Source organism: Ceratotherium simum, chromosome 17 (genome assembly GCF_057802395.1).
Source record: "Ceratotherium simum simum isolate JZ-2026a chromosome 17, ASM5780239v1, whole genome shotgun sequence".
NCBI lineage: Eukaryota > Metazoa > Chordata > Mammalia > Perissodactyla > Rhinocerotidae > Ceratotherium > Ceratotherium simum.
The window spans coordinates 17,136,182-17,416,558 of NC_141916.1; the positions used below are offsets into that span (position 1 = coordinate 17,136,182).

At 52.5% G+C, this 280,377-nt stretch overlaps 9 protein-coding genes, 1 long non-coding RNA gene, 1 other non-coding gene and 1 pseudogene across 26 annotated transcripts in view; 3 read left to right on the forward strand and 9 right to left on the reverse strand.

Annotated features, from left to right (window-relative positions):
- Window positions 1-14,358: 14,358 nt before the first annotated feature.
- LOC147914728 (uncharacterized) lies at window positions 14,359-20,689 on the reverse strand. Its single transcript, XR_015554883.1, has 4 exons — window positions 20,582-20,689; window positions 20,211-20,348; window positions 18,342-18,427; window positions 14,359-14,591 (listed from the first exon to the last, which is right to left on the reverse strand). It is a non-coding gene; the product is annotated as an uncharacterized LOC147914728 (long non-coding RNA).
- Window positions 20,690-23,047: 2,358 nt separating this feature from the next.
- Window positions 23,048-43,147, forward strand: KRT80 (keratin 80). 2 transcript variants are annotated; one of them, XM_004429061.3, is made up of 9 exons: window positions 23,048-23,529; window positions 29,735-29,943; window positions 34,507-34,567; window positions 34,845-34,940; window positions 39,041-39,205; window positions 39,573-39,698; window positions 40,318-40,538; window positions 40,997-41,052; window positions 41,179-43,147. In XM_004429061.3, exons 1-9 carry the CDS (start codon window positions 23,230-23,232, stop codon window positions 41,301-41,303), a joined length of 1,359 nt encoding a protein of 452 aa, XP_004429118.1. In that variant the 5' UTR covers window positions 23,048-23,229; the 3' UTR covers window positions 41,304-43,147. The 2 variants fall into 2 exon arrangements, with proteins under 2 accessions (XP_004429118.1, XP_087298483.1); XM_087442357.1 differs by having other exon boundaries at window positions 41,144-41,247.
- A 23,726-nt stretch (window positions 43,148-66,873) lies between these two features.
- LOC101388933 (protein FAM186A-like) lies at window positions 66,874-111,716 on the reverse strand. The gene is given in 8 exon segments (XM_087442006.1): window positions 66,874-66,975; window positions 67,337-67,526; window positions 82,409-83,403; window positions 83,405-83,977; window positions 83,980-84,414; window positions 84,416-85,158; window positions 85,161-86,354; window positions 111,614-111,716. Coding segments are annotated over 8 exon segments (4,335 nt in total).
- Window positions 111,717-118,393: 6,677 nt separating this feature from the next.
- Window positions 118,394-123,023, reverse strand: SMIM41 (small integral membrane protein 41). 2 transcript variants are annotated; one of them, XM_087441963.1, is made up of 4 exons: window positions 122,139-123,023; window positions 121,612-121,772; window positions 121,255-121,383; window positions 118,394-119,456 (listed from the first exon to the last, which is right to left on the reverse strand). In XM_087441963.1, exon 1 carries the CDS (start codon window positions 122,561-122,563, stop codon window positions 122,285-122,287), a length of 279 nt encoding a protein of 92 aa, XP_087298089.1. In that variant the 5' UTR covers window positions 122,564-123,023; the 3' UTR covers window positions 118,394-119,456; window positions 121,255-121,383; window positions 121,612-121,772; window positions 122,139-122,284. The 2 variants fall into 2 exon arrangements, with proteins under 2 accessions (XP_087298089.1, XP_087298090.1); XM_087441964.1 differs by lacking the exons at window positions 121,255-121,383; window positions 121,612-121,772.
- Window positions 123,024-124,505: 1,482 nt separating this feature from the next.
- ATG101 (autophagy related 101) lies at window positions 124,506-131,336 on the reverse strand. Of its 5 annotated transcripts, none has more exons than XM_087442360.1 (4): window positions 131,232-131,336; window positions 130,588-130,715; window positions 127,539-127,865; window positions 124,506-125,217 (listed from the first exon to the last, which is right to left on the reverse strand). In XM_087442360.1, the coding sequence occupies exons 3-4, from the start codon at window positions 127,788-127,790 to the stop codon at window positions 124,813-124,815; spliced, it is 657 nt and encodes a 218-aa protein (XP_087298486.1). In that variant the 5' UTR covers window positions 127,791-127,865; window positions 130,588-130,715; window positions 131,232-131,336; the 3' UTR covers window positions 124,506-124,812. The 5 variants fall into 5 exon arrangements, with proteins under 5 accessions (XP_087298486.1, XP_087298487.1, XP_014641966.1 ...); XM_087442361.1 differs by lacking the exon at window positions 131,232-131,336 and adding an exon at window positions 130,978-131,071 and having other exon boundaries at window positions 130,599-130,715; XM_014786480.2 differs by lacking the exon at window positions 131,232-131,336 and adding an exon at window positions 130,978-131,071 and having other exon boundaries at window positions 130,593-130,715.
- LOC147914730 (uncharacterized) lies at window positions 129,408-131,148 on the forward strand (annotated as a pseudogene).
- A 7,841-nt stretch (window positions 131,337-139,177) lies between the features above and the next one.
- Window positions 139,178-160,661, reverse strand: NR4A1 (nuclear receptor subfamily 4 group A member 1). Of its 3 annotated transcripts, XM_087442363.1 has the most exons (10): window positions 160,550-160,661; window positions 160,012-160,270; window positions 155,963-156,085; window positions 153,879-153,985; window positions 143,445-144,307; window positions 142,508-142,637; window positions 142,085-142,236; window positions 141,550-141,752; window positions 141,286-141,464; window positions 139,178-140,002 (listed from the first exon to the last, which is right to left on the reverse strand). In XM_087442363.1, exons 5-10 carry the CDS (start codon window positions 144,303-144,305, stop codon window positions 139,746-139,748), a joined length of 1,782 nt encoding a protein of 593 aa, XP_087298489.1. In that variant the 5' UTR covers window positions 144,306-144,307; window positions 153,879-153,985; window positions 155,963-156,085; window positions 160,012-160,270; window positions 160,550-160,661; the 3' UTR covers window positions 139,178-139,745. The 3 variants fall into 3 exon arrangements, with proteins under 3 accessions (XP_087298489.1, XP_087298488.1, XP_004429114.1); XM_087442362.1 differs by lacking the exon at window positions 153,879-153,985; XM_004429057.3 differs by lacking the exons at window positions 153,879-153,985; window positions 155,963-156,085; window positions 160,012-160,270; window positions 160,550-160,661 and adding an exon at window positions 147,319-147,465.
- A 16,879-nt stretch (window positions 160,662-177,540) lies between these two features.
- On the reverse strand, window positions 177,541-184,368 carry TAMALIN (trafficking regulator and scaffold protein tamalin). The gene is given in 9 exon segments (XM_087442364.1): window positions 177,541-177,686; window positions 177,688-178,009; window positions 178,427-178,493; window positions 178,703-178,769; window positions 178,864-178,957; window positions 180,117-180,219; window positions 180,324-180,378; window positions 181,974-182,023; window positions 184,083-184,368. Coding segments are annotated over 9 exon segments (1,152 nt in total). The 5' UTR covers window positions 184,335-184,368; the 3' UTR covers window positions 177,541-177,544.
- Window positions 184,369-193,082: 8,714 nt separating this feature from the next.
- On the reverse strand, window positions 193,083-228,237 carry ACVR1B (activin A receptor type 1B). 4 transcript variants are annotated; one of them, XM_087442366.1, is made up of 10 exons: window positions 228,079-228,093; window positions 212,572-212,672; window positions 210,276-210,515; window positions 209,217-209,465; window positions 206,018-206,248; window positions 203,048-203,215; window positions 201,877-202,033; window positions 200,572-200,696; window positions 197,773-197,903; window positions 193,083-196,201 (listed from the first exon to the last, which is right to left on the reverse strand). In XM_087442366.1, exons 3-10 carry the CDS (start codon window positions 210,448-210,450, stop codon window positions 196,076-196,078), a joined length of 1,362 nt encoding a protein of 453 aa, XP_087298492.1. In that variant the 5' UTR covers window positions 210,451-210,515; window positions 212,572-212,672; window positions 228,079-228,093; the 3' UTR covers window positions 193,083-196,075. The 4 variants fall into 4 exon arrangements, with proteins under 4 accessions (XP_087298492.1, XP_087298491.1, XP_004429112.1 ...); XM_087442365.1 differs by lacking the exon at window positions 228,079-228,093 and adding an exon at window positions 212,893-213,236; XM_004429055.3 differs by lacking the exon at window positions 212,572-212,672 and having other exon boundaries at window positions 228,079-228,237.
- Window positions 216,047-216,146, forward strand: LOC147914731 (small nucleolar RNA U13). Its single transcript, XR_015555037.1, has one exon. It is a non-coding gene; the product is annotated as a small nucleolar RNA U13 (small nucleolar RNA).
- Window positions 228,238-252,649: 24,412 nt separating the features above from the next.
- ACVRL1 (activin A receptor like type 1) lies at window positions 252,650-267,467 on the reverse strand. 3 transcript variants are annotated; one of them, XM_087442370.1, is made up of 10 exons: window positions 267,144-267,467; window positions 262,678-262,745; window positions 261,873-262,124; window positions 261,481-261,692; window positions 261,136-261,235; window positions 260,628-260,774; window positions 260,078-260,353; window positions 258,951-259,148; window positions 256,242-256,372; window positions 252,650-255,010 (listed from the first exon to the last, which is right to left on the reverse strand). In XM_087442370.1, exons 2-10 carry the CDS (start codon window positions 262,739-262,741, stop codon window positions 254,876-254,878), a joined length of 1,515 nt encoding a protein of 504 aa, XP_087298496.1. In that variant the 5' UTR covers window positions 262,742-262,745; window positions 267,144-267,467; the 3' UTR covers window positions 252,650-254,875. The 3 variants fall into 3 exon arrangements, with proteins under 3 accessions (XP_087298496.1, XP_087298495.1, XP_014641960.1); XM_087442369.1 differs by lacking the exon at window positions 267,144-267,467 and adding an exon at window positions 264,640-264,738; XM_014786474.2 differs by lacking the exon at window positions 267,144-267,467 and having other exon boundaries at window positions 261,481-261,689; window positions 262,678-262,906.
- Window positions 267,468-276,519: 9,052 nt separating this feature from the next.
- The window catches only part of ANKRD33 (ankyrin repeat domain 33), a 4,696-nt gene continuing 838 nt past the window's right edge, over window positions 276,520-280,377 (reverse strand). Inside the window, exons 3-6 of one of the 3 annotated variants that reach the window (XM_014786475.2) lie at window positions 280,262-280,377; window positions 279,934-280,063; window positions 279,616-279,756; window positions 276,520-278,572 (exon numbers count right to left, since the gene is read on the reverse strand). The exon at window positions 280,262-280,377 is cut by the window's right edge and continues 135 nt beyond it. In XM_014786475.2, the coding sequence (XP_014641961.1) occupies window positions 277,860-278,572; window positions 279,616-279,756; window positions 279,934-280,063; window positions 280,262-280,377 (1,100 nt within the window). In that variant the 3' untranslated portion in view covers window positions 276,520-277,859. The remainder of the gene's footprint in view (window positions 278,573-279,615; window positions 279,757-279,933; window positions 280,064-280,261) is intronic. The other 2 variants (XM_014786477.2, XM_087442371.1) reach the window with 2 other exon arrangements.

Sequence of the window (280,377 nt, forward strand, 5' to 3'; positions counted from 1 at the left end):
GGCCAAAGCTGGGACAATCTGAGCATCAAAATAAATAATGAATAAAATAGGAATCCTTGAGTCTATACTAACATAAATAAATAAATAAATGTGGAGAAGAAAAAGAGTTGTTGTTTTTTTTTTATATAATTTTATTTATTGGGCCGGCTCCATGGCTTAGCGGTTAAGTGCGCGAGCTCCGCTACTGGCGGCCCGGGTTCGGATCCCGGGTGTGCACCGACGCACCGCTTCTCCGGCCATGCTGAGGCCGCGTCCCACATACAGCAACTAGAAGGATGTGCAGCTATGACATACAACTGTCTACTGGGGCTTTGGGGGGAAAAATTAAGTAAATAAATAAAATTTAAAAAAAAAATTTTTTTTTTTTCGGCCCGGATCCGAACCCGGGCCGCCAGTAGCGGAGCTCACGCACTTAACCGCTAAGCCACGGGCCGGCCAGAAAAAGGGTTTTTTTCATGCAGAAGATGCCAACCAATAAATGTAGAGGGAATAAAGGATTTGGCAGCCATCATAGTAATAATTAAGCTTCGAAACATCAGTGATACTAGAACTAGTGGGAGGAAGTTTGATGAGGATCAGGATATTTACATGGTCTCAAAGGATCTCTCCACAAACTGCATTTCAATTACAAAGAGGAAAAAAGTAATTTACAGTGAAGAAGCCTGGCAGACACTGTCTTAATCAAGTCACCAAAGTTAACATCACCAGTAATGAGACAAATTGAAATGGAAACGCCTGATAGGATACAGTAGGAAGAACACAGCATCGCATCTGTGATATTTCTGCCAAAAATGCATACCCTGAATCTGATCACGAGGAAACAGCAGACAAACCCAAAATAACTAGCTTACCATCCTCAAAAGTGTCAAGGTCATGAAAATCAAGACCGAGGACCTGTTCCACATGAAAGGAGACTAAGAAGTCATGACAACCGAGTACAACCACACACGATTCTGAATTGGGTCCTTTTGCTGTAAAGGACATTATTGAGACAACTGGTAAATCTTGAACGGAGACTGCGGATTGGACAGCAGTAATGTATCAGCATTAATATCCTGATTCTGATGGCTGTAACGTGGTTAAGTGAGGAAAAATGTTTCTGTTTGTAGGAAATACACATAAAATATTTGGGGATAAGGGGACATCAGGTCAGCAACTTTCAAATAGTTCAGGAAAAGAAGTTCTTTGTACTATTCTTGCCACTTTTTCATAAGTTAGAAATGATTCAAAAGAAAATAAAGTCCAAAAAGTTTATTTCAGCTGTGGCCAAAAGCTCTGACTCTTTCTTTATCTCACTAGAAACAAAGGCTGCAGCCAGTTCTGTCGGCCAAACCTGTTTGTCCTGACAGTCAGGGACAGACTGCCAGGCGTGGGCTGGGCAAACAGCTCTCCGTCCAGGGGATCAGACGGGAGCGGTGGAGTGGCGGCTTCCAGCCTTACGCAGGAACCTCAGCACCGAGCACTTGGGAGGAGGTCGGAAGCTTATGGCCTCTGGGGCTTGGGGTAGGAGGAGAAGCGAACCCCACTAGGACCAAGCCAGTCCTATCAGGCCCTGAAGGCTCAGAGAACGAGAAGCCCAGAGAAGAGAAGGGGAGAGGGAAGAGAGGACAGCCTTTGATGTCTGGCATTGTCATTGTTGATATATAAACACGTATTTAATCCATAGATAGTCACCATACTCTGTTGTCTTTGGACCTCTATGCCACTTCCCCGGCGTTGTGTCCCCAGGAGCTGGTGCAGTAGCCAGGGAACCAGGAGAGGGCTGCCCTGGAAGCAAACGCCCTGCAGCTGGTCACTGAGGGTTTATGAGGTTTGTTTTTTCCACCCAGCATAGCTGCTGCTTCATTTTTTGCCCATTTTAACAGGTTCCATGTTTTCCCTGAGATAGTCCTACAAATGTCAAGAACGGAGAGAAAATAAATGTTTGTTGGTGAGCATCTCCTCTGTGCAACCGTGAGCCGCTATAAGGCAAGCGCCGTGCAAGGTCACCCCCGCGTCCCACTTTTCATCCACTCCCTCCCAGTCCCTGTAAGGGCTGGTCCACAGCAGGTGCTCAGTGACTGATGTGTTTCTGTGTGTGTGTGTTGGGGGGGGAGCGGGTTAATTGACTTTTCCTGCGTGTCTAGGTGGCAGAGATAATAAGCCCCATCACCACACCACTTCCCTCCATTTTTCCCCCTGCAAAGGCTCTCTGAAGAGTCTCATCCTAAATCACATCATCTATGTAACTGTCTAGAATGATGTGTTTAGTTCTCGAGAGATGGGGAAGCCACAGTTATCTGCCCTAAGAAACCAGTAAGTTCTTGTCTCCAGAGAAGCAGTGGCTCCTAGAGATAAGCAGCTGGACGTTGGGGATATGTGTAGTGTGGCTAAAATATTGACTAGTGCAAAGCTCAGAGACCCTCATCCCCACCTCAGCCCACCCAATGCATGGGCGCTGTCCATTGCAGTAATGGGGAAGGACAGACCCCCCTGCCCAGAGTCAGGTGTGGAGAGAGAGTTCAAAGTAGGAATTTCTACATCTGAGATGTTCACCGAGGCCTGGGGAAAGTGCATCTGGGTCCTGATTGGAGACCGCTGGGATCTAGATAAAGAGAGGCTCTTGGGACCCAAGATGGGGCTCTGGGTCTGGAAAGCTGGATTCCAGAGCCCTGATAGAGGTGAGGGGTCCCCAGGCTGCCCCCAGCAGCAGCAGCAGCCGCAGGAGCCGTGAAAGCAATGCCTTCTAGGGCTCGGCGTGCCCTTTTTGGGCTGTTCTGTCTGAAAAGCATCTACATGTCATAGAGCCTGTGTCAACAACACATTCAGCCCACAGACCTGGGGGTGCTCGGTTCAGCCCCAGGGCCTTGCCTTCCCAGCTCCTGAGATCCAGCTGCTGGCAACGTGATAAGGTGGCAGCCATCTGCTGCCATCGCACGCATCTGCTCCTGCCTGGGTCTAGCATCTGACCCCATTGTGACCTCCCTCCTCCCCAACCTGGACCTGACTCATGCTTCCAGAATGGAAACTGGAGAATTCTTGCTGCCCAGCAGTACCTGGTCCAGGGGTGGCTGTGGAAGGGGCTCAGGGCAGCTGTCAGCTCTCAGGGAGGAGACACCTGTCATTTCTGGAGCATTTACCATGTGCCAGGCACCAGGCACACAGCCACATTTCATTGGTATAATGACCCTGTGGGGAACTTCTGCCCTTTTCTAGAAAGGAAGAGAGTGAGGTTTAGAGAGGATCACACAGAGGTGAATTCAAAGACCAATCTCCCAGCACTAAGCACAGCCACCCACTTACCCTCAGGGGACTCCCTGGGGCCAGCTGGCACCTCCCCCAGGAACCACCATCTGCTCATTCATCCCTCCAGCCAGTATTTATCCAGGGCCTCCTGCCCTCTGCTTCATAGCTGCTCAGTTCCAGAGGGCAGCCTGCGGGAGGCCCACACAGCTCTCCTGGAGGAGCCAGGCTTGGCCAGGAAAGGGGCCACCTGGATCCCAGGTCCACCAAGGCAGAGACAGGTGCCCCACTGCCTGCCGGCACGCTGCCTCGGTGGCCAGGGAGGGGTCTCTAGTTGGGACTGGGGCATCAGTTGGGTAGTGCACCCAGCAGATGCTTCAAGGCAGGAGGTGAGCTTGCTCTCTCCCAGCCTCTGCCTGTGGTGGGTGCAGGCCGGGGAGGCGGCCTCCTCTCGTGCCTGTGGTTTCAGGGACCTGGGTGATGTCAGGCCTGAGTGACGCATGGGACTCACTGAGTCTGGGCCCGATTGGGGGCTGAGACATTTCTTTAAAAGCATATAAATCACTAACTACTTCCCCTTTCAGCCCAGCCCCACCCCTGGCCTAGGACTAGTCTCCTCCGTACACAAGGACAGCTTCCCCCAGGCCCTCCACACTGCTCATACATGTCTATGGCACAGCAGATCCAAAAGGTCACCCTCCTGGGGGTCTCCTATCCCCCACAGTGCAGTGATAATGTGTGTGTACACACACAGGCAGCGGGCCCTCTTGGACACAGGGGCTCGCTGTGAGCACCCCGTGCACGCACCCGCAGCCCCCGCCCTCCCTCACACACACCCTCCTGTGTCTTCACACTATTCTCACGCACACGGGTGCCCCCAGGCACAGATGAGCTCCTACTTGGCAGGGCCCCCGAGCTCTTCCAGGTACCCAAGAAACATACGCCTTTCCACTATCACATGTGCTCTCGATGGTACACACAGGTACAAAAAGGGCTTACGGGCACAGCTCTGCAGAGCCCACATTTCATTCACACGCTCATGTGTGCACTCTACACTCGCACAGACACAGACGCAGACACCCGGCAGGATGCACACACATCCACACCAGAAACACACGTGCGTGCATGAATGACATCCTAGGCCATAATGTCTGCACACTGTTCACACACTCATGTGCACCCCTAGACAAACAGTTGTGACCTTCAGGATGCCTGGGGCGAGAACACGAGCAGGAAGGGAGCTGAAGCTGGCCGGAAGCCAGGAGCCCCAGCCTCTCCTCCGGGGGCCGCTGCTCTGTCTACAACCCCAGTCCTGGGCTCCAAAGGACGAGAGCTGGCCTTGTGGGCTGGGCCCTGCTAGGGAGGAGAGAGACATCCTGGAGAGAAGACAGCCAGGACTCCCTGCGGAGTGTTGGATGACCTCCTACTGAGGTGGGCAGGGGACTCCAGGTGGGGAGCATGGGCAGCTTGAACTCAGGGAGGGGAGAGTCTGACTGGGGGCCAGTGAGTGGAAGGGAAGCAGAGGGAATAGGAGAAAACGGGAAAGGGAATATGAGGGCGTAGTGCAGGGAAACAGGAGATGGGGAAGCGCTGGGGGAAGAAGGAGAAAAGAGAAATGGAAAGAAAAGGAAAGGATAGTGCCTGAGATGGAAGGGAAGCTAGAGGCAGAAGTTAAGGCAAGGGAGGGAGAGAGATAAGAAGGAAGGAGAGAAGGGGAAAGAAGATGCGCGGAGACAGGGCCACGAATGCCTCCTCCAGGAACAGGAACCAAGAGGTGGGGGCGCGCTTTCCCCACTCCTGGGCTGACTGGACCACCCACTACCCTGCCCCCACTGGGAGCAATCCCCTGGGGATGTACTCTGCCTCAGCACCTTGGCCAGTCCCAACCTGCCACCTGTCTGACACCCATGTGAGGACAACTTCCAACAAGACCCAGGTGGCAGGTGCCCCAGGAGGGCAGGTGGGGCACTCGTGTATGCGCGTCTCTCGACCCCACTCACCCATCTGCTCCCCCAGGGTGTGGAGATGCTGAGAGCCCTGAGACAGAGCTGGAAGTTGCCCGAACCCCTCCTGCCTGCTGTAGGTGGGCCTGTTTCCTCCTATTCGGGGCTCTGTGGGGTCAGAAGATGAGCCGTAAAATGCAAAGATTCGGAGACTTTCAGAGCTGGGCGAGTCCAGGGGTCTCACCCCTTTATGCCTAAACTGTCACACCATCTTCCCCGTCCTCCCAGCCCCGGGAAGCCGGGTCCCATTCTGACGGGATTGGGTGGTGAGCCTGGCGAGCTGGAAGGTTCTGAGCGAGCAGCTCAGGTTTCAGAGGAGAAAAGGAGGCCTTGGGAAGATCTTGTCCACCAGCTCGTCACCCCGGACACACTTCCAGATCCTCAGTCACTCCAGCCCCTCCCGAAACACTCCAAGGGCTTTGTCATCATGCCCAGAGCCCACCTCAGGCCGTTTGGTAGCCGGTAGGGGCCTCTTGGGCTGTGGGCTCTGCCTCTCCAGGTTTCTGTGCCCCAGAACTCAGGCCCAGACGGAGGAACGGTGACTGTTCATTTATCAGATACTCCGAGTGGCAGAGAGAAAGGTGTTGCACCCTCCATTTTTCAGATAAGAACACTGAGGTTCCTAGAGGTGACATGTCTTGTCTGAGGGCCTGTGGAGCAGATCAGCCTTTGAGGCCTAAAGGCAGGAGGTGGCCGAGTCAAGGCCGTAGTCAGGCCCCTGGCCTGCTGTTCCTCCAGCTCTGGCCCTCAGCCTCAGCCTTCCCCCTCCAGCAGAGCCCTGACTCAGCCCTGCCCGGTATCCCACCCACACACACGCCTGGGCTCCAAACCCCTGCCAGTGGGGTCCTACCCCTCCCACCCGTGCAGGCCCACCGCAACTCCCCGCTCCAGACCCACACACCCACTCTACGATCATCCCAGCCCACTCTGACATCAGCCCTGACATCGCTCCCTCCATCATGAAGCCTGACATCAGACCACTCCATCCTTCCCCACTCCCACAGCACAGCGGCCCTGCATCAGACCACGCCTCTCCTCTGCCTAAAACCCGTCAATGGCCCCTGACTCCCTAAGATTTGGTGCACACTCCTCAGTGTGGCATCCAACGCCCCTGCCTACTTTTCTGGCCTCATCACTGCCCACTTCCACCCCCTCCCAACACACCCAGTACCCTCCAACCACAACCAACCACACGACTGCATTCAGGCCCTGGCTCCGCGTGCAGGGCTCTGCTGCATCTCACCCCACACAGCCTCACAGCACTGTCTGGGAGCGTGGAGTGCAGCCCTCAGAGCTCCCGCAGCCCCTGGGCTTCCCCCTCTGAAGGCCCGTCTGAATCCCCCTCTGTGCACCTAGGACCCAGTCCGTCTCTGCCCAGTGACCACCCTCAGCACCTGGTAGGTGTTTTCTAAGTATTGTCAATAGTGATTAGACTCTATTTCCATGATGGGGTGTCTGCTCCCCTCTCCTCTGCACAGTGCATGCGAGGGAGACGCTCAGTTGGGGGCGGGGGGGCTGGCAGTCAGTTTCCCCTCCACCCTCCACCCCTCACTCCCTCTCTGGCCCTGCACCAGCCCCTCTTCACAGGCTTCACAAGCGGCAGCAAGCCTCCCCGCTGTGCCTGAGGCCCCCAGGACTGTTCCCAGGAGAGCTGGCTTGACAGCCCATGGAGAAGCTGGGGGCACACCTTGTCTGCACGAAGCTCCTGAGGCCTTAATCCCCTCAGGCTTCAAGAGGGCCGAAACCCCCCTCCCACCGCCGGCCTGCAGGTCTCTGGGGTCTCTGCAGAGCCACCCAGAGGCCCCAAAGGTGACATCACCCTCTCCTCGACATCCTTCCCAGCTCCCTCACTTCCTGGAGTAGCTAGAGCAAGGAGACGATGCTTGAGGGCCCCGCCCTCGGGAAGCTTCCAAGCTGGAAAGTGAGGAATGAGCCCGTCACCTGCGGCCCAGACAGACCCAGGGACAAGACAGCCCAGGGTACAGGCGGACACGTGTTGGATGATGACAGCGACAGAGTAATCACGGCTACTCCTCGTTAAGCACTTACTAAGTACAAGACTCCAAGCTAAGCAACTGGCAGATGTTTTCCCATTTAATCCTCCCCGTAAAGCTAGGGGGTGGATAATCATCCTTATTGTACAGATTGGAAAAGGAAGCTCAGAGAGATCTAGCAACTTGTGCAGCATCACACAGCTTACCAGTGGTGGAGCCGAAAAGCAAATCCAGATCTGCCAATTCCAAAGGCAGCACCCTTTCCACCCCGTTTCATGGCCACCCCAAACTCTGGGTGAGGGTTGCTATTTCCCCTCCAAAAAAGCCTCAAGGGCTCTCCACTGCCAGCTACATAACCTCCCCAAGCCGAGGCTCCCCACGATCTGCCCCCCCTGCCTTTCTGCTGCCACCCCCACCCGCACCCACCACACCACAGATTTCATTCTTGTTTTCCAAGTGGGGCCCTCTGAGCTTAGCTTCTGCTGTTCACTTGGGCTCAGACACCTGCCCCATTTTACAGATGAGAAAACAGAGGATTAGGAAATGTTAAGTAACTAGCCCAAGGTCATACAGCCTGGAAGCAATCGAGCCTGCTTGCTTAGATAGAAACCAGGTCATTAGAGCATCAAGTAATAAAGCATTAATTTGTGTTCCAGACAATTAGGGAATGGAAATGAGCAGGGCGGGCTACTAATGGTACAGAAGGCAGAGCAGAGAGATCGGGCTGGGTCCAGAATGGAGGAGGGCCAGCCAGGCCTTGACGGATGGCAGGGGCTGGGTGGGTGACCTTGAGAGGAGAAGCCTAAGAAAAGTACAGAGACGAGAAAAAAGAGAGAGGGAGAGAGAGGCTGGTCAAAATTAGGGAAGAAGCGTGACATGGTGGAAAAGGCTTGGCCTGGGGGTCAGGAGACCTGCAGTGTCCCCCAAATTACTATGTGACCTTGAGCAGGGTCCTTCCCTCTCTGGGGGATGCCTTGTCTGTAAATGAAGGATAGATGAGTCTTGATGGTCTCTGGGGTCACACCTGGCCCATGCTAGGATTCTGTGTATGTGGCCACTGGGACTTAAAACACCAGATCTGGCCCCAGACCCACGGACCTGGGGCACAGGCTTAGACACCAAGAGCAGACAGGGGCCAGCAGGTGACATGGAAACTGACAGGGCACACCTGAGGGCTGGCCCCAGTTACACACCAGGAGTTGTCCGCACATCCCTCTCTCCATTCATCTGTGCTGTAAGCGTGTGTGGACTTGCTACCGTGGGTCCAGGCCTGCGGGAACTGGAACACAGGGGTGAGGGGTCAAGGTGGAATGGCGGGCTCACAGGGGAGGAATAGGATATGCCCACCACGAGGGAAAAGCCGAGACTGCCCGTTCATCCTCAGGAAAGGGGAAGGGAATGGGGGTCCTGGGAGAAGGGGCAGAGAAAACTTCCTGGGTGGGGTGTCAGGATTAGAATAAGTGGTCTACCAAATTGGAGGACATTTGGGGAACAAGAATGGTCCCCAATCAAGACAGCACTGCACTCCAATATAGAGTGCATTCCAGACCATCAGCAAAGGGGACATTCTCCCTTCAGTGCCTGTGGTACAATAGCACAGATGCCACTGGAGGGGCAGAAAATGCATCACTAGAGACTGGACACATGTACGTGTGCACACGCGTGCACACACACATGCACACACACACACAAACGCCTGCACAAGACCTCCAAGTCAGGCCATCCATCTCCCCACCTCCAGACTGAGCCCCTCGAACTTCTCTCCCTCCGCAGAGAACGTGCCCTCACGTGCCAATGACACGCAGTCCGGGAGTCAGAAGGTCTCACTGTCTCACCCGACTCCTCTTGCTGCAGTTCTGATGTGCTTGCTTCCTTTCTGACTCAAGAGGCGCCAAACAGAAACAGGCCCGCCCACCCTGCGTCGCTGACCTCCACCCTCTGGAAGGTGAGCTCATCTCTTCTCTTTCCTGCCTGTTTGACCTCTAACTCTCACCCCCAAGCACCCTGTCTTATTCACCACTGACGCTAAATGAAGGAATGAGTGAGCACTCGGGAGCCCGCACGGTCCTCTGGTGGCCCGTCTCCTGGACCCTCAAGACAGACCCCAGAGCCGGAGACTTGGGTGCAAGTACCAGCTCCTCCGCTTACTGGCTGGGAAAACTCGGCCTGTGTTTCCACATTCTGCAAGGTCACGGTGAAGATGGACACAGAGCAAACCCTCAACAAGGAGTGCCACACTCATTATTAATATGTGTCCTTCATCTTAACTCACCCTTCCCTCATCCCACCATCCCATCTTCCGAGTAGGAAGTCCTTCTTGAAGGCTAATCTCAAGCCTTGGCACGAGCCAGCGTTCCACCTTTGTTGGAGTCTGGGGACCGAGGTGGATGAGGCCATACTGGCTGGTTGAAGGAGCTGCCTCCCTGGAAGGGGACGGGGCCAGGAGGGAGATTACGGAGGCGCCAGGCCCAGGGCTCTGCCATGCACCTGCCGAGGCTCCGGCAGAGACGGGGGGCCTGCCAACTTACCCCGCCCCATGATCTCATGGCTGCTCATGGTATGCTAGGTGCTGGCCCAAGGAGCAGGTGATGACAGCAGGTCCCGGGCACAGAGCCCAAGGACAAGAAGGCGGGAAGGCTGTGAGGGCAATGACAGAGCCATCCCCACAGGGCTCAGACACGAGGTCCCTCTGGCCTCCATGTGTGGCTTTTGGCCAGGGACCCCCCCATCTCAGCTTCTCTTCCAGGCCCCTTTATGCTGCCCAATAGGCCCCTCCCACTGCCCATCTGTCCCCAAAGGACAATGGATGAGGAGAGGGGGCTCCTTTTCTTCCCCAAGGGTCAGGCTCTCCTTTCACATCTCTTTCGGCTTCTCTCTGCTCCAAACTGCTGGCCCTGAACAGGATGCTGCTGTTTTAAGCATGGAGAGTTTGCAGGGCAGGAGACGACGGCCAAATACAGTCCTTCCCGAGGCTGCTGCAGGCACGCATCTCACTGCCAGCTATAAAGTGACTGTGAGTCCCCAAGTCGATGCCCCTGCCCCCATCTCAGGGCATCTCTAGAGGTGAGGACAGAGCAGGAGTTGACCTCAGTCCCGAAGTTCTCCCGTGTCTTGATCCTCAACCCCTCCTTCCCCAGCCCACCCCAGGAGGCCCCTCCAAGAGCTCCCCTCCACCCACCACAAAATCCACTCTCCCCAGCCCCTGGTGGACAGGCTGCGGCTCCGGGAACGCATTACTGGGGCCTTGCCTTCGTGCTCCCGGGGGCGAGGAGTCACCTGCGTCAGAAGCCCTGCTGGACCATCAGGGCCTCCCTTTGTCTCTTGATTCAGGTGGGGCCCAGAACTCTGTCCCTCGGGTTGCTCTTTCTGCACCCCGTCTCACTCTCGTCTCTGCCGGGCTCCCTACACACCCCTCCCCCTCTCCGCCAGGGGCCCCTACCCAGCCCCCACTGCTTCCAGCTGCTCCACCCTGCTTCATGGCTCACCCCTCCTACAGGGAGCCACCCGGGATCCTCCCCTCTCCCTCCTCAACCACTGCCCCAGCCGCAGTGCCCAAGATGTGTCTGCTGCTCCCACCTGCTCCCTGCGGCCTGGGCTGCACCGGCCACCCTCCAGGGAACACCTGGAGAACTACAGCAGTGCCTCGTCCTCAAATCCTCGGTCTACCTCCACCCTCTCACCCACACACAGTCTCTCCTCTCCCGCAACTCCTGGCCCTGCAGGCCCCTCTCTGCAAAGGAAGGGGGTAGACCAAGGGCCCCTCCGGCTCAGGAGCTCTGTGAATCTGCGGTTTCTCTCCACCACCCCAGGCCCAGGCCCAGCCCCAAAGCAGCCAAGCGTGGAGACAGGCTGACTGCGGGCCTGCCATCCTCCCTGCTGGCACCCTGACCCCTGAGACGGAGGCAGCAGGCCCAAAGGCCCTGCAACCCTCCCTCATCTCTTTCCCAGGACATCCCAAGAGAAGACATCTGAGGGACCGCAGGCCAAAAGTGGGCCAACCTCCCTGGAGGGGAGGACCTGGCTGAAGGCCACACCACATTTCCATGCCATTTCCAAGTGACACCAAGTGGGCTGGGCAGGCATGTGGCTGGACGATCCCCACCCAGGAGGCAGGGCAGATTCCCAGAGTACCAGGTCACTGAGCCGGTGGCTGCTTCCAGAATGACAATGCCACTGGGACGCTCGGTGCGTGCTGCTCCCCCCGCTACCCCCACCCCAAGGAAAGCCTTGTCCCTCCCAAACCCAGTCCACAACCCCTACTCCAGGAAGCCTTCCCCGGCCAACCCCATCCAGCTGTCACCACTGTTTATTCCACATCCCCTCGGCACTTAGATCCAGAATTTTCTCTGTCTTCAGTTGCCTTGTTTGTGTCCCTTGCAAATGTTCTTATAAAGCTACATATTCCAGGATCATATCTAGTTGCAAGCCCGCATGTTAATTAAGCCCATTTTGCTAGAGGATTAGTTCCTGCCCTTAAAGAGTGCCTAGGAAGATTCCGGAATCTAAGTCACATCTCTCTTCCTGCAATTTTTTTCATCTTGATAATCAAGCAATCTCACTGATGAAACTCCCAACAATGAGCAGCTTCTTCCCATGTTCAAGCTCTTGCCTTGATTGTCAGGAGGCCCCAGATAAGGTGGTATCAGGGCAGGAGTCTTTGGGGAGAACCTGGAAGAGGTCAGCTTCTCCTCCAGGGAAGCTTCTCCCCCGGGGAGCACTGCAAACCCTTCTGAGACCAGGTTCCCTCTTCCCAGCCTCTGGAACCAGACTGAGTGCTAATGCTGTGTCCCCACCCACACACCGGGCCTTTCCCTCAATGCTATGCAGGATGTAGGGGGAGACTGACCTGGGGGTGAATCTCGGCTCCGCACTTACTGATTGTGTGAACTGATTTAAGTGCTCTGGACCTTGATTCCCCCTCTATAAAATGGGCACGATAAGAACCCTTGGAGTGGGTACACGTGAACCAGCTGGCAGCAGGCACTGTCGCATCCCCCTTTTGCAGAGGAGGACACTGCAAGCCACTTCAAGGTCACACAGCGAGTTCCAAGGGTGCATTCATTAACCCAGAAAGCTTTCAGCGAGTACCTACTGAACCAGGAAGAGTCCTAAGCTTATCTGCTTATTGGATAAACTTCGGGTAGGAGAGGCCAACCTGTTAGTGGGAAATATCCGCAGGATGGAGTAGGCTCAAAGCTGAAGGAGAGCATCAACATAGTGCTGTGGGCTCACAAGAAGGGCGGCAGCCCCTCCCCAGCTCCTCCTTCACATCCAGAAGGCTATATCAACTTCATTTCAATCATAAAAGACATATTGGTGGGGTCAGCGAATGAGGCTTCAGCAGAGGGACTCCACACGGGGTGGCTTGCCCTGGACCCTGTGAACTCCTGGGCTGCCCCAGACCTCCACACCCGCCAGGGGCAGCCCCAGACAGGCCTGCTCAGAGGGGCAGGCTTCATCTGCAGAAGTGAGGAGGGCCTGGGGGTTTTGTGGGCAGAAAGCAGACCCCTGTCTACAGGAGCTGATGCAGCTGGCTGCGGGGGTCCAGGGCACCTTGTCGGGAGGGGCAGCGAGGCAGCAGCCACTCTGTTTCCTGCCAGAAACAGAGGGCAGGGCCCAGATCTGAGGCTTCCCGCCCAGGAATGCCAGCAGCCACCTGAAATGCCCAGCCCACACGGCACCACGCAGGCTGCGGGGGACTGGGATTCTTGCTTCTCCCCACCCCCACCGACACCCCGGTGGGAAATGTGTTGAGCTGGTCAACATCTCTCTGGCTGAGGGCCAAGTGCTCCTGTGGATCCTAAATGATGGGGCAGAAGCTAGGTCATTAGGCTGGGAGACTGTCATTAGTGTGGTGATGCCACCGCACAGACAATGGCAAACAATCATTAGTGGCTGTGTCACAGGATGAGGCAATGCCGGCGGAGTGCAGGGACCGAGCTGGGGGAGCACACACTCGCACACTCACATTCACACACTCACAAACAGAAGTGTGCGTAGATACACTTGCACACTCACATGGGGGTGTGAGTAGACACATTCACACACTTGCATTGTCACATTCACACGAGGCATAGACACACTCGCAAGCTTACACATTCACATTCACACACAGGGGTGTGATTGGACACACTTGCACACACATTCACACATGGGGACATGAGTGGGTGTGAATGCACATTTACATACTTGTTCACACACAGAGGCATGAGTAGACACACTCACACTCTCACATGTTCACACTCATACAGGACCATGAGTAGACATACTTACACACTTGCACCCTCACATGTTGACACAGAGGCATGAGTAGACACTCACACATGTTCACACACTTACACAGCGACACACTCATACACGAGGTGTGAGTAGACGCACACACATGAGGGGCCTGAGTAGGCACACACACACAGGGGTGTGAACAGACACAAATTCACACACCTGCACACTCACATGTTCACACACACACAGGGGCTGAACAGACACACTGCCCAGAGCGGCCCACAGGATCTGAGACGCCCCACACACACCAGAGGGGCAGGGCCCCTGGACCCTCCCACAACCAGGGACCCAGACACACATATCTCCCCCTCTGCCTGAGATGACACACAGACCACCAGGGGCCCAGAGGAGAGAGACTGTCAGACACCCCCTCCCGTCCCACCCATACCCTGCTTCAAAAGACCAGCCCCCAGGACAGAGAAGCCATGCAAAGTGCAGAAGCAGGCAGGCCGCAAGTGCCCTGAGGGCAGGGACCACGTGGGTGTTAACACTGTAGCCCCCTCCCCTCCCCCCAGCCCTAAGGGCTAGCACCTGCCCTGCCTCACCTGAACCCCACAAGAAATGGGCTACTGTAGGCACGTGACTAAGAACTCCTGAGCCCCCCAGTAGGGGATGGACAGGAAGGGGAGGCTGGGATCTGGGGAGGCAGACTCTCAGTTCAGTGAGAGAAGAGAGAAAGGCCGGAAGAGAGGCTGCCTAGAGTGAGGGCAGAGCTCAGTGCTCAGAGGGGCGAGGTAGAAGGGGGCAGAGTGGGGGCAGTCTTGGGTTCAGAACCCAGCTCTGCCATTACCTGGGTGTATTCATTTCCTGTTGCTGCTGTAACAAATGACCATGAACTCAGTGGCTTAAAACACACAATTTCATTATCTTACATTTTGGAGGTCAGAAGTCCAAAACGGATCTCAATGAGCTAAACTCCAACAGGGCTGCGCTCCTTCTGAAGGCACTAGAGGAAGACCACGATCTCGCCTTTTCCAGATTCTGGGGACCACCTGCCTTCCTTGGCTCCCCTTCCATCCTCAAATCCGTGGCCAGGTCAGCGTTTCTCACAGCATCACCCTTCTGCTTCCTCTTCCACATTTAAAGGACCCTGGTGATGACATTGGGCCCACACAGATAATTCAGGATACTCTCTCCATCTCAGGATCCTTAACTTAATCACATCGGCAAAGTCCCTTTTGCCATATAAGGTAACATATTCACGGGCTCTGGGTATTAGGACGTGGACATTTGGGGGGATCCAATATACTGCCCACCACAATGGGTGACCTTGAACAAGTCATTTAACCTCCCAGAGCCTCAGCATCTTCAACTGTCATCTAAAAATCACCCCTACCCCAGGGTGGTTGTGGGGATTTAGAAAGCCACATGAAATGAAGCGCTGTGCCTCACCATGGGGAGTATCCTGGGTCCACACCACCGCCCTCTCCCTTTTCGGCTTCCTAAAGATGGAGGAGGGGCAGCGTGCGCAGGAGGAAGGTGGGTGAGGGACCAACCACAGAGGCTAGTGAGAGGGTCTCGTGGGCCTGGGCAGGGGCTGACGGTTGGAGTAGGGACCGGGAGGTGGTGCGGGTGTCTGTGAGGGTCCCTGGATCTGGGCAGCAGTGAGGCCCTGCCATAGGGGAGCCGCCCTGTGTGGCCGTGGGCGCACACACCCGCAGTGACCTGGGATAGGGACGCAGGGTGGGACCGGGCACACTGCTCCTGCTTATCCCTGCCTCCCTCTCCCTCATCTGCTGCCATCTGTGTGCAGGGCCCTGGGGCCAGCGGGTGGGCAGAAGCCCAGCCCAGGCTGCCATTACCCTGCTAAGTGCACACTACAGAGCGATGACCTGGGAAGATAAACCCCACATAGAGGAATGGCCCGCTTGAAAACACTCATTAGTCCCCAGTCTTGCCCTGTGCTGTTTGCCCACTCAGGAGGCAACAGTGCACCTCAGAGAGGAGCTGAGGTCATCAGAGTCACACTGGGTGGCCCTGCCCCAGGGTCCTGCTCCCTCTGCTCTTCACCCCACGTGCACTCCCCCACCCCACCCTCCCCATCCCCACCCTAGCTCTTCTCCCACTCTCCCAGTCCCCAGCTCCTCCCAGCTCCCCCAGAACATCAGAGCTTAACTCAGGGACTAAAACTCCAACGGGCGTAAGGAAGCCTGGGCTGGGGGCTACATCAGGAGGCAGAAGATCCAGGTGCCAATCCTACACCTCTGCAAAATGGGGGTGCAGGGACACCCGGCCTGCTGAGCAGTGTTGGGGAGACGAAATCAGGTCACCTGTGTGAGTGCTCTGTGTAAGCTTGGGTACTAATTTGAGTTATGGGGACATAAGGAAGGACTTCTCAATTTCTCCCTGAGACACAGCAGGCAGTGCTGGCCTCAGATTGCCCTTCCACAGGCTGCCTTGGAGAATCCCCACTTCTCGCTGCATCAGGAGATCCCCAGCAGGTGCTGGAGGAAGGAGATAGAAGGATGTGGAGGGAGAGGACACGGCTGCCTGCACATGGTAGGTCCCGATAAATAAGTACTGAGTGCATGAAGTTCAACACTGAGCTCCTACTGTGTGCCAGGCCCTGTGTTCAGTGCTGGGGATGCAAAGACGAATGAGCCACATACCACCATAGCTCCACCCTGAGAGCCTCCTGCATGCCCTGTACGGGCACTGAGGCCCCTGGACGAGCGGGACATCCCTGTGTGGGGGGTGGTCTGCGGGCTGGTGGCTACCCTCCTGGCTGCAGCTTCCCAGGGCTGGCCGGCCATGTCAGCTGGCACCGTACCCAGTGCCACCTCGGGCTGTGGCCCTCCTGGCAGGCTCACAGAGGCACCGATCACTCAACAGGGAGCAGAATATGGTTTCGGTCTATTATCGGGGCAGATAAAGGCAGCGGCTAGAGCTCGGGGAGCGGTTTGGGCTTACAAATAAGCATGTCCAGATTTCCTACCACTCCCGTCCTGCCTTTGTCAGCCACCCCAGCCTTCCAGTCTCTCTTTGTTCCTCTCTAAAAGCAGCCCCAGGGAGAGGGACACCTCCTAAATGGCTGTGTGCTGTGCCAGGAATGGAAGGGCAAGGAGACTGGAACCAGCGGGGCAGCTGGCCTGGAGGCAGAGGCTGGATGGAAAGAGATTTCAGAGCTCAGAAAGCCCTGGGCTGGGAGGCAGAGGGGACTGGCATGTGGGGAGCACCCAAGTCATCCCCTGGCCTCACTTCTCTTTGTATTTGCCCCCCTGCTCAGCACGGGGGGACCCAGGAGAGATGCAGGAAGCATGTCCTAATGAAGGCACAGATGGCAGGGTAGGGCGGACTGGCTGCATTCTCCAGTGACCAGGACTCCTGGCATGAGGAGAGGAAACGTCCCCCAGACCAGGAAAGGGGGGGGGAGGGACAAGATCCTGCCTGAGAGAGCCCTGGAAACGAGTGCTGCAGCATAGATGGCACGCTGTGTGTTAACTCCACAGCTCCTTCCTGCACACCTACTATGTGCCAGTGGTGCCAGAGCCGTGAACAAAACAAAGTCCTGCCACGGTGGATGCGGCTTTGTAGAGCTCTCCGCTCCAAGGACAAGTTGAGGGGGGGGGTGTTTGGGGAGACCTCCAGCAGGGAGGGAGCTGGTGGAACTGGCTGAGTGGCAGCATGAAGGCTCAGAGGCAGACAGGAGGGAGTGGGAGGGGGGAGAATGCTGAATGTCTGTCTGAGGCCTGAGAAACAAGGGCCGTGGGAAGGAACCGTCCTCCTGGGCTGAGCAGCCAGGCACAGTGGGTGGCATGGAGAGTGCTCAGGAGGCCACTAGGAGACCGCTATGGCCGGGACCTGGACCTGCATTTCTTCCTGGAGGAGGAAGCAGAGGAGAAGGGGCAGTGTTTCCCAGGATCCGAGGGCCCTGTGCTGCCCCTGGGTCCTCCCCAGGAGGGAGGCAGTGAGCAACAGAGAAAGCGGGGCCCTCCCGCCGGTTTCCCCTTGTGCAATCCTTCTTCCTGCTCCTTGCCACCCAGAAGCAGGCCTGGCAACCATGCCGAGATGCCATTGGCATGACCCCAGCACCCACACAGCATTTGGGCTGGGGTTCCCCAGTGAGTTAGGCCTTCTCTACACCCGGACCAGGGGAACGTACCCCCACGCTCCATCCTTGAGTCCTGCATTGAAGGAGAGGGACCTGGGGGCTTATGGCCTGCCCCAAATGCATGCCTGACCAAACTCGAGGCCTAATGGGGCTTCTGCCAGCTTCGGGAGGCTTCCTTCTGCCTCTTTCTTTTGCAGGGAGGACCATCCATCTTCTCACCCACCTAAGGCATCTGGTCCTGACAAGAGGGCGTCAGAGTTCTGCCCAGTGCTGAGCAGGGACCAAAAGTGCAGGATGCCAGGCCTCTGCCAGTCGACTGGTGGTGGTACGTGTGACACCCCAAGCGGAGGACCCAGCGTCAACCACAGGCCCATCCACAGCCCAGCTCAGCCTGGCAAGGAGACAGCCAGGTCCTGTGGGGCAGGGGCTCCAGAGCCGGCCTCCAGAAATGGGGGGTCTCGCCGTCCTGGCTTTGCTCCACAGCCCACCTGAGGCCTGTCACTCTACACCATCCGTCACTCTTGGTGTTGTCTCCTGTGTTGCAATACAGTATGACATGTGCCCTGTGCAGAGGGTGGCCTTTTACTCATTCCAGAAAGAAATGGTCATCAAACACCTACTGCGTGCCAGTGCCATGCCCTGGGACACCGAGGGAGTAAAACCGCCACCCAGTCCCTGTGCTCACAGAGCTTCGCAGGGGAGGCAGGCCCGGTAAACACCCAGCAACAAATAATCACAAATTGGGCTAAGTGCTGTGGAGACAGGAAAGTGTAATTAGCCCGTGCTTACCTCTCGCTGCCCTCATTAGAGAATCCCTCCAGCTGCCCGACTTCCCCAGCACGCTGCTCGGCCAAAGACCTTGGTTCACCAAGTACCTGGCATAGCAAGGGGGTTGACAACAGTTTGAGGAACATTTGTTGTTCCTAGGAAAAAAAAATTAATTAAAAAAAACACCAGTCATCCACGTGGCTTGTACAACCTAATTTTACAAGACACTGAGGCCCAGAGAGGCCAAGCATTTGGCCCCAAACCACACAGCTGGTGGCCTCCTGTCTCCAGGTTTGGAGCTCTGCCACCACCCCCATGCTGCCCCCTAGTCTATCTGCACAGCCTCCAGGAATCTGCAGCCTCCTGGCCCATCTCAGATGCCTTCTTTGCAGATCAGCACTGTCCGATAGAGATGTACACTGTGATGGAAGGGTTCCATATTTGCGCTGACCAACATGGACACATGACAGCACTCAGCAGGGTCAGGGAAATGGGGCCAGTTTGTGGCTGTGGGGGTGGGAGCAGGGGCTGTGGAGAGAAGGAGGGTATGGAGGAGATGAGACACAGAGGAAGAAGGGCAGCAGGTGCCCTTGTTTCCTGTTCCAAGGACTCTTCTAGACTTTACCCCATAAGCCACAGGGAGCCACTGAAAGACTTTATGCAAAGTAATAAAATGCCTTGATTGCGGCCTCCCTGGGCCCCCCGGGCGGTCACTGCTCCTCGGAGCTCCACAGCACCTCCGACGCTCCGGTAATACTGGCTCTTGTCACTGTCCCCGTCCCACAGGAGCAGTTTCTCACCCACAGCGCTTGTTACTATTGTAGCCTGAACACCCTCCTCTCCCCTCCTGGACAACTCTTCCTCTTCCTTCAAACCTTTGCTCACTGGCCCCTCTGGAAAGGCATCCAGACACCCTCAGCGGGTTAGCTCCTCTCCAGTGTCTCCTGAGCCTGCCTGGCGGGTGGATGAGGCTTAACAGGCACTGTTCTAGTTTCTCCATCCTTGCCGTTAGTTCCCTCTTTCCTGGCCCTTGCCCTCCCCAAATCTATGCTCAGCTCTCCAGTCCCCAGCTCTGGAGCCCTCAGAATTCTTTTCAAACAGCCACGGGTTACTCCAAGGCCCTCAGCCCGCAGCCTAGGGCATCCTGTTCCCGGGACTTGGCCCCTGCGCAGGGTCTCCCTCCTGCTGAAAGGGCTGGTACAGAGAAAGGAGGCTCAAGTTTCTAGCCTCGTCAGGGAGAGGGCCCTGACCCAGTGAGCATAGATGTGGACGTGCATTTAGGAGACAGGAGGAGAGAGAGACAGGGACCTGAGCAGGCTCAGCTGGGAAGACTTCCTGAAGGAGTGGCCCTTCTCATCATGCCCTGGAGTGAGGCTAAGATTCTGTCCCTGCCTGTCTCCCCAAGAGCCACATCCCGCCCCAGAGCACCAGCCGGTCTGAGATGCGCTCACTGGAACATTCATCCAGCAACTATGCATTGCCACCCTGTGTTATCACTGGCCTGCCGGCTCCACGAGCTGGGCTTCTGGCCAAACAAGGAGAAGGCACAGAGGAGGCGCTGAAACTTTGACACAGGGATGCCATTCCCATAAGGCCATCTAGCCTGGCTGCGGGGGCCACCCGGACGCCTCTCCACCCAGGGCTGAGAGGCGGAGAAGCCAGGACTCTGAGTGGGCAGGAGACTGAGAGGGACAGGTAGACAGAGGGACAAGAGAGAAGAGGTGGATGAGAATGAGAGGGAGACAGATCAGAGGTTGGGAGGGACTGACGTGGAGAGAGAAATGGAAGGATGGAGGAAGCAGAGAAAATGAGAAAACTCCCCCTTGCTTCTTTGAGGACCAACTTCAGGAGCCTCTGGACAGCCCAGCCCAAGCCTCCCCCACTCCTTACCTCTGGCCGGCCCTCTGCCTTTTCTCTGCCTGCTGGGTGATCAGAGTTGCGTCCAGTCTCCAGTTACAGGGGCCCAGAGGCAAAGGGGCCCGGTCCCTGGACCATGTAAGGACCTACCAGGACAGGCCTCCAGAATCCCTGAGGGGCACAAGACGCTGTCTCCAGCTGGGGTCACCCAAGCTTGTGTCCCAGCAGGAGCGCTAGGCAGGTTTGTTTGAGTATATCCAGGAGGGGTTTGCAGACTGCCCAGGGACCTAAACATCCCCAGAGAGACTGCGAATTTCACCCACCCGCCATCTTCCCTCTGCCAACCCCTGCCAGGCTCCCTGCTCCCTGGGAGCCTGAGCCCCTACGTGGTTCGGGCTCCATACCAAGGCCAAGAGAGCGTCAGGTCAGATCCTCAGTGAGGTGGAGAGGCAGGGGCCTGTCCAGTTGACCCCCAAAGATGCCCGTGCACGGGTGGAGGGAGGCATGGGTGGAGCTAGGGGAGGAAGAGGGGGTGGGGCAGGGTGCTTCCGTGGAGCTGTGTTTCTTTGGGGTTTTCTTGCTGCTTTTCCTGTTTGGCAGTCAGAGCTGTGACAGCCAAAGACACCTCTACGATTGCACCCCAGGGAGACGGCTGGGCCAGAGAGGAAACAGCAGGCAGGGCCCACGTCCCACCCCCTGCCAGAGCCCCAAGCGAGCGTGCCCTCCACACTCCCAAGAGGCCAGGCCACCCCCAAGGAGGCCCGCCCAGTGCTCGGGCCCCAGAGACGGCCCTGCAATGCCAGCCTCAAAGCCAGGGACTTGCAATTAACAGTGACCCGTCAAAACCGAGGAGCTGACTGGGGTCGGCAGAAGTCAGCAAGAAGGAGCAGACTGGAGGGGTGCAGCGGCACTACTGAGGTTGGGACGGAGCCCAGGACAGTGAGAAGACAGCTTCCTTTTCTCTCCCACCGCCCTTTCCAGGGTCACCAGGCTTAGAGGCTCAGATAAGAAAAAGGGCTCATAACTCCAAGGGTCTGGGTTCAAGTCCATCACTGATAAATTCGTGACCTTAGACAGGGACTTAACCCCTCAGAGCCTCAGTTTCCTCCTAAATAGGGGCTGATGGGAATTCAAGTGTCTACCTCAAATGGTGGCTGTCATGAGGATCAAGGGAACAAATCCGTGTAGAGCATTTGGGACATACCTGACGTGTCGGCTGGTGTTCTGGCACCACAGAGCCCACTCACCATTGCCTGCCCTCCATCTCCCCACAGAGCCCACAAGAGTGGCCAGGTGGGGGAGGGCAGGGGGCTGAGTGTGACCACATGCCGTTCAGACTCCAGGTCAGAGAGGCTGGGCTGGGCCATGCAAGCGGGTGCTGAATGGGCGAGCGAGCAGCACGTGTCAGAAGCAGGGACACAGGCACCAGCACAATGACCTGGTCACCCAGAGGGCCCTCACCAGCCCACCCCCAGCATCAGAGCCTGGGACCCAGCCTCAGGGTAGACTCGTGGCCTCAGCACAGATTCCTGTGCCCTAGTGAGCCAGAAATGCCCACTGCGTGGGAGAGAGGTCTGGCCTGGGAAGCAGGACTCCAGGAATGGGCAGTGTGACCGGGCAGTAGCTCCCGTCCCCAGCCTGTCTCGTCCTCCAGTCCCAGCAGAGGCTGAGATTGCTTCCATCCCTGACTCTTGAGTCTCTTGTCTCCCTGCCGTGGCCCCACCACTCAGGTTGGGGTGCCAGGTCCAGGGAGGACACGCAGAGCCATCCAGCCAGGGCAAGGACACCCAGGGACATCAGGCCAGGGAGGAAGGAAGAGCAGGCCCAGGAGAGCTGGCCAATCCCTGGAAGTGGAACAGTGGGGCCTCCGGGACCGCAGAAGGTGAGAGGGAGCACCCTGGGCTGACCGAACCTTCTGCTGCCCCATCAGAGGTTTTGTGGGAGCAAAATATATCTATTTATACTTCATATTTGAGATGAAACAGGGGAAGGAGAACGATAGGAGAGGAAGGAGAGAGAGGGAGAGAGACATGGGCACATTCTCAGAGCCCCTGAGGCAGAGCTGCATTCGATCCTGGCCAGCTCCCCAGGAGACTCAGCTCCCAGAAGGAGGGCGCTGGGTCTCAGCCACCATTTACTCAGGGCTTTGCTCCCAGCCCTCTGCTAAGTTCTCTGCACACACCACCTCCTGTAGGGTTGGTGTTTTCATCCCCATTTTACACACGATGACATAAGTCAAGTAGCCTGCCCCAGGTCACACCATGGTGAGAAGCCAAGCCGAGTCTTGAACACAAGTCTCACTTGTCCAAAGCCAAGCGCCCTTGGTTTTGACCATCTATGTCCTCTCCAGCCTCTGATGCACAGTAGGTGCTCAATAAAAGATAGATCAAAGGAAGGAAGGAAGGACAGAGGGAGGAAGGAAGAAGATAAGATTAAGGAAGATAAAGGAAAGAAGAGGAGAAGATAAACCTGGGAGACTCTTGAGCAGCTATAAAATAAATGATAAAGGTGCTGTTTTCCAATGCAGGCTGGCACGGTGCCCAGGACAGCTGCCCTACACACTCAGGGAGATTGCCTCATCTTTTCCAGAAGTATGTGAGCCCAGATACGTCAGCCTTCAGGTATGCAGTGAGCTCTGCGGTCAGAACAGCTCTCTCTCCTCTCTCCTTCCTTCTTGAATCTGCTCTTCATCTTGCTGCCTCCCCACTCCCCACCTGGCCAGCCAGCCCAGCCTTGCCCTCCTCCCTGGAGCCAGGCCGGGCTTGGTTGGGGGGCCTGTGAACAGCCCCCTCCATAGGGCAGATCCCGGGCCTGGGAGGAGATGGGTGCGTGGGGCCGGGGGAGGGGCGGGAACACCACATCATCTAACAGGTTGGTCGGGCTGGGAGGCGTCCCGCCCTCCTGGAGGTAATGAGCACTGTACGACAGGTGTTTGCTCCTCAGTCCCCAGCCTGTCCTGCCTGCGACCGGAGCCAGCTGCCGCCACACTTCAAAGGCTCGCTTGCTCTCGCTCATCCGTGTGTCCTCCCTGCACCCGGGCCAGGGGGCCACAATGGCCTGCCGCTCCTGTGTTGTTGGCTTCAGCAGCCCTAGCAGCTGTGAGGTGACACCGGCAGATGGCCCCTGGCCTGAGACCTCAGCATGGAACAGCTGCGGGGCCCCTGGGCCAGGCTTCAGCTCTTGCAGCCTCACAGGCTGTGGACCGGCTGGCACCATCGCCAAGGTGACCATGAACCCCAGCCTGCTGGTGCCCCTGGATCTGAAGGTGGACCCGGCCATCCAGCAGCAGAAGAACCAGGAGAAGGAAGAGATGAAGATCCTCAATGATAAATTTGCCTCCCTGATTGGCAAGGTGAGCAGAAGTGGGTGGGGGGTCCTGAAAACTAAGGACCAGTAGGCCTGGGCAGGTGGCTGAACTTTGTATCCCCTGAGCATCATTTCCCACCTCTGCCTCCAGCCAATGGGAAGCCGGCATTGCTGACTTGCAGGCTAGTTCTTAGTAGAGAGACGGGGAGGGAAGTCCCTGAGCCATCTCGGCATGGGGGGAGAAAGGGACCTCAGGATGACCTCTGATGGATGTCTGGAAAATAATGTGCTGTGTGGCCAGGGCTCCCCCTCCGCCTAGGCATGGACTAGGGAGGAGCTCTGAGTGTGGCCAAGAGGATGCCCCCCATAGGAACGGCTGCTGGAGGCATGGTCTGCAGTCCTCCTCCGAGGCAGATGGACAGTGGAGATGACCTCCCAAGGGTCCCCGCTCCTGTCCAGGCCTCTGACCCTGTTCAGCTTCCCAGAGTCAGAAGTACCAGCAGAGCCAAGGGGGCGTGTGGGGCCACCAGAAGAAGGCTGCGCAGTGGGGATGTGGCTGTGGCAGGTCAGGAGATAGGAATGCAGGGCATGGATGCTGCGAGTCAGAAACAGGCAGCCAGCCAAGCCTCCCCACACCCGCCTGAGTAGGAGTCTGAGTCCCCTGCACTTGGACTTTCTAGACCCCACTGCCATGGCCAGCATGCTGATGTGGGCACTGGTGTCCATCTCTGCACCTGGGCAAGGGCTTCAAGAGCTCTGGGAAAGTCCTAATCACCTCCCAAACCTGCTCCTCACTCACCTCCTCCAAAAACCCTCTCCTGCGCAGCCTGCCCAGCTCTGCTCCCTCCCGCCCTGCCCAAGAGTAACAGTCATAATAGTAACAACTGCTGTTACTTAATTGCTTACTCTTTGCCAGGCGCTGAGCTGAATGCTTTACATATTTACCTCTATTTCCCTGAACAACCTTATGAAAGAAGTCGTTTTGATGCCCAATTTACAGATGAGGAAAACTCAACGTTCTTGCCCCCCAGTAAACCAGAGCCCCACCCGTCTGCCCCTAGTGCTTGTCTGCACCTGTGCTCCCTGCTTCTGTGTTGCTCTGCACGTTGCTAGTGCCCCCGTGAGGGGGGCACTCGCAGAGAGGGGCAGAGGGAGGAAAGTAACACATCTCGAGCATCCATCTTTTGCCTGGCTCTCTGTGGGAACTTTGTAACTGTATGACATTAGCCCATGCAGCAACACTCCGCAGTGGCAGTTCCCTGCTGTGCAGACGAGGAGACCGAGCATCCCAGAGGTCAAGTGTCTTGCCCAAGGTCACACAACCAGCGAGTGCACGGTGGGATTTGAACCCAGGTCTGGGAGACACAAAGCCAGTAGTCTGGGAGTCATTTCTTCCTCCCATTCATGTGCCAAGCCCAGCATCCTGCACCACACCTGCGGTGCCCAGGGAGAGGGGTGTGGAGGGGGAGTGACAACTGGAGGACAATCTCCACTGAGGTGGAGCCTCCCCGCCCCCAGCCCCCGCAGCTGCAGCAAGGCCCCACTGCCGGGCGGTGCACCCTAGAGAACAGCCCGCTGCCCCGGGGAGGCGGGTCCCTGCAGGCGCCTCCTCTCCAAGCCCAGTTTAATCCCTTAAAAGGAATGCTTCATGAGCTGTGTGATTTGGCTCAGATGGGTGGCTTTTCTCCCTGAACGCCAGGGCTGATATCACCCTGTGCCTCCGCCATGGGGACAGGAGGGTGTGTAGGCACAGGGAGGGGGCCCAAGGGGTCGGGGTCCTGTGCCCAGGGGCCAGGGCAATGCCCTCTAAGGTCTTTAGCAGACTTGGAGCCCCCAAACCCTCAAGCCTTGAGACAGGTGCCCTTCAGGGTGGGACACAGGGAGCCGTGGGTTCCAGCCCTTGGGGGCCCTGATCCCTGAGGCTCTGCCTGAGGAGTCCCAGCTGGTCCACCAGCTCTACAGAGAAGGTCTGTTAGCTCATGTCCCTCCTTGCAAAGGCCACGAGGGCCCCAGTGGACACAGGCAGTGGTTACGAGTGTGAAATCCGGGACGAGCCCAGCGGTACAGTGGTTAAGTTCGTGCACTCCACTTCAGCAGCCTGGGGTTTGCAGGTTTGGATCCCCGGTGCGGATCTATGCACCACTTATCAAACCATGCTGTGGCAGCGTCCCACATATAAAGTAGAGGAAGATGGGCATGGATGTTAGCCCAAGGCCAATCTTCCTCAGCAAAAAGAGGAGGATTGGCAACAGATGCTAGCTCAGGGCTAATATTCCTCACCAAAAAAAAAAAAAAAATGTGAAATCTGGAGCTGCATTACTGGGTTTGAATCCTGGCTCCACCTCTGACCGGCTATGTCATCTCAGGCAAATTATTTAACCTCTCTGTGCCTCAGTACACATCGGCATAATGGGCTTGTCAAAATCAAATGGAGTAATTTTTGCAAAGTACTATAAAGCACATACCATGTACCAGGCGTGTTCTGTTTGTTCAATAGGAAATACCAGAAGTGGGCCTGGCGCAGGGAGCTCTTGAACCCTATTAGCCCCTCCCAGGCAGGAGCCTCAGAAGAGGAAGGAGGGGGCCCTGCTGAGGGAGACGGGGAGGAGCTTCGTGGGTAGGGACGCAGCACAGGGCTGGAAAGAGATGTATGGGCCCAGGGGTGGGGGCTCTAGGCAAACAGCAGAGCCAGGCAGGGGCCCTCCAGCTCCACATCCCCTTCTGGCCCTCTGAGGCCCTCTGAAAAATCAGAGGGGGGCGGGGCAGGCAGGGGAGGAGGGGAAGGAGGGCGGTTGTCGGGCAGAGACCACCAGGAGTCGGCCAAGGGGCCCTCGAGCAGTGTTGGTTCTTCTACTTGCAGGCTGTGTTTCCTTGGCAAGCCACTTAACCTCTCTGTGCTTCAAACCCCACCTCCCTGCTCTGCTCCTGCTCTGAGGGTGGCCCTGAGCCCTGAGTGGAACGCCCGGTACAGCTGCAGCCATGAGAGGAGGGGGGATGGGCATGAGCAGAAGCAGCAGCAGGAGAGGAGGCCGAGGGAGGTAGGCAGAGGGCGATGCCTGCGTCCCGCAGAGCTGCTGGCTGAGCCCTCTCCCCTTGACATGCAGACGACAGAGGGCATGGAGGTGGGACAAGAGGAAGGACTGCCAGCCATCGGCCTAAGGAGGCTGTGGAGAGGGAACCCAGAGGGTGATGAAATGCCTGGAGACAGAGGGATGGGCACGACATCCTCCCCTGGGCCTGTGTGGCCTCCAGAAGTCACTGGAGCCATGCCCCAGCCTGCATGCAGGAAGGCACAAACCAGCCCTTCCTGACAAGAGAACCTGAGGCTTCTGGGGCACAGCCAGCTTCTGGCTGAAGGCAGGGGATTTGACAACCCCCACCCCCCACCTAAGGAATAAGACCTGCATGCCCCAGGGGCCCCACCCTGTAAGCTTACCTGCCTGCACCGTGGGCCTGTGGGTTGGGGACCTGAAGCCACCAAGGTGGTCAGCCTCCCTCCCCAGAGGAGACCCCAACCAGGAGCTCCAGCCTGGGCTGCTCAGTGCCCCCACGGAAAGTACATCTCTCCCCGCCCTGGTCTGGGCCTGCTTTACAGCTGGGCGGCCCAGTAGTACCATAGAGGTGGGTCACAGAGAGTTCTGGGCCTCAGTTTGCTCATCTGTGAAACGGGAGACAGGTTGACCAGGGGTTCCCTCTCTGAGGCCCCTCCTAGAGCAGCTGCTGTGTAATCTAAGGGTGGGGGTCAGCCAGAATGGAGAGCGGGGGGGAAGGAGAGGTGAGCTCTCAGAGGCATTTAACCTGGCACCTCGCAGGGCGCCGGGATTATCTAGGCCCTCCCTAGGCCTTTGTTCCCGAGGGAGGAGGCTTTCTGCAGGGAAGCTCCTGGGTGGGGGATGAGTTTCTATCCCCACCTGCTGAGAAAACAAACGATTTCCCCAAGGGCAGCAGGGGGAGGGGGCTGCCCTGCATCCCCCACAACCAAAAGGACCCTCTGGCTGGCCAAAGGCAATGATCTCCCAGCGGGCTAGTGCTGAAGCATAAGGGAATGAGGTTAGACTAAGGGAAGGACTTCCTGATGTAAAGGGTTTCTTGTTGTTCATGGGCGGAGGAAGGAGCCTCACGTCTCTCCTCTTACCCCACCCTCAGTGTAAACATGGGGCTCCTGCTTGCCAAAACGGAGGGAAGGTGGGGTGAGCAGACATCTTCCCCCACAACGATCCCTCTCAGACACACGAGTAGGACAGAAACCCTCTTGACTTCTATCCCTACTGAACCTGTTTGGCTGCAATGACAGCAGACTGTAGGCTTGAGGTCAGCTTCAAGCAGAACTTACCAGTACAAATGGGAGTCGAGCAGGGGAATGACAGCCCACAAACGCATCGCCGATATTCTGCGGGTGCTATCTACTGCAGATATCAAAGGGGACTTCCCAGGGCATCAGAGCATCTCAGGAGAACCTGGGCTATGGGCAGGGCAGAGAGAGAGAAGGGCCCCTGGCACCAAAGTCAGGAGGAACAGGGAGCCCATGAAGGTCCAGAGTAGGCAGCCGCCATCAGATGGGTCTGTCTGGGAAGCTTGGCCACCAAGTTGCTGTGTGACCCTAGACAAGTTGCTTGACTGCTCTGGGCCCCCATCTCCTCCTCTGTAAATGAAGGGGACAGACCAGCTGATCCAAAAGGCTCCTGGCTGTGATTCTGGCTCGTTCAGGCTGCGATGCTGGGAGCCGGTGCCAGCAGTGGGCAGGAGGAGGCCCAGCTACTAGCCGGTGGTCACCGGAAACATCACAAGGCTGATTATCACAACATCCTGACGACAACAGCCTGCACTGTCCAGGAGCCAGGCCCCAGCCGTCCCTCCTGCCTCAGTGGCCGACCTCTGTCCTGGGCACCGAGGGGGCAGGGACCCCAAGACGGGAGCAGATGGCTCTCAGCCTGACAGGAGGGTGGTAGGTCAGGACAGACGAGGAGCAGACAAACTGAGGCCTCATCCTGGAGGGAACCGGGTTAGGGGGAGGGGGGGAAAGTGGAGGGGGAGGAGGGTAGGCTCCCTGCAGGAGGGGAGCTGGGAGCACTTACAGGGATGGACTGGCCTGGTGGAAAGGAGGGTGCCCGGGAGAGGCTGGAGCCTGGAGAGGACAGGCAGGGTGGGGAAGAGGCAGGGGCAGCCCCAGGCTGGCTGGCTGGCTGGAGAGAAGGAGGGGACGCAAGAGGGACCCTGACAGCCTGCCAATGGCTGGGGTGTGAGCCGTGGGCGCCTCTGTGGAAGTCTGAGCAGGAGAGTGTGAAGGGGGCCAAGCAGCTGGGCCCCCAAGTCTTTATCCTCAGGCAAAACTGGCCCTAACTGGAGAGAGAAGCCAGCCCAGGAAGGGCAGGGCGTCCCGGGGCCCACAGTGACCCAGCAGCAGACAGGAGGCATACGTCATGATGCTTAAAAGATTCTAAAGCCCAACAGCCTGGATTCCACGCCTGGCTCTGCCACTTGCTAATTCTGTGACCTTGGGCAGGGTATTGAACCTCTCTGTGCCGTGTTTCCTCATCTGTGAAGTGCAGCTGATACTAATACCTACCCCATCAGGTTGTTGTGGGGATTGAATAAGTCAAAGATGTCAGGCATGGAGGACCAGGCCTGGTCCACAGTAAGGGCCAACAAGCACTTGCTGTCATTACTATTACAAAGTGCATGCCCAGGTTCTCCCAGCAACCTCAGAGGTGGGCAGGGAAGGGGATATCATCCCCAACTTCTAGCTGGGGAAACTGAGTCTTGGAGAGGCTACAAGTCCAGGGTTGTCAGGAGGATCAGCATTTAAGAACGAACAAGGCCCTACCCCGCTGAGTTTCCAAGACAAGGGGAGGTGGGCAGGGGGCGCGGCAGGCAGGCCTCTGGCAACTCACGTTCCCTGGGGTCTCCCACCCAAGCCCCAGGCGGGCATGGGGAGCCTGTCACCTGTTGGCACACCTCCCCCCTCGCTCCCCCTTCCCTGCTCTCACTGGCCGACTCCTCCCCTCGGAAACCTTGGCTAGTTGGCTCCGCCTCCCTCTGATTCCCTCCTTATCTCACCGTCTTCCTTTGAAGGATCACCGATTGGAGATGCGCTCTGAGCGCGCTGAGTGAGGCCCCCGATGGGTGGGCGCAGAGCAGATGAGCTGCCACGTCCCAGGGAGGGCCCCCGGGGGGCGCGCCGGCTGGCGGGGGGCCTCGGCACCCAGCTGCCCACCCCTGGCCCACTCACCGCAGCCCTCCTGCTCTCCCAGGTGCAGGCCCTGGAGCAGCGCCACCAGCTGCTGGAGACCCGCTGGCGCTTCCTGCAGAGCCAGGGCTCAGCCACCTTCGACCTCGGGCACCTCTACGAGGAGTACCAGGGCCGGCTGCAGGAGCGGCTGCGCAGAGTGAGCCAGGAGCGGGGACAGCTGGAGGCCAACCTGCTGCAGGTGCTCGAGAAGGTCGAGGAGTTTCGGATCAGGTAGGCGTATCCTATGGGGGCCGTGGGCAGGGACTGAGATTGGGGACCAACCTGCACTCAGGTGCAGGGTCCGGGGCACCCAAGCCAGTAAAAGAGGAAACTTCTTTAAAGAACGTTTCTTTCCTCCAGACAGTTCTTGAAGACCTACTATGTGCCTGTCAGTATTCTAAATATTGGGAGGACACGGCGGTGAATCCACTGCCTCCCCATATAGTGACCTGTACAGCAAAGTCAGTCGGGTCAGCTGGCTGACAGCTAAGCCCTGTGCTTGCTGGCTCCTTGCAGCCCCGTCCCCTAGCCCCTCCTCTTGTGCTCTTAAACACGTTTGCCCTTGCCCACTCGTCCCGCTGGCGATGGGAAATTGTGTCACCAGCTAGAGCAACAGATGGGCTCCTGCTGTGGATGTGGCCTGGGATTTTGATCTCACTTGGGCTGGAAAGGGAAGCAGGAGACAGAAATGGGGAGTTTTGTTTGAGTAAAGAAGCAATCCCCTATAGGTAATGCGGGCCTGACCTCAGTGGTCGACGTGGGATCCAGAGAGATGAGAAAAACGCAGCCCCAGCCTACAGGATGCTTTTACAATTTAGTGGGGCAGACAGACAGGGGGACAAGCAGCTGGCAGGCAGTACAGCCCAGGGGTTAAGGGCACAGCCTAGAAGGGGTCTACTCCTCGCCCCCACCCTTCGCTAGCTTTGTGACCTTGGGCAAGTTGCCTGAGTTTCCTCCCGCGTGGAGTGGGAAGGGTGATGGTTGACGTCCGGCTGTTATAAATGCCACTCTTCTATCCCCTAGAAGAGGACGTGCCTGGCATGTCATACAGTGGTCCTTGATGCAGGTTTGCTAAACTGAACTGGCCAGTCTAGAAAGGCAGACCAGGCACTTGGGTAGCTCAGAGGAGAGAGGACCCTCTCTGACCAGACAGTGGACGGGGCTTCAAGGACCAGGAGGCTGGGCAGAGGAGAGAGTCTCTGCACCCCTCCTCGGGTCTGGTCTCCTCACGAGGAGGCCCCCAGCCAGGGCGAGGGGAGGACAGAGTGTGGCTGAACCCTTACCCTTCTCTAGCAATTGGGCCCAGCCCCAAGCCCTATGCTCTGAGGTGTGGCTACAGTCTCAGGAGCAGCCAGCCAGGCCGGGCTGGAGTGTGGGGGCGCCTGTCAGGTGTCCAGGGACCTGGGCTGTGGCTCAGCTTGCCACCACCTCTCCACACAACCTCCCTACTCAGGCCACACTCAGAGGAGATGGTCACACGGGACACCTTCCCGGCTCTGGGGGCCTCGGTTTCTCCATCTGTGGATCTGGCTGGAACTTTCCTGCCAACAGACATGCTCTGCAGCCCTGGCCTGGGCTGGGCCTCGTGGCTGGGCCCCTCCCTGGCCTAGGGGCCACCTCTCTCCCAGCTCTGCCTTCCCAGGTCCTGGGAAACACACAGGGAATCTGATTGCCCATTCTGAGCTGCCCAATTGCGATATCTGACCTCCGACCGTGACAAGGGACATGGTGTAGGGGTACCAGAATCTGCAATTCATTTCACAGATACCTAGTAGGTCTTTGGCCCTCAAAGCATCAGAGAATGGCAGAGCTGGATGGGGGCCTTGGAGCCTCCTTTTATGGGGAAGGAAGCACAGGTCCAGAGAAGGCAGGGGCTTGTCCTCAGTCACACAGCCGTGCGTGCTAAGTCTCGTCCCCTATCTTCAGGCAGCCACGGTGTAAGGCTGCTCCCGTGAGCCCCGCCAGATCACTCCACAGAGACACTTTGTAACTGGAAGCTCTGTACAAACACTCTTTGTTGTTTTAATCTGGCTCAGCCCCCTTATTTGGTCTGCTGCCTGGTTTCATCTGCTGCCTGATTTTACTGCCTAGGCTCAGGGCCTCTCTTCCCTTTCTGGGTCGGGAACCCACCCGAGTTGGAGGAGGCAAGGCTGCAGCCTGGCTGTGCAGAGCCTGGTGGCCCCCAGGAGCCAGGAGATGCCAGGCCAAGCCCTGACAGGGAGGGGCATGCCCCGCCTCTACAGGGCTGATGAGGTCAGCTTCACTCCCAGAAATAAACAAGTTGGGGGTGACAAGCTGAAAAGGGCTGAGAACGGGTTGGGAGCTGGGAGCCGGCAAACTGGCTGAGGGTTGCAGATGGAAGGGGGAAGATGACATCACCTAGGCCTCTGTTGGGATGGAGACTTCCAAAAGCTTTGATGTGGCCGGGACCCCAAGGATTAGCTAGCTGAACCTTCTCTTTACTAAGGATGAAGCAGAGGCCCAGCAAGGTGAAGCGACTTGCCCAAGGCCACATAGCAAGTGACTCAGGAATACTGCGTACAATTGTGCAAGCTATTCACTGCACAAGAGCATCTGGTTGAGGGGGTGAACTGGGGTTGAAATCCAGGAGAGTTGATGAAAAAGGTAGAGGGAAGGCTGCACAAAAGGATGGGAAGGGCAGTGAGGGGTGAGGAGGAGGTTTGGCATCTCGGAGGGCCCCCACTGCACGGCTCTCCCCAGGGCCTGCCCCCTAAGAAGGCAGAACTCTGTTATCCAGAGGGGAGGGGAGAAGGGGAGAGGCTGGACCACTGGGCTTGTGTGGGGAGGGCCAGTCAATGAGGGGCTTCTCAGCTTGGGGCTCCCCAGACCCCTGTTCCCACGGCAGGGAATTCCTCAGAGGCCCCCAGATTCCAGTGAGAAGCCTGTTCAAGGCAGGCCAGCCCTGAAGGTTTGGGAAGGATGTGCAGAGACCCACCTGCTCTCTCTGCAATGAGGCTTCCCACGGTTTCTCTCCAGAAATACCAGGGGCCACAGCAGAGGGGCTGAGGGCCGGGGCCTGGTGATGGAGAGAGCAGAGTCAGGTAATAATAATAATAACAGCTTCAGTGGGTGCCAGGCACTGTTGTGAAACACTCCGTGTCTTCACTAAGTTGATCCTCATGACGTCACTATTGTCATGACTGAGGCACACACAAGCAGCTTACCCAAGGTCACACAGCTAGTCAGCGAGGAGCCAGGATTTGAGCCCAAGTCATCTGGCTCTGGAACCCCATGCTTAACCAAGCTCCACGCTCGCCTCAAACCCCTTCTCTGAGCCTCAACTTCCCCATCTGTGAAATGGGACCAACAAGACCTCCCGAGCTGGGGGCTCTGTGGATCACAGGAGAGGGTGCAGGTAAAGCCTCTTGGGCATCTTGTTCACTCTGGCAAGCCCCAGACTGCAGAACAGTCTCCCCAGCCCACCCTCTGCCCCGGCCCCCTGACCTGCACCCTCAGAGCCCCTCACAGACTCTCGGAAGCCAGCGCAGTGCCAGGGAGAGTGCACGCTGGGCATACTGAGTTTCAGAGACCCGGATGCCCTGTGGGCTGTGGCCCCACTGGGGTCAGTCCCCTTAGCTCTCGGGGAGGCTGGTGGAAAAGAAGGCCTGAGGGTGGCAGGTCCAGCCAGCTGACGTGGGCGATGGGTGACGCTGCCCTTGCCATGAGGGCAGGGGCTAGGGCAGGTGGGAGGCTGTGATTAGAGCCACCAGTGATTCAGGCACTCCCTGGAGAGGAGGGAAGAAAACAGGAAGCCACAAGACCCCCTCATCCTCTGGGGCAGGCAGTGTGCAGCTGGCAGACACCCATCCAGGGGGGCCTGGGTGGAGGTCTTGACTGAGGGAGGGGGTAAGGTCAGGGATCCAGGGATCCTGTCCCCCCCACGCAGCAGTGTCCTTGTTCCAAACACAAGGTGGACGTGAGTAAGGAGGGGGCAACTGAGAAGGCAGGGAACCCACCTTTGTCGATACTGACAGTACACGTCCTTCATTGCATCGGGGAAGGACCTCGTCAGCCCCCACGAGTGCACGGGCACACACATGCACACACACAGACGCACACGCACACCCCTGGGAGACGAGGGAGCTGAGGAAGGAGGGGTGGAGTTACCTGCCCAAAAACAGTCTGACTGCAACATCCACACACTTCTTGTCTTCCCTCTGGAGGGAACATGATGGAATGATGTCCTACCATCTAGCAAAGCAGAGGGGAGAAGGGTGGAGCTGTGGGGATGGGTGGAGGTGGGAGACGGGGAGGGGTGAGCAGGCTGCTGGGAGCAGACTTGACCAAAGGCACAGCTTGTTTGGAACTGAGACTCGTGGGAGCAGATAGGAAAACAAGAAGGGAACAAGGTGTCAGGGTGAAAGGGCTGCACAATCAGGAGAGGCTTCCTGGAAGAGGAGGCGAATGCGGGGCAGAGCCAGGAAGGGGACAGAAGCCACCCGGAGACACTGATCATCAGGAAGGAGTGAGAGAATGGGGAGCTGGTTTGCCTGCTTCCCCAGAGCCAGCACTAGGGGGTCATGGGGTCAGAGGGGATGTGTTAGAGAGAACGAGGGGCTGCATCCACATGAAGGAAGGGCCCCTCTTCCCTAATTGTCACAAGGCACCAAATGTGACAGCAGAGGCCCTGAGCTCCACCCAAGGAGGGTTAACCAAACCCCAAGCCCCACCACATCCCCACATCCAGCTGAGCAGCCTCTCTCTCTGTCTCTCTGTCTCTGTCTCTGTCTCTCTGTCTCTGTCTCTCTCTCTCTCTCTCCTTTCCCCTCCCAGGTATGAGGACGAGATCTCCAAGCGCACAGACATGGAGTTCACCTTTGTCCAGCTGAAGAAGGTAGCCTGTCCACCTGCCCTGGGGGCTCCTTCCTCAGGCACCCTCTGCCCTCTTTCCCTCGGGATCCCCAAGCAAAGCCTGCAGAGGCTTGAGTCCCAGGACCACAGACAGACAGACAGATGCCTGTCCCCACCCTGCTCCTTCTCCCAGGCTCTGAGCCAGGTCTCCCTTGGGAGTCACCCCCATCTCACCCAGGAAGCAAAGTCGCCCTACCCTACTCCTGCCCTGGGACCCCTCCACTCCCTCTCCCCTCACTCACCACTGTTCCGACTCCCAGGACCTGGACACGGAGTGTCTTCGACGGACCGAACTGGAGACCAAGTTAAAAGGCCTGCAGAGCTTGGTGGAGCTGATGAAAACCATCTACGAGCAGGTGAGGAACTGGGGCCGGCGTCTGGCCGAGCCAGGAGCTGACCGGTCCACGGGTGAGGGATGTAAGGGAGGGAAAGGCGTCGAACCTTCAGCAGTCACTCCTGTTTCAGGCCACAGATGTAACAATTTCCTAAACTCCTTCCTGTGCTACTGTCAATAATCGGACACATCCCCTCTTCACTGATGTCATGGAGCATGGGCAGGTTCCCAAAAGGCCTCTCTCCCAGGGAGAAACTGTGCCTTCAGTGAGTGGAGTGCTGAGGGCATGCAGGGGACCAGGAGCATCTGGGCAAGGGTTGGGAGGTGGCCTCAGAGCAGGGCACAGGCAGCCTTGACCAGCTGTTCCTACTGAACTAATCTCTCTCTAGTCCCTGCAGCCTCAGTCGCAGGCGCCCGCAGTTCCAGCTGAGATAGGCACGCGCTGGAACCTTCCCCGTTTGGGGCTAAGACAGGGAAGAACTGTGGTCGGAATCTCTGGTTCCCAGCAGTACTAGCTCGTAATGGAACGCATATGACCCAGTAAATGCAGGCAGAGGAGCCTCCATGCACATTCTCACTTGTCCCTAAGTCCTCAGCTGAGCCCAGGAAGGCCCAGCAAGGCCCAGTGTACTGCCAGTGTATCAGCAGATGGCCCTGTTCCCTGTGCTGGACGCTGCCCCTCCATGCCACCTCCTGGGCATCCTACGGGACATGTGCTCCCCTCTCCACATCCCCTGTTTCAGGGATGAGGAGGGATGTGGTGGTGCTTCAGTTCAGCCATGAGCCGGCAGGACCACTGTGGGGATGACAGGGATTAGCAGCCTGTGTGCTGCAAACTGCTGGTGCCAAACTATGGCAATGCAGCCAGGGTCAGAGCAGGAATTAGTCACCACTGCCATCAAAAAGTTCTGCTAAAATGGCCCTAGGGGACAGTTTCGTGTCCCCATCCTGTGGGGACAGAGCTTGGGCATCATTACCAGCAGGCTCAGCTCCTAGTGGGGCTTCCATGGGCCTGAGACCTGTTTGTGGCCATGGGAAGTTAGCACGACAGAGGGAACACCACTACCCTTAGGAACAGCAGGGAGGCAGCCCTCCCAGGCAGACCGCCCACATCAGCCACTCCAAAAAGCCTCCTGTCCCTGGCAGAGCCCCGCACAGCCCGGCCAAGCCCTGGAGTGCTGACCAGGGCACCATGCCCACTGACTGGCTGGAGAAGTGGGCTAGGGGCTCCACTGTGGGCTGGTGCAGCCCGGGCAGACAGCAGCAGGGCTGGTGTTGTGGAACCTGCCCTCCACCTTGCTCCCCACATCTCAGTGAGCCCAGAGCCCGAGCTCAAAGGCAGGACGGTGGCCCTGCAGGTGTGGAGACCCAACCGGAGGAAGGCCAGGCATAGCCAGCAATACACCTGGGCACTGCCGGAGGCACATCCACCAAACTTCTTGGCCCCCTCCCCACTCAGGGCTGCAGACTCCATTCGGACTTTGCAGCCCTTGGGCCCCAATTCTGACTCGTCCTTTTTTACCATTTTCGTGACTTTGAGCAAGTTATTTCTGCTCTCTGTGCCTCAGTTTCCTCCTCTGTAAAATGGAGAGAGTAATAGTACCAGGCTCGCAGGGTGGTGATGAGGATTAAATCCATTCATTCATGTAACAAATGCTGACTGCATGCCTCCCAGGCGCCAGACACTGACGTCAGAGCAGTGAGCAAGATGAGGGAGTGCCTGCTCTCGGGAGGGGACGACTTAGCGGGGACAGGGAACAAGCGAGTGTCTGAATGAGATGGTTTTGGAGGGTGAAAGTGCTGGGATGCATAGGAACCAGGGGATGCAGTAGTGCTGGAGGGAGCGCTTCAGACCCGAGGTCGGGGCCTCTCAGAGGTGGTTCCAGCATGTGAAGGCCCACACTGGGGAGGTCTGGGGCAGCGGGAAGAGCTGTGCAAATGGCCTGAGGCAGGAGCGAGTCTGGGGATGAAAGGGAGAGAAAGAAGCAGCGGAGGCAGGGCAGAGCGGGCAGGAGCCCCGGGCCCTGAGAGGAGGTTTCGACCTTATTCTAAGCGTGACAGGCAGCCCCTGGGGGTAAATAACAGGGGTGATGCAGAGGGGGTGCGGGATATGGCTGGTGCTGTACAAGACGGCTGTGGAGAAGGGAACGCAGTGAACCAGGAGACGCTCAGCGCATTAGAGCAGTTATTATTACTTTTGGAAGCAACAAGGTGGCGAGTGGGTATGGGGACAGGAGGTTTGCGTTTCTCCGCATGTACCGCCCTGGGCTGAGAAGGCAATACTGACCCTTTGTTTAAAAGATCCCCCACACTGGTGGTCTCTAAGCCGGCACAAACATAATGCGAGCCACATATGTAATTTTAAGTTTTCTAGTAGCCACATTTTTTAAGAAAAAAAAAGGAAAGGAACAGAAAAAATTAATTGCAATAATATATTTTATTTAGCCCCGTATATCCAAAATATCATTATTCAACATGTAATCAATATAAAAAATTAATGGGCTTTTTTACACTCTTTTTCTCATGCTAAGTCAAAATCTAAGGTGTATTTTACCTTTAGAGCTCAATTCTGACTAGCCGCATTTCAAGGGCTCACTACCACATACGCTAGTGGCTCCCGCATCAGACACAGCAGGTCCAAGTACGGGGAGGTGCCAGCCATGGCTGCCCCTCCCCTCCAGGGACACAGGACCCTGAGGCTCCAGTCCCCCTCAGCTTCCAAGGTACACTCCTGCTCCCAAGCGCATTTGGGAAGTGGCTGCATCCAGCCAGAACGCCTCCTGCCCCACCCATAAACTCTGGTTCCAGGGAGATTAGCTGACAACCCCCTGCAGCCAGGCGCTCCTCCTGGGACACCAATCCCTGAACAAAGAACCTGGTGTGTCTAAGTCGCTTTGGCGCCTGCCTTCACGGTGCCGTGGGAGGCCACTCCAGGGACAGGCTGCTCTGGCCCTGGACGCTCCGTCCCGGCTCCATTACCTCCACCAGCTACAATGATGGCAGCCTTAGCTACGGTTCATTGAGCACCTGTCCTCTAGGCACTGTGCTAAGTGCTTTCCAGATGTATCTCATTTAATCTTCACGACAACCCTACAAAGTAAAGATAATTAAGAGAGCACAGACTTGAGAGCAGCTCGGATTTGAATCCTGGCTCAGTAATTATGTGAACTCCAGCAGGTTCTTTTATCCCTCTATGCCTCGATTTCCCCATCTGTAAAATGGGGAGAATAACAGTGCCCGCCTCACTGGCCTATTGTGTGGATTTATTTTGTTAATTTATCCTAAAGCACTCAGAACGGTGTCTGGCACATGGTAAGTATTGGTAAATGGCAGCTGTTTTCAGTTTTATAATTATATCCATTTTACAGATGAGAAAACCAAGGCTCAGGTAGGTTTAAAAACTGGGCCAGGGTCACCCAGCTAATCAGAGGAGGTGATATTAGGCCAGAGCCATTAAGCACTACATTCTACTGAGCGGCATTGTTACCCCCCAGCGACTGACCTGGGGACCATGACAAGGGTGGTCACACTTAGGGCAGTCTCCTCCGGCTCTGGCTCCAGCGTGCACATCCTCTCTAGTGGCCCATCCCACAGTGGCACTGCCACACCACACAGCCAACATTGTTATACCCTCTGCAGCCCGCGGGGCCGGCGTGTCTGCACAGGTCTGCAGTTGTTCTAAACCCTCCATTTCCTGCTTGTTTACCACGAATGTGTTACCCTGCCTCCTTCCAGAAAGGATCTGAGGCTGCCCATCAGCCGCGTTTCGCCGATCCTTTCACCCTGACGGGAAGCCCTCCTGCAGCCTGTTCTCAGTGTCCTGGCCTTTTCCTGGCCCGGAACAAATGTAAACGGATGCCTGGCCTAGAAGTGCCACTGGGGGGCTTTATCTGGAACTCCCACGCCCACTGACCCCCACAACATGTCGGGGCAATGAGCAGGGTCTGCGAGCTGCTTCCTGAGAGTCGGAGCAGGGAGGCACTGATGCTCTGACCATCTCTCCAGGGAGACAGGAGGGAGGAGCCCGCGCTCGGCTCGCCCTGGGGACAAAGGGACTGGGGGTGGCTGCGGGTCCTGGGGCCCCCCACCGGTCCTGAGCCCCCCACGCCTGTGCCTGGCCAGGAGCTGAAGGACCTGGCAGCCCAAGTGAAGGATGTGTCGGTGACCGTGGGCATGGACAGCCGCTGCCGCATTGACCTGCGCGGCATCGTGGAGGAGGTGAAGGCCCAATACGACGCCATCGCGGCTCGCAGCCTGGAGGAGGCCGAGGCGTACTCCCGGAGCCAGGTGCGGGGCTGACCTCGCGGGCGGAGAGGCGGCCCCGACAGGAGGGGCTGCGCTAGTGATGGCTGGGGCAGCCTGCGGCTCCTGTGCTGAGATTCTGCGAGCGAATGGGGAAGCACAGGGGGGCCGAGACCACGGCAGTCAGTTAACGGGCGGGCACAGAGAATGTGAGGGCCCAGCGCTAGGCCGGGTGTGGGCACAGTGTAGAGCAGCCAGGAGGAGGCCACCCAGAGACAGACGTGGTGCGGGCAGGAGAGGGGGTTGGAGGGGGAGGCTGTGCAGGGGGTGGTGGGCTACAGAGGAGGGGGTGCTGGGGGTGAGAAGGACTCAGGGAGCTGTACCTCACTGCCACCTCCCCCACGCCCCGCAGCTGGAGGAGCGGGCCGCCTGCTCAGCCGAGTTTGCGAACAGCCTCCAGATCAGCCGCAGCGAGATCGCTGACATCAACGTGCACATCCAGAAGCTTCGATCCCAGATCCTCTCCATCAAGAGCCACGTGAGTGTCTGGAGGAGCCCCCTCGGGGTGGAGCAGGGTGGAGAGCAGGGACACACACTCTCACACTCACATCCACACGCTCATGCATGCTCAGTACATGCAAGACCTGACCGAGTGAGCCTGGGCAGGTCACTTAGCACCTCTGTGCCTCAGTTTCCCCACCTGGCCTCCTGAGATGGCAGTGAGGATCACGTGATCTTTGCATGTAAAAGTGCTTAGTAAACTGGCACGTTAGGGAACCCCACCACCACACACACCCCGAACCCACAGCCTCCCTCCCAGGCCTCCAGCCAACCACATAGAGAGGACAGTGGAGGCCTCAGCCCCCACTTCCCGCCAGGACAAGCCTTCAGAGCCAGTGCCACCCTGTAAGGGCAGCTGGGACAGGCTCCTTTGGGGGCTTGTGGTACCTCCCTCTCTGGTGGCCTTCAGAAAGTGTCTCCCTACATCTAACTGAACTCCCTCTTGCTGCAATGCAACCCATCACCACACTCAGGAAGTCCGTTGCTTAGCCCCCCTTCCCCACGCACACCCCACCAAGGACAGAGGTGAGCTCCTGGCCCCTTCTCTGCCTCCCACCCCTGCTCACTGATCGCCTCCTCTGTCCTCCTGGCTGTAGTGCCTGAACCTGGAGGAGAACATCAAGGCGGCCGAGGAGCAGGGGGAGCTAGCCTTCCAGGACGCCAAGGCCAAGCTGGCCCAGCTGGAGGCGGCCCTGCAGCAGGCCAAGCAGGACATGGCGCGGCAGCTGCGCGAGTACCAGGAGCTCATGAACACCAAGCTGGCCCTGGACATCGAGATCGCCACCTACAGCAAGCTGGTGGAGGGCGAGGAGAGCCGGTGAGGGGCTGAGGGGCGGGGCCAGCAGGGTGGGGCTGGGGAGAGGGAGGAGTGGAGGACCCTCCCTCTCCAGCCTGCTACTGTGAGCCTGGGTTCATGTCCTGGCTCAGCCTCTTACAAACTGGGACCTTGGCCCAGTTCATTAAATTCTCAGTTTTTCCATCTGGAAAGTGGGCTAATCATAAACACGGCCCACCTGTGGTGGGGAGGATTACTATGATTCTGCATGCAAAGCCTGTCACAAATGAGTGCTCAGTAAATGTTAGCCATTTATGCAGGGGAGAGGGGCAGAGGCCCAGAGAGGACAAGCTGGCTAGCCCGGGTCACACAGCAGGGCAGCCCAGGGCTGGGAGTGACAACTAAGAATTGCCCTCCACCTGCCGGTCCTCAGGCTCCCAATCCCAGGGGAGCTTAAGCCACAGGCTCCCTTGTCATCCCACCATGTCCCTCTTCCCCAGGATGGACTTGCCTTCAGCTGCTGTGGTCACTGCTGTGCAGTCCAGATCCAGAACCGGTGAGTCTACGTGACCCAAGAACCCCTGGTGGGCAGGGGATGGGGATCACGACCCTAAAGGCATCATTCTAAGTGGCTTCCAAACCTCCAGCCCCTTCCCTGCACCACCCCTTACTTTCCCTGTAGCTGCCTGCAAGTCCTGCCTCTCGAGAGCCCCCTCCCGGAAAAAGAAGCACAGCAAAGGCGCCGTGATCAAAATCACCGAAATGTCAGAGAAGTTCCTCTCGCAGGAGTCAGAGGCCTCAGAGTAAAGCAGCTGGACCAGGAGCCCCAGGTCACTCCCCTGCAGGAAGAGGGACTTAAGCTAGTCAAGAAAGCGACTTGGAGCCTCTAGGTTGGGAGAGGAGACACACCTGATCCTGAACTGAGAGGAGGAGGATTCAAAATGTGACTGCTCTTTTGTGGGTCACCAGGGATGGGACAGGACTGTCACCAGCTATTCAGAGCCATTCCACTCCTTATCCGTATCTCACAGTCCCACTCTTCCACGCTTCTGGCCAGAGGTTTTCCCGACTGGGTAAACTGGAATTGAGGGTCCATTTTGTCTCTATCTCCTGGCTCCCTTGAGGCTCCTCCCTCAACAGAGGGCTCTGACCAAGGTCCCTTTGACTCTTTTGCCCAACCCTTGCCTAAACTCACATCTCGAGCCTTGCCTTGCCTCTGCCTCAGAACTGAGGCTGGTGCCCTCGGTCACCCAGCCCTGGTCAGCCGTGGACCAGGGGCTGATGGGGACCTCTTGGGCACCCTCCCCATATCTGGAATTCCTGGGGAGGCTGGGTCCTGAGTACCCCTGGCTTTCCTGACCACCTGAGCTCCCAGAGACCTGACAGTATTAGGGAGTGAGGGGGAGGCTCCCTGAACGTTTGGGACCTGAGCCTGGACCTCTGAGATCAGCCCAGACACCTATGCCCCTTCCCTCCTCCTGTGGGTCCCTCCCAGCAGGTCACAGTCAGAATTGGACAGGCTGCCCTGCCAGCTCCCAGCACCTTCTCCAGAAGCTGTTCTTGCCATGATGAACTCCCCGGGGGCAGGCCAGATGGCAGCCTGAGACCAGGCAGGAGAATCAGACCTTCTCCTCTCCTCCCTGCCATCCTGGGGTTCACCACCCTGCCCCCCGTCAGCTTTTTCCCAGCCTGAAACTGGCTTTGGAGCACCAGGCCCTGGAGATCCCTAGCCCCCACCATGAAACCCCAGGCCCACTTCTCATGAACCCCACTTCTCAGGGTCTCTGTTCCCCCCATCAGGCCACACAGCCTGGCCCTCTGGTCCTTTGCATCCCTGAGGGGCCCAGGAACACCCCATCCCTGGAGGGTTAGAGCTCCTTCTTGTCCTCCCCCTCCACCCCTCCTCCCTCCATGCCCACTCCTCTGCCTCCAGCGGGGCCATGAAGAAGGCACAGTCCAGGCGGGTCTGGGAGCTTCTGAGCCCTTGAGGTCGGGCTGGAGAGCCGCTGACAACCCAAGAGAAATTCTACATCCAACAAGAAGATGTGGGGCTGGGAGGAGCGCTCCCCTCTCCTTCTCTTGGCTCTCACTTTGGGGCAGCTCCAGCCTCCCACTCGACAGCCACCTTCTCTCCTTCCTTCTCTTCTCCCTAACTGCCCCTTGCCTCACCTCCTCTTCTACCCTAGTCTTTGATTCATTCATCTCATTTTCCAGGACATTGGTGGCCCAAGGCCTTGGCCCCTCCTACACTCAAGGTCCTCCAAGCCTGCGGGGGGCGCTGAAGGGCCACTGGCTCAGGCAGGAGGGGACTCAGACATGTACTTATCCCTGAGGTGCCAAAACGGTGCTGATTGCTGCTTTTTCTCCACCTATTTATTGGTTTCCAAGGGAGCAAATCCTCAGTGGGGATACAAGATATATAAAGTATATATATTATTTTTTCATAACTTATGTGGCTTTTAAATTATTGCTTCCCTTACTGTTTCTGCATAATCAGTGCTATATATTCTACTATCTGAACAGACAATACATGTCGTGGCCACCCTACCTGACCGGATAACTATCAGGGCAATGGCCGCTTCTCCCTGCCAAGGGATGAATAAAGTGCTGAGATTTGTCCATGGATAAAGCCGTGTGTCTGTTTTTGTCTCCCCTCCCAAGACTGGTCAGTCACTGGTCTGCCAGTGTGACCAAAAGACTTTGGGAATTCTCCAATTATGGGGAAAGGGGTTCAAGGACCTAGTTATAGCTTCAGACCAATGCAACTTGGCACAAAAAGGCCGCCTGCCCCACCATCCTACAAGGAGGCTGTACCGGTGTCGACCACGTTCCCAGCCTCCTGACGTGTGCAGGCGCCACATGGCCGCCGTAGCAAGCACAGACACGAGGGCTCCCCCAGGTGGCGGCAGGTTCCTTCTCAGGTACTTCCGCCCGACCATGGGGGTTGGCACAGCCCAGAATGTATTCTGATGGGTAAAGGCCCAATCGTGCCAGATCAAATGCTAGATCAACAAACGATGATTGAGGACCTTCTCCAAGCCCAGCCCTGTGCGAGGACACCTACTACCCTTCCCCACTCTTCAGCCTCCGGAGGCTCACGGTCAGGGTGAGAGAGAAGCTGTCAACTCAGCAGAGCTTCCTGGACTTCTTGTCCAGTGAAGAAGGTCCGAGAAGGGAGAGGCTTGTGCAGGGAACCGGGGAATCAGAAGAGGCTGCTCGGAGGATGCGGGGCTCTAAGTGAGGACGAAGGAGCAGGACAGACTGAAGGAGGAACAGATGTCTCAGGACAGGAATCCTGCGGGCAAAGAAGGGACCGTGAAGCACTCGTGTCCTGGCTCACCCGCTCACCGGCAAGGAGACTTCAGACAACGGAGCCTCAGTTTGCTCGTCTGTAAAATAGAACACATAGCCTCCCTACTTACATAATAGAGCATTTGGGGATCTGGTGAGAGAGCTGGGTTCCTTCCTATCAGGGATCCCACCTCTTGCATCCAGCACTCTGAACTGTGACAGCTCAACAAGTCTTAAGGGTTATTAGTGAGGCCAATATTGTTATTATAGCAGATGGTATGGATCAAAGATAACTCACCAGTTGGGACACCAAATACAGGCAAATAGACCCCCAGCTGCCTCTCTAGGGCACAGCACAGCCAGGCCCCTGGGCTGGGAGTCCAGAGACTTCCATCCAGAGTTTCTCATTCTCCTGAGGCCTCTGAGGGATGGGCTCTGCTCTCAAAACTCAGGAGAGACATGGAATAAACCACATTCCCCTCCAGGAGGGGCCTGGAGCCGAGACTAGAGCTCTGCTTACTTTATTTTTGTTTTCTATTCTATTAATTTCTGGATTATGAATTTCTGAATACCAATTTGAACTTCTGAACCTGCATATAAATGGTATAATCAAAAAATATATAACATTATTTCCTTCCTTCTACTTTCTTTAAACTTATTATTTTTATGATTTTCCAACTTCTTGAGTTGAATGCTTTAATTTTCCACCTTTCTTCTTTTTCAATATAAGATTCTCTGAAAACCATAAATTTCCTTTTACGTACAATTTTGACTGCTTCCTATTGTTTTCATATGTAGCATTTTTATTAGCATTTAGTTAAAACGGTTTTATTCTTTGACGCATAAGTTATGTAGAAATCTCCCCACCCACGGGGCACTCGTTTACCAAACACTGAGCACATGCTTAGCCTGAGCCAGGCCTGCCCTGGATGCTCTCGGAGACGTTCAGTTCCTCTAACCTTTCTCTCTGGACCCTGGACTCCCTGATCCTCCACGTTCACCTCCTTCGTTGCCTACTTTCGTGCCTTTTATCCCCAGAACACTCTAAACTCCTCGGGGGGGCAGGGATGGCACCCCATTACATCCCCAGGGCCTGGCACGGCACTGGCCCATAGTAGGTTTTCAAGAAACGTAAAATTAATGAGAGAATAAACGAATGAGGTACCTCCCCACCGAGGTCTCCTAGCCTAAATGTCCCAGAAGGTGAGGACATATCTCTTTGACCTTTGCATGCCCTGTGTTAATGCAACGCCTGCACATTGAAGGAGCACAGTTAGTGCATGCAGAATGAATGAAAGAAAACAACGACTTCTCCACCAAATGAGGAAATGCTCCTGCCCCTTTCCTGCTAACAGATCCTGAACAGTTCTCTGGAAGGCTCCGGGTCTGATTCCCGCTCCTTGTGCAAGCTCCCTCCTCCCTCCTCCTTGCTGCTCCTGCCTTCCGGAGTGATTCAGTGAATGCCCGCCCAGCCAAGGGCGCCACCCCTGCTCTGAGCACAACAACAAAAATCAGCTCCTACCTGAGTTTGGCTCTTTCTTCTCCTGATTTCTGCTCCTCCTAACCACCTGTGAGACGAGCAGGGCAGGTATCATTAGCTGAGGCCCAGAGAGGCCAAGCATTGTAACTTTAGTCACCCAGCAGGTAAGAGGATGCATCTTGGTTCCATGGAACCATTTTCTACCCGCAGACTGGCTGCCAGAGGGGCAGTAAAAAGGACCAAACCCAGGAACTGACAAAGTGGAGACTGAAGGCCCCCACCTTCAAACACAGAGGGCAGTGGGGTTGAGCAGGCACCCAACAGCAGGTTGCCAGCCTGAGCCCCCAGGCTCAGCGTGGAAGATCAGGGCTCAGAGGTGTCAGGCCAGGACCAGCAAGTCAGCGCCCTGGTGGCCCCAGAGAAAACTTCCTCTAAGGGGGTCCCCGGGCCAGAGCCTAAGGCAGGCCCCGTGTGCTGGGGGTTGACTGCAAGACCTCTCTTCCTGTTCCTTCTCCTGGTCTATCTAGGCCTAAGGAAAACAGCTGGAAGAGAGGCAGTTCCTGTGTTTGGGAAGCTCCAGACCCTGATGAGGGGGGGCCCACACCAAAACAGAGACAGATAGAACCAGAGGTACCTGGGCAGAGCTCAGACCTCAGCACTGGGGCCTGCAGAGCTGCTGGGGGATGTTATCAAAGAGGGCTTCCTGGAGGAGGGGACAGAGGCAGCTTGGAAGGAGGGGATATTAGGGCTGGCAAAGAAGAACGGAGTGGAAATGGCTGAGGGGAGTGGAGAGGAGCAGATTTGCTCAGCCTGCAGCCTGGGCAGAGAGCAGGCTGCAAGCTACCAGACACGAGCAGGTAAGCCTGAGTTGAGAATGAGGAAAACTAAGGGAGCAATATCATAATGTGGGGTAACCCTGGAGCCCCCACCAGGAGATAAGCCAACTATGTGCAGGGACTGTGTATAATCCAACTGTGCATCCTCGTGTCCAGCAGGGTGCCAAGCACACAGTCGGCACTTACTAAATGCTAGATAAATTAATGAAGGCATGACCTACCAGCAGGTGACTGCAGCTACTGAGGGATGAAGATGCACACATTGTGGAGGACTTTTCGAGCACCTACTGTGTGCTGCACCCTGTGCTAGGCACAGCAGGAAGGACGAAGGAACAAAGGGCAAAATGAGGTATTTGGCCTTAGGGGCTTCTGGCCGGGATCCGACTCCTGGTCCCCTGTCGTGCCCAAGTCCCCTCTGTGTGGTCAAGAGTGCCCTCTGCCGACCTTGGGCAAGGCCTGCCCCCTCTCTAGAGCTGTTTCTTCATCTGTAAATAAAGGGGTCAGATGAGTGGCCTGCAGACAGACCCCTTTGATGTCAACACCTTGCCGGCCTGCTCATCCTCTCCCCACTCACTCAGTTCCCTGGGCAATGCGCCCTCCCAAGGGGGCTGCAGTCAGAGTAATTGAGACTGTGGCCTGTGGAGCAAATCCGGGTTCCAGCTGTGTGGTCTGGGGCAACCTCGAGACAGAGGACCTGCCTCACAGATGTGTTGAGCAGCTCTAAAGAGCTGATGCACGATAAAAGAATTTAGCACGCTGCCTGGCACATGCTGTGCTTAAAATAACAGCAAACACACTAATGGTGAGAGCCTTTCCCCTGCTCCGGAGCGGAGCTGGAATCCGCCCCCTACCTGGCCCAGGGGGCCTGGGCAGGAGTGGTTAGGCGAGGGTCCGCACCATCCGCCCAGCCTCACCCGGAGACGCCAGGGCTCAGAGACCTGTTGCGGGCAGCTGAGGATTAGAGAGAGCAAGGGAAGTGGCCCAGGCCTAGGTCCCCTGCGCGAGCGGACCGCCCACATTCCATTAGGGAAAGGTCAGCGCCCGCCCCTACCACCCCCGGCGGCGGCACCGCGGCAACCACTGCCCTCTGCCGGCCGCGGTAGGACCAGCACGTCTCAGAAGCCGGAGCCGGAGCCGGAGCCGAAAGGGCTTCCCCTGCCAGAGGGAGGAGGCAGGGAGGCAGGGAGGGAGGTGGGGCTGCGTTTCCAAGCGCTAAACCCAGAACTCAAATCCCACAGACTTCGCTCTAATCTCGGGCCTAAGCGCCCACAGGCTCCCAGGGCTGAGCCATCTCCCCTCCCCTCCGCACCCCTCCATCCGCCTCATCCCACCTCACCCCCGCAGAGGCAGGCTCAGCACCTTCCACTCAAAGAGCGGCCACAGCCCACAGGCCTCGGAGACCCTGACCCCACCTGGAATACTCACCACACCCCCAGCTCTGGCTCCTCATCTGTCAGCTCCGATGTCACCTCCTCAGAGGGACCTGCCCACCTGAAATAGCCCCCCACTACCTCCACACTGCTTTTCATTTCCTACTTCATTACACCCTGTCTGGGTGCTTTTCATGGCGTTCAGCACAACCTGCTTTGTCTTGTCGAGTTTCCCTTCTCTAGTGTACCAACTGGGATCCAGTCAGGAAAAGAAGAACCAGGCTGGGTACCTCCAGCAGAGGGGATTCAATGCCCCGAGCTGAGAGCGTGGGAATTGAAAGTGGAGAGAACATGGGGGAAAGCTGAGGTGTTCTAGAGATTAGTAAACACAGGAGGCAGTACCACCCCCAGGGCTGACACAGGCGGCCTTGGATGCAGGAGCTCAGGCGAGGGCCCTACAGGCCAGTTCTCAGACATGGGGGCAGGGGGACCGGACAGAGTAAAATATTTTCCTTCAACTGGGAACAGTTGGGAATTAAAACTGGGGGATTGTTCTGACGAGGTGGCCAAGGCCCTTGTGGGCTTCCAGAAGGCAGACTGCACGTGTGCCCCAGGTGGAGAACATGTAACACCTGCAGATCCCCTGCTGGGACCCCTGTTCAGACATGACAAATATCCCCCCAAAATAAACAAGTGGGTCTACATCAAACTAGAAAGCTCTGCACAGCAAAGGAAACCATCAACAAAATGAAAAGGCAGCCTATGGAATGGGAGAAAATATTTGCAAATCAGATATCTGATAATGGGTTAATATCCAAAATATATAAAGAACTCATACAACTCAATAGCAAAAAAAAAAAATCCAGTTAAAAAATGGACAGAGGATCTGAATAGATATTTTCCCAAAGACATACAGATGGCCAACAGGTACATGAACAGGTGCTCAACATCACTAATTGTCAGGGAAATGCAAATCAAAGCCACAATGAGCTATCTCCTCACACCTGTGAGAATGGCTATCATCAAAAAGACCAGAGATAACAAGTGTTGTCGAGGATGTGGAGAAAAGGGAGCCCTTGTGCACTGTTGGTGGGAATGTGAAATGGTGCAGGCACTGTGGAAAACAGCATGGAGGTTCCTCAAAACTTTTAAAGTTCAACTACCATATGATCCAGCAATTCCGTTTCTGGTGTTTATCGGAAGGAAACAAAATCCCTATCTCCAAGAGATATCTGCACCCCCATCTTCATTGCAGCATTATTCACAATAGTCAAGACCTGAAAACAACCTAAGTGCCCATCTACGGATGTGTGGATAAAGAAAATGTGGTATGTATATACAATGGAATGTTATTCAGCCATATAGAAGAAAGAAATCCTGCCATCTGTGACAACACGGATGGACCCTGAGGACATTATGCTAAGTGAAATGTCAGAGAAAGACAAATACTGAATGATCTCACTTATATGTGGAATCTAAAAAAACCAAACTCATAGAAACAGACAACAGATTGGTGGTTGTCAGAAGTGGGAGGTGGGGGTGGGGGAGATGGATAAGCAAAGAAAGAAAGAGAAAGAAGGGAGGAAGGGAGGGGGAGAGAGAGGGGGGAGAGAAAGAGAGAGAAAGAGAAAGAAAAAACACCTCCCCCACTTTGATAGATTTTTTATATTTTTAACTTTTTTCAGATAGAGAAATCTGCCTCTCCCTGTCCCAACTAAGGCACGTGAGTCTGGTGGATGTTCCCATAACCACTCAACTTCTGTCCCAAGGAGACCAAGAAAGAACCAGAACACTTCTGCCCTCTCCTCCTCCCCGCCCCCCAGCCCTCCAGCCCCTGACAGGTTGGTGCCAGCTGTGGCTCAGCTACAGCCTCAAAGTTGGGCACCTCCCTGTCATCAGCCCCATCACCAAGGGACACGTGCCACCTCAGAGCCAGCACTCAGCAGTCGCGTGACAAATATTTATTGATGCCTACCACGCGCCCGTCCTGTTTTAGGCTCTGGGGAAACAGTGTGAACAAATCCACCCAGATCCCTGCTCCCCTGGAGTTTACATTCCCATGGGGAGAGATGGATAAGGGAGATATTGTAAAAGGTATAGTCGGCTCAAGGGCAATAATGAATGCGATGGACAAAAATCAAGGAGAAAGGCACATAGGGAGTGTTGGGGGCGGGGTGATTAATAGGGAGCTCACTGAGAAGGGGACATTTCATCAAAACCCAGGAGGTGAAGAAGCAAGCCACGTGGATGCCTGGGGAAGAGCATTCCAGCACAGGGAACTGCACGGGCAAAAGCCCTGAGGCAGGACCCTGCCCTGCATGTTTGAGGACCTACAAGGAGGCCAGTGTGGCTGCAGTGGAGGGACGAGGGGGACAGTGGGAGGAGACTGGTCAGACAGGGGGGCCAGACTGTGCCAACCTCGTGGGCCGTGGTTGGACTCCATCTTTGAGGGAGTGAGATGGAGAGTTTGGGGTGGACAGTGTGACCTCTGTTGTAAGAGGCAGAGGGCCAGAGCAGAACAGTAAGATCTGGAATTTTCTGAGCCCCACATTTGACAAGAAACAAGAGAGAGAAACGGCCTTCTCTGCCCATCTTTCTTTTACCCCATAATTTCCATTTCAAAGAATCAAATTGTGTGTGGGCAGGGGGGTTAGTTTTCATTTCCACAAGCCCCAGGACACGTCCCCCATTAGAATGTCAGCTCTTCGAGGCAGGTGCCACCTGTGTGACAGTGCCTCACAAGGGGCCTGGCACCCAACAGGTGTTCATTCAGTATCTGCTGAAGGAATGTGCAGACAGACCCGTGAGGGAGTCTGTAACAATCTCCACGGCCATGCTTGTGTCAAGGCCCGTGCTGGCACCAGCAGACATTGCCCCCATTTCAGGAGAAGTTGAGTGGCTCATTGAGGGTCACCCCGAGGCAGAGCTGGACTCAGACCTCGAGCCTGTCTGACTCCAGGGCCCCTGCCCCCTTCTCACCACCACAAAGGCCCAGCACAGCCCATCAGGCCAGTGCGGTCACTCCCACCTCCATGGGCTCACCCAGGGCCCTCCAACACCAGCCCAGAATGCTCCAGAGGGGCAGGGGGCTGTCCCTGTGTCTGTCCCTCTGACGGTCTGTGAGTCTACTGGGCGGGGGGCTTCCTCTGGGAGTCTGCCCCTCCTGTGCCAAGTCCGTGCTCCCCCTCCCGCCCCCACCACCCGCAGGTGGGTCTGTACCTGTGTTTCTGCCCTGCCCTCCTGATTCCTATCCCCGCCCTTCTGATTCCCATCCCCACCGCCTGCAACGCCTCTCCCTGCCATCCGCAGGCCCTGAGCGCCCCCTGCTGGCCGCTGCTCCGCCCACAACTCCATGCCCAGCAGGAGCAGGAGAGCGTCTGTGCACGGGGGCAGTGCAATGCGCAGTTCCTGGGGCTAGAATTTGGCCTCGGCCCTTCTCCCCCACGCCCATGAACCTACAGGGATCCCCATCTTGGGCCCCCCTCAGTGGTTTGGGAGGACTGCCTGGCACACACAGATATGGGGACGGGGCACAGACTGGGACTCTCCCACAGGCTCCCCAGAGCATTTCCCCAGGTAGTGGGGGATGAGCCTTGAGAAAGGAGGGTAGAGGAGGTGGGGGCAGGACCGGCGCTCCCGGGGCCAGTGCACAGTGGGTCCTCTGCCCCTGCTTGGAGGCTGGAGAAAACCCAGGCTGGTCCCCGCCCCAGCCTTAATCCCTCTCATCCCATCTACCTTCTTCTTGTTAAACCCCCACCCCTGCCAAACCTATCCTTCCCCAAAATGCCCTTCCTTCAAATCCTCAGAAGTCCCGGTGCCATCCATGAGGCCATTGCACATCCTGCCGTGGCACTGACATGGGTGCTGAGGAGACAGGAAGTGGGTAAGCTGGAAAGTGAGGTCAGCCTTGGAGAGGACCACATATGAACAGGCACATGGCTATGTGCAGACGTGCACACACATACACAGCATTGCATGTGTGCACACATGAACACAGGTGTGCTCTGCACACATGTGCACTCGCCTGCGTGCACATGCAAACACATACGCACAAATATGCACACATGTACATAAAGTGTGTCAGTGCCCACATGAGCATCACGTGCACACCGCCATGCATAGGCACAGGTATCCACACCTGCAAACAGGCATCCTTAGACAGGTACAGACCAACACGGGTCCACCATCAAAGCCCACAGCTACACACACACCCCTCCGTCAATGCTCACACGCACACACGTCCACACATGCCTAAGGGGCAGTTGGAACCCACTCACTTGCTCAGTGACCCTGCGTGTGTGCAACTGTTCAGAGCCTCAGTTTCCCCATCTATAAAAGTGGGTAATAGGGGTGCCTGCTGGCTTGTAAGGAGTAAAGGAGCCAATGGACGGCTCAGGCCTGGTATACAGTAGGCGCTCAGCAAGCGTCAGCAGGCAGAACCCCATCCTGGCCTGTTTGTGACTCTGACCGGAAGGTAACAGGAAGAGTTCCCATCTCCGTCTGAGGCAATGGGTCCCCTGAGCCCAGAGGCCCCCCACAGGCACACACGTGCACGCACGCAGGGGTTGCTCTATGTGTTTCTGCTGTTTGCACAGCCTGGCTTAGTGACAAGCTGAGTTAGGAGCACGTGGGCCCACACAGGAGCCCGGCCCTCCGCCCCGGCCTGTCGGGACAGGGCCTTGCCAGGATTCCTGCATCCGCTGCCTTCCCTCTTCCTCTCTGCCACAGACATTGGGGTACAAGATGGAGGACTCAGGCACCCACTCGGACTCCAAGCCACCGTAGGCTTTGTCCTGCCTGCAGTGAGTCAAGGGTGCTTTAGGGGGCCCTCCTGAGACTGGGGAAGCCTGGGGGTCCTCCAGCCTCCCGGACAGCCCCTCCCCAACTCCATCTCCCCACAAGCCCCAGGCTGCTGAGACTTTGCTTCTGGTGAGGTGAGAAGTGGGAGGCCCCACAGGCCCACTGCGCCCTGTCCCCCACACAGTCCCCTCATGGCCTCCTGGGAAAGGAAGCCAGCCGATATCTTGTGACCTCCTCTCTCTAGGACCCTAAGTCCCCTCTCAGAACCCTGACTGCCAGGCCACCACTCATGGCCACCCCAGTACCTGGGCCCCGAGGGAGCTCCCCGTCCTGGGTGACCCTCCCGGGGATCAGGACAGCTATGTGGCAGGTCACCCCCTCAAAAGCATGCCCTTCAGTAACCAAGCCTCCAACCTGTCAGGCCCCAAAGGGGTGATGTGGGGTCTTCCCCTTGCTTGTCCTCACCCCAGGCAGGCAGGGAGCCGCTAGCAGGAAGTGCTGCCATTCTTAGCAGACAGAGAGCCCTTCCCCTTCCGGGTCCCTCCAAAATAGGTCAAGGCCACCTCAGACCTCAGGTAGGGGTGTAGCAGGTAGCACAGCCATCCCAGGGGTGACCTCCCAGCACAGTGAATGTAGCCTACCGCCTCATTTTACAGATGGGGAAACAGGCTCAGAGAGAGGAAGGGCCTTGCTGTAAGCCACACAGCAGAGGCAGGCTTTAGGCCAGCAGCTGAGCCTCCTGACCCCTCCCCACCCTCTCTGGAGGCAGCCAGGGCTCCAGCGAAGCTCTCACTCTGAGCTTTGCTCTGTGTGCCAGGCCTGCCCAACTTGGGGGGAGAGGGGCAGCAAGGGAAAGAGGGGCGCACACACCGAGATCAGCTGCTCTTCTGCTGGGAGGGGAGCAGGCTGCAAGGAGACTCCCTCCCAGGGCCTGGCCTTAGGGCGGCAGGACAAACACTGGCCAGCCAGGGCCCCTTCTGGAACCTCTGGGACCAGACCACGGCCAGAATGCGAGGGTCACTGGTGTGACCACAGACAGGCCTGGGTTTGGGAAGGGGGACCCCGAACATATTCTAGACCCACACTCTCTCCACCACCATGCCTTTGCAGTTTTAAACTAATGCCAAACTGTGGAGATAAGGAAATGGGAAAAGAGCCTGGCCTGGAAGTCGAGGGCTGTGGGTCTGGTCTTGCTTCTGCCACTAACTCATGGGGGGAACTGAGCCTCAGTTTACCCGTCTGTCAAGTGGAAATGGGGTTTGTACTCTCCGTGCCCCCCAAGACCCCATGCTGCCAGGGCCTGCCCCTCATGGTCAGAGTCTCTCCCTCCAAGCCGGGAAAGTGCCTCCCACTCCCGTCTCGGCCCTGCAGGCCAAGGGCAGGGTCAGCAGGAGCTGGGGGGCTGAACCACAATCCAGACCCTCCTGGTTCCGTGTGCCCTGGCTTCCACCCAGAGACACCACACAGGAGAGGCCAGGCCAGCCTGGTACCAGTCAGGCCAAAGCCTGCATTCCACTTCTCAGCCACTCTGCAGGTCCCCTGACACCCACTCCCAACCTGGGACCACAGCCAGCTATGGGATGGCATGGGGGGACCATGAGGCCCCTTCCTGAGGAGACTTGCCCTGAGGGAGCTGCCAGTGGGAGGGGGGAGGAGGGCGGGGACGCCCTTTGACACTGTCCTGGGCCACTGTCCCTGAGCCTCTCCTATGGGTCAATGCTCACAACAATACTGCAAGGTAAGGTCATGCCCTCTCTTAACAGAGGAGGACACTGAGGCCCAGCACAGCTCTGGCTGCCTCTGGCTGCAGGAGAGGTGGGAGGCCACTGAAGCAGGGGCTGGGGCCCTGGCCCGGAGCCACCCACCAACAGGGCAGGGGTGTGTCATGCGAGGGTCCCCTGGATCCCAAAACTGGGAACCTCGGGGCCTGTGACCCTGGCAGGCCTGTGTCCCTGGGAGGCGCCAGGCCGGGGCGGGGCTCGGAAGCCTCTGTTCCCGCAGCGCCGACACCTGGTGTCCGCCCGCCCGCGGGCCGGCATGCCCGGGCAGGGAGGCCGCTTGGGGCCGCCCCTGACCGGACGGGACGAGACGAGACGCGGGCGGCGCCGCCACATCTGAGCCCCGCCGCATTCCGGGGCGCCCCGCCTGGGGCGGCGGACGGGGAGCCTCCCAGAGCCAGGTGGGCACCGCCCCCTGCCGGCCACCACAGACCCCTGCAGGTCCCCGAGGAGGCAGCCACCGGGTCCAGCCCTGGGGCGCCTCCCACGGTACCCCACCCCCATCAGTCACTCATCAAACTCTTTCTGCCTGTGCCAGGGGCAGAGGGTACTGCCCAAGGACAAAGCCAGAGGCTTGTAGAGACCTTGCCCCCTACCCTCTGTGACCTGCCAAGTCTTTGAGTCACCCCCCCAATGCTCCACACCCTCTGGACACCCCACAGCCAGGCTACAGAAGTGGCCGCCGGTTTCTGGACTCCCCTGCCCAGGAAGTGGGCAGAGCTGGAGCCTCCTCTCCCTGCCTTTGAGCTGCTCACACACCTGCAAGCCCACCGTCATGCCACCTCCTCCTGCCCACAAACCAGCCAGCCTCCCCACCGGGCGTGTCCACCCAGTCCTTGCCTGCCTACTCAAAGACCCCTCAAAGTGTCAACAGCAAAATGCTTATGTAGCACTTGTGACGGGCAAACAGTGTTCTTCCTGCTCTATAAACATTCAAATGTTTAACAAGCCTGCCCAGAACAAGCCCTGCACGGCCCCGCCTCACGCTCTCACACACACACACCCTGTGCCTGTGCATAACTCCATGTTCCGGGTCTGGGCCCCCACCGCTGGCAGCTGTGCTTCAGAACACTGGACACCGCCTGTCCTTCCTTCGGCCGGAGCCCCAGTACTCAGGCAGCTCTGCGGGCAGCAAGTGCTGGGGAAGGAACATGGACTCTAGTCCTGGCCACCATGCACTGCTGTGGCCCAGGGCAGCACGCGTCCCTCTCGAAGCCCCAGGTTTCTGAGCTGTCCAGAAGAGGCCGTTTCTAAGGCCATGTCAGACCTGCCCGTTTGGGATCAGGATGGGCCTGGGCTTGTCCACTTCACAGTGTGCTCTCCTCTCCCAGAGTCATGGTGCTTTATGTAGTATACAGTAAGTGCTCACTAAATGCATGAACTAACAGTTGTTCACAGACTGTGACCCTGCTCTCAGCCCCTGTCGGAGCCCGGGACCCGAGAGGAACCACACCCTCTGCCTCCCATGCCCTAGCCCTCCTGGCTGCTAGAACCTCCTGATGGATCCTGGTCCAGCCTCAAAGAAATCAGTGACCAGGAGGGGGTGATGATCTGTGAACAGGCCTGGCAGCCTCCTCCTCCCTCAAACCCTCCCCAGGGCCTGGCAGCAGCCTAGAGGCCAGGAAAGGGAGATGGTCCAAGGTCACATGTGTTCAGATGCCCCCATCAGAGCCTTAGGACCCAAAGGTCCCTGTGGGGTGGACCACAGGGTGCCCCCTGAAGTTTCCACTTGGAAAGTCAGGAGGAGTCAGCTGATCGTGGTTTTCAGCATGGAGTTGAAGAGCTGCCCTTAACAAGCCCATGACAAACACTTATTGGGCACCAACTAGTGTCAAGCACTGCCCAAGGCACTGGGAACACAGGCTGGTGCGGGACACAGAGAAGATGCTGGAAACCGGCTTGGATGCAAACCCCACACGGCAAGGTTTGAACCTTAAAGTTTCACTGTCAAGGAGAGAACCTGGGGCAGCAGCCCCACTTCCTGGAGAGGGGAGTGTACGCAAGGTGTGGAAGGCAGGACGTGCCGGCAGGCTGGGGAAGGGGCGTGGAGATGGGCCTCTCCAGTGGGAATCAGAACAGAGCCTCAGGTTTCCCCAAACCCCACAGTGGGGGAGAGGATGAGGGCACTTGTACCTGACTTTTAACCTGCTGTGGCCTGAGCACTGGGCAGTCTGCATCCTCCAGTAAACAGGGCAAGAAGAGAGGGGTCCAACACCCAGCAGAAGAGACTAGAGCCAGACAAAAGGCAGCACTTCCTACTAGAACTGTCTGAATTCCCAACTGGCAAGAGACTGAGGGGTTCCCTGACCCTCAGGGCTTTCAAGAAGGGGTACCACCACAGGGGCTTCAGGAGGGGTCCTTTCTGCACTGAGGCAGGGGGCTGGAGGCAGGCCTCTGAGGGCCACTCCATGCAGAGGAGGCTGGGAATGGGAGAGGACAGCTAGCCACTCTCACGTGTTCATCTTGTTTTCTTCACACGGCAGAAGCTGCTTCGTCAGCTCCCTGGAAAACCTCTGTGCAATCGCTATGCTGGGAGGGGGCAGGTCAGGAGGCTCCTGCATCAGAACTGAGGCGGGAGGGAGGGAGGCCCCCCGCAGGGCTCCTCCATCAGGCCAGGCTTGGTACCTGGTCCCCACCCTGTCCTCTCCCAGCTGGGCCTTCTAGGTGCACTCACCTAGCAGAACTGAGCACCACTCAGGCCCAGGCCCAGCCAGGTGGGAGGGAGGGAGGGGGAGAGCACACAGCCTGCCCCCAGGAAACAGGGCAGGACTGGGAGCCAGGAGTCCTGGGCTCTGGTCCCAGCTCTGAGCCTTGGTTACCCAGCTCCGCAGTGAGGGCTGGACCAGACAGCATCCAGGGATACTGCCAGCTCCACTGCCTCTAGGACCAACAGGGAGACACGCTCCCTTCCTTCGCTGTGCCCACAGGGGTCCAGGGCAGAGCATGGCTGCCCCAGGCCGGGCCGCCCCTACCGTCTGTTAAACGTTAAACTTCCCTGTTAAACTCACTTGCCAGAGTGTTCTGGGGGAGAGGCTGCTGCAGGGGTTAAACAGACAACACTTGAGAAATGCTCTGGAGATGGCGAGTGGGTGCGTTTATCTCCAGGGGAAATTCCAAGATGGTGCATCTAGCGCACAGGATGACCGGCATGGACGATAGAGAAGACTTGGCACCCCAGGGCTGCGGAGAGCATGGCCAGGGGTGGGCTGGGGGCTTCCCGGGAAGATCAGCTTCTCAAGGGGGGCACTAGTTGACAGCTGGAGACAAGGCATTCCAAGCAGGGAGACAGGCCTAAAGAGGGCGCACCAGCTTCCTCGGCCCTCTCCACCAGGCCCCAGTGCTGGGAAGCAGGCAAGCTCCAACCAGGTCCCACCTGATCAGGAGAACTGCCCTGGAACCCCAGCTCCCTTGGAACAGAGAGGGTGGGCCCTTGCCTCAGGAGCCCAGCAGGGCAGGGACAAAAGCTCTTGGGCTTGGGGAAGGGACCAGGGCTGTGACCAGGTGTGGCTGGTGTGGCCTGGGCCTGTTAAGTGTCTGTAAGTGAAGGCACACTCCATAGGGCTTAGGATCCTCAGGTGAATTCACGGCCCCTAGCCCATCTCCCTCACTATACAGAAGAGGAAACTGAGGCTTGGAAAGGAGCAGTCACTTAGCCGAGGTCTCACAGCCACCGAGCTGCCTCTCTGAACCCCTGCTGCCTCCTCTGCCTCCCAGGTGGGGGGGGCCAGGCCGCCCCCATGCCAGGTGCCCCCGACCCGGGATGGAGCAGCAGAAGCTCCATGAGGTGAGGGGGCAGGGGGTGGGTGGCCTGGTCGGGCTCCAGCCCAGGACTGGGACACCACGAAGCGAAGCGCTGTTCTGCCTGGGTGGGGCGGGGAGCCTGGAGGCAGGGAGGCAGCCCGCCTCTCCACCTGGCAGAGGCATTTGTTACCTTATAAGGTGCTTTCTCTTCTCCCTCAAATAGTGTCTGGCAAAGAACCGGTGGGGCTGTGGGTGGAGGGGGTGGGGCCAGCTCTTGGAGCTGCACCCTACTCACCCACCCAATGCACCCTCTCTGAGGGCCGCAGGGTCAGAAGCCGCCCCCTGGTCTGTCGGAGAAAATCAACCAACCTACCGGTGCCTGAGGACCCGAGCCTGGCCTGGGAACCAGGACCCCTGGGGTCCCATCCTTGCCCCCGTGGGAGAGGGCTGTCCATGGGCGGTGCAGGGTCCACATGCCCTTAACCTGCACTGCTGCCCCTTCACATCCAGTTTACAGCCGATCCTGCTCTCCTGCCCCCTCACACTCACACACATACAGACACACTCACACGGACATACACACAGCCACCTGTGGGGAAGGGCCGGTGTTGTGTGGAAACCGAACTTCCTGTTCTTCCCTGAGGCCAGTGAGGCCTGGCTTCCCAAGGAGGGGGCTGCCCCTCAGGGCCCCCGGTCTCCTGCCCCTTGTCCAGAGAAAGCAAGTTGGCACTGCCCAGAGGGTCCAGCAGGGCCAGGTGTGTCTCCATCCTCAGAGGCATGGAGGGGCCTAGGATCCAGGCCCAGGGGCTGGGCAGGGCAATGGGCTGCTCATTCGCCTGACCCTGTGGGGCCCCTGCCTGACCCTGGGTCCGGTGGTGTCGAGGGCTCCAGTGATGGGCTGGACTGAGGGGAGGGCCGGGTCCAGGCCACCATCAATGATGCTCCAACACCTGGCACAGGACAGGACACAGCAAATGCCCAATGAGGAGGTTTAAGGCTGGCTGGCCACTCATGAGCTGGGTGACGGTGGGCGACTATTCACCTCCCGAAGCCCTGGTTTTCTCATCTGTCAAGTGGAAGTGATAGTTTCCTCCGCTCAGTGTTGTTGTAAGGGTGCACTGGGCTGCCGGTTTGGATGGCGGCACATAGTGACCTGCAAATTCCGTGACTGGACAGCTGGGGAAGGGTCATTGTGCCCCCCAGCGTCTCTGGCTGTGTCTGTGGGTGCCAAACCCCCTTCCAGCCCCTCTAGTCCCTAACTGGAGGGAGCTCCAGGGCACAGGGCCCTTGTCACCAAGGAACATCTGGGAAGGGCAAACAGCACACCAAGGAAAAGGCATGAGGACGGTGCCCACGCCAGGCAGGCCCCTCTGCCCCAGGTGGCCGTGTCCAGGCCCCAGTGTGTGGCCGTCTGTGCATGTGGCTGTGTGTGTGTCTGCGGTGCTGCCAGGCCGGCTGGGCCACACCCTGCTGACTCAGGGCTGCGGCACGCATCCTCCCCGGCCAGTGGGGAGAACAAAGCCGCCAGCTCAGGGCCTCAGCATCCAGCTTGAGTCACATGCAGACACGCCCAGCCAGGTGCCCCCATGCATCCTGGCCTGCTCCCACCCCAAGGGATCATGAAGGCACCCCCGACCCCTCCTGCGGTGGTGGAATGGAGGCAGCCCCTCTCACCCACGACAGCGGCATGCCCCGGTGCAGCTGGCTGACAGACAGGAGCTGGGCCCAGGGAAGCCTGGAGGTCTCAGGCCCAGACCAGGGCCACCAGCCCATTGCTGGGCCCCCAGACTCCAACTCAGCCCAGGCAGCAGGGTACCAGCCCCTCGGAGCCACAGGCTGGGGCCCAGGAGCTTCCTGGGGTGGCTAGACTCAGAGGGAGGGTAATGGAGGACAGGGGAGGGCCCTCCATGAGGGCCAGGGGCCCTGGTCAGTCTGGGTCATGCTGTGGACACAGCCCTGACCCTGGGCCCCCAAGTGTGGCTCTGAAATGTGTGTGAATTGTGACAAGGTGAGAGGGCCAGGCCAACCGGTTTCCACTCTGGTTAAGCCCAAGTTAAGAGCAGGCCCAGCTCCCCCCAGGAACTGGGAGTGGGGTTTGTCAGGAGAGGGGCTGGGGCTCACTCTGTTAAGCACCCCCCACCCCAAGCAGTGGCAGCTCAAAGAAGGAGCCAACGTTCCCAGACGAGTGTCCAGAATGAGAGAGGAGACCGAGACAGGAGGGCAGGGGGCAGTGGAGGGCAGGGGCACTGCATTCACTGGCAGGGAGGAGCCCCAACCCCCAGGCCCAGGCCAGTGTGATGGGGCCCCTGCTTCAGCTGCTCCAAGGCCCTGGAGAGTCTGGGGCTCAGGTGCAGAATGCTACCTCCTGGGGCCCCCGCCTGGGCTCAGAAGGTGGAGGGGGTCCTACCACCACCTGGGGCCAGAGGACCCGGTCTCCAACCAAGGCCATAGCTGAGAGCAGCCCACCAAGAAGGGAGGAGACAGACCCAGCAGGGACACCACAGGTGTAACAACCAGATCCCCAAAACCCTCAAGAGACCACACCTAACCCTAACACGGAAACCCTGGCCCGACGTGACCCAACTTGACCCCAAACTGTGCTGACTGCTGACCTGTGCCTGCCCCCCCAGCCCCTGGACCCACCTCCGGATCTGACACCGCACTAACCCCAACCCTAACCCCAAATCTGAACATACCCCAACTCTACCCTCAACCAACTTCACTCCAAAGCTGGGTGTTCCCCTATGCCCAAGCCTATCCCACCCTCCAACCCAGCCCTGAACCACCCCATCCCAAACCCCAGCTCTGACCTGCACCCACGCTCAGACTTATGCCCCAAATTCCAATGTCAGCCCTGCTCCTGCACCAAACCCACAACAGTCCTCCAAACCCTGCCTTCCCAGGCCCTACCCTAACCCTAATCCCTCTTCCACATCCCTGGAGCACCCCACACCCTGCCTCTACCCTCACCGCCAACCCTACCCTAAGCTCCCCACAAACCCACTTCAACCCAAACAGCCCGTGTCCACTGTCTGACAGTCAGGGACCTCTGCTGGGTCGGGCTGGGAGCCTCAGGCCAGGCATGGGCCCACAGCAGTGGGTCAGATCCCACCTGGCCAGGCTGGGAGTCGAGGTAGAAGGGCAGGGGCCGGGGTCAGGACATTACCCCCCCGTAAGAACAGCAGGCACAGCCCCTGCACTTGGGGCTCCAGCGGCCCCGTGCAAGCACTTGTAGGGGGTCACTCAGACTCTGGGCAGCACTCGCATGTCCTCCCAGCAGCAGTGGGGGCAGCTCAGAGCAGCCCAGGTGACCACTGCACCCACCCAGCTCAAGAAACCACTGCAGTACAGCCCCAGCCCACCCCTCTACCCTGGAGCCTGGGGTGCCCACACTTTGGGGCAGGGAGTCAAGCCTAGGCCCTCAGAACTTGTGCCAACATCCCCAGGGGCCCCAGCACCCCAGCCCCTGCCCCTGGTCTAAAGTTCGAGGCGAGGCCCTCCCTCTGCGGTCTGGGTGGCTGCCTGGTTTCGGCCTCCCCTCCCCTCTCCCCTGGCCCAGGCCGCATCCCCAGCAAGCCAGGACGTGCAGCTTGGGATAAACAGGCGAGCTCAGCTCCTCCTCCGCCCAGCCTCCGGCCTGCAACGGGCCAAGGCTGCTAGTGCTCCCTCAGCTCTGGCCTGAGGCCTTCCTGCTGCAGCTTCTGTCACAAGACTCCCCAGGACCCCTCTCAGGCAGGCCCAAGCACCCAAACTCCTCAGGCCTGCACAGCGTTCTCTGAACCCCTTGGCCTTTCCATCCCAGAGGCCCTGTGCCCATGGCAGCAGGACGATCCTCAGTGCATCTTTTTCTTACCGGCCCTTTTCCTGGCAGAAGGCCTGGTCCACTGAGTGGGACAGTCGGGAGCTGTGGCCCCATGTCTCCCACCACAGTGGGCACAGGAGACCCAGAGAGGTCCCAACCCATCACATATCAACCAGGAGGGTTGGGGTGTAGACTCCCTTGTCCCATCTCAGGCCTCGGGCAGTCCAGGCCTTACCCCAGAAGCCTGGGTAGGTGTATGGGGTATCCAGAGGCAGTGGGAGCTGGGGAGAGGCAGGGGACTCAGGGGCCAGGGACGGGTAAGGCACAGCCAGGCCACTGGGCCCAGGAAGTTCCTCCAGTCATCTAACTTGATTCCTTACAATGCAGTCCAAGAAGAGAAGGTTTCTCTCCTCTCCATCCCTCCTGGAGCCAGCCAGGTCCAGGCCTAGGGCCCTCTGGCCTGGCGACCACTCTGCCTCACCCACCCCAGCTGATCTCCCTGGCCTGGCCCTGCCCCTCCTCCTCTCCAGCCCCCATGCTGAGCAGAGGGACTCCCTGCTCCAGAGGTCCAGGCTGCGCAGAGTCCTCCCAAGGCTCAGCTCTGTCACGGCACCACTGCCTCTCCAGACACTTCTCATGGCTGCCTGCTGCCCAAGGAATTCACTACAGGACTCGTCACTAGCAGTCAGGGACCCCGGCAACATGCCAACCCACCCCAGCAACCTGACCCCCACTGCTGTCCACCCACCCGAGGCCCCGGCCACACCGGACCCCTGATGTTCTCCAGAGAGGCCCTGCAGTTTCTGCCTCCTGGCTTTTTGGGGCTGTCCACAGCCTGGAGCACCCTCCCCTCCACTCCCCTGTCTGTCCTTCAAGCACCAGCTCCACTGTGGCCCCCTCAAGAGGTCTTCACTGGTTCCTTCCTCCGTCGGGGGTGGGGAGTCCCCTTCTCTGGAGCCCAGACCACTGTGCTCTCTCTGAAGCCTGTCCATCTCCCCTGTCCTGCAGCTTTTGTGGAGCGGGTCTCTGCCACCCCCCACCTCCAGCTTCCTGACTCTCCGGGCACCACTCTCGCCCCCCCGCACTGCTCGCAGAAGATGGGGCCATGATTTCACCCGGTCTGGTCTGACACTCCAGCCCTCTCCAACCGCTTCATGAAGCTCCAACTCTTGGGACACTGGTGTCACTGTCCCTATTTTACTTAAAAAAGACACTGAGGCTACAACACGCTAACTGAATGCCCAAGCGGCAGAGTGGGAATTAGACCTCAACGAAGCCCACCCTCCAAAGAACTGAAGACGGGGCCTAAGTGGGTGTGGAGGTGGGGTCCCCTGGGCATGAGCCAGGATGGGTGGGCAGCGCCAAGGACACTTTCAACTTAGTCCTTGTAACTCTACCGTGGGGTCCTCAGGCCTGGGGGGGCAGCTAGGACCCCAGAGCACCTCCAACACAACCCAGAAGGCGAGCAATGCCCCGCCGCGCGGGCCCCCAGCAAACACTCCAGGCCGCGCATGCGCAAACCCAGCGGCCGCCACACCCCGCCGCCCGCACCCACGCACCCTCCTCCCGCCCGGACTCCTGGCCTCCTCCACCCACACCCAGACCAGCCCGACAGGCTGGGCCGGGCTGGGCCGGCCTGGGCCGGGAGAGACGCCAGAGGCTCCCCGCCCCCAACGTGGAGCAGGGGCAGGGATTCCGTGGGGCGGGAGCGCCCCCAGCTGACCAGTGTGGGACAGGCAGGGCTCGGGCACCCAATCCAGGCCCCAGGACCCCTGCCCACCCTCCGTTTGTTGACCTTCTTGAGCCCCAGGGCCGAGTCGGAGGGGTGAGCCAGGGGCAGAGAGGAAAGGGCAGGTCTGGGACCGCATGAGCACAAGCATGCAGGGGGAGAGCAGAGCAGAGGCAGATGCGGTGGCTGGAGCGTGGGTTTCCGCCTCCGACTTGGTGATGGATTCGGTGGGGGCGGAAAAGAATCAAATGCATCTCCCGGATTTCCTGCACCGGCGCGTGGTGAAACCAAGACTGGCGCCACCGGTGAGGACAGGTCTGGGAAGGTGCCTGAAGGACTCGTCTGGGACGTGTTGGCCTTGAGGGACCTAAGGGACATCGGTGGAGACCAGCAGGAGGTGGACGCTCGCGTCTGAAGCTCTGTAGAGTCCGTGGCCGTAGCAGGGAAGCAAGGACATCCGTTACAGCCTGTTCCCCTCTCTGGCTTCAGACCCCGACCGGGGGCAAGTCTCGACTCAGAATGGGCTTGGTGTGGACAAGCTGCTCCTGAGGTCCCTTCCTGCCCTTGCACTTGTCGTTCCCGCCCAGCCCCTCTCCGCCTGGTCCTCAGTCCCTCAGCGCCCTCCTGAGAACACACAGGTCATGTGAACTCCCGTTTATCCAGTGCGTACTAAGCGGTAGGCACTGTGCTCCGGTGGCCTCACCAGGCTGTGGGGGAAATATCCCATCAGTGCCCAAATCAGAGGGGCTCCAGGGCCCCACCTCTGAGACGGGGCCTCATGCTGTCCCGAGAATGCCCCCAGTTACTTCCAGGGGACCCAGGGATGCTGTCTTGCACGTGGGAAGGAGCGTGTGAAGGCCCCTCCCCCTCCCCGGCCGCCAGTGTCCTCCTTGAGAACTCTGCTCTGGAGAGCACCCGGTCCTCCGCCCGTGGCCAGCCGGGTCCTCAGACCTCACAGCCCTACAAGGGCTGTGGGAGGGGGCTGAGGAGGAGGAGGAAAGGAGGCCAGGCTTCCCCCTCTGAGCACCAAGCTCCCCAGGCCCTGAGGCCCCACTGTTCAGGCCCAGAATCTCAGATGCCTTCAAAACCGAGGCTCCTTCATCCTCTGGGGCCAATCCCTATGCCTCTCTCTCTAAAGGGGGTCCACGGCTGCTGGGACCGACACTAAGTCTGCTCCCCCCACTGTCTCCCTCCCTCATCTCTCCCCGGACATATCATGCACAGACCTCCATCCTCTTCCCCCAGCACCAAATACAGCCTATATTGTTACTGTACCTTATACTTTACCATATACTCTATGCTATATACTATACCTTATATTATTCCTATAATAAGGGAGACTGAGGAGGAGACAGAGGGTCAGGGAGGTTAAGTAACCTGCCCAGGGTCACACAGATAGGTGGGAACAGGGGCACGTCCAACCCCCAGGACTCAGGGTAATGTACTCAGTACAAGGTCCTCTGTGAGCTGGCTCCTGCCTGGTGTCCTACCAAGCAGCAGCAAGGCCTGGGGGTGGCCACACTCTCTCACCCCTGTGCTTGGGCTTGTTGTTCCCATGGGCTGCTGGTGCCCCCCCCCCAGCTTTCTCCCACCTTCCTTTGCAGAGCGAGCTCCCAGGTGCCTCCTAGGTGAAGCCTGCCCCTCCCAGCTCTGGCCGGGGGCCGTGCTCCTTCTTTGTGCTGACCCGTAGCTGACACTTCTCATCTTTCCTTCATCTCATCAGCACTGAGCACCTGCTACATTCTAGATGCTGCGATACCACAGGGGCTCACACTCCGGTGGGGCAGAAGGACGGTAAACAAATACATGTGGCATTGTCGGGGCCTCTTCACTGCGTGAAACCCATGCCGCCGCCCGGGGCCCCGCCCTCAGAAGGGCCCCCCACTTGGGTTAGTGCTCTGCTGGCCCTGTCTGGGAATTCTCGATAATTTCTGAACAAGGGGCCCACGTGTTCGTTTTGCATCGTGCCCGCAGATGATGTAGCCAGTCCCTAACATAGTGTGGTAGACGGTAGTTGCTGTAGAGAAAAATAACAGGAAAGGGGATGGGAGTGACAAGGAGGAGGGATTATAAATTTAAACAGAGAGGTGGGGGAAGCTTCGTCAGACGTTTCGTGAAGATGTGAAAGAGGGCAGGGAGCCAGCGGCACTGTCTGGCTGAGGAAAGGGCGAGGACAGAGGCCCTGGGGTGGGAGCGTGGCTGGTGTGTGCCAGGAAAGCAGGGGGCCAGCGTGGCCAGAGGGGAGTGATGGAGAGAGCACGGGCAGGAGTGAGGCCCCAGAGGCCCCATGGCCGAGTCATGTGTGGCCCTAGGCCTGGTCAGGACTTGGCTTTACTGTGAAAGAGACAGGAAGATGCTAGAGGCGCATGACCTCTAGCTGCTGTGATCTGACTCGAGTATTTACCAGGACCGTCCTGCGGGGACGAGGGCCAAACAGGGAGACCAGCTCTGACACTTCACTGGAATCCCCGTTATTCTTCTGTCTCCCCAGTAGACAGGGTGGACTGGGGGTGGGAGGGGAGTGGAGGCATCAGGGCGTCTGGTTTGGGCACCCAGGTGGGTGAAGGAGCCATTCCACAAGCCAGGACAGGGACCATCAGAAGAGGGCAGTGTGGACAGGGTAGATGGGGAGATGGGGGGTCCACAGGCTGCAGCCTTCACCTCAGAAGCTGACCGCAGGCCTGGCCAGGGTCAAGGGTCCACCCCCCGACATCCACCCCCTGCCCCACACTCAAGCGCATCCGTTCCTAGATGTTGACCGGGAGATGGAGGCTGAGAACCGCCTCACCTTCTCCCCCTCTCCTCCCAGGCCCCTCCTGCCCTTGAAGAGGGAACCTCCTCCTCCTCTTCCCTCAGTTCTTCCCCTCCCTCCCTGTCTCTCGCAACCTCAGGAAGATGATGGCTCCAGCTACTTCACTTAGAAATACAACCACCAGACAGGGCCGCCCAGTCCAGCCTTGGACCAGGTCCCCTCTGCAGCATCCTGGGGAGCAGATGCGCTCTGTTTGCACGCCTCCAGTGCCCAGGAGCTCACTCCCTCGCCAGGAAGCCCATTCCCTGCTTGCATAGCTCAGACTGTCAATCAGCCCCATCCACCTCCCTGTAAGTCCTCACCTGGTCTTCTCTGAAGCCACATAGAGCATGGTGGCTCCCTCCTCTGTGTGATGGGGGCAGGCAGAGAGAGAAATAGCTTCCTAAGCACCTGTTCTGTGCCAGGCACTGGGGATGCAGAGGTGAGCGGCAAGCTGTGGTCCCTGCCCTCAGGGGACGTGACAGGTCCCTGCAATACCAGTTGAAAAGGAAAAGAATAGCAAATATCATTGACACTCACTCTGTGCCAGACACTGTTCCAAGCACTTTATGTGAAGTAAATCATTTAATTATCCCCAAAGCCCTCCAAGTTGGGCTCTGTTACTGTCTTCACCTGCGCTATCAGCCCCAAGTCCTGCAGATGCTCTGGTGGACCAGAATTCGACCTCCGGAGCCTGTGCTCGGAGGAGCAGGCAGCTGGAATTCTGCCTGTTTTGAGTGTTGGCCGGAGTTTCATTCCTCAATTTAAAGCGTTTCTCTCTTCCATTATCTCGGAAATACAAAACGCCTCTTCTGGGAACGCTCTCAGCAGCTGGGAAGGGGCACGGTCCGGTGGTGCCATCTAGGGGCAGACACGAGCATTGCAGAGGTTTAAGTGCCGTGGATGGGCGCATCTTGCAGGGGCCTAAAGGGACTAAGTGCAGAAAAAGATCCTGTTAGAATGTCAAGCACCAGCCGCCTCCCCCGCCGCGCGTGTGCCGTGCAGGACTGGAAAGACTACTGCACACCCGATCTGCTAATCATTAGGGAAACGCACATCAAAACCACAAGGAGATACCACTTCACACTCATTAGTTTGCTGATTTGTTACAGCAGCTCTAGGAAACGGATATACACGGTATCTCCAGGTGAATGTTATTTTCAAAACTTACCACTTTCATTTTTCTTACAACACTCTGAGGAGAGGGTAGGAGACAGGTTACCTGGCTAAATAAGGATATCATGTTCCTCAGGCACTGATTCCGTTTCTGCTCTAGAGACTTCTGCTTCTTGGTCCAGAGCCGCATCGCCTTTGTCTGGTAGTCATCAGTTCTGCTCAGCATTATGTAGAGGTTCTGGCTCTCATAGCCTTTCCCAGTGTTTTGGATGGCTTGTAATCGTTTGATGATGTTTCTCGAAAAAATTAACAAGAATTGGATTGATATAATTACTGACCCTAACTCAGCAAAACTGGCTTCATTTTCTTTCAATTCTCATCTTATCCTTAGTAAGTAGAGAGGGATGGGATAGGGGTGCAAGGTGTGCTTAATGAGATCTTAATCTACATAGTTCCCTATACGACTAAACTTTAAAAAATCTATATGGCTGTCAAATTTTCATTAACTCTTCACAGAGTGTTTTAGTGTTATAATAGTGTTGCTTATTATTATCTTAATATATTAAAATTTTAATATTGATATATACAAGACATATAGAAGGTACTTAATACAATTATGAAAAAGACAATTTCGTTGCCTTCAAAGCACTTACAATCCAGAATAGGAGGAGACTAATAAATTAACAATGTCAAAGAGAGAATGAAATAGATGCTAACTAGAGATATAGACATGCTGTTTAAGCAAAAAGGAAAGCATAATTAATTCTAACAAGAGGGATAAAGAAGGCTTCATAATAAGATGTGGAATAGGATCTTGAGGAACAGTCATAACAATGTACTCTCCCTCTTTACTGTAATGTATACCACCACCATGTCTGGGCCTTCTAAACAGGTAGTGTGTTGCCATTCTACAGGAGAGGAAAAGGAATCTGAGCAAAGTTAAGGAATTTTCCAAAGTCGCATAATTAATAAATAGCAGATTTGGGAAGCAAACCCAGCTCTTCTTTCTTTCCACAATATGAATACTTCTCAAAACGTGGACCCTGACCCCCGGCACTGAATCATTTGGCAGGGGGTGGAGGATGGGGGGAGTGCTTGTTGAAAATGCAGATTCTAGGGTGCTTCCCAGAGCTTTTGCGTCAAAATCTTGGTGGTAGGCTTCAGGATCTGTATTTTAAACAAAATCTCAGGTAAATCTTACTGTCACTAAAGTTTGGGAACAAAGACATGAGGAATTCCAGGTTGAGGGAATACTATAAACAAAGGCCAGAAAATGAAAGTTATATTTTGAGAGTGGTGAGTAGTCTGGGACTTTTAGACCAGGGATACGTGAAAGGATGTGGGGATGAGACTGGAGTGGCTGGATTATGAAAAGCCTTAAAAGGCATGTTAAGGAGTTTGGATGTTTTTGGGGGGCTAGGCAATGGGAACCCATAGAAGATATTTTTCTGAATATACGTATTTTACATATATATATATATAAATAAATAAATAAAGAGAGGGAGAGGGAATACTCTCTTTTGTGGGTTATAATTAATAGCTTAGACCTACTGTATATATGAATCATTTAATACTTAAATGTATCAACTTTCTGAATTAATATAATTAGTTGATTTTAATTAAATTAATTTTCCAATAGCCTTGGGTTTTTTTAATATCCTGTAGGTGACTTTTATTTTTATTTTTTCACTCTTATAACTATCTTTATTACATGTGGGTTTTTTGGTTTTTGTTTTGTTTTTGGTGAGGAAGATCAACCCTGAGCTAACATCTGTTGCCAATCTTCCTCTTTTTGCTGAGGAACATTGGCTCTGAGCTAACATCTATGCCCATCTTCCTCTATTTTCCCTGTGGGGCCTTGCCACAGCATGGCTTAATGAGCAGTGTGTCAATCCGCGCCTGGGATTTGAACTTGCGAACACCGGGCCACTGAAGCAGAGAGTACAAGCTTGACCACTACGCCACTGCACCGGCCTCCTCTTTATAACATGTGTTTTTAATCACTTCTCTGCATGCATTACAGAATGCCTATCACATCCATTCCCATAAATAACAGTTCTCAATGAAGCAAGCAGATAGCATTCTTATAACCATCTTTTAAAATATATATATATAGGGCCAGCCCCGTGGCTTAGTGGTTAAGTGTACGCGCTCCGCTGCCGGCAGCCCGGGTTCGGATCCCCGGGCGCGCACCGGTGCACCGCTTCTCTGGCCATGCTGAGGCCGTGTCCCACATACGGCAGCTGGAGGGATGTGCAACTATGACAGACAACTATCTACTGGGGCTGTGGGGACAAAAAGGGAGGAGGATTGGCAATAGATGTTGGCTCAGAGCCGGTCTTCCTCAGCAAAAAGAGGAGGATTAGCACAGATGTTGGCTCAGGGCTGATCTTCCTCACAAAAAAAATAAATAAATAAATATATATATATATTTTTTTTAGTGAGACATAAATTACAACATTGTGTAAGGTTAAGGTGTACAATGTGTTGATTTGATACGTTTATATTTTGCAATATGATTACCATTGTAGTCCTAGCTAACACCTCTATCACATAATAATTATTACCTAATTATCATTTCTTTTTTTGTGGTAAGAACAATTAACATCTAGTGTCTTAGAAACTTTGAAGTTTGTAATACAGTATTGTTGACTATAATCACTATGCTGTGCATTAAATCTTCCTAATAAGTTGTTTTTCATGCTAAATCTTTTCTCCTGTTTTTCTGTGTATTCACATAGTTTTAGATTTTCCCCATAATTTTTCCTTATTGAAATCATAGTTCACTACTTGGAAAAGTTTATAGTTTCATTTCAAACTTAGGGATTTTATTTTTCATGGATTTTTAAAGATAATTCATTTTAATAATCTAAACACTCATTCCAGTAGTAACCACTGAGGTATCTATTGAAAATTCCCCATCTAGAAACACGGCCATTCATCCCTTCCTGCCTTTTGTTCCCACTCTCTTAGCAAATTCCACTTACATTGATAAAGCATTGCCCCCATCCTAAGGAATATTTTTTATAGTATTTAATATAGAATCACAATCCAAAGGATGGTGCCTTACCTTTACTGAACATCTACGTTGGGTCAATCGTTGTGCTAGAAATTTTATTTCTATTTTTAAATTTATATTAAATAAAAATATTTTCAATATTCTAAAATATATTATTTCATTTAATCCTCACAACCATTCTTTGAAGTAAATATCACATCCATTTTACAAATGGCACATTTGAGTCTCAGAAAGATTCAGAACTGGACGTTGGAGCCAAGGTCTTCCTGACTTCAAAGTCCATATTTAAGAGAAAGCATGATTAGGATTTGCATAGAAAACTATTACAGTCCCCTACTTCGAGGCAACATACTGTAATATGTAGTGCAGTATAGTATGGACTTTGGAAATGGTCTTTTTGAATTCAGGTCTCCCATTTACCAGCTCTGTAAATTGGGCACATAGGATGAACTTTCTGAACCTGATTCCCCATCTGCAAGTTAAATGCAATAATATATCTAAAATTCCTGTCCCTTGTAGATGCTTTATAACCCCCTAAATGTACAGAGCCAGCTTTAAATCATTTATTTTCATTTAATTTTTCATTGTTCATGCAACGTTTCCTCAAATAATTCTAGATTAAATGTTTGCTTCTCCTGTGAAACATATTTCCGTTAGTCTATCAGTTTTCACTGTTTCAAGAGTGCAGTGACTCTACTTGTTATCCAGACTCCACCAGATTGCCCGACACGGATGCCCCTCTTTAATAGTAGTTATGCTGTTAAAATATCACCCTAGCATAGAATCCCTTCCAGAAAACAGGAAATATTTGACTAGCAATTCCACTCTCACCCTTATATTCCTTCAAGACTTTCGGGCGGATGCCATCTGGTCCTAACTTAGGCCTCTGCGTGCAGCTCTACTCTCCTTAAATCCGCCTTCCACATTGTTGGCACTTTACTTCCCTTGTTAAGAATTCTTCAGTTATCCTCTATCACGTACAAAATAAAATACAAATTCCTTAACGTGCCCTTTAGGATTCTCTTTCATCTCGCCTATCTTTCCAGTTTCATCTCTTGCCACGTCTTGCTTATTCTTCGTGTTCTACCAGCAACAAAGCAGTTTCCCCAGACACACACACACACACACACACACACACATACACACACACTGCTGCTTCTTGCTCCTTTTTTTTCTTTTTGCTCTGCTAGACTCTCTGCCTTCTCTGTCTTACTGACTTTTAATAGTTCTTTAAGACATAGTTCAAAGGTCCGGACTCCTAGAAGCTTTACCTAATTCTCCCCTCTCCTCAGTCCTCTTCTGTACACTTTGTACACACACCATCACTGTTCTTTCCACATCACACTATATTATCATCTGTTTGTGTGACTGTCTCTCTGAGTGAACTTTAAGTGCCCTCAGGGCAGATATATGGCGTATCCATCTTTGTATCCTTCCACCTTCCACCCCCTGGCAAATAGTGGGTATTCAAAAAATGTTGATGAATTAAATGATAAATTAAATCCTATCTAGTCACTGCAATATTTAGTGCCTTTGAGGACTTTCTTCACTATGTATGAAAATGAAATGTTTCATTGTCATCATCTGGGCTAATTTTACATCCTCTCCCTCATGGCTTCTCAGGTATATTATACTGATCACGTGGTAATAGAACTCTAAAACTATGTTTTAACATTTAAATAATGGAATCTTCACTTACAGAGATTCTACAAAATTTCTTTATTCAAAAATATTTTATTATACTTTATATTTTCTCTCTCATATAATGTTAGAATCTTCTTGACCCAGCCATCCTTGTTATGGAATCTTTAATCTGTCAGTATTTTATTCCTTGTTATACCTGTTGGTGATTTGATTATTATAATATTAAATATTAAAGAAGAATTTTCTGAAAAAATGAATTGATCCTTGATGGAATTATAGTTATAATTGTATAAGTTAAATATTCTTAGGAAAAGTTGATCTATATATTTCTTTTTTTTTTAATTTTTATTTATTTATTTATTTATTTTTAATTTTTCATTTATTGCAGTGACATTGGTTTATAACATTGTATAAATTTCAGGTGTATATCATTATACTTCTATTTCTGCATAGATTACATCATGTTCACCACCCAAATACTAATTACAACCCATCACCACACACATGTGCTGAATTATCCCTTTCGCCCTCCTCCCTCCCCTCTTCCCCTCTGGTAACCACCAATCCAATCTCTGTCTCTATGTGTTTGTTTATTCTTGTTATTATCTAATACTTAATGAAGGAAATCATACGGTATTTGACCTTCTCCCTCTGACTTATTTCACTTTGCATTATACCCTCAATGTCCATCCATGTTGTCACAAATGGCTGGATTTCATCGTTTCTTATGGCTGAGTAGTATTCCATTGTGTATATATACCACAGCTTCTTTATCCATTCGTCCCTTGATGGGCACTTAGGTTGCTTCCAAGTCTTGGCTATTGTGAATAACGCTGCAATGAACACAGGCGTGCATGTATCTTTACGCATTGGTGTTTTCAAGTTCTTTGGATAAATACCCAGCAGTGGGATAGCTGGATCATATGGTAGTTCTATCCTTGATTTTTTGAGGAATCTCCATACTGTTTTCCATAGTGGCTGCACCAGTTTGCACTCCCACCAGCAGTGTATGAGAGTTCCCTTCTCTCCACATCCTCTCCAACACTTGTTTCCTGTCTTGTTAATTATAGCCATTCTGATGGGCGTGAGGTGATATCTCATTGTAGTTTTGATTTGCATTTCCCTGATAGTTAATGATTTTGAACATCTTTTCATGTGTCTGTTGGCCATCTGTATATCTTCTTTGGAGAAATGTCTGTTCAGGTCTTTTGCCCATTTTTTAATTGGGTTGTTAGTTTTTTTGTTGTTGAGATGCATGAGTTCTTTATATATTTTGGAGATTAAGCCCTTATCAGATGTATGGTTTGCAAATATCTTCTCCCAATTGTTAGGTTGTCTTTTCGTTTTGTTGATGGTTTCCTTTGCTGTGCAGAAGCTTTTTAGTTTGATGTAGTCCCATTTGTTTATTTTTTCTATTGTTTCTCTTGCCCGGTCAGACATGGTGCTTGAAAATATGTTGCTAAGACCGATGTCGAAGAGTGTGCTGCCTATGTTTTCTTCTAGAAGTTTCATAGTTTCAGGTCTTACATTCAAGTCTTTAATCCATTTGGAGTTAATTTTTGTGTATGGTTAAGGTAAGGGTCTACTTTCATTGTTTTGCATGTGGCTGTCCAGTTTTCCCAACACCATTTGTTGAAGAGACTTTCTTTTCTCCATTGTATGTTCTTGGCTCCTTTGTCAAAGATTAGCTGTCCGTAGATGTGTGGGTTTATTTCTGGGCTTGCGATTCTATTCCATTGATCTACGTGTCTGTTTTTGTGCCGGTACCATGCTGTTTTGGTTACTATAGCTTTGTAGTATATTTTGAAATCAGGGAGTGTGATACCTCCAGCTTTGTTCTTTTTTCTCAGGATTCCTTTAGCTATTCGGGGTCTTTTGTTGTTCCATATAAATTTTAGGATTCTTTGTTCTATTTCTGTGAAAAGTGTTGTTGGAACTTTGATAGGGATTGCATTGAATCTATAGATTGCTTTAGGAAGTATGAACATCTTAACTATGTTAATTCTTCCAATCCAAGAGCACGGAATATCTTTCCATTTCTTTGTGTCTTCTTCAATTTCTTTCAGCAATGTTTTATAGTTTTCAGTGTACAGATCTTTCACCTCGTGGGTTAAGTTTATTCCTAGGTATTTTATTCTTTTTGTTGCAATTGTAAATGGGATTGTATTCTTAATTTCTCTTTCTGCTACTTCGTTGTTAGTGTATAGAAATGCAACTGATTTTTGTATGTTGATTTTGTATCCTGGAACTTTACCGTATTCGTTTATTACTTCTAAAAGTTTTCTGGTAGATTCTTTAGGGTTTTCTATATATAAAATCATGTCATCTGCAAATAGTGACAGTTTCACTTCTTCCTTTCCAATTTGGATCCCTTTTATTTCTTTCTCTTGCCTGATTGCTCTGGCTAGGACTTCCAGTACTATGTTAAATAGGAGTGGTGACAGTGGGCATCCTTGTCTGGTTCCTGTTCTTAGAGGGAGAGGTTTCAGTTTTTTACCATTGAGGATGATATTAGCTGTGGGTTTGTCATATATGGCCTTTATTATGTTGAGGTACTTTCCTTCTATACCCATCTTATTCAGGGTTTTTATCATGAATGGATGCTGTATCTTGTCAAATGCTTTCTCTGCATCTATTGAGATGATCGTGTGATTTTTATTCTTCATTTTATTAATGTGGTGTATTACGGTGATTGATTTGTGAATGTTGAACCATCCCTGCATACCTGGAATAAATCCCACTTGATCATGGTGTATAATCTTTTTAATGTATTGTTGTATGCGATTTGCTAGTATTTTGTTGAGGATTTTTGCATCGGTGTTCATCAGTGATATTGGCCTGTAATTTTCTTTTTTTGTGTTGTCGTTGTCTGGTTTTGGTATCAGGGTAACGTCGGCTTCGTAGAATGAGTTAGGGAGCTTTCCCCCCCTCCTCAATTTTTTGGAAGAGTTTGAGAAGGATAGGTATTAAGTCTTCTTTGAATGTTTTGTAGAAGAAGGGAAATAATAAAAATCAGAGCAGAAATAAATGAAATAGAGATTAAAAAAACAACAGAAAAAATTAATAAAACCAAGAGCTGGTTCTTTGAAAAGATAAACAAAATTGACAAACCTTTAGCTAGACTCACCAAGAAAAAAAGAGAGAAGGCACAAATGAGTAAAATCAGAAATGAAAGAGGAGAAATTACAATTTCTTCTTGGATTTCTTCGTGTAGAATTCACCAGGGAAGCCACCTGGTCCTGGACTTTTATTTTTGGGGAGGTTTTTGATTACTGTTTTGATCTCCTTACTGGTGATTGGTCTATTCAAATTCTCTACTTCTTCTTGATCCAGTTTTGGAAGGTTGTATGATTCTAAGAATTTATCCATTTCTTCCAGAATGTCGAATTGGTTGGCATATAGCTTTTCATAGTATTTTCTTAAAATCTTTTGTATTTCTGAGGTGTCTGTTGTAATTTCTCCTCTTTCATTTCTGATTTTACTTATTTGTGCCTTCTCTCTTTTTTTCTTGGTGAGTCTAGCTAAAGGTTTGTCAATTTTGTTTATCTTTTCAAGGAACCAGCTCTTGGTTTTATTAATTTATTCTGTTGTTTTTTTAATCTCTATTTCATTTATTTCTGCTCTGATTTTTATTATTTCCCTTCTTCTACTGATTTTGGGCTTTGTTTGTTCTTCTTTTTCCAATTCCTTTAGGAGTATTGTTAGATTGTTTATTTGAGATTTTTCTTGTTTGTTGAGATAGGCCTGTATTGCTACAAACTTCCCTCTTAGAACCTCTTTTGCTGTATCCCATAAATTCTGGCGTGTCGTATTTTCATTTTCATTTGTCTCCAGGTATTTTTTTATTTCTTCTTTGATTTCTTCGTTGACCCACTCGTTGTTCAGTAGCATTTTGTTTAATCTCCACATATTTGTGGCTTTTCTGATTTTCTTCCTATAGTTGATTTCTAGTTTCATACTGTGGTGGTCAGAAAAGATGCTTGGTATTATTTCAATCTTCTTAAATTTATGGAGACTTGTTTTGTGACCTAACGTGTAATCAATCCTGGAGAATGTTCCATGTGCATTTGAAAAGAACATGTATTCTTCGGTTTTTGGATGGAATGCTCTGTATATATCTACTAGGTCCATCTGTTCTAGTGTGTCATTTAAGGCCAATGTTTCCTTATTGATCTTCTGTTTGGATGATCTATCCATTGGTGTAAGTGGAGGGTTAAAGTCCCCTACTATTATTGTGTTACTGTCTATTTCTCTTTTTATGTCTGTTAATAATTGCTTTATATATTTAGGTGCACCTACATTGGTGCGTAGATATTTACAAGTGTTATATCCTCTTGTTGGATTATTCCCTTGATCATTATGTAATGCCCTTCTTTGTCTCTTTTTACAGTTTTTGTTTTAAAGTCTATTTTGGGGCCGGCCCCGTGGCTTGGTGGTTGAGTGAGCGCGCTCCACTGCTGGCGACCCGGGTTCGGATCCCGGGCGTGCACCGACGCGCTGCTTCTCCGGCCATGCTGAGGCCGCGTCCCACATGCAGCAGCTGGAGGGATGTGCAGCTATGACACACAGCTATCTACTGGGGCTTTGGGGGGAAAAAATAAATAAATAAAATAAAATCTTTAAAGTCTATTTTGTCTGATATGAGTACTGCTACCCCAGCTTTCTTTTCATTGCCATTTGCATGGAGTATCTTTTTCCATCCCTTCACTTTCAGTTTGTGAGTGTCTTTAGGTCTGAAGTGTGTCTCTTGTATGCAGCATATATATGGGTCTTGGTGTTTTATCCAATCAGCCACTCTATGCCTTTTAATTGGAGCATTTAGTCCATTGACGTTTAAAGTAGCTATTGATAAGTATGTACTTACTGCCATTTTTTAACTTTTTTTTTGCTCAGTGTTTTAGTAGTCCTTCTCTGTTCCTTTCTCCTTCTATACAGAATTGATGGTCTCTTTAGTTTGACCTCTGTCTGAAAGCTCTACTCTTTAACTCCCCTCCTCCCTCATTTTATGTTTTTGATATCATATCTAACCTCTTTTTTGTGCATTTGTATCCATTACCCTCTTATCATGGAAATAGATAATTTTTCCTATTCGTGGTCTTCTCTTTTCCCCTTAAATCAGTCCCTTTAACATTTCTTGTAGCACTGGTTTCTTGGTGACAAACTCCTTTAATTTTTGCTTGTCTGGGAAATGTTTTATCTCTCCTTCCATTTTGAATGATAACCTTGCCAGGTAGAGTATTCTTGGCTGTAAGTTTTTTCCTTTTAGCACTTTAAATATATCATGCCACTCTCTTCTAGCCTGTAAGGTTTCTGCTGAGAAGTCAGCTGATAGCCTTATGGGGTTTCCTTTGTATGTAACTTGTCTTTCTCTTGCAGCTTTTAGGATTCTCTCTTTATCTTTAATTCTGGACATTTTGATTATGATGTGTCTTGGTGTGGGCCTCTTTGGGTTTATGCTCTGTGTGCTTCCTGTACCTGGATGTCTGTTTCCTTCCTTAGGTTAGGGAAGTTTTCATCTATTATTTCTTGAAATAGATTCTCTGCCCCTTTGTCTCGCTCTTCTCCTTCTGGGACACCTATAACATGGATGTTAGTGTGCTTGATGTTGTCCCAGAGGTCCCTTAGACTGTCCTCATTCTTTTTAATTCTTTTCTCTTTTGCCTGTTCAGCTTGGGTAATTTCTTCTAGTCTTTCGTCTAGCTCGCAGATCCGTTCTTCTGTATCCTCTGCTCTGCTTTTGAGTCCCTCTAGTGAACTTTTCATTTCCAGTATTGTATTCTTCATTTCTGATTGGTTCTTTTTTATATCTTCCATTTCTTTGTTGACGTTCTCACTGAGTTCATCTATTCTTCTCCCCAGATCAGTGAGCATCCTTAACAATCTTTGTTCAATTTTTAAACGATTTTACTGAAACAGGTGAGATTGTGTCACTTAGATCTTCAAAATCTCTAATAAATCTAATTGCCATATAAAAATTGAGAAAGTTATCAAACAACTTCTCCCCAAAAGTACCAAGCCCATATAATATCATAGGCGAAATATGTCAAACCTTAAAAGAACAGCTAATTTTACTATTAAACTGTTACAGGGCATAGAAAATGGTAAGCTTCCACATTTTTTAATGATACAAGCTTTAAATTACACCCAAATTTGACAAAGATAGCACCAAAAGAAGTAAACCACCAGCCAAACTTACTAATGAATACCAATGCAAAAAAAAATCCCAAATAAAATATTAGCAAACAAATTCCATAACACAAAGAAGGATACACCAAAGACAAATACCATTTATTCCCGGAATGCACTGATGGTTTAATATAATTAAACATATTAATAGATCTGAGGAGGAAGTCACATTTTCCTTACTACATGAAAATTAAATGCTTAAATTACATTTAACAAAATGTGATTTAACAAATTTAACAAAATTCAGCATCCATTCTTGATTTTAAAAAACATAATGAAATGAGCAGATGTACTTCTTTAGTATGATAAATGTATTTCAACCCAAAAGTCAGCATTTTTCTTAATGACAAATACTAGAAAGATGTCTACTATCACCACTATATTTTTAACCAATTTTTTTTTTTTTTTTTTTTTTGGTGAGGAAGATTGTCCCTGAGCTAACGTCTGTGCCAATTTCTTCTATTTTGTATATGGTACGCTGCCACAGCATGGCTTGATGAGTAGTGTATAGGTCTGCGCCCAGGATCCGAACCTGTGACCCCTGGGCCACCGAAGTGGAGTACATGAACTTAACTACTATGGCACCAGGCTGGCCCCTATTTATATTCTAATAATTAGCAATGAAAGGACTTACATTTTGTCAATCTAAGTTACACAGGAATGGAGAAATAACAAAAAAAAAATGAAATTGACTAAGGTTAAGGATGTTTTGCAACTTTTTCAGAAAGGAGAATATAAATGTAAACGACTCTTTTAAACACTCTTTTTTTTTTTTTTTTTTTTTGTGAAGAAGATCAGCCCTGAGCTAACATCCATGCTAATCCTCCTCTTTTTGCTGAGGGAGACCGGCTCTGAGCTAACATCTATTGCCAAGCCTCCTTCTTTTTTTTTCCTCCCCAAAGCCCCAGTAGATAGTTGTATGTCGTAGTTGCACATCCTTCTAGTTGCTGTATGTGGGACGCGGCCTCAGCACGGCCGGAGAAGCAGTGCATCGGAGCGCGCCCGGGATCCGAACCCAGGCCGCCAGTAGTGGAGCGTGCGCACTTAACCACTAAGCCACGGGCCGGCCCTAAACACTCTTGAAGATTAACTTTTCTTTGAAAAAAATAACATGGGGCCATGGAAAGACACTCCTAGCTGTCACTCAAGGCGAGTCAAATGAACAAATATGGCCTTGTAGCCATATCACTGCTATTTTTTTAACTTAGTTCTGGAAGTACTACCAATTCAGCTGGTCAAGAGACAGAAATGAGATGTTTAAAAATCGGAAATGAGATGTTTAAAAATCGGAAAATCTAGATGTAAAAAATTGTTAGTTGTAGGTAATAATGATTATGTACCTGGAAAACTCAAGAATATCAACTGAAAAACTTGCACATGCTTGAATACAGTAAGACAGCTGCATACAAAAGTGATATAGAGAAATCTAACCTTCATTTATACAAATAACAACCAGTTAGAAGATCTCATAGAAGAAGAGTCCATTTACAATAGTTCCAACAACAACAAAAATAAAAACTACCAAGATATACACTGATGGAAGAATATGCAAGAGCTAGATGAAAACTTTTTAATGCTCCTGGAGGACACACACACACACACACACACACACACACACACACACACAACCTGAACAAACAGAAGGGTATATCATATTCTGGGATAGGAAACTGTATTAGTGAAGATAAGCTAGGGTTTTGCTTTTTTAACAAATAATCCCCAAGTCTCAGTGGCTAAAAACAACAGATTTTACTTGTGGCTCATATTGCAAATCCATCATGGCTTGGCAGGAAGTGAGTTTCATTGTATATTCTCAGGGACAGAGGCTAACAGAACAGCCGTCATCTTGAACACAGTAGGTTACCATGCCAAAGGAAAAAGGAGACTCTGGAGGGTCTCAGACCAACAATGACAAGCTCATCACAGAAATGACACACGTCGGTTCTGCTCACATCTCATCGACAAGTACTAGCAAACAGCACTAATGACTACCACACAGACTCAGCATCAGAAAAAGAAAACTGCAATAAATAACACAGAAGAGAAGTGACTCATCATTATGTAATCAATAAACAATAGTAGAGTCCAGATATGGACCTGAATGATACAAGAATTTATGATGAAGGTACATTCAAATCAGTAGGGGAAAAGGTAGATTATTTTCTAAGTGGTAATGGGGCAACGGGGTAGCCGCATGGGAAAAAAAGTCATATCTATATCTCACAACAAAAAGTTGTGAATCGAAGACTTAAATGTAAAACAAACAAAAAAACTAATAACGAACCATAAAAGTACTAAAAGAAACTTAGAAAGAATTTTTTTATATTTCTCAGAGTGGAGAGGACCCTTCTAAATAAGGTAGAAAGCATTATTAAAAATATTGATAAACACGTAAAAGTAAAAATTTTCTACAGAGTCAAAACACAAACAAATGGGGGAAATTTGGCAATTTATATCACAAACAAGGGGCTAATTTTCCAAATATTTGAACAGGTCCCACAAATCAATTTAAAAAAGCAATTTGACAACCCATTGAAAAATGGGCAAAGTATTTGAATAGAATCTTCACAGCAAATGAAATACAGATGTCTCCTGTCTATGAAAAGATGCTCAACCTCACCCATAATAAAAGTAATGCAAATTAAAGCTGCGAAATGCCATATTTCATCTATTATATTGGCAATGAACAAAAAATTTAGTAATACTTCATGTTAGTCTTGATGTAGGGAAATACTCTTTCATAATGCTGACCAATATGTAAATTGTTACAACCTCTTTGGACAACAATTTGACAAAAATCCATCACAATTACAAAACACTTATCCTTTGATCCAGAAATTCTACTTCTAGGAACATACACGTATATATACATAGGTGTATACAAGATTGTTCATTGAAGTATATATTTATAATGCAAAATCTTGAAAATATCATAAATGTCCATTAAAGGTTAAGTAAATTCTGATAAGTCCAGACTTTGTAATACTATGAAGCTTTAAATGAGTGAGTAGGCTCTTTATATATTAATACCTAAGTTATCTAATTGCTAATATCTAAGTTAAGTTATAAAAAAAATCAAACATCATAACTTTAAAGTATGTAAAAAGGGGGATAAAAGAGCATATGTACTTTTCTACCTATGCAGAAAGTATTTCTGGATGGACATACATTAGTAGCCCTAGGGGAGGGGTCTAATGGCCGGGGATAGGACTATTAGGGAGGCTTTTCACTCCACCATTTGTATTTTTAAAATATTATATCTGGTGAATGTACTACTTATTCTTTTTAAATTTAAATATAACAGAGGGAAAAAGACATAAGGGAACTAGAGAATGACCAGAAACATGTTATTTAAAATTCTCAAGTAGATGAAAATGTTATATGTAAAAACAGATTTAGAAGACTAGGACTATTCAGTCTGGAAAGAGAAAACTAAAGACGGGTATCAGGTAAAACAGTTTTTAATAAATTTCAGATTACCTAAGCTTTGAAATTACAAGTTCCGATTGTATCTCGGATAAGCCTTTCTTCTGCTGCACCTTGTTGTTCCAATCCTTAGTTCCCAAAGGAATTCAGTCCTCAAAAATGTAAATTTCATGAGAACAGGGTACTTTGTTTTCTTCACTGCTGTATCCCTAGCACCTAGAACAATGCTTGGCACATAGTAGGCGTCCACTAAATATTTGTTGAATAAATGACATAAGTTGTTCCTATAATTAATAATGACCTTTTCTATTATAGGTTTTATTTTGGCATCTTGTAATTTTAGGCTAGAAAACTTCCCCCAAAATAATAGGTTGGTAGCCTCAAACACAAATGCTAAGGATGGCAGGCCAATTGTCACTTTCCCCAACCTGTTTCTGATGTTTGCAATTTTTAAAAATCAGGACCAGGACCTGTTTCCTCCAGATCCCTCCAGCAGCAAAGTTGCCATGGTAACACCTTGTACATAACCTGCCATCTCCCATTTTAAGTGCATTCATCTTCTGATGAACCCAAAAAGATGAAAGAAATTCAGAATAACTGGAAGCATCTCTAAACTTTTGAAGTTAATGTTTTGGAGATCAACCATGATCCACAAAATACATCTCAGCGTCTCTGCTAGAAAGATAAATGGATGAAATGGATCATGTTATATGACATTTCTTATTTCCTAAAAAATGTAGCTCCTTTTGCTATCTTAAATAGGTTTCTATGTCATAGACCTTCTATAAGACAATCTTTTAGAACGTCTGATCTGACAAATACGTATATACTTATAGGGCAATGAGGAGGATATTTGAAATCAGGACTAAACCAGAAAACTGGACATACAATAGTTACATCTACCTTGCACGCTGGATGAGCCTATAGGCGATGTACTTGCGAAACAGCTATCCTAGCCGAACTGTGTCCGTATGAAGTGTTTCAATTATGAGATTTCTGGCTGTTGTGTGTAGCTCTGAACGGAGTCCAGAAGCTTTTGTGGCCTGACTTAAGAGTATCAAGTTCTTCCTCTGAGCCTCCATGTCAACAAAATACCTCTGCTCTTTGAGCTCTTGTGGAGAGGAAGGGGGCACCCTCATCTTGGGTTTCTTGGTAACTGAAGCTGAAGTCAGCATCCAGGGCTTGTCTGTAGGAGGAAATCGGGATTTCTGGTCCCATTCAGAAGGTGAGATCTGTGGTGTTTTGGGTAGCTGAGTAGTAAGAGAAGGTAGTGATGTTACAGTCTTCATGAAGGTGGGAAGGGCCCCCTCATCAATGTCAGGGGTTTGTGATACTGGTGTCCTATAATTGATGACATAGGACTGAAATGTTCTAAACTGTTCCATGGAAAAATGATCGTGGAGTATCTGGATTTCTTCAGAAGTGTCAGAGACCTCTGATATTTGGAACTTCTCAGTGGTGAAAGGAGCTTGAGTTGTCTTGACATTTGGAGCCCTGGGATGGGCCAATGCTGATTCAGATTTCAGAGAAGAAATACTTGCCATTCTTTCCTTACTTTTCTTAGAAACAGAAGAGGACAGATCTTTCTGGGGCTTTCCAGGGGTTGAGGGGATCCATAGTGTTGGGGGATACCCAGGGGTAGGAGGGATCCATAGTGAGGAAGCTTGCCGAGGAAGAGTCCATGGTGCCAGATGCTGCCTAAGAGTAGAAGGGGCTTGTAGATAGGGAGATTGCTCATGGACGGCCGGGGGCTGGAATGCCTAGGGCTGCTCAGATGTGAGAGGAGGTCCCAATGCCTAAACTTGCTCAGGGATGAGGGTAACTCCCAAACCCTGGGATTTCTCAGGGGTGGGGGTGCCCGCCAATGCCTTGAACTGCTCAGAGGTAAGAGGGATGCCCCTGTGCCTGGGCCTGCTCAGGGGTGAGAGTGATCCCCTGTGCCTGGGCCTGCTGAGGGGTGAGAGTGATTCCCAGGGCCTGGGCTTGCTCAGGGGCAAGAGTGATCCCCAGGGCCTGGGCCTGCTCAGGGGTGAGAGTGATCCCCCGTGCCTGGGCCTGCTGAGGGGTGAGAGTGATCCCCAGGGCCTGGGCCTGCTGAGGGGTGAGAGTGATCCCCTGTGCCTGGGCCTGCTGAGAGGTGAGACTGACCCCCAGGGCCTGGGCCTGCTGAGGGGTGAGAGTCATGGACTTTGTGGGAGACTGTCCAGAAATAGGAAAGGGCCCTGGTGAAGAAGATTGTGTGGAGGTGGGAGGAGTGATTGGTACGGGGTGCTTCCCGTCAGCAAGAACATCTAATGTCTTGAGATTCCGCTGGAACTCTTCTCTGTGATGAGACTGGGAGGTGTCTTTGGGTGTGCTCGTCCACCTGGGAGACAATGTCACTGAAGTTTGGCCGAAGATCTCTTCTAGCTCCTCGGAATTTTTCTGCTTAGTCTTCATCTGACCCTGTGCTTCTCTCTGCCTCTGCCTTTCTGCTCTGCCTCTAGCTTTCTCCTTGGCCTCTGCTTCTCCTCCTCTTTCTCCCAGCTGCTTTCCAGCTCCCCGTGCCTCACTTCCTTCGGAACCTGCCTCGTCTGCCGCCCCTTCTCCTTCCCCAAGGGCACCCCTTGCTCTTGCACTGTTTGCTTCCGCGCTTCCAGCTGCTGCTGCCGTGGCTTCTGCTGCTCCTCTCCCTCCTCTCCCCTTTGCTTTTGGGTCTCATCTCGCTCAATCTGCTTCTGCCTCCTTTGTTTTTGCTGTTCCTGCCACCCCTCTTCTTCCTGCCGCTGTTTCTGCCTCTGTTGCGCTTGCTTTCCCTCCCTCCTCTGGAGCCGTGCCTCTTCCTTCTCCAAATTCTTGTTTGTCATTTCATAGCTCTTCCTCCAGAGATTCCTTTCTTCTTCCAACTGGGTTTTGAGACTCATACCAAACATTTTTTTTTTGATCCTCTTGCAAGTATTCCTCCTGCCTTTGTTTTTCCTTCTCCTTGTGATCTCTCCCTCCTATTGAGTCTACTGGAACATCTCTTTCACTTTCTATCTCAGTTAAGATCATTTGTATTAAATTGTCAATTACTGGGTCCATGCTCTTATGTGAGAGTAAGGGGCTAATTTCAGACTTCGCGCTAAATGGTTTCTGAAAGTGCAATCCTGGCATAAATAAGGCTACCTTTTCTCATTTCAGAGGTTTCTCTGCAACTTGTCCTGCATGTTTTATATCTTTGTATTTTCTCAAGATTTTTGTTACAGTTTCAGCCACATTTTGGAAATATTCCTCTATTTTTGCCTTTATGATTCCTAATTTTTCAACTTCCGCAGTTTTTAATAATAACTCCTCTCTTGGCACAGTCTTTTTATCCAGAGGCTTTCCTATGTTATCAATTTTCTCTTTTAGGAAAGCCATTATGGCTTTCTGAAATTCTTCTAGGTTACTCTGTTCACTTTTGCCATCTAGACTTCCTAGAGCTCTGGTAGATTCTGAAGTCTCTTTAGTTATCCTAGACTGTGATTTAACAAGTTCATGCGATTTGATTTTCTTGTCAAAGACTAACACGTCCTTCTCTTCAGTATTTCCTTCTTTGCTTGTGGTGGTTCCTAGAGAAATAGAGTGTTTTTTTCCTGTTGTTTTCACTTTCTCAGAGGAATAATCAAGTTGGATCAACCTGAATGGCTCTCTTGACTACTCATCTCACTTTTGCTCTCTTTGGCCATTGACTCAGTGGTGGGCTCCTCTTTCTTCTCTGAAGAAATCTGGCTTTTGTCAAGTGAATGTTCAGGTTTGACCTTCCTGAATTGATCCCACACATTACTGGTTCCACTTTTGCCACCTTGGCTATTTATGTTCGTAGAAAGGAAATCAGCAGGGACATGTTGACTTTCTGATTCAGTGGATGACTTTGATTTGGCTTCAGAAGAGGATTTTCTTTCATTTTTCTTCTTTCCCAGTGCTTGTAGCTCAGAGTGGTGATCAAGTTTGGTTTCTGAGACGTTGTGTTCACCTTTGTCATCACTCAGATTTGGTCCAGAGGTCTCATGCACATCTGGGTCTTTTGTGTGCTTTGTTTTCTGTAATTGATACCGGTCAGTCCCATCTTTCTGATAGACATCACCTTCCTTCAGTGATATCTTATCTTCAGTAATATCTTCAGTAATCTCTCTAGAAGACTTCTCCTGTTTTTTTTCAGGTAAAGGGTATTGCTGTTCAGTTAAATCTGGAGTCCTCTCAACTTGGGCTGTGTATGAAATAGTTGAGTCCCACTTGATCCCCGAGCCTTTGGTCCCTTTTGTTTGGGCCTCATCTACAATATTTTCCAATTCTTTCGCCAAAACACTGTCCATACTGTCTTCTACATCAGCTTTGCTAATGACCGTAGATGATTGTGGAGAAAGCTTAGGTAACACTTTCAAGGTTGATGTGGGCAACGCTGTATGTACTTGGCGTTCTACTATAGCTTTGGATCGAATAAGCTGTTCACATATTTCTTCTGCATCTTGAAGTTTCTGCTGAAGCATTTCATTTTTTTCACTGAGATCTTGTATTATCTTCAGAGAGAGCTCTTTTTCTCTTTCACTTGTCTCATTTATATACATATTTGCACTTTGGAGGTTAAAAACTTTTACTTCATCATTTAGTGCACGCAAAGCTTTAGAAAGGTTTACTATTGTTGATGATATATATTTAATAGCATTGTTTTCCAATTTATTGAACAGTGCAGTGCCTATAAGTTCTTGTAGCATGTCTTGGATTTCTGAAACTTTTGTATTTGTTGCAAGTTCATCACTAATCATCTGATCTGGTCTTAAAGCATGGGCTGTTGCAGGTCGCTTTATGACTCTTTCTTTCCAAGATTTCCATAGAGTACTTCCAGATGCTAGAAGAAAAAAACCCATATAATAATGAGATTGCATTTCTTCTTTTGTGTTGTGCTCTGTCTATGCTTAAGTCTAAGGAATTTAGCCTAAATTAACAGATAGCTATAGGACAAAGATTCATTAGAAAACTTTGGCTCCAAAATACATAGTATTATTTTTAAAAGAATGACTCTTCCCACAATCACCTAGAACTTCTGTTTCCAGAGTTTAGGAGAACTCAGCTGTGACCTCAACTTACCTTCAGTTACAGTTTGGGATTAGACATAACGTAAGCCAAAACTTTCCTTTGGCTTTGATTATGCTTGGTGCTTTCTGTTTCCTTTCTTGGGTTCCTGTCTTTCTCTTCTCCCTTTTCTGAATCAAAGCTAACCTTGGTTCTTTCAAAAGGGTCACAAAAGAACAAACAAAAGTCAAATACTGGAAGGAACTTCCATAATGGCTGAATGAGAAACTCAGCAATTTTTTTTCCCAAAAAAGCAATGATAAAACTTGACAAAACTGCCACAAACATGCATTTTAGGACTTTGGAAATTGATCAAAGGCATACAACAAATTGAGAAGCATTTATTTAAGAAAAATTACTGAACTTCAGTAAGAACAGTGGAAGTGTGTGATGTTTTAGCCTGGAGTTACTTCCATCTCCCACTCCCCAGCCCCATGTCCTGGTCGTTCTACCAGAGTGAGGTAGGCTGTGAAGATTGACAGCTCTACTGCCTGAGGGGGCTGATTTGATCTGGAGCAAAGCATGGAAAAATCCATGCCTAAGAGCATTGTCTAAAACAGTACTTCCTTAACCCATACACAGATCCATTAGCAAAGAGTAAAAGCCTTACCGCGTCAATTTACATCAATTAATGATTGGCCAATCATTGACTGACCATTAAGCTATGTTGACCCAAAGGGGACCCCTAGGAATTCAGGCTTAAAAATAAAAACAAAAATGAAAAAAGAAAAAAATAACTGGTCAGAGATAACAGTGGCTGCACACTGTGGGGAGGACAGGCAAGCCACTGAAAAACAAACCAAAAAAGCAACAAAAACAAACCCCAGAGGTTGTAGGGAGAATCAGAATCCAGAGTTGTTACAATATATTATATAAAATGTCCAGTTTTCAACATAAAAGAAGCATGCAAAGAAACATAGAAGAAGCATGCAAAGAAACAGAAAAGCGTGACCCACACACACGGGAAATAAGCAGTCAGTAGAAGTTGTCTCAGGGGTCAGAGTCGGGGGAGGCCAGATATTGGACTTATCAGAAAAAAAACCTCAAAAGAAACAATTATAATAAACACATTCAAAGAACCAAAGGAAACCATATTTTAAAATAAAAGGAAAGTATGATGATAATTACTCATCAAATAGAGCATATCAATAAAGAGATGGAAATTAGAAAAACCAAGTGGAAAATTTGGACTTGAAAAGTATAATAACTGAAGTGAAAAATTCACTGAAAGGGCTCAACAGCAGACGAACTGACAGAAGAAAATAACTAGCAAACTTGACACTAGATTAGTAGAGACTGGTGAACCTGAAGAACAGGGAGGAAAAAGAATAAAGAAAAATGAACAACACCTCAGAGACTTGTGGGACACTATCCAACATCCCAATGTACAAGTAACAGAAGTCCTGGAAGAAGAGGAGAGAAAGAGGGACATTAAAAATATTTGAAGAAATAATGGCAAAATCATCTCAAATTTGATGAAAAATATTAACCTACAAATTCAAGAAGCTCAGTAAACTCTAAGTAGGATAAACACAATAAGATCCATACCTAGACACATCATAGTCAAACTGTTGAAAGCCAGACAAAAAATCTTTAAACCAAAAAGAAAAATGACTCATCACAATCAAAGGAGGCTCATCAGGTACAGGGGAACTGCAGTAAATTTAACAGCTCACTTCTTATCAGAAACAATGGAGGCCAGAAGGCAGTGGGATGACATATTCAAAGTACTGAAAGAATAATACTGCTAACCAAGAATTCTATACCCAGCAAAACTATTCTTCTAAATAAAGATAAGACATTCGTTCCCTGAAATAACACTTTTCCCAAAGTAGTATGCACGTACCACTCTCATAAGCATCCTTATTGCATGTATTTTTAAACACTTCTCTAAATGCATTACAGAATGTCTGTCACATCCGTTCCCTGTGACTCTTCCATAACACTCTTCTCAAAGTAGCATGCATGTACAACTTATAAAAACAAAATAAAGGTAAGAAATAAGATATGCGGATGGTAAGTAAGCATATGAAAAGATGCTCAATATCATTCTGTCATAAAGAATTGCAAATTACAACTATGAGATGCTGTTACACATCTATTAAAATAGCTGAAATCCAAAAAACTGATAATACCAAATGCTGGCAAGGATATGAGCGAAAGGAACTCTTGTTTATTGCTGGTGGGAATGAAAAATGGTATAGCTACTTGAGAAGACAATTGGGCAGTTTCTTACAAAGTTAACTATGAAGTAATGTAGTCTTATCATGCTCCTAGGTATTCACCCAATAGATTTGAAAACTTATGTCCACACAAAAAAATTGCTCAAGAATGTTTATAGCTGCTTTATTCTTAATCACTAAAACCTAGAAGAGCTGGGGGAAGGAAAAAAACAGGAGGGTAGTGATTGAGTAATAATGATAAGATACATTTATATACAAGGTTACATAAAAGAGTGGTTAAGACCCTGGACTCCGGGGGCCAGGCTGCCTGCTCAGGCTGGGCCACTTTCTAGTTGTATGACCTTGGGCAAGTTGTTTAACCTGTTTCTCAGTTTCCTTATCTGTAAATTGAGGATAATGCTAACATAAGAGGATAATGTTCACATCTATCTCGTAGGATTGATAAGAGGATTGACAGTTAATGTAAAGCAGGTAGGGTAGTAGCTGGTATATAAAAACAGTATATGTGAGCAGCTGCTTTCATATATACTTAGGAAAGATTAGTCTCATCTCAGTTTTCTGGTCATTTTCATTTGAAAGGAACAAATGGTTTGCTGGCTTGAATTCCTACACACTAGGAATTAAAAGGCGCCCTTTTCTGAAAAAGATTATTTTGACATTTAGTATTGATATTTGAGGTGTGAGTGTTTTTGAGTTCGTTTGTATAGCGGGCCATTGGCTTTATCAGATGACCAATCTCAAGTAAAATGGCTCAGTATTTTGAGGACTGTTTAAATTAGTTAAATGCTAAATATCTATAATAGGATTCTTATTCTTTAATAAGGGGATTCATGAATCTTATATGTAGAAGTTTCTAGGGAGAAGTCTGTAATTTTGATTATATGTCCAGAGCAATCCATGACTTCCCAAAAGTTAAGCCACTGATCGATGGAGGCCTCAGTTTTGTTTTTTGTGTTTTTTTTTAAACAATCGTTTGATGCCATCGGATAGAGGTAGTGGGAATTTGGGGATGTAAGTCTTGTTTTTGCCTCTGATACTAGAGGACCAGCTATTACTGATAGCTTTACTGATGAATAAACTTCAGGTTTTCTTCCACAGTGGAAAGTAAATGATTCCTGCTGAAAGCTTGGGGGAAATGATCTAGGGTCATCCAGTTACTTTGCTGTTCACAGTGTGCACCCCAGCCCAGCAGCAAACTTCTTTACTCAGGGGCTTGTTAGAATACAGACTCTCGGGCTCTGGCCCTGAACTGCTGAATAGAATCTGCATTTTATCCAGATCCCTAGATGATACTTATGCACAGTAAAGTTTGAGAAACACTCATATAGTGTATATTCATTCATTGATTTATTCACAAATTTTATTGTCAGCCTCCTGTGTACTAGTCACTGTTCAAGGTGCTAGAGAGCAGTAAGCCATAGACAAGGTCACTGCCATTGTGGAACTTGAAGACAAAGTAATTCAGATTAGGATAAGTGCTTTGTGATAGAGGGTAAATTTTATTGCATAAACTACCGTGAATTTTATTTATTTATTCATTCATTCATTGGTTCATTCATTCATTTGAAAGTTAGCTGTACTTTGGCCCTAGGATAGAAATCATTGCAGAGCTGAATTACCCTAGTTCTTATCTGGTAGACATTTTTTGTATCTATTTCTTCTGGATTATCAGCCACTCTAGGCAGAACTGGGGCCAGCGACCATTTGACTTGGTGAGGAGACTTATAATATTCCTTAAATATTATGTAAATAATTGTCTTCAAGTTTTCTCTAAGGCAACTGGAGTGTAGTGGCAGACTCTCCAGACTGCCTAGGTTCAGATCCTGGCTCCGTCTTATTAGCTATGCAGTTAGTAAAGTAACTTTTTCCTTATCTGCAAAATGTGGATGATAATAGTATTTAACCGAAGTTGCTATAAAGATGAATTGAGTGTTCCATAAATGTTAGTTATTATTCTTCTGTCAGAATGGGTGAAAAATTCCCAGTTTAATTTTCCTTTTTACTTTCCATAAAATACCCCTAAGCATCTTCTAGTAGGAGGATCCTGAGGTTTCATACTGAATGAAATGATAGGAGTTTGTTCTGTTTTGTTTTGTCTTTTTTTTTTTTTAAGTACTTGTAATTTAGTGGTCCTCTCAATATTGGAGATGTAAAAATTAAACCTGAATGATTAATCTGCTATGAGGCAAATAAGTTTAATCAATGTATACACTTTATTTCTGTTTTTCAGCGTTTGTAGGGTTAAGTGGCATGAGATTTCTGTTTCTGATAGTAAATAGGCAAGTAAAATGGTTATGTATGACCAAAGAGATGGTGTCACAGTATTTATGGTGACTTTTTCCTAAGTCTTGGTTCTCTTACCTTAAAACTGCTATCTCTTATGACCAAAAGGATTGTTTTGCCAAGAATTTGGTTTCCCTTTTTTCCTTTCATTTCTCTCTCTCCCCAGATAGGAACGGGTTTAAAATGGCCCAATAATGAGGACTGCTTTTGGCTTATTTGGTGATGACACATATTGCTTAGAAATAGAGGTGGTGATTGATCTATCAGTTTTATGGACAATTTGAATATATTTGCGGTGATTGGAGAGTATCTGTGCGCTAACACACTATCTGTCTGTTGGCAGGTAGCTTCAGCGTGCACTTGGACAATTTACATCATTTGATAGATGTTTTATATAACTGTGTAGTCTCAAGGGCTTACTTGCAGTTTTGTGGAAGAGATAAGGATTTTGATGGAGTTCTTTATTAAACCTTAGTCAAAAGATGAATCAAACATGGTTATCTAGGATTTAAATGAAAAAAGAAGCCTTTGTTCTAGTTAAACTGACTTGCAAGAGAAAGAAATAAAAGGGATCCAAATTGGAAAGGAAGAAGTGAAACTGTCACTATTTGCAGATGACATGATTTTATATATAGAAAACCATAAAGAATCCACCAGAAAACTTTTAGAAGTAATAAACGAATATGGTAAAGTTGCACGATACAAAATCAACATACAAAAATCAGTTGCATTTCTGTACACTGACAACGAAGTAGCAGAAAGAGAAATTAAGAATACCATCCCATTTACAATTGCAAAAAAAAGAATAAAATACCTAGGAATAAACTTAACCAAAGAGGTGAAAGATCTGTACACCGAAAACTATAAAACATTTCTGAAAGAAATTGAAGAAGACACAAAGAAATGGAAAGATATTCCGTGCTCTTGGATTGGAAGAATTAACATAGTTAAGATGTCCATACTTCCTAAAGCCATCTATAGATTCAATGCAATCCCTGTCAAAGTTCCAACAACATTTTTCACAGAAATAGAACAAAGAATCCTAAAATTTATATGGAACAACAAAAGACCCCGAATAGCTAAAGGAATCCTGAGAAAAAAGAACAAAGCTGGAGGTATCACACTCCCTGATTTCAAAATATACTACAAAGCTATAGTAACCAAAACAGCGTGGTACTGGCACAAAAACAGACACACAGATCAATGGAATAGAATCGAAAGCCCAGAAATAAACCCACACATCTATGGACAGCTAATCTTTGACAAAGGAGCCAAGAACATACAATGGAGAAAAGAAAGTCTCTTCAACAAATGGTGTTGGGAAAACTGGATAGCCACATGCAAAAAAATGAAAGTAGACCCTTACCTTACACCATGCACAAAAATTAACTCCAAATGGATTAAAGACTTGAATGTAAGACCTGAAACTATGAAACTTCTAGAAGAAAACATAGGCAGTTCGCTCTTCCACATCGGTCTTAGCAACATCTTTTCAAACATCACATCTGACCGGGCAAGAGAAACAATAGAAAAAATAAACAAATGGGACTACATCAAACCAAAAAGCTTCTGCACAGCAAAGGAAACCATCAACAAAACGAAAAGACAACCTAACAACTGGGAGAAGATATTTGCAAACCATACATCTGATAAGGGCTTAATTTCCAAAATATATAAAGAACTCATGCATCTCAACAACAAAAAAACTACCAACCCAATTAAAAAATGGGCAAAAGACCTGAACAGACATTTCTCCAAAGAAGATATACAGATGGCCAACAGACACATGAAAAGATGTTCAAAATCACTTTTCAAAATCACTAACTATCAGGGAAATGCAAATCAAAACTACAATGAGATATCACCTCACGCCCATCAGAATGGCTATAATTAACAAGACAGGAAACAATATGTGTTGGAGAGGATGTGGAGAAAAGGGAACTCTCATACACTGCTGGTGGGAGTGCAAACTGGTGCAGCCACTATGGAAAACAGTATGGAGATTCCTCAAAAAATCAAGGATAGAACTACCATATGATCCAGCTATTCCACTGCTGGGTGTTTATCCAAAGAACTTGAAAACACCAATTTGCAAAGGTACATGCACCCCTGTGTTCATTGCAGCGTTATTCACAATAGCCAAGACTTGGAAGCAACCTAAGTGCCCATCAAGGGACGAATGGATAAAGAAGCTGTGGTATATATACACAATGGAATACTACTCAGCCATAAGAAACGATGAAATCCAGCCATTTGTGACAACATGGATGGACATTGAGGGTATAATACAAAGTGAAATAAGTCAGAGGGAGAAGGTCAAATACCGTATGATTTCCTTCATTAAGTAGTAGATAATAACAACAATAAACAAACACATAGGGACAGAGAGTGGATTGGTGGTTACCAGAGGGGAAGGGGGGAGGGAGGAGGGTGAAAGGGATAATGCAGCACATGTGTGTGGTGATGGGTTGTAATTAGTATTTGGGTGGTGAACATGATGTAGTCCATGCAGAAACAGAAGTATAATGATGTACACCTGAAATTTTTACAATGTTATAAACCAATGTTACTGCAATAAACAAAAAATTAAAAAAAAAATAAACAAAAAAAAATAAAGTCTATTTGTTATAGAAAAACACATCAACTTTTTTTGATGGACATTTTCAGTTTCCAGTTTTTCTTTATGTTGAGTAATTCTATAAAGGACACTCTTGTGTACAAAGCCCTTAGGCTAAAATTCACTGCAGTGGGTCAAAGAGTGAACATTTTTAAAGTTTTTCATATCACTATTGACAAAATTGCTTTCTAAAGGTGTTATGACAGTTTTTACCATTGCCCAGTTTACTGCTTCTTTGTCAGCATCAGGCATTCTCATTTGTAAAAATTCACTATATAGGTTAAAATGGAATAATTGATTTATTTTGCATTTATTCAATGATTAAGTATGATTGAACATTTTTCCATGTTTATTTGCTTTTTGGGTACTCTTTGCTGTGAGTTGTCTTTTTTGCTTGTTTTTGCTTTTCTTATCAGTTGGTAGGCTCTATAAGCTTCCTTTGAAGACAATAGTCTTTTATGTCGCTTGCCAAAAATGATTTTCCCAGTGGATGTGTCTTTTAATTTGGATCTTAGATGTTTCATTTTATATTTTCTGATTGTAAAAGTAATAGGTGTTAATTGTAGGAAAATACATAAAAGCACAGAAATGAAAAGAGAAATGCTGCTACTGAGAGGAAACCAGTGATAACAGTGATTTTTAGTTCAATTTAGTTTAATGCTTCTGCATTATTTCACAAAATTGAATCATTTCTATAATAAGATAGCAACTTGCTTTGTTTTTTTCCCCAAGTTTCTGTGAATATTTTCCATGTCTTCTCAATGTTTTTTTCCTATTTTTAAAAACTTTATTTTGGAGGCTGGCCCAGTGTCGTAGTGGTTAACTTTGAGCGCTCTCATCATTGGCAATACTGTTTACTTACTGTTTGACCTTGGGCCAATGACCTAACTCCCCCATGCTTGTTGTTTCCTTTGTCTGTAAAACATTAATAATAATAGTAATTGCTTTTGGTGTAGGATTTTCTGAGGATTAAGTGGATAAAGTGCATGAAGCTGTCTGATACCTAGATAGTGCTATATAAGTTTAAGCTATTGCTAGTCATTTTAGCTTATCCATAATGGTCAAAACTTATCTCCTTTGGGAAGAGAACTCCTGCTTAAAACCGTGAGGACATTTTCTCAACTCGTAGAATTCCTTGAAATCTTATCACAGACATAGTGCCCAGAGTTCCTAAAGATAGGATTTAAAGAATTCCTATTTACTGTCAGTATGTTTTCTTTAATGCAGGTAACATAGAGCTTTCAGATGATATGTGTAAGGAGTATGAAGTAATGTATCCATCTTGTGAAACCACGAGAAACACTACAGACATTGAAGAATCAACCGATTCTTCATGAATCATTCTTAATGATTTTAGGGCCAGAAGATCTGAGTTACCAAATACATGATGTTCCTGGTAAACTTTATGGTTTTATTGGTAAAATGAGAATGCAAATGCAATCTGCTAGTCTTTTTCTCCCTACAGTGTCTTTATCATTGTTCTAATAAACAGAAGGCATTGATCAGTCTATTTTCTTTTTTGAAAAGAAGTTTATGTGAATGAAATGTTAGATGATTGTTATAAATACTGTTTTCAAATGACCAAACATGAAAACTGTAATTGAAAAAGAATGTTTAGGGCCGGCCCCGTGGCTTGGCGGTTGAGTGCGCGCGCTCCGCTGCTTGCGGCCCAGGTTCGGATCCCGGGCGCCCACCGACGCACCGCTTCTCCGGCCATGCTGAGTCCGCGTCCCACATACAGCAACTAGAAGGATGTGCAGCTATGACGTACAACTATCTACTGGGGCTTTGGGGGAAAAAAATAAATAAAATTAAAAAAAAAAAGAAAAAGAATGTTTACCTTAAAGATCCTATTAAAGGAAAGTGTGAAATTAAAAGGAAAAAATAGTTAAAAGAGACCTAAATTACGATCTTTCAGAGGGTCCAACTTTCTTGGTCTATTAGTTGGGATCAATGCAAATTCTATCAATTTTCCCATCACTCTTGTCAGTGTGAAATGCATTTATAAACGTGAAATTGCAGGGATTAATTTGGGGGAATAGGCTGTATTAAAAACATGGTTCTACTACAAGTCAACTTGTGAAATGTTTTTTCACATTCATTTAATTAGCGTGGATTAGTAGTTGCTCGAATTTAATATGGATGAAATTTAAAAGAAACTAAAAATGGACTGTGGACTCTGACTACCTATTTTTCTAATTCTAAAGGATCTCTTTGGAAAATAAGTGTAATAGGGAGTAGGCATTTCTATCTCTGCTTAGTTTTGTGAATTCAGTCAAGGTATATAAAGGTTTATCCTCAATTTCCTTATTTATTATAAATATTTGGACTAGACTTCTGATGTCTGTCAGCTTGCACTTGATTTCTGAAGTGGAATGGGGTGGTATTTCCATATAGTGATTTAAGGCGGTGGGTTCTGCTCCTTACTTGTGGCCATAATATAGCTAGCCACTGGCTACTTTGAACATAGAGTTGATTTAAGTGATGTAGCAACCAGTTGGTATTTAATAAGTTTGCTATAGAGAGTTGGTCTGATCCTTTGGACATTTGAGTGCTTTAAATGTTCATAGGAAGACATAGTGCTTTAAAATCAAGGAATGGAAAGAAAAGAGTATTAAAAGAGAGAAGTTTGAGGAGTGGGACTAACATCAGATTTACTCCCAATAATACAGATGTGGAGATATATATGGATGCCACTTTGTTTAGCTAGTTCCTTTCTTCAAATTTAGATTACTGTTACTTTTGTTCTTTGTTTTCATTAAAGGAATAGGCAGTTATCACATTTTTAAAGTATTTAGGGTAGTGTTTTACAATATGGCAGTCAAGTGCTTTTAATGTTAAAGGTGCTTTGTTAATTACTTGATAAAATAGTTTTTAAACTGATGTGAAATCTCTCTAAAGAAAGAATAGATAGGTTGAAAGAAATTAGTCAGACCTTGTACTGTCTGAATTCTAAAAATAATAAAGATAAGGTTTTGTGGTCAATTTTAATTTGTGCATGCTTTGTGACTTATTCTGAGTATAACAAAATGTAAAGTTTACCACCTAGGGTAATTTGGTATTAACTTTTTCCCCTCTTGTTTTCTATCATCAAGAGAAAACAATCCAGCAATTTCTACAGAAGACCTAAAAGAATGTCTGAAGAAACAATTAGCATTCTGTTTCTCACAGTACACTATCATTTTTTTATTGCTATTTCTCGTTTTTTTAATTGTTTCGTTAGTAGATGTAAAATACCTGTGAAATAGAGCCGAAGGATGGTGGTTTTAATTTCCTTCAGTGATGTATTTTGGTATCATTCTTCGCTATATTTCTTAACTAGATTTAAAGACAGAGTCTCCAGGGCCAGCCTCGTGGCTTAGCGGTTGGGTGCGCGCTCTGCTGCTGGCGGCCCGGGTTCGGATCCCGGGCGCGCACCAATGCACCACTTCTCCGGCCATGCTGAGGCCAGATCCCACATACAGCAACTAGAAGGATGTGCAGCTATGACATACAACTATCTACTGGGGTTTTGGGGGAAATAAATAAATAAATAAATAAATAAAATTATTTAAAAAAAAAAAGACAGAGTCTCCAATTGTATGTTCAAAGACCTATTCTCAGCAGAAAGATAATGAAATTTCTATTGGGTACTTTTCCAATGAACATATTCAGGTTTAGGGTTCTCAAAAAAGTGGTTATCTCTTAATTTGTATTTTTAGTAGTTGGCTCTTGTAACCTTTAATCATGGAGTTATTTTTAGCAAAATAGTTAGGTGGATGGGCATAGAATTTATATTACTGGTGTCTTCTGTTAAATAAGGAGTTCTTTTAGGCAAATGGTTCAAAATGGCTTATTTATAGATGAGAATTATGTAGGTATATTTACAGCTTAGATATCATAAAACATCAGTATGTTGAACTGCCCCTTCTAAAATAAACAGAAGTTTGCATATGCATGCAAATGTAATGCCATCTTTTTTTCCTATGTCTGGTGAGAGGCAGGATCAGTGAATCAATTTTTCAAGTTAGAAACCTGGATTTTATTGTAGACTTCTTTGTTTCTTTTACACATAATACACTCTCAACTCAGGTTTCATTGGTTCTTCATTCTAAATATCTCCATTTTTTTTTCCCCTCCTTTTTATTCTTTGCCTTTTGTGTGTGTGTGTGTGTGAGGAAGGTCAGCCCTGAGCTAACATCCATGCCATTCTCCTCTTTTTGCTGAGGAAGACCGGCCCTAAGCTAACATCTATTGCCCATCCTCCTCCTTTTTTTCCCTTTTTCTCCCCAAAGCCCCAGTAGATAGTTGCACATCCTTCTAGATGCTGTATGAGGGACGCCGCCTCAGCCTGACCGGACAAGCGGTGCATCGGTGCACGCCCGGGATCCGAACCCAGGCCGCAAGTAGCAGAGCGCACGCACTTAACCACTAAGCCACGGGGCGGGCCCCTATTCTTTGCCTTTATAGTCTAGTACCAGCCCTAGGTTAAAAGCAAGACCCTTCTAGCTTTCTTTTCTCTAGTCATTTGTACCTATGATACAATTCATCTTCTGCAACATATTTGTAATAGTTACTTTAAAATCTTTGTTTACTGACTGGATCATTTGTGTGTCTGCTTATATTTCTGAGTTTTTTTCTCTTGATTCTCTGTTTATTTTGTGCCTTTTTGCATGTCTTATAAATTTTGACTATATGCTGGACATTACATGTAAAAGAAGCTAGAAGCTGCAAATGACATAATTTTTCCCACTAGACAAGATGTGTGCTTTCTTCTGGTAGGCAGGAGCAGATTGATTGCTTCAGTCCAGTCAGGAATTGAGCCGGGTCAGGGGTAAGCAGCCATTTTAATTAGACTTAGTCCACCTCTGATATTTTTTTCTTTTTCTTTTCTTTCTTTCTTTTTTTTTTTTTTTTTGCTGAGGAAGATTAGCCGTGAGCTAACATCTGTGCCAATCTTCCTCTATTTTGTTTGTGGGTCACCGCCACAGCATGGCCACCAACAAGTGGTGTCGGTCCACACCTGGGAACCAAACCCAGGCTACCAAAGGGGACTGTACTGAACTTAACCACTACACCACAGGTCAGTCCCCATCCACCTCTAATTTATCTCCGTTCCTTGGGCATAACCTTCTCAGGCTTTTGATTTATAAGTTGGCAGTTTTCTGTTGCCTCAATCCTGAAACCCCAAGGAAGATTTAGTCTGATCTTCAGAGGTTTGAGATTAGCTCTCTATTTAGCCTCTTACCCCATACAGCTTCAAAATCTGGCAAATGTCTTGTGTTTGATACAAGGTTCCTCCTTCCACTGGGACTTGCACAAGACCTCAGAGATTTTACTCTGCCTTCTCAGCCTGGCTCCCAATCTCCCATCTTCCCCCTTAGAACTCAGTAAACGTCAAATGGGGAAAATCAGCTTTGTGTTGGGAGCTCCTTTAGTTTCTAATTCATAATGCCAGTCCTCTGCAGCTGCCTTAAAGCTCTGCTGGTTTCCCTCTGGTCCAGGATCTGCAGTGCCTTCAGGAAGGGAAGGTCATCGTTCTGGAATTTCATTTTGTCCTTGGAGCTTCCATAGCTCTCCTTTATCTCCAAAAACATGATTTTCGTGATTTATCCAAGCTTTTTTAGTTGTTGCAGTGGGAGCCCTGGCTTGTCATAATCGACCAAATCCTACTCCGAAGTGTGATGCAGTTCAAACTAGCTTGGCAATTGACATTTGTAGCTCAGCAAAATTGCCATTAGTACATATCAGATGTTAGTCACGAATAGTCAAATCCTAGATATTATGTGCATTAATTTGACTTCTTCTGACGAGGTACAGTTTCTTTGAGAGTTTGGCACACTGTTTTATAAGAATCGACCTGCTGAAATACAGAGTTGATTTAGGCTACAACTTTTTAGTTGTGCAAATATTATGTTTACAGTTGTCTTATTTGCAAGTTCTTAAGCTTAAGGAATATCTTGTTGATTAGGGGTGATATTAGTATGTTTTTCCTTTTGTGCTGAAGTGAGTTTACCTTTACTAGTATCCTCTCTATTCTCTCCTCACCCCCACCCCAAACAAATAACCACCACCTATTGACAATTGTAACCTTAACAAGGTAATTACTAGTCTATTTTAATATGATTTGAATGTAAGAGCCTACTCTTTGCCAGACACTAGGACTTTGAAACACATTTTTGAACAACAAAGATCCTTCATGGAACCTATATTCTGGCTGGAGGGAGACAAGAAAATAAACGTAATAAATAAGCAACTTAGAAGTGTCTTAGGTGATAAGGGCTATGGAAAAAATTAACAGTTTTTGAGATAAAAATTTTTTCAAAAAATTAAATAGAGCAGTGTAATCAAGGGACGGGGAATCAGGAGTGTTTGGGTGGTCAGTGAGAAAGTGGCTTTTAAGCAAAGACTTCTAGCTGTTTATAACTAGACCACTTCAAAGATTTGATGTGAATAACAAGACATGAATTTGATTTTACTAAAGTTTGTTAAACAAGATTTTATGTATAAGGTAGAAGTGTTTGTATCTTCTTTTTTAAAAATGTATCTTGGGGCCAGCCTCCTGGCATAGTGGTTAAGTTCAGCACGTTACACTTCAGAGGCCTGGGTTTGCAGGTTCGGATCCCAGGCACGGAGGAACCTACACCACTCGTCAGCCACGCTGTGGCAGTGACCACGTATAAAGCAAAGGAAGATGTTGTTTCCTTTCAAGGTGTTGTACAGTTCAGAGTTTTGGTGATCATCTTTTTCTAAACTTCCTCAAATTTTTCTGAATCCATAAATTTATTGGAGTTTTAGTTTTCAGCTCTATCAATTATGGAAAAGAGAAGATATGACTGACGTAGACCAAGCATCTGTATTGAATGAGAATTGCATGAAAATATTTAGCACCTAGAAAATGTTAATGGAGGACATACCTTCATTTCTATACTGATGCACAGAGAGGTTAAGTGTCTCGCCCAGGGTCACACAGTTTCTGAGCGGTGGAGCAGGGATCAGCGCCCAGGTTCCCGCCCGCGCCCTGCACCGTTGCAGGGGCCCCTGCCGTCCACTAAGGGCTGCTGCTTCTCTCACAGCATTGCTCTGCTTCCTTCTTTCTGAGGACAGCCGGTAACCACCCCTTTCTGCCCAGCTGCCGGGAAGCTCGAGTCAACCCTGACACTCCAGTGCAGCAATGGGAGCACCCCTCGGGGCCACCAGTTTTGTTTTGTTCCCAATTAAGTGGCCCTGGTTCTCCACTTCATCATTAATGATAGCCTGCTTCTCTCTAGAGACAATGTGGGAGGCGACAAGTGCCAACGACGTAAGAGTAAGACCCACACAGAACTGAGATGCTGGGCTCACAGGAACAGAGAATATAACAGGCTGGCCGGAGTGGCAGTGGTGCTGTGACCAGCCACAAGACAATGGGAGGACAGAAAATCTGGTCTGTTACTCTCTGCAGGAAGCAGACTCTCTGCTCTGTGGGGACAAAGCTCTCCCCTTATAATAAATTCTAGTGAAAATTGCTCACATGGGTCTTGGTACAGGGAAGGCTGAGTGACGCCAGGGACTGACTGTGTCCTGAAAAAGCATTTTTGCAGCAAAAGGAAAGGGTATTTCATGCGACTGTTGACCAACACCGAGGGCACTGTGCCAAGTGACACTCGGGGAGGGAGAGTCCTCCAGGAGAGAGGACAACATGGTCCAGGGACACAGTCTCCCAGGGCAGGATGGTCTTGCTGGTCTCAGGGCCAGACCTGGGAGACCCAGGCCGGCTGGACAGCTTGGCCCTTTGAAACCAGGCCCTAAACACCCTCCCCCCGCTTTGTTTGTGAGGAAATGGTTGTTCCTTGAGGGCAGCATGGCGTCCTTTCCCGTCTAGAACCCAGCTCCCGGCTCAGTGGCCTTGGCAGCCGAGCTGGTAGAAAGGTGGGCAGCTGGATGGTTGAGGCCGGCCCCTGAGGCCCGTGCCTGGCATGGCAGGCACTCCCTTTGTCCCCTGATGTGTGCTCTCCCTGCTGTGGAAGGAGTGGGGCCCTGATTTGTTGCTGGGCACAGGGGCACAGGTGTTTCCCAGCACCCGGGTGGCTAAGACTGAGGATGGCCCACAGGTTGCAGGCGGAGGCTGGGAGTTCAACCTCCACGTGGGGAGCACGCCCCACCCCCCGCCTTGTCCCCTCCCGCTGGCTGGAACCCAGAGGTGGTGGTGGTAAGTCAGCTTAGATCAAACGCGCTGTCAGCCTGTGAGGCAACAGGACAGAAAGAGCCAGAGACCCGAGTGAGTGCAGCTGCTGGTCCCATCCAGGAAGGCTCCTGCCAGGACCGCTGGGTCGGAGGAAACCCAGTCCCATCTTCTTTAGGCCACTGTCATTCTGAGTCTCTGGTGCAGTAAGTGACTCGAGAGCCTACCTAATAATCCCAGTGAACCAGGAATGAGAGGAAAAGCTGCTGCCTTTCGCCCCTGGGCACTGGGTTCAACCACGGTCTCCCTGAGGCCGTTCCCTGTCAGCAGCTCTGGGGGAAGGTCGCTGTTCCCACTGGGCCCCCCACTCATCCTCACAGCACCCCTACAAGGGACTGACTGTCCCTGTTTTACCGATGGGGAAACTGAGGCTCAGAGACACAACCAAACCTGCCCAAGGGCTTGGAGGTCCGCCTGCCCCCGAGTCTTGGCTCCCTCTTGGGAGTGAGACGTGTTGTCCATCTGCTCAACCGGACACAGACTGTTCTCCCCGGGGGAGCCCCGAGGGTGCGGACATGCCTGGTGAGCCTGTCCGGAGGTGCAACTCAGACCCCAAGGTCTGGGTGACAGTTGTGACAAGACTTCAGAGGGAAGCTTCTCTGCCTTATAAAGGGAGAAAACTGGGATGGGGAGTGGAGGGAGAGCGCAAGAGAGGTGAGGGGAGATTGGGAAGACCACTGAGCACAGTGACGGGATGCTGCGCCCCTCGCCCCCCGCCCCGCTCCAAAAAATCACAGAACACTGCCAGGAGCTGGATTTCCCATGGAAATGCGTGAAGATCCTGAGCCATGTGCCGGGGTCCATGTGGGGCAGGGAGGCCCCGGCTGCCATCCGAGGGCGGCTCACAGGTGGAGGGGGGAGGCCTGGGTCCTGCTGTGTTGCCATGACCTTCTCACGTCCCTGTCGGTCGGCAGGTCTCACAAAGTGCCCCTGGGCTTTGTCCCCACGACAGCCGGCTGAGTGTGGGGCTTGGCGGGGATCCCGCAGAAGGGCCCTTGCTGGGGAGTGAGCCCAAGTTGCGGTCAGCTACCGCAATGTTTCAGCTGTCCTCTGACTTCCTGGCATAAACAGCACCCATTTTGCGTTCACAGGGTCTGTGGGTCGGGGTGCAGCCTGGACCCGCAGCTGGGAGGACTCGAATGGGTGGGGGGACTCTGATGTCTGGGGCTGGAATCATCTCTCCGTTCTTTACTCACATGTCTGGACCGGATGATTGAAGGGCTGGCCTTGCTAGGACTGTCAGCTGGAGGGTCTACACAGGGCCTCTTCCCTGGCTTCTCACAGCCTGACAGCTGGGTCCCAAGAGGGCATGTGCGGAGAGCAGCATCCCCAGAGGCCCAGGCCAACGCTGCCTGGCTTGTTGTGACCTTACCTTAGAAGGCACGTGGCATTGCGTCCCCTGTCCTCTACTGGTGAAGCAGTGACAGCCCGGCCAGTTTCTAAGGGAGGGGACATAGACCCCATTTCAATGGGAGGAGTGTTGGAGAGTTGGGGGCCATGTGTTAGACTGCCGCATCCCATAACACCATTCGTGACACCCCCTCAGTCGGGTTACCTCTGATTTCAAGATGTTCTAACATCAAAACAGAACACCCTTCCCCCAGCTGATGCCTGAAATTCCCAGGGAGAGCTTTAGCCTTTGACCTGGAAGGGACTTTCCTTCTAAAACAGGCTCCTTCAACCCCAGCCGCCCTGGGGACTGAGGTACAGGCCTGGCCGTGTTGTGCTTCAGGGTAGGTGGGCTCCCAGATCTTTCCAGAGAGCAGCTGCAGCTAAGAGAGAAGGGAGCCCCTGGGCCATGGTGTTTCACCAAAAGTCTAAGGTCCTGAGGTCAACTTGGCCAGCGTGGCTGTTTAGCCAGAGGCTGGTCCTCCCAAGAGCCTCCACTTCACCCCCTTCCTACACTTTCCCTGCCCCTCATCCCGCTGGCTTCTGTAAACAGGACTTCCATCCAGCCCTGCACCTCTGAGGGTTCCTCCCCACCTCCTATCCCCCCATCTGGAGTGGCCCTCTCTTTTAGGGCCAAGAGCCCCAAAGATCTCTTTTAGGAGCAGATTCAACATTCTGTTTTTATCCATTCAAACCAGCCTCCCCTGTGTGTCTACTGCACCAGGAATGCGGAAAACAAACCATTTTAGGTTTAAAAAGGGATTCAACGCAAGGAAATAGGGGCTCGTAAAATTATGGGTGGAGGCGGCAGGTGGCAGGGGACAGCGGGAGTCAGGAGGCTGCCCATGGAACTGTTGCATTCAGGGACACCCCACCAGACCACCAGGTCCGCCACCACAGATCAGGAGTCACTGCAGCTGACACTGCTGCCACCACAGCCACCATGTGATGTCCCAGACAACCATGACCAGACACTGAGACACAAAGGCCAGACACCATCACCACCTTCCACAGCCTTGCTGCTCAGCAGGAAGACGGCCCCCACCGAAACCTCCATCTTCCAGATCCTGCACGAGCGCATCTCTCTGGGGCACCTAATGCGCTCCAGCTGCACGGGAGCCTGAGAAGTGTGGTGTCCGGCTTTCTGGACCCCGCAGTACAGAGGGCACATCGAAGGAGCAGGGAATGGATGCCACGATCCATGGCACAGTACCCAGCACAGACGACAAGGTGGGAGTTTGCTGGCCCCATCACCTTCTCTCAGGGTGCGGGCGACAGAGCTCTCTATTCTCTGGGCACCGGCAGAAGGTTAGGGTGCATCGTCTCCCCAGCACGTCCTCTGGTTTATTTTCCTGCCATGGCTTTGCCACCTCTAGAGCCATTGATCGCCCTGTGGACCTCTTGGCCTCAGTAGGCTGACATTGTCTCTGCTGGAAAGTGGAAGGAATTGGGGTGACACCGGGTACCTTTGCCACTGTGTCCCTTAAATCTCCCCCAAAAGCACATTTACTCCATATGCAAATTTCCTCACTGAAATGTCCGCATAAAAGGGAATTACCTCTTCTGAGAGGAACTGGCTAAAGCCTCAGCTGACTTGGACTTTCCCTTGATTCACCAAGGAATGTACCTAAAGACGGCGGCCTTTCCAAGGAAGGGACTCCCCACACATGGTCCCCCACTCCCAGCTGCTCTCCTGCCTTCGGGCTCCCACCACACACCCAGCATCTCCTTCCCTCCCCCTAGGGCATCGGCTCCTTCCCTCAGGAGCATTCCTCCTTCACCTTCCCTCATAACAGCCCAGGTCTGGGTCCTGCAACCCTAAATAGCATCCCAAGCTTTGGCGTGGAAGGGGAAGGAGGCAATGCCTTGCTGTGTACCTTTGGAGGAGGGGGGCTTGGAGGAGATAGGGTGCAGTCTCGTCCCAACCCCCTACCCCTTACACCCCCCCCTTGACCATGACAATGACGGGAATCCTCCCATTAGTTTCCTTTTCAGGATTCCCACTAGAGGGAGCTAGAGATCCACCAGTTCCTTCTCAGGTGGCTCCAGCCTAGATGAACATCAGAGCATCCCCCTGGGACAAGGAGTTCAGACAGATGAGATTGTGGGAAGAGCGTTTCCACATTTGCAAGGCGCCTGTCCTGTTCCCGAGCTAATCAGGTCCCCATTATTCTATCTATTATCCTTCATTTCTTCCTGGCCCCCCAGGGCCCACTGGCATCAGAAGAGAGAAGGGCTCTGGACTGGATTACCTTCCTTGATTCAGAGCTTGCCTATGGAGAAATGAGGGATCTTTCGCCTCCCCCAGCACACTTTCAGGGTGCCTTGAGAGCTTATATGAGGGAGTTGAAGCTGCAATGGAGGGGCCTCCCTCACTCCCACCCATTGCATAAGTTTAGGGGTGCAGGCAGGGGTGGGGGAGCAGTGTAAGAGGAAGTGTTCCAGGCTATACTGCAGCTTCTGAGAAGGCCCTGAGGCTGGAAGGGCTGGCGAATCAGAGCCAGAGAGAGGACCCAGCCTGGCTGGAGCTGGAGGGGACGGGGGACGCTCTTTGATGGGCCCGGCAGGCACAACCTCCCCAGACTTCTCCATTAAGCAGCTGTGGACAGAGACTGCCCCTCCCTGACTGAGGCTGGAGGAGGGGAAGAATGGGGTGCCTCTCCGATTTTCACCCACTCCTGCTAACTCCCTGGCGGGCTGCGGTGGCCCTCAGATGCACCCCCCAGCAACCATTCCCCATTTTCTTGGTAACATACCTAATCTAATTTCAGCTGTACTCCTCTCCCCAAGCAACCCATGTGCTTTGTGGGGAAATGACTCCTCCAATGGTTCTAGGGTGGGCAAACAAGACCATGCCCATCCCCCACCAGTTACGAGTCAGGACAGGAATACCATCCGTCTGGGCCGAGGAGAATTTTGCTGTGGGTTCGTCCCTCTCCTAGGAGAGCCTCCCAAAGTTGCCCTCCCTCCTTCCCCCAGTCGGGGGACTGGACCGGGAAGCTACAGCCCTGGGAGCTGCTGTACCCCGTTGGGCCACACGGGGGCACCAGTCTGAGGCGGATACTGCACCGCGCCTGCCTGGAGAGACCACAGACTCTCAGGCCTTGACCGGCTGAGCCTCAGCCAAACCAGCCCCAGGGTCCATCCTTCCTCGGCACTGGCCAGTTGGTTGAGCTGATCAGCCCCCTTTACTGCTTAATCCAGTGTGAGCGAGGTGTGGCCTTGCAAATGAAAGCCTCCTGCTAATTCTAGGGTGCTTCTCAGGATCGTGTTCCAAATCTCTCCTGACCCCACCCCCAACCCCCCCACCCCGGGGCAATCTACTGGGCTAGGCCTGGGGAGTGCAGACAGGAAGGAGGCACAGCTGGACCTCACAGAGAGAGGCAGACAGATTATCGGCAGAGTGCTAAGTGCTCTAGTCAAGTTGTGCCAAGGGTATTAAGGGAGTGCAATGCAGGCAGGTGTGTGGCCCTGGGGTGGGAGCTACAAAACCCCAAGGAGGAGCAGTGTTTGAACTGAGCCTGGGTTATGCAGGGGCTCCAGGCTGCAAGCTCCAGGCTCCAAGGGTGCCCAGGCATGCAGGCAGGAAGTGTCGACACAGATAGGGAAATGCGGGGAGCCGGGGTGGCTGGAGCGGAGGGGGCATGTGATGACAAGATGGGAGAGGCAGCTGGACAGGTGCACCCAGACAGGGTGGAGGTGTAAACTAGGTTAAAGAGACTGGACTTTATCCAGAGGGAGCTGGACAACCAGGGAGGTTTTAGGCAGTAATGTGATCACAGAGCAACACTGTCCCATAGAATTTTCTGCAGTGATGGAAATGTTCTATGTCTGTGCTGTCCAAAATGGAAGCCACTAGCCACATGTGGCTATTGAGTACTTGAAATGTGGCCACTAAGACTGAGGAATTGAATTTTTAAATTTTATTTAATTTTAATTAATTTAAAATTAAATAGTCACAGGTGGCTAGTGGCTACAATATTGGACAGCACATCTCTAGAGAAAGGACTGGAACGGAGATGATTGGGAGGCAGGGACACCTGTGGAAATGGTCCAAGTAAGAGAGAATGAGGGCCTGAAGACAGTGGCAAAGACAGTGGCAAAGACACAGAGAGGACGGCATGGATGCTAGAGATTGTTAACAACTAGAACCGGGAAGTAGTCATGGTGATGAACTGAGGCAAGGGGGTGCTCAGAGGAGTCCCTCGGTGACCTGGCTGATTGGATGCTTGCTGTGTTATCACTGAGAACAGGAACCCAGGACAACGGGCGTGGAAGATATGACAAGTTCAATTTTGGACGTGCAGAAATTGACATGGCTGGGGACATCTAGATGGAGGCATCTGACAGCCCATGGGTCAGCTTAGGCTGTTTGGATTGCCTCACTTCATTTTTTTCCAATGGAGCCTACATTTTAAAATCAGTAGAATTTATATAAAAGTCTAGATTTCCATCTCCTCTTGAAAAATCAGAAGATCTGACACCATTGGGCTCGAATTCCCTCATGCAACAGTTATCTCGAGTTGCTTAGCGGCCCCTCCCTTAGAGGGGCCCGCTGCCTTTCACACCTAGCCCTTGTGGGCACTGTATTTGAGCACCCTGATAGTATATTTGGTTTCAAAAGAGACTCACAACCCCCCATCCCTCCGTCCCCCTTGAATCTGGGCCAACCTTGTGACTTGCTTTGACCAAAAGCAGCAGTGGTGACACCAAGTAACTTCTTAGGACCCAGCACCACATTAAGAAGCTCAGGCCTGAGGCCAGCCTGGTGGTGTAGCAGTTAAGTTTGTGCGCTCTGCTTCAGCAGCCCAGGGTTCCCAGGTTCAGAGCCCAGGCGTGGACCTACACACCACTTATCAAGCCATGCTGTGGCAGCATCCCATATAAAGTAGAGGAAGATGGGCACGGATGTTAGCCCAGGGCCAATCTTCCTCAGCAAAAAGAGGAGCATGGGCAACAGATGTTAGCTCAGGACTAATCTTCCTCACCAAAAAGGAAGCTCAAACTAGACTACAGAATCAGAGACCAAGAGGAGAGAAAGATACCCCAGCCATTCTGGCCCGCTCACCCCATCTGAGGCACCAATCATGGGAGCAAAGATGTCTTGGCTCCTCCAGCCCCGGTGGCACCAGCCAGCGCCCCCCTCAGAGCCCAAAGTGCAGAATCAGAAGCAAATAGCAAACCAACGGTGGTGGCTGTTTCCAGACACTGCATTTTGGGGTGGTTTGTCGTGCAGCAATAGAAAACCGAAACAATGGTTAAAAACGTGGGATGGACAAGTTTACGCAGAGAAAAGAGAGTGAGGACAACGCAGGGCGGGGCGTAGGTGAGACCGCTGCAAGGGCGGGTCAGATTCTCTCTTTACAATTTTGAGATCTGTCCATTGTGCATTTTCTGCATTAACTGTGATGATTTTAAATATTGCGCTAAAATATAAAATAGTCTTTATCTTGATTACTGAGTGTTTTGTGCTCAAGGCAAGTATCTCACTGGACTCGCCCAAGTCCCAGCCTTGGGAGAGGGACCACTCACCAACCCCGTGTAGCCCTGCATGACGGACAGCCAGGGAGGTGAGGTCAGGAGTGCTGCAGAGGCCGGGAGGCGAGAGGCAGCCTCCCCGGGCCAGGGAGGGAGGAGCACGTGAAGAAAGGGTCGGGGCCCAGCACCTCTGGAGGCCAGGCCGCCCCATGACCAGCCGCCTGGAGGTGGCGGGGGACAGGTGACCCGGATGTGCGAGTGAGCGGCCCCTCTCTGAGGGAAGCTTAACTCAACAGGCAAGAAGTTTTGTGAGAAGTTTTCAAGTTAAATTCTTCCAAAAGAGTTACTTACTTTTTAATAATAAACTAGTTCCATAAAGAATCTGTGCATTTCCATTATTTTGGTCCAGCCACAGAGCCCACGGGACAACCTCCAGCCATAGCCACAGCGGCCGGAGATACGACTTTCAGAAATTAAAGTCCAGAATGTCTAGCATGATGAAACATGCCAGGATAAGCTCAGATAAGACTAGTAAAACATTATCAATCTCTCGGTCAATGCAGCCAACCTCCCCGCAGAGCCGCCGGCATGTCAGGCCTTCAGGCTCCCTCGGCTTGGCCCCTGGTCCCAGCTCTGTAGCCAACAGCGCAGGCCACTGATCCCAGTCTCTGGGTCAGTTCATTTTAGGCAACAAGGTTGCTGACCTACTGTAGAGATTGGTCAAACCAAAACAAACAAAATAACTCTTCGAGGAATGGGCTTTCCTCCTCGTGACAACCAAGCTGAAAGAGACCCAGCCAGCATTGGTCACGGGGCAGGAACCACAGAGCACGGTGAACGCTGGGTAAAACAGAGTGGCAGAATTGAAATTCTGGGATCACATTTGCATGTTGTATAAAATTCTTAAACATATTTGGCCATTGCTCCCTGTAAAGGTTTGTTTCACAGAAGGAGTCGTTCCGAAATGTGTTCTTTAAAACACTTTTTGGGGAAAAAGTGAATTTAAATTTAGTAATGTGGCATTACAGTCGTTGGAAATAAAATTAATTTTATACTGTTGTTCTGACAAAGTCAGGGAAATGTACTATCTGAAGTGGCATATTTTTTCCAAAACTTTTCTTCTCTTCCAAAGGGAAGATTTTAAGCAAAGATTCCCAAAGTATATTTGTTGGAATGGTGGTCCCATGTGATGCTCCTTTTTAAAAAAAAAAAAAAAAAAAAGAAGAGGAGGACGGGAATAAAGAATTCTTTGGTCAAATCTACTTGCAAATCCTCTATGCCTCTCTTAGATTCATTATAATATTGGCATATTAATGCCTCTTAAAAGAACCGCAATACAAAAGCCTGTTTACAATAGATGTTAGCTCAGGGCCGGTCTTCCTCAGCAAAAAGAGGAGGATTGGCATGGATGTTAGCTCAGGGCTGATCTTCCTCACAAAAAAAAAAAAAAAAAAAAAACCTGTTTAATTTTGCTTAACACAATCCCCAAACTGATTAGATCACGGAACCCTTTTCAAGTAACACTCATTAAAGCCCCTTGAGGCGAGCGCACCACAGAACCCACTTTGAGGAACACTGCCTTCACCCCTGGGGAAGGGGAGAGGGGATCTCATTCCCTGCTTTCCTCCAAATAGCTTTGAAATATTCATCATTTCTCTCAAATAACAAAGGACAAAATATTGTTTCTACTTTTAATTCATTTCGCCTACAATTCCTGTAACATTTGGTATCTGATAGAAACATTTTAAACAAAAAAGATACATTCAAAATTGGGAACTGACTGGCAGCAAACTGTTCCCTTCACCAGCCACCTGTGCGATTGAAGGGGCTGGTTCTGTTCTCAGTTTCTGTAACCTCTGGAACACCCTCCCAGGTACCAGAGCCTGCTGTTCCAATCTTCACCCAGCCACCCAGCTCGGCCCCTCTCCACCCAGCTGGGAAAAAAATGTGCTGATCCTTTTTTGCAAACCCATGAAGATTGGTGTCTAAAGAACTGACAGTATTGAAAGCATTTTGGAGTTCTTTGATTTCCTCACAAAACTTCACTGTCGCTAAATCCAAGGATGAGCCTGATGATATCTGCACGTCTACCGACTGTCCCCCTTAAACTGTGCTGTCATTTCTCTCAAGCTTCCGTTCACGCCAGCAGCGTATCATCTGATCAGCTCCAATGTGCCTCAGTTAGGTTCTAGCACATTTCTGGGAGTTGACATGCTTTTTGCTTGAGAGAACTAAGGGGGTATGATGCATTTATAGTTTCTCCCTGCTTCCCACCCTGTGATCAAAAAGAAATTTAAAGGACGATGTTATTCATTCAAAAATACATTTCCTAACGGCCCTCGATGTGCAGAGAACAAAACAGCAAAAATCCCGATCCTAATGGAGCTAACGCGCAAGCAGATGGCTCAGGCAGAGAAGTTTCCAGCCAATGTGGCGGATCTTATCACGAAAACCAGTCCGAGAAGGGGGCAAATCTACCTTTAACCGGGTTGCCGTTGTGCAAGGATGGGGTCCAAAGTCATGAGAAGAGGAGGGTTTATACAGACCGTCAGCTGCGAATGAAGAGCAGCTCATGAGGGGGAAGGAGTCTAGGCTGCTCGGGAGGAGAAAGACCCTGGCAGAGAAACGGAGCTGGGGTTGAAGCCCCCCTGGGCCCCCCCCCCCGTGGAAACAGCGGGGGGCCCAGGCTGCAACGCCTCCATGACAGCCACCTGAAGCCTGGGGTGGCAGATTTGCAAGAGGCGAGGTGGCCGTGAGAGGGACACAGATGGGACAGTGAAGCCAAAACATTAGGGACCCTCATGCGGTACAAGCGAGCGTGTTAGTAAAGTCAAGTCGCCCCGACAGCTTTGAAGCCCTAACTCGATCCTTCACCAAAATACCTCTTGGGCCTCCAGCAAAGTTCACTGTGTTCTGGGCCAGGGCAGCGTGGCAGCCAGGGATAGGGACGGTGTTCAAGAAGAAGCTGTCCCACTTGCCGGCCATCTGTGGATTCCTGCATGAGAAGAGCACCAGCCAAGAGACACTGGGGCCTGAGAGCTCGTGGGACAGCCGTCAGTCCTCCTTCCCTCCCTCCCGCACCTGACGGCACTGCTGACGGCTCTCCCACGCCCCAGGCCCGGGTGCCATTGTCCCCGGCTCTCTCTCTGGTTTGAGTAGAGCACACTCTTCGGTGGCTCCCTGAGAAAACGCCCCAGAGAGATGCATGTTCTGGCTGTGCGTGGAAGACCTGCTTCGGCTGCAGCCTCTCACTCATTCTCACTGGCAGAGTGAGCCAGGAGCCTGGGGGTGTCCACGTTCTCGGAGCTTCCTGACTCTGAGCTTCCGTCATGGCACCCTGGCTCCCTGGGCCTCCATGCTGTTTCTTCCTCAACCACATGGGTGAGCTCCCTCCTCCGGGTCTCAGCACTTGCCATTCCCTGTCCAGAGCACTTTTCCCTCACATATATCTATTGATCTTTCTCATTCGGGTGTCTGCTCAAATGTCACCTTCTCGGTGACACCTTCCCTGATGACCCCACTTAAAATCTCAATCTTTCCCCATACCCTCTGCACACCCTCCCTGTTAGATTAGAATGCAGTCACACTGGAATAGGGTGCGCCCCTAACTCAATAGGACTGGCGTCTTTATAAGAAGGAAATTTGGAGACAGAGACACACAGGAAAACACCACATGATGACGAAGACAGAGATTGGGGTTGTGTAAGCCAAGGAACACCCCAGAGGCCAGGAGACCCCGTGAAGCAGGAAGAGATGAGGAAGGGCTCCCCAAGAGATCGAAGAGGGAGCATGGCCCTGCCAACACCTTGATCTTGGACTTCGGGCCTCCAGAACTGTGAGACAATACATTTCTGTTGTTTAAGTCACCCAGCTTGTGTGACTTTGTTATAGCAGCCCTGGGAAACCAATCCACCATCTGATATCCTGTATTTTTAAATTATGTACATAGTTTATCATCTGTCTCACCTCACAAGAACACCAGCAGCACAGGGGCAATGATTTCTGTCTGTTCTGTTCACGCCTGCGTCCTCAGTGCCTAGAGCAGTGCCTGGCACATGGTGAGTGTTTATAATGTTGGTGGAATGAATGAATGAATGAATGAAACCCATCACACCTCCATGCCCACTGAAGACTTGTGCCTAGCTGCCAGTCTGCCTCTCCCTTCCCAATCCTGGGCACCTTTGGTGAAGGATGGTAACCCCACCAGCACCATGTCCCTTCATGCAGCTCCGGTCCCCTGCCGCTCCACCCTACCTGAGCTTGGCGTCACCTGGAACTGTCCCATCTGGGTCAGCATTGGGGCTGGACCCAGGATCTAGCTACTTTGGGTGCAGATGTCTCCCAGAGAAGCTGTTGTCATCCAAGAAGGGAGAACAGTGGTAGTCAAGAAGATCCCAAGGCCTGTAGCCGAGGAGCAGCATCCCCCGCAGGGCTGAGGATGGAAGATGAGCCAGCGGGGAGGAGAACAAGAGTGGGATAGGAAGCAGAGCTAGAGGGAGCCAGGGTCACAGGGTTCTGGAATAGAGGCCGTGGAGACATCAGGCGCCGGGGCTCATCTCGTTGCGTGAGGCTGATGAGCGGGGCTGGAGGGCAGCCAGCTTCAAGGGGCAGGGGCAGGCCAGACAGACTCCTCTCCATCCTCCCCTCCCAGGGCCTCTCTGGAGAACTCGACTTCCACTCGCTCAACACGTATTTGCCGAGCACCTACTGTGTGCTGGGCATATGACGGGTCCCCGGGGAGGCACCGTGAACACACAGCAGGGGCCTGCCCTCTCGGAGTTCCCAGGACGGCAGAGAACAGGCACTGGCCGTGTAACTAAAACATGGAGGGAGACTCGCAAGCAATCCCAGGGTGCTGCGGGAATGCCTGACAGGGACCCTGGTTAGTCTGGAGGGGTGTCAGGAAAGGCTTCCACCAGGAAGGGACCCCTCAGACCTGAAGGAGAAGGGGCCAGCCAGGCCATGGGAAGGAGGGGCGAGAACAGCTTTTCAAAGGCCTAGAGGACACGACAGAGAGTGGTGAGAGACCATGCCAGAGAGGGGGCAGAGACCCAAGGGGGCAACAGCTTGGGGACCACGTTTTGGATTCTATCCTTTGAGCAACAAGAAGCCATGTTGTGGGGTGGGGGGAATTAAATGGGAAAGTGGCTTGACAGGATATATTTTTTTAAAGACCACTCTGGTGACTGTGGAGAATGGGTGGGCTGAGAAGCACTGATGGACATGAGGGACTGGTGAGAGGTGATGGAGCCAGGTGAGAGGTGATGGAGCCAGGTGAGATGTGTTGGAGCCAGGTGAGGGTGATGGGGCCAGGTGAGAGGTGATGGGGCCAGGTGAGAGGTGATGGGGCCAGGTGAGAGGTGAGGATGGTGGCCAGGGAGATGGGGCAGAACTTTCTATATTTGGTGCTGGACTGGCTGTGGAGGGGAAGGAGAGAGAGGAATCGAGGACAGCTGCTAGGGAGGAGGTGGTACCACGCACTGCGAGCCAGAACATGCCAGGAGTGAAGATGATGCGCTTGGAACAAGGCCGCCCTCGCTGAAAGCCTCCGTGCTCTGGCCCGGCTTTCCTCCTCGACATGCACTCCCTCTCGCTCACTAAGCTCCTGCAGCGCTAGCCTCCTTTCAGTCTGTCAGACGTGCCAAACACATTCCCAAGACAGGACCTTTTGACCTGTTGTCCCTCTGGCAGGAACATTGTGCCCCAGCTCTTGGCCTGGGTGTATCCTCCTCCAGGATGGAGTCTCAACTCGAATGCCACCTCCCTTGAGAAGCTTTCCCTGACCACCTCCACCTAAAGTCACCCCATAGGTCCCCATCCCATTGCTCTGTTTTATTTTCTTCATGGCACAATCCCTTGTGTATTTGTTCACAGGTCCATCAAATGCTCCTTCCCACCAGAACAGAGGCTCTGGGGTAAGGGACCTCTGCCTCGTTTCCGTGTGTGCTCCTGTGTCTATAGCAGGGGCTGCTCAGTAAATCAGTGTAGAACGGACCCATGGATTACTGTGGCCAGGACCCAGGTTAGGCTGGGGCTGCAGATTCCAGAACCGTGGCATAGAGACAGCCATTTAAGCTCCAGAAAGGCAGGGAGCACCCAGAGCAAGAAGGCAGGGTAGGAGGAGGACTTAGGACAGAGTCCTGAGGACTCGGCATGTGAGCGCCAGGAGGGGAAAGAGGAGGCGCTGGCTAGAGACCCTCAGAGAGAGGTGAGGCAGGGACGGGCTGGGAGCTGGATCCAGCCAGGCAGGCGCTCCAGAGCCCAGGCTCCCATGCTCCAACGTCAGCATCGGAGTGTGGGGAGTGTCCCCAAGTGGGTATTATCCTCATCCTACTTTACTAATGAGGGAGAAAATTTCCGTCACCCAGTGAGTGGCAGCCCCACGGTGTGGACTGAGCATTGTTCTGGAGCCCACAGTCTCAGCCTCTCCTCTCCACCTCAAGAGGAGCTGTCGCGGAGGGGAGAGCTGTGAGGAGGAGAGAGGCGCCAGGAGAGCAGCTGAGATAAAAACTGAAAAGCAGGCGGGAGCAACCAGCCAGAGGCTGGCGATCTTGAGCCCCAGCCTAGGGGGAAGCCAGGCTGGAGCGGAGCGAGGGGTGAGCAGAGCTGAGGACAGGGGCGGCGAGCCTGGGTAGCTCTTTGGAGAAGTTTGGCTGCAAGACGAAGCGAGACAGGGGGTGGTAACTGGAGGAGCCTGCGGGCAGAGGAAGGCTATTTTAAGGTGGAAGAAACCTGAGTGTGTTTCAAAGTTGGAGCCAGCGGAGAAGTGATTAAAGGGGCGTTAAGAAACGGGCGTGAAGGGGGACAGTCAGCACCGCAGGAGTGGGAGGGGGCAGAGGAGGAGAGCGCATCCTCCACACAGGGAAGAGGGTCCTCTCCCAGGGACACGTGGAAAGCCCCTGGCTCCAGGGGAGGTGGGCTTGTGGGTCTGGGGACAGAGTGGAGGGATCTTGTCTGCTGGCGCCTCTTTTCTGTGAGAAGCAGGAGGCGACAGCATCTCAGCAGAGTGTACGGAGTGCGGGGCAGGGTTTGAGAATGGGGCCGGTTTGCAGTCATCCAGCATTGGGAGAGAGAGCTGGCTGGAGTGAGGGCAGGCGTGGTGAGGGTCCAGTGGGGCTGGTGGCCATTCTTGGTGCCATCAGTCTGCCCAGGGTTGAGATGTTCTTTGGGGGCGCTCAGCAGCCCGGGTGCAAGTTCAAGAACAGAGTCGCAGCCATCCAGGGCTGAGGTCCTCCCGAGAGGGCTCCAGGAAGGAGTGAAGGCAGGCAGCAGGCTGGAGCAGGACTACCACACCCTGGAATCTAACCGCGGGGAAGGAATTGGGGGCAGGGAGGAGCTCAGGGATAGGGAGGAAGCAGAGGCCAACGAGGTCCAGGGACCATTGTGAAAGGTTGGAATGCGCAGGTTAAAGAATAGTGGTGTGACCATAACGCACAGCAGCATCTGAAGTAGGGGTTTTAGAGAGAGAGTAGTTCCGAGCCCTGTCAAGGTAGACAGACAGACAGACAGAGGACTCGGGGGTGGGGTGTGGAGTGTGGCTGAAGTCTCAGCCCTCCGGGCAGGAGGCAGGACACACAGAAGTCTGCTGCAGCTTGGAAGGGAAGCCCAGCAGCCAGGGAATAGGACGAGGTTCCTTTGTGTGTGTTAGTTTTGTTATTTATTGTTTCATTTTGCCTAGGTGTGACGTGTGTGGTAAAGCACTCACACAGTACAAGGGAGCGTATGACAAAAAATAAACCTATCCCTCTCCCCACACGGGGTTCCTGGCCCAGAGGTAACCATCTCCCCACTTTCCCCGTACGGGCTCCTTTCTCCCCCCGGAGGCTGAGGTAGCAGCAGAGGTAGAAGCCTTCCCCACTCCTCCCTCCAAGGCCTCAAGCTTCAGGCCCCTTTCCAGCACCCCAGAACTGCTGGGAAGCACGGACACTCTGGGCCACCCCTCAGTTCTGAAATCATCTTCCCGGACCCCCAAAACAGCCCCCTCCCCGGCTTCCCTCCCACCTCCCTGGGCGCTCCTCTCTGCCCTGCATTTAAGTGGGGGCCTGCCTGCCGGGGTTGCATGCTCGGTCTCCTCTCTTCTCACCACAGTGACCCCACACCAACCCGACCCATTCCCACAGCTCTCAACATCACGGCCCAGCCCCTCTCTGCTGAGCCCCAGCCCCGTACACTAATTGTCCACCTGACAGCTCCCGTTGGTGTCCCTGATGTGCTTCTAACTCAACACACCAGAACCGGACGCATCAGCCACCCCCGGCCTGTGGCCCCCCATCCGCAGCAGCCGTGAGCTGGTTTATGGCCCCCTGGTATCTGTCCACCCCAGGACCGAAACAGGACTAGATTTGGTGAGGAGACATCCCCCTCCTTTGGCCCTGTGGTTTAGGGTGTCTCGACACCCCCCCACTCTGAGTAGAGCATGTGACCGAGGCCTAGAACATTCCATACTGGCAGCAGAGTACTTCAGGGTTAGCACAGAGTCAAACGGGCCCAGTCACAGCTGCTCCCAGGGTTTGGCCTGAGCGACCTGGGAGATGACCCCCTTCTTTCCTGATAGGTTTGAACCTGAGAGGCCATAAAACCACATCCGGCCTCTCACGGAGGCTGAGACTGAAAACAGGCACACTGACCGCGCACTCGCTGTGCCAGGCGCTCTACACACGTGAATCTCGTGTCATCCTAACTAAAAATGCACTAGCTGGGTCCTGTTTTTCCCCTTTAAAGAGAAGGGAATTGAGCCACAGAGAGGTTAAGCACTTTGCGCAGGTCACACATGTGGTGCCAGCATTCAAATCCAGCAGTGCAATTCCCAGTCCTTGCCCGACCACTAAGCTGCCCTGCCCGAGGCTGACACAGGTGAGCACGCCACACCATGGAAGGGAGGGAAGCAGAGGCCTGCTCTCATCGTCTGAGACCCGAGTCACTGAGGCCAGAGCTACCCCTAGGCTTTCCAGTTATATGGGCCAAGAAATTCCCTTCTGCTCAAACCAAATATTGTTTGGGTTTCCTGTAAATTTAGACCAAAAAGTCCTAACTGGTAATACGTCACCCAGGTGGGTGGCAGGCATCACATCCCCTCTGTTACCCCAGCCTGCCAGGAGCCAGGGCACGGTCCTCCTCTCCTCCTTCTCCCCCTCCCTCACGTCCAACAGTCATCAAATCCTGAATCCCAAATATCGCTCGGATCTGACCCCTTCCTTTCTACCCTCGTCCAGGCCATAAGCATTTTTGCTGGTTTTTGACCACAGCCTCCCTGCTGTCTCTCTTTCTCCAGGCTGCTCCCGCCCCCAGACTTACCCCCCAGTTTCCTGAGATCTGGATCTCACCATATCACTGAAACCCCAGGGTAAATTCTACTCCTCTCCAGGTGCCACCACTCTGGTCTCATCTCCCTTCACACCTCTGCTTCTAGAGCACCCTGGCCCCACCCCTCTGCCCTCTCCCCTCTCCCTCCCACCGGTGAGTGCCCATTCAGTATGCAGCCTCCTATACAAGCTGGTCACTCTCTGCCCTTGGCTCTGTCGACGCTGGGCCCCTCTGATTGTCTATTTTAATTCAGTGTTGTGAGCAGCTCTTTGCTAGACTGTGAGCCCCTGGGGGCCAGGGGCTCTGTCTCATTTATCTCCTCATCCCCAGCCCTCCCCCCCCCAGCACGCCTGGCACAGAGCAGTCACTCAGTAAATACTAGGAACAGGGTGGGTGGGTCTACACCTCTTCTCTGGGGATGGTCAGGTTCAGGGAAAATAATACATCACATGGTAATTACAGTGTAGAAAGCCTTTTATCCACAGTCAAGCACATTACCTATTTGATCCTCACAATGACATTATTGCCTCCATTTTATGGATGAAGAGACTGAAAGTCAGGAAGGTTTACACTCTAGAATTCAGTGCACACACTGACAAAATCCACTCTCATTTCAAACCCCCTGGGCTCAGGCTGGACTCGGATCACACCCCAATGTACCCCCTGAATGAAACGGTACTGTTGCTCACAATGGCCACAGGGGGGCAGTCAAGTGCTGGCACGAGAGTCACTGTCTGCCTCACCTCCTGTTTGGATCTGGGCGTGGAGGGGAATAGCCACCACTGAGGAGAGACCAGGGAAGAGGGGCATGGCTGGGTTGCTATTTCAGTATCCGCCAGAAACAGTTCAAACTAGGGGGAGGGGAGTGGGGGTAGCGGGCAGTCACTAATGCCAAGAGTCAGGAGCTGGCAATACCCACCCAAGTTTGCATTACCGGCGTATTTAATAACCAGCCACAAGAAGTGATGGGGCATTGCTGGAGCACCCAAGACCTCCAAATGGGTGACACTGACCCACAGCCCTCAGCAGGGACAGGTCGCTGGCCTGTCAGACCATGACCACCCTGCACCGGAGACAGGACATGCTCATGTCCCCGGAGGCCTGGCGGGCAGGGAGCAAAGCCAGCATCTACTGTGCCGAGCATCCAGGGCGCATGGTCACTTCAGTGCCCAGGACACACGGCAATCACCCAGGGGCTTTCCTTCCCGCAGTGCTGACCTCCCAGACCCACGCCCAAGTACTTCAGGAGCAGAGCAGAGGCAGCAGCTGAGTGCAAGGGTTCCAGGTGGAGGTCTCGCCACACTCCAGGTTTCTCCCAGGCTGTCATCTGCAGCGTGCATGGATCAAAAGCAGCAGGAGCTCCCGTTGCAGTAGGCTGGAGGGAGAGCCCTCTGGGGGACAGACCAAGCAAGGCTCAGGAATCTGTAAGAGATAGCCACCCCATCGTTGCTGGAAAGGGAACTATGCTATGTGGAAGCCAAGGAATGAACTGGATAAATCCCCGACAGCCTTTTCCAGCTCACAGTGAAACTCAGGGGCTGGAGAAGTTAGGCAAGATCTCCACCCACTGTCACCCCAGCCTTTCCCCCAAGGACGACGGTGCAGGCTGACAGAGCCTGCTGGCGATCCAGATGCCCAGCCTCACTCCTGGCGCTCAGACCTGCACCCATTCCCCCACCTCTCACTCCAGCTGAAGCCTGCGAGATGGGGTGACAGCAGCACCTATTTCCCAATTTTCTAAATTCTTGTCCTTCCCCCTCAGTCTGACAGCCTTGACCAGGGTCAGAGTTCCATAGCAAACATCTGAGCATCTTCCCCCAGGAACATCGAGGTCCCCATCACACACCCCGCTCTCCAAGCACAGAGCTGAAGGGACAGCAGAGGCAGGAAGTTGGATGAAGAAAGCCTTTGCCTCCCCCCTTCCCCCACCCCCAGCCCTCCCTGGGTGTGAGCAGACACCACGATGGTGGGGGCACAGCCCTTCCCTCCGCCAAACCTCTCTATGCCCCCAACACCAGCCAGACTTGAACCCAAAGTCATCACCCTTGCCTCCCATCCTTCGGCTCTGACCACTGGGACTTTTTTCCATAGATGTACATTCCAGCTGACCCTCTAAGCCCACTCCCACCCTCAGGTTCAGGCCAGGAAAGCTGAGCCCAGCTGGCCGGGGGGCTGCAGCCAGCATCTGGAAGACTGTCGCCAGCAGCAAGAAGGTATCTAGCAAGGCCACTGGGGAAGTAGGGATAGGAGGGAGGCAGTAAGATGGGGGTTTGGGTTCCAGTCTCAGAAACCGTATGCCAAACGTGTGTGTGAAGGGTCATTCTTTCGGGGAGAGAGCAGCCATATTTTGCATCAGCATCTCAGAGTGGTGGGAAAGCTGGGAAGGGAGCCAGGCAGAGCAAGAGGGGCAACCTGAGGGGGCCCTCTCACTCAGGGGTGCCGCCCCCACGCCCTGAGCTGGGATCAGGAGGTCCAGGGTGGGTTCCAGCTGTCATTCCCTTGAGCATGTCACTTCCTCCTCTCTGAGCTTCCCCATTTGTAAAATGAAGGGTTCCCGGTGGACATGGAAACCCCTCGGTCCCAGCTGGAGAAGGAGAGGAGAGCACAGGGAGAGAGGGTGGAAAAGCTGCAGATGTACCAGCCACAGGGTGGATGACCCCGGACACCATATAGAGAGGGAGTGCCCACCCCTCCCCCAGGACACGGCAAAGGATGCGGGGAATGTCCACAGGCGGCCGCTGCCCTTGTGCCAGGAGCAGTCACACACACACACAGCCCTTGCTGCCCTGGACAGCCCTCTCTCCAGGGGGGGGTGCGGCGTCCTAGAGGTGAGAAGAGCACGGCTCAGCAGCCAGGGTGGCACGGCTGCCTGGATTAGCACCAAATCCCAGGCTGCTCCGTGCAGGGATCACAAGTCCTCAGCTTCACAGCTGCTTCACTGCACCCCTCCACCGTCCCCCTGCCCCTCACCAGCCCCCCTCACCTGCACTGGCTTCCTTCTCAGAGGGGAGCCAGGACCCTGCCTCTGCCCTTGGCAAGCAGGGGAGGGGCTAGAGAGTGGGAGGGACAAGGGAGGTGGGAGGCACCTCCAGTGAACAGACCCACTCACAGAAACCTCCCAGGAGCCCCTAGGCATGACGCTGAACAGAGGAGAGGGACAGTGAAGACGTCCCCCCCAACCCCTGTGGCTCTGCCGGAGGTGGCCTTCGCCTGGAATTACCTTGTCTTTAGGCCACCCAGGCCCCTTCCTCCAGATGGTTCCTGTCCTTGGAGAGGCAGAGGCAGGAGGGCCAGATGGAGCCCCCACAGCTGGGAATCCTCAGCCACAGCTTCCTGGAGCAACGCGCTCCTGAGGGCCCCCAGCTGTTAGGAACCTTGCCATCCACCCCACACACACCCACAAAGCTCCTTGCTCTGGGCCACATCCCTCTTCACAGCCTAAGCAGGGGCTAGAGGAGGGGGCCCCCGGGCACACCTCCCCATCCCCCAGGGTCATCCACACCCCTGGCTCTGCCCGAAAACATGACCCACACTCCCATCCCTGCCTCCAGAGGGGGGCCACAGCGAGGAATCTTACACCTCCTTCCAGGGACAAGGTTTCATGAAGGAGAGGAGGGAAGGAAGCAGGAGCCGGAGGCCTGGGTTGCCTGAGTTTCTGTGGCCATGTCTCTCCTCAGCCTCCCAGTGGAACGGGCAGCGCTGGGGCGCTACGGAGTTGGGCCTTGGTACCAGGTGGGGCTGGAACAAAGCGAGGGGCGGCGTGGGGACAGGGAAGAGCTCCAAGGCACACTGCTGCTCCTCCAGACCCCTCCTCTTTGATCCGCCCTGCCTCTCCCTCTCCCAGTTACACAGTGACCGGCTGCTCCAGAAAAAGGACGTGGGTGGGGGCGCCCCTGCAGGAGAGCGGGAGGGAAGAGGAGGGAGGGGCCGCCTCTGCCCGCAGATCCCGCACACCTGGGGGAGCGGCAGGCGCCACCCCTGGACTCCCAGGGCCGGGACCAGAGTCGCTGAGAGCTGGCTCTCCGGCTGCGCCCGGAGAGACCCCTCGACAGGGAGGTATCCGGCCCTCCTCCGCCCCACTCCCGCTGCGCGGCCGGCCCTCACCTGCGCGGGCGCGCGGGTCCCGGGGAAGCGCTCCGGGCAAGGGCCCGGGAGCCTCGCTCTGCAGCAGCCGTCGGGCCGCTCCCTGCAGTCGGGCGCCGAGACCGAGGGCCCCCCGGGGGCCGCGACCCTCGAGCGCAGCCGGGCGCCTACGAGTCGTCGTCGTCGCCTCCGCCGGTGCCGCCGGGCTCGGCCTCGCGGGACGCGCGCCGCTCGCGGGCCGGCGGCGCGGCCAGGCCCTGGGCGCGGAGCAGGAGGCCGCCGCCCAGGAACAGGACCCCGCAGAGCACGAGCAGCGACAGCACGCCCAGCACCGCCGCCTGCACGGCGCGCGGGCCCTCCGGGGGCTCCGGAGGCACCCCCGACTGGTTGCAGCAGGAGCTCAGCCAGGCGGCTCGGGCCGCGGCGCCCGCCTGCGAGCCGTTCATGCTCCAGCGCCGGCTGCCCAGATGTGCGCGGGACCGCCAGATGTGCGGGAGCCCGGGCCGGCGGCGGGCGGGCGGCTGCTCGGTGAGGGACCCGAGGGGCGGATCCCAGGCGCCCTGCGCCGCCACCCCTCACGCAGCGCGCTCAGGCCCTTCCTAGACAAAGGGCTCCTCCAGCGTGGACTAGGGGCCGGGGTATTCCTTCCCCTCCCAGGGCCCCACACACCCACGCATGCAAATCCGGCCCGTGCACCAGCCAGCCAAACCCAGCGCTCTCCTTCCTTCCTGGCAAAAGACGACTAAAGGTAGCACCTCCCTCAGAGCCCTGAGAAGATCCTCCAGACCCCATCCCAGGTGCAAGACGCGAGACAAGCAAGGGCCATCCCCATTCCTGGGCTTTCTATCCCTGGGCCAAAGCTCAATACTGCTAGGTGGCCCAGGCAGCTACCGGAGCAGGAGGGAAATGGGCAGCCTCAGGACGTGAGTGACACCTCCCCTTACTCATCCGTCATTCCCTTTGGAAGCCTCCTGGGGCTAGACAAGCAGGCCAGTGCCTCCTTGACTGCACAGCAGGGAGAGATGGAGGGGATGGGGATTTCAAGGCCTACCACGTTCCTTTGCTCAGGCCCGAGGTCAAGGAGAGCTATAGACCAGTGGGAAAGCACCGATTTGAGTCCCCAGGCCTCCTATCCTGACCCCAAGATCACTCCCCTACCTCTGGGAAATCACAATGCCAAGAGGGATGGAGATGTTACTGAACTGTCCAAGGAGGGGGAGCTCCCTACCAGCTGGATGTCCCACAGCCAAGCCAGGCTGGGAGAGGGGAGCAGAGTCTGGCTGCAGAAAAGCAGAAAGTCTGGGGAAGCTGGGATGGAGGGAAGACCCTCCTGCTCAGGTCTCCTGAAAACTCCTGTAGTAACCTTGAGCTCTCTTTTGAAAAACAAAGCCACTGCCAGCAAACACCTGCATCAGCCAACCCCTCAGAAGGGATCAGCTGATGGCCAGTTAGGAGGAAAAGAAGGTCCTCAGCAGGCCAGGTGGGGATCACACACCATCAAGGACTTGCTGGGAGCGGGCCCTCCCCATCCCCAAACCCCTGAGAACCTCCTGAGTTCTCCAATTCCCCGATGCCCCAGAGACGAAGGGTAGAACATCACAAAACCTGTCATGAAATACCACGTGGTCAAGGGCAGCTTGGAATGGGAAAAATGTGCAAACACTTCCTGGCCATCCTGGCTACCTATCTGCTCTAGGACCAAGGGCAAGATCCTGCCCCCTCCCCATTTCTCCCTTAGCACTCCTCCCTACACAGCCCACTGAGTCTGGTTAGAACTAGCCCAGATATAGCCAAAAAGCACTGTAAAATATGGAATAAATCAATGAAAAGCACACAATGGAGTTCACTGATTTTGAGTATCGTTGTGTAGAAATGTGTGTGAGTTACTAAAGCAATGTCCTAACAACCAGCGAGGGCCAGCCCAGCCTGGAAGAAGTGTCACCGGACACCAGTCTCAAACTGGCCAATCTCCAGAGAGAGAAACCCCAAATCAAATGAGCTTTCTGGTGCACGTGGGGGCCTTTGTGTGCTCTATGAAGACAGAGAAGATATTCTTTGGGGCTGTCATGAAGCAAGACCAGAAACTATAAAGGCCAGGGCTGTCATAGCTTCCTTAGGGAGGGACGAGAAATAGCACAGTCATGTCCAAAAGCAACAGATCCTGACCTGTGTCCTCATTCCTGCGACTGACCACGGTCACACCTGGCTGGGTAACACTTGCTTATGTGAAGGTCCAACAAAGTACAACATCAGTCAGTTTTAATCTATCTTTAATCCCATCCATGCACTCCCCTCATCTTGGAATAATGCCCTCAATACACACCTGTGTCCTCACAGGTCTGCCAGAAAGTGTTAACGTTTCAGAGCAGAACACAAGCCAAGGCAAGATGGCTCAACCCAAACGCCCATTCTCAGCTTTATTTACCATCCTAGCAGATGGCTCTTCTGTACAGTGGAGAAGGAAGGAGCACCCCCACCAGGGGTGCAGGGAGACAGTGTAGGCCAGACTTGACCGTCAGTGAAGGTTAACAGAATGACCAGATACTGGCAACCACAAAACAAGGAAGCCAGGGGGGGCCCTGCCAAGTCTCATCAAGGACCCGGCACAGGTTCCAGAGCCCCAGGGGCCTAACGGGACAATCCCAGAAGCCAAGGTCTGAGAGCCACCAAGGAGCACCCAAGGCCCCCGAGAGGCCTAGAGGGCAAGGGTGTCTTTGATAAGCCTGCGCATGGTGGTGGTGACCGAGGTGCCGAGGGCGTCGGTGATCTGGAAGGAGATCTTGTAGAGGTAGGGCTGCACGTCCCGCAAGCCGGTGTCAAACACGTTGTCCACCTCGGACTGTGTGGGCATCTTGGGCAGGTACTCATGCCGGTTCATCACCTCCACGATGCTGATGATCTTCTCGCAGAGCTTCTCGCCCACCTTCTCCCGGCAGATCTGCCGCTCCTGCTCTGTGGCCAGGGCCACCACGTGCACCTTGACCGTCCACACTTCCCAGGGGATGCACTCATCTGAAAAAGGCCAGCGAGACTTCTTCTTCTGATAGAATTCCAAGGACATCTGCCCCAGCCCGTCGCCACCGGAGTTGCGCAGCGCATCCTGGGGAAGGAAGGGTAACAGGTGAGCAGACCTCTAAGGAGCTCCCGCCCTGTGAGGGCCTTCTTCCTACGCCCCAGTGAATCACACTCTCCGAGCTTTACTAGCCTTTCAGGGAGGGGAAGGAAATGAGACCCAGAGAGGATCAAGGACTTGTGTGAAGTCACACAGCAAACTACCAGCCTAAAATTGAGTACTTCCAGCAAACCAGCAAAATCTGTCTCCTTGCCCAACGCCTCCAGCTTTGTTCAGAACTAGTGTTTTTAAGCACTTATTCGGGGCCAGGCACTTTACACACACAATGTCACCCCCTCATCTCAACAACTCTGTTAGGCAGGTATATTACCTCCATTTTATTGAGGCGAAGTGAGGCTCAGAGTCACTGCCCTATGTATGACGTTCGGCACAGTAACTCACCAAAAGTCACAGGCCAGAGACTGGCTGTGTTAGGGTTTGAAATCAGACCGCCTGGTTTCAAAATCCCTATTTTTCACCTTTACATGAAGGGCCCCCCTTCTCCTTCCACAACCCCACACCCTTCAGCCCCCATCCTTCAAAACGTTCTCCAAAATCACCTTCTCTCCAACATCTCCTCCTGAAGGAAACCCTATTTGCCTTCCCCACTGCCAGTGAAGCACAATCCTCCTATTTCATATACTCGACGACAACCTGAACTCACAGTCTCTAAAGAAAAGCAGGAGAAGGGACTAGAAAGCCCAACGACCCTTGATTAGATAGAAGGAAGCCAAGGAACAGAAGGGGGAGGGGAAGGACAGACCAGACCTGGCTGCTTCCCATCCTCCTCTGAGAAGCAAATGGGACCATCAGGTCCAATAATTCTGCCTCACCCCCACCTGGGAGGTGACCCCACATTCCTCCTCCTAGGGCAGCCAGGACTCTGAACACCTTTCCATCTGAGGTAGGGCCAACCCAGAGGGTAAGGACGCTTCCCTCAAGTTCTGAACTGCCCATGACTTATTCTCCTGTGAAGGAGAATAAGTCTCTCCTTCACAGACAAGCCAAGGCCCGTGACCTTGACTGACAGTAACAATGGCTGAAACTTCTGTAACGATTCATTTAATCCTCATAGTACATACACCCTATGAGGTGGGCACAATTATCTTCCCAATTTTACATACAGGGAAACCAAGGCCCAGAGGAGTGGAGTCACTTGCCCAAGGTCACACACGAGTCGGGTGGTAAAGCCTGGCTCCGGAGTCCGTGCTCTTAACCACTATGCTCTACATGCCTCTCACAGGCATGTGGAAGACCGAGGACCTACTACAGCTGCCTCCCTTGAAGGGGAACTGGGAAACTCTTACGAATTTCTGGGCTCGGAGGGTCCACGCCCTACAACAAGCACACAGGGCCCTGCACAGCACAGGGGCTCTCCAACCACTTGTGGAATGGAAGTCAGACAAACAACCCTCCTCCTCAGACCCCAGAGACAGTACCTTAAAGAAAAATTCCCTTTGTGACTTTAAAATTTAAAAAATACCTACTCCGGGCCGGCCCCGTGGCTTAGCGGTTAAGTGCGCGCGCTCCGCTACTGGCGGCCCGGGTTCGGATCCCGGGCGCGCACCAACGCACCGCTTCTCCGGCCATGCTGAGGCCGCGTCCCACATACAGCAACTAGAAGGATGTGCAACTATGACATACAACTATCTACTGGGGCTTTGGGGAAACAAAGAAAAGGAGGAGGATTGGCAATAGATGTTGGCTCAGAGCCAGTCTTCCTCAGCAAAAAGAGGAGGATTAGGATGGATGTTAGCTCAGGGCTGATCTTCCTCACAAAAAAAAAAAAAACACACACACCGCCATTCCCACCCTCTGAGGTGACCAACATTAGCAGGCTGGTGTGTCCCTTCCACCTGTTCCCACACCCACACAGGCACACACAAACACGGGCCATGCTGGCGTGTTTGGATGGTGATGGCCTGAGCCCAGCAATCCTCCCTCAGGGAGTTCAACGTGGGAAGGGTCCAGACTGGTGAAGGCCAAAGTGGAAGCAGAGGCCGAGAGAAGGTGCCAGTAGAGAGAGCTGTGGAGTCAGACAGAAGGTCAGGACCACGGGGGCAATGATCACCCTAGGGACCTGACCGCCAATGCTGCGAGGGCTTCCTGCTCTCCTTCCCTGGGTAGTTCTGTGAGGCCCCCACCTGCCTCCCCTACACAAGCTCCCCAGAGGAGCTCAGAACACGCCTGTTCCTTAGAACCTGAAAGAACCTGACACACACACCCAGGAAGGGTAAGCTGGTCCAACAGCAAGCCCAGGTGGAGGGGCACTGGAGGCCCGCCTGCCGCCCACGGAGCCACACCCCTACCTTGAATTCCCCGACAACCTTGCGCAGGGCGCGGTCCAGCTCCTCAGAAGAGACGCGCACGTAGGTAAAATCGATGAAGTCACAGTCGACATCCTGGGTGCCCACGGTGCCGATGGAGTAGGTGCCCTCCTTCTTGTAGTGGAACTTGCCTGTGCTGCGGTGCAGGAGCACGGTGTGCAGCACCGCCAGCATGGCCTCCTCCACCTGCCGCCCCTCCACCGACACCTCCAGCACCTCCGAGCGACAGTTCATCCTGCAGCCAGCCGCCCACCCCGAGTTGGGGGACAAGAGCAAAGACGGGGAGCTTCACCCCACCCAGGGGCCACCCTGCAAGAGAAGCCAGGTCAGAATGCGGACAGCTTCTGAGTGGTCTGCACGTTACCGGTGCAGGCCTTCCCTCCAGGCCGGCCCAGCCTCTGCCTCCACGGCTCTTCTCTGCATTTCAGCAGCACAGACCATCAGAGAGTCTAAGACTCTCGGGACCAGAACGGGGAGACCTTCAAAGTCACCAGTCCAATCCACTGGCCAAGCCTTGAATTCATCATGGTATTCAGTGCAGTTCACGGCCAAGGCCCACTGTGCAACCCCCGCCAGGCACTGGCCGCTCAAAGGCAAGCCCAGCCCCTGCCCTGGAGAAGCTGCCTGGATGGAGGAGAGACAGGCAGGTAAACAAGACTACAGGTGGGAGTGAGAAGAGGAGGAAGACTGGAGTCTGGCTTCCGGGGACCCCAAATGACCAAGTTAAGGCACTTGGCCTCTGTCCTGAGGGCAGTGAGGAGTCAACGCCCCACTGTGCCAAGACCAAATCTGTGCATCAGGAAGGTAACTCTGGCTGAGGAACAAAGAATAGCCCTTCACTATTTGGGTGCCACAAACTGCTCTGAGAAGCCAATGAACGCTAAGACCGGGCTTTAAAACCTGACCGAGGGCCGGCCCCATGGCTTAGCGGTTAAGTGCTCGCGCTCCGCTGCTGGCGGCCTGGGTTCGATCCCGGGCACGCAACGACATACCGCTTCTCCAGCCATGCTAAGGCCGCGTCCCACATACAGCAACTAGAAGGATGTGCAACTATGACGTACAACTATCTACTGGGGCTTTGGGGGAAAAAAAATAAATAAAATTATAAAAAATAAAAAAATACAAAAATAAAACCTGACCGACACAGGCACATATACACGAACCTCCAATGTTTCCAGGGCCATCCACAGACCGGGTAAAAACTTGCCGATTTAAGGCAGAAAGGCTGGGCAAGGAGTCCAGATGGAGGCCACGACAGTAGTGGCAGTTACAGAGGCAGCACATGGGATGGGGGGAGTGAAGTGCAGAATGGGGGTTTCCATGTCCAACAGTCTTGGCTGTGAATCCCAGCTCTCCTATATCTTGCTCTGTGACCTTAAATAAATCACTCAACCTCTCTGAGTCTGTTTTCTTATCTCTAAATTTTGATTGGCTTCCTGGAGAAGTGGAGCCTAGAATAGCACTGAGAATGAGGGAAGATCCTGGGCTTGGGGCGAAACTGAGGAGATATATGGTCTGTTTGAAGGTTTGTGGAAGAGATTAAGGATTAAGTAAAATAACACATGCAAAACATAGTAGAATAGCAGTTAAGAACGGTGACCATAAAGCCACACAGCCTGGGTTGCAACCCCAGCTCTGCCACCTGCTCCCTGGTGAGCTTGGGCAAGCTGCTTAACTTCTTTGTGCTCAGTTTCCCCAATCTATAAAAAGGGAATATTAACAGCTACCTTGAAAGGGTTGTCTCGAGGACTGGACGAGTTAGCATCTATAAAGCACTTAACATCGCACCTGGCAGGCTGTAAACAGTAAGCATTAGCTGCTGTAATTCATCATCATATTGTTATTGCCGAGATGACGCAAGGCCACATGAGAGCCCTGGTGGCGGGAGTGGGAAGGAAGGAACAGACCTGAGATCCAGAACTCGGGAAGTAACTGAATGTAAGCCCAGAGGGAGAGGAAACTGTCAAGTTTCTCAGCTGAGAGTGTTCAGCTCACAAACCTCCCTGACGGGGAATTCACTACCTCCCACAGCAGACCATTCCATCTCCAGGCAGCTCTGTCCAGTTACTCCTTCTCCTGAAGAAAGCTGTCTCTTTCTTCAAACCACTAGTCTTCGTTTTGATATCAGGAGCCACAACAAATAAGTCTCACTGCTTTTCTACAAATGAGCCTTTCAGATATACCCCTTCTAGAGACTAAAAGTCCCCAGTCCCCATAAACATGCCAGCTCGACATCACATCTTTTCTCCCCAGGGTCATGACAGCTCTAAGTGTATTCCAGTTTGTCTCCATCCCCCTGAAACAGCAGTGCTCAGCACTGAACTCAGGGCAGCCGTCTGTGGACTGCACACAGATCCAGCCAGCCCAGCCCCTCACCTGCCGGGTCTACCTGTACTAGACCATCTTTCCACAGGGGTTGCCTTGTCTTTCCCACTAGGCAAACAGTTCCCTCAAGGCACAGACTGTATCCTATTCATCACTGGAAACTCAGTACCTGGAACCTAGTACAAAGTAACTGCTCAATTCATCCTGACCCAGGATTTCCAGGTCCTTCCAAGGGCTGCTGGCCTGGTTTCTCCCACACGTAGTTCCAGGATGCACAGGGCTCTCTTGCTCATTCCTGTGCTCTAGTTTAACTCCATCCAGCAGTTTCCCATCTAGACACTCCCAGCTCTGGTCCAGCTCCCTTTTCTTTCCACAACTTCCCCCTCTTGCGTCCCCCACAAACATTCAAACAGACCATACATCTCACTTTCGCCCCAAGCCCAGGCTCTTCCCTCATTCTCAGTGGTATTCTAGGCTCCACTCCTCCAGGAAGCCAGTACCACCCAACCCCAGCCTCCTTCCCACCTTTGGTCTGTGATGAGCTTGTCTGTCCCCTCACGCTCACCCCCTCCCTCGCCTCCGCCCCCGCCCTGGGAAATCTCGGCCCTCTGGTCCCCGCAAGGCCCCGGTCTGCAGAGCACAGGGGCAGAGGCTGACCGACGCCTTCTCAGAGCCAGGCCGGAACCCAGGGCACCCCCATCCCCACCTTACGCGTACAGGCTGGAGCTCGGATGACTCAAGGTCGGACCATGCCCTTCGTCCTCCTCACGCCCAGGTACGACCTCCGCAGGTACGCCCCAACCTCCGCGCGGGCGACTGAGCGCAAGAGATGGGCTAAAAGCAAACAGAAAATGCTAGCTATTCGGCCCGGCAGCAAGAGACTCCGGCGGGAAGCAGGAAGGACTTCTCGCCCGGGTCCGGTTTCTCCCGCTGCCACGACCCGCGCACCTCCACTGTCCAGCGAGGGTCTCGGGGGCGGCGCCCCGCGTGCAGCCAGCCCGGGCTCGGGGTTCGAGGCGCGCCCTCCCTCCCGCCGGCCCGGGGAGCGCCCGCGCCTGCACAGGAGCCGGGGGCAGACCTGAGAGCAGTCCCCTACCTCCCGAACCCACGTCCACGGGGCACGCACGGCCCTCCCCGCGGGCGACAGACCACCACGGCGGGAGGCGGTGCCGGCACCGGAAGGCTCCGCCCCGCCCCTGCGGGCCAGCGGGTCCCACCTGCTCGCCGGCCTCCGGCGGGAGCGCGGACACGCGCGGCCGGGCCCTGACACCGCGGCCCCTGCCTAGGCCGTTTCACCTTCACACCAGCGGAAAGACAGAGTCATTTGCTGCTCCAGAATTTGTATGCTACCTTTTCCTTGGTCACGTCTCGGATTTTAAGATTTGACGGTGAGAAGGATCCCCCTCATCTGGACGAGTCCATTCCCTCCCACCACCGAGAATGTTGTTGTATTTCGGCTGGAACAACTCACTTCCGCCATAGAGACGAGAGGGAAGGAGAGGCCTGATGGGCTCTGTGCTGCCTCCCGAGGCGGAGAGGAGTCATCGGCGGCGAGCCAGCCTCTGAGACGGAGACGTGGACCCGAACTCTGGGCTCAGAGGCCGGAAAGGGACACCGATCCCCCAAGAAGAGGGGCATGCCATTTGGAGAGGTGCCCAGGCCATGTGCTGCGTGACGCTGAAGGATGGCAAAACTTCAGGTTGTCCAATATGCCTAATAGACAGGATCCCTGCAAAGATGATGGAGAAAGGGGCTTAACCTTACTCTGTTACCGTCATACAGGAGCAGTACTTGGTGCTCCGCCATGACCGATCTGGTGACAGTTCTTGTACGATTTGTAATTCTGCCATTGCCTACGTGTTCCTCTTGACGTAACTCATCCTTTCTGATTTCCTCCTCTATAAACGGGGAGCTGTTGTGAGGACAAGAGAGAATTCATATGAAAAACCCTTGTGGACTATAAAGTGTTATAGGAATCTGAGTGCATTTTTAGTGCTGTGTAACTTCCTGGGAGCACGTTTGGTTCTCCGTGTAGATTGTAACCCCAGGGCTGACAAAGGGTCGTCAGTTGCTGTGTTAATGCCCACGGAGCCTAGCACGCCCCCAACCCCAACAGGAGGCACTCCTGAGCTGTTTACTTAGGGATTAAGATGCTCATTTTCCTTCCATACACTTTCTCTCCCAAAATAATAATAGTTAACATTTATTGAGTGAAAAGGAAAGGGCATGATTCTAATTGCTTTATATATCAATTAATTTAATCCCGATACCAATCACTCCTACAAGGTAGATAAAGGAATTGACACTGGAAGAGGTTAAGTAACTTGCCCAAGGTCACTCAGTAAGTGGCGGAGGCTGGGGTTCAAGTGCAGGCTTCCTTACCACTATGGAAGTTCTCTTTCTGGATTCTCCACCCTGACCCCTCAGGCACTACCTTATGCAATACTCCCCACCCGACACCTGCTCTCATGCCTGGATAAGTGGTGTTTGCCAACTTTCTGCTCTGGCTGATTTCAGTCTACAGGACATCACTGAATGCAGAGTCCGGAGTGAATGAAGGGTGACATTTTGATCATCAGACGTACAATGGGCTCTCGAGTACCAACTGGCTCCAGCACACCACTGTCACCTACCCACCCTTTAGGCTTCCCCTCTCCCACCCAGCTCTTCCAAACCCCCCTATTGAACCCCCTCTTCCAACTGGCCTCCTCTCCCCATCTGTTCCCCATCTCTTCTCCTTCCTCCCCATAGTTCTGCCCTTCCACAGCCTTGGTCTCTCGTCTGTCACTTTCCCAGCTGTGGGTACCTCTCCCCGGGCAACCTCGGAGTACTCCCAAGGCTTGGGGAAGGAGAAAGCTGCCTGCCTTACAGACCAGCAACCTCTTCTGTAGCCTGGACTTAACCAGGATGGAATCTCAGGAGAAAATATGGAGAGGGGAGGGTCTGTGAGGAGCTGAAGGAGGGGGACCCAGGGAGGTTAGAACCAGCACCCCACTCCCAGAGACTTCCAGTGAGTGTGAGAGGTCACTGATCTCTCTACCCCTGACACATTCCATCTCAGTGCCCCTCCCTGCCACTCTCCTGACATCATCATCATCACTACCACCAACTATTCGGCCTTACTGGGCACCATGCCAGCACCTCACGTGCACTATTGTGCTGATTTCTCCAACTACCTTTGAAGGGAAATAGAATTTCCCCCCAATTTACAGATAATGAAACTGGGGTCCAGTGGTATATAGTGACTTGCTGTGATGGCTAATTTTATGTGTCAACTTGACTGTGCCACAGGGTGCCCAGACATTTGGTCAAACATTATCCTGGGTATGTCTGTGAGGGTGTCTCCAGATGAGATTAACATTAGAATCCTCACAGTGAGTAAAGTAGATTGCCCTCCCTAATGAGGGTGGGCCCCATCCAATCAGTTGAAGGCCTGAACAGAATAAAAGGGCTGACCCTCCCTCAAGTAACGGGAACTCCTCCTGCCTGACTGCCTTCAGGTTGGAACATGGGTTTTTTCCTGCCTTCAGACTCAAACTGAAGAATCTCCGCTTCCTGGGTCTCAAGCCCGGTGCACTTGGAACTATTTGGACTAGAAGTAGACCATCAGCTCTCCTGGGTCTCCAGCTCGCTGACTGCAGATCTTGGGACTTGTCAGCTCCATAATCACATGAGCCAATTCCTCCTAATAAATCTCTTTCGATTTATACACATCCTGTTGGTTCTATTTCTCCGGAGAACCTGACGAATACAAGGCCACACAGCTACTCTCTTCATTCCACCAGCCTTTTGGCCCACTCTTGACCCTACTCCAAAACTCGCCGTCTCCATGGAGGCTTTCCTGCCTGAGAGTGAGGCTGAGCCCCCTCACCTCTCCTGTCTCAGGCCCAGATGCTGGCCGACCCTTGCCTCCTCTTACCTCCCTGAATCCTTACAGGGTGGTTCTCATTGCACCTCAGACCCTGAGTCCTCCGCCGGTCTGGGTGGTCCTGTCAGGGAGGGAGGGTCTTGGCCAAAAAAGTGAGACTGTGTGAAATGAATTCTCCCATCCTATTCCCCTAACCCTGATGATCAAGATGTAATCATTTGTTCATTCATTCATGCCACACGTATGTAACTGTCCACATGCCAGGCCCATGGCATACCAAGGAGGACAAGTCACAATCCTGGCCCTCTGGGATCTCAGAGTCTCATGGAGGACATGGCCCAGGAGATACACTTGGACAAGAAAATGCAACAAATGCTATGAAAAATGGCAGCAGGTTTTGCAGGAGCCAGAGGGGGCCAGGATGGAGGCTACTACTGTCGTCCCAGAGAGGTGCCTGTGGCCTGGAATAGGAAGTGACACATTCAGAGTGAAGAGGAGTCCCAAGCCCTGCTCTCAGCAGGTTGGGAGGTGACGGCACCAGAAGAAAAGCGGGACGGCTGCAGAGAGCACAGCAGAGCAACTTGAGGAGATGGGCAGCAAGGGGGTTGGTGATTCCAGGAAGAAGTGGAACTGAAGTGAATTATTCTGGGGAGGCTTCCTGGAGAAGAGGAAGGATAAGAGCTGGGGGGAGAGGTCCCACCGAGGGCTGAGGGTGGAAAGAGAGGGTTCTGAGGGAGGAGGGGCAGGGACGGAGAGAGCAGACTTCCCAGCCAGAGTCCAGAGCCAAGGCCAGCCGGGCAGACCGGCAACTGGCTGAGGCCCTCTGAGCCATGCCTGCAGCATAGGCCCGTGGAGGGACCTGGAAGGTCAACGCAAGACTTTGGGAGTAGGCAGCTGGCTTTGCATGGTGAGTGTGGTCTCGGATGGCCCCACCCCTTCCTAGTGTGTGCCCAGGGGAGAGCTGAGCCCTGAAGCTGGCCCTCTAGGCCACCTCCAGCCGCTCCAGAGCTGACCCCAGTGGCGTCACAGGGAGTGACTCAAGGCCCAGCAACAACAATGAGTGGGACTGACGTCAGGCTAGGGGCTCCTGACGGTGGCCAGACTGGCTGGGGAGCCAGCACCCTGCCTGCTGACCCTCTAGCCTGGGCCAGGCTGCAGGGCTGAGAAGGACCAGCTGTCCCCTTCTGACATCTGCCCCCTGAGATCCTGGGCAGGGGCTCCTCCACCTCCCACACTTTCTGGGATGTCACTCCCAGCCCGCCCTCCTCCGAGGCAGAGGAAATGGCTGGGCGGACGAGAGAGTGGCAGAGAGCGTGAGAAAGAGGCGCCTCCCAGCCCCAACCTCATCAGGCAGCCTCTAGACCTGGACCGGGCGGGAGGTGGCGCGTCCGTGCCTGCTCTCCTGGGGGATGTGGGCATCTGTCCCTGCATGGTGGGGAGGGTGGTGTCTCTTTCTCCAGGAAGGTTCATGTGTTTGTGTCTCTGGCCAAGTTGGGGTGGGGGTAGGGCTTTATGTCTGTCTGTCCCGCAGGGGTAAGGGGTCTCTCCTTCCTGCAAGGTCTGCACATCTGCTCCTTTGGGAGACATGTGTGTATTTGTTGTTCTTTGAGGCAGAGGATTCTGTGACTGTCCTTCCAAAAGGAGAGGGCTAACAACCCACCCTGGTGAGGGAGTCTCTCCATCGACCCCTGGGGGGCTGCTGTTCTGTCCTGGTTTCTTGTCAGGCTGAGTGCATCTCTATCTATATGGTATTCCAGTTACCTGGGAGGGGGCCCAGGTCTCCAGCTTGGTCTCCGCCAAGGCTGGGCTCCCAGGGTGGGGGCCCCTTTCTCTGATGTGCCCAGACTCGGGCAGCAACAGTCAGCATGCCGCCCGCCTGGCTCGCAGCTGGGCACTGCTCCCTGCTAACGCAGCATGTACCAGGACAGGGCCCCCCTCCCCCCCCCCCGCACTCGCTTCCCGGCCCAGCTGCCACCCCCAGCCCCCGCAGCCACACCAGGCTTGATTTATCGTCCTGAGAAGGGGCTGGACAGTGCCAGCTCCTGGGTCAGACCTTGAGGAGACCTCAAGTGCCCCCCCCCGCCCCCCCCCGCCTGGCAGGGTCAGGGCGCAGCAGGCGGCGAGGGGAGCCAGGGTGGTGAGGAGGATGACTGGAGCATGAGCCTGGGGGTGGGGGGTGGAGACAGAAGCCAAGGCCAGGCCTCCAGGGCCCCATAGCCCTTGGGCCAGCTCTGAGTCCAGCTGGGGACCCTGGAATGTGCCTCCTGCCCTCAGATGTCCCTGGCGTGTGGGGAAGGAGATATCGGGGAGTGGAGAGGGGTTTTCCTCGGCCTTGCACTGACTCCTTCAGGTCCTCACCGCAGGGGGCTGGAGGATTCCAAGCCCCACTACCCAGCCTGGGCTTTACCCAAATAGCCCCCGACCTGGGGCCGAGGCAGGGCCTGGCAGAAGCCTGAGCCTAGAGCAGGGGTGGAGGCAGAGGTTTGGGGCTGGGCTCAGGCTGCTCCAGGGAGGACAGAGCAGCTGCCAGCAGAGCCGTGGGGCTACAAGGCCAGGCCCGGACAGGGCTGGAAAATGGATGGACAGAGGCTCACTTCTTTAGCCTCAACTTCTGAGGAGGCCCAGTGGCCCACCCAGGGTCTCTGGTGCAGGCAGGGACTTGGCGGGGCTGGAGCTCCTCCAGATTTAAGCTAAAACTCCCTAGGAATCCCCAGGCCCAGATCTCATGTGAGGGGGACCCAGCACTGCCCTCAACCAGGACATGCCCCACACATCTGCCTTGTGAAAGGCATCACTAGCAATCTGCCGACTGTCCAGCCACCAGGCAGCGGCCTCCCACCTCTGCCGGGCTCTTTCACAGGCTTCCCTCTGCAGCCGCAGAGCTGGCTACCACACAGCCAAGGACGCTGGACACAGAGCTGACCATGTGGCACCGTACAGCTCAAAGACAGAGTGGTTACCTGTGACCTTCGGAAGCTTCTCTGCCTCCTTGAGGCCGACCCTTGCCGTCTCTCTTCATAACCAAGTTCTGGCGGCCAGGGCCCAGGTGTAGAACAGCTTCCTCCCTCCCAGGCTCCAGGGAAAGGCCATCAGGCACAGACCCCTGGGGTGTCGGGTGCCCACTCAGACCCTGGACCTCAGAGCCACCCCCTCCCCCAGTGACCGTGGCACCTCAGGGCTGGGGAGGGGGCCAGGGCCTCTGGGCACGGGGCCCAGCGTGGGTGGGGTAGGGGGAGACAGGGAGGCAGGCTTCCTGGGTCTCCATGTGAGGATACACAGCAGGCTTTGAGGCCTCGGAAAATCCCGCCTGGGATTCCAGGCTCTGCCGGCGTCACTGCCTTTTGACTATTGTCCCCGACGGAAACGGGCCCAGCCCCCGGCCAGCAGGGACAGAGCAACCATTGTGAGGCCCCACCAGGCTCAATGCCCCCTTGTTCGCCCTCCCAGCCCCTAGCAAGACTCAGAGGCCAGTTCTTCCAGTTGCTCAGTGGAAAGAAACGGCCTGCCTCCAGGCTCCAGCCCTTGGGTGGGGCAGGGCGGGGCTGGAGACGGCAGCCCCCTACCCTGTACCCCAGTCCCCAGAGCCCGGGAAAGGAGCCGCCATCCATGGAGCTTCTTTTATTTACAATGCCTGGGTAGGGAGACGGAGTGGTTAAGTAGTTAGACACACCCAGCTCAGCCACTGGGAAGCCAAGTGACCTTGGGAAAGTCATTTCCTTTCTCTGAAATGAATTCCTCCCTTTAGTAAAAACAATAGCTGTTATTTATTGGGTGTTCACTACGCGCCAGGCACTGTTTGAAACACTTCTATGCATTCGTTCATGTAATCATCATAGCAACGTTATGAAATAAGTACAATTATTTTCCCCATTTGTGGATGAAGCCGCTGAGGCACAGAAGTGTTAAGTAACTTGCCTCAAATTCCACAGCCTGAAAGAACTAGAGCCGAGATTTAAACGCAGGCAGTCTGGTTCCAGAGTCCTCGCTCTCACCGTCTGCCGTGCTGCCCGCCTGTGAGGTGGGGATAACCACACTTTGCTCACAGAGGGGGATCGAGGGCTCCAAATGACAAATATCATGTGAAAAGGGCCTAGTGAGTGGTGGAACATGATACTCGGTAGCTATTTTCCTCACTGTGTGTCGTAGAGACCTATAGGGACTGAGATTCTGTTGCCCGACCCCATTCCCAGCCCTCGGCCCCTCCTCAAACACCTAAATGGTCCTTTTGCCACCCCTCCAGGGGCCTGCTCTGTGCTCACATCTGTCTGTGCTAAAGGCAGGGACATGGGAGAGAGTGACCCAAAGAAAGAGGGACTCAGTCCAGCCACAGCTGGTGGGAGATTTCCCAGCAAGCTCCGCTCCGGACCAGAGTGCTGCCACCAGACTCACCTCCCCACTGAAGAGACAGAGAAACCGAGGCTCAGGGAAGAGGAGGGGATTCTCAGAGAGCAGCATGGAGTTGGAGGCAGGGCTGAGAAAAGAAGCAGATCTCCCGACGCCCCGCCTTGGCAGGTACTGGGGCTGTGACACAGGCTCGCTCAAGGGCTCTGGCGGGGGTGCCAGGGACATGTGCTTGGAAGTCCACACACTCCTGGGGGTGGTGGTCACCACAGGGCCCAGGGCTCCCCAGCTCACCCACGTGGGGACCCTTCAGAAGGCCTGGGGCTGGACTGTCTTCCCAGAACACTATGAGGGCACGTGGTTGGGGCTCCTCGGGGAAACTGCAGACTGTGGCTGGAGCCCTGGGGAAGGCCCTGCTTATTTTGATCAACTTCCATCCAGCAGGGGCTGCCCTCATCCAGCCAGTTCCCAAGGGCTGTGGAGGTGGAGACTCAGGGGTCCTGGGCCAAGGGGTGTGAGGGACACTGCTTTCGGAGGGGGTAGGGGACTCAGAACAACCTTCTTGCCAAGAGGGCAGGGGCCACCAGCAACCTGGGTCCCGTGGCTGGGGATCTAAGCATGTGGGGAGGAATGTTGAAAACGGGGATGGAAAAAAAGTTCACACTGGGTACTAGCAGCTGCTAGCACCATTCTGGGCCGCCCTGACCCCAGCCCCGTGCTAAGCACCACACACAGTCCTGTAATCCCAGGGGCCATGTGAGGTGGGTATGCCCCCTCCTCGTTTTGCAGATGTGGAAACTGAATTAGAGACCATCGTCCCAAGTCAGGACCCGGGATAGCTGGAGCGATGCTCATCCCTTAGCATCGGCCTCCACCGCAGGCCCCATCCACAGGCCAGGCCTGTCATCGGAGGCTTTCTACAAAGCAGGTGCCATTATGATCCGCCTTTCACAACTGAGGAAACTGAGGCCTGTTAGCTCAGGTTGGTAACATCCACGATTTATGGGGAGCCACCTCTGTCTCCTATGTAACAATGGGGTGTGGGGGGTGTCGTGGGGGAGGGTGGCAGAGATAGACAGGATCACAGTTTCAGTTACATGTCTATTTTTTATTCAATATATTAAATATATTAATCAGAAAAGTCACATACTATAAATCCAGGAAAATACACAAATATAAATGTCAGAATCTGTCATTTGTCTTCCTCCTAGAGTAAGTTTATGTACACGTGGAAGGAGGGTGGGAAGAGAGAGCAAGTAGGAGGCTGGGAAAGGCTTGCCCAGGCTGCTGGGGGCCCATCCCTCCCTCCCAACCCCCACTCCCACCTCAACCTCTTCCTTCCTGTATTTACAACAGCATTCGGCTTATTTACAGCACGGCGGTGTGTGTTAAAAACGGTTTATCTTACAAAAACATGAAGGCCAGGGCCGGGCTTGGGGGGTAAGACGAATAGTAGGGGTCGCCCCGTGAATGCACCCCCTCCCCCAGGGCATGAGCTCTCTGCTGATCCCAGAGTGAGTCAGGAGGCCAGCCAGTCTGCAGCTCAAGCCCAGGCCAGGGGGCGGTGCTCCGGGGCTCCTTGGGCCATGGGCAAAAGGCACGTGGGGTGGCGTCTGAGCGTGCATACACAGTGCACGTGTGTTCCCAGGCTGGGGTCAGAAGGGCAGCGTGTCCATGAAGATCTTGTCGACAATGGGTGGAGGGGGCACCAAGTCCTCCAGCTTGAGGTAGAAGATGCGCTGCAGGCCCTGGGTGCACAGGGTCCGAAGCTCGGGCAGCTTGCCCAGCAGGCGTGACAGGCAGCTGGCCGGCTGGGGCTCGCCCGCCACGGCCGAGACATGCTCCTTCAGGCAGCTGGCAATGCGGTTCTGCAGCTCCTCCACCCGCCGCGGCTCCTGCAGCCCGTGCCGCTCTGAGGAGGGTGCAGGATTAGCCACACCTCTGAGGACCAGACCTTCCCCCAGAGACCTGGCCTCCCACGGGTCTCTAAAACCTCTGCCGCTGACCTCACACTTTGCTGGCACTTTTTTTTTTTTTTTAAAGATTTTATTTATTTATTTTTTCCCCCAAAGCCCCAGTAGATAGTCGTATGTCATAGCTGCACATCCCTCCAGTTGCTGTACGTGGGACTCAGCCTCAGGATGGACGGAGAAGCGGTGCCTCGGTGCGCGCCCCGGATCCGAACCCGGGCCGCCAGCATCGGAGCGCGCGCACTTAACCACCAAGCCACGGGGCCGGCCCTTTGCTGGCACTTTTGCAAAAGCAATGTTCACACACAGGAGCCCACTTCTGATCCCCATCAGAAGTCTAGGAAGGCAGTAATGCTCATTATCCTCATCTTCCACGTGAGGAAACTGAGGCCCAGGGAGGTTAAATGACTTGCCCAAGGTCACAAAAAAGAAACAAAACCCTAACCCTGGCTTTCTGACTAGGCCAGTGTTTTTTTTCCTCCAGACTCTTCTGAGAAGCTCTGGGGTTGAACAGCAGTGTTTTCGAGGCCACTTCCAGGAAAAGATGGCCCCCAAACCCACCACTCCCTCTTCGGCCCAGAGTGACTTGGATTTTATCCTATATAGTTGGGCCCCCTGAGAAATTTAAGTAGAAAAGGGATGGGGGCAGATTCTGGTGCTTTAAAAAATAAAGAGAGATCTGAAAACCTCCACGTTTAACACCCAAGAGTCATCCTGTGTAATTATATTTACATAAAGGACACCACAGGTGCAGCCAGCAGTTACCCTGGGGGCCGATGAGGGAAGACGCACAAGGAGGAGTCTGGGGTACTGGTCACGTCTTGATCTTGGTGCTGGTTACACAAGTGTGCTTACTTTGTGAAAATTTATCCTCCATGCACTTTTCTGAGTGCAACGTAATTCAGTAAGATTGTAAAAACAAACCAAAAGCCCAGGCCACGCACGGCACCATACAGTCCGGATCTTGGGCAGTCTGGGATAACTTACAGGCTGGCGTGGACTTGGCAGTCAGATGTAGCTGGGCCTGAACCCCCGGCTCTTCCGCCTACCAGCTGTGTGGCTGAGCAAGTGCATGTCCCTCTCTGTGTCTAGTTGCTCTCACTTAAACAACGTAGGGGCCCAGGAAGTCCCAGATGCCAGCCCACCAAGGGCCAGGCCCTCAAGACCTCCCCAACACCTTGGGACAGTGCCCTGCTGAGGGCCCAGCTTGGTGCTGGCCACTCACCTGTGATGAGGACAAGCGCGGAGAGGCAGGCAAAGGCAGGGACGTCGACAACCAGGCTGTGCAGGGACCGGGAGAAGGCCAGGATGCTGTCGATCCAGTCACCGAATCCGCGGGCACACTGCAGCCGGTGCAGCACAAGGCCTGAGCAGAAGATGAGCTTCCCCTCAGCCGGCTTAGACCTGGCAGGCGGGACACAGACAGAGGTCAGGGGGACTCGGGGACAGGGTGGCAGGGGAGGGGCCGAGCGGACAGTGGGCAGCTCACCGGTAGGCCAGCCGGAGGATGAAGAGCTCCAGGAAGGCTGACTCCAGCAGCAGGTCCTGGTCGCCTGGGGACAGCTCGGCAAAGCCGGGGATCTTCTCCGCCCACTTGCGGATAACCTCCAGAGAGCCCGAGAGCAGGTCATAGAACTGCTGCACATCCCCGGCCTCTTCCTTCCCAAAGTGCGGCAGCACCAGCTCCTGGAACTACAAGGGCAGTCCAGCAGGGTCAGCACCCCAGCGAAGGCCCACACTGGGGCCACTGTGCACACCATGTCATGCGCTCAGGTGCCAGATCCTAGGGGAGAGAGTGGAACCGAGATTCCGCCCACGTTCGCGCTCGCCAGTTCTCACGTATTAACCCAGGGCTGGGGCAGCTGGAAGGAGCACATTTTTCTAATTAGCCACCTGCCTGAGGGAGCACATATTTCCATCCGGTCAGCCCAGAGGGGTCTCCTCTTTTTACAATTTGTCGAACTGGATGGGGGGCCTTTTCTAGCATGCACGAAGGCACTGAATGTGGGTGGGCAGGGCCTCACCTTGGAGTAGTCCAGTTTGGCTGTGCTGGGCCCCGCATCCAGGTGCGCCCGGACCAGGGAGGTGAGGAGATTGGCAGGGGAGGCATCGGGGGGCTGCTTGGGCTTCGAGGGGAGCCGCCCCCGCCGCCCCTTCAGACTGTCTGTCCGGACAACTGCAGAGAAATGGGCGGGGGGAGGAAGGGATGCTCAGCCCACGCTGTGCACGTGGATGCTGGGAGTCCAAGGACCTAGAGCCCCCGAGAGCCTGGGGACCCTACAAGGACCTCCCCCACAACAAGCCAGGCAGGTGGACTGGAGATGGGGTGGAAATGAGGTCCAGGCACGCCCTCCTCTGCAGCCCACCAGGACAGAGGTCTGGCGGCCTCTGCCTGCCCCACCCCTCTCATGCCCGCCTCTGTCCCGCCGGCCGTCCCAGCCACCCACCTTCCTTCACCATGCCCACAGCCAGGCACTTCTGGAAGCGGCAGAACTGGCAGCGGTTTCGCCGCCTCTTGTCCACAGGGCAGTCCTTGTTAGCCAGGCAGATGTACTTGGCGTTTTTCTGCACTGTGCGCTGTGGTGGGGGAACACGGAACAGGCTGTCAGAGTGTGGGGTGGGGAGGGGGAGAGCCCAGGGGAGGGGACAGTCCAGATCCTGCTGCCATTGCACACAAAAGCTCTCTCTGTTCACAGCTATTTTTCTAACATTTGGGTGGCAGGGGAGGGAGAGATGGAGGGGTGGGGGGAGGAAGAAGAAAGTCTTGGGGACACTGGGGGAGGTTTCTGCCTCAGGAGGAAGACCCTGAGGACACAAGATGAGGGGTTGGGGGCTCCCGGCAGCCCAGACGCCTGTACTTCTTCATGTGCCTGTGTCCGCCTGCCCCTCCCCTGGGGCAGACAAGAGGACCCAGGAGGGGCGGGGCTGGGGACGGAAGCTAAGCAGGCACCCAGCGCTGGGACAAACACACAGCCTGTTCCTGGGTCCACCCCCAGCCCTCAAGCACCAAGCCTCTTCCCAGTTCTTTTCATCTCATGCCAGGGACACGAGTGCCCTTCCCACCAGGACCTTGAGTGGCGGGAGGATGGGCAGAGGAAAACCAGAGCTGCCATTACCCTCCTGGGCACCCCTGTGGCCCGCACCCTCTGCCCACATCTCACCCCTCCCTCCATCTCGCTGCAATCCCATCAGCCCTGCGTGCCCTGCTGCAGGAAAGGTCCCAGCCCCCTGGCACCTAAGGGTCCCCTCCTGGCAGGCCTGCCCCCTTCCTGAAGGGCAGGACCAGCTGAGAGAAGAACCCAAGGGAGGCTCCCACAGACCCCGCCAGGATGAGAGCAACCCCTCCCACTCCTCATAAAAAGCCGCCCGCAGGCAGCCTACTACCTTGAAGAAGCCCTTGCAGCCCTCGCAGGTGCGGACACCATAATGCTGGCACGAAGCATTGTCCCCACACACAGCACAGCGGCCCTCGCTTCCACCCGGAGCCCCACTCCGGGCCTTGGCAGAGGTCACGGGCGCATCCAGCATCCCCGAGGTGTCCAGGTGTGGAGAAGTGGGCACCAGGCCTGGGAAAGCCACTGGCATAGAGTAGCTCTCTCCCTCCCCCAGCTGGTGGGTGGCCTGTGAGGGGAACAGCTTCAGGGGGCTTTGGGCCAGGCTGGGGCCGGCGGGAGGGCTGAAGGAAAAGAAGGCAGGCGGCTGGGGGTGCCCAGAGGCCTTGGGCAGCTGCTCTGTCCATGCCCGCAGGCCTTCATAAGTCTGGCTGGGTGAGAAGGGGCCGAAGGAGCCGTCCCAGGGAGAGAGCTGGGGTGGCTGGAAGCTGGGTGTGGACGGTGACGGGACTGAGCAGGGACTGCCGTAGTAGTCAGAGCCGCTGGAGGACAGGGTCTCATCTAGCGGGCCATTCAGGGTGCCAGGGTAGCAGCCGTACACCTGGAAGTCCTCGAACTTGAAGGAAGCAGAGGCGGGGGAGGTGGCCGAGGACGAGGATGTGGAGGATGCCGAGGAAGAGGCTGAGGAACACGGCTGGGCTGTTCCTGGCAGCTGGTAGAGGAAGGTGTCAAACTCCCCTGTGTAGCCGTCCATGAAAGTGCTGAAGCTGGGCAGGGCGGTGGGGGTCGCCTCGGGGCTGGCCAGGTCCATGGCGGGCTTGCTGAACTCGGGGGTCAGGGGGTCACTTGCAAGGTGGTCACGGGGTCCTGGGCTCGGTGCTGGTGTCCCATACTGGGCTTGGATACACGGCATCTCTGGAGAGGGAGGAGACCCAGGGGGTGGGAAGGAGTCAATGAGAGAAGCCTGAAGCCTGACTTCTGAGTACAGGCTCCTGAGCAGTCAGGTGGCAGGAATCGCAGCCTGACAGCGAATGGGACACTGAGGCGTTAGGGCCACAGCCCACCACAGAACTCAGGAATCCTGGCCCCCCCCGCCAAAGCACCATCTAGACCTCCATGTCACAAAGCCCTTGGGCAATGGCCCAGCGAGAGTGGGCTCAGTCGGAAGGCCAGCCACACCCCAGTCAGCCTGGGAACCCTGGGGAAGGCATCCAGCCAGCATTTCTCTGCTGGAACAGGGGGAAGCTGTGTTCCTCCAGCCCCCTGCCCTCCCTCACCCGGTAAGGCGTGGGTGGGGGCTGGGAGAAGGGTGGGTGGGAGAGGCAGCCAGGCAAAGCTCAGCCCAGTCCCCGGGAGCAAATATGTTGTTTCTCCAACCTGGCACTTCTGGGAATATTCCCAGGCACGGCCTGGCCTCTGTAAAACCCCCTCTCCTGCTCCCTCCAGTGCCTGGGAAGAAGGACACCCCAAAAATGGAAGGGAAGCTGGCAGTGAAGACCCAGTTGCCTAAGAAAGTGGCCTAAGCACCAATGAGTCTGTCCCCCATCCCTGCCCCCTCCCTACATACTGAGCAAAGGCTGCAGATCCCACATGCACCCCAGTCCTGCCATCTGCAGATGGGTGCCCACTCTGTGCTGCCTGGGATGCTCCCAGAAGCAAAGAGAAAAGGCGCTTAGGCCTCCGCACCCAGTCCCCAGCTCCCCAGGGGATCAGGTAACCTGGCTCCAGACGATTTAAAGATTTTATTTATTCAGTTTTTCCCCCCAAAGCCCCAGTAGATAGTTGTATGTCATAGGTTCACATCCTTCCAGTTGCTGTACGTGGGACTCGGCCTCGCGCTGGACAGAGAAGCGGTGCCTCGGGGCGCTCCCGGGACCCGAACCCGGGCCGCCAGCATCAGAGCGCGCGCACTTAACCGCTAAGCCACGGAGCCGGCCCGGCTCCAGACGATTTAAAGGCCATACGCTGGAGAGAGGCCGAGAGGGGGCAGGAGGGAGGAGAGAACAGCCCCTTGGACTTCCGGAGAATGGACAGAGAAATTTCTCTGCTACCCCCAACGCATTTTTCCCTGTTATTTTTATAAGAGAACTCTCTGAGTCCAGCAGAGGACTTGAGGCGGCTATGCAGGGAGGAGAAGGAGCCTGCTGGTGGCGGGAGGGTGGACATCCTGCCCCTGCCTGGGTCCCTCCACTAAAAAGTGCCTGTGCCCTGAAGAATTCAGGAGCTCAGGCCAAGGGGGTTACACCTCCCAATCCTGAGGAGTCTGAAGGAGCAAAGGTAGCATCATTCAGGGAGGATCCTTAAGTTCCAAGATTGGTCAAACACTAACACAGAGGAGGCTCTGGGACAGTTTTACACCGCACCTCCATGCCTGGGGTCTGCACAATTCTGGCCTCACCAGTCAGGGTGGGAGGCTGGGTAAGAAAGCAAGCTGGAACAGAGAGTGCCATCATCACAGGGGACAGTGGGAGGGGGCAAAGGTTGGCACCACCTCCTGTCCAAGAGCCCAGGGAGTTCTCTGGTCCTAGCCTTTCTCTCATCTCCAGGGGGCCTGCACAGGGCAGCTCCACCCTTGGCCTGACACTCCCACCACCAACCCAGACAACAGAGCCCCTCAAAGCTCCAGCCCCACCTGCCCAGTGGCACCCGTCCACAGGCATACAGCACCTTCGAGAGATAAGGGTGGCCACGTGTGCCTGCACTAGGACAGCATGGGCAGGGATGGGGCTGGGGTGGAGGAGAGGTGGCAGCCAGGCAGGGCTGGGCGTTCCAGCCTTATTCAAATCCTGTTTATCCACTTGGACGTCCCACATCCGGATCAACCTCCACCAACCTATCCCCCCCCACCTCGTGCAGGTACTTCAGGACAACATAAGATATAGACCTACATCTAGCCTGGGGGGGAGGGGGAGCACTTCCACAGGGAGGAGGAAGAGGCGGGGTTGAAGGAGGGAGCAGGGAGAATCCGGCTTCAGGCAGGTCCTGGCAACAATGTGGTTTGCACCTGTTATGCTGAGCAAGCCTCAGGCTGCACCCCACCTGTGGGACCCAACAGGGACGATAGCCGGGGGTATCCTCCAGGTAGTAAGTACCACACCAGAGATGCCAACATTAGCAACTCCCATCCAAACCCCCCAAGACCAGAGTTTCCACATCACACACCCACCCACCCACCCACCCACCCACACACACACACACAGGATCCAAGCTACAGCCAAAAGCAATTTTCCACGTACTTCCAGAGACCCTGCTCCAGCCCCTAAGACGACTCGTTTATTCCAAGACAGCAGCATCCCCTTAACGGTTCAGCCCCTAATGCTAGCCATTTCCTTCACCAATCCAGAGATCTCCTAAGATAGTGCAGGCAGAAACTTCAGCCTGGGGATCCCTGCAAACCAAGCCACAGCCTCTAAAGTGTTCAGAAAACAACTAGGGGTATGGGGAGGGGAGCTGACAAGCTGGAAGGAAGGAGACTCTTTCGGAAATCCAACCCTGTAGAAGTCGGATGGATCTCAGCAGCCGAAGCCCTGTGTACCTTTTCCCCTACTGCACTGAGGCCCCCATCAGCACCTCAGTGCAGGGCGCCATATGCCTACTTGGGCACCCTGGGAGACTGAACTCCCGCCAGCCTCCTCCTGGACAAGTCCCCACTCCTGGCGCCAACCCTAACCCCCTGCGGCTTCCACCTTGCACAGACACTTTCCCACTCCCCGCCGCGCCCAGCAGACTCCAGTCCGATTTGGGTCCTCATCCCGTTCCAACCACTCCCCCTCAACACAGGAGCTGCACCCTCCACGCGCCCTCCTGCATGCTGACCCTACAACGTCTTTTCTGCTCGCGCATACACCCATCTCCTTCCTGCAAGACCCCTAAAAACCAAAACAGACAGCCCTGCTGAGACGCACGCTCCCCGCGGTGGCACCTACCCGGCAGGCTCCTGCTCCCCCTGCCCGGGACCAGCGGCCCGAGTCGCAGCCTTGTCCCGCGTGCGCTCCGCCGTTCTGCTCACTACCCCAACTTTCGCAGCCTCCGCCACTGGGGCTCCCCGGCCGAGCCCGACCCTTCTCTTAAGCGCTCCGTGACGCACGGGGAGGGGCGGGGGCGCCTCTGACGCACGAGGCCCGGCGCGCTTTGGCCATACAAGGGCGCGGGGGGCGGCGCGGTTCCGGCGGGAGGCGGCCAGGGGGAGGCGCGGGGACGGGGAGCCCGAGGGGGCGGAGCGAGAGGGGGGGCCTGGAATGTCTGCGCGCGTGACGCACGCGGGGTTCCATTGACGCAGGGAGCGCGGAGCGTTTGATCTATAAATAGTCCCCTCGCGCCCGCCGCGCCGGCTAAAAATAGCAGCTCGCGGACTCGCGAGGCTCCCCCCAGCAGACCTAGGACCCGGCCCCGAGCCCCCAGGGCCGAAATAGCCGGCCCCGAGGGCCAGAGCCCGAGAAGAGGGCGCTCGAGAGCCGTGGCCACGGGGCTTCCCCCGACGCAGATCTCACCCTCCGGCTGCTCCCGGGAGCCAAGACCGCGGCCCAGTCCCTCCGGCTCCCTCCCGCCGGGCCCCGCCCTTGCACTCCCCCCAAGCCCTTCCTGGAGGGTCGCCCTCTGCCGCTGCTGGGCGGCCAGGGCAGCACTAGGGCTGGCAAGTCAGGGACACTCCTGCGCCCCCACCTCAGGCCAGGGAGCAGCCTGTGCACTTGACCGGTCTTCCCCAGCACGGTCTGGCTCTGAGAGGTTGCCCCAGGCACTGTCAATCAGAACCCCCCCCCGCCCCCGCTTATTCCCTCCCCCCAATTTCCCTTGCAAAGTACCTTCCGGAGGGCAGGGGTTTGCCAGACCCAAGATGGGCCAATGGGCTCTGCTCCACTCGCTGAACTTTTTCTCCCCAGTCCCTCACAGAGTGAGTGCACCTAGTTGGGAAACTACCGAATTTCAGAACCGGGTGGAGCCTGAGAAATCTTTTCGAATTTGTGCCGACTCTTCCCCATTTTATAAATAAACAGGCTCAGAGAAATAATAGCACTTGCTCAATGTCACACAGCGAAGTGGTGGCACACTGGGGAGGAACCCAGGGCCACTGACTGCCTCTCTAGGGGCTCCTTCCCTGTCCACATTAGGGAGTACCCACACTCCCACCTCACTTCCAGCACCTGTGGGGAGAGCAGCTCTGACCTGCCCCGTGGAGCAAGAAGGGCCTGCTAGAGCCGGATCAGGGCACAGACCAGGCTGCAGCCACCTGGAGCCTCCCCTGGTCTGGCTGTCACCCCTCCAACCCATTCTGCCCCAAGCCTGGGGAGCCCTCACTTGCTAGGTAGGAGAGGAAGGAAGAAGGGCACCCCACACACACTGGGGCTCTACCCAGTCCCCTTCTCCCCTATAGGTCAACATGAAGCATTTTTGCTTCCACTGACCCTGCACCCCCCGACCCCACTCTCTGCTCATCTGGTCGCCCTACAGCTCTTCCCTCTACCCTGGAGGCACTTCCTGCCCCTCACTCCCACCCTCCCTTCATCTCAGGTTTCCCACACCCTGGTCTCCAGCCCCCACTTCTGCACACTCAAAGGTCCCACCAGCATCTCCAACTTCACCCATCCCAGACAGAGCTTGTCATCTCTGCCTCCCTGCCGGCCATCCCATCTCTGCTTTTGATGCCCCACTCGACTTTTCATTTTGTCCTGCAACTGTTTTGGAATGTCTCTTGGGACCCCCGTTCCTACTGCCAGCCACAGCCCACGCCTCACTGGTGCCTGAAGGAACAGACCAGCTGAGTGAGCCCACTGACCTCCACCTCTCCTTGCCTACACCCATTAAGAAAACTGCCCCTTAACCAGCTTGTCTTCTCTTTCCAAATCCCACTGTCCACTGCGGATAGAGCAGTCTTCCTGTAACACCAATCTCCTTTAGTGATCTGGTTAGAACCTGCCATTGCTCCCCCATCACAGCATACAACCTCAGCGTGAACCAGTCTCCAGAGAGCTCTGGCTTTCCCCTGAACCATCTTCCAAAGACCCTTCAAGGTCACCTGGGTAAAGGTGAAGGATGGGCAGGATAATGAGAATGGGACCATGCAGGATCTCCACCCCACTTCAGCCTAAGTTTTTTCTGTCTTGGGCTTTTGCATAAGATTTTGCTTGGAAAAAAAGGATTCCACAGCAAAAAAAAAAAAAGGCTTGAAACCACTAATATAATTCACATCCTCCCATTTTGCAGATAAGGACCCAAGGGTTCCCAGAGGGGCTGCACCGTGCTCAGCAGCACACAGCAAGTCTGGGCTGGTGAAATCAGTCACAGCCAGGTCATGGGCTGGCTTCCCACCTAGCCCCCACCCCCCCGCCCCCGGCCCGGGGATGCCTCCCTCCAACCCAGCAGGGCCTTCCTCAGAAAATAAAAACAATTTTAATATGTCAGCAGAAGATCAGTGGTCTTCCCTCCATCCCTCACCAGCAAAACAGGTGTATTAGCTGTAGCTTGACCAGTCTGTGCTCAAGCCAGCGCCTTAACGGTTTTTTAAGAGCTGAGCCGTCCTTGAGCCCTAGTACCCCCTCTTCCTCCTCACTACTCTCCATTTGTAAAAAGCAACACAGAACATCCCTACCCTCCCGTGGGATCAGCCCACCCAGGAGCCTCAGAGAATTCAAGTGTGGTGAGAAGCTGTCCAGGGCCCGGGCCTAAATCTCTAAATCTCAGCATTTAGCCTCCATATCTGTGCCTGCAGCCCAGGCCCCGCCTCCCCAGGATGTTCCAGGTTGGAGGCTGCTGTCTTGCTGGAGGGTGAGGAGATGGCAGCTGCCACCTGGCCATGCTTGTGGGGGGGGGGGGTGCTGGGGGATCTGAACACACTACAGTCTGAAAATAAGTAAATAAGGAGAAAAAGGCAGAGTCCCTCTGTGGGAACACAGCCAGGGCCACCCATTCAGGCACCCGTGTGGAGCACCTAGCCTAAGACAGAGGCGAGAGAGGTGAGAAGGGTATGGGGACCCTGGGCCTCATCCCTGCTGGCCCTCCAGGGAGGGTGGCCTGAGGCTCTGAAGGGGGTGGAATTCGGCTAAGGTGGAACTCTGGAGAACGGCATATTTGATGCAGATTTTGGGAGGCCTAAAGAATAAGCTGGACAGAGACTCCCAAGAGACCCCCCCACACATACACCCAGCCTTCAACAGCAAGGTCAGAGTGAACAGCTCCTTGGGAGGGAGCGGGGGAGGGGGCAGGTAATGATGAAGCAGGTAATGATGGGAGAGGTGTCCAAAACTAGAGGCGAGGACCAGAAGGTAAGGCAGGGCCATGATAACACAGGAAGGGCAGGGAGAGGATGTCATGTTGGAGACAAGACAGCCGCCCATGTAAGGCTCCCACAGCACCAATCTGCACTCGTCACCCCCTGGCTCCTCGCTGCCCCCATATAAGGACCTTGGGCTAAATGTTCCCACTACCCACTGGGCACACTGCTCCTCTTCCTCCCTTCTTCTCTAATCCTGCTGATCCTCAAAGACTTCAGATCATAGGGCACCCCTCTGGACCAGCCTAACTCTTAACAATAAGCACCTTCTCCCCGGGGTTGGGGTGAGTGATGGGGAATACCAATCAAGGGTCAGACCTCCGCCCAGGGCACTTCATGTGGATTCTTCCACTTAATCATCTCTCCAACCTTCCAGGTTTGCAATCATGACCCGCATTTTATAAACAAGGAGATGGAGGCTCGGGGGCAGGACTCAGACTCAGGTCCCCTAACCCCCAGTTTTGTGCTGGACCCACTGCCCTCGACTCTGAACTCCAGCCCCATGTACCCTGAAAGTGCAGCACAGAACCAGGTGCGTACATACCACCCGTAAATTAAAAACTGCGGCGCCTGTGAGGGGGTCTTTGGCGGGACTGGAAATATTCCAGTTCCCAGTCTGGACGATGGTCACTCTGGAAAAGTCATCAAACTATACTCTTAAGATTTCACGCCTACAATCTGTACACTTTTCTGTTATGGATGTTATACTTTCAAAAATAAAAGTTTATTTAAAAAACAGTCACACCTAAAGGGGAGAGAGATATTTATTCAAAAGGATGCAGATGCCGCTGGCGTTTACTGAGTACGAATTCATTCAAGTGTGTGGTCCTGAAATCACAGAGAAACAGTGGCTGTTTCTCATTAAGTATTTGTTCTACCGACACATACTCAGGACATCTACAGTTAGGAGAGGCTGTGACATCTTCCATTAGAACGGGGTCCTTACACGGTAGGTTTTCTGAACCACTAAGCCCTTGCCCCATAGTCAAATCTCACAGGGCCCAAGGACTTATCTTGTGCTCAGATTCATCCCTCTCCACCAATGTGTGAATGCCAGGGCAAGTCCCTGTCTCTCCCACCCTGGCAGGGGACCCTTCGTGCATCCCCAACAGTAAGCAGCCCAGGGCAGGCCCCAAAAGGGCACCTTCGTCCACCATCGTTCTGCAGCCAAGAGAGTGAGTGTGGAGTTGGGTAAACAGGGGATGGAGGAAGTGGAACTGCACAGGCCGTTCCCACGCTGCCCCCCCTCGGGCTGGCCCCCACGGCTGCTGAGCAGAGGGCAGGAACTTGCCCTACTTTCACCAAGACCATCCCCACCCACAGCCTCCACACCCTTCCCACAGGGTGGGCAGAGGGAGCGAGCTCTGTCCCCTCCCGAGGAGCAGCCAGCCCAGGGAGCTTCCCCTCCTCAGCCCCAGGACCTACCGCCAGCCCTGACCCGGCCACTTCCTCTTCCTGCCCTGGCAGCGGGCAGGGGGATTTGTGCTGTGGGCAGGGAAGCACTGCCTACGGCCCCAGGGGGCTTCCCACAGACCGCTCTGGAAACTGGGGATGTAAAGTCAGGCCCAGGCCCTGCCATGACCACACATGTTGTTACCTCCCCGAAAACAGGCTCCCAAGGACACGGGGAGGTCAACCAGTGCCCCCTCACCCCAGCCGCCAGCAGAGGCACAAGATGGAGGAGCTCTCAGAGGCATCTTTGACCAGGAGCCAGCGAGCCTGGTCTGTGACCTGGGGCCAGTCCTTGTCCTCTCCAAGACCGTTTCCTCATCTGCCCGAGGCAGACAACATCACAAGTCCCTATGCCGTGCCCTGAGAATTCAATCCGCTAACAGAGGGGAAGGCTCAGTAGTGCAATGGAGCACTGTCTGGGGCCAGGACCCTAGCAGGATCCTGGGGAGCCAGCACCCCCCTTCTTCGAGAACTAGAGATAAACAGTAACCCCATCCCCCTCCAGGGTTGAGGGAAAGGAAATGAGAGTGTGCCCAGAGATGTGGCTCCACCCAGCAGCAGGAAAATTCTAGACTCTGTATGCAACAAGTGCTCAATTAATACTCTGAAGAAAGCTGGTTAATTAAGGTCAGGCCTCTCTCCACAGAAGTTATCTTCAGTCCAGTGATTTCTCGACCCCCTCCGCCTCTCAGGCCAGAAGGAATGAACACACAGCATAATGGAATAAGATCAGACTTCAGGAAGAACAGCCAGACAAGAGCTGGAAAACGCAGACAAGATCACGAAGCTCCTTTGGGAAAGGCTGGCCCGCGCCTCATCTGCACCCTCCTCAAATCTCCTTCCATGCCCCTCAGTCTGCTCAGCTCCCAGCCAGCTCCTCTCTCCTCCACTCTTGGAGGGTCTCCCACCACCATGCAGAACATCAACACCCACCAGATTCCCCTTCCCCTGCCCAAGGTCTCCACCCAGCCTCCTTGGGCAAAATTTCAAATTCCAAAATAAAAACCCTCTGATAACGAGACCCAGCCGGAAAGACTGATGCATTTTCCTATTGTTAAAGTATTTTTAGTCGCAGGCTCTGGATTCGTTTAGAGACTCACGTTCAGAAAGGGAAAAAATTTTTTTTCGAGAACTCAGAAGGAGAGCCTCCCACGTAAGAAGCTGCCACTTATTCCGTGCCGGGCCGAAGCCCCTGGCCCGGGGCCCGGGGAGCGTGTTTGTGGCAAGCTGGTTGGCAGACTCGCCAGACTTTGCTCCAGCCCTGCTTCTCAGGCACCAAAACCAGCTGGGAAGCCGGGCAAGGAGAGTAGGGCAAGGCTGAGGACTCAGGGAAGCCAAGCCCTGGGTCCCCACCAGCTGGGGGACTGAGGGACCCTATTTGGGGACCAATGCTGAGGTTCCCTGATGGACACCCAGCTCACTCCAGCATCCCTCCCCGGCCTGAGCAGACCACTACCCCGGTCCAGGCCAGGTCGACAAGAGAGGAGCACCTAGACCCTGTTGGAAATCTACGAAGAAGGAGAGAGATGGCATTGCCTGTCTATTTCCACGTCTCCCGGTTCTCAGCCACAGCGTTCCCAAGCCCAAATCCCATCATCCAACTGTGGCCAAGCCTTTACTCTCATCCCTCAGGATGGTCGGCCAACCTTACTTCCCCTTCCTGACCCCTGCCCAAGGCCAAAGAAACCACAACATAGGCAGTCACAATGGAAAAAGATCCAAACAGCCCAGCTCCCATGCCTCAGTTTCCCGGTTGCCAAGACTCACCAGCTCCCTCCTCACAATCCGCTTTGACTCTTAGGGATCCTAGACAGCTGCACCAAGGGAGAATCCCAGGGTTGGTTGGGGGCTCTTCTTGGTGGTCTCAGCGAGCCCTGCGGGATGAGACGTGACTGCCCAGTCAGCCTGTCCTGCCCTGCCCAGCTGAGGCTGTGCACTGGCTGAGTGGGCTCAGGACATGGAGCTATCTCCAAGCCAGTGTGTCCTCCTCTGTTTATATAGCCGAAACCAGAGCCGGCCTCTGGGGACAGGGGGAGCTGCTTCAGGGCCCTCTTGGCTGAGGCCTGACTTTGGCCCAGGTCAGCAAGAGCCCAAAATAGTCAGCTGACGGGAGCCCCGGCGTGAGCGTGACCCTGGGCCCATGCCCAGGCCTGGCAGACAGGTGCCCACGTCACAAGACCAGCAGCTCTAGCACTCATGGGGCCCTGGTTGGCAGCCCCTTAGGGTGGCCTTGGCAGTGTGTCTGGCATGGGAGATCCACCCAATCGCCACCATCACCCAGACAACAGGGTAACACAAGGAATTCTGCCCCGGGGGACCACTGTGTACCCAGAGGGGAGGCTGGGTGCTTAGGAGGCCGGGTCTGAGCTGAGGGTAGAGGTAGGGGCCACATGGAGGGAAAGACACCTGGCCCACTGCTGTCATCATCACTCACGTGCTTCCCAAGTCCAGCTCTCCAGCTGACCAGGGACACCTGCCGCTCCCACTTACAGTAATTCCTCTCCCTGTCCCCAGCCTGAGGTTGGTGGCACAGAGTCTGCTGCCAGCAGGAGGCCAGTGCATACCCAGCCCAGTCCCTGGGACAGGAGGCCCCACTTCCCAGGGCTTCCCCTCCTTCCATCCAGGCTCGGACTGGATACCCCGCCCTCCCCATCCCAGCCACCTCTCTGGGACTCCCTGCACCCTGAATATCAACTCCACAGGTGGCAACAGTGTTTGGGGGGCTGGGGGAGATACTGAACCAGCTCCTGCTTCATACAGGGATCTCTCAAGGCCTGAGAGGGGTTGCTGCTCAGAGATGGCCCTCTGCTCTGGGGAGGGAAGGAGGAAATCACAAGATCCCTGTCCAGGGTGCCAGGCTGAACTCCAGCTCCTTCAGGTAAACATGGCAGCCAGGACTGTGGTGCCCTTGGCCCCATCTCAGTATCTGAGGTCCCCAGAGAAAGGCCTGGTGGAAATCCCATCCCCACACTCCACTCCTCCCCCACAGATCAGCTTGTACCTTCTCCGGAAGCATCCTCAGATAAGTAAAGTGTGTCCTCCACCAGCAGGCCAGGCCTCTGGGCTTGCCCAGAATCAGGAGACCTCGATTCTAAGCTTGGCTCTACCTGTCCTCCCTGTAGCACCTTGAAAAGTCACTTCTCCCGGTAACTAGTTTCTTCATTTGTAAGAGGAGAAGTGAGCTAGATGGCCAAGGATCCCTCTGGCCAAGGCTACGAGTCCAAGATTTTCCCTCTCAGGGATGTTGGGATGAATAGTGGAGGGTCTGTCCCTGCCCTTTGTCAGCAAGAGCCTCCCCATTCATAGAGGCACTCCCCACCCCATACCAGACCCCACAGGACTGAAAGGTCTGCTATAGTGGGGAGGGGGTGGTCATCACCCTTTTGGGGAGGGATGGGGTGGTCCCAGCCTTCCCTTCATACACTCCCCTGGTGCAGTGTCTACACCCTAAAAACAAGCCAGCTTCCCATCCCCCATGTCTGCCCCACTCTACTCCCAGCCTTGAGCTACCCAACCCCACCCCATCAGCTTCCTGGAATGAGACGCATGCTGTCATCCCCCATCCCCCACTCCCATCCCCTGCCACCAGCCCATCTCACCCGGGCCCAGAGCCCCCCAGCCTATCTTGCTAAGAAAATCAGGCTTCCCCTTCCCCACCCCGCATTACCCCCACCACTGAAGAAATCAGATCTCCCTATGCTGAGCAGCACCTCGCCTGCCACCTCTGCAGGGCTTCCCCCTCCAGCCCCCAAACCACATCCGCTTAGGGCAGTTCCACACCCACCTCTGCCCCCAACTCCACCTGCTCGGGGGCCCCAGGGGTGCACAAAGGACAACGGCAGGGCACTTACCACTCTGGATGGACCCACAGACCTTGGACAACACTCAAACCATCCCCTGGGCCTTCAGGCACCAGCAGAAGGAGCCGGGACACCACGGAGGGGCCGGGGCTGGCCTCTGTCCATGCTGGAGGCCTACAGAGGGAGAGTTAGTGTGAGCAAGGAGAAAGCAGCCAGCAGGGACATTCCCTGGAGACAGCACAGCCAGGAAACAGCAGCGGGAACAAGGGCAGGACCCAGGCCATGAGCGGGGACAAGCCAGCCCAGGGACCTCCCTGGGCTGGGCCTCAGAGCCTGGGGGCCCACGCCCCAGGCAAACAGCTCTTGGGGATGTGGGGTGTGGCCAGGAGCTGCCGACAGCATCTGGGGTGTCTCAGGGCCACGGAGACACATGCCAGCGCCCAGCCCCTCGGCCTCACGCCCCACTTCAGGTGAGGGTGCCTCAGTCCAGCTCTCAGCCCCTCAACGTGCACAAAAGGGCATCTCGTAGGCAGAGAAAAAGAGAGCTATTGTGAGGACAGAGCCAAATACCCCTCTCTTCTTAAGGGGCTCCAACGTGACCCCCCGAACCTCAGAGGCAGCCTAGTCTTCTCACCAGAGCAATGGAGACTCTCAGGAAATCTGTGAAGGGACTCCAGTCCCAAAACGAAAAGGCCCAGCTTGGAGGAGAGTGGTTAGGAGCAGGATGCTGGGTCCCAGACCACCTGGGTTCAAATCCTGGCTCCATCACTCGTAACCCTCAGCAAGTTACATAACCTCTCTGTGCCTCATGCTCCTCATCTATAAAGATGACCATCTGTAACTGACATCTCTAAAATTAACAACCACAGGGTTATCACCAGGCTTAAAATGAGTTAATATGTGTAAAGGACTGAGAAGAGCACTGGATACACATGTGTGATATTGTTATTAGGAGAAATTAAATAAGGACACACAAAAGCTAACCCCAGACCCTGGTTCCTGTCCCAAGCCACTCCTGGGCACCTGGCCTCTCCTTCCTGAGCCAACTGTGTGCACCACCTCTCCAGCCTCTTCAAGCTCTCCTCCTGACCTCACTGGTGCCAAAGCCCCCTTCAGCCAGGGCACCCTAGGCCCCCACATCTCTCCTTCCCTTTTCCCACCCTTATTCAGCCCTCTCCTCTCGCCACTGGGCCCCAGAGTGAGGGCAGGACCAGCCCAGGCTTGGCCTTCTTTGGTTATCGGGCTGCCCTTCAGGCCGAGACGAGGTCTGATAAAGAGAAGTAGATGTTTCCATGATGGGAGGTAGAGGGAGTAAGGAGGAGGGCCTCGGAGTGTGGGTGATGGGCTTCCTCGCCCTCCTGACCTCTGCCCCAGGGTCCACAGGCTAGGGGGGGCTCCTGTGGCCCACGGTACCCAGACTCTCCTCTTACAGAGCTATCAGCAGCCCCCACGTCCCTGTGAGTGTGATGAGAGCAGGGAATGAAGGCCACAGGAGAGGAGAAGCTGGTCTGGAACATCTGGAGGGCCTCCAACCCCAAACAGAAGGCAGAATCAGGCTCCAAACCCGCCCAGGCCACTGGCTACACCTGCTCCCTGGGATAACACTGTCGTCTTCCCATACCCCAGAAATGGATCTGCTGTTAGGCCCTAGGGCCCCCCAACCAGCTTCCCTTTTCTTCCTACCAGCCCACAGCCAAGGAGGATGGGCAGGGAGGGCCAAACACCTCCCACCACAGCCAGGCCCAACCTGAGTGCCCAGGTCTTCCCCACCTGTGTCTGAGAAGAGGGGCCAGAGTCGGGGACTCAGGTGGTGCCCAGAAAGTGATTCCTAACATCTCAGAGCAGGTATCTGATCCCATCTTCTGTCCCAGATCAAAATCACCTCCTCAACAGTCATCACCAGCATTTACTGGGAGCCTACTGGGAAGCAGGCAGTGAGCAACGAACAGTGGGAGACCCAAGAAGGAGCAAACCAAGATCCCTGGCCCCTAGAGGTTACGACAGGGGAATGAATCAAGGTCCATCACAATCAGCACTGTGCAAAGCAGAAGGCAAACCAAGGGCTGAGTGGGCTGGAGGGGGAGAAAGTGATGGCCCCCCAATGGGATGGGCGCATCCGGCCAGACTTCAGCACCCAGCTCCGGCTCCCCCTCCTCGCTGTACTCCAGCCCCATGGGCTAGCTTTCCCCACTCAGGACCTTTGCATTGGCTGTTCCCTCTGCAGGAAGTCATTGCCTGGGATGTCTGTATGGCTAGCTCCTCCTCATCAATCAGGTTTCCATTCCATTCCACCTCTTTCGAGAGCCTCCACCCCACCCCAGCAGAGTAACCTATTTTTATGATCTCCACAGGATGAAAGCTGTTCATGTGCTCACTTGTCTGTCTCAGTCACCGCAGTGTCTTCAGTCTCTGACAGAGAGCTCAGCACTCGTAGGGCTCAGCAGGTGGTTGTGGGATGGAGAAAAGCAAGACTCACACATGCACGGGAACAGAGCTTCGAGGAGGGTCGGCCAGTCACTTGGCAGGAGGTGGAGAGCACCCTGCAGCTGAGAAGCTGTCCCTTCCATTTCAGGGCCGAGCCAAAATCTGAGGGTTCTTCCCTATGCTCTGTCACAACCCTGCCGCCAGGAGCTCCCAGCCCTGGCACCCAGCTCTGCCCGGGCCCACCTGAAACCTCCCTCTCCTCCTTCCTATCAAGTATTTGAGTCTTTTCTTTTTTTTTTTTTTTTAATTATTTTCATCCATTTTTTTCACTTTTTCTTTTGTGAGGAAGACCAGCCCTGAGCTAACATCCAATGCCAGTCCTCCTCTTTTTGCTGAGGAAGATCGGCCCTGGGCTAACATCCATGCCCATCTTCTTCTACTTTATATGGGACGCTGCCACAGCATGGCTTGACAAGCGGTGCGTCGGAGTGGGCAGATCCGAACTTTCGAACCCCAGGCCACTGAACCGGAGCTCGAGAACTTAACCGCTGCGCCACCAGCCGGCCCCCCAAGTCTTTTCTTAACTAAACTCCTCCTTGCAACAGGACATGGCTGATAGACCCTCTGCAGCCCTGGTGGCCTCCTGGGCATAAGCTCTGCATTGGCCAATGTGCCCACTCAGAAACAGGCATATTACTATTATTAACAATAACAACAGCAGCTAATATTTGTTCAACACCATTGTGCTAGATACATTACTAAGCACTTTACATGCATTTTCTCATTTCTGCCTCACAACACTATGAGGAAGAGATCTATACACTATGAGGAAGAGATCTATGAGGAAGAGATTATCATGAACATTTTACCAATGAGAAGACTAAGGCACAGAAATGTTAAGCAACTCACCCAAGATCACAGAGCTAAGAGGTGGCAAAGCTGGGATTAGAACCCAGAGAGCCCCACCTGGGAGCCCAGGGCCAGGGATCCCTCTTCCCTGATTGGACCTGTTCAGTGGGTAGAGGCCTCCGACTGCACAGAGCAACTTTTTTTCTTTCTTTTTTCTTTTTTTTTTTTTTGCTGAGGAAGACAGGCCCTGGGCTAACATCCGTGCCCATCTTCCTCTACTTTATATGGGACACCAAGACAGCATGGCCTGACAAGCGGTGCAACGGTGCGCGCGCGGGATCCGAACCCCGGCCGCCAGCAGCAGCAGAGCGCACGCACTTAACCGCTAGGCCACGGGGCAGCCCCCTGCACAGAGCAATTTGACAGCCAACACCCAAGAGCAGGTGGGAGGCCCCCCCCCCCCCCGCCAGGGCCAGGGTCCCTGGGCCTTTGAGCCAGGCACTGGGCCTGACTCTTGACCTGATTTTTTAACTCCAGCACAGACTTCGACATTTATAAGACATCACATTCATCTTGTTAGTCTTGGTCCATCCTTCTGCCCAGTTGCCATCATTTGGGATCCTGGTTTTATCGTACCTCTCAGCTCTAGGTCACTACAAGGAGTCGGCTGGCTTCCCTTTTAAGTCTTCATCCAAATCACTGGTCTAAACATTCATTGGAGTGGGTCTAGGACCAGCCTGTAGCCACCCCTGAGCTCCTATCCAGGCTGTTATCCGCCCCACAATCCATCAGCACCCTTTGGGCATAACTGTTATGAATCCACCTACCTCTGCCCAGCCTTCGTTTCCCAGCATGCTGGTAATACCAGCCCCAAACTCAAATTCACGTTCATTGTAAACCACCGCAAATGCCGCCTCCGCAGAATTCCTAAGCCCAGGTCTGCTCCCGACTCCATGAGACCCTCTCCCGGCTCGGTTTCTCCTCTCAGTCCCACGAAGGGGTTGCCCCGGGCAATTTTGCTCCCTCCGGGCTCGGCGTCTTGGCAGCCGAGCTCCCCAACTCCTGGAACCCGTTCCCCGCAGCTGGCTGGGAAATGGAAGGAATTTCTCTAGCCTAGCCACCTCCAGCGCCCCTCGCGGGCCAAACCCCACCCTTGGCGGGCTGGGGAGAGAAAGCCTTGGCCGCCGCACTCGGGGGCTGACTCTGAGCTAGCAGGATCCGCTGGGAATCCAGTCCCTGCCCCCGCTCCCCGGGTTCCAAGCAGGACCCCCAGTTCCCCCCACCCCCCAGTGCATCCGCGAAGCCCCCCTCTCCCCGGGCCTCTCCCGGGGACCACCTCACCCTCTCCCCAAACGGCCCCCTCACCTGGCCGGGCGAGCTCGGCTGGCCTCTCCGCCCCCGCCTTCCGGGGTCGCGCGCCAGCCGTCGGGGAGCCGCTCCACACGGCGGGGGCGCCCATGCCGGGAGGCCGGGGGTCTGGGCGCGCGCGAGGCCCCCCAGTTCCGCCGCCGCAGCCGCCTCGGGCTCCTGCAGCCGCGCCGCTGCGGCCCGCGCCCCCCGCCCGGGCAGCCCCCGCCCCGCAGTTCCGGCCGCGGCCGCGCCCCCCGCCCCCGCAGCCCGCGGCCGCCCGCGCCGCCAGCCCAGCCCCGGGCGCGCCTCCCCCGGCTGGCGGGCGGGCGGGGACCGTGACGCGCGCCCATTGACGTCTCCGGAATCCCGGCGGCGGCGGCCGACGCAGCCTCATCAATGGGGCTAAAAATAGCGGCGCCCGGAATAGCCGCGAGCGCCCCGCCCCGCGGCCCCCCCAGCCCCACACGCGGGCCGCACGCCCTGTTACATAAGCCGCCCCGCGGCGACCGGGCCGGGGGAGCTGTTTTTCAGGTGAGGGTTGTGCGGCCTTGCTAACACCTTCCGAGGCGGCCAACCTGGGGCTGGGTTATAAATAAATTTACCCGGGGCTTCCCCAGAGGGAGAGATGGAAAAAGTGAGGCCCAGAGAGGCGCGGCAGCGGCCCAAAGTCACAAAACAATTAGGGTGGCTTGAGGGACAGGGCTCTGGCCCTCTTGGGCACCCTCACCAGCATCGCTTGGCCTGCATGCCACCCCAAAGGCAAGGAACCCAGCTAGCAGGGTGCCCAGCTTCCACACAAGAAGGCAGCTCAGACAGAACAAGAGGACTTCTTGGGAGGGTGAAATTTCTCCTGCAGAGAAGCACTCCTGGAGGCAGGTGTGCAGACAGGGGCAAGGCCCCAGTGGTGGATTCACTGATGTGGCTGGTCCCATACTACTGTGTGACCTAGGGCAAGTCACTTCACCTCTCTGAGGCTCAGTGTCCTTACCTATCAGATGAGGATGATAATCTGATCCACCTTTTCTGGTTATCGAGAGGACTGAACAGCTGTGGAGGTGCTGTGTACACAGCAGGCACTCCTAGTTACTTTCTCCTCCTTGCTCTCCTCTAGGAGTCTGACCTCCCCATCCACAGCTGCTCACCACAGTGGCCATGAAGCCATGAGTGGCCCACCCTCTTCTGATCACAGTCTCCAAGCACAGGCCTCCCCAGGAAGAACCTTCCCGGGGTAGGAGAGCTTGGAAGGTTTCTGTCTCCCACCTGACTGGAACACTCATTGGAAAAGGGGGCACTATCTTGTCCTGAGCAAGTCCTTTCCCCCTACAGCCGCCCTACTTAGGAGTGGCTAGTTCAGGGAAGCCAGGCCAAGGCTGAAGCAGTGGGGCTGGGATCCAGGATCTGGCTGAATGGGGCTGGGGTGACAGTGTCTGCTCCTGTATTGTGTGCCGGGCCAGGCCATTGAGGAATACCCATTAAGCAGGACCCAGGCCTGTGCTCTGCTGCACCAGCCATCCACCCCTGCTCCTTTCTGGAGCCGCCTTAAATGACGAGCATGCTGTCTGATCCCCCGCACCCAGGCCAGGCCCCACGGGCCCTGGCCCCACACAGCAAAGAATCTCTTCTGCATTCAAAGCTCTCCCAAAGAGGCCCCACACCCCTACTCAGCCCTCATTCCAGGGGCCACATTCCTCTCCCCACCCCCCTGCCCGCCCCCAGAAATCCTTTTCTGGACCTGTCCTAAACTCCTAGTGCAACTCAGAAGCCCCTTTCTCTCCTTCTTTATAATGATCCCAAGAATCTCTGGTTTGTCTCAAAATCAACTTCTCAGAACTTTGACATTTCTCTCCCAGATTCCAGTATTAGGCCAATAAAGAGACCAAGAAACTGAGGCTTCAAAAATGGCAAGGGAGGGTAGCCATGAGACTGGCTTCTTCCTCCCCCCACCCCCTTCTCCTTCCTACCCCAAGAGTTCCTTCCAAATGGGCTCTTTAAAAAAGCCACTACCCCCTCTTTTTCTTTTTCCAGAAATCTAACTTTTGAAATACATTTTTAAAATATTTGCCTGTGTAGGAGAAATACATTTATTTGGACAGGAAGGATAAAAAAAAAAGGCTCAGTTACCAGTTTTTCCATGAAGTCTTCCAGCCCACAAAGGTCTCTCCTTTCTATAAATACTTAAGCACAACTTGCTTTCTTATACACTCTCCTGTTTTATAACCAAGTAAAACCTATATTAAAATATGTAATGCTAAACCATATACACCTGTGTGGCTCGTGACAGCAGTGTGAGGTGGCAGAAGGAGCACAGATAGGCTCAAGAGGTCTGGATTGACACTGGTTCCAGCTATTACCAACTGTGTGACTTCAGGGAAGTTACCTTCTCTGGGCTTCAGTTTCTTCATTTGAAACACAAGGATGATAACATACCCATCTCACAGAGTCGTCATGAAGAGTGCATCTTTTTTTTTGGTGAGGAAGACCAGCCCTGAGCTAACATCTAATGCCAATCCTCCTCTTTTTGCAGAGGAAGACTGGCCCTGGGCTAACATCCTTGGCCATCTTCCTCTACTTTATATGGGACGCCACCACAGCATGGCTTGACAAGCGGTGTGTCTGTGAGCACCCGGGATCTGAACCCCGAAGCGCCCGGGCCGCCAAAGCGGAGCGCGCACACTTAACCGCTGCACCACCAAGCCGGCCCTGAAGAGTGCATCTTTTTGTTTTGTTTTGTTTTTTTGTTTTTTGTTTTGTTTATTTGTTTATTGCAGTAACATTGGTTTATAACATTGTATAAATTTCAGGTGTACATCATTATACTTCTATTTCTGCATAGATTACATCATGTTCACCACCCAAATACTAATTACAACCCATCACCACACACATGTGCCGAATTATCCCTTTCGCCCTCCTCCCTCCCCCCTTCCCCTCTGGTAACCACCAATCCAATCTTGAAGAGTGCATCTTGATAGCAGATACAAAGAATGCAGCAAGGAGTCTGGCACGGAGTAGCAGACCTGCCATTTCCATGCAGGAGGACTTGGGGGAAGGAGGGGTGGGGACCTTGTCTTGAAGCTGTACATGCACAGCACTCACCCAACTTTGCCTGGCTAGGGTGTTTATTTGGGGGCTTGAGGAGCTGCACAGGGCAATGTCACCTCTTAGTGTCATTACGGATGTGCAGTAAATTTCAGCCCCCTTGTTGTCTCCTTGACCCAGACCACTCAGCTAGTCAGTGGCCAAACCAGGACCACAGCCCAGGTCTTCTGACTCCCAGACCACGGCTCTCGTTTCTACCCACCGTCTTGTCCCTCACACCTAGCCCCTCCTCTTTCTACGCAAATTCCAGGAACTACGCCACAGCCCCTATTGCAGATGGGAAAACAGAGGAGAAAAAAGTAGAAGGTCAACTGCTTGCATGGCTGAGGAGCTAGGACTAGAGGAGGAAACAGACAGTATGGCCAGTGCTGTCCCACATCCTAGGAAATTCCTCAGGTAGAAGAACAAGACCTTGCCACAGAAAGCTGGTTCCTAGTCTGATGGGGGGCAGGACACAAGAATAGCTATGAAAACATTGCCAGAAGGAGGTCCAAGAGGCAGCCTCCAAGAGGCCTAGAGCTGGTATTGGGGTGGAATCTAGAGGGATAATCTGAGAGGCCTCTCTGGAAGAAGAGAACATGGGGCACAGTGTGAAGGGAGAGACAGGACCAGGCCAGGCAGAGAGAAGGGAGGGCCTCGAATGGAGGAGAAAGAATGACCCCAAAGCTCACAGGTATGGGGTGGGAGCAGGGTTGAGATTCTGGGGGTGGAAAGCCCCAGGACCCAGGACAATCAGCCAGACCCCTAGTGGTCTTCCCCATAAGGCCCTCCATCTCACAATAGCAGAAAACCTTGATCCAACTACCCCCAGTCAGGGAGACACCTTTCCCTTACCTCCACCCTGGCCCACTGGGGCCAGGGTTAAAAGAATGGCAAGGCCGTTTCCCTGCCCATTTGGGCCCAAAAGGGGCTCCCTTGCCCGGGCCTGGCCCTCAGTGAGAAGAGGGGCTGTGGAGGGGATTCCCTTCACGGTTCCTTTCCTCATCTTGAGGATGGAGAAATACCTGGCTGGGGTCCCCCACCGCTCCCCAGATTTAGGAGCAATCAAAGGGTAAAAAAAAAAAAAATGGGGGCACAAAGACAGGGCCTAGGGACACCGCCTGCATGGGGTTGCATGCTCTGCACTACACAAGGATGAGGAGGCCCGGCTGGGTGCTCGGCTGGGTGCTTTTTCGAAGTGCCTCCACATTTGCTCTTCCCCGGTTGCCACGGGACGCCGTGAGGGCCGGCACGAAAAAGTGGCCAGGTCACCAGCCTGGAAGTGACAGAGCTGGAGTGAACGCCAAGATTTCCCCTAAATCCAAACCAGGCTCTGTATTAAAAACAAACAGAAATCCTCTGTAACTTATTTTTTAAATTACAAAATCAAACAGGCTCGTTGTAAACAAATGCAGAACTGCGTGATTTACGAAGTGAGAGGCCGGTAATGCACTCCCAGAGGAGAAGAGTTTGGTAATCCTCTGGTGTCTGCTTCCAGATTTCTCTCCACGTCGCCGGAGATGGGATCTGGCCCGGCGGGCCCTCCCCGAAGGGCCGGGACCGGAACGCCGGGCCGGAAAGAACAGGGCCAGGCCCCGCGGCAGCGCCGGGGCCTCGGCCGTGCCCCACGCCGCGCTCCCGGGGGCGGCCGCGCCGGGCCGGGCTGGGCCAGGTGGGGCCGGGGGAAGCCGCTACGTCACGAGACGGACGGGAGGGAGCCCGCGCCGGGTCCAGCGGGTCCCGCCAGGATTCCATTACCTCACCCGGCGGCGCGGAGCCGCCGCGGGGTAAACATCGCTGCAAACCATTGGCTACCGGGCCGCCCTTCCAGCCAATAGCACGAGAGCATGCAAATCAGCCATGGAGCTTTTGTCGGCTTCCTTCGGGTCTAGTGGATGCAAATAGACGTCCTTGCGAGGATGCGGGCGCCCGGGATGAGGAAGAAGAGGGGTCCCTTGGTCCGTAGGGGGCTGTTTTGGGACGTGCCAAATCTGGTCCAGCCCGTCCTGAGGAGGGATGGAGTGTAATTAAGGGTCAGCGCCCTTAATTCTTGAGCTGTCTTTCCAGTGAGATCTCAATTCTTGGAGATTGAGTAAACCTAAGAAATGGTGCAAAAATTTAGGTCAACTTGGAAACGAGGGGAAGGAAGAAATAGGAAATATAGACACAGAAAACTGGAATGTACTTTGGAAAACACCTAGGCCAACCCTCTTGCTGGGGACACAGCAAAGAACAAAACAGATACAGCCCTTGTCCCCGCCCATCCTTACAGGCCGGCAGGGGAGACTAACGTTAAACCATCTTGCAAATAAGTGCCATAAAGAGAAAACGAAATGCAGGATGCCAATGAGATATTCAATGGGGAGCTGTAAATTAGAAGGGGGTGGATAAGGTAATGCTTCTCCAAGGAAGTAGCTTTTAAACTGAGGAGTATTTGTCAGGTGGACAGTGAGGGGAAGGGCCGAGTGTGGGAGAGGAAACAGTATGTGGGGAAGCCCAGAGGTGGGAAAGAGCTTGGTTCCTTCGAGCAGCAGAATAAGGCGAGTGACAAGAGCCCAGGGACTAAGGGAGAGTGTGGGGACCTGAGGCTAGAGAGGAGTCCTGGGCCAAATTGTGCAGGCGGTGTGCCAGGCTCTAGGCTAAGCACATCCCTTGCTCTGTCTCTTCTTCCTTCTTTCCACAGCCCTCTAAGGTGGGTACTATTTAGTATTGAGGGAACGGATGTCACACAGCTGAGAAATAGCAGAGCGGATTTGTATCCAGGTTGGTGTGGCCTCAGAGTCTCTGTGTTGAACCACTAATCACTGCTTCCCAGATGGGAGTCTGAGATTCAGAGAGACGAAGTGATTTGCTCTGAATTTCATGGCTTGCAACAGCTGAGACCCCCAGAGAGGTCTGCAGATTTTTCCCTGTGCTGTGAAAGGATATAGGGACAGGGAGGGTGGGGAAAAAAAGGGTCCTCTTTGCCCAGACCTTTGGGTTTGCTAGAACTTGCCTAGAACTTAGAGTTTGCTGGAGTGGAACGAGGTAGAGGTTGTAAGCATCTGTCTCTGGTGGTCCGCCTACAGCTGGAGGCTGTGGGGGGCCTGGCCTGCCAGGGCAGCCCGGATTAGCTGGATCTTGTGTGCTGTCTCAGTTGCCTAGCGATGCCGCTCCTCCAGCTCTCCTCTCACCAGCAAAGCCAGCTCTGGTTACCGGTGACAACTCCCCGGGGGGGCAGGGGAGAGACATGAAGGCCGGCAGGAGGGCACAGGAGACCAAGCCCCTCCCCATACAGGTTTACCTGGCAGTGGGGTGGGTACCCCTTAGCTCTCTGGCCTACCTTTGGGGCCTGTCTCCCCTGTGCCTGCTCTATGGGCTCAGAAGTCCAGGGCCCACAGGCACACAGGGAGGGTGGCAGAGGCATGGGCGGGGCCTTCCAGGGAGGGCTGCTGTAGGAGTTTGGAGAGGAGTCCTGCCCCCACACCTGAGCACCAAGAAGAGCAGCTCTGCCCTCTCCAGTGGGCATCGGAGTGTGCGGGCACCTCCTTGGATCCAGGGCCCATGAGGGCAGTGATAGAGTGGGCTATGACATGGGAGACATGGGGATGGGAGTGGAGTGCAGCCCTGGAATAATGGAGCCTGCAGCCTCAACACTGCCCCCTGCACCTCCCAGCCCTCATTTCTCCTGCTGCTCTTGGAGCCCAGCTCCCAGCGCTCCCTGTTGCTGGCTGCAGAGATCCCACAGCACTTTCTCTGGCAAGGCTCTGGCTCCCAGCATCCAGGGAGGTTGCAGTGGGTGTGGTGAGGCTGTGAGCCACCCCAGCCACCCAGGCTTATGAGTGGGTCGATCCCTCAGACACTCGCACCATAAATGTCCAGACGCGGAGTCACTTTGGAACTATCCTCTGCAGGCCAGGCAGGGCCTCCGCCCAGGGAGGGCTGGGTAACCTGAGCTGCCAGCGGGTCCTCTGGTCACTTCAGGAGCAGTCAGCTGATGCTCTTGGGGACCATTCATCATGCCCCCAGCCCGGCCCGGTACAGCCATGGCTATTTCCAGTCCCTAGGTACGGGGCAGCTTATGTAACAGGCTGGAAGTCAGGGCCTGGGCTGGGGGCACTTGTGACAAGGGATAGGGCTGCTCCCACTCCCCACTGTCAGGCCAGCCCCTCAGAGCCCCTGTTCTGCCTGTGGAGAGGTGTGCGTGGGGTTGCTCACAGACCTGGGTGCAATCCCTGAGTACAGCCTGGTGTCTACCAGCACCCTTTTCACTTCCTGCCTCCTAACTGAGGCCACCAAGCAGCCTCTCTTTCACCCGCTCAGCCCTGCACAGCCTCCCCTGACCTCAGAGAAAGAGGCAGGTGTGTTAGCTGCCAGCCCCTCTGACAAAACCCTGTACCCATCTCGCAGCCCCTTTCCTGACTCTGGTGGGGACTGGAAGGCATCACGTGGTGGCTAAGCAGGGTTCAAATACACTTATTAACATCCTTGCTTTGGGCAGGCTTGGTAAGCTTGCTGAGCCTCAGTTTCCCATCTGAGAAATGGAACCATAATATCTCCTTTTCAGTGTGGTTGTGACTGTGAGGACTTAGGAGCACATTCCGGGAGGGGGATTGCTCAGGCTGGAACTGCAGCCCTATCTTTGTGGCCTCAGGCAAGTTATTCAAGCTCTCCGTGCCTCAGTTTCCTCAAGTGTAGAACAGAGACAGTGATATTCCCCAGCTCCCTAAATTGTGAGGATCTAATGACTTCCTCTGCATAAAGCCCTTGAACAGTGCCTGGCACAGGCAGCACCATCTAAGTGTCAGCTATAATTAGACAAAGTTTGCAGATCATTTTCCCCAGCCTTGGCTCCTAATAAGCTCTTGGTGAAAGGTAGTTGTTATTTTTAACTTCTTTCTCCTTCACTATTTTAATCCCCTTCATAAACCCACCTTCAGTCCGCCTTGCAATTCCCTTGAAGTGCCCTCTAAGCTCTCCTCTTTCGTGGCTAATCCGCTGCCACAACCACTAAAGGCGTGTATAAATTATATTGCTCTGGTATTTACATTCTCGGAACATTTCACACCCACTCCTGTCTGGGCCTCCCAGCAAACCAGGGAGCGAGCAGCGCGGCCCATGTCACTGCCCTCATTTTGCAGAGCCCTGTGATCTCTCCAAAAACATCAGCTGCTAAGGGGTGTGTCCAGGACAGCAGGCAGGGTATTCCGACCTCGGGCACCAGAGCACGCCGGAGGATGCGGCCAGGGCTTGCCAGCTCTGGGCTGCCAGGGCAGATTAGCACGGGGGGCCCTCCTGCTTCCGGCCCCAGCCCGACTGAGCGCCCACAGAGTGGGGAGGAGAGAGCCTGTGGGCTTTATAAATATCTCCCATTCCAGCACCAGCCCCAGGAGACCCCAAAATGCTGTGTGGTGGTGCCCTCTAGTGGAAAGAAGTGGCCTCTACTGGGCTGCTGCCTCTTTGAAGGGAGAAAGGTGAGCTGTGGATTTATTCATATTCACACCAAGATCTATCCTGGGCCTACAATGTACCAGGCAGTCTTCTAGGAACCACAGAGATGGGAAGAAAACTCAGAAAGTCCCTAACTTCCAAGGAGATACATTGGGTGGTGGGCACACAGAGAAAAAAATACGCAACATAATGTCACGTATTGAGAAGAGCTATGAAGAAAAATAGAGCAGGTAAGCGGCTAGAGGATGACTGAAGCTGCTAATTACAAATGGGCAGTCACAGGGGCTTCTCTGAGGAGGCCACAAGGTAGCAGACAACCCCAGTGAAGTGAGAGAAAGGGCCCTTATCTGGGGAAAAGGCCAGAGACGCCGAGGATGAGTTGAAGGGCACTGAGAAGGGGAAATTCTGGGTGCACTGGAGGAATAATGAGACCCACATGGCTAAGAGCAGTGCTGGGGAGGGGCAAGCTCAGAGAGGGAGCTCTCTCCCTTTCTCACCATTATGGCAGATGTAGAAGGGAGAACACGCGGAGAAGGGAGACTTGCATGCGCCAAGAATCACGAAGCTGGAGGAGAGTCCTGCTCAAAACACAAGCACAGTAACATCACTAACCTGCATGGAGCTGGCTGTGCCCTGGGCTCTACCACAGCCTGGGAAGTGGGTATTCCTGGCATCATCACCATCTTGCAGATAAGGAAACTGAGGCTGAGAATGGTGGAGATTATGTGGTTTGCCCAAAGACAGAAATATCAAGTCACAGAACAAGGACTTGAATCAGGTTTGTCTGACTCCAGAATTCAGGCTTTTAACCATGACTTGTGCATCTGGAGAAAAAAAAAAGGCAGGACATAAAACAGTATGTAGAGTATGGGTGACATTTGTATTAAAATGCATATATATGGGGGCTGGCCCTGTGGCCTGCTGGTTAAGTCCAGCGCACTCTGCTTCCATGGCTCCGGTTCTCGGGTTCGGATTCTGGGCACGGACCTACACCACTCGTCAGCCATGCTATGGCATCGACCTGCATACAACATAGAGGAAGACTGGCACAGATGTTAGCTCAGGGCGACTCTTCCTCAAGCAAAAAGTAATAATAATAAAAGAAAATACATATATATGTTTATATATGTAGAAAAGAAGACTGAAAGGCAATACATGAAAATGTGATGCTCTCTAGGGATGAATTATGCCTCTCCTTCCACTGTGGGCCAGGACAGGGAAAAAGATGACCCCCCCCAACCCCCCAGAAAGCAGAGAGAAACGCCCTTAGCATTAACAACCACATCTCACGCCCAGACGCTCCCTTCAGGATTACAAAGTGTCTTCTTTCACGTCCTGCGTTTGGTCTTCACGACTGCTGTTTCACAGGGAAGGAACCGAGCCTCAGGGAGGCCGCGAGTCTGCCACTGAGAGCCTTTACCATAGCTGGGACCAGGACCGACGTCTACCTATCCGAGACCCTTCAGGGATCAGGTCAAGAAAAGAAGAGCGATGGCTGAGAGGTCAAGGAAGGGTCTGACACCAGGCGGCCAACGGGGCAGGGCAGGGACGCGACGACGAGGACTTCAGGCAGTTCCCAAGTCTGCCCAGCAGAGGGCGACGCCGCCCTAAAGCCCCGCGAGCCTGCCCTGGCCACGCCCCCCCGCCGGGACCGGCCCCTCCCGGGACCAGGATGCTGGGAGGTCCCTCTTCCTCCGATTTTGCAGGCTCCGCAGAGCGTGGGGCTGGAGGGGCGGCGGATGGGGTGGGGCGAGGGAAGAAGGGAGGACCCGCAGGAGAGGTTGCCCCGGGGGAGGTGTGGGTGTCTGTGATGGGGGCAAGTGTGCCAGGGCGGGTCTAGAGCCGGGAGAGCGGGGCGGAGCGAGCTGGAGGTGCGGGGCGGGGGTGGGCGTGTGCGGGGAGGAGGGCCCGGCGGGGGCGGGGGAGGCGGCGCAGATCGTCTGTGGGCCTTCCTGAGGCGGTGGGATGTGCTGCGCCGGGAAGGCGGTTACTCACTCAGGCTTTGCCACCTGCTTCCCTCCCGGCTCCCAGCCAAACACAACCCAGAGTCCCAACTCCACCCCCACTCCAGCTAATGGCGGCTGCACCCCCAGACTGGAACCTGCCTCTGCAGTTCAGCCCTCAGCCTCGGGGAGGGGAGGGAGGGTGCCCGGCTGACTCCAGTTCGTGCACGGGACTGGCACTCCCACCCTCACCCCCCTTCACCGAAGCCCAGAACTTGAAGGTCAATCTTGCAGCCCCTCGGCAGCTCGTGAGGCTGCTCCCCCAGCACCACCACCAGTCTCATCTCTCGCTGCTGACTCCCAACTACTGGTCTAGACATGAACCCCTGCTCGGCCCCAGCCTCCCCGCCCCTCCCCTCACCCCTCGGCATTGGTTACGCCCGGTCAGCCAGCAGGTCCTGGGTACCTGTGTTGTGTTCCCAACCCCGCACACCAACCACGGTGGGGACACAGATGTGTCCGATGTGATCTCCCTGTCCTCCAAGAGCTCCTACTCTGTGGGGGAGATGCAGAGGACGCGACCTCAGGGGGCCCTGAGGTCTGTCAGTACTTGGAGCTCCAAGGTTTAGGTGGGAGGGAGCCCAGAGGTCTCTAGAATCATCTTTATTCAACACCCATCAATAAATCTTTATTGAGCGTCTGGGGTGTTTTTAAAAATACCAGTGTCCCAGCGACCCCTCAGAACTCGTGAATCAGAATTGTAAGGGCAGGGGTAGGGTCCTGTCTGCTGTTAAATGCCCCCCAGGTGATTTGTTGCTGTGGTTGGTAACCACTGGTCTTGCATTCACATTCTTCAGACAGGGTGGGGTTTAAGCCAGCCTTCAATCAGTGAGATTTGGAGAGAGCTGAAAGTGGGAGCTGGGTGGCCTGTCACTCTGGTGGGGGGGAGAGGGGTTGCTAAATGGACCCAGCCAGCTGGGAGGGGGGCTGTTGAGTGATTCTGTAGGGAAGCAGTGGGGAAAGAGTCCCAGAGGGGCCGTATTTGCATACTTTTTGTGTAGATTTGTGTGTCTCTACTGGAAGGCTGAACTCAGGTGCAGAACCTTCCCTGAGGTTCCAGAGGTGTCCCTTAGGGCAATTCTGGTGTCCTGCGGTTTAGCAAGTGTGCTTCCTCCCGGCTCCCCTCCATCCCATCCAGGAGCCTTCAGACCACGTGGGGTTCCACGCAGAGAAGGTAATGTTGGTAGTAATCAGTTAAGTTTGATAACTTATAAGTTCTGAACTCGTTCATTCCTTCAGACACACCCACCTTCAATCAAGGCTGTTTGAACGCCCGCCCACTCAGTGCCAGGCACGGCAGGGGCGTCAGAGAGCGCCGGATGGGTTGTGGGGTTCAGAGGAGGATCCACTGAGTGAGAGTGGGGGGCAGGGCTGAGGAGGTGCTGGAGGGGTGGGATCTGAAGAGGCAGAGCTGCCTTCACTGCTCCTTGGCTGATGGCGGAACCCTACCTCTGCGCGGTCTCCAGCCGGTAAGGTCAGGGCTGAGAGAGGTGCAGTGTCCCGAGGTCACCACCAGGGGACAGGCGCGCCTGCTCTGCTCTCCAGTGTCTATCTCATCTCTCGGCTGTTTTATTCTGTTGAGGAGCCCTCCTTGGTCCCCTGCCCTCTCCATAGCCCCGGTGTTCCTTTCTCTCCCTCGCTTCTCTCAGCCTATCACTCCTCCTTTAGGTCATCCCGTCCAGCCGTCAGTGCAGGACCAGGCAGCCTCCCAACTCGACCGCCCAACTCTTGGACAGTCCTGGAGCCTCTCTCATTTCCCCAACTTCATGAGTGACTGACTAATGAGCAGAAAGTACCTTCTATTGTCTCACCTCTTCTGCTGTCATGCAGCTCAGGTTCTCTGGTTTTGTCTCCAGGCAAAACGGGAGTGTTTATGGGTTCACTCTTTCTAACAGGTTTTCTTATGATGTGTCAACAAAGCTCTCCTCCAAGCCCAAGCCCCTTTTTTAGCCCCCAGAACACAGTCCCAAGAGTGCCCCCCTTACTTTGATGGGAATGTTCTCTCCTCACTCCAGGACAGCACCCACATCCATGGAACCTTGATCCCTCTGGACCTGATCTCCTCATCCTTTTGCTATCTGGCACATCTCAGATCCTGTTCCCTCAGGTCCCACCTTTCATATCCCCTCCATGCTCCCACCTTCCCTCCCCGCAAGTGAATTGCACAACTTTGAGAGGTTCAACTCCGTTAAATGGTTCCTTACCATCTGGACCCTGTCGTCACACTCCTTCCTCCAGGAAGCCTTCCCTCTCCCCAGTCTAGGGTCTAGAGACAAACTGAATGCTGGCTCTGCCGGGGACCAGCCATGCCACCTTTCCCTCTCTAATTCCCCGTTCCTTCGTCTGTAAGATGGAGACAGAGACCCGTGGCTCTCAGACTTGCTGGGAGGCCTGAGTGAGGTGATGGATGTGGAAGCGCTTAGCACAGTGCTAGCCCATGGGAGGTGCCCTGGGGGACAGTCCCCTGTCCTTCAAGTGCAGCTGCCACCCCCACTGTCCCCCAACTCCGGCCTGCTGGCGGGAACCTGCCCTTGTCTCTGTGCCCTGGCTGCTTCCTCTTCTCCCACGGCCCCTGGGCAGACCACTGGCCCAGACAGAGAGGGAAGAGGCAGGGACTCGGGCGTGCAGCCACCGTGTAGAGGAGACGGGGCGGGGTGGGGGGACGGGCCGGTGTGAGCTCTGTGGGGACCTCAGACCAGAACTGCAGGGCTGTGTCCTCACTCTACTGTGCATGAGTGGAGTGGAGTCCACTGTCCTCCTCCCTGGAATTATTGGGGGCCCCTTCTGGCCTGAGTGGGGAAAGGGCCCCCACAGAGTCCCCTGAAGCTTTGCGGGGACCAGAAGGCTGGTGGGAGGTGAAGGAGGGGAGGCAGGGCAGGGGAATACCGACCACACAGTATTCCGAGTCCCTGCTCCTCTCCCATCCACCCCCACCCCTCCACCAAACACGATCCCTGGGTTAATTTTTAGCATCGCAGCTCGCACATTAGTCACTCCCTGTCACCCACCTACACGGCAGGAGGCTGCTGTGCTGGTGCCGTCATCCCACCAGCTGAGAGGTGGGACCCAGCCCCGCCCTAGGCACCCCCTCACCCTGCTCTGGGTGCACGCAGCCAGCCAGGAGCCCCCTTCGGGTGAGGGCTACTGACATCACCCCAAGATTAGCTGCATGGAGGGAGGGGAGGAACAGGCTGGGAATCTATTCTGGGAGGAGAAAGCCAGGCAGGCCCTTGCAGGCCCCCTGCCCCCGTAAGGTGCTGTGCCCAGGCAGCGGGTCTCCTGGGAGCCCTGAGCTCTGGGAATAAAGGTTCGAGGGGGCCCCTCCCCTAGACCTGAGCCCCTGGGAGCTACTCTTTATCATCACTGCACAGCAGCTGTTCAAACAGGGAGCTTGGGGAAGCTCCATTTTCTTAAGCAAATGTCCTCCTTCCCCAGGACCAGGGAGGGCAGGGTGGCCAGGTGCAGGCGCCCTGGCTGGAGCCGACACCCAGCCCCGAAGGGATTTCACCGAGAGGGGTCCACAGATGCCAGGGACAGATGGAGCAGGGGAGGGGCCTCCTCTCCCCGCCCCAGGGCTGAGAGGTGTGGCAGTAGCCATCCTGTCCAGGTCCCCCCCCCCCCAGGCATTCCTGTTTATTGAGCACCTGCTGTGTGCCTGGCTGTGTTAGGCCCTGGAGATACAATGTAACAAGGCTGAGTTTCCTGCCTTAGGAAGGCAGAGATTCAAAAGAAGTCAGCATAATTACCAATTGGGAGTAAGTGCTATAAAGAAAGAAAAATAGAAGGCTCAAGATAAAGAATAAGGGGCGGGCCCGGTGGTGTAGTGGTTAAGTTTGGCTCTCCGCTTCGGCAGCCTGGGGTCCACAGGTTCAGATCCTGGGTGCAGACCTGCTCACCACTCATCAAGCCATGCTGTGGCAGCATTCCATATACAAAACAGAGGAAGATGGGCACGGATGCTAGACAGGGCCAATCTTCCTCAGTAAAAAGAGGAGGATTGGCAACAGATGTTAGCTCAGGGCTAACCTTCCTCACCAAACAAACAAAGATAAAGAATAATAGGGACAGGGAACTACTTCTAATCAGATCCAGGAAACCTCTTCGGAAGAGGTGATGTTTAAGCTGAGACCTGAGGTTTGAGGAATCAGTCTTGCAAAGAAGACTACTGCAGGCAGAAAGAACAGCATAGGCAATGATCAGAGGCAGGAGGAGCTTGGCATATTTGCGGAATAGATAGAAAGAATAGTGTGGCTTAACTATGACTAGTAAGTGACATGGAAGGAGAAACAATTTAAGCTTGAAGAGACAGGCCAGGACAAGATCCTGGGGGGCCTCAGGCAGGGCATCCCGACGTAGTTGCAGAGGTTGTGCACTGCACAAAGGCTCCCAGTTGCCAAATTGTTGGGCCTGTGTGGCTGCTGTCAATCCAGAGGAAGAGATGCCTTTTTGTAATTTGTCTACCCAGAGGGACAACATGTTATGGATAGGCTATGGTCAAGAGTTTGGATTTTATTCTTTTATTCCAGGGGAAGCCGTAATGGGTTTTAAACAGAGGAAGGTTGTGATCTGATTTCCTTTTGGAAAAAACGGCCCTGACTGCCGTGTGGAGAAGGGATGGTCCAGGGGCGAGAGGAAGCCGGCAGCGCACTCAGGGGGCAGGGGCAGGGGTGTGGGAGGGAGAAGGGGGGGGTGGCCTGGCTGCAGGAGAGCGCCACTTACACCCCTCTTAGAGCCGCCCCTTGTCTGCCGGTTACTGCCAGTGAGGAGCACTGGCGCAGAAGTCTCAAGTCCCAGGCCCAGCTCTGCCACTTCCTTGTTGTGTGACCCCAGATAGGTCGCTTGTCCTGAGTCACCTCAAAGAAGGTGGTGACCACCTCCTGGGGATGCTCTGAGCATACCCTGTACAGTCTTCATTGAGGTTCTACTGTGTGCTAACATTGGGCAAGAAATGAAGCAGCAAGTAAGACAGAAGAGGCCCCTGAGCTCTGCTGCAAGGAGTGTGCACCCTAATGGGTAGGGGCCGGGGGGAGGACAAAGCGCAGAAGGGTCAACTTCAGGTGGTGCTGATGCGTGATGGAAATAAAGCAGGCCTCTGTCCCAGCGGAGGGGGTGACTGTGCTAGACTGGGTGGGAGGGCCTCTGGGAGGCAGAGCGGAGGACTGAAAGAGCCAGCTATGGGAAGAGCAAGTCAGAGACCCCGAGGGGCGGGGATCAGAGGTGGAGCGGGGATCAGAGGTGGACCGGGCACAGCAAGGCGCCCAGAGCAGGGAGCGAGAGGGAGACAAGAAACTGAGGCAGATGAAGGTCAGATGTCTCAGCACAGGAGTTAGAATCTTATTCCAGGAGTCCTGGGAAAGCACTGAGGGATTCTAGAGCAATGGAGTGATCTGTGATGGGGCGGATGAAGGCTAAGGTCTGAGGCCCCAGACCCCAGGAAGAGAGGGTGCCAAGCTGAATTATTTACACAGGGGTAGTTAAGGACTTTAGACCAGCCTCGGCCGCCACCTGTTGTGGGTTTTTGGGAAGGAGGCTCAAAGTACACTCAAACAAGAGGCCCAAGTTCTGAAGACGGTGTGAGGCCTCTAGTTCAGGCCCATACATGTAAGCTAAAATCCCTCAGACTCTTTTCCCTGGCTGCAGGCTCCAAGCAAATAAGATGTAAAATACTGTGTGTGTGTGTGTGTGTGTGTGGAGGCAGAGTGTGTGATCGAGTCAGAGCTTGCTGGAGCCCAATCCTCCCCTTCAGGCAGTCACCACGCTGACACAGATGCAAAAAACCGTCAATTTTATAGTTTGTGGTTCAGAAGCAACAATATGCAAAATGGTGGAACAGTCTATGCTGCCCCCACCCACCTAGACATGTCCATTCCTGTCCCCCAAGGGGCGGAGAACCCAGGACCCCTGCCCGGCAGGATCCGACTTAGTTACAGGCCCCTGGGAGGGGCCAAGCCCTTAGGGGTCAAGGCCGGGAGGGAAGGGGACCAGCACCGTAGGCCGGCTCAGGGGCCCACTGGTTCACTGGAACTGCGTGTGTGTGTGTGTGTCGAGGGTGAGGGAACCGCTGACCATAGGCCATTTCTCCTCCAGGCCATGGGTGGGGAGCAAATAAAGCTGAGGAGAGGGCTTCGTGGGATAGGATCCCCCTCCCTCGAGGAGGAGTTTACCTGGACACCCCACAAGGCACTACTGACCCAGATGTAGGATGGCACGCCCCATGTTTGGCCCCCGAACCTCTCCCAACCCCGAGCTGGCCCAGTTCCCCTCTGCTCCCCCTCCCACGGTGGTGTGGGAAGAAGCAAAGGGGTCTGGCGCCTGGGTTCACTGCTGGCTGGGCAGAGACAAGCCAGGTACCCAGCACACCAGCAGGAGCTGGCTGGCGAGGACCCTCTCCCGCTGCTCTGGGCTCCTGGGGTCCCCTCCGGCCGGCGCCCGCCCCCGCCCCCTTTTTGCACTGGCAGGAACGAATAAATAAATAAATACCTTCCCCGCCCGCCCGCCCCTACAGCTGGCTCTCCTCCTCCTCCAGGGAGCGGTTGAGTCCGGGGATGAACTTGAGCAGCCGCCGGCGGAAGCTGCGGTACTTGGTTTTGCGCAGCCCGGGCGCGCACAGGGCCTGCTCGCGGGCCTCAGTCCAGAGCGCGCCCGCCGCCGCCCGGGCCAGCGCACCTGCGCTGGCGCTGCGGCTCAGCACGGCCCGGCGCGGGGCCGGAGCCTCGGCCGGGCGGGCGCGCGGGCAGCGGTGGCGGCGGCGGCAGCGCGGGCGGCTCGGCGCCCCGGAAGAAGCACGTGTGGTAGACGGCGTCATCGGTGTCGCCTCCCGCCCGCCGCGCGCCCCCGCGGGGACCCCCGGGCGCGGCGAGCAGGGGCCCGAAGGGCAGCGAGCCGGGGAGCAGGCCCGCACCGTAGAGACAGGAGCGCACGGACTCCAGCGTGTCGTAGATGCTCGGGTCCTTCACCACAAGGCCTGCGGGGCAGAAGAGCGAGGGCGTGGGTAGGAGACCTCAGCTGCTGACCCCCCGTGTGGCCCTGGGCAGGTCACAACGCTGAGCCCCCTTCCCTCATCTGTACAACAAGCATTATAAACTCAAGTCCTTATGAGGCCATTTATGACACAAGAGCCACCACAGAAAGGACTGGAAACAAGTTCTCCGAGCCTTGGTGTTGCCATCTGTAAAATGGGGGTGATACCATCTACTACTCACCTTCGGAGGGCTATTGTGAGAATAAACTAAAAATGGGTGTGCACCAGCCCAGGGCAGTACTGTACTCACCAACCTTGCTTCGCTTTGGAGGGGGAAGTAACCCACTAGTTCTGAGGGGGAAGCACGGTTGGGGTATGGGTAGGGGCGTAGGTGGCCCTTTGCACTCCCAGTCTACTCACCATGCACCAGCCGCTGCTCCTGCACCATCAGGGACCTGTATTCGCCCCACTTCTCATACAGGGTTTGCTGCAAGAGACCCCCCGCCCCACTGTCAGGGGCTAGCAAGGAACAGCAGGAGAGGGGCACAGACTGAGGGATCAGGGAGTCCGCGGAAGAAAGCTTAAGGTTAAAGGGGGTTTCGGGCAGATAAATGGCCCCCTAAAAGAGAGTGGGGCCTGCGGGGGCAAGGGCTTGGGAAGAGGAGGGTGGAGGCGAGCCGTGATCCTCCGCTTTACCTTCAGGTACTGCAGACGAGCCTCCAGCTCCGCCTTCCGAATCGATGTCCCATACAGAGTTTCCAGTCTGAGGTCGGAGAATCAAAGGCTAAGGTGAGCCCGCGGGGTGCGGAAACATGGCGAGAGGCTGAGTTCGGGAATCCGCAGGGCGCTGGACGTACCTGAGAACGTTGCCGGACGCCTTAATGATGTCAACGATCTCTCGATGCCGGATGCCTTCCACGTTCAGGCCGTTGACGCTGGCGATGGTGTCCCCTGCCAGGCAGAGAGGGGTCAGCATCTGCTCCACCGGGCAGGACAGAAGAATTCCTGCCCCCTACCCTAGCCAGAAAGGGGAGGGGTAATCACCCCACAGAACTCCTGAATTCCCTTTCCCCACTCCTCATGGTTCTGGGGAGACCATGAGTTCTTGTTCAGACCCCACACCCCAGCATAGGGGCCAGGGCCCTCATACACCCACATCCTTACCCCACCCTCAGGAAGCTCTGTCCTCAAAGGCTGAGCCCTCCCAGCAACCCTGGGCTGCCCCCAGAGTTGGTTATTTCTGTCCAGCCCACAGGCTGTCATGAGACTCAGCCAAGACAGGAAGGGGGCAGGGTGAGCAGCCCCCAGCTGGGAACGAGCCCTGGTCCCAGGTGTGAGGGGCCTCAGCTTCTGATTCCCTGTGCCACTGCAGAGCCTCCTGACTTTGCGCAGGGCAAGCCACCACCTCTGAGGGCTCATTTCCTGTCTGTAAAAAGGGGGTGTGGATCCCTGCTGTGGCTACCTTGGGGATCAGGAGGGAGAGTGGATGTGAAACTACTTTGCAACGTTGTAATATACCACTTAGCTCCCAGGGGCCGCTGGTAAGTGGGCAGAATGGTGAGGGCTTAGGGGAGGAAGTGGTGATAGAATTGGGGAGGTCAATTCGTACAGGCTGCCCCTTCCTGGGACCTGGGGACTCTAGATTTGGCCAACCCCAAGGGTCTCCTACTGGAACCATCATTTCCTTGTTAGAGGAAATAACACAGGTACCCCAGAGTTGGGCCAGGTTGGGCAAGATAGGCCCTGATCCCCAATATCAAGCAGATCTAATGGAATGTTGCTCCTTCCTCAACTCTGCCCATACTGGATGACCAGGAGGAGGCAGAACAGTGGCAGCAACATCTGGCATTTACCAGGCCCTGGCTCTGGGCCCAGCGAAGCCCCTCACCACACTGTGACTGCCCCCATTTTGCAGATGGGACTGCTCAAGATCACACAGTAAATGGCAAGTCTGCCTGGACCCAAAGCCTGGGTTCTATTCATTCTTCTTTCTGGCCTTCTCAAAATAGGAGGAAGGGGAACTGATTTCAGAAGAGGTTTCTCGCCCCCTCTGCTTGGGAGTAAGGTCACACCCCCTTCCCAGAGCCCTGTGTCCTGGGCTCAGGCCCACCTGGTGTCAGCCCAGCCAGCTGGGCGGGGCTGGACTCATGAACCCGGCAGACAAAAGTCACCATCTCCACGCGCTGCTCCTCCCGGTGGTGAAGGCCATAGGTCTGTAACAGACAAGGGGACCCTTAGCCCAGGGATGGGGTAGGGTCCATCCGTCCCTCAGACTGGCTTCCCAGTTCCTCATTCCCTCTGCCCTCAGCTTTCCTACCTGGATCTCAAAGCCGAAGGTCTGGTTCTCCTCCTTCTCCAGAGTCAGCACTTTCCTGCAGGAGACACAGGGGCCAGCTCATCAAGACCATCAGGATTAAACGGAGCTTGGTGGTCCCAGAGCAGGCCCTCCACTGATGCGGGAGTCGGCTCTAGAACATCCAGGCAGGGCTCACTGTCTCCAGTGACAACTCTCTCATCACAGGTTGTTGGAAAGTCCTTCCTCATACCCAACTGAAAGCTTCAACGAACCACATGAATCAATCCAGCCTCCAGTGGGGGAGGCAGTGGGAATGACTGGCGCCCAAAGGGGCGGACAAGCTGAGTTTTTCAGCCATACATCTGCTTTCTAGGGAGGCCCAGAGTACCACTTACTGACTAGCTGAGGCCACACACTCAGCCCCAGCCTGGAGCCTCCTCTGCTCGCAGCCTTGGGGAGAGGGCTGGCCCCACCCCCAGAGGCCAGTCACGAGGCACAGCACAGACCACAGCTGCTCCTCCCAGCTGCAGTGGGGCCAGCCCACCAGATGTGAGGGCTGGGGGGAGGGGGGCCTGGAGGCCGCCCCTTCCCGCACTGAAGGCCTGCCCACTGGACACAATGGTCTGGAACGGCTCCAGTTCTTCGCCTGCTGGGGGAGCCCAGAGTTTCCTCTGCCCCCTCCCACCCCCTTCCTTCCCGCCCAGCCAGAGGCAGAGCTACAGCAGCCTCCAAGGGCCCCTTCAAGTCTCACAGCCTCAGACAGGCCCTGGAGACCCAGGCCCCCAGTGCCCAGCCTGACCCAGAAACCCCCCAAATGCTGAGCAGCGACTCCCGGCCCCAAGCCGAGCTCCTCCCCACTTTGAGCGCAGGCCTTTCCCCCTCTGTGTTGGGGCAGGGAGCAGGGCGACTGAAAATTCTGTCTACTCCAGTGCTCTCTGGTTTTCCAGAAGAGTTGGCAAACTTTTTCTGCAAAGGGTCAGGGAGTAAATATTTTAGGCTTTCTTTTCGGGACCCATTCAGGCTCTGTCATACATTGTTCTTTGTTTTTATTTTTACAACCCTTGAGAAATATAAAAACAACTCTTAGCTCAAGGGCCGAACAGGCCAATCAGGCCAGCAGGCCATAGTCTGCTGATCCATTTTAGAAGCCAAGCCCAAATCAGGCCGGGACACGGGCAGAGTGGGGCCTGAGGTCAGCACCTCCTTCTGCCTCATCTCAGGTCCTTCCTAAGAGGGGCGCCACAGGAGGGGACCAGCACAGGACTGAGATTCTCGAGGCAGGGGAGCTAGACTCAAGCAGCTGGACACAGCTTGGCTATGGTCTGGGGCCTCGGGGGTTTGCTGGGGCTGGGAGGGCTCAGGGGACCCCAAAGACTTCTCCTACTCCTCCACCTCCCAGATACAGATCTCCCCAGGGATGGGTAACTGGCAGGCACTGGGGGTGGGTTGAGGAGCACCTGATGACTCAAAAGTTCCTACCTCCTTTCTCTGCCACCCCCTTCACACAGCCCACACCCCCACCTGCCCCTCACTCCTAGCAAGGGAGCCCTTGCTCCCTTGGGAGAATGACTCCTCCTAGGTGGGCTGAGATGCTGTGTCGTGCTGGCCCCCACCCCACCCCAGCACCTCACCCTTTGGGACCAGGGCAGGGGCTGGGTGGTGGTGACTCACCGCTGCTGTTCAGGACTCTGGCTGAGATTCTTCCAGCGGAATCCTGAGCCCTGGGTGGGAAGACGGAGAGTCAGGAAAGAGCAGGTGAGAGGTGGGCTGTCCTTAAGCAGATGCTGAGAGCCCTCCTCTGGAGGGTCCCTCACCTGGACTCCAGCCCTGGACCCAGCACCTCACTTTCAGTTGCATGTCTGTCTGGTCCCAGTTCCATACCTGCTCTGGTGCTGCTGTAACTGCTTGCTGAGTGCCACCATCAGCATCACTCTCTAAGCTTTACCCCCATGACTGGGACTGTGGGGACACAACAGTCCTCCTGGGTTCCAGATGCATGAACCTCTAAGCCCTGTGCTGGTTCCCAGGCTAGGGGATGGGAACTCTAGATAGAATAGTCTCTACCCCAGGGCACATGTCTGCAGGGTGTCACATGCATGTCAGATATTATGCAAAGAAGGGCAGGGGGCCCCTGGGCTTGCTTATCAAGGCACTCCAGAGTCCTTCAGCCAGTTGGGTCTCTCCTCCTAATTTCTCAGCCACAGACAGTGGCTTGGGGGATCTGGGGTCAAGCCTTCAGGTCTGGAGGGCTGGCAGTCCTAGCCTGAACATGGAAAGGCAAGGAACACAGGATCCAAGCCTCCTCCCCCAGGACAGGCTGTTTTGGGGACCAACTGTGGATCTCAGCTGCAGGTGGCCAGCTGTGCCCAGCTCCACCTGGAGCTCTCGACATTGTCATATATTTTGTTGCTTTCTGGGACGAAATCTTAGATCTCAAACTTGTCTTTAAGTCTCACTATACTTAAGGAGACTGGGAGTTCTTGTTTTTTGGGGGGCAGGAGACTGGGAGTTCTTGTTTTTGGGGGCGCTGGGGGGGGTGACAGAGCTGCAGGTCCTGCCTCTTTACGGCCCTTGAGAAGCAGTCCCTCTCCCTCCCTAAATTATTGATCCTTGGAAGAAGCCCTGCCCCAGACCAGCCCTTGTCCTTTGTGCCCCAAACAGCCCAGGGCCTTTCTGGTCAGTGCCCTTGTTAATCATCCCCCCAAGGCTGCCCCAAGGCTAGGAAGAGAAGGACTCCCTCTTTCTCCAGAACCAAAGATTGGCCTCAGGGGTGGGGACAGTTCCCAAATCGGCCACGGAGGAAGGACTGGGCAGCACAGAGAGACCCCTTTGTTTTCCACCCGATTTTCATAAAATGCAAATTCTCAACAAGCTGTTCATTGTGTGGGGGGGGAGCTAGGGGCCAGGGGAGGAGAAGGGGGGCTGGGCGGGGAAAGGCCACCAGCCCCCTCTCCTTAACCTGGGTCTGCGCCCCCCTTCTGAGTGCTCGGGTCCCTCTCTGGCCCGCAGGAGGGGGAGAAAGAGGGCGGGCGCGGTCGGCATCCTTCCTGCCCCGCAGGCGCCCTGAGACCCCTCCCACCTCGTCCGGTCGCGGCTGAAGCCCGGGAGCGGTGGCCTCGCACCCCACACCTCAGACTCCGGCACGGCGGCGGGCCCCGAGCCCGGGCATCCGGGCGTCCCCTCGGAAGGGTGAGCTCTGGCAGTCAGCGGCGCCGCACGCACTTCCTCGGCGAGGGAAGGCACGCGGCGTGTCCGCGTCCGCCCTCTCCACCCGGGCTCTCGGACCCTCAACTTGTCCCGGCCAGCGGCGAGACCCCCGCCCTAGGCCTCCCCGCCCCAACTGGAGAAAGCTGGGCGAGGGGTCTTGGGGCCTCGAGACCCCTGGGCGCTGGGGGCGGGGCGCGGGGGGCTGAAGGCCAGAGGGAGCGAGCAGGAGAGGGGGTGCTGGGGGGGTCGGGAACGAGAGAAGCGAGACGAGGCGGAGGCGCGTGGGGCGCGGAGTGGAGGGCAACCGAGATCGGGGGCGGCGGGGAGGTGCGGGCCGCGGGGGGGTTTGCGCCTTCTGAGAACGGGGCCCAGGGGACTCAGCAGGTTCTGAACGTATCCGCGGGGGTCAGCGGGTGGAGAAGAATGTGGGGGACTCGGTGGACCCAGAGGAGGATGTTGTGGGGGTCAGTAGGCACAGACAGGGGAGGTTGCGGGCTTGAGCAGGTCCGGAGGAAGGGACCCCGAGGGTACCGAGAGCTGGGGGCCGCGGGAAGCGGTGGGTGGGGGACGCACCTTTCGGCGGGGCAGGGTGCCCCCGGACACGGCGAGCGCGCGGTACAGCTCGGCAGGGTGATAGTCCTCCAGCGCCGCGTACAGCTCGTCCCCAGGGGGCCCAGGGCTGGCGGCCGCGGCGGGGGAGCCCGAGGCCGGGGTCCGGGCCGGAGCGGCGGGAGCGACTTCCGAGTCTGGAGCCCGGGCGGCGGGGTCCGGGGCGGCCGCCGCCTCCTCCTTCTGCTGCAGCTTCCTGAGTCGGCGGAGGGTCATGGCTCCGGCGCCCCTCGGAGGCGGCGCTCGCTCCGCGCGGCGGGGCTAACGGCGGCGCGGAGATGCCAGCCGGGCGAGCGGCGGGTCGCCTCCCTTTATAGGATTGGAGGGCGGGCTGGGGGGTGCGGGGGGGAGGAACTCCCGGTTGCCTCGCCCCAGCGCGGCAGGCCCCGCCCCCCGGGGGGCCGCTCCTTGGAGCCCCGCTCACAGCGCCCGCCGCCGGCCAGACGGGGAAACTCTTGGGGACCTGAGCGCTCGACCGGGGAAGAACCTAGCCGCGGAGGGGACGGGGACAGCGCATCCCGGGGCGGGGCCAGGAGTCTTCGTGATACCTGGGCGGCGGGGGTCTGTGAAGGGGCGTGTGCGCGAGATTTGAAAATTTAAGGATGGATGGCTTTGGACATTCATGGAATCTGGTGGTGAGGGGACAGGGAGGGGTCATGGAGATTTGGAGGCCCAGGGGAAGATTCTACGAGATCAGGGGCTGCAGGAGACTTGAGGCAAGGGGAGAGAGGCAGCGGGGCTGTGCACACGGGAAGGGGCGGAAGGGGCGTAGACAGGGGGCGGGGGGAGGTCCCTGAAGGAGGGAAGAGATGCCCCTGAACTGACAGTGCAGAAGCCCCCAGGGAGTGAGAGGGGCCAGGATTTCCCCTTTACACAGCTGCCCTAGGAGAGTTGAAAGAGGCTGCCCTCACTTTCCGTGTCAAGGGGAAAGGGAAGAGGTGGAAACCGTGAAAGCAGTAGACTTCATTCTGGCCTGTACCCTCAGAGGATCAGGAGTGGTCCCTCCTGGAATAAACCTTTCCTCAGCTCCTGATGGCAGAGCTCAGATACTCCTTTCCCAGCAAACAGATCCTCACTGTGGGGGTGACTCACCAGGAGGGGGATGTCACTGAGTTGAGCGGGTGCTCAGGGTTGGGGTGTGGTGCTCAGCCTTTCTCTGACCCTATTTTCGGGACCATCCCCTGGGCTGTGTTACGGTGGCTGCCAGGCCATGGAAGAGGCGGGGTGGCCCAGCTGAAGTCTCTGTCGTCAGTGGTACCCAAATAAGAAGTGAGAGGAGGAAGTGGAAGGCCAGGCCTGGCGTCTAAAGAGTGGCTAGCCACCACAGGACGTCAACACTGCTAGCTGGGGGCTCCATGCCCCCACACTGACCACTAAACAGAGGCTGGGGAGGCACGGTCCCATCTACCCCCCCACGCCCCCACCCCCGTCTTCCCAAACCTGTGTTATGCCTTTACAGCTGACATTTATCTAGCATTTGCCATGTGCCGTGCACACCGTTCTGCGTGTGCTTTTACATACATGTATTAACTCATTTGGTCCTCATAACCCTATGACATATGGACTATTATCATCCCTTACAGATGAGGAAACTGAGGCCCAGAGAGGTTAGGTAACTTGCTCTAGGCCGCTCAGTGGCAGAGCTGAGATTCAAACCCAGGCAGCCTGGTTCCAGAGCCTGTGATCTAAACACTATGTGATGCTGTCTCCTTCAGTTCTTCCTTCTCCCTGCATTTAAGCCCTGCACCATGCTAGGTCCTGGCTAGGCACTGGGGTGACAGAGGCGCTTGGTCTGGTAGGGAGTGGGACATGTACATGTGCTATGTTAGACAGATGGCGTGAGGAGTCCAGAGGGGCAAGTGGCTGCACGGGCCTGGGGAGCCAGAAAAGGCTTTCTGTCTCCTGTCCATCTCTGTTCACCTGTCTGTCTCAGTCTCCTTGGCTCCTCTGTCTGTCTCTTCCCCACCCCCAGGCCCCCAGGGCCCCAGCCCTATAGGAGGTGTGGCTGGGAGGGGGTGCTTCTCCACTCTTCAGTGATTGCACAAGTCCAGATGGCAGGCTTGTTGGGTGGGGGGCAGGAGGTGGATTGGGGACTGCGGGAGCCAAGAGCTAGCTCCTGTAGTGCCTTCCTCTCTCTCCTCCCACCTCCCCCCGTTGGCACCACCAAGTGGCCATCAGCTGAGGGGCTGAGGGGGGGGGTGTCGGTGGGGAAACATGGGACTCTATTGTGAAGCATTAGCACAGATGGACCCCTGGACCTTCTGCTGCCTGCTCCTGACAGACGGCATCTGTGGTGGCGGTGGGGGTGGGGGTGGGGAGGCGAGCAGAGGCAGGAGAGGCAGTGGTTTCTATTCTCTTCACTCTGGTGCTTATCCCTGAAGGAACCCGCAGAAGGGCATCTTGTATAGCCTCTCTGGGGAAGGACTACCACCCCACCTATCCCAGAGGGTTACCTAATGGACATCTTTGTCTGAGACCTGGAGAAGCAGACGCCACGGGTTTCACAGCACCTGTGTCTGACAGCCCTATGGGGACATTCCTCCTTCAGGCTGACAGGGAGGCAGCGACTTCCCCTCAGTGTGCAGGTGAGTCTGCCTCCCTGCCTCCAAGTGGAGAACACCACCAGAGAAGTAAAGTCAGTAAAGCCAGGCAGAAAACCCCACGGAATCCCAGGGTAAGAGTGGGCCCAGGAGATGCAATTTCTGTCAGGGTTGTTGCATGGTTTCCTCAAATCCTGGAATTTCAGCGCCGGAAAGGGCCTTGTGGTCCGGAAACGATACCGTGTGGTCCAAGCCCTCATTTAATGGAGGAGGCAAACTGAGGCCAGGGAGGGAAAGATGGTGGCAAAACAGGCTTGAACCCACTAGATCCTGACTCCGGGGACTGTTTAATTCAGCTGCTGGTAGCTCCCTTGAGAGCTCAGAGATCCGTGCCTTCTTCCTCCTCCCAATCTCCCCAGTTTCTCCAGGGAGGTGATGGGGAGCCTGGGATGCCACACTATGGGGTGGTGATGCCCTCTGGTGGCCATGAGTCTCGGTGGAAAATCTTCAAGCCAGACCATAAACGTCTCCCCCATGGCCGACTCCACCTGGAATCCTAGCCAGGTTTACAGATCCCCCACAACTCCTCTCCCACTGGAGAGGGTCTGTGTTCCATTGAGATGCTCCACTTTGGTCACGAGTTCTGGTATCTCACACCTGTCATGGTTAGGAAGTTGTGTTTTTTATCTCAGCCAGTGCTGCCCTGCCGCAGGTGAAGTTCCTCAGGGAGAGGGTGGACCCCTGGCTGGCCTCCTCGGTGCCATAACCTTCAGCCGCCAGATAGTGCACGAGGCCCCTAAAACTTTGCCTTTTCCAACCCTCCATGACTCCCTCCTAAGCCCAAGTCTCTTGTCTAGCATCTGTTCTCCTCATTCTATCCTCTGCAGCTCCTTAGAGCACGGGGGTCGGGGGGAGCATGCTGCACGCTGCCTGCACTCATACTAGGACAACGCCCCCTCCGTTCTCTTCCCTCCGGGAAGCCTGCTTGCAAAAGCCCCATTGCTCCAGCTCCTCAGACAGCTGCACTCAATCTGTACCTTATTCTCCAGCAAATTGCTGTCTCTCAGAATGAGCTCCCCAGGTTTTGCTTCCTTTTGTTCCGGCTGCCCTGGCTCCTAGCTGGTGGATAGGTCTTGGCCTGTGGTGGGGGTACAGACAGCGGGGGCTCGGCTCATGTAGGTAAGACCCCTTCTCTTTGGGACAAGCCCTTGCGCAGATACCTAACAGTCAACAGTCCTCCATGGAGTACATGGGGAGAGCTGAATCTTGCCCCCACTGATCTGCTCAAGCTCTAGAGTGCCTCAGGATGTCAGGGCACTTGGGGGAAGGGCTCCAGAAGCTCAGGCCCCTCTGGAGTCTGACTGCATGTCAGAGCTCCAGCATAGTCATTTCAGCCTAGACCTGGAAGGGATGAGCGGTTTGCTGGGGCTTCTCTCTGGGTACTGCCACTGCTTCTATGCTGGGGAGATGGGAGGGAGAGCACCGGGGACTCAGCTGGCTCTCTGGTCAGGAATGAGGGGCTGGGCCCCCAGCTGCGTGACACCAAGGGAGGCGCGGACAGCCGGTGGGCAGCTGACTGGGCAGGGAGTGGTTGTTTTTCTCAGTGGCTCCCATTACCAACAGTTTCCACGGGACAGTGTCTGTGTGTGGTCCTGGGGCCCAGGGTAGCCCAGCAGCAGGGGGATCCAGACAGCCCGAAGACCCGATTCTAGGGCATCTGGGAGTGGGGCCAAGGTGGATGTGGCACTTTACTTGTGTTGGATATGATGGCCTCTGGGTCTAGTGATCCCACCCAGAGGCCAGGGACCGTCTTGCCTCTTGGGTGGGGATGGCAAGGTTGCCAGCTTGAACAGGTTAGACTGGCAGAAGGAAGGCAGGGTTAACTCTCCAGCTTTCCTTACAGTAGTGACATGACATTCCTAGGACGCAGGGTGTGTATCATTCTACCCATTTCAGAACAGGCACAGATAGGTAGGACAGAAAATGACAGCTCTTAGGGCCCCAGACTCCCCAGGTCTCCTCCCTCTTGGCAAACACAGCTGCTCTGATGGTTCATCCCCAGTTCTTTCTCCCAGGGGACAGCGTTGTGCGCTGGGCTAAGATTCTCCTGTTTACTCCACACTGAAGTATGGAGTAAACTTGCTCTTGCTCTCACCGTTTGCACCTGATCATGCCCCAAACCTGCGCGTTCTACCCACGGTCTCCCCTTCCTCCAGCTGTCCCTCTACCCCACTGCCTCCTAAAGTCAGCGCTGTGTTCTTCCCCAATCACAAATGGGATCACAGCACTCCCCCACTTAAAACCCCTCAATGGCCTATTCCCTACACCACAAATGACAAAGAGGTTTTAACCTATGGGACAACTCCACATAAGCATGCTGTTGAGAAAAATTTGGAGACCAAGTCCAGCCTGAAGAGGAAGATTACTGATAGATTAGCACAGTCTGAGGCAGCTGGGGAGGTGATCACATTGGTGGCCCCCAGGATTAAGTCTTTTTTGGTGAGGAAGATCAGCCCTGAGCTAACATCCGATGCCAATCCTCGTTTTTTTTTTGCCGAGGAAGACTGGCCCTGGGCTAACATCCGTGCCCATCTTCCTCTACTTTATATGGGATGCTGCCCCAGCATGGCTTGACAAGCAGTGCGTCAGTGCGCACCCGGGATCCAAACCTGCAAACCTCCAGGCTGCTGAAGCGGAGTGCACGGACTTAACTGCTGCACCACCAGGCTGGCTACAGGATGAAGTCTTGACTTCTCATCATGTGACAGCTCTGACAGGCCCTCTGTGCACCCGGCTCCCTTGCTCTAGCCATATTGGACACCTGTGGTTCTCGAATGGTGGGCGACACACTCTTTTTGACCAAAACCCCCTCCTCTCCCCTTTCCCCAGTTAGCAGGCCAATGCCTACTCCAAAGTAGATGAGATGTGACCTCTCTTGACCCCAACCTCCTGTCTGTCCTGTATTCCCAGGGCATCTGTGTCATAGCACTTACCTCACTCCATGGTAGTTTTCTATTTACTAGTCCATTCCACAAGGCAGGGAGCCCCTGGAGGGCAGGGACGTGTCCTTTCCCCAGCCACCTCACCTGTGCTTCCACGACATGTTACGTATTGTCCTGTAATGTGACTTGCCAAAATCTGCGTTATTGTTCTCTCTGTACAGATCCTCTCTCTCCACGCTGAAGGGCAGAGACCACAGATTGTCTCTCTGTTCTGCCTACTGCTTTACACACTATGGTTGCTCAACAAACGCTTATTAAATAGAAGCCCATTAAGTTTCCTTAAACCTTCCTATCTCATTGGCCCCCATCCTTTGCTTCCAAGGAGCATCCCCAGATGGACCCAGGGCTCTCTGCCATATTCCTTGAGTCCCATTTCAGAACAGGCACAGATAGGTAGGACAGAAAATGACAGCTCTTAGGGCCCCAGACTCCCCAGGTCTCCGCCCTCTTGGCAAACACAGCTGACGATGGGATGCCCAACAACTTTCAGGGTATGGTGCCAGTTGTTTGGTCAAACACTAGTCTAGACTTTGCTGTGAAGGTGTGTTTTAGATGTGACAAACATTTAAATCAGTCGACTTTGAGTAAAGCAGACCACCCTCCATAATGTGGATGGGCTTCATCCAATCAGTTGAAGGCCTTAAAAGACTGAGGTACCCTGAGGAAGAGGGAATTCTGCCTCCAGACTGGACTGCAACACCAATTCTCCAGCTTCTCAGCCTGCCCTGCAGATTTCAGACTTGCCAGCCCCCACCATTGTGAGTCAATTCCTTAACAGATCTAGCTATCCATCCATCCATCCATCCTATTAGTTCTGTTTCTCTGGAGAACCCTAACACACCATTCTTGGCTTGATCCAAAGCTTTCCCCAACCTTCACTATGCATCCCTCATATGTTCCTGAGTGTCTCTTGAACTCTACAACTCTACTCCAAATTTTGTTTTGTATTTAGTAAGCACGTTCTCCAGACTGTAGAGTTCAGAAGACGTGGCCTGGGGGCACAGAAATTTAAGATGTGTGAAACAAAAACTCAAGTGATACACCATTCACATGAATTCAGGTCTCCTGTGTCATGGGTCTTACAAAGGTGAAACGTTGTTACTAACCTTCAAGGGCAAGTGAAAAGGCACTGATTTTCAAGATGGTCAAGTTGAACCTGCGATCCATAGCCTAGTGAATTTTAGGTCCATGCCTGGCAAGATGACATTCACTGGATGGCTTTTGAACTGGGTTGAGATTCGCTACACACTACTTCCCCTTCCTTTCCTACAGACAGGTAGATCAGAGATGCGGCAGCCCCAATAATACCTTGCCACTTCAGCGAGGTACTTGGGCTTCTGCTGTTATCTTTGTCCATGAAAGAATCACGGCCAGGGCCGGCCCCGTGGCTTAGCGGTTAAGTGCGCGCGCTCTGCTACTGGCGGCCCGGGTTCGGATCCTGGGCGCGCACCGCTTCTCTGGCCATGCTGAGGCCGCATCCCACTTACAGCAACTAGAAAGATGTGCAACTACGACATATAACTATCTACTGGGGCTTTGGGGAGAAAAGGGGGGAAAAAAAGGAGGATTAGCAATAGATGTTAGCTCAGGGCCGGTCTTCCTCAGCAAAAAGAGGAGGATTAGCATGGATGTTAGCTCAGGGCTGATCTTCCTCACACACACACACAAAGAATTATGGCCAGCCACAAGGTTCAATTTAATTACCAACTGATCTGGGTTATTGGGATATATACAAAAGTTAAAGCCAACTTCTAGAGATGTTACTTGATTTTCTCCAGCCTAAGTCTCAGATGGGAAAACAATGGAAAATTCTGAGTAACAATCAGAATTTTAAAATATTGACAGGCTGGAGCAATGAGCAGGTTCTATGGTAAAATTTAACAAGGTAAACACATAGGGTCCTGCACTTGAGTTCAAAATACCAACTTCTCATATACAGGATGGAGGAGAAGGGGGCTGGATTTTACTCAACCCAAGACACGAGATGCAGTCCTGGGAGTGACCTGCAGGTGTCAAGCACAGTCTGGGATTCTTGTTCTGTCTGTGCTGTGAGGTAATGCCTGGATGGGATGTTATGTGCCCTCTCTGGCCCCAGGTTCTAGCTGGGTTCAGCGGAGAGCAGCTGGTACGGGGTAAAAACATGGAACCATGGAGGCAGGATGGTGAGGCTAAGGGGCTGCAGTCCATGCTCAGACATCCTGGACTCAAGGTCTTTTCCACCCCCATGAGCTATGTGGGCAATTTACTTCACTTCTCTAACTCTCAATTTCCTAATCCATCAAGAGAGGATAACAATGCTCACCTCACACGCTGTTCTGCAGATTAAAGCAGTTAATACAGTCATGCGTTGCTTAATGACGGGGATACGTTCTGAGAGATGCATCGTTAGGCGGCTTTGTGGTTGTGCAGACATCATAGAGTGTACTTACACAAACCTAGATGGTAGAGCCCACTACACACCTAGGCTCTACGGTACTCACCTTATGGGCCCACCATTGTATATGTGGTCTGTCGTTAACTGAAATGTCGCTATGCGGTGCATGACTGTACATGTAAAGCAAATTTTGGTGCATTGCTTAGCACACAGTAAGTTTTCAATAAACATTTGCTAATATTAACTGAAGAAACTCTAACCTTTGCCAAATTCATGATAACATGACAGCTGTCTTCAAGCATTTTCAGGGACCTTATATAGAAGAGAGTAATGGCTTAGAACGGCCTGTGGATGTAAGTCACACGCAGGCTGCCCAGTTCTACGTAAGGAAGCGCTTCCTACTGAGCAGACGGCCTGCAGGTGGAAGCTGTGGTCCTGACGGTTACAGCACGAGGCCCACCAGCACCTGACGTGGATGCTGCGGGGGAGACAAGCACCTGGTGGGTGGTGGCCCAGGTGACCTCTAGTCCCACCTAAACCTGAGGTTCTCTGATGCTAGGACTTGCTCTCTTGGGTTCCCTTAGCCTAGAGACAGAAAGACATTCACAGCCAGCCACACACAGAAAATACCAGAGTAACCCCTGAAGACGCCCACTGAAGCACCCCCCCCCCCCAATTCATTTATACTCAAGCTACAAGGGGGAAAACAAAAACGGAGAAGTCAGGCTGTCTTTGAGACTAGGTGGTGGTTTATGACTAAAGGGATCACGACTCTCTTTTGTATAAAGAGAAAAATGGTAAAAGACAAAGACAAATACAGGCAAAGCCCAAGAAAAGGTGGCGTTTGTCTTCTGCTGACTGGCACATACCAGGCCCTCCCTCTGGGAAACACAGAGGAACAGCCTCAGGAAGACCGGAGACATTCGGATCAACTCCTCTCCTGGTGAGGGTGGAAACTCAACCTTAGAACATCTGCCCCGTTCCCAACCCCCCGGACAACAGCTGGGCAGTCAGTCCACACATGTAGAACAGATGGCACCAGAAAAGCTCTGTGAATAAAACTTTAATAATGTACAGCAGAAATTGGACAGGCTCATTCTTATATTAAAACAAAAGATTTCCTATATTACAACTTATTTACATTTGCATACTGAAGAGGTAAAGTGTCTAAGTGGCTATTTTACAGTCCTTTCTAATAAAATGTACAAAAACAAACAGAAGTACCGAGAATGCCGTTCGGGGGCCTTGATGGCGACGTAAGAACGGGCTTGGACTTGGTCTGTGAATCCAGAATCCAGAGGAGCAGGTAGCCCTATGGATCAGGGTTGGCCTCAGGGGGCCAAAAACCACGGCTTTAGGCTTTAGTTTCTCCCCAACTCTCTGACTCCTAACTCTTAGTGTTAAGAGTGGCGGGGGTGGGGGCGGGAGCTTCCCAAAAAACTGCTCAGTCTTCCCCAGAGGTGGAGGAGCTAGACTGCGTGTGTGGGGAGGACAGAAGGGCCACCCGGGGGGTGGGCTAGTGGCTTGGGACTCCCTGGGTCAAGGAGTGTTGGCAGATCCCAGAGGCTGGTTGTGACTGGGGCAGGAGTCTAAATTCCATTATCATCTAGAACCTGCCAGGTTCTGCTGCAGGGTGGATAGGCGGGGCGTCAGCAGGGGTGGGGAAAGAAGGTCCCCCTAATGACACAATTGGTATTCAAGAGAAATTAGTCAGCCAGTAAATTGGCCCAAAAGGTTAGGGGAGGATCTCCCTTAATGCAAGGAAAGAAGCAATTAATCAGGAAAATAAATAGAAAGGCCAGGAGCATGGGGGAGACGGATGTGAGCAGGGAGAGGGCTCTCCCCCTCCTCCACAAGCTTTGGCAGAGAATTGCTGGGCTGGGGGCAGGGATGCTCCGAGGCTGCACACATACTGTGCCTCCCTGGGGGCAGGAAGGGGGCTCAGAATGAATGCAGTGATTGGGGTCTCACTGCCCACCACCGTTTCTTTGGTGGAGGGGAGGGCTGGCATCCTCACTCCTTGGTGGTCTTATAGAAGAGCAATCATTCCAGGCTCAAAAGGCTCTCAGAACCAACTATGAAAACGTCTGGTCTCAAAACAGGCCCCCCACGAACTTGAATTAGCTCCTTCAGTGCTCCCAGAGGAGGACCCAAGCCTGTCTTGTCCACAGACGTGTGCCCAGCGCCGTGCCTGGCCCCCAACAGGCACTCAGCAAACAGCTGTTCAATAAAAGCCCAGAGAAAAAGGTGAAACCAGCTGAACAACGCACAGAAGGCAAGGGCCCTAGCGCAAAAACGACTCAGGGAACTGGGGGGAGGCAGAATGCGAGACCAACCCCAGGGGCAAAGAGGGACTGTCACTGCTGAGTGGGACAGGCTGAGGCAGTGACAGACACTTCCAGTGTGACGGAGCTACGCGCATTTGATTGGAGCATTTTTTTGTGGTTGTTTTTATAGGGATTTCTTTAAAAACGAATAGACTGAGAGGTAATCATCACATAGAGATGGTTCTCCTTTTATAAAGACTTAATAATATTAAAAAAAGTTAAAATCCAGACCCTCCCAATAAAATTTAAAAAAAAACAACAAAAAACCAAAAAAACAAAAAAACCAAACCACTCCAGTTAAAAGTTATGGCTTCAAAGTTATTATATACCTAAGATATGCTGACCAAACCACCACCCACAACCGTGCTTCTAGACGTCGTTAAATACTACGCTCAGGTTAAATACCAGGTTCAGCTCGCGCTGTCCCTTCAGTAGGGCCCCTGAAGTGGACGCGAGTCTCACATCTTCCCTCCACCGTGATCAGATAATCCAGTAAGAGACCCATGCAGACGCCTCCCCCCCACCCCAGACTCCCTTCCCACTCCTGCCCCCTTTTCCCTTCCCCACCCTAAACCCACCACCACCAAAAATATACACCGCTGTTTCCAGAATCTGGGCTATGAAAGACAGATGTGACATTCCGAGTCCCAAGATCTGGGCTTCAAATTCCTTGGCCCTTCCTTGATGCTGTTGAGGACGATGCCCTTGGGCTGGCTCATTCCTCACGGCTGCTGCTGAGCACAACACCCGAGAATTCCGCCAAGATTCCTTCCCTGCCCATCCCACCCACCTCCCTCACATTTAGACCCAAAAGCCTGGCCTGCCATGGATAACTGGGCCAGCTTTGGTTTCACAGTCTGAAATGGAGGAGAGCTGTGTTGACACAGGGGCAGGCAGAGCAGCCTGCTGGGAAGGGAGTACCACCGTGGTCTGGGGGTTCGGGGGGCGGGGGAGGGGCCCCCGGGGAACTAGATACTGCTCACTACTGAACAGAGGCACCAGCACGCAGAGACGGCTCGACAACCACTCCCGACCTGCACATGCACAGAAAGCTCAAGCAGGTAAGTGCGCACCTACATACACACACACACACACACACACACACACACACGTAAGGGCGTGGCACGGACCAGGCACAACAGAGGACACACCTCGGCACATGCACACACGGCTGGACAGACAGGCGGAAGATTCCATCTCCACTGGCAGTCCCTCTAGATGTTGTGTGAGGGAGGAGGGGAGCACGTGGCCCGTGGCTGCCTGTGCGAGAGGCTGTACTTCTGGCTCCTCTGGGCCACCGCAGCATGCTGGGGTTGGTCCCCGGAGGAAAACCCTCAGTGCTGCTTAGCACTGGCAACACTCAGCTTCTCCTGGGCCCCCCAGGCCACCCCTGTCACCACTCCTGGCTACACGCCAGATGCACCGGGTTTTGGGGGACTTCCCACTACAACAGTTCGAGTTGTGGCATTGAGTTCTCCACACCATCTACTCGCAGAGTCTCCATGCCATCAGGAGGTAAATATAAAAGATGTCTGTGTCTCAAACCCAACATGGGAGTGAGCGAGTCTCCCGGGCTCTGTCCCTCTTGAGGGCCAGGGCTGCTGGCCACAGAGGGCTGGGCAGAAATGAGAGGTAGGCCTCCATCGTACGCTCAACACGGCAGCTGTATGTAGTTCTCGCTGCCCAGGGTTGCGGTAGGGCGAGGGGAGCAGGGTTAGATCTTCACATCTTCCTGCACGCTGAGCTGTGAGAGGGTCTTCTTAATGCGCAGAGCAGTCAGGCGGGCCGCGCCGTTGGCGTACCAACACTCTCGCATCATCTTCCCCATCACCCGTAACGCCTGCACACAGAGACCCAGGGTGTCAATCTGACGCTGCCCCGTGGAAGCCTTTCTGATCCCTAGGCTCCTGCTTGTTTCCTGGTGCAGTCTGTCAGAACCTCCTCTCCCCCTGAACCTAGGGACATGCTCTGCAAGCTTCCCTCTCCCCGTGGCTCTCCCTTCCTTCAGGGACAGGCTATGCAGGCGAAGGGAGAAAGCTGCAGCCTGGAGAGGGGAGACCTCTGCAAGTGCAGTTGGCTACTCCCCGTCATCTGGGTAATCTCGAAAGAAAGAACTGCAGATAGCCTGTGATCCGAAAATCCTTTCTGTCAAGTTTGCGAATCTATTTTTATGACTGTTCACTAATTATGTTTTTTTAAAAAGCAGCGTATGAACCAGGCACACGCCTTGGCACGGGCACGCACATGGCTGCAATCCCATGGTTCACATGCAGAGATGGGGAGGTGAAGCAGCAGGGAAGTAGCCCCTGAAAAGCGATCTGGTCAGAGGCAGGAAGCTACACTGCCACTGCCCAGACAACACAGGCGACCTCTACGGTCAGGCCAAGAGCTAGATCTGGAAGGTCACCCATGGACTGCTGCCGGTTCTTGGGGGCTACGAAATTCCCTGACTGCTGCCCTAGGCCAGTGGTTTCCAAAATTCTTTTTAATAGTGGAACCTACTTTCCCAAGAGGAGTCCCAACATAAAAACAGCACTGAGGAGGAAGTGGGCTGGGGGCAGTGAAGACCAGCTCTTTCAGCCTCCCCCTAATCCTCTGAAGTAAGCCCCAACCTGAGGGCTCCAAGGGACATCTAGGAAAATGCTGCTCTATGATGCACCGAGAAGGCACCACCTAGAACAAAACGGGAGTCATGTTGTTCTGAAAGGCCGAAACGCCCTCTAGTGGTTACACTCCTTAAAAGCAGAGCCATGGGTGAAAAAGAGGCGCAGGGCACTTAGCTGGGCAAATCCTGTTCCCTCTGAAGACTCTAAGACCCAGATCTCCATGTTTATTAGGAGTCTGTATCATGAATTTGTCCTCATTTCACTTATTTCCACCAAATGTTTTCCTTTCCCCACCTCACCTGCCACCTCTCCCAAATTCAAATTCTAAACACCCTCCAAGCTTCTTCTGAGTTTTTGGCAAGGCTACCTCCCTCAGAGACGTGTCTTCTCACGTCCCCTAGGGCCCGTCCCCTCACTCTTCTACAACCCTTACAGATGCCTCTTCTTACCTCTTTCGCAGAGCTCAGCTCACTCCTGTGGCTCCAGAGCCATTTTCTAGTTAGACAGGTCTAACAGCTCCCGCTCAGTTTCTGTGTCTGTCTCTTATTGACCACCTCTCTCTGATCTGTCTTGGGGACCAAGCCTTTTTCTTCTACTAGGCTGTCAACTCCAAAGGGGACCCTACAGTGCCCAGGACAAGGAACTGTGGCCCCTCAGGTTTAAGATATAACAGCACATAGTAGTATATAATGACTGACACACTCAGGGGGTAGTCCTGGGGTTGGCCCCATTGTTGGGCAACCCTTTTCTAAGGTAGACAAACCAGGCAGGTGGAATAGCCGCAGGAGGCAAGGGAGCTCCCTACCTCATAACTCTGCCACCAGTTGGGGATGTTGGGACGTAGCTTCTGGTCACATACGACCTTTCGCATTTCCTCAATGGAAGGGTCAGAGGGCACTAAGTCGTAATATGGCAGCTGATATTCTTCGTGGACTCCTGAGAGAAAAGGAAACATCCACCCGAGTTAGCGACAGAAGGAAGAGATTATTCGAAAGCCAATGACGATACCCAGCTGTGGTCTGTGAATACTACTTCCCTTGGAGAGGAACTAGGGCTCCTCGGAGAGGAACTAGGGCTCCTCAGAGAGCTTGGCAGATTCTAGGTACGGACAACACATACACAAGATTAGCCAGGAACATCTTTTTCATACCAAAAAGCAAGGAAACTCGCAGAGATTACTGAGGTCAGGTCAAAAGGCACCAACTCGAAAAACTCCCAACTGGCCAAAGATGAGAACATTTAAACAACAGTAAGCCTCATAACTTCAATGAGAACAAGTATTTTAAATCTACCAGTTCACAATGATACTAAAAAAACAACAACAAAAGCCCCTCAGTCACCTTTGTAGGATGATAGAGAACAAACTCATTATTTGGAAAAACTGGTAAAGAGATGGAAAGAGTCAAGTATCTTCTCTACATTTTCTATTCCAACTATACATCTTGGTAACCAAATAGATAATCAGGAGAAGTTTCTCTTGCAGCTAATACATGAAGATTGACAAAATCAGAACATTGGCGTTTTTCAACCTCTAATGAATTACGACTTGGACAATGATCACCGATGGCTGTTCACATCACAAAAAGAGAGAACTGGCATTATGTGCCTTATAACAGGAGGATTTTGGGAAAAAAAATATAATTCTAGTCACTAGATGGAACTATCACAGGAAATTCACATGAACCGAAGAACATGTGAACTCCACGAAGAGGCAATCAGAAAAATCTAGACAAAAAAAGTTTACAGAACAAATGATTTGGACTCTCCAATAAAGAAACTGCAGAAGGTAAAAAAAAAAAAAAAAAAAAAAAAAAAAATGGAGGGGCTGGCCTGGTGGCACAGCAGTTAAGTGTGCTCGCTCTGCTTCGGTGGCCTGGGGTTCGCAGGTCCTTGTCAAGCCATGCTGTGGCAGCGTCCCACATAAAGTAGAGGAAGATGGGCAGGATGTCAGCCCAAGGCCAATCTTCCTCAGCAAAAAAGAGGAGGATTGGCATTGGATGTTAGCTCAGGGCAGGTCTTCCTCACCAAAACAAAAAAACAAAAGAAAAATTAAAAAAAAAAACGGAGGTGGAATTTGTAGATTATAAAGATTTATGAGGTGTATCAATCAATTACAGTGATGGACAGGACCTGAACCCAGATTTGCATAAACTGTTTAAAAAAAAATTAGGAGACAATTGGGGAAATCTCAATACCAAGTGACGTTAAATGATATTAAGAATTAACGTTCATTTTTTGAAGTGTGACAATAGCACTATATTTCTGAAGTCCTTTTACAGCTACAAACTGAAATATTTTTCATAATAAAAAATTAAAATCCAATGTGACTTCCTCATGCTTTTTTTCCAGGAAAAATCCTGCTGTCCTGAGCTAAGGGACAGACTTTTAAATAGAGCCTGACTTGGTATCTAAGGGAAGTTAAGAGCTTCAGCCCTGGCAGAGCGCCAGAGTCCGAATCCTGGGTTATCAGCTGTGTGACTCTGGACAAATCACCTCGCCTCTCTGTGACTTATTTTCTTCATCTGTGAAATGACAATAACAGTACTCATTTCACAGGTCTGTGGTAAAGATTACATGAGTTTATACATAGAAAGTGGTAAATAAATGTTATTATTATTATTATATACTTAGCACCAGTTTCTGGACGGTAGGAGAAAGAAAAAATTAACTTATTCACAGTTTAAGACCTGTGTGACCAGAGTTTTCTTCATCTGCTTTATCTGTATATTATGATCAAAATTTAAGATGTAAAATTTTGTGACTAATACCTGGATGCTTCCTCCATAATTTGGATCTTACCAAACATACATCATGGAAGGAAAAAGGCAGTGATGCATAAAAGGGTTCTGCTGGGAGACTCACCAGTTCTTTTTAACTCAACCACTTCCCCTGACCTGGAATCTCTTACATCAGAGATAAATGGCTGAGGGCAGGGTTCTAGTGATTCTTGAACTTGGTCATGTGGCAGAATACTTGGAAGTCATCGTAAGATACTGATGTACTGACGATAAAAAAAAAGTTTTCTGCTAAATCTGATGCTACCTTTTACTGGATTCTGACATGCATGAGCAGCAGCAAATGCCAAAGATTTAAGAAAAAATTACAGGGGAAAAAACTCATTTTGAGAAAATTCTATGCATTAGTAAGCTTTCTCCTGCAAAGTGAGAAATTACCATTACTTAGTCAATGAAACCTCTGGGCAGCCAGGAACATGGCTTGAGAGCTCGTGTATTAGGATATACCGCCTCCCAAGTACAGGAGACCCCTGCATTAGTTCTGTGCTATTCCCACCAGGGCCTTCCCGACCTCCATGGACCAATAAAGAAAGTGTGTTTAAAAAAAAAAAAAAAGCCAAATGAGCCTCCAGAATGGTTACCACGATGTACGACACTACTCAACAAGCCGGCCGAGGAGTAAACACACCCTTAGCACGGCTGCCTCTAAAGTTCCTCATCTTTGATGAGAACCCTCAGTGTGATTCGGGCCCCGGCACCAGGAACCGACAGGCTGTAAAAAGAAAGGAGACAGTAAAAACACCAGCACCTTTGGTGACCAGTCTTCTGGGATGGGAGGCAGGAGAAAGAGAAGGTAAAAAGGAAAGTACCTCCAGAATTGCATCTTCGAGCGATCTCCCAATAGACAAGCCCGAGGGCATAGATATCAGCACATTTAAAGGAGTCGAAGTGCTTCATGTTGATGGTTTCATCAAGTACTTCAGGGGCCATGTATCTGCAACAGCAAAGGACCTCGATCACGTCCAGAAAATGACGACTTCTCTCTCTCATTCGAAGTGTTGACTCAGGGGCCCTCTGAGTGTGGGAGAGCATCACGCCGAGAAAGCCCCCTGCGGAGGAGGGATGCTCCATTCTCCTTACTGCAAACTCCCTTATGTTCTGGATTCGAATCTAAATACTTCAGCACAGGTCTGGTGATACTGGACTACTCTTATTTGTACCTCTATTTTTTAACCATCAAGAGTTATTTTCAGCATGTTTTGATTTCTTGGCAGAAGTATTTGCACTGTGGGTGGCAAGGCAGTAACAGCACATAATATCTGGTTGCTACTGGGGTCTTGGACTTTATTGGATGTACTCACAGTGATAGGTTGAGCTTAAATTCTGAACTTCCTTTGTTATCTGACCTGACTGCAGATACATGAAGATTGTTCTAGATAGCCATCAAAGGCCCCCTCGGTTAATCAGTACTACTCGAGCCACTCCCCTACAGAAAGGCAAACCACAGGGTCACCTCAGGCCTCACACTTGGGGGCCTGGGGAACTCCCAGGTCAAAAGGAAGGGAAAAAGCAGCAGCACCATTTAGTGACAGTCACTGAGATTCAGCAGATGAACAGACCTCCTCCTCCATCCAGTAAGACAGTTGCGTTTCCCACTTGTGAAGTCAATCCACAATCACAATTCCTTACTTCTTACTTCACCTTGGGACGAAGCGGGAAGCAGGCCCATAATCCTTAAGGGTGCCCCCAGTCTCCACCCTCGATTACCTCTGCTCTGGCTTGGCAAACCACGCTCCCTGCCTCCTCAGGGGTCTCGGCACAAGCCACCCCTGCAGACGGTGCCATTTTCCCTTGTCCCCTAGCCAAGCCTGGTGCCCATCCCCCTTTCAAATCTCGCTCTAGATTCTCTTTCTCCACTGCCTCCCCGGCCTGATACCACCAACCCCTACATGTATGTGGTTCTACGGGGCTGTGCTCCTGGCACTTCTATCTGTTAGATGCAACCTGTGCAGCTTTCTGTGTGGGGAGTGGGTGCACAACTCCACTCTCTGCTGTCTAGAGAGGGGACCACACCTGCTTTACTACGTCTCCTGCTCCTTCGCAGACGGGAAAGGGCACATGCAGGCTGCTCACTACAAGTGTAGGGCAAGAGCAGAGGCCCCGGGCCTGCCTACCGTTTGGTTCCCACCCTCTGATTTGGAGCAATGTCAATGGTGTCGGTGACTGCGTCATGACGGACAGCCAGGCCCAGGTCTGCGATGGCGCACATGCCATTTTTCTTCACCAGGATGTTCTTTGACTTTAAGTCTCGATGAGCAATTCCAGGCTTCCCTGGCAGGGAAAAAACAAGGATCTTTAAAGAAAGATAGTATAAGTGTTAAAAGCATGGACTTTGCAGCCAGACGGGGTGGGTTCGAGTCTGGCTTTTCCTCTCACTAACCCAGTAACCCTGGAAAAGCGACTTAACCCATCTGTACCTCCCTCTTCTCATCCATCTAACAAGACTAATACCAGTACTTACTTCATGGGAATGTTGTGAGGATTAAATGCATTAATGTAGGTAAGTAAAGAGCTTAGAAGGGCATGCGTATTAGCTAATATTACTATTAATATCACCACTACTGAGCTTCCCTGAACTAATATGCTCCAGTATAGAATTGCTGAGGAATTCAAAGAAAAACTGCTGCATTGGCCAGGTTCTCAGAATATCGCTAACATCACCGCGGAAGCTGGGAACAGGATCATGCTCCAATGGCTGGTGTTGTCAGGGCCAGCAAGAGCTGCTGCCCTGGTCAACCAGGCTCCAGGGAGCACAGCTGCCACCATGTCAAGATCCAGGACTCAAAGAGCTGATGCTGCAGTCAACCAGCAGGGACACTCGAGGTGTTCTTCCTCCAGGAAACCTTCCGAGATTAGTAAGGCCCAGTGTCTCATCCACCCGCGGTCTTTGAGCCAGCTGTCCCCAACAGTGCGTGCGTGAAATGACGAAACTGAAGCTCCTGTTGCATTAGTTTGTTTAATCTTCTTAGTTCCATTCTTTCACATGCGCACTGTGGGCTTCTGAGATGATCACTCAACAAACACTGGCTCACCAGCCAACTACGCACCAGGCCGCCGAACGATGACTGAACACTTACGTCATGGAGTTCCCTGAGGGGGTTCTGAAGACAGAGGTGAAAAGAACCCCGAGACACCTCTTGTTCACACTCAAGTAAAGCTCAAACCTCTCTCCCTGACATTAGACTAATTTCCTGAGGTCTAGCTCCAACTTTCTCAGTAAAAAGGAGTTCTGGGAACTAAACCAGGATGGCACAGGCTTTTCAAGCCCAGCTTGGGTCCACTCACCTTGGGTGCCCACGATCTCCATGTGCAGGTGTGCCAGCCCACTAGCAGCAGACAAGGCCAGCTTAATCATCCCCTCAATCGTCACCGTGTACCGGTTAAGATAATCAAACAGGGAGCCATGCTCATGATAGTCCGAGACGAGCCACAGCTGTGTCCAGGTGCCATTATCTGCAGAGAAGCACAGAGAAGTTCCGGAAAAGGCACGACTCCCAGCAAAGCAGTTAAGGCAGGAAGGGAAGAATGGGCACAACAGAAACCCCAGCTGCACTCCCGATTCCCACTTCTTGCCTCCACACCCCGAGGCCTCCTCTATGCCTGCTTCATCTACAGCTGTCCGCCAGTTTTAGGGTCCAGGAAGCACAGAAGAACAGCATTCTTTCTTAGACCTGCTCCCTTATTTCTTGTAGGTGGCTGCAGGATTCTGAACAGCGCTCCATTATGACACCAACTGGAAACTGAGGCACAGGAGGAGAAGGAAGCACGTGCTCAGGGAAAGTAACCTATCATCTGTTTCGTGGGCTACACTGCTTAGATCCTGACAAGACCCGCTCATCTGCTCGTTAGCGACCAGGACTAGACTCTACCCTCGCCAAGGAGGAAGGCTTTGCAGGTCCTCTGAGCTCGGAGTCCTCTGAGCACAGCCCAACCTAGCACCTTCTCATTCGCAGCGTTTTTCAGTCCCTCTCTCTGACCAGGCTATGGGCTCTCGGTGAGAGCAGGAAAGAGCTCCTTCATGCATTATCGCATTCCAGGCCAAAAAATGCTTTTCAATGCACAAAGAGCACACTTCCAAGTATTCTGGAGGGGTCACCTTATCCTCAGAAGAGCAATGGAAGGTGGAGAGCATGCACTCATATATGGGGGTGGGGGGCAGTGTGCAGGGGAGGAGGAGGAAGAAAAAGAAAAACTGAAAGCTGGTAAACTAATTAGGTTATGCTGCTGTCAACAGGAAGACTGGAAATTGGATTGAGATCTCCCAAATTCCAGGCTGGTGCTAATTCCAGCACACTATACCATATACATCGTGTCAAAAAGGCAACAACAGAGGAGTCTGATTTTTCTCCTCCCTCGGCCCTAATGCGAGTTTCGACAGCCAGATCCCTACTCACACGAGCTGCCAGAATCAATAAAGGCAGCAGCTCCTGGAAAAGCACCAATTCTGTCTTCTCTGATTATGAACAAGTGGTCTACCCAACATACCCCTCCTACCCTCCCGCCAGCCCCGAAGTCTTGAGGACCCTGGCAATAAGTTAACAGAGAAGGCATCTTTTGACCCTTTAAAATATTCTCTCTTCCATGTAATCTATGCAGAAATAGAAGTACAATGATGTACACCTGAAATTTTTACAATGTTATAAACCAATGTTACTGCAATAAACAAAAAATTTAAAAAAAAAAAAAAAAAAATATTCTCTCTTCCCTTTCCTCCCTTGTGTGCGAGTCCAAGACTTTTCAGCTTGGGGGCAGCTGAGGCCACTACAAAACCCCCAGCAATGTGAGGAATGAGCAGTCTGCTGTTTCCGTAGGAAGGACAAATATTTAGCATCTTCTGTAGGCCTTGGAGACACTAACTTCTAAACATCACTGCCACGGGAGCAAACGGTGTCACAACTGCCAGAGAGATGCTTCTAAAATGTAAATGCGATCAGCTCGTGGTGTTTCTGACTTGGGCTGCACTACCTGCTGTGTGCCTGCTGTCCCCTCTTCCTGGGGTCTGCGAGGCGGGGACTGTGTCCTGATCTCCTGTGGGATGACCCAAGCAGCTGGCAGGGGTCCTGACCCCCAGCCGTCAATGCATGTTATTGAATGAATGAACGCAATTTCAATTACTACCCACCATCTCAGAAAAAATACAGTCACTTCAAAAAAGCCCTTCATAATCTGGCCTCGCCCACTTCTCCGCCCCTGTCCTGCTACAACAGCTGCCCGAGTTACCAGCAGGTTCCCAGACACATCTCACCTTTGTACACGTGTCTGCAGTGCCCTTCTCACTGCTATTTCTTCCTGACCGACTCCTGCCACCTTCGCCTCTAACGCAGGTGTGACCTCCCTGACCCCATCTCACCCCCAATTTGCGCTCACTAGAACAGTCTGTTGTCTGATTACTTCCCATAATCACTTGTTAGTTTACTTGTCTCTTTGCTAGTCAGTAAGGTCCTCAAAAACGAGGACGTTCCTGGGCACACAAGAGAGACTCAAAAACTGAAGCAAAGGGGCCGGCCCAGTGGTGTAGTGGTTAAGTTCATAGGCTCTGCTTCGGTGGCCCGGCGTTCGCATCTCGGGCGCAGACCTACACACCGCTCATCAAGCCATGCTGTGGTGGTGGCCCACATACAAAATAGAGGAAGACTGGCACGGATGTTAGCTCAGGGACAATCTTCCTCACCAAAAAAAAAAAAAAAAAAAAAGACTAAAGCAAAAACAGAAGGGAGAGGAGGGAGGAAATAAGGGACTTCCGCAACAAGCAGACCAAAAGCTGAGCTTGAAGGCCACGAGGCGGCACGTCAGGGCAGGCGGCTCACGGCTCTGCTGCACCTGCTCCACTACAGAAGCGGGTATGGTGCTGTACGTCACAGAGCGTGGAGGACATGCTTTTCTGGGGCCATCCCTTCCTGGCAGGGGTTGAGGCCACAGTTCTTCATACCATCGTTTTCAAGGTAAACTCACTGGAGCCCCTGCAGGGACCACCCTGGGGTGGGGCTGGGAGTGGGGGGGGAGTGAGCAGGGAGGGTGGGGGCTTTCCCTTATTTATCTGCTTAACAACTGCTTATTTACTCGCGTAATAACCTGGGTTTCTGTATAAGCTTTGTGCAGAAGACAAGCTTGAAGGCTATTACCTTATTCAGAGTCTCTATGGGCAAGAACTCTGGAGGCAAACAGAGCTGTGCTGTCCCACAGCTGTTCCACGTCCCCAGTCGCCCGTCCATCTGGGGCTACTGTTTTAGGCTTTGGGACGCATGGGATCTTTACCTTTGTTGTCAGCAGCAATAAACCCAAGGATGTTCTCATGGCGCAGCATGACTGTCTGGTATATCTCTGCTTCCCGGAACCAGGACCGCTCTTCACGAGAAGAGAAGATCTTCACAGCCACGTCGCCACCCCTCCAGCGGCCGCGCCACACTTCTCCAAACCGGCCCTTGCCAATAATCTCCTGTAAAACGATGGTTCGGGCCACTGTGCGCTGCACAAAAAGGGGTAACCCTGTGGATGCAAGACCGGAAAGAGAGCTGACGCTGTAAATTTGCTCAACTTTGCAACTCTCTCTCGCACTGCCACACTGACAGCCCTCCCACAGGGCCTCCATTCTATACTGCTCCAGGATGGGGGAGAGCTGTAGCCGCCCTGGACCATGTCCAGGTAATCCAGGCAGCCAGCGACCAGAGTGAGTGCACATCGAAAGGGAAATGCATACCCTTAGCTGTTCCTGATCTAAGCGATTTCTCCTTTCAGTACAGAAGACAGATTTGAATACAAATGCCTGACCAGATTTACAAACTCTGCAGCCAGCTTCCTGAGGGCCAATCCACCCACATCTGCTTTATGCTGATGGAGGAGGAAAGAGGGCAGAGAAGATGCAAGTGGGAGCTTGAGTGCTGGGAGCCGCCTTCTGGCTGCTTGCTCATTGGCCACTAGAGGGCAGTGCTGTGTGGCCCATGAAAGCCAAACTGGTCAGAGCATACAAGGTTCCATCCGCTTTCAAAGAGATCAAAGTCCTGCTCAGGGGTGGGGCTCCAGATGTAGTCAGGGACCACCCACGCTTATTCTAAGACGAATTTTACTGTCTTTAGAGGACCTGTTCATTGGCTCATTTGACTCACTCAACATCTCTCCATCTATCCAATCACCTCACCACCATGACTGTTTCTGAGCTCTCACCCTCCTCCCTGACCAAACAAATATGCTCTCCAGCCCCATGTCTTGTGGAGATGAACTGCCATTTACTGTGTGCTGACACTGTGTGAGGCACAACGCTTTGTATAAGTTGCATAAATTATCTCATTTCCCCCCAGCCACCTATAACGTAGGTATTGTTATTATGCCCATTTTACAGATGAGACATTTAAGGCTCACAGGGGAGGCTAAGTAACTCATTCAAATTGATACCAACAGTAACTGGCAAAGCAGGGATTAAAATCTAGGACTGTCTGACTCCAAAGTTTACGCTTTTAACTACAACAGGACAGAATCACCAAAATGTTTCTCAAATCAGACCCCTCCTCGCTATCCCCTCTGTGCCTGTCCTAGTTCTAGCCCTTCTAGAAAGACCTCTCACTGGCCTCTCTGCCTAGTTCTAGCCCTTCTAGAAAGACCTCTCACTGGCCTCTCTGCCTCCCACCTCACCCTGCTCCTGCCCTGCACACCCACACACGGCCCCGCCCCACCCTGCCTCCCTAACAGGAGGCTGTAAATGAATGAATTCATCCTCCACACCACAGCCAAAATTCCTTCCAAAGGAAAATATGAAGTTATTTTCCCACACAAAAAGGTTTCGTAGCTGCCTCTCACCTTACAGGACAGAGCATGGCACCCATGGTGCTCTCCACCTGGGTCAGCCTGCCGCCCCCACCCCCTGGGCCGGCTCTCGGCTCTGTCGTTCCCTAGACCATGGTGAATTTTCAACAGCTTTCCTTGACCTGGAATGTTCCCTGCCCTCCTACCTCTCTTAAAACTTCCAATTCAGTCTTCAAGACCCCTTTAAAGGCGTCCTCCTCCGTGAGACCCCTGCCAACAATCCTCGTCTCTTCCAGCCAATCCTGGCTCAGCCTCTTCCTCCTCTTTTTTACCCCACATCAGAGGGTATTCAACCGATATTTGTCAACGTGACTTGCAAGTCACATAAGCAGCAAGGACCTACTACTTTAAATCCACAGTATTAAAACTCCAGCACTTTGGAAGCTCTGGATATTCTGAATTAGGAATGGACTAAAACATCCCAAGAGGAACAGTTATCAGTGATTTTACTCCAGATGACTAAGTAACCGCCAAGGACCTTCCCTAGCCTCAGCTAGTCCTGATCTTAAAAGACTCCAGAAAACCTGAGCTACCGTCCTCTAGCAGCAAATCAAGCCACAGAGTCAGTCAGGCAGTTCTAACCACTGCCCTACCTCTTTCAGCAAAGAACAAGCCACATATTTTCTGTCTTCCTAAAAATATGCAGCTTTTAAATATATCCATCACTTTGGCACTCCCGACTGCAGAGCTTAATAAAAGCAAAACCGCTGAAATTCAGGAGATGTCACAGCTCAAAGTACTCCTTGTGTGCAAGGAGGAATGTCTGGCCATGACTGATGGCATAATTTCTCTACAGAACAGTCTTCTCACGTGGCAAGGAAATATACATAATGCACATGCAATTCCCACAAATATGATTCTGTATGTTTTACCCAGAGGCAAAGTGACCTTTGTGGGTGATTTTTGTTTTACAAGAACAGAATATCACCATCATTAAAGTAACTGTTTATCTTCATAAAAAGACTCTTGCAGTCACATTCACATCTAATAGCTAGCTGAGCTGTACCCTGAGACCTGAGCAACCCAATGCCCTTTATCCTAAATTCTTGTCTAACATCAAGGTTTAGTGTTGGGTTCAGTTCCCTCATCTAAGACTTGGCTACCAACAGGCAGTGCAGGACACGGTGCTGCTGCCATGCTGGAAGCCCAAGCTGCCTTTATTTTAACCTCCACCAAAACCCCCTGGGCAATTGGTACGAGTCAATGATTCACCAAACCCCAGCTCTCAGCTTTACTCAGCGTCCTTAAACTCCCCTTGTGGCTGCTCGGAGATCAATGATTAGCTGTCACCACCTCATAGGAACCCAATACACTCCCGTTTCTCAATAGGGACCCTTAAATTGAGCACTCCACTGCTCAGGTGGAACCAGGTGAATTTTAATAGATGGACGGGTACAAGACTCAAAGAGAGGCAGGATTTCTGAAATGGAGAGTTTTGTACTTGACCTTTGGAATCCTAGGGAATGAAAGATTTTCTGTGAACCCACTATCTTATCTTATTGCATGTCAGACTCCAAAAAAAGGGGAATTATGAAACCAAATGACTCAGTGCTGGTAGAAACAAATACAAGGCCCGGCCTTCTTTGTAAATGCTCTATCCTGCTCAGAAGCAGTGATGAAGGCCCACAGCAGACACAACACCTGAAGAACTCGGTACCTGAGCCAGACCCCGACGTGGAGAGATCGTAGACGAGATCCTGGAGCGTCTTGTCCTTGGAGAGACACATCTCACATGAGGGATCTTCCATGTCCAGTCTCTGGCGGTTGTGATAGACGCGCTGATGATAGTTAATGACAAGGAAAACAATGATGATGATGAGAAACAGGAGGAACACCGGGCCGGCAATAATGCCTACCAGCTCCACGGGGCCCCACATGGAAGGGTGCTCAGGCTCCTTGAGATGACCTGGGTTGAGTGAGAGAGGAGAGGGAAAGAACAAAGAGTAAAACAAGGGAAAGCTTCGGCCTTCCTCACTCCCAACCCCCTCCAAGTGCAAATGCCCTTCCCTCTCAGTGGCTTCACGGTGCCCTTGATCTCTCTGGTCTGCCCGGAAGCTCTCACACACAAACCTCTCCAGTTAAGGTGCCCTTTCCAATAGTCGACCCACAACCCACTTTGTAATTTCACAGCATTTCATGGGACCACTCCCACCTCAGCCCCCACCAGATGCCAGGTCCTGCGCTTCCACTTACAACAGCTCCTTTAAGCTCTGCTCGTCTCTCTCCTTCTCCTCTGATCTCCCCAGTAACACCTTCTAAACGGCAGACATGCAAAGGGGTGGTACCTGCTATCCTCAGCCTCCATCACTGTCCTCCTCCTCCAATTCTAGCCCCTCTGCCCATTGTGCCATCACCAGAGCTGTGACGGGCAGCTGCCTTCCCAGAGCTCTGGGGCTGTCTCCTTCGCATCAGTCCCTCACCCTCCTGTGGGACCCCTGCCTGGCTCCTCCACTCCTCACCAGCCGCCTGAGGCTGCTCAGCCACTATCCAAATGCAGCTTTCACCTCTGGGACCAATCTGACAACCTGTCTCCCTCATCCTCTAATCCATAATCTGACTTAGGAGGAATCCCATCCCTTGTCACCTTGGGGAACATCAAAAAGGTCCTTTTACCTATCATAAAACAAAGTGACTGGGGAAGAGTAGAGAAGGATGAAACGACAGGGGTGCCCTACCTCCAAGATGAGCCAATAGTCCGACAAGGGTGTCCACTCACCACTGGGCACCCGCAGGTCGATCCTGTTGCAGAAGTCCGTGTAGCAGCAGTGGGTGTTGCGCAGGTCCTCAGAGCTCAGGCAGTAGAAGGGCTTCCCCGCGGGGACCAGCTCCACTTTAGGGATGCAGGTACGCACATGGTGCTCCATCCCATCCAGGTTGAAAATGGACACCATGCAGGCCCCATCTGTTTCACACGTGTAGTTGGCCTGTAGGCAGCTGGTGCACGCACACAACAGAGCTGCAGGGAAGTTGGAGCAGACATTGACATCAATGGTGAGATCTTATCCTAGTCCTGTTCCAGACTTAGAATATAATCCCTTAGCACACTGGATGTTCCAAAATAAGGAGCTTTGATAGAGATGGGGCCAGAAAGATGAGGTCATCAATGGAGACACAACCTTTTCACCTGTTTATTCAGGTCACAAACAAGGCTTCCTAGGCCCCACCATCTTCCTCTAAGTGCTCTACTTCATGCCTATGAGAAACAGACAAACTACCTTTTGAACTTAGCCTTAGACTTATTATAAATTATTCTGTGGCTGAGAAAGAGGTTTTCCTTTAAATTTAGATGTCTGAGGACGAAAAGAAGGCATGTTCCCTTTGGAGAATATAGGACATCTCCCTGCCCCCACCCTCTCCATCCAAACTACCTAGGGTTCCTCAGAGCCATCATCAACCCCATCTCCTCTCCCGCACTAGGCCCGCCCACAGTTTCTTGAACGCAGTATGCAGGCTCTCACACGTTCTTTTGCTGCAATGGCTAATTCTTACAAATCCTTTAAAATTCAGCTTAAACATCACTTCCTTTGAAAAGCTTCCCTTGAGTAGTCCAACATCATCCATGGCTGGTGCCCCTCTCATGCGGGGCAAAAAGAATATGCCCCAAAGAGGATGATATTATGCCCCCTCATACAGTTATTGAGAAGATTAAATGAGCTAATGCATAAAAAGTGCTCAATAAATTTAACCCCTCTGAAAGGCCCCTGGATATCATTTTAAAAATATAATATACATATATATTTTTTTCAAATAGGTAGTGTATGCAACTGTCTCTGGGACTGAGTTGTGCTGGGCGTGTATTATACATAAGTGTGCACTGTTGACAGGAAATTGCTGTAAACGGATTTGGCGCCTCGGAAAGCCAGTTCAGCAGCCCTGGAATCTGAAATCCTTTATTTATCCGTCTAACAAGAATAGCACAGACAGCAGCAGTTGGTTCTCCCCAACAGTGTCTCCCATGAGCCTAACCTGGCCCTGACCTCTTGGGATGGGCAGGAGTGTGGCTTTGGCCACTAGGACACTTTGGCTGTGACCCACAGTGCTGAATGGAGCACTTGCCGGTCGGAGGGTAGAGGTGGCAGGGCCCACCCACATCTCAGATTGGACACTAAGTGATCTGGATACCAAGTGGGAATATATTCAACCTGAGGCCCTAGAGAAGAGACATTTATGAGCAGTCCCATGAAAAACTAGCTTGTCATAACTCACCCCTTTAGGCTGTAAACAATCTATCTTTGTCTCTTCCTCCAATACACTGGAAGGCAGCTCTTGGCTTTTCAAATCCAAAACAGATTCTAAATATCTCAGTGTCCAACCTCTCCTTCCTCAGGCTCTCCATAAATGACACAATCCCCTGCCACTCCCACCCAAGGAAACAAAGGAGAGACAGCACTGACAGGTAAATGGACAGCGTGGATCCTCAACTGAATGCCTCTCGCATTTTTTTCACAGCGTTTGATCAGATCCCTTTCTTCTGGGAGAAATTCCAAAGCACGCAGCTACCTGCGGAAGGCTCCGGGTGTGTTCCACTTTAAAGGCAGGAGGTTTAACGCAGGTGCCCTTCAGACCAGGATCCAAACCACAAAACGAATTTTAAAAGCAAATTCCTCCTGAATTCTGATTAGACACAAGACAGACTAAGGAACCTCCTTTTTTTTCCTCCCAAATACCTTCATTTGCTCCTCTCTTATTCTTCTGGCTAACTTAAATTTACTTCTGCAACTCTCAGAATACTGGATCCAAACCTCTGTTACTCACACTGGAGTACTGAATGTTAATCCAAGAAAACTACTGCCCACTCCCCTTTGCGTCGGTGGGGACCTTCGGGCACAAAACAGGGGAACTCTGTGGAGCGCACACCTCTCCATACATGTAGCGTGACGTCCAGCAGAGAGAACAGCATTGGGTCTATTTTGGGAAGCAAGAAGGGAAAACGAACAACTCCAAGAGAGCTATTCTGAGCACAGTGGGACACACAGGCCAGACCCGCAGCCGTCTTGTGAAAAAAAGCTCACTTCAGAGTCCGTCAATTAGCAGGCAGGAGAGCCAGGAGTCTCTGGGTCCAGATACTTATTCTCCTTTCGTTGGTTCACGGCCTCTTTCACAGTGATTCATTCTGGAGAACGAACACACCCACACGTGGCTCATTATTTTTGGGAAGTACTTAAACAATCTTGGTGTAAGACAGGAAAGAACAAAAGTGGTGAAATCTATGCTAGACGGGACGAAGAGAGGAACTGGGAGCGGGGCCATGCGGGTTTGTGATAAGAGATTGGGCAAGTCCCTAAATCTATCTGGGCCTCGGCCGCCCAGCCAGAAAATACCATTTATCTTACAGAGCTGGTATGAAGATCAGCCAAACATCCGCCCAGTGCTGGGGGACTCGGAGAACGACTCCCTCTGCACACAGCTGTGCACATCTCCATATTTCACAGAGTGAGTGAGAAGTCTGAAAAGACAGATTTTTAAGATAACCATCACTCCTGCCCACACCCCTGGGGAGGTTCAGTTACTCACTAGAGCTGCATCGGGTATCATGGCAGCAACAGGGCAGAAAGACCTAAGGCTCAAATACCAGCTCTAGTATTAATCCCACAACCTTGAGCAAGTTAGTAACCTTCCTGCACCCTGGTTTCCCAATCTGTAAAGTGGGACTGTTAATAATTACTTCACAGGACTACGTAAGAATTACATGAAATAATATATTTAAAAAGTGCTCAGCAAATAGGTGCTCAATAAATTTTAATTCCTCCGCTCAATGTAAAACTCAAATAAACACACACACGTAAAATGTGTCTCTTTAACCACTAATTAGGAAGTGGCGAGTTACAGCAAGACCACAGCAAGAAACTGCTGTTAGAGTCTCAGCTCTGCCAGTAACTGGTCGCGTGGCTTTGAGCAAGTCACGTAGTCTCTCCAAATCTCATTTTTCTCATGATTAACCAGAAAGAAGGGACTGAACTAGACCTCTAAAATCCTCCAGCTGACATCTGAATCTAGTTTGTTTCAAATTCACATTGTTTGGATCACTGATCCAACACTGGGAAGTTCTGCTAAAATTTTATATACCTTTTTCTGAATTTTAAAGATAGACATTATGGCTAGTCTTCTGTTAAAATTCATTTTTCAGGGGCCGGCCCGGTGGCGCAAGTGCTTGAGAGCGCGCGCTCCGCTGCAGCGGCCCAGGGTTCACAGGTTCGGGTCCCGGGTGCGCGCCAACACACCGCTTGTTAAGCCACGCTGTGGCGGCGTCCCATATAAAGTAGAGGAACATGGGCACAGATGTTAGCTCAGGGCCAATTTTCCTTAAGGAAAAAAAAATGGGAGGATTGGCATCAGATATTAGCTCAGGGCTAGTCCTCCTCACAAAAAAAAAAATTCATTTTTCATTGAAACAAAATAAGTGATAATAAAATTATAAAAACATCTGAATTTACTGTAAATTTACTTTTATAGTATATCACAAATGTAATTTCGATTTCTTTGAAAAGCTAAATCTGGACTAATGATAGCCCTTTGTGCGATCTGTTTCATAGTGACTCATGAGGTTAAATCCGTCTACACACGAGGATATAAACAATACATACCTAAAACTCTCCGTACTCCACGACCAAAGAGTTACGGAGTAGAAATAACACAATCAGGAAAACCAATCACAGGAACAACAAACTCACTCTACACACAAGCAAGTTAAAAAGTGGTGAGAATGGAATTCCCACTAGCCCAGCATTTTGTTATTAACAAGTCAGTCAAACCCGAACCAGAGACAAAACCACTTTGGCAGGATTCGAACATGGTTCCAAAGTACGATTGAAGATGGTCTGCGGAAGGATGTAAATACAAACTTGATTCACAAGAGAGGCTGAGTTCTGAGGAAGGCTGACAAGCCCCAACCTGGGCAGACTGTCCAGCTGCATGTCAGGGAGGCACTAACACAGCAGGATCTCGGCAAAGACGAGCTCACCGCAGCAGGGCACTGGAGAGGGTTAGGTCCCCCCTCTTACCCACTGCATACACTAGGAGGACACCCAGTGAGACATGGGCTTCCTAGGAATTCCCAAGGACCACCACACAGGGCTAACCTCACAGCCACTCAGCTCAGTACCCTGCCTCAGACCACATGCCCAGGGAACAGGGTGTGGGAGAGTGCAGGGCGGTGGCACCAGCCTCAGAAGGTAAGAGGTACGCCGCAAACATCCACGTCTGTCATAGTAGACAGAGGTCCAAGAATGCTCTAAAACGGTTTAAAGCTGCAGTATTTATGATTTTCAGCTTATATTAACTGCTCCTTGGGGAAAGTTTCAGCGTGTGGAGCACTGCCCCGTTTATGCACCCCACGATTGTCTCCTCCAAACTTCACTGGGCCACTTTCTAGTTCTACAATGTCCGAGGCTGGTGCCCAAATCAGCCTGCGCCGCCCTTGCTCTTCATGACTTTACAACTTGATCATAAACTGCCTCCCGGCCCTCACCCTTCCAGATGACAGCAGCCACCAGACAGGCCAAACTGATAAGAATAGCCTATTACAACCCATGATTATTTTAATTATTCTTCCCTGGACCTTATCCAAACCCCCTACGGCCTCCTTAGGATAGAACAAAGACCACAACTCTACACAACTCTGTGATCCTGAATGGCCAAAATGATCTTGAAAAAAAGAAAAAAAAGGAACAAAGTTGGAGGACTCACACTTTCTGATTTCGAAACTTACTACAAAGCTATAGTTATCAAAAGTGTGGTACTGGCAATAAGTATAGACATATAAATCAAGGAACAGAATTGAGAGTCCAGAAACAAACCTATATATCTATAATCAACTGATTTTCAACAAGACTGTCTAGAACATTTGGGGGAAAGACTGGTCTTCAACAAATGGTCAAAGACACTGGATATCCACAATGTCTGGACAACTGGATATCCACATGCAAAAGAGAGAAGTCGGACCCTTACTTCACACCATATACAGAAATTAACTCAAAATGGATGAAAGACCTAAATAAAAGAGCTAAAACTTGTGTCCTAAATCTTTTTTTTTTAAATTTTTTCCCCCAAAGCCCCAGTAGATAGTTGTATGTCATAGATGCACATCCTTCTAGTTGCTGTATGTGGGACGCGGCCTCAGTATGGCCAGAGAAGCATGCGTCGGTGCACGCCTGGGATCCAAACCCGGGCCGCCAGCAGCGGAGCGCACGCACTTAACCGCTAAGCTATGGGGCCGGCCCTGTGTTCTAAATCTTTTAAAAAGAAAACAGGGGTAAATCTTCATGACCTTGGATTTGGCAATGGTCTCGTAAGCTATCACACCAAAAGCACAAGCAATAAAAGAAAAATAGATAAATTTTAATCATAAAAATTAAAAACTTTTGTGCATCAAAGGACAACAACGAGAGAGTGAAAAGACAACCTACAGAATGGGAGAAAATATTTGCAAATCACATATTTAATAATGGTCTAATATCCAGAATATATAAAGAACTTTTACAACTCAACAACAATATGAGCAGAGCGTGATGACTGGGTGTTCACGCTGTTATGTGAGAGGTGCCTCCCACAAACCTTGCTATGATGTTGGCACATTACTCGTCTGACGTAAAAAATGGGCAAAGGACTGGAACAGACATTTCTCCAAAGACGATATACAAACGGCCAACAAGCACGTGAAAAGATGTCCAACATCATCTCAAATGCAAATGAATTTCAAATTTAAATGCAAATCAAAACTACAGTGAGGGGCCAGCCTGGTGGCGTAGTAGTTGAGTTCTCACACTCTGCTTCAGCAGCCCAGGGTTTGCCGGTTTGGATCCTTGGCATGGACCTACTCACCGCTCATCAAGCCATGATGAGGTGGCATCCCACATAGAAGAACTAGAAGGACCTACAACTAGGATATATAACTATGTAGTGGCACTTTGGGGAGAAAAAAGAAAAAGAGGAAGATTGGCAACAGATGTTAGCGCAGGGTCAATACTTTTTTTTTTTTTTTAAGATTTTATTTATTTATTTATTTATTTTCCCCCCAAAGCCCCAGTAGATAGTTGTATGTCATAGTTGCACATCCTTCTAGTTGCTGTATATGGGACGTGGCCTCAGCATGGCCGGAGAAGCGGTGCGTCGGTGCACGCTGGGGATCCGAACCCGGGCCGCCAGCAGCGGAGCACCCGCGCACTTAACCGCTAAGCCACGGGGCTGGCCCAGGGTCAATATTTCTTAAAAAAAAAAACTACAATGAGATACCACTTCACACTCACATAAGAAAATGAAAAATAACAAGTGTTGGTGAAGACTTAGAGAAACTGGAACCCTCACACGTTGCTGGTAGGATAGGAAAATGGTGCAGCTACTGTGGAAAACTTTTTGATGGTTCCTTGATAAGTTAAACATTGAATTACCATATAACCGAGCAATTCCACTCCTAGGTATATATCCGAAAGATTGAAAACAGTGTTCAAACAAAAATCTGTACACTACTGTTTGTAAAAGCACTATTCACAACAGTCAAAAGGTAGACACAACCTAAACGTCCATCAAATAATGAATGGATAAACAAAATGTGGTATATTCACACAACAGAGTATCATTCAGCCATAAAAATGAATACACTACTGATATATACTATAATATGGATGAACTTTGAAAACATTAAGTGAAAGAAACCACATAATGTATGATTCCATTTATATTAAATATCCAGAGAGCATATTAGAGGTTGTCAGGGGCTGGGGGTGGGGGAAAGGACAGGGAGTGACTGCTTAATGGGTTACAGGCTTCCTTTGGGGTAAAGAAAAAGTTCTGGAACTAGACAGGGCTAACGGTTCGCAAAACATTATGAAGGTACTTAACGCCACTGAACTGTACATTGTAAATGGTTAAAAACGATAAATTTTCTCTTATATGTGTTTTACTACAATTAAAAAAAAAAAACCATAGGAGGCCGGCACAGTGGCACAGCAGTTAAGTTCTTGCACTCCACTTTGGCAGCCTGGGGTTGAGGTCTGGATCCCAAGCACGGACCTATGCACCACTTATCAAGCCATGCTGCAGCAGGCGTCCCACATATAAAGTGGAGGAAGATGGGCATGGATGTTGGCCCAGGGCCAATCTTCCTCAGCAAAAAGAGGAGGATTGGCAACGGACGTTAGCTCAGGGCTAATCTTCGTCCCACACACACACAAAAAAATTACCATAAATCTCTGTAAAACAATATTTATAATACAATCTCAATTACAAAACAAAAACACCAAAAACCTAACACATGCACAGGAAAAAAACCTGGAGGTACGATGTTCTTCAGACTGTGTCGTTCCTGAATCCCTGGGCTCCCCAAGACGTCCAGGAACCTCTGAACAGCACAAGGAGGGAACCAGTGTCCTTCTCATCCTCACCACGTCCTCACTGTTGCCCAGCACAGTGCCTGGCAAACAGCACTGTGCTTAATAAACCTCATTCGATAAGTCTCAGCCTCATAATGTGAGAGGGAAGGGGCTCTGCCAGAGTGGCTCAGCTTTTATCCATTTTATACGAGTCTCTACATTTTCATTTTTAAAAGGGTTCCACTGCTTTAAAAAGACAGAAAGAAAAAAGGAAAATGTTATTCAGTAACTACTGATCTAGACAACTGCCAAAATGTTTATGAAAATCCTGAATTAGGTTAAAAAAATGGAGGTGTCTGGCACTAAACTGTCACAAAAGAGAGGTAACGTTTGGTTCTCCTGGGGGGGCGGTATAGGGGGTGAGGTAGGAGGGCAACAACTGGGAACTGACACTGGACCAGCAGCCACAGCTCTAACTAACCGAAGTGGGAAAAATCTTGTAGCACTGAGTAAAGCAATCAGACGCTACTGGTAAAAAAAGACCCAAGTTACATTTTCACTTTTCACAATCATCAAAATGATATTTTAAAAATACATTAAAACAAAACAAAAACTCTCAAGTACCCAAGAGCAATAATAAAGTCAAATTTTACATGTGTAGTTGGTGGTACCTAAAAAAAAAAAAACAAAAAAATGTACTGGTAAAAAGCACTAATGAAAAAAATATAACTGACTTAATAAAGGAAGCTATTTGTATGAGAGAAAAAACCCACAGATTTAACAATAAGACACTTGATAAGCTTGGTACTTAATTCCAATCTGGGAAAAGGTCTCGGAATGGGGTTTGCATAAGAGAAAGGTGTTTGAAAAGCCAGCTCCACACTATATCTATTCTACAAACTGCCTTCCTGACATTCTACTTGGAGACAAACCCAACCCTAGAGAGCTGTTTAAACAAGTTCACCCTTAAGCCTCAGGTCTAGAGAATGAAAGCTTTGTTCTCACTCAAAAGAGACGTTTGATGTTTACGCTAAGGAGACCTGTCACTGCAACTTAATTTATGGCTGACTGCAAATACCTGAACAGCCAGCAAGGGTCCACCCGATGCCCAGGAGAATGACAAGGTAAAACTGGAATGAGAGGCATCATTAGGATGGAGGGTGTCCAGTGTTCCTCAGATCTAACTCTATGGGCTCTGCCATCATATTTAGACTACCTACCAGTAATCTGGTATTTCTCCTTTACTTGCAGTTTATAATGAAAATGTAAAACCATTCTGTTTTCTTTCTTTGTTGTACTTAGACATATTCCTGCCTCATTAGGGCAGGGAAGGATATTTATCAGTGGTATTTTGTATTTGCCTCCTGACCTATTTACTATGCTATGGATGAGTGGAGAGGAGATACTGTATGTCACAGTTTAGAGTAAAAGAGGGATAGGAGGGGCCGGCCCTGTAGCTTAGAGGTTAAGTGCTCGCGCTCCGCTACTGGCGGCCCGGGTTCGGATCCCGGGCGCGCACAGACGCACCGTTTCTCCGGCCACGCTGAGGCTGCGTCCCACATACAGCAACTAGAAGGATGTGCAACTATGACATACAACTATCTACTGGGGCTTTGGGGAAAAAAAAAAAAGGAGGCGGATTGGCAATAGATGTTAGCTCAGAGCCGGTCTTCCTCAGCAAAAAGAAGAGGATTAGCATGGATGTTAGCTCAGGGCTGATCTTCCTCACAAAAAAATTAAAAAACGGTAAAAAAAAAAAAAAAAAAAAAAAAAAGAGGGATAGGAATGGTTGTTTCAAGCAACTGGGACAATGAAGGAGAAAAAAAAAAATCAGCCAGGCTGAGAATAAAACTAGTGAGGTTGAGATCAAGTTCATGTGGCTGGCATGAGACGGGCAGGTGGTAGAGCAAACAGAGATGAAAGAGGTGAGGTAGGGAGAGAGATTCTTATGTTCCCAGTAACTCACAAATGTTTGTGGCATTTTTGAGTAACTGGGATAAAAACTATATACAGGAGATAACAAAATTACAGCAGGACAGAATTGGAATTATTTACCTTGGATTTTGCTGAGAGGTTGGAAAAGAAATGGATGAATTCAATTACACAAATTTATCAAGTACTTAAGATATGCAACGCTCTGTGACAGGACAAAGCCATATAAAGAATAAGCCAGTTCCTAGCATCAATGCTTAGGGGTAGAGATGGGAGTGGGAGGAGCAGACAACTATAAACCCATGTGAACCTACCAGGGTGGACCAAAGAGAAAAGCTGAGAGGATGGAATCACTGACTGGGGAAGGCATGAGGACACAGGAGGTCTCACACTGGAGGATGCTGGATTTGGCTAGGAAGAGAAGGCCAAGGTCATGAAAAGCACAAGGCATATTAGGTCCACAGCAAATGGACAGATACAACAACAATACCGAGGTTCCAGCCAGAGACAAGGGCAGTAAGGGAGACTGGGCCAGACCGATTGTGACACCAGGCTAAAGAGTCTGGAGTTGACTCTGGAGGCCACATAAAAGTGGTGGAACCACCAGAGGCAGAAGGTGTGTTTTCCAAAGTTAATCCAGCAGGACGGAGGGCAAGTGGGAGACTGCAGGCAGACACTGGTTAGAAAGTCACTGCAAGAGTCACCATAGTATATAGTAGACTACAGTATTTAGAGCACGTGCTTTGGGGTCAGACCTCGGGTGCACTGCTTAACCTCTCTACGCCCCAGTTTTCTCACGTGTAAAATGGGGTAAGAGTGCCTCAGAGAATAGCTCTACAGAGTAAATGATGTCACACAAGTGCTTAGCATAACACTCGAGTATACAGTAAACCTCCAGCAAATCAGATGCTTTTATTACTATGTCATCCCAGTGAACGAGAAGGGTTTGAGCTCTTCACGGTTTTGTGGTTGTTCCAACAAGCAGAAGAAAAATGTGTTTGTGTGTAAACTTCTACAGGGCAAGGACAGGCTCTTTCCTCAGTACTCCTCTCAACATTCAGCTTGGTCCTGCAGTCTAGAAATGAACACTGATTGAATGTGATTCAATCTTACTACCACAAGTGTAGAATGTAACAGACAAACGCACACCAAGACAACGTAAAGATTTGGGGCAACGGGTTCATCAAAAATACTAAAAAAAAAAAAGCTTCAATTCCCACATTCCTCAACTCAAACATCCCAACCATCTAAAAAACCTATCTCCAAAGCACCCACAATCTCCTCTCTCCTTCAAATGCTCAATATCTAGGAAAAGAGAAGATGAAAGCCACAAGTGATCAAAGGACTTTTTTAACACGTGAGGTCCATCAACAGGCTGGGTACCAGGTCTCAAGTACCCTTGAGCCTATCTTGGGATATTTCTCTTACTCCCTCCTCCCACTTTTCTTCTCCTGACATCACCATCTGAGTCACCACATACACACATTTTAAAAAGCAACACCTATTTACTATCTCACAATTTCTGTAGGTCAGAAGTCCAGGCACAGCACAACTGGTGTCGGCCAGGGCTGCTTTCTCATCTAGGGCTGGGACCTCTTTCAAGCTCACTGGTTGTTGGCAATCTCCATTGCCTTGTGGATGAAGGACCGAGGTCCCCATTTCCTTCCTTGCTGACAACCAGGGACCACCCTCAGCTCCTAGAGTTGGCCCACAGTTCCTGGTCATGAGGCCAATTCACACATGGATGTTCACTTTCTTCCAAGCCAGCTGGAGCATCTCTGACATCCTCTTCTGCAATCAGCTGAGAAAATTCTCTGCTTTCAAAGGGCTAGCTTGATTAGGTCAGGTCTACCAGGATAGTCTCCCTAGCTGAAGGTCAACTGATTTGGGACCTTAATTACATCTATAAAATCCCTTCACCCAGTACCCAGATTCATGTTTAATAACTGGGAGAAGGTGTGTGTGTACCAAAGGCCGGGAATCTTGGAGGGTGGGGGCAGAGGGTGGACTGTGGTAGGCAGAATCACCTTATATTTTATTTCCTTATTGTCTGTCTCACCCGCCAGAAGGTAAGCTTCAAGAAGGAAGGCAGTTTTTTCTCCTTTTGTTTACTGTTGTATCTCCAGCACCTGCAACAGTGCCTGGCACACAGTAGGTGCTCAATACATATGTGTTTAAGGAATTTTTTTTTTGGGGGGGGGGGTGATGAGGAAGATTAGCCTTGAGCTAACATCTGATGCCAATCCTCCCCTTTTTGCTGAGGAAGACTGGCCCTGGGCTAACATCCGTGCCCATCTTCCTCTACTTTATATGGGACGCCGCCACAGCATGGCTTGACAAGCAGTGCGTCGGTGTGCACCCAGGATCCGAACCTGCGAACCCTCGGGCCGCTGCAGCAGAGCGCACGCACTTAACTGCTGCGCCACTGGGCCAGCCCTGTTTAAGGAATCTTTAGATCACCACAGTAGTACTCATCATATTACATCTGTTTAGTACATTTATAGGCTGGAAATAGGACTTCTAACTGTACATATTAAAATTTTGGTTTAGTGAAACCATTTACACATCCTTGGAATTCCACATAATTTTCTCTCCACTACAATTATTTGTATGGCTTTAACAAAATACAGTTGATCTTCGTTATTCATGGATTCCGTATTTGTGAATCTGCCTACTTGATAAAATTTATTTGTATCCCCAAAATCAATACTCGTGGTGCTTTCAGTCATTTGCAGACATGCGCAAAGTGGTAAAAAAATTTGAGTCACCCAATGCACACGTTCCCAGCTGAGGCTGAACAAGGCAACACTCTGCCTTGTTTCAGCCCTCGTACTGTAAATACAGGTCCTGTTCATGTCATATTCAGTGCTGGGCTTTTTGTGTTTTTGTGTTTTTTGTTGGTGATTTCACTATTTAAAATGGCCTCCAAGAGTAAATGCTGTCTAGTGTTCCTAAGCTCAAGAAGACAGTGATGTCCCTTCCAGAGATAACACGTATATTAGATAAGTTTCATTCAGGCATGCATTATAGTGCTGCTGGCCCTGAGTTCAATGTTAATGAACCAACAATATACAGCCACGAGTTGCTTAATGACGGGGATACGTTCTGAGAAACGTGTCAGGCGATTTCATCATTGTGGGAACATCACAGGGTGTACTTACACAAACCTGGATGGTACAGCCTACTACACACCTAGGCTACGTGGTACTAATCTTATGGGACCACCATCACATATGCAGTCCGTCATTGACTGAAACATCATTACAAGGCACATGACCGCACATTAGATAAGGTGTCTTTAAACAGAAACACACACAAAACAAGGTTATACACTGATCGGTTGATGAAAATGTTGTCACCAGAGGCTCACAGGAACCCACCCCTTTGTTTCTCCTAGGAGCAGTGGTTCAGCATACGCTAATTCAGTGTTTGAACTGACTTCATAGAACATTACCACAAATAACAAGACTTGACTGAATTAGCCCCATTTTACAGATGAAACAACGAAGCTGAGAGAGATATGAAATGGCAGCTCCCAGCACACTCGAGCACAACATCCTGTTTTATTTTCTTCACAGCACCCATGACTGATAACTGTGTTCACTTATTTATCTTCAGTCTAAGCCACTGCAGTTGTAAGTTCCATGACATAGATTTATGGACTTTGTCCATCTTGTTCTCTGTTATTTCCCCATGCCAAGAATCACTCCAGGTACATACCCAACCGAATGAATAAAGAAATCTCCTATATGGAACAGTGTAAATATTAGGAATGATCAATACTTTAAAATGAAAGGCAGTTACTTTCATTATGTTAAATTCAAATTATTTAGCAAGACAAATGCAGGCTTAAGATTAAGCGGAGAGGGAAGAAAACCAAAAAGAACACCAGTTGCCCGAAGTGGCCCCATCTCTGAAACCTAGAGAGCAGGTAAGATGGCCTGGGACAGAAACTTCACAGCTAAACCAAAGTTTGGCAACTCTACAGAGCCAGGGAAAGAAAGCAACACTCTGAAGTGGTATTTTGGCTTGGCGTTATATTTGCCCACAATGGAGAAGCCAGCAGGCAGCGAGGACAGACAAGAACAGAGATGGTGCCTCGGAAGCCCAAGCTCAGGCCAGACCGTGCGTGAGACTGAGAAACCAAGGAGGGCGAACGCCGAGAGCAGGCATTGGAACCTGGCCCTGGGGCAGGGCCTACAGACAGAGAGAAACGGAGCGAGACTGCAGGGGACGGCAGGTCTGAGGAGCCGACTCCTTCACAGGCTTCAGGACTCCTAGGCCAGGCAGAACCGATGGGCTGTTGACGCCCATAGCACTTCCAGCATCAGGGGGATTGACGAGAAAGAAGATGATAAATACGGAGAGGAAAATGAGATAAGACCCTTTTACATCAACTCCTACTAGACAAATAACACAACAATTCAAGACAAAGAGGCGGGATTCCAGAATTAATGTTCACTGCTGCTCTGAGCAAAAATTGAACAGTAAACAATAAGAATTTCAAGATTAAAACAAAAGAGTCACTTCAGTATTCTAATTTAACCTTCAAAAATCAAGATCTAAAGCGCCACAAACGGAGAACTGCCTTCCACCTCGACACTCTATCCTCCTGAGTTATGACGAGAACAGTCTGCCATGCCACTCAACTCAGGTTCCACAACGCAACAAGCAGCTTCAACAGGACCTGCTGAAAGCAGCAGCACGTCTCACGGTCTCCTGGTTCACTGATTCATATTTTGGTAGCAAGGTTACAATTAGCTCACCGGTGGAGAATAAACCTATTTATAACACAGCAGTTCACCTGAAAGACACAATCATCTAAAAAGGTTTTTAGAGGAAAATGAAGTGCAACTTCTTCCTGTCCTGACTGCAGATTCCCAAGGTCCTTTCGGATTAAGTCCTCAGTCGAACCTTCCTGTGTTCACAGTCACCATTCTGGCCACCTCTCAGCCTCCATGTTCTTATGTAACATTTACATAGTGTCATAAACATACCCAGAGTTGCGTAAGAATTAAAACGTTGCCAAACCAATAAAGCCTAAAGCAGGTCACTCCCTCCAGACTGTCTTTGATTAGCACAGGTATGCTGCCCGGTCTACGATGTGAGGGCCTGTCAGAAGACAGAAATCAACTCGAGGAAATCTGAAATGGGTCTACAAAAGTGCACAAATAAGAAATTAACCACACTGTGACACATGGTGCTTCTATCAATCCCGAGAGTATGTTATTCTGCCCCATAAGATAAAAAGTAACCCAACAGTGCTTGTTCACTGAAGTCAGAAACTGTGTCTAAAAATACCTCCCAGCCAACTGGCTATCAGTAAGTCAGTCCTACAAATGTCCCAATAAGAGTAACACGAACTATTTCCTTACTTGACAGAGGGAAAACTGAGGCAGTCACAGAAAGGTTGTTCAAGGATAACCAGTAAGGGAGCGAAGTTCTAGGGCTGAAAACCAGCCTCCTCCCTCCATCTGGCTCTAACCTTTAACCAGAGTAGCCATTTTATTATGTTTTAATCACATCTGTTCCATCTTGTAACAAAACTAACCAGAGATTCTCTTCTTCTCTACAACAGTTCACTTGCACTGTACTTCGAACCCATGTCCACTCAACAAAATTACAAGTCTTGGCCTGAAATGAGATTTTTAGTCTGTTCACAGAAATTCAAAATGTTCCTATCAGAACCTCACATCTCCCTTGTTGCTCTTGTCTTTAAGAAATGAATGTCATGTTCTCCTGCTAACTAATTCAATTTTAACTTTTTAAACACCAATGTGAAAATTCCAAAGCTAGGCCTTAAAACACGGTACACCTATCAAATGGATGTTGTTTATAACCTGGTACTCATTTTCCTTCTCACTGGCCTTTTGCTAAGTTGCTGTTAGTTCACTAATTAATACAAACACCCATCCTAGCTGCCCTCATGTCATGTCCAATTGCCAGGCATCAGGGCTGCTAGGCTCTGCCACTCCCCCAGCCCACCTAGCGGAGCCTGACTGAGGCAGTGCAGGGGAGGAAAGCAATCAACTTCTTGGTATCCCACAGCCTCTATTTTCCCAGAACTGACGGTTTACTCTAAGCCTTTTGCAACAGTGGTCTCTGCAGCATGCACTATTGGCAACTAGATGTGTCCCGGAAAAAACTGTAGTGTCTGGCCAAGAAGTTTAAAGGCCTTCGAGAATGTTTGCTGGACACACAACCTAATTTCCAATTTACCAAAAAAAGAAACTAACTCCCTATCATGCCCACCCATCCTCACCCCAACAAACATCCTTTTTAGGAAGGTTACAAAAAATGAACTCTGCCCCATTCAGAACCAGTTGGATTATCAATTAAACATTCTTTACTAGGCTCACAGCAACAAGAAAAAACCCATAGGCACTACACCAAATCAACAGGGAAATGGCTGTGAGAAATCTTGGATATATCAGACAGGATAAAAAGTCCTATGGAAGGAATTTAAAGATTTATTCATACACATATAAAATATCAAACTTGAAGGCTGAGTCCCCTTATTTACTACCTCACTAGAGAAATAACATTACGTTATACATGTCAAAAACATGGCCCATCAGAAGGCCCAGCAAACATTATTCATGGAAACCATTCTCGTACAACAAATGTCAGGCTGTGTTCATCCACCTTCATTGTATTTATCAGACCCCACGGCATATTACCCACACCACAGAGCAGCGAGACCGAGGAACACACACCAGGTGCTTAACAGAAGCATTAGCCAGTAAACAAAGACCCCTCTGCACAGGCTGCACCACTGGGAGCAGATATCAAACGTGGAGACAATGAACTTGTTTTTGAGACGCCAAAGTACAATGATGTCTTTCCTTGATTGTCTGGTTTATTAAAGAAGACTGAATCCACCTGAGAATCATTTTTAGTGGCGAGGAGAGCCACAGAACACACACTTGATCTCCCCTAGCTGGAAGGATAGGGGCAGCTGGGAAGTCAAAGCAGTAGCAGGCTTTGTACATCAGGAGCGAATACAATCCTTATCATCTCTCCCAGATCAATCTGTGGGTCAATAATCACTTCAATATAACTGCCAAATATAACCTTCATCTGCCACCCCAATGCCAAAACACATTTGAGACGACTCTCTTAAATTAAATATTTTAGGGTTTCATCTGCTCTTCTCAGCCCCCAAAGCCTCATAAACAACACACCCAGTTGAGTGTCCCACAGAAAGGTACCCACCTCTACAGTGGGCAGGGTGGGGGTGGTATCAGGGAGCAGAAGGCTGTGGGGGTTGGAAGGTAAGGGGTGTGTGAGAGTGCGCGAGTGCGTGGGGGGAAGGGCTGGGAAGAGGGATTGTGTGGGAAGGTAAGTACTGACCAAGGCCCGGGAAGACGGTCCAGTGGTGGGATCTTTAAATAATCTTGGGGGGTGGAGGCAGGTTCTAGGATTTCACCTGAAAAGGCATCCACAGAGTGATTAACTGAATCGGCCCCCTGGGGTGGGGTGGGCGAGGCGAGAAGGAAAGCAAATACACCTAGATGCAGATTAACCGTTCTGGAACCAGGTTTCCTAGGGTTAGAGATTCCAGAGCAAGCTCCAAAAAGGTTTAGGGGCCTGTTCGTCTCACTTCCTCCAAACAGCTTCCACAGGGCATGTGTCCTGGAGGTGGGGGTTTTACCCCACCGAACTCAAGGGACTGAGCGAAGGGGAAATGTGACTCCCTTTCCCAGAAGATTAGGGAGGAAGGAGAGGGAGGGGAAGAGACACCCCAAGTGCAAGATCTGAAGGGAAAGGTTAGAGACCCCTTCCCCTATCATCTGAGGAGCGCAAGGCCTCTCAACATCAGGATACCTCGGACAAGCAACGACCCCATCGCCCAAGCCCCACAATCTTGGCGGGAGAAAAGGAGCCCCCCAGGAGCATCTAGAGGGAGGGAATGAAGACCCCCGCCCCCGAACAAGCTGAGGGACAGAAAGATGATCTGCAAATCTTGGGGAAGGAAGCCCGCACTCCCCTCTATGGAACATGGGGGTGCTGGGAGCGCGACCCCCGAGAGCTCCCCAAATCCAGCTCCGCCTGGAACGGGGCTTGGGTGTCCAGGGGCCCGGCGTGAGCTGGGTCCCGGCTGGGCGGCCGCGCCTCGGGAGTCAGAGGAAGCCGACTGAGGGTCACCCCGACTCCTCCGCGACCCCCGCCCGGCCATATTGTGCGCGTGGGGAGGGGGCGCGCTGTAGCCAGGGGCCGCGGCGCGAGGCCTCGCCCTCGCCCGGCCCTCTCCATCCCGGCCCCCCCCCCAGGACTCACCCTGGATCCCTCGGGGCCCAGCCCCGCCGCTGCCGGCGAGCAGGAGGACAACAAGAGGGAAGAAGGAGGAGGCTCCGGCCGACTCCGCCATAGTAACCACCGCCGCCGCCGCCGCAGCCCAGCAGCGCCCAGCGCGCGCGCGCGCCCCCGGCGCCTCCCCTCCTCCTCCGCCCGGCGCCGGCACGTGCGCTCCCGGCGGAGCCGGCGCCGCGGCCGCCGCGCGCGCCCCCGAAGGGCGGGGCCGGGTGCGCGCAAGCGCCCGCCTTAAAGGGGAGTGTCTCTTTAAAGGGATGGGAGGGGTTCGCGCCTCGGCCAACCTCGCGGGTGGGTGCCGAGTGCGGCGCGGAGGAGGCCGAGCCGGACACGCAGCCTCAGCCCTCTCCTGCACCCCACATAGCGCATAGTTATTCTATCTGCACCGACCCCCTTCCCCCGGCATCCAGTGTTCTATGAGTCCGGTGCGTTCCCTTCCTTTCATCTCTACTGCCTAGCCTCAAGCCCCCATCACGTCCCACCGGGGTCATGGGCACCGTCTCCTAACTGGTCTCCCTGCCCCGTCTGGCCCCGTGCAATCCTCTGGACGCAGAGCAACCTGTGTGATGGAATCATGGGATGCCCCTTTTCAGAACACACCGAGGCTGTTAATGATAGTACTCAATCTTGGCGAGGGTGCTGTGTGAGGCACTCCCATTGTGCTGGTAGGTGGAACCCTTTTGGTAAACAATTTGGCATTATATATCAAATGCCTTAAAATATTCATACCCGTTGACCCTGTATTATCCCCTGTCTTCGAGAAATAATAGAGACGAGGACAGATATTTATGAAAAATGTTAACTGTTGCATATTTATTATTGTAAAAAGCTGGAAACTTAAGTAGGCAATAATGGAAAACTTAAAATATGGCCCATCCATATGATGATGCATTATTTAGTAATTAAAAATTATGTTTATAAAAACGAAGGACATGAGAAAATGTTCATGAGATAATGTTAAATGAAAAAGCAAAATACAAAATTATGTACGGTATTCTAATTTTGTTGATTATATGTATCTATGTGGAAGGAAAAATGAAAGGAAATGACTCAATATGATCAGTAGTTATCGCCAGATTAATTATTTACTTTTTCTTTAAACATTTCAATATTTTCTAAATATTTTACAAATAAACAAGTGTTACTTTCTATTATAAAAGGTAAACTAAATCACCCGTATCTTTTTGAAAGGAGTTCACTTTCTTTAGCTTGAGAAAGAGCTTGAGATCATGAAAAGGGCAAGTCTGTGCAGCCAGAATTCTGTGGCTGAATTCTCCTTTTCTAACTAACTGGTGTGAAAACTTAGGCAAGTTTTTAACCTCTCTCAGCCGAATTTCCTCATCTGAGATCTATGCGTGGGGAGAATGACCAAAGGCGGGGGAGGATTCTCAAAAGGAATCCTCGCCTTATAAGTTGTCACCAACCTGAAGAACGCCCATCCTCACATCCAGAGAAAAGACTGCGGACACATTCCCCCGACACAACTCACACACAAACACACGTGCCATGTCATGCAGAGGCACTGTCTACAAGTTTGTCAGTGTGGCTGGATGAGTAAACACCTTATTTTTATACTGCTCTCCCTCATCCCCACAATGGGCACCCCCCCCCCCAAGTCCATCTAACTGGTCTCCTAAGCTCCGCTCCACCCACCCTTAGGGCTTCCAGCTGTGGAAGGCAGGGCGCTAGGTTACTGTGTTAGTTTGCTAGGGCTGCCAGAACGAAGTACCGCGAACTGGTGGCTTAAAATAACAGAAATTTATTCTCTCACAGTCCTGGAGGCTAGAAATCTGAAACCAGGGTGTCAGCAGGCCGATGCTCTCTCTGAAGGCTCTAGGGAAGAATCCTTCCTTGTCTCTTCCAGCTTCTTCTGGTGGTTCCCAGAATCCTTGGTGTTCCTTGGCTTGCGGAAGCATAATTTCAATCTCTGTCTCTGTCTTCACGTGGCTGTCCTCCCTCTGTGTTTGTACCTCTGTATCCAAATTTCTCTCTTCTTATGAAGACACCAGTTGTTGGATTAGGGTCCACCCTAATCCAGTATGAATTCAAGTAATTTTAACTTGTTGACATGGAAAGATCCTATTTCTAAATAAGGCCACGTTCACAGGTTCGAGGTGAACATGAATTTTGAGGGGACACTATTCAACACAGTACATTCACCTACCCCTACAGTGGGGAAGGGAAAGCTGACCGCTCAGGAGCACATCTCTGAGGCCAAGGGCAAGTGACTGTCCTTCCCTAAACCTTGCTAAGTGCTGCCACTGTGGCTGTGAGACCAGGAATCGCAGAGGGGACCTGTGGTTACTTAACTCCTGGACTGCAAGGTCAGCCACATACCTGAATATAGCCCAGGAAACCAGAATGCTGCGTCCACAGACCAAACACCAGCTCCATCAGCTTACTTGATAGCATTTGACTTTGGGCAAGATGTGTTACCTCCCTAAACCTCGATTCACTCATCTGTAAAACGGAGCTGATGATGGTTCTATCTCATAGAGATGTTGTGAGGATGGATGAAGATACTGTATGTTAAGCCCTTTGCATAGTCTCTGACACATAGGAAGTGATATAAAAAGAATAGCTATGATGATGATGACGATTTGACCTTTACTACAATCCTATGACGTGGTTGAGGCATGTCAGGGTATGCACAATTTACGGGTGAGGCAGCTGAGACCCAGGGAAGGTAAGCGACTTACCCACGCTCACATATAATTAAGTGTAGAAGCCACAGCCTACTAGACCTGTGCCTCTTCAACATCACAGCATCTCATGCTTTCCCAGGGACTGGTCTTCAAGAGGCAGGTGAAGGTGGGAAATTAGACTTGATGGGGTGTGGGGGATGGGGGGGTAGTAGTATCCCTCACACCCTATTCCTGACAGTTTGGGGCATCTCCTCAAGTCAGAGCTTTCCTAGATGATGCATCTACCTTGCCTTTTAGGTCCCAAGCTGCACCGAGACAGATTGTCCAATCTCCCTCTGCTTCCTCCCACAGCCTGGTTCTCCTACCATCCCTGAAGCCCTCAGCAAAGTGTCCATTTCTGAAAGCCTCCTTAATCTTAGGCCTGGACCCACATCACAATCTATGAACTACTTGTCCATCCTGCTGTTACTCCCCAGGCTCCACTGACTAGACCATCCGGTGTTACAGCTGCCATCTTGGTCACAATGCACCAAGAGACCCCACCTCCTGGGGGATTCAGCACAGTTTGCCTTGGCGAGCAGCAGGGTCATTAATCCCAAGAGGGCAATAGCTCATCTTCATTCATCTATTCTACAAGTACTTATTGAGCACCTACTGGATATCAGGTACAACATACAAACATGGATGAGTCACGGTCCTTGTCCTCATGGAACTTACAATCTAACAGAGATGAGCATGAAAAATAAAAAACCAACAGTGTGTTATATGTATTCTATAGCACACACATGTAAAGGGTAAGTGGGGGCACTCAGGAGGGCATGGATGATTCAACTCTGCAGGGACAAGCTAAGGAGGTGGAAAAGGTTTCATGAAGAGGCCATGCTACAACTGACTGTTGGAATATCAAAGAGTGTTGCCTAGATAGACAAGCTTGTTTGGGGCAGGGTAAGGCAGGAGATTATTCCCGCCAGAGGGAGCAGTATGGGCAAAATACCAAGGTGAAATTGCCTGGCATTTGGGGGAGCCGTAAGCAGCATGGCAGTACACCCAGAGGGTGCTCGTTGAAGGAATCTTGAGCTGAAAGGTAGTGTTGGAGAGATAGACAGACATGGAAGTACGCTTGGAAGTGTACTTTTCTCCAGTATTTTTGGAAGGGTTCTAAGCAAGGAGGTAAAAATCATATTTGTGTTTTAGAAAGACCACTTTGCTGAACCAAAGGAACTTGAGCTTTGTGCAAATGGTTGGAGGAAGGCAAGACAGGTGGTAAGGAGACAGAGAGGAGGCAATTCCAGTGGCCTAGACAAGATAGGAGGAGGACCTGACCCTAGGCAGCAACAATAGAGATGGGAAAAAAGAAACAGGTTGAAGAGATTTTAAGTAGGTAGAAACCACAAGACTGATTGGATGTGGGAGGTGAGGAGGAAAGGGGATGGCCCTCTATGATTCCAGGATAATCTGACTTGAGTTTCTGGCTGCTTGGTGGCTCCATTCAGCAGATTAGCAAGAGCAGGTTTGGGAGACAGATAATGAGCTTCCTGTTGGGCATACTGAGTTTGAAGGGCCTCCTGGAGGTACCTGGAGCCACAGAGATGTGGATTTGGAAGTCAGCGGAATAGCACAGTTGTTCAAACAGCTCAGGGGAGTGAGTGAATTCTGGAAGTATAGCAACACCAACAGGAAAGAGAAGACAGAGAAGAAACAGTCAGCGAGATAGGAAAAGAACCTGGAAAGAGTAAAATCATGGAAACCAATGCAGGAGAATGCTTCAAGAGATCAGTAGTGTCTAATGTTGAGAAAGGTCAAGTAAGATGAGGAACAAGAGTGCCTAGGATTTGATAACTTGAAGCCCATCAGGTGATGTTTACCTGAGCAGGTTCAGTGGAAGATGGGGTGGAGGCCTAACTTCAGGGGCCTACAAGTGAATAGAAGGTGAAGGCTTAGAAAGACCGAGTGTCATCTACTCTTTAAAAGAACTTGGCTGTGATGGGAGGGAGAGATTTGGATTTTCTTTAGAACGATCGCCCAGGTTCCCTGAGCAATCTTTCTGCTGAAGAAACAACAGAAAAAGCTTGGTAAACTAGCAAGAAAGCGAAAAATACTCAAGTCAGAAACTGAGGAACAAAGAGACGAAAGCAGAGCCCCAAAGCTGGCTTTCACCTTGAGAGTAGTTGCATACCAGGTGAACTTAAACTTTGTTTTTCGAAGGTGAGCAGGATACAGGGAACAGGAGACAAAGCTCAGGCCTGTCCAAGGTGGGGAGTCTAATAAGCAACTCTCTGCACAAAGCGGTGTTTTGCAAAGGGTAATAATACACTTGGTTGAAGGATAAACTAGAAATAGTTCACTCCTCAGGAGATTGCAAGGAAAATTGCCTGACTTGAACCTCAGCTCGGAGTGAGAATGGGGAAAAATACTCCCTGAGAATTCACAGCCACAAGCTAGCCTGCATGCTTTAATTTCATTCCAAATTCACCCTACCTGGGTGGTCTAAAAAACTACACACTATTTAGATTCAAGTAGTCCTAGGCTGGTAGTACCTCCTGGTAATACCTGGAAGAAAGAAGAGCAAATCAACTCTAGAGGAACCCACCTTCAACTCAGGTTACAAGGAATTCTCACAGACAAAATTCCAAGAAGTATAATCTATGTAGTCAAAAATCAAAAAACAATTAAATAGGGCCAAGAGAAAATAACAGTCAACTTAGAATTGCATACTCATAGAAAATGTCTTTCAAAAGTAAGGGCTAAATAAAAAATGTATAAGTTATGTATGAATTCATGTGTACTTTATTAATTGTCAGATATTCACTAATAGAAGAGAAACAACTATATATCTTCCAGGTTAAGAGACACAATGAAATAGAATGAGAAAAAATAATCCAAAAGAAGACAAGAAAGGAAAGAAAAAGGATAATATTAAGGTGGGATAAATAGAAAGCACAAAATAAGATGGTGAAAATAAATTCAAATATATCTGTGATTACAATAAACGTGAATGGGCTAAATAATCCAATTAAAAAATACGGATTTCCAGACTGGACAAAAGAAAGACAGAAAAGGGGATTTCCAGAAGGATACACAAGGTCACAGAAGTGTTTGCTGTGTTTTGTTCCATTAATAAGAAGGGAGAGATGGCAACTTAGACTGCAATAAAGGAGCCAAGAAGAGTTCAAAGATACAGGATGAAGGAGTAAGTGATGGAGCCAGAACCCAGGGTGAATGAGAGCACAGGATCAAGAACCAGAGGGCCGGCCCCATGGCTTAGCGGTTAGGTGCACGAGCTCCGCTGCTGGCGGCCTGGGTTCAGATCCCAGGCATGCACTGATGCACCGCTTCTCCAGCCAGGCTGTGGCCGCGTCCCACATACAGCAACTAGAAGGATGTGCAGCTATGACAAACAACTATCTACTGGGGCTTTGGGGGAAAATAAATAAATAAAAATAAACACTCTCCCTTTCTCTTAAAAAAAAAAAGAAAGAACCAGAGGCATGGGAAGCAGCCTTGGCCTGAAGGAAAATATTGCCTTCCAGGAAGCTAGAGGAAGGAGATGAACAAAGAAAGTTTATAGACATGAGTGGGTCACCCAGGTGTTCTCAGTCAAGTTGCAGGCATGGCCCTCTGTTTTGACACAATATGATCAGGAGGCAGGATGACATTTGATGGTGGATGTGCTTGAAGTGAGTGGTGAGAATTTGTAAAAAACCACCATGGAGAATGGGAGTGGTGTCCAGGGAGATAGAAAAGGATTGCCAGAGTGGCACTGGGGCCCAGCCAGGGTTGCAGAACATAAAGTTGAGGTCATAACAAGCCTCTGATGGTACAGTTCCCTCTGGAAATGCTGAGCACCCGAGGGTGGGAACAGAAGAGGGGATGTTCAGAGGCTGAAGCATTGGTGGGTGCATGTGTAAGGGCTGGTGGGAGAACAGATGGGTAAGGGAGCTGAGGGAATTGGAGAGAAGGCAGCTTAAGCAATGGAAGGAACTGGAATGTGATGTGGCTGGTGGCTGAAGATGGGAGCCTGGTTAGAGAGACTGCTATGGGCCTGAGAAGCCCAAAGTCCCCAGTCAATGTCAGAGACATGATTCAGTCAGCAGCATGCAGTCTGTGCTCAGTGGTCCCATGGGATGGTGCCAAGCTGTGGTGTTCTTGAAGAAAACCCTCCCCAGGTTTTTCTCGCTCACTTTCTGCTTCAAAGGCCATTGCATGATTTTAGATTTTGTTTCTTTAACCCCCACACTGACCTCGTTCCACCTCAGTGCCTCCTTGGTAAACAGGCCTGGTACCCTCAGCCTTGATGATTCATACTTCAGTTTGTATCCGGCCATGCCAGTGGCCAAGCAGGACGGCTCTCCCGGTCATTCCCCTTTTGTTGTGGACCTCTGAGCTTTTGCCTAGCTAGCCCCTCTCTTCTCCATGTCCTCAGCGAGTCCAGAGCCTCATAGCACATAGCTATGGTTCTGCTGGTGCTGCAACCTCTTTACCTCCTGGCCACCCTCCCTGCCATCACCAGGCACACCATGGCATACCCGTGTTCCGAGAAAGCCCCCTTCATCTTGTCGTCTGTGTCCTTGAGAACATACAGGCTCGGCTCCCGATTGCCCATAACACCAAGCCAAATACATGGCATTCTAAATCTGGAGGGGATTTTAGAAATTATTTCATCTGACCCCATTGTTTTATAGATGGAGAAACTGAGGTCCAGAGAAGATAAGTGATTTGTCCACGATGGAACCAAAACTGGCAGTCAAGACCTCTACATGATAGGAACTTAATATCCTTCCAGACTTACTTCCCCTACACATAAAAATAGCATGAAGAGACTGACCATTTACCATCCTAAGAGTTTTATGTGGATTATTTAATTAATCTTCACAACAACCCCATGAGAGAGGTACCACTATTCACCCCATGTAGAGACGAGGAATTGAGGCATAAAGAGAGAAAATAACTTGCCCAAGATCACCCAGCTGATCCTAATCCTGCCAGCTCCCATATTGTCCTGGCTCCTTTCTCTCTCTCAATCCCTCCCCCTCTTATACATACACAGACACACAGACACAGACACACACACACACACACACGCACCAAGTCCTCACTCACAGTCTTCCCCCTGCCTGGACAGCCCCTGCTCCTCTTTTCCATCTGGTTTACAAGAGTTTATCGCTCTCACCCTGCCTACACCCCCTTCTCCTAGGTGAGTACACGGTCTGCCCTCTGGTCACAGATGATTGCACCAGATTGAGCATCTGAACCAAGGGAAAGCAATAAATAGACTGGCTGAGCCATTCAGCTTCTCTCGCATGAGCATTTGAACTAAGAAGGCGTAGAAACAGCTACTCAGATGGTGGCAGGAGCTACAGAGTAGTACTTGGAAGCCACTCCAGGCCCTGTGGCATGAGGGTTAGCCAGGGGAGGAGGGTGGAGCAGAGGCAGGGAGAAGGGGAGAGAGAGAGAGATTACCAAGGTGAGCCTGTGGGTGTGTGCGTGTGCACACACACCTTCCAGCCTCACCCAATCAAACAGTCAAGTTGTCCTCAACACACACCCAGCCTAGTGTCTTCTCAGATCTCGTGAGATCTGGCTGTATTTTCCACTACTGGTTTCTCTGAGATTCCCATGTATCTTTCCAGGAAATCCTTTTTTCACCTCCACTGGTTTGAGTGCGTTGGTCTTTGTAGCCTAGGAGCCCTGGCTAGAACACCAGCTCAAGGAATTCTACCCATCCTTCGGAACGAGCTCAGGGCCTGACTTCTCCAGGAAGCCATCCCCGCCTCTGGGGTGTGTTCGTCTCTCCTTCCCCAGAGAGATCATAAACCTTACCACTTCAGTTTCCCTCCCGACTTTCAGTAAATACTTATTGATTGATCAAACCTCTAACTTTGGGGCGCCCATTTCTAATTTTGCCATCTGAAGTTGGACTGTCTTTGTTGCTATCATTTTATGTTCTAGCAAATCCATGCATCCATCCATCATTTATTGATCCTGGGAACATGTATAGAGTGTCTATGGCCCAGGCACCGGACTAGGCCCCGGGAATGATTAAGATGAAGTTCTTAGTTCTTGCCCTACAGGAATTAACAGACCAGGAGGGAAATCCAGATTCCCCTCACCAAATGGGTCACACTAACACAGCCTCTGGTTTCATGATGCCAGACGCACACGCACACACACACACCCCAGATGTGGCTATTAGCCCTGTCACATTGTCACACACACCCAGACTCAGGCTCTATCTTGTTTTCTCCTCCGAGTTCCTCCATCCCCTTCCTCACCCCAAGTGCCCACCCCTGCCTCCTGCCTGGCCTCACCACTCACCCTACTCTCTGCTCAGGAAGGTGTCCTGGAGTTCTCGCTCTACCCTCTACTCTCCCTCCTTTTTGATCATTCTGTGGTATGGGAATTGACACTATAGTCTGAGTGTGTGTGTGCCTTTATGCTATTTTAAGACCCTAGCACTTTGCAAAAACCTGGTGGAGGATACTGCCAAAGCCAAAGGGTGGGGGAGGGGAGGCTGAGCAACCTGAGCCCGGGGCCGGCTGGGTGTCTGCGAGCCAGGTTAGCGGAGCCAGCTGCAGAGCCTCTGCTCGAACCTGAACCTACACTGTTAATGGCTGGTTTCCTGCCCCATCCAGCCCGGGCCTCCAGCTTCTCTTTGCGGGACCCAGCCCTCGTTCCTCCCCATGACTTGCTTAGGAGTTTGCACACCAGGCAGCATGTAAAATTGTTGTGTTTCTGGAAACACACACACACAGAGAAGCCTTGAAATTCTTCTTGGAACAGGTCCAGGGATTTATTTATGAAAGTCCCAGGGGGTGGGAGAGACAGAAGTCTGGACTTTGCAGACTGAGTGCTGTGCCATCATCTCATCAACATAACCACCAGCTCTAGTGTGCACTTACTAAATGCCCCCGGTGTGCCTGGGCCAGGCTGGAGGGGGCCGTGGGGGGTGGGGGGCAGGGGAGCATGCACAGGTGCTCAGTAGTCAAGACGACAGGGATGCCCTTTGCTGCCTTCCCCACAAGAGGAGAAAACAAACATGATATTGACACATTTTGGCCACTGTCCCATGCCCTGGTCTCTCTCTCTTCACCAGCCCCTACTTCCTCACTTTTTTGCTCCCCTTCCCCCTGAGCCTGCAGCCTCTCTCCCCCTTGCCCACTCCACTCTGGAGTCCATCATGTGGGTGGACATCTGGGTCCCCTAAAGAAAGTCTTCATGGCTAGTTTCTACACAACTGGGAAACTGGGAGCTGGCTGGAGTAGGTCAAATCTTCTCCTGGATCCCTGGCAGCTTGGCGTGGAACAGAAATGGGGTTTATGCCTGGGCATGGCAGGGTCTGCCAGCTGCTGGACAAAGCTGGGGTGTCCAGGCCTCTTAGGATGGTTTCTAAGTTGTCCCCAAGGATGGACTTTGGGTGCTTCAGAGGGGAACTGGATAGAGGCAGATGGTCAGGCTAACTCTGCTTTCAATGGAAAAGTGGGTAGAAGCTTCCGGCTGCAAGACAGGCCTTCAGGTCTCTGGCCCTTGTCTAGCTCACCATCTGAGAGGCAGCTTGGCAGGACTTGCCTCCCCTGACTCTGTGAAGATGGGAAGGGGTAGGTCTAAATGTGTCTCTAGTTTCCCATGTATACCCTGCCTTTCAGAGGGAAGGCACAGAATCAACAACTGCGCAATGACTGATCTTATGCAAATGTCATGATTTTACTTCAGGACCTTAGAGGTAAGCTCCCAGTTGAAAAATATGGAATAGTCTGTCAGAGATGAGACCAAATGACAGATAGTTAGACAGAAGGCCACTGCATTTACCGCAGGGATTGTAGGACTTTTAAAAATCAAAGGCCACCATCCAGAAAATAATCAAATCAAGGGACAGGTAATTAAATATAGTAAGTAAAAAATGGACACTGGAAGAACAATAGGGACAGTGTCCTTTAGGGACGACAGAACCTTCCCTACCCTAAGCAGCCTAGGCATCAAGCTCTGAAGGTTGGGTTCCCCACTCTGTTTAGGAAAAAATAAATCCCCAAAAGTCCCAGTCGCCTCACAGACCTCTGGAAGTCTCTCCCTCCCTTGGGAAGCCCCAGCCTGGTTACACAGAATGAGTTGGAGTGGGGACATGTGCCTTCTAGCAGCCTCTCCCAGGTGAGGCAAGCAGCTGTGGGCAGGCTCACCTGCCTGGGAAGCCTGTTGTGAGTAGGCGGGCCCATTCCTGGCTGGGAGGAGGACAGCGCCAGCCTGCCAGGGCCTGCGTGCATGCATGTGCATGCGTGCATATGTGTGTGGGGGGGTTGGGAAAGGGTTGGTACAGTGCTAAAGGCACAGAAACATGCCCCTCACACATCCTAAGCAATCATGAGCTGCCTCTCCAGGCTTACGGGCAAATGTACCCATGTGAAGATGTGAAGGTCCAGATCTATCTCCAGGCACCTTAGTAGAAGAAAGACTGTGGGCTTTGGGTTCAGAGAGATCTGAGTTCACGTCCCAGCTCTGTTACTTACTAGTAGTGCGATTTGAGGCCCATCACTTAACCTCTGTGACCTTTGAGTTCCTCGTCTGTACTATGGGAATAATAATTTTTATCTTACAAAATTTTTGTGAGGATAGAATGACACTCTCCTTTATCAATTGCCAAATGCTGTAGAAGAGTTATGATTTTCTAGAGGTCTGTAATGCAGGCACTAAAGTCAGACTGCCAGTTTTTAACCCCTCCGTGCTGGTCTCCTCACCTGTAAAACAGGGATAATAGTGGTTCTACCTCACAGGTTTGTCATGAGGATCAAGCGAATCAACACGTATACAGCACATTTGATGGTGTCTGGCCATGGAAGTGCTCAAAACACATCAGGTGTTGTTCTACAGTTCACCTAGCACAGAGCCTGCGCTCGCCCCTCTGTGGTCTTTGTCTCAGGACCCAGCCCCACCGCAGCCCCTGTCCCAGCTTGCCCTGCCCGTGGCTTCTGGCCAGTTTTTCTTACAGTAAAATCTGGTTTCTCCCTAGGCTGGTCCTTCTCAGGCGTGCTGTTGTCATGGGAACCTACAGGGGCCGCCTGCATTTGGGGGAAGAAGGGGTTGTGGATTAAAGCCAAAGAATCCCACCACTGCTGTGGCAGCCACGACAACAGTGGACCGGCCACCATTCTAGCCCCCCAGACTGCAGCCAGACAGTGGGGGCCCTGAGGGAGGAGTTTATGGGGGCTTACTTCCCCCCTGCCCTGCGGCTGGCGGGGTGGATGAAGTCCGATGATTCAGCACTCTCTGCCACCATGCCTCCAACACCTTGTCAGAAACAGAGCCCGGGACTGAACACTGTCGTTTCCTTGTGGGGCTGAACGAATGCACGGCTTAGAGTGGGGATTTTTTTTTTGTGAGGGAGATCAGCCCTGAGCTAACATCCGTGCTAATTCTCCTCTTTTTGCCGAGGAAGACCGGCTCTGAGCTAATATCTATTGCCAATCCTCCTCCTTTTTTTTTCTCTTCCCCAAAGCCCCAGTAGATAGTTGTATGTCATAGTTGCACATCCTTCTAGGTGCTGTATGTGGGACGCGGCCTCAGGATGGCCAGAGAAGCGGTGCATCAGTGTGCGCCCGGATCCGAACCCGGGCCGCCAGCAACGGAGCGCACGCACTTAACCGCTAAGCCACCGGGCCGGCCCAGAGTGGGGATTTTTAATTGATTTATTACTCCTGTTCACCTTAGAGCCAAACCACGCGATCCCAGAGTAGGTATAATTAGCCTCACTTAACAGATGGGGAAACTGAGGCTTCGGAACACCTCTGTGATGTACTTGAATCTTTAGCCAGTAAAATGTGGAACCAGCACCTGGAACCCAAGTCTTTTGATCTTTGCCATTACCCGGAAAAGCCTGGCACTGTAAGGGAGATTGCCCTGAGTGGGTGCAGGGGAGGGTGGGAGGGAAGAGGGCCAAGAGCTGGTCCCCATAACCCGGTGTACATCGTCTGTCTCTCCTCTGGGAGGTGATTCTGAGAGGACAAAAAAGCATTCCCCTCTCCTCCGCTACTAAAATTCCACCATCCAAAATTAAGGCAGCCTTTTTATAGGAGCAAAAGAGCAACACATCGAGAACCTTAAAGAAGGGCCTGCCCTGCGGCTTAGCGGTTAAGTGCACGCGCTCCGCTGCTGGCAGCCCGGGTTCAGATCCCGGGCGCGCACTGACATACAGCTTCTCCGGCCATGCTGAGGCCGCGTCCCACATACAGCAACTAGAAGGATGTGCAGCTATGACATACAACTATCTACTGGGGCTTTGGGGAAAAAATAAATAAATAAAATTATTAAAAAAAAAAAAAACACCTTAAAGAATTTCTAAACTTGGAACTTAAAATTCCACTCCTAGAAATGATCCCAAGCATATCCACATACTTCTTGACCCTACAACTCCAGCTGTAGGAATTCATCCTAAAAAAATACTGCAATCAGACACATGCATAAAGATCTGACTCGAGAATATCATCATAGTTTCAGCTGAGATAGTAAAATATTGGTAACAAATGAATATTCAAAAATAGAGAATTGTTCATGTAAGGTACATCTATACAAAGGGTTGTAGAAAAGTATTTAGTGACACAAAAAGATGTGTATGATATATAGTTAAAGTGGGGAAAAGCAGGTTATAAAATATGTATAGTGTAATCTAACATTTATTTAAAACTATGCATATAAAAGAGCTGGAAGGATATTTAGCAAAATGCTTACACAAGTTATCTCTGGGTAGTGAAATTACAAATATTTTCTTCTTGATTATCTCCATCATCAACATTTTCAAAGATGACTATGTATTACTTTTGTAATTAACACAATCAATGTAAGCTAATTTAAAATAGCTTATCCACAAAGATACACATTGCAGCATGATTTATGATAGGAAAAAACCAGAATATATATACATATGGAATGGCTTAATAAATTACATAATACACTGCATTAAATATTATGCAATTATTGAAATGATTATGAAGTCTGTAGAAATATCAAAATGTTTATGATATCTTAAGTGAAAAATACCGGACACAAAATGGAATGTGCTTCATGATTATAAGTATGTAAAGTATGTATGCTTTCAAAAATGAGAATATATGCTTCAATCTGGTAGGGCAAGATTATGCGTAATTTTTTTCCTTTCTTTCAAAATTATCAAAATATGATACTTTGCCTTTTCAATTAAAAAAAAAACTCATGGGGTGATATAGTGCTGAGCACTGGGCCCTATTTCTGAAACTATTCTAGAGAAACAGGGGAAGAGAATTCTGACGTACCTTCCTCTGTCCTCACCTCATTCATCCATTGAATATGTTAATAATAATATTATTATTATTTATTGAATACCTGCCATATGTATACATATCTCGTTTCTAACTTTCACAATAACTCTGTAAGACAGGTAAATTACTTAGGACTTTATTGGTTCCAAGTAATAGAAATCCAGTCTCACTATTTAAGAAAAAAATTTTTTTTCTTTTTTAGTTTAGGGATGCAAGGGTTTCTCCCAGCAACATGCAGCTAGTCTCAGTCACTGGGAGCAGGATGTCAAATGTATAAGACTGTCTCTTCCCACGCTCTCTTCCTCTTCGGGCCTTTGCTGCTTCTGTACATCTGCTTTTATCTTCTTTGATGCCAATCAGCTTTCTCTGCTCCACTCACACAGGAATGCAGGGCTCCTGACAGCTGTTGGGTCAATGCTCAGTCCAGCCACACGGGAAAGACTCCGATGAGACTCTTTCTGTCTGGGTCCCCGCTCCTCATTCAGGAGTTAGGGACTGATGGTCCAGCTTGGGTCAGCTTGCCAACCTCTGGCCCAGTTCTGTGGGGGGAGTGGGCTTCGTCATGTCGTATGAACACGGCTGCCAGGAACCACCACCGTCCCTATACAAATAGGGAAGAAGGGGCAATCCCGGAAACAGTATGTGAAAGTGAGTAGGTGGAGGTAGATCAGGTAGTTGAAAAGAAAAATCAATATATGCCAGATATAGCAGGTTTTATTATTCCTCTTTCTATGGAAGAGGACTCAGAGAGGTTAGTTGACACGCTTAAGGTCATACATACAGTTTGAAAACAACAGAGCTGGAATTCAAACCCAGGTCTGCCTCTCTTCAAAGTCCACTCCATCACACCACCACACACATTTACTAATAAACGCAAGTTAATCGGTCTAAGAGTATCCTAGACAGAGGGGACAGTATGTGCAAAGGCCCAGAGGCAAAAAAGAACTGTGGGTCTAAGGAGCTGAAAGGAAGAAGCCCAGTGTGGCTGGAACACGAAGCGGGAGGAGGGCTGTGGAAAGAGGTGTGGCCAGAGTTGTGGGCCGGGTCAGATCAAGCAATAAGGGCCTGTTAATAAGGAGTTTGGACTTTAACCTGAGGGCAGTGACATTCCATGGAGAGCATTATGGACTATTGATTTGTGTTTTAGAGGAACTTCTCCAGCTTCAGTATGAAGGATGAACCGGAGAGGCTAGACGGATGCAGGAAGAGGCTCCACTAACCTAGGAGGGAGATGCTGGTAGCTGGGACCAGGGTAGGGATGGAGGGAGGTGGACGGAGGTGGAGAGATAATTGGGAGGTGGAATGGACAAGACTTTGTGTATGATTGATTGATTGAAGGGGGTGGGTGATAGAGAAAAGGAAGTCATGAACGAATCTCATGCTTTTGCTTGGCTGACAATACCATTCTCTGAACATCAGAGATGGAGCAGGTGTGGGGTGACAGATACTGAGTTCCGTTTTGGACATGATGCATTTGACATGCCTGGGAGATGTCCAAGGAGCCGTCCAGAAGCAGCTGGGGCTTGAGGTCTAGAGCTCAGGAGGGAGGTGTGGGCTGGAGACACAGATCCAAAAGTCCTCAGTGAGCGTTAAAGCTCAGGTGTGATGAGTTCCCCCAAGAGGCATGTGTAGATGGAAAGGAGGCCCCGGGACGCAACGCCAGGAACACCAGCATTTATGGGAGAGGCAAAGAAGAGAAGCCTGCAAAGAAGTCTGAGAAGGAGCTCTCCAGAGAGGCAGGAGGGAGACCAGCAGCTGTGGCAGGAAAGCCAAGGGGCGGGAGGGGTCAGCAGTGAAACGTTGCCGAGTTAAATAAGGAAGGACTGATAAGGGCCCATTGGATTTAGCAACAAGGAGGCCAGGGGTAACCTCTAAGATATCAGTTTCCATGGCAGAGCCAGAAGGTAGTGGGCTGAGCAGTGAGTGGGAGGTGAGGAAGCAGAGACTTCTCCAGTAGATGTGACCATGAAGGGGAGGGGAGAGAGACTGGGGTGGTGGGAAGGGGTGGGGTTGAGAGTTTTTGGTTTGCAGCAAGTTTACACCCTAGTGGGAAGGACTGGACACAGAAGGTCAAGTTGAGGATTCATCCAGAAGGGTGAAGGGTCATGAAGAGTGAGGAACCTGAGGAAGGAGAGATGTGTGTGCAGGTGAGCTTGTAGGTTTGGTGTCAGCCGTTGAGAACATTCTGGGGCTTCCATTTTCTATGCAGTAAAAGACAAAATCAGTAGAGATCTGAGAGTCACAACCTCCTAATTTAGACAACTGTGATAAATCTGTTTTTTTGTTTTTACCACAATATCATGGGATCAAATTCTCAAGTTCACACCGGAAATATAATAAAAGTGCAAATCTTCCAGAATCGTGGAAAGGCCAAACTGAATGAGTGAATATTGGTTAAAAAAAAAAAAATGAGAAGTAATTTTATTCATTTCAGGTACATACAGTAACACAAAATATTACCTAGTGGTTGGGAAAGAATCATTGTAATTAGCATAGAAATTGTTTGGAATGTAAATTAGTTTTTCTGAAGTACTTGACTATGCTTAAAAACAGTACTTTAGTATTTTAAGAATTCCCCTTGTGGGGTGAAACCACTTTATATCTATTTTAAGACCTTGTTAAGTCTGCTTAAATGTAGTTAAAAATTTTTTTTTCTGGAAAAGATACAGGCTACATCAGAAAACAGTTTCTGGCAAAGGTAAGATTGTGCAACCGTGCGCAGCACAGGCAGTTTCCAAAGGCCATTTCCACCAGAGAGCAGATCTGATTGCCGGAGATTGTTACTAAGGGAACAGTGGGGCGTGAATATAAATTTCATTTCACAAAAGATGTAACTAAAGTATTGATCCAAAGGGAGCAGCCAGTGAGTACAGGGTGAGAAGCCTTTTTCTAATTGAAATAAACACACATATACACATATACATATATATATATATATATATATATATATATATTTGCCCTGCAAATCTCTCCTCTTTAGCTGCTGTCCAGATGAGGAGGCCAGGGGGGTTAGAGAGCCAGGGGCTGGGGAGAGGGTCTGCCTTTCTCTCCTCTCCCTTGAGAGAGGAACAAAGCGAGAGGTATTGACACCAAGTCGGCCCGGAGCTCCGCAGAATGGAAGCTATGAACACTATGGGTGAGGATTGTATACCATCATTGGTATTATTATTTATTGAACAACAATTCTGGCCAGGCCCTTTTCCCAACGTGATCCCGAGTCCTCCCAACCACCTCATGCATTGTCCCCATTTCAGGATGAGGAAGCTGAGTGTTCTGTGCTGTTTCGTGCCCAGGGTCACAAGCTCATAAGTGGCTGAGTCAGGACTTAAACCCTGGGTCACTGGTTTTGTTTTCTTTTCCCCCTGCGTGGGCCTCAGGTTAATCACGCGGTGGCATGTTGTCGGCACTGGCCTGTGCAGGGCAGCAGATTTTATTTTCTACCTCTTTCTCCAATCTGCTTTTCAATCTCCATCCACTTTGCCCCCCTCATCCCACTCTAGTGAGCTTGCTCCCTGTCTTTAAATATGCATATCTTTGTGAAGAATGTAGTGTTGTTTGGAATATGTATGCATTCTACTATTATTTTGTGTGTGTGTATGTGGTAAGAACACCTGACATAAGGTCTCCCCTCTTAGCATATTTTTAAGTATCCGATACAGCATAGTTAACTATAGGCTCTATGCTGTACAGTACATCTCTAGGACTTATTCTTCTTGTATAAATGAAACTTTGTACCCTTTGACTACCACCTCCCCATTTCCACCTCACCCCAGCCCTGGTAACCACCATTCTACTCTCTGCCTCTAAGAGTTTGATTATTTTAGATTCCTCAGATAAATGGTACCATGTAGTATTTGTCCTTGTGTATCTGGCTTATTTCACTTGGCATAATGTCTTCCAGGTTCATCTGTGTTGTTGCAAATGGCAGGATTTCCTTGCTTTTGAATATTAATATTAAAATTAATGGCTGACTAATATTCCATCGTATGTATATACCACATTTTCTTTATCCATTTGTCTGTTGATGAACATTTAGTTTGCTTCCATGACTTGGGTATTGTGAATAATGCTGCAATGAACATGAGAGTGCAAATATCTCTTTGGGATCCTGATTTCAATTCCTTTGGATATATACCCAGAAGTGGGATTGCTGGATCATAGGGTAGTTTTATTATGCACTCTAAATTTAAATAAAAGGCATTGTGCTATAACCCTCATTCTCTTTTCATCAATCAGTTCTACATTTTTAAGATCTATCCATGTTGCTGTATGTATATCTGGTCCATTGCTTCTGATGGATGACATAGTATTCCGGAATATTCATCCACAACATTTTACTTATCCATTCCCCCAGGGATGGACACCAAGGTTGGCTCCAGCTCCCCGCTACTAGAAGCAGCACTGTGTTGAACTTCCTCATACGTGTCCGCTTGTGGACTTATATGAGAATTTCTCTGAGATATGGACCCAGAAATGGTATCATGAGGTCAAATGGCATAGGCCTTCCCACTTTCACTAAGTAATGCTAAGAAGTCTACACCAGTTTATATTTCTGCAAGAACTGCAGAAGGGTTCCTATTTTGCCACATCCTTGCCAACACTTGGCATTACTCACTTTTCTAATTTTTCCATTTTGGTGCATGTCAGTTGTTATGTCATTTAAATGTGCATTTCTCTGATCACTAGTGAGTTTGAGCCTTCCTTTCTATTCTGGTTAGTCATTTGGGCTTCCTTTTTTGTGAATTGACTCTTCATGTCTTTTGCCCATTTTTTAATTGGGTCTTGATTTGCAAGAGTTTCTCATATATTATAGATAGTAATGCCTTAACAGTTTTAGGGATTGCGAATATCTCCTTTTGGTCTACCATTTATTTACTCATTTTATTAACTTATTGATGTTAAATGTATCTATGGTGTCTAGTTGAAGAGTGAACTGATATTGTCATATCCACATATTTCTTTATTTTGGAGTTTCTGTTTTAAGGGCCTTGTTTAAGTCTTCCCCACCCTTAGGTCACTCTTACATTTTCTATTATTAGCCTTATGGTTTGGCCTTTCACATTTTGGTCCTTAATCCATTTGGAGTCCATCTTTGTATATGATGTAAGGTAGAGACCCAAGTGCATTTGTCCTCAAAACAATGATCCAGGAGCCAGCCCTGATGGCATAGTGGTTAAAGTTCAGCCCTGTCAGCGCTTCAGAAGCCCGGGTTTGTTTCCCAGTCTTGGAACCACACCACCTGTCTGTCAGTTGCTGTGCTATGGCAGTGGCTCACATAGAAGAACTAGAAGGACTTACAACTAGGGTATACAACCATGCTCAGGGCTTTGGGGAGGAAAAACAAAGAGGAAGGACTGGCAATAGATATTAGTTCAGGGAGAATCCTTCCTTGCAAAAAAAAAAAGCCTTAAAAAAAAGAAAAGAAAACAATAGCAATCCAGTATTCCCAACACTATCTAAACAACCTGGCCTTTCTTCATGAATATTTAAGCAGCTTTATTGAGATATAATCCATATACCATACAATTCACCCATTTAAAGTGGCTTTTAGTATATTCACAGAGTTGTACAACCATTACCACAATTAATTTAGAACATTTTCATCACTTCTCCCCAAAAAACAACCTCTGTACCCTTTAGGCATCATCTTCACTAATTTTTGTGGCCATCTTTATCACAAATCAGTTCTCAGGGGGATATGGGTCTGTTTCTGAGCTCTTTATTATGTTCCCCTTGTCCATTTGTCTGCTTGTCCACTTGTCTGGTATTATTCTATTTCTATTGCTATGGCTTGTCTGATGTCTTGTTATCTGCTAGGGCAAGTCTCCCCTTTTTGCACTTCTTCACAATTGACTTGGCCAAATTCACATATCTTTTGACCTCGCACTTCCACTTTTTAGAATTTATCCTGCAGATATACTTGAATGAAACAAAATGTGTATATACAAGTTTAGCCATTGCAGCATTATTCGTAAAAGCCAAAAATTGGAAACAACCTGAACTTCCAAAAATAGGTAAGTGGTTTGATTATGGTCCATTCAAACAGCAGAAGACTATGCTGTTGTAAAAAAAAGAAAGAAAAAATGTGAAAGGTCTCCATCTGCTGATATGGAAAGATCTCCAAGATATGTTATTAAGTGAAAAAAGTCAAGTGTAGACTAGTGTATATGATATGCTACTTTTGTATAAAAGGTAGGGAGGGACAAGGATCTAGATTCAAATTCACTTATAAATAACCTCTGAAAGGGCAGAAGCATAAGAAACTAAGACTAGTGGTTTCTTTGGAGGTCAGGGGACTTGGGCAGACGGGAGACGAGGATGTGAGGGAGACATCTCACTGTCTACCTCTTGACCCTTTTGTTTTTGAATCATGTGAATGTATAACCTGTTCAAAAATTAACCTAAAATAAGGAAAAAGATGACTTAGCTCTTCATGAGTTTATTTTCTTCCATATAAAATTTAGAATAAATTTCTTGAATTACTGAAAAAAAAATACAACTGGAATCTTAAGTAGGATAAAATCCTTTGCTCTTCACTACTCTGCTCCTTCCTTCAGGTGTCAGAAGTGCAATGAAAGAGAGGGCCTGGAGCCAGGAGAAGGCCCTGGTAAGTGGTGACCGGGCCTGGAAACAGGCAAGAATTCAGGAGAAAGTCTCCAAGTTGTGTGTGGCTGTTGGTTTTCTTTTAAACACTGGTCATTTAGAACCAGCTATGCTGCTCCTTTATGTTTGCCTAACTGTTTTATTAAGGAATTACGTCTCTGGGGAAGAGGGAAAAAAGAAGTATTGAATATAAATCTTTAAAACCCCTCTTTTCACAAGCGATGACTGCTCGAAGCACAAGTGGCGGGCAAAACCTCATCACCCACCTGGTGGCAGGTTATCTCAACTGCAGGCCGAGGACTTGAGGAAAACTGCCTTTGTGGAGCAGAGCTTACAGATCTAAACCCGAGAAGGGCAGTGGGGCGTGTGTTGTAAACTTGTTTGCTTTGTTTATTTTTCTAAACATCAGTCCAGCTTCTTGTCTTGAAGGATCATAGATTCCAAATTAGTAGAGTCAAAATTAATGAGATTTTCCAGTAATGAGCCTAGGACTAAAAATTATGGAAAATCCACTAATTATAGCCTATGCAGCCACCTAACAGCGACTTGGATTCAGGCCTCTGGGGGAGGGGAGTGGGAAGGTCGTAGATGTAACCTGTGCCTGACCGTCCTTCCTTCCTGCCGCTGCTGCCCTTTTCCCTGGGCTTGGGGACCTCAGAGCGCCCAGTGCTTCCTGCCCCCGAGCTCCTGCCCCCCCACCCAGGTCAAGCTAGGCCCTGCTTCTAAGGGCTCTCTAAGGCTAAATTCCTGGAAACTACAAAATCGGGCCCATAGTGGAGGCGTGGGGCATGTTTTCTTCTCAGTTCTGGGAAGCAGTGAGGGAGGGCTGCCGGGAGAAGGAAGAAGGGTAGAAAAAGCAGACGAAATGCCCATTATGCCCAAACCCGTCAATTTCCTTTTTTCATCTCTTTATCAGTGTTTGCGACAGAGCTTCTTATCAACAGGAAACGCCTGCCTAAGGGGACGAGGCAGGTCCAGAGGGACTGGACGCCAGGGACTGGGAATTCTGGGTAGTGCGTTGTTGCTGTCCAGCCTGACTGAGTGGCCTCATGATTCCCAGGACCCGGTAAGGCTCCCAGGCTCTTTGCCTTGGCATCTAGTGAATCCTTGGGTCTAGATAGTAAGACAGCACACCAGACAGGCCCTGAGGCTGAAGGGTCTGCAGGAGGGAGTCCTAGGTGGGGCTCCAGCCCTAGCCCTCTGTGACCAAGGACAGGTTACCAAACAGCTCAAGCTATAAAATGAGAATTGCCCTTGCTCCTAAAGCCCACCAAACCGCCTCCTTCCTAGCTGAGGAGAGGCCAAGTGACTTGCTAAGGTCACAGACAACTTAGTGAGAATCACACCAACTGACGCTTCTACTGTGTTTGCCTCGAGCCCTCATAGGATGGTGCCTGTGCTAGGCATCCAGGCCTGGGACAATTAGGTGCCTGGCACAGACTTCTAGATGAAGGAGAGGAGGGGACTGTAGCACTGATTGACCGCCTACTATGTGCCAGGTACTTTAAAGACATTGTTCATCAGACTAGGGTACTAGTCTCCCAGATAGGCCTCCCAGGAGAGGGACAGACTGAGGGTCAGATTTCACAGGAGGCTGAGATCAAATCTTAGTGCTGAAAATAAATGCCCAAGAGGGATATCTGGGCCAAGCAAGGCTTTATGTGTGGCTGAGAGGAACAGGTTTAACTAGACGTTCTTTCTTCAAACTGGCAGGAGACGGCATCAAGAGTGTGGCACTGGCTGTTCTCCCGGTAGGAGAGGTGGGAAAGGTTGGTGTAGAACAGAGTAGGGGCCACCTTGCTCCCCACTCCTTGCCCTCTGCCTGTCAGTTGCCCTTGAGCAGCCACACTCTGCTCTTTGCGGTGGCGATAATAAAGGAGATTCTAGTGTGCCTCCTGCCCTGCCCCCGTGTCTCCCTGGACAACCCCACTCTCCCCCCACGGCACCACTTGCTCCTGCAGTTGGGGATCTAGGTCAGTAAGAGTGGGTGAGTGAGAAAGAACAGAGAGGAGACTCATCCAGACGTGACACCCAGCAGGGCAGCAGTGACAACACTTTAACCTGAAAACTGCCTGAAAATAGACTGTGTGTCTATGACATTATGCAAATCATATGCAAAGTCAAGAAGCCCTCTGGCTCTATTTCTAGCAAACTGAATGTGGCCCTGGTGGAAACAGCTCGTTCCAAGAGTCGCCCACCCAGAGTGATGACTGCACAGTTAGCATCAGTCCCTGCCCTGGGAGACCGGGCTCAGGACAGGCAACCCACCCCTCGACCCCCAGGGCTGGGTCTTCTCGATTCGAGGACTTTGCCACCTCTTGGTCTGTTGATCTTGATGCGAGTGAGGATACAGAGGAAGCAGAGCACCCTCCTTAAAGGCTGATGTGAGGCAGGACTGAGGGAAAATGGCAACTGGGAGGGTAGAGACAACTGCCCTGGAGGGCCTGGGTACCGCGAGGACTTGGCAGGGGAAGGGGTGGTCCTCAGCATCAAAGCTCATGCTCCAGGGACCACCTTCAGCCCCACTTGGGCATGTTATAGACACTCATCACCCCTCAGGAAGGGTCCTTATCATGCAGACGATCCTCTCCCTCTCTGTATATGTAAGGAAGTTGGAGCCTGGGGTCCCCCACGAAAGCAGGGCAAAGCTGCAAAGAAGTAAATGAGTTTTCTTCTTTTAAAGGCAGGCAGGTTCCCTGAGGCTCTACATGGAGGCAGGGGCTTGAACATGGTGAACTCCCAAGGACTCTTCTTTTTTTTTTGCTGAGGAAGATTAGATTTGCTTGCAGAAGATTTGCTCTGAGCTAATATCTGTGCCAGTATTCCTCTACTTTATATGTGGGTCACCACCACAGCATGACGGACGAGTGGTGTATGTCCGGGCCCAGGATCCGAACCCATGAACCCAGGCCACTCAAGCAGAGCTCAGAACTTAACAACTAGGCCACAGACCGGCCCCAAGGACTCTTCTAACCCTGGAGGGCAACAAGCCAATTCTCCTTTCCTAGACCCCAGCCAGGCTTTTTGTAACTCCTTTTCTGCAGTTTTCCAACTGCTTTTCTAGCCACTCGCCATCCATAGTGTGGACATCAGGGTGGGGACATAAGGACCAGGGTCTGGCAGGGACGTGGGAGGGGTAACGCTGCCTTTGCGGGATGCCTGACACTCTTATTTCCCCAAAGCTGGTCTAAAGGTCCTCTGGGAAGCAGGGCATGGTCTGTTGGGGGCCCTTCATGGACACAGGCACCGGGAGACTGCAGGAGGCTCCAGGCGTGAGGCCGACTTGGGGGCTGCAGGGAGTAGGGGAGGTCCTCTGCGGTAAAAGGAATTGGGGTACCCTTTCTGTGGCTCCCTAAGAGGACCTCTAATACAAAGGCACAGATTTTCTAGGCTGGGCAGTCAGACGGACAAGTCCCCTCTCTGTTTCTTTTAATACCTGCCTCCCCCACTGCATGTCCCTGCGTCCAATTTCCTGGGGGAAGGGGAATGGGGGGGTTCTGAGCCCAGGATGCCAAGGCGGGGATGAGGACTGACATCAGGCCAGGTGGGGACGCTAGCTGAGGAGGGAATTGAGGACAGGGAGTTGAGGGGGACGGGTCCATGCTGCCTCCGAGTGAGGACACCGAAATCTCCTTTCTAGGTGTGGTTTTCGGGGGACAGCCCCCGCAAGCGGAGGCACCGGAAGCGTACGCACGCCGGCGCCGGGGGCCAGGGTGAGGAGGTCCCCGTGCCTGCGAAGGCCCAGGGGTTCCTGCGCGCGGCGGGACAGGGAGGCGGCCGCGGGGCAGCCCTTTGGCCAGCAGAGGGCAATGTGGCCGCCGTGGCCAGCAGGCTGCTCCCGGTCCAGGTCGGAACTGAGTGAGATTTGGGCGCCGCGGGGTCTAAGCAGGGGCTGCGCGAACTTGACTGCCTATTAAGTAACGGGGCATGACACCCTGTCCTCTCAGGTTCCCTCTGCGACGGGCCACCGCAGAGGCACGGGCCTAGGAAGATTCAGCAGGAGCTCGGGATTCAACCGTGGTTTATTGAGGACCTACTATGTGCTAAGCACGTGCCAGGTGCCCCCGCAAACAGTATCTGTAATTTCCACCCTGGGAGGCCTCCCCGCGCTCCGACAGAAGCATTATGCAGACTGCTCTCACCTCCCTGGCCGCTGGCTGTCCTCCTCCCACCGGCCCCCTTCTCCCCTGTCACCGCACCTCCTGCCTCAGACCTTCTCCTCTTAGGGATTTTCCAGCCTTTGGGGAACTGCTGCTTTCAGTTTCTGGCTGTGGAGTCTCAAGAGGAGGCTTTTTGCCCCCAAATCCTGTAGAGATAAAATCCTTCCGGGGGCAGACTGATTCCTGGGCTGAGTGGGTTCCAGTGACCAGAAGATGTGAAACTGCTGGGAAGCATCTGCTGGGAAGCAAGCTGTCCCAGGATGATCTGGGAGCCCAGCAGGTCCATCCAGCTTTCTGTTTTCACCCAGTTTCACTTCCTGGTTCTCCTCCAGGCCTTGCACAATGCTGGGAGCCTGGCCTGGGAAAGTGCCACGCCACGGTGGAAGAAACACACAAGAGCCCGCCCCGGGAGGCTGTGCTGGGTCATTGACAGCGGGAGGGGAGGAGGTTGTTTCCTTCACCTCCTGTGGAGAACGGAGGGTTCCTCTCCACTCTGCCCCAAGGGCTGAGGGCTGTGAGGCCAGGTCTTCCCAAGCTTCGGGCTGTCCTATTCCCTAGAGTGAGCACCACCGGCCCCAACCCGTCAGCCTCTACCTCCTGCCCATCCACCCGCCAGTGTGGTAACCTGGCGGTAACCTCCTCAGTGCATGGACTTACACCCTTGATGTTTCCAAAGGCCGAACTTTCTGTGTGCTTCCCTAGAGACACGAGGTTCTTCCTAGACACACTCTAGGGTGCCTGGCCAAGTGTGTGAGGCTGGGCCAGGGGCCAGTGGGGAGCAGGCACCTGGTGCTGGAGGCTTGTTGGCTGGAGCCAAATTTCTTCTGAGCCTTGGAGGCCCTGCAGGAAGCCGGCCCTCAGCCCCTCTCAAACCTGGGCAGAGACGAGTAAGCCACAGAGGGGGTGAGTGGCTGGCTTGCTGGCCAGAAGGCCCAGGGCTGTCTGAGCCCAGCGATGGTCACTGGCAGGGGTTAAGGCAAGAACTGGAGTCTGCAGAATTAGAGGGTAGGAGGGTTTCTGACACTCCCGGACTCAGATACAGTTATTTTCAAATCCCCATCTTGAGGCAAATTGCCAAGGGCTGGGGCATAAGGAATAGAAGGACTGATGAGCTGAGCTCTGACACAGGCTGACATTTCAAAGAAAATTAGAGCTGAAAAATCCTCAGAGGACATCAGGACCAAATCTTCACTACGTAGATGAAGACACAAAGGTCCTGGGACGGCGAAGGCCTCATGCACGTACAGAGAGCAAGCATCCAGGACCAGAACCTGGGTCTCCTGGCTCCCAGCTGAGCCTTTCCCCCACTATGCTTGGCCTCAATGTCCTCTCAGTTATTCTGAAAGTCCTGGGCCTTACGCATTTGACCTACCACCTCTCCACTGGCCTATGACCCTGCCACTCCCTCAGCAGGACTCCTTGGGTTTAATGCCCTAATAAGTCAGCCAAGATGGGGGTGGGGGATGGGCCCAGGATCAGGCCCCAGCTCTCTCAGGCAGCTGGCATTCAGGAGCAGGGGTCTTGTCCGGGAGACAGAGGCCCACGGCATCATGGAGCTGAGATACAAACCCACAGAGAGAAACTGATGGGCCCCGGGTGTCAGGGCTTGTGCCAGAGGCTGAGGCCTGGCAGGGCAGGGTGTCTACTGAAGTGTGGACAGGGCCCTACTCCCCCTGGGCAGCTCTGGCCGGGCAGTGGGGTTAACTGAGGGCAGGGGGTAAAGTGCAGCCTCTGCGCCTGGGACTGGGATTCCCTGGCTTGGCCACCCTGGCTCTGGGGCCTCTTTTGCATCCTGTCCTGGGGGTAGTAGGGGGTGCGCCCAGGGCGTGGGGGTGGGGAGAGAGCCAGGCGTCAGGGAGCCTGCTGCTTTGAGCAGACTAGACAGCGGGGGATCGGGTTTCAGCCCAGCTGTATTTCTGGCTGGATGGGCTGGGGGCCGGGCCAGCAGGCATAGAGGGGCACTCCCCTCCCCAGCACACACATTTCACACTGCCTCTACCCAGATAGGCCACCATCCACTGCCCCCTCCAGCTCCCCCACTGCAGGCAGAGGGGAGTCAGGCATCAGGTGCCCGTGGTTAGTGAATCACTTTGGGCTTCTCCAGGCTGTTGCTGAGTTTCTGTAGCGTCTTCTTGATCCGCAGCGCAGTGAGGCGGGCAGAGGGGTTGGGGTACCAGCACTCCCGCATCATCTGAGCCAGGCCTGAGAGGACCTGGGGGAGGGAGAGAGAGGCAGAAGAGAGGAAGCAGAGACGTGGGTCAGGGAAGATGGAAAGGAGGAGGCAGGAGGATGGCCCAGTAAGAGGGAGACATAAGCAAGAGAGAAAGGACGAGAAGAGGGAGATGAGATTGTTGAAAGGAGGGAGAAGCAAAGACAGAAGTGGTAAGAGGGAGAATGGAGGACCAGGCAAGGATGGGAAGAGAAAAATAAAAAATGGAAGAGGAAGAGAGTGGAGTGAGAAGGAGGATGGAGAGAGGTAGACAGGGCAGAGTGAGAGATGTAACTCAGATCTTCAGGAGCACTCAGGCCCCTTGGTGAACACTGTCTGTGGAACACCTCACCCCCATCCTCCACCTTCACCAAGATCCAAGAAAGGGGAGATCTGCAAGCCGTGGGGCTCCCGCATCCCCATCTGCAGCCGGACCCCCGTGCAGAGGGCAACATCTCCCAGTGCTCCACCAACGCTGGCTGGGCCCGTAGACAGTAGCAGAACGGGTGGTGGGCACTGCTCTAAAAATGCCTGGAAGCTCCGTGGTCCCAGAGTGAGCCAGCTACAGCTCCACCTCAGAACTCAAGCTGGTTCCTGAGAGGGAGTGCATGTGTGTGCACAGGAATGCATGTGTGGCTTTTTGTGGATTGTATGTTGTGTAGAACTGTACATGTGTCTGTATATACATATATGTGTATACATGTGTACATTTATTCAATCTTTCAGTAAACATTCATTGAGCACCTATTGTGTGCCAGGCACTGTGAGAGGTAACAGGGAAATAAGGGTCAGCAAAGGAGTCTGCTCTGTGTCTTCAGGGGGCCAAGAGTCTGGCATCCATGTGCACGTGTGCATCTGTGAGTGTATGTTTATGCAGAAGCATGCGCATGCCTATCTGTGTTTATATACACATGTGTATGTGTCTTGTAAAAGCAAGTGGAATGTTTTGAGAAAAAACAAAAACAAACAACAACAAAAATTTCATGGCAGGAAATGCAGCCTCTGACTTTCAGGCCAGGTGAAGCGTTCTGAAAATCCCAGAATAACCAGGGGGTCTCTGGGAGTCCACAGGCCAGGGATATGGGAGGGGGTCTAACCAGGGAGGTACCCTGCAATCTATCCCCCAAAATCTATCCAAGGTGAAGCAGAGGGCTCAGACACAAGTTCCTGGGCCTCCCAGAAATCCCAGCTGTGAGCCACCACCCCATCCATCCAGCCCCAGGGGAGGGCTCACCGGGTCTGCAGCCAGCCGGTTGGGGATGGTGGGGGTCTGCTGGTCAACACACACCACCTTCTTCATGTCCTCAAAGCTGGGATCATTGGGCACCAGGTCATAGAAGGGTGGCCTGTAGTCCTCCACAATGCCTGGGGATGGAGGGAGGATGGGACAATCACTGGGGCCAAGAAGGCCCAATGCCACCTAGAGGAGAGCCTTGCCCACCCTCTGTCCCAGGTGCCAGGAAACCAGTGCCTGGCTATGCTACCCCTGAAAGGGACACTATAATATAATAAATATATTTATAAATAATAATTACTGCCATTTATTTTGCACTTACCATGTGCCAGGCATTGTGCTATAAACATTTTACATGCATTATCCTGTGAGTCTCCACAACAACCCTCGAGGTGGGGACAATTATTACCTGCATTTTACAGATGACGAAACTGATGCTCAGGGAAGTTGAGCCCAGGGTTACACAGCTAGTAATGGCAGAGTCAAAATTTCAACTCATCTCGTTGGATTCCTAGGCCAGATCTTGTTCTAGTCTTTCCCACTGCCTCCCACCCAGGGCCCAGGTACTGCTCCCAGCTTCCAGCTATCACAGATGCTCAGTAATGCCTCAAGCTTACTGAGCACCGACTATGTGCAGGCATGTCCTAAATGCATTGCATTAAATCCTCACAACAACCCTAAGAGGTAAGTAATACTATTAGCTCCGCTCAATAAGCAAGGAAATTAAAGCCAGAGAGGTTAAGAAACTTGTGAAAGATCACACAGGTAGTAAGTGACAGAGCTAGGATTTAAGCCCAGAAAGTCTAACCAAAGAACATGCTCTTGACCTCCAAACTTCCTCGAGGGAGGGTAGCTGGCTGACTGCTGGGCGAGCATGTGGAACAAAGACAAAGGGAAGTAAACACCTCTCCTAAGAGAAAGCGATTTTCACCCCGGTCCAAATTACATCCACTCACCCTCAGGAATAGCACAGGCCTCTGCTGACCCCTCAGCCAGCAGCACCCTCTCCCCTCACTTTCCCAAGTGCACAGTCCTTAGCAGGAGCTTTCTGAAAATGATGCCTGTGCAGCTGCAGACAGCTTGGGCAGAAGAGGCCAGACCCTGAAAAAGTGCCTCATGCCCCACCCCACTTCCCAGCCCAAGGCTGGGGGCCCCGGCCACACAGCCCAATGGCAGCAGAGCCTGCGCCAGCTGTTCTCCCCATGGCCAGCGTCCAGGCCAGCCCAGTGTCACTCGCGCCCTAATCAGTGCTGTGCAGAGGCCTGAGCGTGTCTAATGGGCCTTTAATCAGCGCCGGGGCTGACACCAGATTACAGTGTTTATAATGCGCCACAAATCTGTGTGGGGCTGACGGAGCTTCCCTCCACCCCAGGAGCCTCAGTCAGCCTCCCTTCAGCCCCGGCCAGGCCAGCCTTCCTATCCTGCCTGCAGCCTGGTCCTAGGGGGCTCAGTTGCTTCCAGGTGCCCCCTTCCCTGACCCCAAGCTTTAGAGTCAACTCTGGGAATCCACGCCTGAAGGGGCAGGAATCTGAGTCCCTCGAGAGTCCCCCGGAGGGACTGGTTACACCTCGGCCTCCACCCATTGATGACCACTGAGGGCAAATGAAGCCTGGCATGGGGCTGGCTCCTGGTAGATGCTCAGGAAATGGGACTGGCCCTGTTCCCAAGGAGCAGAGCTCCAGTCACAGCCTGAGGGTTGTCCCCAACCTGTCAGGACTCCAGGCAGCCCCTCCCCATGGACAGCCTCCACAAAGACTGACAAGCCTCTCCACCCAGTCCAGACCACCACCCATCATCCATCCATGCCAGGGCTGGGAGGGCACCAGCCACAGGGCTGCCCCTGTACAAGGCCAGCAGGAATAAAGCCCCTGCACCTGCCCCCAGCCCCTCCAAATCTCAGTCCCCTGTAGATAATGAGGTAGCAACAAGCAGGCAGTGCAGGCATTTTTGTACACAAGGAAACCAAGTACCAGAGGCATTTACATGAGCACAGTGATAAAGAGCACTGGCCCCAGAGTCACACTGCCTGGGTTCAGACCCTGGTGCTGCCTCCAGCCAGCTGTAATTCTGTGCCTCAGTCCCCTCAAATGTAAAAATGGAGATGGTACCGTGTCAGGCGCTAATTATTACAACAATAATTGCCACTAAGATTTCCTGAGCTCCAGAACAGCTCCAGATAGTGTCCTGAATATTTGGATTATCTCAACAACTAAAAACTATTTTTATTCTCACTTTACAAATGAGGAAACTGAGGCACAGAGAGGTTAAGTAACCTGCCCATGGTCAGTGGTGAAATCAAGAACTGAACCCAGGCCTTCAGATTCCCAGCCTACGCTCTTAACCACTGAGCGGTACCACCTCCCTGCCAGCACAGGACGATCAAATAAGATAATGCATATATGTAGCACGGCATCTAGCACACATTGAAGCTCAATAAATGTTAGCCGCTATTATTAACATTTCTGTTATTATCACTTACCCAAGATTTCACAGTCAGAACCACAGACTTGCAGACTCAGATGAACCTTAACAGGTCACTCAGCTGAACCAGCTGGTGAGTGACAATGGAGGGAATCCAGGGAGTCTGGTCACAAGCCCCTCAGGCCATGGGCACCAACTATGGCAGGAAGCCCCCCTCTCCTGCCTGTCTGCCTATCTATCCACCTGCCCCTTTCCCCTTTCCCCACCCTGCGCAGGGCGGGTCCTCACCATTGACAATGGTCCGGCGGGCGATCTCCCACAGCACCAGGCCAAAGGCCCAGATGTCCGTCCACTTGTAGGACTCGAAGCAGTCAGTGCGGATCTGCTCATCCAGCACCTCAGGGGCCATGTACCGCTTGGTGCCCACTCGTGGGTTGTTGCCAATGTCCAGGTAATCGCTACCCTGGGAGTGCATCACAGCCAGACCTGTGGGTACCGGGCCTGTCACTCCCACTGCTCACCCGAGGGCAGACAGGGTGGCTCCCAGAGGCAGGGGTCCAGGGGGCAAGGTGGGGATGGAGAGACACGGTGGGACACAGAGGGGCAGGCAAATGGAGACCTGCCCTGAGGTGGGCTGGGAGACAGCAGCTACAGGAAGAAAAACTGTCATGGCCTAAGGCAGGCATGTTATGCCCATCTCACAGAGCAGAGCCCCAAGGCCTGGCGAGGGAGGGCCCTGTAGACAGTGAAGCCAGAACCCAGGTTCCTGGCTCCCCGCCCCTTTCACCCAACTCCTGGAGCCGGGGTGGTGTGTTGGAAAGAGTCTGGGCTTGATAAGAGTGTTTAGCAAACTAGTGGGGCTCTTGTGGAGGTGAAATGAGGCAGCAAACATCGCTAAGTTTTAAAGAGCCAATCAGTATCGTCGTCGTCGCCACGCACCCCAAACTAGCAAAGACGGAACCAAGCGGAGATAGAGCGCGAGCGACCTCGTCCCTGCGAAGGGCCCGCCCTTGCCCCCAACTCCGCAAGCCCCGCTGCGGAGGGCCCCACCCCACCACCCACTTGCAAAGGGCCTGCCCCTCACCTACGAAGGGCCCGCCCCGCCTCCGCCCCGCCTCCCTGCGGAGGGCCCGCCCCTGCCCCGCCCCGTCCCCCGGCGCGGGGCCCGTCCCACCACCCACCTGCGTAGGGCCCGCCCCTGCCCCGCCTCGTCCCCACCACCCACCTGCGTAGGGCCCGCCCCGTCCCCCCCCCCCGGTGGATGGCCCGCCCCTGCCCCGCCCCGTCCCCTGGCGGGGGGCCCGTCCCACCACCCACCTGCGTAGGGCCCGCCCCTTTCCCCGCTCCGTCCCCTGGCGGGGGGCCCGTCCCACCACCCACCTGCGTAGGGTCCGCCCCTGCCCCTCCCCGCTCACCCAGGTCGGCGATGCAGCACTGCAGGTTGCTCTTGACCAGCACGTTGCGGCTCTTGAGGTCGCGGTGGGCGATGGCCGGTTTGCCCTGCGTGCCGAAGATCTCCACGTGCAGGTGCGCCAGGCCGCAGGCCGCGGACACAGCTAGCCTCAGAGCCAGCTGGGGCTCCAGCGTCTGCCTCTGCAGAAAGTCGTAGAGCGAGCCATGCTCGTGGTAGTGCGTGATGAGCCACAGCTGCGTGCTCGAGTTGCGGGAAGTCATGTCCGAAGCGATAAACCCTGTGGGCAGAGGGTGAGGTGGCTCGGCTGAGGTGCCTAGGGATGAGGCAGGCTGGACTGGTCAGGGCTGGGGCTGGGGCTGGGATCAGGGAAGGACTGGGTCAGGGCAAAGCTGAGGCTGAGACCGGCTGAGGCTGGTCTGGCTTAGGTCAGAGAGGAAGCTGGAGTCAGAGGTTGAGGTCAGGGTTAGGTCAATGTCCAGAGGCCTGGCAACCCCAGCCCTGAGTGCAGAGGGATGCAAGCCCCCGGCTTGGCATAGCAGCCCCCTGCTTGCCTAGGATGTTGTCATGTCTGAGCAACACCGTGTTGTAGATCTCGGTCTCCCGGAACCAGGACTGTTCATCCCTCGAGGAGAAGATCTTGACGGCCACACTCTCACCATGCCACAGGCCCCGCCATACCTCACCATAGCGGCCCTTTCCTGATCCAATGGCCGGAGGAGAGGGAGAGGGTCACACCAAGGCCCTGGGCACAGTAATCCCCAGAAGAGTCCTCCATCTTGATGTGGCACTGATACCATCTGCAGAACCTCCAACACTTATGTTTAACTTAATCCAGACCCAAACCCAGCTGGCAGGCCATCCCCATCTGCCTCTGGTACACCCCAGCTCCTGCAGAAGGATCTACCCCTGACCTATCTCCAGCCCACTCCTGGCCCAGCAGAATGCCCATTCTGACTCAGGCCTGGCCCTGCCTGTGACTCCAGAGGCCAAGACCTCCCTCACCCCTCCAAGCTCATGGGAGGCCTTGGTCCCCATCCCCGGGGCTCACCCACTGCTCACCCACACACTCCACCAGGGCAACCTGCCGTGCCACTGTCCTCTGCACCAGGAAGGGGAGCCCCGAGCCACTGCCCGTGGTGCAGTCACTGTCCAAGAGGTCCTAGAGGTACCGAGAGGCCACTGAGAGGCTGCCCCCACCCACCCTAGCCCCTGTCTCCATCCTCAACCTGATCCTCCTACTGTATCTCTGCATGCTCCTCACTCGCCCAGAGCCCCGCCCACTCGAATCTCTGAGTGTCTGTGATTGTGCCTTTCCTGGCTGCCTGTCACTCTGCATCCCCTCTGATTCTGTGGCTCCTGTCTACCCCCCACCACCCTGTGTCCCAGGTTCCCCAATGCCCGTACCCCCAACATGCTGTCCCCCTGCTCGGATGCCTTCAGGATGAGGCTGGACTCGCCCAGCTCGCTGTGCAGGCCCCGCTGCTTCTCCTGCCTCCGCCGGACGTGCCACAGGCCCAGGGCACCCAGGACCACCAGGGCCAGCAAGGCCAGCACAGGGCCCAGGATCAGAGGCAGCTGGCCATCTACTTGCGGCTGCTCCAGAGTTGGGGTGGCTGCTGGAAGGGGGAAACTGAGGCCCAGCTTCCACCAGGCCAGATCCCCCTACCTTGCCACTGTACCATCAGATCCCAGGGTCCTGCCTCCCCCACCCTCCTGGCTGGAGCGTGAGAAGAGAGGAGGACAGGGAGGGAAGGGTCTGAGAAGATGGGGAAGGGTTGTAGGGCAGCTGGACATACCCTCCAGCACCAGGGACACGTTGTGGTTGCAGAGGGAGCTGTAGCAGCAGTAGTGGTTGACGAACTTGGTGGGGCGCCCCCAGCAAAGCTCCTGGTGCAGGTTCCCGCAGCCCCGATGTTCCTGGGGGTGCCTGCCCTCCTCCCGCACCAGCACTACTGTGCACCAGACCCCCTGGCAGGTGGGCCCCCTGCACTGGGGGTTCTCACATGTGCAGGTCACCAGCGGGCCCCGAGAGGGCTTCACGGGGTCACCTGGGAGACACACCAGAAGCTCAGCCACTCTGGGCCCCACTCCCCAGGCTGAAACCAACACCCATGTCTGTCCCACTGCCCTCTCCCTTGTGACCTCTCAAACAAACCCCTTGAGGCCTTGGTCCCTTAGTTCCATCCTCAGATTATCCTTCCCTCCAGAGCCTTACCCTCAACCAGGGGCAGCTGAGACTATGAGAATCAGACCTCTGTCCCTTCTCTGATCCTAGGACCTCCCCCTCCAGTTCCAGGCCCAGCCCTGGTCCCCAGCCCCAACTCTGAGGGCTCTCCCAAGCCCTCCCTGCCCACATCCCCACGCTCTGCACCTCCAGATAGTGGTTCCCTCCCTGGAGACTGACAAAGCACCAGCCTGCAGGTTTGGATCAAGAAGAGAGCAAAGGAGGATTGGGGTAGCTGGGCTCTTAGTCTAACCAAGCCTGTCTCCCACCCTCCAGCCAAGCTCCTAAATCGCTTCTCCCCAGCTCATACTCAGCTGAGCCCAGTAGCCCTTTCTCCATCCAGGCCCCTGTTCCCCACCTGCTCCCCAGGTACTCACCCTGGGTCAGGCCCAAGGCCAGCAGTAGCATCAGAAGGCCTCTCCTGGGGGGGTCCAAGGTCATGATCCTGGAGAGAAGAGCAGGAGGGGGGGTGCAGTAAGATCTGTGAAATGTGATCCCCCTGGTGTTTTCAGCCACTGACCACGGGTCCCTCCCACTCAGAGGAAATCACTGGGAGTATTTTGGGGGGGCAGGGAGGCCTCCTCCCTACTCCCTGCGTCTGGCCTTGGGGCGGGGCCTGCAGGGGAAGTCCTGGTTCACTTCCCCATGGAAACCATCCTGTTAGGGGTAAGGGGTGGGGAGCCATGTTTAAGTGACTGAGAGCTGGTGGGACTCCCAGCTGTGCCCCTCTGCTGCTGAACTCAGACAGGAGGGCGCAGAGGGCACGGGGCTGGGGCGAAGGGGCATCTCTTCAGGACCCCTCCACCCTCTGTCCTCTGCCTCTTGCCCACCCCCTCCCAGCCCTCCACCCCTGCCCACCCCCTCCCCAGTGCCCCCCCAGCCCTAGCTGCCTCAAACATAAACAGGCTCCTCTCTCCACTTCCTGCCATTCAGGGTCCCGCCAAGCTGGGAACAGGAATCAAGATTGTTTAGATTGAGGTCTGGATAGAACAGGCAGGAGTCACGCACAGCAGGGAGTCAGGGTGTGTTCTCAGGGCAGGCTGGAGCAGCCACAGGGTCTGGAGGAGCCGCGTGGGGCTGGAACACCCCCATGACAGAATCCTCGGGGGACACCTGTGCCTCACAAAGCCCAGCTCCTTATTTTAGAGCAGGCGGGATTAAGGATCAAACAGGGGAGGAGACTTGTCCAAGGTCAGACAGGATTTAGTGGCAGTACCAGAAGTACAACCCAGGTGTCCGGACTCCCAGTCCAGTGCTCTTTCGACTCTGTCTCCCAATCCAGGGGGCAGCTGTGTCTGAGCCCTCAGGGTTATAACAACCATATGAAGCTTCGACAGTGCTGAGTCATGCCAGGGTCATCTGTAACCTCACCAGAGTATAAGATGCCCTCGCTGAGCCATTCCCTGGCCCTTCTCTCTCCTTGCTGTCCTGGGAAAGCATGGGGGTAGGGCCAATGACATGAGAGGGGAAGTGAAACACACTTAGAGACTAAATGTTTGACCTTAGTTCTATGGCTGGCTAAGGTTGAACTTTTCTAGAAGTTTCATGGAGAGTATTAAGGGAAGTAATTCTGATCTATGATAGTCCCCAACCCAGGTCCCAAACCAACTCGTGCTCCAGAAGCCATGCCCTTCTTCATTTCTCAAAGGTTTAGAACAAGAAGATAAGGGCTGAAGCTGCAGCAAGAAGGACTGAGGTCAGATAGCAAGAAGGACTTGCATAATGGTAGAGAGTGTGCAAGTATGTGCCTGGGGACTGGATCCCCAGGCAGGGGCAGCTAACATGAGGGAGGGAGAGTGTCTTCTGGCATCACATGGTGAGGCAGGTAGGGCTAGACATATGGCCACATAAGCCGCAGAAGGCCCACAGTCTAAGAATGGTGCCAAATAAAGATCCATGATGCTGAGGCTCTGATGGCAGGATGGCTGTTGGGGGGGAGCTTCATGGGCCTCTCTGGCTGGTGGCAGCTCTGGCCTTCCTGCCTTGGCTTCCTCTGCCCCAGAGGCCCAGGGCTGGGGGAGGAAATGGAGCCCTGGGCTGCCGCAGCTGTGTCCCCAGCCTCTGCCTGACCTCCTGTCTCTTGCCCCTCCTGGCAGGCAGTGAGGACTTGCAGTAGGACAGGAGGCTGGAGGGGACGCCCGAGACAAGCTGAATTTGTCCACTAGGGTACAGGCAGGAAGCCATCCTTGGCAGCCTTTGCTTGCCCAGAAAGCAGCTAAGGAGAGGGTATGGTAACGGAAGGAAAAAGTGGGTAACAGTAAGGATGAAATCCGGCATCCTTCTAGGATCCTCTACCCATGCTTCCACTTCTCTGGCCAGGCCCCAGCACACCCTCTCACCTATTTTCTTATGCATCAGAATCGCCTGAAGTGCTTCGCCTGAAGTGCTTCGTTAGAAACGCCCATTCTTTGGTCTCACCCCCACTCCAGATTCAGATCCGGCCTATCTGGGACCAGCAAGAAACACGCATTTTTTAAAAGTTCCCCGGGTAATTCTGATAAGTTTGTGTGGGTATCACATTTGGAGAAATGTGTCCTACACAATGCTAAGACTGGGCCCCGTGCTTTCATTTCACTGTGCAGGGCCTACTGGATGAGTGGGTGTGAGGTGCAGAGGGCAGGGCGAGGGTGGGGGCTTTCTTCTTAACATCTCAAGCGTCTGGGCCCAGGAACGGTGCAGGGAGGGCCAGGCAGCATTTGCAGAACCCACCTCCGGTCTAATCCTGTGGATGTGGTTGAGTAAATTGCAACTGTCCAATCTTTAATGGGGCCCCGTGTAGGGCTAAGTACAGGAGGGTGCTGAGTCCTGACTAGTCCAAACTCAGAGTTGACCCTGCGGGATTCGCCCTGAACTCTGACTCCATCGCAGACGGACTCCTGGGGACTGGTGGCATCCTTTCACTTCTAAGCAAAACTTCGTGAAAGATCTCCTGCTGACAGAAGCATCACCGTTGTTGGCCAGAAATCACAAATGCTAGACTAATTTTAAACATTAACTTACCACTGTGAAACCCTTAATAATAAGACTTAACCTCCTCTGAGTGCTACGTATGTGCTAACTACTGAACTTTAACGGTTCATCTCATTTCATCCTCACAACAATCCAATGGGGGAAACTGAGGCTCTGGATGTTACATTTCTTGCTCATAATCACTCCATGTATGTTGATCCATTTAAATTGCTGGTAATAAATCCTCGCTTGGTCATTTTATTCCTCCAATTGTCTGGCGATAGGTAAGTCCCTTAAAGGAGGAAAAAGAACGAATCGGTCTCTCAGGCGTTAAGAGATTGCCTGCTGCTGCTGTCACCAGCGGGTGCCCGATGCGGGTTCGTTTGCATGCCAAGACAGAAATCCTCTGTTTGCTGTAGGCTTAGTCTTAGGTGGGGAGAACCAGAGTAGGAGTGTGCTTGGAAGGTGGTTGTCAATCTTTTTCTTCCCAGCCCATCAGCAGCAGTGGCTCAGCACAGTGGTGATTATGAAGGGGCTGGAAGCACCCACTCTGCCCATCAGCAGGTCTCACCGAGACAGCACAGGACCAGACTGAGCTGCTCGAACCAGGTTGCCCCTTATACACAAAGCACTTTCATTTGCATCACTGCCTTAGCCCCTCACAGCGTGTGACGTAGCATCAAGCCTGGATTTTAGGGTCTCAGACAGAATGCAGAGGCAGCACAGTGTTGCACAGAAGTTAGGACGTGGGCTCTAGATCATGTAGACCTGGGTTCAAATCCTGCCTCTGCCACTTAGAGCTATGAGATTTGGGGCAAGTTACTTAATCATTTTGAGGCTTAGGCTTCTCCTATGAAAAATGGGAATAATAACAGTGCTCATTTCATAGGTATAATGTAGTAAAATTGTTTAGCAGAGTACGAAGTGGTACACAGTAAGCATTTAACAAATGTGACCAAAAGCCCAACCTGCCATTTACACCATCCGTGGAGCTTTGTACAAGTGATTCAAGTCTGAATCTGTTTCCTCTTCTGTAGGATGGGCATAATAACACCTCTTCTGCTGGGTTGTGGCCAGGATTACATGAGAAAAATAAATCTAAGTGGCTACATAGTAAGTACTCAATAAATGGTAGCTATTTTTAACCACCTTGATGAGATGGACAGATACTAGAACAAACGGGGCAGTGAGGGATCAGAGAGGACAGACTCTGACCCAGCCAGAAGGGGCCCCTAGAGAGAGAGTGATAGCTATTGTCCACTATGCCCCATCCTTGGAGAAGAAAAGAGACGGGGGTGCAGCCAGCCCAGAGATGGGCTCAACAGCACTGGGCTCCTGGCAGACTGAAAACCTGGGGTCCCAGCCTGGAGGGAGACTGGGATGCTCTCTGGCCTGGATCCTGAAGGAAGGTCACCGCAGGGGAATCATCTGACCATGCAGGGTTGGAGGTGAGGTTTGTGAGATGGAGTTACGGTGTCAGATTCCTGTAGCGTCAGCTGCAAGGGCTGGTCTGGGGAAGGTGGGCTTGAAGGGGAGGCTCGACAGCGTTGGAAGCGGACACTCACTCCCAGGTAAAGCCCGCCGCCTGGAGGGCCATGGGCCCATTTTATGGATGAGGGCGGGAGAACAGAGAAGTTAAGTGACTGGCCCCAGGAGCACAGTTTTCTGATCCCCAGTCCGGGTCAGCCCAGCCCCCTCCCCGTCTCGGGTGGAGGAAAGAGCAGATGTGCGCGGAGGGCGAGGGGCAGCTTGCGCTGCTAATGAGCTGGGACTGACCCTAAGGCGACTTCTTTAAGGGGGTCTCTGGAATCTGCCAAAAGAAAGGGCCCATTCTAGTTGGGGGTCAGGCCGCGCGTTTCCCTCCCCGCCGCCGGGCCCGCGGACCCCAACTCACCTCCGGGCCTGCCCTCGGGCGGTGGGGTGCCGGCGTGCAGCGGGCGGGGCGCCTCCCTTCCCGGCGGCGGCCGCGGTGGCTCGACGAGCGCTGGACGGCGGGCCGGGGTCCGGGCGCGGCCCGCACGAGGCTGGGGCCGGGGCCAGGGAGGGGCTCGCTCGGCGCGGCTGGCGCGGCGGCCTCCCGGGACTGGGAAGGGGGCCGGAGCAAAAATGTTCCTTATTCCAGCGTCTTCCTGCCTGGCCCGGCTCCACCACTCCCTCCTAATAAACCGTTTCCTATTGCCCAGCTTGCAGACGGCCGCCCGTCGCCCCTCGCTGGGGCTGCAGAGCCGGACCCTCCCCCGCGCGGCTCCCAGACCCCGGGGGCAGCCGTCACGCCAGCCCCCCCAGCGCCGGGATCGCGGCCCCCGCCCCGGCCCCGAACCTCCCACATCCGCCTCCCCGAGGGGGCGGGCCTTGGACTCGGGCCGCGGGGGTCCTGTGGGGTCCGGGCCGGAGCCATGGGGGACCAGAGCAGACACAAGAGGCACCTCCGACGGCCGGGAGTGGGGGGGCGCCCCTCTCGCTAGGAGCCGCTGAGGGGGCGCCCTGGAACCCCGGGATGGGAAGGGGGGCATCGAGAGAAGGACATGCAGGGAGGGGGGACGGGAGGGAACTTACCTGCCCTTCTCCCACCCTCAACCCCACCTAGAAGCTCAGAGCAGCAAGGGCAGAGTTTGGGGCTGGCAGGGTCCCAAATATTTTGGCTCCCCCCGCCCCCTCTCCCCCGCCCTTGGGGACTCTCCACTCTGTCCAAATCCTTCGGCCTCCTCCCTCGGGCCCCTTCACCCCCTCTTGTCCCCTCCCCTCTTCCGCAGCCTCTCTTGGTTCAGCTAAGCGCAGGGTAAACAGGCCCAGATGAGGCAGCTCGCAGTCAGTGGTGAGGACGGGCTGAGCCCCCTCTGCGGAAAGTGACAAGGCCGCCTCTCCCCACCATGGGCAGCCAGAATGGAGAGAGGGGTGGGAACCGCCTTGGATTGCCCCCTTCCAGGCAGACCCCTCGCCCCACCAAATGGAGCTTTAGAGCCAGGGCCGGGAACGTCCTTTGGAACACTGGTGGGACAAGGCACTCTGGGGGGAGCAAAATGGCATCTCCCGGGGAGAAACAAAGTCTTCCTCCTGATGCCTGTGCACAGACTCGGAGCCCTGACATCATTTGCTCCAACCACTGTGAGCACCCTGAAGGCAAGACTCCTGTTTTATGGTTTTATTCCTAGCCTCCTGGTTATCCACAAAGACCCTGTAAGTCAGGGAATCCGGACCAGTTGCCTTAGACAAGTGACACCTCTCCATGCCTCAGTCCCCCATCTGCTAAATGGGCATAATAAACAGAGCCAGCCTCATAAGGTTGGGAGAATGGAGGGAAATGATGCCTATCTCAGTTCATAGCGAAAATGCTGGCTGGCTGAGCCTAACACAGGTAGGCCCTCAATGAAAATGTTTATTTAATAAATGATAAGGCTGGGGAAGGGGTGGCCTCAGAGCCAAGTGGAAAGATGTGGGTATTAGGAGCAGGAGCAGACCTCTGAGGTGTCTTGCTCTAATATGGGGATTCTGTAAGATGGGCCAGAGCCCCCCGCCCGTTGACAGGAATAGAGGCTGGGGGAGACAATGGCTAAAGGCTCAGACAGGCATCAATTGTTGACCTCACTTCCTCTGCTGAGATGCTCCCCAGCCCCCACCCGGCAGCTGCTTCACAACTTGTGAGCATTGTGAATTCCAGAACCAGGGCACACCCAACTTTCAGTGTCAGGACAGAACTGTGTCCTGCAGCCAATAGGAAGTACTATGGGATTACAGTATCTGCTCTTTCAGATTATAGCGGCCACTTCGGCACTGTATTAGCTGGAGAACTGGGAGTGTGGCCGCCTGTCCATCGTCCAGACCCACTCTCCCCCCGGCCCTGCTATGGCTTCTGATAAACCTCTCCAGCCCGGGGATCTCTGTCCTGGGAGGCGGAAGTGGGGGCTTCCCCAAGGGAAGCATTCAGTCTGAGACACACACTGAGAACAGCAACGACGGGATGGACACGAGCTGAGCGTCAGTGGGGATGGGGGACTTTATCTGGGAAAGGCTCATGAAACAGATAAAAGAGTAGGGTTTGGAGGAGGAAGACAGGGCCTGGTGGGGGATGGGCTGTTTGTCAATGCTGGGTCTCCTCCACCTCCCGGAGCGCTGAGCCCTCTGGACCCTAACTGGTGCTCTTTGGGGCTTCTTGAACCCCATGCCTTCCACAGCACGAAGAGAATCTCAGGAAGGCCTCCGAGGAGGGACAGAGAGTTGGAGAAAGCCCAATGGAGATGGAACCCAATGAGGAAAGGGAGAAGGAATTACAGACTGTGTCCAAGTTGACAAGAATTAATTACTCAGAAGAACCAGCTGTTCCCCAAAATCAGTGAGGACAGAACAAGAGGAAACAGGCCCAAAGGACTTGAGATTTAGATTTAGATATTCAGAAGGATTTCCCAGCGGCGTATGAAGCAGAGGCCTGGAGATCCTGGGAAGGGTGTGTGTGGTAAACCACAAGGAGATCTCACTTGTGGAAGGCAGGTGACATGGAGTCTGCATGAAGGCAGGAGAATGGACAACTTGACCTTTCAGAACCAGATATGAATACGGAGTTGAAGCATTGCTCTTGACATGAGGGCGGGGCCAGCTTCATGGGTGTTCAACCTGTGCAGACACACAGGGCTCCTGCTTGGTTTAATGCTCTGCTGTTGCAGAGCATTCTTCATGATGTTTGAACAAAGGACTCAGCATTTTCATTTTGCACTGGGCCCCACAAAGTGTGTAGCTGGTTCTGCATTAGGATGAGTAGGAAGAAACAGCAAGGGAGGAAAATTAGCAGACGGTGAGCTGGGCTTTGCTCCACTAAAATAGCAGAGTGGGAGATTTAGATTAGACAACCTAGGGATTTTTCAGATGTGAGAAACAAGAAGACAGTAGAACAGGGTACCCCAGGAGGAAGAACTGTGGGTCTCCCTTGTGGGAGAAGGACAGATATCTGTGAATTCCGTTTATCCACCTATTCAATACAGAGTCTCAGCTTGGTGGGCTGGATGCAGCCTGAGTTTTGCCTGGAGGAAGAGGGAGAGGAAGTGACCTCTTTAGGTCTCCTTCAGCTCAGGGCACAAGGCACCCTGGTGTCCCGAGGAGAGCAGTAAACCAGGGGTCGTGGGGCCTGGGTTCCAGCCCTGGATCACCTCTCTGGGCCTCCGTTTCCTCCTCTGTACACTGAGAGGCTTAGACCTGATATTCCCGAAGGTCCCTCCAGGTCTTATATGATCTTCTTTGGCTCTGAGATTCAGGAAACTATCAGGTCCCTAGCCCCAACACCACAGCCCAGGTAAAAAGGCAATTTGGTGATGCCAAGGTTTGGGGAGGGTGGGAGCAGCCAGAGCTCTGCCCAGTACCTCAGGAAGAGGCTGGCAGACGGGAGTCAGCCACCGAGTCACCTTCCTCTTCCTCTCCGGCTCCCCCAGGGTGTCCCTGGATGAGTTCATCCGCTCCTTGCTCAAACCTGAGCCCTCAGGATGATTCGTCTCAGGAAAGAAGCTCTTGTGGAAGGGGCATGTTGGAGCAGGAGTCTGAGATGAGACGGTGCCCACACGACACCTCGGGGTAGCCTGGCATGCAACCTGGGCTCTGTGGAGAAGCTGCTTCAGTGCCGCCTCCTCCCCATCAGGCCAGTGACCTCTGGATGGCCCTCCCTACTTGCCTCCTTGAGGCTCTGACTCTCCTCCACCAAACAGGCCCCACCACTGGAGGAAGAGGAGAGAGAGCGGAAAGGGCCCAAGCTTGGAGTCAGAGCTTCTGTGTGTGAGCCTCAGCTGTAAGAAGGGGCTGATGATGCCTTCTCTACCACATTCTCAGAATAAACGCAAAATATCTGTGCGAGTCCTCCACCAGCCGTAAAACCCACACGGATGACTGGTTCGTTTTAAGGGAAGGAGGCCGAGCTGTGGGGTAGGAAAAAGAGGATGAATTGGGCCTCGGGAGACCGGAGGCTCACCTGTGGGACAGCGGCTTCATTTCCTGACTGAGTGCTAAATGGTGACCCTTCTAACAGCCACCGGAGGGGTTGTGATACAGATGAAGGGGCAGCTACTGCAGGGCCTTCAAAGTGTGAGGCAGCCGTTCTGAAAAAAAATCAAAGAAATCTCGAATCAGCATGAGATAAAATCAATAAATAAGATTCTGCAGAAGAGTTGATAATGAGAAGGGACTGTACCTCTCTTGCTGAGGCCAACCCACTTCTCAAAGTCTCAGCTATTTGTTCCTCTGACATTGACTTCGACAACTCTAAATAATATGTTTATACTGCTACCTCCAGATTTTTTCAGCTTTATTGAGTATAATTGACAAATAAAATCGTGAGCTATTTAAAGTATACGTCGTGGTGATTTGATATACATATACATTGTGAAAGGATTCCACCATCTCATTAATTAACACATCCATCACCTCACATAGTTACCTTTTTTTTGGTGAGAACATTTAAGTTCTACTTTCTTAGTGAATTTCGATGACACAATACAGTGTTATCAATATGTAGTCAAATATAGTCACTATGTTTTACATTAGATCCTCAGAACCTATTCATCTTACAGCTGAAAGTTCGTACCCTTTCCCAACCTCTCCATATTTCCTACACCCTCCCAGCCCCTGGCAACCACTTTTCTACTCTGTTCTATGAGTTTGACTTTTTTAGATTCCACATATAAGTGATACCATGCAATATTTGTCTTTCTGCTATCTCTAGATTTAAAAGCTTCAGAATTTAGGTCATTTAGATTCTCTCCCTTCTCTCTCCCTCCTAATTATTGGTCATGATGTTACTATTTTGTAAATTTAAGTAATATACCTTTAGATCCTGTCCTATTAGTATCACACAGTATCTCTTGACTCTTCACTAGTTGAGGATGCTGGCACCCCCACCCTTTGCTAGAGCTGCAGTTTTGCTGCGATAGAGGAATATGTGTCAACTGGCTGAGGTGAACCATCTTGTTATTGGGGGATGTTCAGTTGAGACTCAGGATGGTGGAGATGCCTTGAGGGCCTTGCTGAGCATTTTGGATGGCACAGGTGTTCCTAGAGGCATCCAGACTTTTGCCTACTCTAAAGAACTCAGGACCTGAGTTTGCTGGAGTGAGGGTGGGTGGTGTTGGCCCGCAAGGGGATGGGGGGTTGGCAGACTCTTGGGTGGTGCTGAGGGAACTCTTGCTGCCTGGGGAGAGAATCTGAGGGGCTAAGGGCACCATCGCCAATGGGGAAGACTTGGATTTGGACAAGGAGGGGGTCCCCAGGATTTGAGAGTTGGTAATGGCCCGGGCTGGGACAGAGATTGTTTGAAAGAGGGGCTGGGTGGCCGGGTGAGGCCAGAGGCCAGTGGGATTTCCTTCAGCTCCAGCCACCCGGGTGGGTGGGACCGGATTGCTGGAGCTGGACACAGGAATCTGCCTTTGTTTCCAGCTGGAAGGGAAATGCCATAAATCCTGCCCTTTCCTGCCCCTCCGGCATCCGTGCCCAGACTCTGCCCTCCCCAGCACCAGAGCGCCTGGTACAGAGGGCCCTTAGCATGCCCTCATCTCCAGGACCCCCTGGTCCACAGGCCTCTGCCCCTTGTTCCCCAAGACAGATCCCTGGTGTGGATGTAGGGGATCGGGGTCGGGGGTATCCAAGGCTTGTCTGGAGTAAATAGCCATAGAACAGGATTTAGGTTTTGACCTGCTCATCTCCCTCCTCTCCCTCAGAGGGACCGTGGCTTTTCACAGCGAAGGAAGACACCTAGGTCTAAAAGCAGGACTTGAGGTGAGGCTTGGCCCTCCCTCACCCCCCACCTCCTGTTCCAAATGGTTAGACAGACTCTGCAACTTCCACCCCAATCACACGAGCAACGTGCGGAGCTGGATGGCTGGGGGAACGCAGAGTGTCAGGGGGTAGAGCCAGATGGGCCAGGAACCCCAGGGCGGGGGGACCTGTCTTTGTTTTTCCTTTGTCAGCGAGTCTGTGTGTTTGTGTCCCTGTGGGATGGGATGTGTTTATGCGTGCTTGTGTGTGGGGCCTCTCTGTGTGTGACTAGGAGTTTCTGGGCCAATGGGCCTGTGTGCACTTCTGTGCCTGTGACTCTGAGGGTCCCTGTGGGACCCTGGTTGACCGTGTGTCTGCATGTGACATTGCCTGTGTGCGGCCAAAGTTTCAGAGTCCATCCAACCGCAAGCCTTGCCCTCCAGCCCTCCCTTCAGTTGCGGTGTCTTCCTTAACCGTGAAAAGCCACGATCCCTCTGAGGCAAAGGAGAGAGGTGAGCAGGTCAGATTGTCTGCATGAACCCTGGCTGGACAGGTTCTCAGTGTGGCTGGCTGACATCTGACAGGAGAAAAGTCCTGAGAGGTCAGGGCGAGGAGCAGACTGGGGACATGGAGGGGAAAGCTTGAGGAGGGGCACGGCTGGCCTGGTGATAAGTGTGGTGGAAGATGCGTGGATGTTTTCAACCATCTAGAAAAGATGACTGCTGGAGAGGAGGGACTCCTGCCCAGGTGCCCTTGTGGGGAAAAGAAGACATGAACCAATGAGTCCCCACGTGTCCTCCTGTCCTCCCACATATATTACTCCCTCGCCTTCTCTTGACCTAACAGGGGTTTCCCAGGGCATGCCCTAGAATAACCAGGGACACTGCCACTCCTGGAACCAGGGCAGCCCCTGAGATGAGAAGGAAGACCATAAAGGCCCCTCTAAGCATCCCGGACCTCGGTGGAGCCTGACATCAAGTTCTCTTCTATATACATTTATTGAGCCTGTATCAGCCAGCATCGAGCCAGGGGCAGAAGTGAGAGGAGGGTACCCCAGGAGTCCCCACAAGCCTGGCTGACATCTCAGTGTGTATCAGAACAGCCAACCTTGCTGTCCCTTCTCTCAGAGCGCCCTGTCCGCCAGAGTGAGGGGGTGGACACATGCACACACAGGGGACAGGTTGGCTGGCCATGGGTGCTGCAGTGATGGAGAGTGGGCCGGGGGTGTGCCTGGGCTTGGGGGCGCAGAACTGTGCAGGAGCTGGTCTGAAAAGGCTGCCTGAGATATGTGTGTGTTTTCACTTCAGGGTCCACCAGAATAGGATCCTAGAATCACAGGGGAGGCCGTGGGGTTTCAAGGACACGTCTGCTGGCCTCCTCCACAGAGCTGCCCCCTTGGCAGTTTCCTCCCCGCTGCCGCTCAGCGCAGTAACAAAGGCTGCTGTTTACTGGCGCTGACCGCGTGCCAGGCCGGCTCTGCGCCTCACATCCCTCTCACTGCTTAGCTGCACAGCAACCCTGGGAAGTAGCGATTATCTGTTATCACCATTTGATGTTATGAATGGGCAGACGGAGGCTGGGAGAGGTCCCTGGGCACAGAGATGGTAAGAGGCGGGGCTGGGATTCAGCCCTAGGTCTGTCGGCTGAGGCAGGGCAGCTTCCCTGTGGCCTGTGTTCTGCACAGCCGGGGGCCTCGTGCTGGGTCCCTTGGCTTCTGCTGACAAGGACGCAGTTTGGAAGCCTCAGGAGCTGTGGGGACTGGGGAGAAGCCAGGCTGTGAGTAGAGAGGTTGACTTTGGGCAGCACAGGCCGAGTTGCATACACAGGCTCCTCTCCCCTCCGGTGCCTGAAAGGCTGTCAGGAGCTGTTAGAGGATTAGAGGGAGATGGATCCGCCTGGGAGGAGGAATTACTGCACTGCAGACCTGGGACTCTAGCTGCCCTGGAGATGGCCAGGGCTGGAGGGGTGGGTCTTCTCCAGGGTGGAGAGGCTCCCTCTGCTGGAAAGTGTTATCTGACCCGGGCCCCGGTGTTACCACCCATTGAGCCTCCCGGCCTTAGATCCATCCCAACCCAGCTGGAGAGAGAGAGCCACAGAAGGCTGGTTCTCTGGCCCTGAAGATGCCCTGGTCACCCCTGCGCCCTTGTAAGACTCAAGCCTTTGGAAGTGGGAGGGAGAGACTCAGAGAACCAGGGAACCAGGCTGTGGGTAGAGCCCATGAGCTGCAGTGGAAAGGATACACGCTGTGGAGGGTCACAGACTTGAGCTCCACGCGTCACTTAGCCACTTTCCAGCTGGCTACTTTGGGCAAGTCGCTTAACCTTCATAGCCCCAGTCTCTTCAGCCATAAAATAGGAAGGTTGTGGATTAAATAGAATAATGATGATATTAACAAAGCCAGGCACTGCGACGTGCAGCATTATCTCACTGAATTCTCACAACAGCCCCATGTGAACATGCTATTATCACCTCCCTTCTCTACATGAGAGCCTTGAGGCTCAGAAAGTTTAAGTAACTTGCCCAAGGTCACAGGCCAACTCCCAGGCCAAAGCATGTGACCACAGTGCTGTTCCAAGTACGTAGTTTCTTGGAACGTGTAGATGTAGTTTCTTTCCCTGTCTGTCATGCCCGATGCCAGGGCTGGGTGGGAAGGAAGGAACTCTAGCTCCGCCCCAGAGGCCCTGAGGCAGCTCACTCAGACTCGATTCCCCAGGGCCCTTCCATAGCACCTCAACTCTTGGTAGCAGTTTACAGTTTACCAATATTATCTAACGAATCTTTCCCCCATTTAACAGAGGAGAAAACGGAGGCACGAGAAACTTAAGAGCCTTATTCAGGATCACACAGGTGGGAAAAGGCAAAGTTAGTCTTGAACCCACTCCAGTCCACCATAGCTGCCTTCAGAACCCTCTGGGAGAAAGGGCACATCGTCAACCCTAATAGTGTTGTCACCTCAGTGTGTGTGTGTGAGATCCCCTATTCAAAGAGCAGATTTATTAATTTTTCAAAATTTGGTAATACATGACTAAAAATTCAAAATATTCTGTACAGAAAAATTCCAAACAATTTATGTGGATACCCCCCCCAAGGAGATGGAGTGTACCTGCCCACTCCTTTAGTGTGGGTTCACAGAGTGACTTCCTTCCAAAGAGTACAATATAGAAACAGGGCAAGAGCAACTTACAGAGGAGGAACCTGACAAACACGACCTCCACCAGGTGCTCGAGGTTGACTCAACCGTGATAAGTCACGTTCATAGTACGTGATGACGTGATGAGAATGGCCGTCACCTCTGTGGTCTTCCTCCTGAAAACCCATCACCCTCATCTTATTGAGAAAAACAGCGGACAAATCCCACTGGAGGGATGTGCTACAAAATACTGACCAGTTCTCAAAACTGTCGAGGCCATCACAAACAAGGAAAATCTGGGAAACTGTCCCAGTCAAGAGGAATCTAGAGGCATGACAACTAAATGTAATGTGGTATCCTGGATGCAATTCTGGACAGAAAAAGGACATTAGGTAAAAAACTAAGGAAATCTGAATAAAGTACGGACTTTATTAATAATAATGTATTAATATGGGTTCATTAATTGTTACAAATGTACTATACTCATGTTAATAATAGAGGAAACTAGGGTGTGGGGTATATGGGAGCTCTCTGAACCATCTTCACAACTTTTCTGTAAATCTAAAACTGTTCTAAAAATTAAGTTTATTTTTTTAAAAAGTCAAAAGGTCCAAAAAGATATTCAGTGAAAAGTCTGCCTTCCACCCTTGATCAGCTGCATGGTCTTCTTCCAGAGACAACCTCCATGTTTCTTTCCAGGGAGGTTCCAGTGAGGCCGCATGGCTTAGTGTTGAGTCTGGCTCCACAACTGGATGGCTGGCTCTCAATCTTGATCTCTGCCAGTTTCTAGCCGTGTGAGCCTCGGCAATTCCTTACCCTCTCTGTGCCCTGTGTCCTCAAAGATCCTCATAGCATTATTGTGAGTGTTGAATGTATTAACGTATATAGCAAGCACCTTATAAGTGGTTGCCTTTATTATTATGAATGAACAAGCAAATATATTTATGCAACAAATGTGTTAAGAAAAAATATCCAAAACCTGGAAATAAGGCACACGCAAAAATTACTAAATGGCCTTTCAAAGATATTTTAGACCATTAGCCAATAACCCCACCTATGGGTCATCTAGGGGAAGTAACTTTGCTGACATACTATTTACTATTGATTGGGGCCCAGACGCTATAAAGTTAAGAAGTTAACCTTGAGAAATAGCAAATTATTTTTGTCTGGTTAAAAAAAAAAAAACAGTTATGGTTTTGTTGCCAGGTAGGAATTAACTTTTTTGTACCTAACTTTGCAATCTTATTCCAGCATTCTTTTTTCCACTGACTGTCAATAATGGTTTTTCATTTCTTCCTTTGATCCATCCTGCTGGTTCATTCATTAAGTAGTTAAATAAATCTTGGTACCACTATATATTTGTATTAGTCAAGTTTATCTTGGTGCAAATTTTACTTTGACAAATAGTAGCATGCCATACATACTGTTCCACCCCTTGGTTATTTTCACCTAATTCGTCTCAAAGACAGTTTCATATCAGAACATAAAGAGCTTCCTTATGCTTGTTTTACCACTGTATAGAATACATCATATGGGTATGAAGTAATTATACCCATAATCAATTTAGCCAATCCCCTACTGATGGACACTTAGGTTGTTTCCACTCTTTTACTGTTGCAAACAATGCCGTATGAATAACCTCGTCCATAGGCTGAGAGTAGAGTCACTTAGACAGAGAGGGACAGGAAGGCAGAAGGGGCTCTAGAGGGCAAAGGCGCCCAAGGGAGGGGCCTGATTACCTGCTCCCAGCCCGGCCTAGCCCATCTTCCCCTGGCTCTTCTCCTCCTCCTGCCTCCTCCTCTCCATCCTGAGTTCCTGGTATCTCCAGACAGGAAGGGCCAGCATTCGATGCCCTGAAGGCCTGGGCTTCAGCTTGCACTGCCAGGGAGATGAGGGGGCCTTGGAGAGGAGGATCTTGGGGGCTTGGGGCCTGGGGCTGGTACCGTCCCTGGGCTGTAGCCACTGAGGGCACATGCTTAACACACCCTGAGGGCTCTGGTAGGGGAGGAAGATACGGGGGCCAGAGACTACCTGGGGGGGCTGGGGCGCTGGAGGAGGGGGCGGGGTGGTGCCCAGCAGCTCTGGCACAGACTTGCTTCGGGTGCCCAGTGTAGGTGGCTGGTCAGGGCACAGGGTGTGGCAGGCTGTGGTGAGGAAGGGACTGGCCAGGCTGGTTGTGACGGTCACAAGGTGGTCCAGGACACCCCCCTCCTGAGGAGACTGGGCAAAGGGGAGGCTCAAGGTGGTCTGTAGTCGCTCCAGGAGAGATGGGGCAGCCTGGGCCTGGGCCTGGGCCACGAGCCCGGGCAAGGCTGGCCACTCGGGCTGGTAATGCTGGCTGAGCTGCTCCACTTGGGGCCGCCGCAGCAGCTGCCGGATCCTCCGCACGCTGTCAAAGCTGTCGGTCAGCACTGCCCACTCCAGGGCTGTCTTGCCTCGAACAGGATCCACCACTGTCAGGTCAGCACCTGGCGGGGCACACGGGGTGACGTGGGGTGGGACAAGGATTGGCGACTTGCAGAAGGGCAGGACTGATTGGGTTAGATTCAAAACCATAGAGTCCCATCCTGTTGCGGCTGGAATCTGCGAGCTCTGAGTGGCCACAGCCCAGGGACAGTCCCAGCCCCAAATCCCAACCTCCTGTTTAAGACTGAAGAAGAAAACTGAAGTCCAGAGAGAGCAGAAGACTTCAGAGAGACCTCTTGGGGGTCTCCAGACCTGGAGCAGAATAGGGACCTCCTGAACCAAGGAGCTGACCAGAGGGGTGGTGTACAGGTTGCCCAGGACAGGGGGAGACCCGAGCTGCACCCTCTGGGGCAGGTGGGGGTCCTGCTGGTTCCCACCGGTTCTCTTCATCACCACACCCCTCTAATCCTGGGGGCTGGGGAGTAGCAGTCACTCTGCAATAAAGGAGGGAGTGCAGAGCTCTGCAAACCTAGTCTGCTAGGATGAGGATGGGAAAGGCTGGAGACCAGGACCAACAGAGGGCAGCCCACCTCAGGGAATAATGAGGACCCCTGACTCCAGGGGTGGTGTGGACTTCACCTCAGATCAACTCCACACACCTCAACGACACATCACTGTGTCCCTGGAGCCCTGGCTTGTCAGAGCTGGAGTCATCCCAAAGAAGGCCAACACCCATGGCCTGATGAGGCCCAAGGAGGGAAGCCCTCTGCCCAGGGTCACTCAGCTAGTGCAGAGCAAGGACTAGACCCGAGACTCTGGTTCCAGACACCAGCCTCTTTTGTTTTAGATTTTCCATTTTGTCCAGTTTATCCTCCCAAGCTTTCTTTACTGGGCACGCCATTCACCATGTAAATAGAGCTATCAATAGCTGGACTTTGTTGATTGTGAGAGGCCCAAGCACACTCCCCTCTTCCAGGAAGTCAGCCTAGATTGATAATCCATCTCCACTTCTCTCCTCTCTGCAACTATCACAGCTGACAGTGTCTGGTGGGGAGGCTTGGGGGAGGGACTGGAGGCCACCCATCCCAGTCCAGGCTCTATGCACCTGCCATGAGGAGGGCAGCCACACATTCAGAGCGGTCCCGCATGGCAGCCTTCATCAGCGCAGTTAGCCCCCGCTGGTCCCGGCGCTCCAGGTCCAGGCCCGCGTAGTAGTTGAGCAGGAGACTCACCAGAGGCACGTGGCCTGCAGGGCACCAAGGGTAGAGCTTGGCTCATCAGAAAAGGGTGTGATGAAGCTCCAAACCCACCCTCCACCCAACATGGCAGAGTTGGGGGTGGGAGAACATCAGGCAAAAAGTGGGGGGCTGTGGCCCTGTCTGAATGGGGGAAGCTGCGGAGGGTAGGGTCGGCAGCCTCACACCTGCTTGGGCGGCCAGCATGAGGGCTGTGTCCCCTTCTTTGTCCTGCTGGTTCACATCCAGGAAAGGGCAGCGGCTGAGCAGGGCCACAACATTCTCGAAGCCGTGGTAGCATGCGACCATGAGGCCTGTCTGGGGGAGGGGCAGCTCAGCCCCTGTGCCCTCTAAACCCACATCTGTCCCAGAGCTGTCCCACCCACCCCTCTTTCCACCTGAGGACCCAGGCAGTGGGTGTTGACCCTGAAACTCTCTCAGGGAATCAGATCAGGAGGGTGCAGTGGGGACACAGAGCTGCCCCAGCCGTCCTGGGAAGCATCCGGGGTAGCTCACCCTCCCATTGCCGTCCACCTGAGTGGCCTCTTCTGGGGAGACCCCATCATCCAGCATGGCTTGGAGCTGGGCAGGGTCATTGCGGACACAGGCCCAGTACAGGGCCCCCAGTCTGC

What these genes read in the sequence shown, in the direction of transcription:
- SMIM41 (XM_087441964.1), bottom strand. Translation starts at nt 122,563, where the DNA reads ATGAACGGCTCGCAGGCGGGCGCCGCGGCCCGAGCCGCCTGGCTGAGC.
- ACVR1B (XM_004429055.3), bottom strand. Translation starts at nt 228,169, where the DNA reads ATGGCGGAGTCGGCCGGAGCCTCCTCCTTCTTCCCTCTTGTTGTCCTC. An exon ending in CGACCTGCGGGTGCCCAGTG is followed by an intron (nt 209,466 to 210,275) that starts GTGAGTGGACAC and finishes CACTCAACCCAG; the next exon opens with GTCATCTCAAGGAGCCTGAG. An exon ending in TATTGCTGCTGACAACAAAG is followed by an intron (nt 203,216 to 206,017) that starts GTAAAGATCCCA and finishes GCTTCTCTGCAG; the next exon opens with ATAATGGCACCTGGACACAG.
- NR4A1 (XM_087442362.1), bottom strand. Translation starts at nt 144,305, where the DNA reads ATGCCGTGTATCCAAGCCCAGTATGGGACACCAGCACCGAGCCCAGGA. An exon ending in GCTGCAAGGGCTTCTTCAAG is followed by an intron (nt 142,638 to 143,444) that starts GTAGTAGGCTGC and finishes CCCCCACCACAG; the next exon opens with CGCACAGTGCAGAAAAACGC. An exon ending in CGCGCTTGTCCTCATCACAG is followed by an intron (nt 140,003 to 141,285) that starts GTGAGTGGCCAG and finishes CACCCTCCTCAG; the next exon opens with AGCGGCACGGGCTGCAGGAG.
- KRT80 (XM_004429061.3), top strand. Translation starts at nt 23,230, where the DNA reads ATGGCCTGCCGCTCCTGTGTTGTTGGCTTCAGCAGCCCTAGCAGCTGT. An exon ending in TTGCCTCCCTGATTGGCAAG is followed by an intron (nt 23,530 to 29,734) that starts GTGAGCAGAAGT and finishes CTGCTCTCCCAG; the next exon opens with GTGCAGGCCCTGGAGCAGCG. An exon ending in TGAAAACCATCTACGAGCAG is followed by an intron (nt 34,941 to 39,040) that starts GTGAGGAACTGG and finishes GTGCCTGGCCAG; the next exon opens with GAGCTGAAGGACCTGGCAGC.
- ACVRL1 (XM_087442370.1), bottom strand. Translation starts at nt 262,741, where the DNA reads ATGACCTTGGACCCCCCCAGGAGAGGCCTTCTGATGCTACTGCTGGCC. An exon ending in CGTGTCCCTGGTGCTGGAGG is followed by an intron (nt 261,693 to 261,872) that starts GTATGTCCAGCT and finishes TCCCCCTTCCAG; the next exon opens with CAGCCACCCCAACTCTGGAG. An exon ending in CCGCCGGACCATTGTCAATG is followed by an intron (nt 256,373 to 258,950) that starts GTGAGGACCCGC and finishes CTCCATCCCCAG; the next exon opens with GCATTGTGGAGGACTACAGG.
- ATG101 (XM_087442360.1), bottom strand. Translation starts at nt 127,790, where the DNA reads ATGAACTGTCGCTCGGAGGTGCTGGAGGTGTCGGTGGAGGGGCGGCAG. An exon ending in AGGTTGTCGGGGAATTCAAG is followed by an intron (nt 125,218 to 127,538) that starts GTAGGGGTGTGG and finishes TTCCTTCCCCAG; the next exon opens with GATGCGCTGCGCAACTCCGG.